The 248,700-nt window shown below is 41.9% G+C and overlaps 2 protein-coding genes across 2 annotated transcripts; one reads left to right on the top strand and one right to left on the bottom strand.

Moving 5' to 3' along the window:
• The first annotated feature begins 50,759 nt into the window (after nucleotides 1-50,759).
• SYNE2 (spectrin repeat containing nuclear envelope protein 2) lies at nucleotides 50,760-204,735 on the top strand. Its single transcript, XM_062494829.1, has 117 exons — nucleotides 50,760-51,418; nucleotides 60,929-60,990; nucleotides 61,939-62,034; nucleotides 62,352-62,429; nucleotides 62,522-62,614; nucleotides 63,795-63,976; nucleotides 65,570-65,766; nucleotides 66,217-66,317; nucleotides 67,020-67,121; nucleotides 67,860-67,997; nucleotides 68,822-68,986; nucleotides 70,871-70,983; nucleotides 71,650-71,806; nucleotides 73,387-73,477; nucleotides 73,635-73,822; nucleotides 73,988-74,152; nucleotides 75,412-75,585; nucleotides 77,304-77,462; nucleotides 77,711-77,884; nucleotides 78,815-78,940; nucleotides 79,085-79,240; nucleotides 79,898-80,109; nucleotides 80,365-80,440; nucleotides 81,026-81,144; nucleotides 81,594-81,717; nucleotides 82,555-82,715; nucleotides 83,162-83,312; nucleotides 84,474-85,075; nucleotides 85,708-85,887; nucleotides 86,835-86,985; nucleotides 88,843-89,001; nucleotides 89,685-89,846; nucleotides 92,146-92,247; nucleotides 93,490-93,690; nucleotides 94,572-94,737; nucleotides 95,490-95,602; nucleotides 96,355-96,557; nucleotides 96,915-97,034; nucleotides 97,138-97,426; nucleotides 97,778-97,947; nucleotides 99,290-99,599; nucleotides 100,276-100,440; nucleotides 101,207-101,560; nucleotides 102,060-102,188; nucleotides 103,177-103,347; nucleotides 104,395-104,544; nucleotides 107,286-107,441; nucleotides 107,811-108,076; nucleotides 109,143-111,240; nucleotides 111,927-112,249; nucleotides 112,911-113,055; nucleotides 113,454-113,669; nucleotides 114,037-114,302; nucleotides 115,040-115,196; nucleotides 116,931-117,086; nucleotides 119,687-119,827; nucleotides 120,161-120,343; nucleotides 120,865-121,002; nucleotides 122,038-122,223; nucleotides 123,213-123,335; nucleotides 123,540-123,722; nucleotides 127,592-127,717; nucleotides 130,044-130,238; nucleotides 130,792-130,866; nucleotides 131,865-131,984; nucleotides 132,753-132,860; nucleotides 134,433-134,627; nucleotides 136,074-136,241; nucleotides 137,224-137,343; nucleotides 138,256-138,368; nucleotides 139,007-139,148; nucleotides 140,047-140,178; nucleotides 140,744-140,896; nucleotides 141,149-141,358; nucleotides 142,442-142,543; nucleotides 143,589-143,708; nucleotides 143,814-144,014; nucleotides 144,371-144,544; nucleotides 145,132-145,263; nucleotides 146,911-147,107; nucleotides 147,324-147,456; nucleotides 147,937-148,119; nucleotides 148,527-148,673; nucleotides 150,263-150,439; nucleotides 151,638-151,793; nucleotides 153,144-153,293; nucleotides 155,602-155,778; nucleotides 156,977-157,110; nucleotides 157,566-157,770; nucleotides 159,663-159,842; nucleotides 161,122-161,247; nucleotides 161,724-161,878; nucleotides 162,222-162,369; nucleotides 163,094-163,188; nucleotides 164,439-164,673; nucleotides 166,064-166,258; nucleotides 166,985-167,110; nucleotides 168,997-169,152; nucleotides 173,614-173,772; nucleotides 174,689-174,855; nucleotides 187,134-187,296; nucleotides 190,711-190,898; nucleotides 191,045-191,195; nucleotides 191,645-191,827; nucleotides 193,086-193,223; nucleotides 194,095-194,289; nucleotides 195,114-195,396; nucleotides 195,746-195,814; nucleotides 196,602-196,738; nucleotides 197,546-197,672; nucleotides 199,269-199,480; nucleotides 201,600-201,800; nucleotides 202,146-202,274; nucleotides 202,760-202,948; nucleotides 203,573-203,662; nucleotides 203,871-203,917; nucleotides 204,510-204,735. The coding sequence occupies exons 1-117, from the start codon at nucleotides 51,340-51,342 to the stop codon at nucleotides 204,733-204,735; spliced, it is 20,988 nt and encodes a 6,995-aa protein (XP_062350813.1). The 5' UTR covers nucleotides 50,760-51,339.
• Nucleotides 204,736-212,278: 7,543 nt separating this feature from the next.
• On the bottom strand, nucleotides 212,279-240,680 carry ESR2 (estrogen receptor 2). The gene is made up of 8 exons (XM_062494826.1): nucleotides 239,419-240,680; nucleotides 235,126-235,301; nucleotides 232,218-232,334; nucleotides 224,098-224,397; nucleotides 219,521-219,659; nucleotides 216,788-216,921; nucleotides 214,468-214,642; nucleotides 212,279-212,468 (listed from the first exon to the last, which is right to left on the bottom strand). Exons 1-8 carry the CDS (start codon nucleotides 239,850-239,852, stop codon nucleotides 212,279-212,281), a joined length of 1,665 nt encoding a protein of 554 aa, XP_062350810.1. The 5' UTR covers nucleotides 239,853-240,680.
• Between the last annotated feature and the right edge of the window lie 8,020 nt (nucleotides 240,681-248,700).

The raw sequence follows: 248,700 nt of genomic DNA, 5'->3' as shown, positions 1-248,700 counted from the left end.
GTGAGGCGGCCTCGAGCGTGAGGGGCAGGAGCAGGGAGAGCTGCCCGTGGGGTGGTCTGGGGTACCGCGGGGCCTTGGAGCCTCCTACTTGTTCTTTATAGAAACACGGAATCGGTTGGGGTGGAAGAGACCTCGGAGATCATCGGGTCCAGCCTGTGACCGATCACCACCTTATCAACCAGACCGTGGCACTGATTGCCCCATCCAGTCTTTCCTTAAATCCCTCCGGGGACAGTGACTCCACCAACTCCCTGGGCAGCCCATTCCAACAGCTAATCGCCCTTTCCGTGAGGAAATTCTTAATGTCCAACCTCAGCCTTCCAGTGGTGCTGCTTAAGATTTCTCGGAGCATAAATCTGGTGGTGTAAACGCGAGAGGGAAAGCGGAGGCTGCGAGCTCTCTTAGCCCCGGCGGTCAGGCCGCTTCAGCCATGGGGGCAGGCCGTGACCGCCGCGCTGCGGAGCCGCTCGGGGAGGTTCTGCAGGGCAAGGAGTCGTGTCTTATCCCCTTTCCGTAGTCGGGAGGAGACTCCACATCTCCTTGTGTGTGTGTGTGTGTGTGTGTGCAGGGATGGGAGTTCAGCAGGATCGGGGTATTTGTGAGCAGATACTTCGCAAGTCCGCAGTTCCGGCGGTTTCCATCCTGGAAACGCTGTGAGAAATGCGATCTCTGGTCGCTTCTGCTCTCTGTTGCTTCTGCCTGTACTACAGATGCTGCTCCTGGGTATTTGTATCTTGCGTTAAAATCAGGAGGTTAAATAAGTGATAAATTGTGACTTTTTGCCATTTTTAAAAGGGTGAGCAGTATGGCCCAAGCAACTGGTTAGCTTAATAGTTACCCTAACCAAAATAGAAATCTGATGTGGAATTCAAATAATAAAAAGTTGGAACAAAGGAATATGATGCAGATCTACAGTGTTTTAGTTGCTAGCTATCAATACTGTTTTGAGGAGGTACCTGACTTGGTGCTGTGTGATATTCTCATTATACAGTGCTAACAAACCATACAAATGGAATTTGCTGCCGTATCTCAAGAAGAAATCTGTATGACAACTTAGTTGAAAGAGATGGTGTCTAAAAAGGCCTTAGCAGCAGGTTCCATGCTACACGGAACTGTCTTGCTACATTTTTAGCAATGATCTGGAAGCAGATCCAAACCTGCTGCTGAAAAAATTCAGCTCCAGGATTAATGGAATTGTAAATAATGGTGAGGATGGGACACTGATCCATACAGTTTGAACAAGCAGCTTGTTCAAACCTAGTGAATTTTCATTCATCAAACCAAATAGCTGTCTATCTTAAAACCCAAGTGTGGAGACCATAACTGGAAAATAGAAGATTCTGAAGGTAATGACTTTGAGAAGGATTTAAGGGTCAGAAAAGTAAGCAATCAGATAAGGGCTCTCCTGTATGCTGCTATGGCAGAAAAGGATTAATCAATGTATAAACAAGGAATTAAGAAGTGTTTATTTTACCTCTCATGTTTGACCTCAATAATATCATCACAGGGTAGTGCATACAGTGCTGGTTTTCAGATTTCAAAAAGCACATTGGAAAATAAAAGAGAAAAAGAGTAAAACAAAATGTTCTGGTGGTTGGAGAAAATGCCTTAACACTGGGATGTTTTAAGAACTCAGGCTGTTAAAGTTATCTGGAAGAGAACTGGGAGGTGACTTGATTGTAGTGTATAGGAACATTCCTGAGGGGAAATACAGGATATTAAAGGGTTCTTTAATCTGTTGAAGAAAGGCAGAATAAGAAGTAATGGCCAGAGGCAAAAGCCAGTCAAATTCAAATAGGAAATAAGACACACATTTTTCCATGGTTAACCACCAGAACATATTCCCAAGAGAAGCTGAGGATTTGCCATCATTTCATGTCTTCTGTTGAAGATTAGATGTATTTCTGAAAATTAGTTTTTAGTCGAGCAGAAGTTATGCTTTACTTTATTGGATGAATGCAGGTTGAAATCTGATGGCCCGTGATGAGCACAGCATCAAGTTGATCTACTGGGACCATTGTGTTTCAAATTCTAAGTGCCAGAAGCAGACATTTAGTTTATTACCATGAGTATTAGAATCAATTCTTTTTTGCCTTGAAATATCTACACACCGTAAAATAGCTGATATGAATTAAGATTTAAGATGCAGAATAAATTTACTGAGAAAATATCTAAAGGTTTTGGCCTTTTCCTTCCTAGATTTACACTCTTGGGATTACTTGGGAAAATTTCTTTGCAATTTAATTTAAATCTCTGAAGGAGTAGATCCTTACAAGAAAATTCATTTGGTGCATTCTGGTTTTCTTGGTCTTGAGGCAATTTTACATATTTGATGTTCACGCTGTGAAATACTTACTGTGGGATTATTATGCAGAGTGCTCAGGTGACTGCACCAAATGAATCCTGATAAATTTCCTATATTGTACATTATGTACCTAACATATGTTTTCATCATACACCCTTAACTTCACTTGAGGAATCATAATATAAACAATTATATTACCAACAGAGGAGCTGCTGTTACTGAAAGAAGGATGAATGAAATAAAAATAAGATTTCAGATCAGTAGCTTGGCAGAGAAACATGAAAAAAATCCACCCCCGATATGGTACACGATCAATTTTTCTGTCTTGAGACTGGAAGGTGTGCTGTCATTTCTCTGCCTTCTGAGAAATGCTAATCCTGCAAGATGCATGTGCTTCCTAATTTACATGCTTCCCTGGCTCTTGGGCAGAAAATGCAAAGACAGGAGCTGAAAAACAAGCTGCTGCCTCGTTTGTGCATTTTCCCAGAGTGAAACCACAAACAATCTCCCCTTAAACACAGAACAAACTGAAATCTGTTAATTAACCAGATGACGAATTCTGGAATGACATCTGAATAACCGTACGGGGTGGTGGGGGGGGGCGAGAGGGTTGGAATCAGCAATTACAAAGCAAGACTTGTCTTTATGGTATGTGCTTGGTAACTTAAAAAAGCAGAAAGTGTTTGTGTGTGTGGCTGAAACTTGTTTACTTTGACTTTGAACTGCTAGTGTGAAAATGGCATGACATTAATACTGAGGGAGCTTTTAAATTACATCTGTGCATTTTAAGGCAAGTAACGATTGCAGTGGGCACTGCAAGAGGGAGGGTGGGGTGCACCCTAACACTGAACTTGGACAGAAATTGTGTTTCTTTGTAGTATCTGCAGAAGATGGCCCCAAGGCTGCTCTGGATCCATTTCAGCTCAGCACACAAGGGCTGCCTGAGCTGACACCCGTAACATGCGTTTGCAAGGATGCCTGGAAAAGCAGTGCACTCGCAGCGGTGATCTGCAGGCTGGCAGGATTTGACGAGACAGCGGTGGGAATCGATGGCAAATGAGGTGCAGAACACATCACACTTACAGCTGCTGCTGTCACAGCCCTGCCCGAATGATAGAACAGCACCAGGAGCTCCTTTTCAAAGCAGAACATCTTGCTTGGCACCCACTTAGATGAGCATTGCTATTTAACACACCAGTTCTGCCTTGTAAAGCTTTTAACAATTGCAGACCAGTTAATCCCAGTCATCAGAAGCCTGACATTTTATTAGTTGTTTTCCTGTCCTAATAAAACTGAAGGAGTGGGTGTCAGGATATTCTCCAGGAATGGGGGATTGTTTTTTGCCATCACCAGAAATAGCTTGAATCCAGTCATCTTTTTGTGCCAAAGGCATGTAGGATAACATTTTGTCAAGAGAATTAAGATTATTTCCCAGGATGAGGAAGGATGGAAAAAAGTACCCACAGTGGTCTGAAGGACTGCCTTCCCATTGAAATAATTACTCTAATGCTGCTAGGGTTGTGTTATATTATTAATGATGTTAAAGTGCCTAGAGTCAGAGGAAAGCTTCATCTTTGATGATTTTTGAATGTCAATGAATAAAATATGCTAACCATATCGGGTTTATTATTAATTTTTAAAGAAATTGGTGAATTGAATGCCCAGATTGGAGAAGACAAGAATGTATTTATTATAAGGTTTATTATAAGTCTTGAAAAATACATGAGAGAGTAAGGGAAAATGGATTTTACTTCTAATAAATGTTTATTGCTCAAAAAAAAAAAAAGAAAGAAAAAGCCTGGGAGTGTTTTAATTTATTCTTGAGTATCAGCTATTGCAATAGCACAGTGAAGGAGCTGGACAAGTGCTAATGTACCATTACAGCAGTGGGAGAAAGAGCAGACTGAAGGGTTTTCAGTTCACTTAGTCTGTGCTTGGTTGTTGCTGAGTCCCGTGCAGTATTTTTCTTAGTAAGCAATTTAATGTATTAAAATATTGCTTATCTCTGTAAAAGTTACTGTTCATGAATCTCAGTGATTGCTTTTTCAATTGAACTTTTAGGAATTTAACTGTCTTTAGTAAAAATGTTTGTAGTCAGCCAATGTAGCACTTCTCTTAGATAAGGTGTAACAAACTACATCATTCTTCCTGGGCAAAAAAAACCAACAAAATCCTCAGTAGTCTGGAAAGAATGAGGTTTGATTCTTGTGATTTTTTGGGGGGTTTGGGTTTTTTGTTTTGTTTTGTTTTTTGGTGGTGTTCCAATTGCTATGCTAAAAATGTTACCATTGCAATAAAAAATTAATTTGATGACTTGCTGCAATCTCCTGATTTCAATTCATTTTAGCCTGGTTATTCATTTATTTCTGCAGGATAATTCTTTAAGTTCTGTATGCAAGAGAAGCTTTGTTGTTGGTGGTGGTGGTGTTCTATAACACTCTGCCTGTATTATTTACTTTGTTAATCTGTTAAATTGTGCACACGCAGTGCTTTGGCATTTGGGTACGATAGGGAAAGGTCACTGGGTACCTCAGAAATCTGATCCCTTGGCAGACTGGATAAATTGAAAGATCAAGGCCCTAATAACATTACTTTAGGAATAGAACCATGAGCAGCAAAAGCAGAAAGCACAGTCTTTGTTTGAATGGTGGGTGATTTGCTTCAGAGTTACAAATTTGGCTTTTGCAGGGAATGGAATCAGCTGGCTTTGGTGTGTTGCTATTTTAGCCCAGGATGGCACAGCAGCACATCCTCACGTCACAAGATGTATTTCTCATTATACTGCTGCCTCAATTAGATGAGAGCCAAGTGTGCCCATCATTCCAGAATCTGCCCAGCTGCTTGGGTTGGTTTTTTTCTTTTTTTTTTTTTCTCTGTATGTCTGTATTGGCACATAATCTGAGAAAGGCACAGAATTTTAGTGACAGCGTGGTTATATGCAGATTCCAGGTATACAATGCTGTGATTTGTTGCAGCAAAGAATAGAAAAGTTGAAAATATGTAATAAAAGGGACTGAGTGATGGAGTCTCCTTTCTAAAGTTGTTCTAGGAATGCAGTTGTTATAGTCCTTTCATTCTTCTGTGAACTTAACTCCATGTGTTTAACCCTGTCACATGCCATCTCAAACAGAATTCAGATAAAGTGTCATTATTTAAGGAGTGTTTCTGCTGTTTTAAAAATGAGATTATTCCATTTTCAACATTATCTTAAAATACACTTATCTCAGTGTCTTTGAGTTCTTAATTGGCAACACATCAGAACAACTCTGCAAGGGAGTGGAATTTGTGATTACCACCCCCTTAATTTTACTACTGGGAAAAAGATACTGATTTGGTAACAGTTTCATTATACTTCCATTTCTTCCATTTTCCCATGTTCCTGTAATTTTAAATCTTTAATTCAGTGCTGTGCTGACTGTGTGGTGAGAAAGTGGAGATTGTTTGTTTTTTCCCCCTGTGGTTTCTCAAAGAGACTAACAAATGCTAAAGCAACAATAAAGGCTTGGTCTTTTTGCCACCTCATTCCAGGATTTGGAATTGAAAACAATTTAATTTGGGAAGGTAGGGGAGACATTGGTTTCTTTGTAGGTTGGCAGAGTGTGTTTGCTCTTTTTCAGAAACACACAAAAAAAAAAAAAAATAGAAAAAGAGGAGGAGGTTAAGGTTCCTACTTTTTCTAAAGTTTGAGCTAATAATAACTAATTGTGGGTGTGAAACTCTCATTTCTGGAAGTTTCTTCTTCACTCTGACTACCAGGGATTAAATTGTAGAATTGCTTGTTTTCACTCAGAGTATCTGACTCTGCTTTCATTCCCATGCTTTCCTTTATTATCCACATTTTTCTGTGGAGGGGCAAGTTACTAATTTGTGCCTGCACATATTTGGGTGCCATCACTGTGTTATTTTATAGCTGTGTTTATTCCTAGGAGGACAGCAGAGGAGGGGTAGAATTAAAAAAAAAACCCAAACAACCAGAATTTGTGGACAGCCCTTCATTAACCTGGAGCCCAGAATTAGAGGGTTCCCTCTTCCACCCATCATCTGGACTCTGGTGGTTATACCACATTTTCAGTCTTTTTATCCCTGGAATTTCTGCAGATCCCTTAAAGATACTTGTCCTTTAAGAAAGGAGTAAGTTCTTTCATGCTGTCTTGCATCAACTGCAATTTCTGCACATTGGGCTGAATTTTGTGTGCAGGAGTGGCAGTTACATACTTGCCTGAAAGCCAACTGTGCTGCAGGGGCAAACAGCTGCTGAGAACTCCTGGGAGCAGGAAGATTCTTGTTGGAGCACGCTGAGAGCACCAGGGATCCCTCTCCCGGTTCCCCAGGAGTAGAACCTCACTGATGGGACAGTTCAAAGGCCTTATCCCAGGCCAAGGATGAAAACAACTCTTTTCTTAGGGCATCACAGAGCTGGGAGGGCATCTAGGAAGGTGATCACATCCTAGGAATTACAGCTTTGTGGAAAAAAAAAAAACAAAACAGAAAAAAACTCCTTTTCAAGAGACTAGAGCCATTCTGATTCCCCTGACTCATCAAAGGGATGCACACCACACCACAAGAATGGGAAGGAATTCGTGGGAATCAGCCTGAAGAGCAGGAGCAGAAAGTTCACCACGTGGCATCCTATGACATGAAAGGGAGGAGCATGTTCAAATCTTCCATCAGGCTCAAAAGTTCATGTGTAGGTAACTAGGCAAAGCTTAGATGTGCCAAATAAATCGCTAGGGAAGAGGGATTTGATATGCTCAGAGAAACAGGATGCAAAGTATAAGATGTACAGCTGAGGGGAATTTGCCCTTGCATTCACAGATGTATGTTTTAGTCAGTTCTCAACGTTTTTTCTTGGAAGATCAGAAATTGCCAAGATTATGAAATGGAGCAGATTCATGTTCAAGGGTGTGTCAAGTTACTCATCCCTCGAGTAGGAGGAGTGAAAGCTTCCCAAGGGTTCTTTCTGACAACATGTATTCATTTTCTTTTTGAGGGGGGGAAAGAAGCCACAGTTTGGGAAATGTGTTTGCTATTCATGGAATCATTCACCGGAAAAGGCAGAAGCCTTGACAGACAGACAGACAGACCAGGAGATCTATGGGCAATTAGGGAGTTGTTTGGAGCTGGCTGACAACAAACCAATTTGGGGATGGCTCTGAAACTCCATCCCACACCTCAAGCAGGACCAAAAGGGAGATACCTTGAATTCAGTGCAATACAGGATCTACTGATGGTAGTCAGTTATGATTACTTTTATAAATAATTGTGTAGATGCTACTTTTTTACAGGGTAGGATGCCCACTTTTGGTATAAATGCCAAGTGGTCAGAGCTCTTGCCAGGGAAGGACATTTCTAAGCCCTTTTAACAATGTGATAGCCAATATTAATTCACTCTCATTGTGGTCCTGTTCATGGCAGGTGAATTGAGAATATCCACATCACCAAGAGCCCTTTTTTTTTCAATCTGCTGAAATTGCCAGCAATCCACCTCCATCAGTCTTCCATCTTTGGAGTGTTATGTACTCCCAGTCCTGGGGAGGTTCTCAGGAAAAGGCCAGGTGTGCTCAGCACACATGGTGATACTCAGAACAACTTGCCTGCCTTACTGCTGCACCCTTTTTCAGGTAATGCAACCTGTGCATCCCAGGGCAATTCAGAACCTGTAGGACAAGTATTTGGGATGGAGTCGGTGCTTCTGCTGGCTCTCGCTCTCAGGGTAACCCTTGCTGCTCCTTTTAATTACACAGAAAGTGCTCAGAATTATGTGTGTGTCTGTGATATTTCACCGAATCACAGAATGTCCTGAGGTGGAAGTCACTCTCAAGGATCATCAAGGTCCAACTCCTGGCACTGCACAGGACACCCCACACCATGTGCCCAAGAGCATTGTCCAAACAATTCTTGAACTCCAGCAGGTTTGGTGCTGTGACCATTTTCCTGGGGACCCTGAGCCATTTCCTCAAATGTAAATTAATCCTTAAAATATCATCATGAAGTAAGTACTTACATGTTTGGGGTGGTGAGATAAAATACATAGGGTTATGTGACATGCCCTCAAACATCCAAGTCATTAAATAAGTGCACTGTCATGATGGATAGATTCTACAATGTTTACTTTGGGTACCAGAAATGGGACTCAGGTGGATTCATCTGGCCAAGTTCAAGAAAACTACCTATCTTCTAGATAATTTTCAGGGAAAATATTTTTTGCTGTGGTAGCTGTTTGAGCCCAGAGGTATGTAAAATTCCACTGTAATCCCTGGAGAAGCCCACTCTGCTGTGCACACTCAGAGCCTTGTAGCACTGAGCCAGTGCCATTCACAGAAAAACCACGGGCTTCTGTGGAAAGGATGAGGGAAGAGAAGCAGGAGAGCTTCCTTCCCATCATATCTTAATAAATGTAGTCAGCTAGGGAGTGGGAAATCTCAATTCAGTTTCGTCCTGGCCTGATGGGATGCAAACCACTCGTGACTCAGTAGGCTGCTGTAGCCACGAGGTTCTGCATAACCCAGGGCATTGTGTCTCCCATCCCTCCTCCTGATTTTAAGACCTCTGTCAGAGGAATGGAAAGGGATCTACCATTGCAAGTAATTCTGTGATGAGGATGCTGGAGATCCACATTTGATGGAGCTTCAGTGCTTTGGCTGAGGAGGGAGCAGAGGCTCTTGATTAGGTGTTACCTCCCACAGTACTGGGAGCTGCAATTGGAGGCCCCCAAAGTCCTGCCCTTGGAGTTCAGTGAAATTAGTCATGCAAACAAGTCATGCAGCTGTAGGTTTGGAGTCAGGATATGTAAATGGTAGAAATTGGCCACAAAACACAAGACTGCTGATTCAAAGAGCTCTGGAGCAACCATGCTGGAAGCATAACTTGAGGATGCAGCAACTCTGTGTTTGTTTGCCTGTATGTCTTCTGATACCACTCTCATGATCTGCTATGGCTCCTGAAAAGAAACCAATAAAATGTGATGTATAGTTGGAGAAGCACTTTTTAAAGAAGTTGTTAATTTTGGAGGCAGTGGGAGACTGCATAACTCTTTAATCACTGTATTTTAGAAAAAAAAATGTTTATAGCATGACTGGAGTAACTTGCAATGTAGGTTCATCAGTTAAGGACCTAAGCATTCTAAGGATTGTGTAGTTATGTACCTCTATTGTGCTAGAAATGACATACTGCTGATGAAGGGGCTTTTCAAACCAGCCTAGCTAGACAACAAAGAAAGATAAAACACTATTCCTGAAGAGGCTGGAGTAGTCACACTCACTTTGTCTTCAAATTTGCAAGTTCTCTGGCTAGTCAGATGGCTTGATCCTATTTCTTCTAGGCTGGAAGTGTTTATTGTCTGGAATCTGATTTTGCCGTATGACTGCAGTGCTGTCCCCCTCTGTATGATGTACATGTATGCCCATACACCTTTTTTATTATGCCTTGTTCTCATTAGCTCTGTCTGCCTTCTCCCCTGAATTTGTTTGGTTGATACTTCACACACATGTGCAGTCAGGAGAACTCTTAAAAGTCCCTTTGGCTCTGTGTACATAGAGTGTCTGGCAGAGCTTCTGCAACCACAAGTTGTACAACCACTTCTGTCTTACTCTTTAATTCTACCAGCACCAGTGCTCACACTCTTGCTCCTATGGTAGTACCAGAGTCATGTTACTACATTTCTTTTTTTTTTTTTCCCCACCCTTTAATTGCCAGCAGCAGAAAAGCACTGGCAGAGTCCTCCTGACAATGCCAATTACAAGACCACAACTGTATTTGTTACGGAAAAAATAAACACCAGACAGAATCACTCCCTTAGTAATTTTTTTCTTGGGCATAGCTTGTAAGGATTGGCTACGTAGGATAGGACTCTCCCTCATTTTTCCTTATGAACTTGGACTTCAGTAAGAATCTGGAGACACTGTGTGACACAGTTGCTGGAGAGCATATCATACATCCTTGGATAGGTAGACAATAATTATCCAATATCATTTACAAAACTAAATCATAAACAAAGCATAAGGAAAGTTAAAGCTTCCTAGATACAATCACAGGCTTCTGCATATTATCCAGTGTGTAAATAGAGCTTACCCTTCTGTCCTAGGGAAATTTCCAGCCTCTGAGTCTGCAAGATTTGGCATTCATGCCAATAGCAACATACCCAAAGAATAATGTGTAGAACAAGGCAAACATGGTGTAGCAATGACTAACACACCTATTTCAGGTGTAATAAGAACACCTCCTTTGCCTAACAAAATCACCACCCTCCTAGAAAACCCTCACTAAAATGGGACCAGGACTTCCGTGTCCAGGAGGAAATCACATCTAAATGATGCAAGAGATTTGTCATCATCATCATCATCATCATCATCATCATCATCATCATCATCATCATCATCATGGTTTATTGCAGACCATGTCCAGTGAAATCCTGGCAAACAGGACTTCACTCAAGTATCAGACCCTATTGTTTAACTATAAGACAGCTGCCTGCAAGACTTTTAATGAAGACATGATGAGATTCTTTTCTGTAATTTAACAAGCTGGTTTCATTTTTGAAACGAGTGCTTGGAAAAGTCACATGTCAGACTCTTATTATGAACTCAGTGTGTGTTGGGGCACAGTCTTGCAGCATCCCAGCCAGGTGAGCAGAACAGCCCTGGTGACACCAGCTGAAATCAGCTGCAGCCCAAGGGCAGCTGTGCCAAGCCACAGCAGGAAGAAAGGGCAAAGCTCAAGCCAGGAAGGCAAGTCAAGGAGGTCAGGGCAGGATCAGGCACAAGGCCAGGCAAATCCCAGCCTGGAGGAGACTTCTCACAGCTCTTCTCTCTTCAGTCTTGTCCCATGTTACAGAGCTCACCCTGAACATGGGCATCAAACCCCTCAGAGCAGGGTCAAAGGATGTGTTGGTGCTCAAACAATCCTGACACTGTAAAAACTAAAATTCAGTTGAATTTGTTTGGGCATGCAAAATACTTGCAAGAAAACCTCAAACCAGCATAAATTACAAATCTGAAACTCAGATCAGATTCTGTTTAAGCCTGTCTAAGTTTTATGATCTGTCTCACTGAACCTGAGCCATGCCTTCAGCAAGTCTGGCTTGAGTTACATATTTTGGCTTAAATGGTTTAAAACCTGAAGTTGAAAAGGTTTGTGTAAATAGTCATTTATAGCCTTCTGGTTTCAGCAGCTCTTTTGGCCACATGCAGTTACTAATATAACTGATCTTTTCACACAGAAGTGGGGGAGCCCTGCATGCAAGAACCTGGGTGGCACTTAAGCAAAGCCCTTAGAAAATGCCACCTTTTGCTTTAAGATTATTTCTTACAAGGCAGTCTGCTGTGTAGGTTTGCAGCATGAAGTGATCTCCAAATTAAAGACAGTCACACAATTCTCCCAAGTGTGTAATTACAAAATAATACCTCTTTGTAATACCCCACCATGAAATGTTTAATTTCCAGTAAGGATACTGACCAGTGCTGTGATTCTGCAAGGGATTATCTTTGTGCATGGTGCTCACACATACCTTTGAAGTCACAGGGAAGGCACTCAGTCCTGGAACTTGAACATGTTTGAATCTTGGTCATATAATGTTTGGAATTAGTTTTGAGAAGCCTTTGGGCCTACTGCTAATAGAATTAAGATGCAGCTTCCTTTCTTAGTGCTGAAATACTCCCTGTAAAGACAATGAGTAGATTGAAATATAAAGAAATTATTTAGGTGAAAGTTGATAGTTTTTAATAGGCCCCCAAAGCCCTCTTAACTCCAAATAAAGTCAAGAAGAGCCAGAAGTCTTTAACCCCTCTGCAAGCAATCATGTTGTTAGAAAGAATAAACCTTATAAAGTCCTTTTCCTTCCCCGTGCTTCTGTGCCAGTAACAGTGAAATAAGGACACTGATTTCCTTTGTAAATCAACTGATGAAAAGTGCCAAAAATGTTGTTATCAATGCAATGAAAACCTGATTTTGTGAGTAATTTCCATGTACCATTTCAGATGCAGGATCTTTGGTGCTCAGGCAGAAAATATTATTACATTGAATCCACTGATGTTTCCTTACCACAAGCAATTAAAATATAAGCTATAAACTGCCCATACAGTCCTTGAAAAAATAAAATTGATACTTTGAAGAAGCTGTTTTCACATTCTTTCCTGTGTGGTCTAACTACAGACAAAATAATTGAGAATATTGGATTATTACAATATTTATTTGTTGTGCTGGAAAATGGATGTCAAAGTATAGCAAAACAGTAAAAGCATCACAGCACAGCATGTATGTGTCCCATGATTAGCACAGAAATTACAGAGGCTTAAAATCAAAGAAGATGATGATCCTGATGATGACAAAAAAAATCTGAGGAGGAAGACCTGACAGAAACACCAGCCCTGTGGAAAACATATCACATCCTCCCATGACTTTTGTAGTGGATATTTCCAAGCACAGGAAGAAGGGCAGGGCCCTTGTGGGCAGGAGGTGGCCCTGGATGCTGGACACAACTGGGAGAGGTGTCCAGCTGCCTGCCAGAGCAGCCCTGGGCTGTCACTTTGACGTCCCCATCTGGCTGCTGCCTCCTCTGCCAGGCTTGTGCTCACTGAGAGCCACCCTGCTGAAATCCCTGTGTGCATCCAGACCTGCAGCACACCAGGAAACAGCTCTGGCAGGAGACTTCACCTCTGGCTGCTCGTGCACCACAGCTGTCTGCTCCAGCTGTGAGATAAGAGGAGGTGACACATTCATGGAGGGGGGTGTTTGAAAACAATGCAGAGCTGGGATCAGAGCTTGCTTCCACAAGGACTCTTCAGCCACAGGAATAATCTCCATGAGGTGAAGAGGAGGAAAGAGAGCATTTCACCTGAAAACCATTCTGTTTAAAGAGCAGAGCTGACAGAAGAGTAAAGATTTTGATTAGATAAAATAAAGTCACGGGACAAAATTTAGGGACTGTTGGCACAAGGAGGGGAGGCTGCATAATGCTTAGCTGGAAGAACCTAAGGAAAAGACATGGAACTGTTTTTTAATTACTATGTCTGGGAGAAGATTATATAGAGATTAGGGGAAGTGCATGTTTGCAGAGATAATAGAGCTTGAGGGACAGCCAAGAGATCAGAGGCTGCTCAGAGGTTTACCACTTGCCCAGTGCCTTTCAGCAAGTGAAGCCACAGATTGAGGCACTTGCTGGCCAGGAAGCCCTGCCAGCACTCACAGGTTCAAACTGTGCCAGGCCAAAGCATAAGCAGATTGTGATGCATCTGTCTGAGTATGAAAAATCAAAACTTAATTTTGATCGGGATAATTGTAACCTAAAGATCAGCTTAGACATGCATCTACACTGAAATAACACAGACAGTCTTGCCTATGCTTTATGCCCACCAAAAGCTGTGTTACTGCATCCATGTGGTGCCAAGCTCCAGCAATAAAGCCCTTGGGAGCAGTGTATATTGACTTTGAATCAGCACTGTGATAACACAGCTTTTAGCTGGATTATACCATGGACACTTTTGCTGTATAAAAGTGGCATGAAAGATGCTTGTATAATGAAAAAAAAAATCACAAATCCCTAATTGCCTTATTTATTCAGTTTATTACTGCAGAATCACAGATTCATTTAAGGTATAAAAAGACCTCTAAGATCATTGAGCCCAACCTTTGGCCAAACACCACCTTGTCAACTAAACCACGGCTCCAAGTGCCACAAGCAGCTGTTTCTTGAACAGCTCCAGAGATGGTAATTCCACCATTTCCTCGGGCAGCCCACTCCAATGTTTAACAACCCTTTCTGTGAAGAAATTCCTCCTGATGTCCAACTCAAACCTCCCCTGGTGCAACTTTTACCAAGCATCACTTTTCTCCAATAAATTTAACTACGATCTTCCTCTTCCCTCAGAAATCCAGCGCCTCTGGGAAAGCTGTGTATTGAAAACCTCCTGGTGTAAAGAGCTGGCTGCTACAATCAGTGCAGAGACCTGGATCCAAGCAGCACAAATCAGGACATGGCAACCAAGAGCATGCAGTGCTGCACCAGTGCAGAGCAGCTCCAGGTGTGTTTTTTTCAACCTCTTACCCAGCTGTGTCCATCTTTACTGAACATCTGGAGACAAGAACTAGCTTTACACAGGTATTCTAAATGACATTCTCTGCTGTTTTCTAAAGCAGGAGCCTTCTCCAGCCTTTTCATCAATAGTGACTTTCCTTCTTCAGATCTTACCTCCTGTGTATTAAATTAGTTGCAGGATTTGTCCATCCTAAAATTTACATGTAAATTCTATGTGTTCTACCTGAAAGAACTGTTGATGCAACTTCTCACACCACTGATGAAGGGTACTTGTCCACTCCATGGTCTCTCTCCAGAATATATGACCATTTTTGTAACAGAAAACTGGACTTATACATGTGAAAGGAAGGAAAGACTGAATTAATAAAAAATGCAAATCTTTAATTCCTCTGCCAAATTTCTAATATTTCTTAGGTCTGTCTCTGTCCAACTCAGCTTCTTTGTGCTTCAAATAAAATACATTCTATTCAACATGGCCAAACTTAAACAAAAACTCAGGGGAGAGGGGCATGTATTTATTTTTTTCTTAACACTGTTGTGGATTTGTGACTCTCATTCTTCCTTCTGTACTCTTCTGTACACCATCAATGAGCCCCCCAGGGATTTTCTTTTTGGAGAAAACTTCAGACACTAAGTGTTACTTGAAAAACATACTGTCCACAGCCAGATTTGCAGTGTTTAGGTGTGAGCAAACTCTGTAATTAAAATGGTTAAGTTAAAAAAAGGAGTAAAATGTCTGAAGACAAAGCTGGATTTACTCCTCCTTAGAACACGGTGAGGCAATGCTTTATTAACAATTACACATCCTGATTCTGTGTTACTAAGTGCTTAATGTTAATGAATTACAGAAATGACTATTATAAAATTTGACACGTGCACTATTTTGCAAAGTTCCATAGCTACACAGAGATGTATCTGAGCAGATACCTTATGATACCTAAAGTCTGGGAATAAGCCAGCTGGAACAAAGTCAAAACAAAGCATTAAAAGGACAGATAAGGGATTGGTAAAGATTTCACTGTAAAACTACGAGAATTTATGAGTTCATCTGATGAAGAATGCCTTAGCTTTGCTCTCTTTTCCATTGGTTTGGTGGTTGCACTTAGGAGCAGATTTCCCATACTTCTAGTGACTTTGGAGAGGGAGTTTCAAACTATGGGGTGGAAAAGCCACCTAGTGGTACAGGGACATGGTGCCAGGCAGGATCAGGTTCCTCTGAATTCCAAGGAAAGGTTTGTTCTCATGCTGAGGCACTGTGCCCTGGCACGTTGCAAGGGGCATTTTTATTATTCATGGAAGTCTGGAATGTGTATTGTGGGTCCATGAAACCCACATGCAAATTAGATAAATTTTCCAAAGGACAACACCATGAAACTTTGTGTTGGATCATTGCATGTTTTATATGTGCTGTGTAGACAATAAAATCTAGCGATAACATCAAGAGCTACTTCACAGAATTAAAAGAGGATGAGTTTGCCTCAGTAAGGCAAAAATGAGTTTGCCTCATTTTTCTTTCCACCTGTCCAAATAAATGTAAGAGTTGCTATAAACCCAGCTGCCCAGAGCCCAGAAAGAGAAGAAAGGCTATAAAGACAACACCCATCTGTAGTTTTTATTTAAATTTTCATTGTGTCGTAGCTGTGAGGCACAACAAATCTCTGCACTTGCAGAGCTAAGGACTGGCTATCCATATCTCTGCCCTGGATCCACTGGTGATTTTTCTGAGAATAATTTCTACATGTGCTGAAAAGAGTTAGGAAAGCCATCCAACCTGGGGAAACAAAAATTCACCCTCTAGGAAAAGTCTCCTGAGTAGGGCTGATCAGGGCACTGCATGATCAACATGTGAAAGTCTGTCTCCTCTGAAAGGCTGAGAGTGCTGGGGGGATGATTACAACAGCTCCATTCCTTCAGGACCCTTCAGCTGAGCACAAGCAGCACAGAGTTATTGAAAGAATGAAATCCTATCTCCCTTTGGCACACCAGTGATTAAACCTGAGTCCATGTAAAGAGTAATGGAACAAGCAGCATGTTCTTATCTAAATAGTCAAAATGCAAAGTCACAGCCCTTATGCTGAGGTTTGGGGCTTAGAACACCAGGGTCTTTGCAGCTTTGTGCTCAGAGTGTTCTCTCATTTGCAGACTCATCTGTGAACACACAGACCAGGGAGTTCTGCAGCCACGAGGCATCAGCTCCTGCATGGATGCAGACACGCACAGTGCACAGGAGCCAGAACTCACAGGGCTCTTCAGCCTGTGCTGCTCCTTGAGTGGAGGGAGAGAGAGGGGCATGGCCATGCCAGGCTACAGCTGGGTTAGATAACTGCTGGAAATCGTGGGACTGTGCAAGCAAACACATCAGAACACTCCTGACTGACACGTGCATCCAGCTGTGAGGATCAAGCAGCCCCTTAGTCACTGCCTACCCCTAACGTAAGGAAAAGAGGATATGGCAAAGCCCTTAGCTGTATAAGGGACAGATATGAATGAAGGGGACTGTGAAAATGAAGGCTCTTTAGGTAAATTAATTTCATCTTCAAAATGGAAGGCTTAACAAGTCAAGCTAGGCAATTAGAGTAATTACCCCTAAATGTTTAATTACATAAATGCATCTGCAAATACACGCCAGGCCTGAGGTTTCCTGCCTGTAGTAAATGCATGAATGTGCCAATCTGTGCATCAAATAAATCACAGCATTTATGAATGTGAACTGACAGAACTGCATCTGCTGAGCTAGAGGAGGAATGAAGACATGTAGGAAAATACCTGCAAGCACCAGCATTGCCCCAGTGGACATGGAGCTTGGCAGCCAGGGAGGTCAGGATGTGGGACTGGGGAGCAAGGACAACCAACCCGACGACTGCCATGTGAGATCTGCTCCAAGCTCTGGGGTGTTCTTCTGAAGACTCCAATTTCTTCTTTTTGCAGCACTTGGCGACCATAAGCCTTTTAGCCTTGAGGCAGGCACAGCGTGGGTGAAGAGAAACCTACACCAGAGGGTTAGAAATCTGGGGCAAAAGGTAAAAGGGATCTGGGAAGGAAATTTTGGAAATGTGCCCCATGTGTAGGGCTGTGAGGAGCAGCATTCCCAGACTGTGTGCACAAACATTACACATAGCTTGGAGTAAATTGGTCAGCTTTCCAGATGAAGGTAAAGAGAAACCCACGTGTGAGAAGGCACACAGACCTCCCAGCACACTCCTGTTGGGCTCTCCATGCTCATTAAAGCTAACAGGAGGTTAGTTCTGGTGATTTGGTGTGGGGGTTGTGCCAGAATGCCTGAAAGCACTGGAATCTATAGGTTGCCACATGTGCACTGCTTTTCTGTGGTTAAATCCTTTCTGTTTGATAAAGATTTCCAGAGGTGCAGCAGCTGAAATCTCGATGGACTGTCTCCATGAGCATTTCTCACAGGTCAGGACATCCTGCACAGCTGTAGAACCTGCGTGCTGTACTGCACACAGGTGCAGCAGGTCCTCTGCTCCCCAGAAAGCCTCAGCCACTGGGGCACATTCAGTCCTCCTGCTTGATACCCTTCCCAAAATGGTGAGGGTCATCAGTCTTGCCCACACGGACACCACAGTCACACAGGCAGTCTCACGCAATGCTAATAGCCTTAAGTAGGACTGTTTCCAGGCAGGGCAGGCTCACCTGTCCCCCATTCCCAAGGTTTAATAAAGACTTTTGAAGGGCTTTGGAAAGTCTCTCTGGCTTGCACTGCATTCACTTTGGTGACAGTAAAGAGAAATGTGGAAATCTCATGAGCAGATGCTCTCTGATGAAATTTCTGCAGTAGCTTTTCTTGATATGCCCAGATTCCTGAAGTTTCCCTTGAGCAGATCATTCCTTTAAATGCATTTTCTTCATCTGTCACTAAAAAATGCAATCAGTACAAATCTAACAGCCTTCTACATAATTCAAGATGTGGGAGAAATGACCCAAAACTTCTTATGCCAAGCTGTTACAATTCCACTGTCTGTTTTTTCAGGGAAGTTGCTTTGCTGCCCTTCCACAGTCCGAGTGTTCTGACTGTTATTTAATGAATCAGGTAATTTCAATTTCTTTTTAAAGTGTAAGTTCTGCCTGTCTGCAAATTTTACCTGATACTTCTGCACTGCATCCCTCAACTTCTAAAAGGTCATGTAGGAGCCTGTTCAAACCAATGGTATCACCAGTTGTAGAGTCACCACCCCTTGAAGTGTTCAAGAAGTGTGGATATGGCACTTGGTGTGTGGTTGGACTTGATAGTCTTGAAGGTCTTTTCCAGCCTTAGATTCTATGATTCTATATTAGATTCTATGATTCTAATTTTGTTGTAAAGTGCTGCTTAACAAGGATAGCAAGAACACAGGCATGACCTGTAATTCCCTACTTGGACAGAGGCTGAGACCAGCTGACCCAGTATGGTCCCCTCCGACCTTAACCATCTGTCTATAAGCTACAGATCCATAATAAACTACTTCAAGCCTTGAGAAAGGACAGATTAAAGGGGTCTGGACCTTGGGAGCTGCACATCAGCCTTTTTCTGTACAGCCCTGACTACACAGCTGGGAAATGAATCCTTCTGCTTCTGTTGCTTTCTGCTTCTTCTGCACTTAGTTGTGCTTTATGGGCACACGGTGGGCATGAAAATAAGCCAGCATTGGTAAATAAGTAAAAAAGGAGCACTGCTGCTTCATCAGCTTGATTGGAGACTGGAGGAGGTTTCTGAGTGTCAGCACTGGAGTTCAGACAACTCTGTGGGTGTTAACAGGAAAGAGTTGTGGTACAGGGAGGCACTGGAGCAGTAACATTCAAGGTTACTGGGAAGCTGTGACATGAGGTGGCACACGTAAGGTGGCAGCAGCTTTGCCACCTCCACATTCACATTAGCCAGAGCACAGTGTTGCTGTCCACAAGCCCTTGGGCTGGTGCTGGTGTGTCTTGTCTGGGTGTTTCAAAAGAGAAAGTAAATACATGAGCGTGTGTGGTGGGTCTGTAATACTGATAACTCTCTGGCCAAATAGGCACTGCTGGGAATTGATTTTCAGTCTCCAGACCTGGCACTGGAGGCTGGAAGAGAATCCTGCCAGGCAGCCAAGTGCAGACGTGATTGCCTGCTCAATACACATCGCTGTTTCCATGCAGTCCACTCCACTGAGCAAACACAGCTCGGTGCTGGCAGGGATTACTGTTTGCTCTCTACAGCTGCAGCTTTGCTTTGTCTGTGAGTAGCTTTGCCGAGTTTCAATTTAGGGTCCCAATAAAGCTTTAACAAAGCTCCAAACTGCAACGGCAAACAAAAGAGAGGAAAAAAAAGGCAATGAAATGTAATGAGTAAAATACTGTTGTGTGAGCAAAATAACTTGGGGTACTGGGAACTGCTCAAGAAGCCAGCTCTTCTCTCTTTGCTTTAACAGAAGCTGCCACAGTGGAAATCTCTTCAGAAAAGCAATCCTGCTTTCCAGTGTTTCATCTGTGGTGTGTGGATGAGACATTCAGCATCCCTCTGCATCCAAGTCCTGCTATTCCAGCCAAGTCAGGCAGGGAGCCTTGCGGGGTCTGTGAGATTTCTGCAGCAGCTGAAAGGGGACACTGTGTGACACAAGACCCTTTATTTGGGGACCAGCTCTATTGCCTATTTAATACACTCCCAGAGCAGAAAACATTACTCAAATATTTACCCTGAGATTTAGGCTGAGCACTACAGTGATCCTGAACAATAAAGAGGTGTTCCCTATTAGCGGTAGGTTTTAATGAACCAGCCTAAACTGTGGAATGCTTCAGTTCTCTGTGTAACCAACCTCATGGTTTAAGGTCCTAATTACATTTTTGTCTTTATCAAGAACAGGTCATGTTTTGCAAATTTTCTTTGCAGCCATAAGAATCTCTTCTTTTAAAGGAATTTCTTCAAGTCAATGAAGATTAGCCATTCTCTTCTACATATTGCCTGAGAATATGCCCTGTTTGATTACAGGTCTTATAATTCAAAACTGGAAAAGCAAAGTTTTCACATGTTTCTCATTCATGCTACAAACTGTGGTTTATGGGCCAGTGCAACCCTGCCAATACTGCCTTGCTGCCCTTCTCCTAGGGAAGTCCCTGGAAGCTGCTCCTGTCTCCATGTTTCCTGCAGGAAAGTTAGCTCTTGGAGGAATTTAACCTTCACAGTCTAAAGGATTTGTCCTGATATGCAATAGCATTTTGCAAACAGAATGTGTATGGGTAGACGTCATCTACTTGGAGTTTAAAAAGGAAAACAAACCTTAAAAGCACAGCTCCCCTGGTTTTTTAGCCTCTCCTTGCTGGCTCTTGCAGTAGCAGGTTTTTCTGGTCTCTCTGGCCATCGTGGTCTCTCCCACCTTAATCTCACAGAAGTTTCCTAGCCGTGGGAGGCTTATCATTCCCTTCAATATCTTTGTTCTTATCAATCAGGGCTATGAAACTGGCTATTGCCTTCTCAGGTTTCTAGGGAAACACCTCCTCCTTTAACTTCTCTTCTAATCCAGCTTGTTGGCAAATTACCCTTTAGGAGCAGAGGGGGAGGCACAGACCACAGACATAAAAATTCTGATTTCTCTTGTTTTCACAGTCAGATATGACTATGGAGCAGCAATAACCAGCACATGCCCCTGCTCAGTGTTTATGTAAGCAGGTATACTGATTTCTGTCCTGCAAAATAGGTTGTAATATAAAACAGAGTTAAACTCGACAGCAAGACCCCTTCTTTCTGCTGCTTTAACCCTTCAATTTTAAGGCTTGTTTGGGAAGGTTTGACTCTGAGATGCTTAAAACAGCCCGAAAAACAACGGGGCTGATCTCAGTGCCGGGTATCATCTCTGCCCCAGAAACTTGGGGGGCCACATAAATCATTGATGTCGACTTTCAAACTGTTCATTATTGGTGCCTTTCCAACCATGGCGGTGATCCCCGCTCCCAAAAAATCCCTCCCCAAACTCTCTGCCGGCTGCCCGAGTAGCGCGGACTCCCCGCTAGATGTCAGCGTCCCTCCTGCAAATCACCGGGGTTAATTAAAAGCCTCTAATGAGGCTCCCTCATTTAGCCAGGCTTCCAGCGGGCTGCCCCTGCCAGCCGGCACCTGGACCAGACACTTTCCGGAGGAGATTTGCACCAAAACGCTTTTGGCATCTTTTGGCATCATTAGGAGGATCTGCGGTGATGGTGGGAGCTCGCTCCGGCGCTGCCCTCCAAACAGCCGCTCCGCTCGCTGGAGCTGTTTTATTGGATTTATTCTGCCGGAAATAGGGCTATTTATAATTAAATGTGACCCACAGGTGCTCTGCCAGGTTGAAGGGTCCCGGCAGAGTTCTGGATCTGACAAGAGCCTGGTCTGCCGGGGCAGAAAGAGTGCTTCTGTTTCCAGTTTATTTAGTTACCTGGCTAAAGACAGCTCAAGAAACTCACTGACTCCTGAAAAAAGAAAAACAAACAACTTGTTTTCTTCCTCTTATCTAGAAAAGGAAGATAGCTGAGGATGAGAACTAGAACTTCTTGAAATCCAGAAAAAACCACTCCAAATCTAATTACAGGAAAAGCTCCTTTATTCAATGAATCAGTTAGATTTATTTTTTTTAAATAAGTGCAAGTTATGTTTCATTTTCTGAATGCAGTTATTTTGTAGAGTAAAATCAAATTTTAAAGCACTTTTGTCTACTCATTTTTAATTGCAACCCAACCTGACCTAAGAGAAAAATAACAATGTTAAAAAAAAGAAGCATTATTCACCATTTCTAATAGTTTTATTAAAATACTGTTAGGAATCTGAATAAATTAATAAATGCATATAAGATACAGACTTACTTGAATAAGTAGAAGCCACAGGTGCCTCCTGGTTAGTCATATCTAATTAATCCTGACAGTCCCTAAACTTAATCTTCCTTTAAATATTGAAATGACTGCAAAGAACCATTGCAAAAATAAATTTAAAATAGCAGCTAGATGTTTTAAATTAAGATTTCCTGATTGTTGAACTTTTTCAAATTCATCACTTCAATCCATCCCTGGAATGTACAGTTAATCACCTCCTCTGAGTACAAAGCACAGGAGGTGATTACCCTTCTGCAGCTACATCTCTGGATTCAGTTTTTTCATCACATTGTAATTACAATGGATCTTCAAAGTTGCCATGAAAATAAAGGATTAGTAGAACCAAAAATTAAAGTTTAATGGCACAAACTAAACATCAGCTATGAGCAACTTCAGCTCTGGCCGCTTACCCCAATTCCATTTCATTTTTGGACTTGTCTGAAGTGAATAAAGAGCACAGAGCAAAATTATGCAGTGAACTTTGTTATTGCAACAGCATGGAGTAATGCTCTGAATTTGAGAGAGATTTACATTTTGATTTAGTCCAAACTGTGGTAGTGGAATAACAGCATTTTTGTGTCACAGGGCTTTCTTGGGGGCCCATCAGGTATTTGGAAATGAAATGTTTCATTGCTTCAGCAAGCACATGCTCTCCCACACCCAGCTTTCCTCCCCTGGCACTAGCAAGAGCTGAGTTTCATCCTAAAAGTTGTGGTTTTTTATAGAAATTCAGTCTGCTCATGCACACCTGCCTGCAGCTTGGTTTGTATCACCTGGAGAGAACTTGAGCTGGCTTTTTGTTGGGGTTAGTGAAACATCTGTAGGTCTGTGCTGGATCTTGCTGCATAAGGCTGTACTGGGACAGCAGTTCTGCCTACCCCTGGCCCCACAGCTCCTGCTGCAAGGTCACACTGTGGGGGTGGCTTTGGGGAACAGCTCAGTGCCCCAAACATCAGCACATCCAGTTCCCTGATCCCTCGCTTCAGTGCTCCTGGCACAGGCTGCCAGGGTGCTCAACCAGCCCAGCCTGAAGCTATTTTTATGTCTTGAAATGAGCTGTTGGGTGGTTGAGATCCCCGAAGGAGAATGTGTCTGCATAGTCAGTGAGTACCAGTGCCAGCACCACAGTCCTGCCCAGCCAGAGTGTGATGGGGAAGGGACCAGGGGCAGAGCACACACCTCAGGGGCTGGGGTCTGGTGAATGGGCTCAGCCACATCACAAACCACACGCTTAAGATTGCTCCCTTTGCATGGTATCTAGTGGTGACGTGTCCACAGGATGAATTTGTTCAGTAAGCTGATCTGATTGATCAGAAGCATCTCAGAAACTGTCTCCATGGAAGAGGAGAATGGAATAGAATGTCTCAGTTGGGAGACAATGAACAATGACTATCTCATCCAACTGCCTGACCAAAAGTTACAGCATGTTATTAAGGGCATTGTCCAAATGCCTCTTAGACACTGACAGGCTGGGGGCATAGACAGCCTCTCTAGGAAGCCCATTCCAGTTTTTGACCACACTCTGTGTAAAGAAAGACTTCTTAACAGCTTTCTGTCAGATCTGCTGGCTGAGCTGACTCACTTTGCTGATCTCTCATCACTAAACCTGGAAGGAGAGGGCACAGCTGAGTCAGCTTAGGAGGGGATCACCCTACTGTGACTGCCCCACTTAGATCAGCTCAAACAAAATGCTGGCTGCTGGCTCACACTCACCCCTGTGGGCAGAGCTGCCAGAAGCTGCAGTCTGTGATCTGCCTGCTCACCCATTCCCTGTTCCATCAGCCGTGGCTCTTTGTGCTAGCTCCAGCCAGCCCACTGAAAACCAACTACACACCTTTTTCCAGACTGCTCTGCAGCCCCATCAGCTCATTTGAACTGAGATTTGTGCTTCCCACAAGTACCCATGTGATGCAGAGGAGATGTGAAGGCCAATTGGCTAGAGGTGGTGGGGAAAAGACAGAAATGCATCTTAGAGCAGCAGTGTGGCCCTGCATCAGCCCCCCTCCACCTGAGCCCTGGCCCTGTCAGGACTTCACTGCTCTTCACACCCACATTTCCTCCCTCTTTGCCCCAGTCCTCATCTGCATGAGCATCAGCTCTGCCAGGGACTCCTCAGCTCCAGTCTTCCTCCAGATGCTCACCCAGACCATTTTGCTCCCTGCCCACCAAACCCTGAGGAGGCTCAAGCATCAGTTTGACCAACTTAGGTCTGAGCAGGTCCAACCTCTGCCTGTCTCTGCCAGGAATGAGGTCCTGCACAACAACTTCATTACCTCTGACACCTTTTTCTTACCATTTTTCTCCCTTAGCCACAGGAGACTTCTGGATTTTAGGCACTGCAAACCCTAAAAATAACTCCTGGAAGAATTGCCATCATCACAAAATTTCCACTGTGTCTTGGTGTTCTCCTTCGACCTTGCTTTTTCAAATGCCATCAGTACATAATACATGATAATGTATTACATTAGGCTATGTATCAGCAGATATTCCCAATGAATTCAAATCTGGAAAAACCTTTTAGTTTATTTCTGCAGAATAAAGGCCAGGGATTCACTGTATGGCATCAGGGAAATGTCCAGCAGCTTCCTCTGGTGCCCAAAGCTTGCAGGGACAGCTCAGCTTCCTGCTGCACCCAAAGACCCTGTCTCAAATGTACATGTCAGTGAGATCTGGGACTTGCACAGAACTAGCCCATATCAAGAGCAATTTAGGAGTGATAATGAAAGGAGAAGCCCTGATTGGCAGAGGGAACAAGGGGCTATTTCTGCCCTCTGAGGCTGAGCCCAAATCCAGCTGTAGAAGGTGTGACCAACTGTCTGCGAGCCAGGCTTGTCTCCAGCCCTAATGCTGGGTGAGTTCACCCTAACATGGAGTGCAACATCCCCAGGATGGGAATGGAGGACTGCAAGGCTGTGGGGAGTAGTGGGGAGACCAGGAGGTTGTAGGGCCCCACCTGTAGGGTCCTGCAGAGTCTGGAGGGGTGAAATGACAGCAATGCTGCACCAATCCTGGTGATTTAACCCCAGCTTTGTGCTAGCAGGGGCTCTTCCTGTGGTCATTTCCTTCCCTTTCTTTAAGATGGGAGGGTGACTACTGATATTTGGGCTACACACCAAAAAAAAAAACCACGAGGGGGTTTTTTCTCTTGCAAATTTAAGCAAGGTGTTGCTCTGTGCTCAGAGGATGAACAAGCAAACCTGTGACTGGGACTAATACTTGGCTGGTGGCTGCCTGCACCATTGGAATGGGATTGTTGGAACATGTGCTCCTGTAGAGCAGAAGATCCCCCAGCGCCTGACACCACGGCCTTGGTGGCCAAAAATAGCTGGGTCTGTCACAGGGAGGATGATACCCCTGGGAGGCTGAGGCCACGCTTCAAGGGACAGTGTGTCACACAGTCAGAAACTCAAGTGGCTCATTTAGCATGCATTTCCCTGGGTTTCAGGAAAAGCGCTTGTAAATAAATAACAAATTGTTTGCTTAGGAGAAGATGACTGGGCTAAAAACCTGCTGTGTTGCTGCATGAGCATTTGGGAATTTGGGGTTCTCATGGTGAGATAAGGGAGAGGATGTGTCCACTAACACTCTTTTAAAATAGACCAGTGCGTAAATGACAGAGCAATTTATGGACTCCGGGCAATGCAGGACTGCGAACGTCTCCCAAAATATGGGATCTGTCCCCACACGAATTATAACAGATGACAGTTTACTAAATATATCTGCAATGCCAAAACAAACATCACTACATTCCAAAGCACGAGGTCACTGCAGGCTGTCCTCACACACCACTTCTTCTGATCTGCAAGAGACTTTGACCAGGAGGACTGAAAGATGAAGCAGAGAGTTTGAGTGTGTGTATGTGAGAGTTCACCAGGGAGTTGGATTCCCATTTTGGTAAATGCCATCAGTTGTGCCTTCAAGGGTCAGTGTGGTATCTCATTATAGTCCCTACCTATCCCCTGTGACCAAAATAGTCAGAGTCACCCATAAAATCTTACACAACTGCAACTTGTCACAGATAAGGACTGAATGAATGAGACTCTCCAGCTAGAGATAAATTGGATAAATGTTGAAGGTAATGAAAAATTAATTGTATCTCCTGCCCTGAAGAACATTTTAAATATAATCTGCTTTTCAGGCATGTGCATAAATAGCATAATTCTGCGTTTTTAATTGCAATATGTATTCAGCTCAACTGTTTTCCTCCTAACAGCCAGTGGAGTTACTCTGTTAGTGATCAGTACTTATTATTTAGTGCTAAGAGGTCTGAGCCATCCTCTGAGACTATAGAAACCTGGAACCAAAATATATGCCCAGCTCAAGAGCTGAAATTCAATAACACATTTTATAGTAAAGAAAACCCATTTGTATGAAACTATCAGCCCAAGGGAGCGAGAAACCCACAACAAATTTTTGTTAGAAATATTTTAGAAACCATAAATATGATTCCCTCAGCCCTCCTTGCAAATCTCAGCCAATTGAGTCATGAGTGAAGAAATAATACTTTTCGTGGGATTCCTACATGCCCCCTACATAGGTCTCATCCCAAATGGGAGGAGTACATGGAGCAGGGCAGTGTTCAGGCAGGCTGATGTTTGCCTGAGCTTTAATACCCTTGCAGAAAAAATCCTGAACTTGAATGCATGGAAAATTGCTGTTGATAATCTTATTTTGAGGAAAAAAAATAAGTACTTCAGCCAGCATCTGGCAAGGTACAGGCCTTCAGCTTCTCACTTAGAAAAACTCTTATCTGCATTTGCACTTTGCTGCCTGGTAAAGTTTCTGGAATTACATTTTTTCCTTTAAAATTCTGGAGACACAATAGCAGCCTGAATTCCCTTTCCTGTGTTATGTATCACTGCACAGTGGCAGTAGGGCAGGAGGCATTTCATAGGCCATAAAACCAGAATGGGCTTAATCCTCTTCTCACAGTAGATTTACATTTGTGTGACTGTTAGTAAAGTTGGCAGTAAAGATGTTGACAGAACTGAGGGCTGGCTGGGGCCCAAGGGCACTGATTTTTAAAGGTGGTAACTGGGATTACTAAATCCTGCTTCCAAAGAAGCCTTAGCCCCACTTCCTACCCTTGAGAGCTTTTTTGTTCTCCACTGAATCATGGTCAAAAATGGGCTATAGCCACCCAAGATATGTCAGGGTGGCAGGGGAGGCAGAGGCAAAGCAAACTGCTGCTGCCTGAGCTGCTCAAGGGAGCTTTGCCCTGACCATGGAGGGGTGAGAAGGGTGCCTCATCCAGTATTTCCATGTCCTGGTTTGTGCAGTACTCATGTGTGTCCTAGAACTATCAATGCCTGCAACCACAGAGAAAATTTTATTTCTCTTTGTTTCCTTTCCATTCTTGGAGGCGGTGAGGAAAGGAAAGGTTGTCAAGGGATTTATACAGTGCTCAAAGTGAAACTACTGCAGGTCTTGTCTGAGCCTCAGTGAAAGTGCTTTGGGGTGAGAGGAAGCCAGCAAGAGGAAAATGCCCAAGCCCTTGCTTGCCTTCTGCTGCTCAGTTTTGTTTTACAAGCACCTGAGCTTGCAGCTGCCATTGGAGCTATTTTACAAAGAAGCTGCTTTGTCCAGCTGCTGTTATTTCCTCATCCATCCTTGTGAGTTCCTGAATCCAGACCTGGCATTTGACCACTACACTGTGTTTCTCAAGCTTCTGCTATGCTCAGCTGAGTAGTGTTTCTTGGCAGGTTTCTCTCACATAACTTCTGAGAAATACAGCCAAAACTGTGATGCCAAGCTGCTGGTAAGATACAGTGTGTGGGAGGCACCAGCCAGCCTTGGAGCACAGGGCAAAGCTGACAAGATTGGCGTGGTCTTGATTGCAGGCTCATTACAGTGCTTTTATAAACACAAGGGCTGCAGCTGTGAGACTCCAAGGATAGAAGGGGCATTATTTTTTGCTAGACTGATGAATGTAAATGAAAAAACGTGGATAAATGTTTGGGTTTAAGATAAGGGGATTCTGAATCCAGAACCTTTCCTGAATTTACTGATAATGTTGGGTCAAGGTCTTATGAGCTCCTAAAGATCTGTAAAACCTTGACCTGATCTTACTAGTAATCCAACAGACTACTAAAACACAGTCTGCTAAGCTCACTAAGCCAATAAGGAATGCAAGGTTTCAAGTGGGATCCACAAAGGCTCTTCAGTACCTGAAGAAGGACTTAGACAGGTGAGAGGTAAATACCTTCAGTAAATACCTGTGATCCAAAAAACCCCACTAGGATGGAACTGAGGGTAGGGATGACCACCCTTGAATTTTAATTTTCAGGGTGAAACCTGAAGTTACATTTCTTTGTGTAACAAACCCTCCTCACCTGTAAGAAGCTGATGCACTTTGGGAGGTGGGAAAAAAGAGTGGAAACCTTTATTAACACACGATGCCTGCCTTACAAATGGAGCAAAAGGAGCCCTGCACAGTTCAGATGGCAGGTGCCTGTACCCAGGAGACCAGCCTAGGATGTGCCTCTGTATGAGCAGAATCCAGTGCCTTAGCTCTGAAAAATCTGGGAGTTGACACCAGTACTGTCTACTTTAAAACAGTAAACACCTCCCTAACGCAATCCTGTATAGAGAGATGTAAGTGCATGGTTCTGGCTCCTGGATGCTGCAACAAGGTTCAGGTATTAATCCTTAAGTGTAGAAGTCTTTAGTTCTTCCTGTTTTAGCCACAGGAACCACAATCCACAGACAAAATCAAGGGAAAAAGGGAACTGAAGAAAAGGTGAGTATTTATTTTTTGAGAAGTGTAGATTTGCTAATTGTGGACCTATTACAGGAGATTTCCTACAGATTTGCTGCAACTTCAGTGTTATTAACCTATTTTTCTCTTTTGGAACCGTGCTCCTCCATCCTAAAATTAGCTGGTGACCTAACAGAGCATTTAGGCATGGGCACCTTTAACCATCGAAGAGTTTCCACTGACTTCAGCAGAAACACTTGGGTGTTGGAGGCAGCATCGGTGCCCTGGCAATCTGCTGGAGCTGTCTTACATGCCAGGGACAGTGTCATACACAGAGCTTAGATTAAAGGGGAGGGGAACAGGGAGCATTTCTAACATGATTACTGTCAGATTTCCACTTATGCTTTCCAGAGGAAAATAGTATGCAAATGTTGCATGTGCCTGCATGGATTCAACCTTCCTTTCCTCTTTTTGATCTCTCTAATTCTGACAAACAAGCTGGCTGTGATTGCTGAAGGGAAACTCTCCCCAAGGTGTTGGGCCACAGGCATTTTTTGAGGAGCACAGTGGGTTTAGGCAGACCCCTGTTCACCTGCTTCTGGCTACACTTTCCCACTCCAGCACTCTTCCTCCAGTTGCACCTCAGTGGAGACAAGGTGAATTGTGTCTGGGAACTGAGCCAGGGTAAAAATAACTGAGGAGGGGAGGGTGCTGCTTTTTTAAAGCAGTTTCCTGGTCTGTTTGACAACACAACAGCACAAAGAGCTGCACCAGCACAACAGAGGGAGCATAACCTGAGTGGTCCATCAAATCACTGCCATCAAAAATGACACCTGCAAAACTGCATCCGTATTTCCTTGGTGTTGCTACACCAGCAGGGTGGAAGGTCCTTTGGAAAGTCCAAAGGTGAGTTTTTACTCTCACCCCTTCTTCCCCTTTCCCAATTATTTCTCCTGTAAGGGATGGGGTGAGCAGAGAGCAGCTGGGCACAGAGGCTGATGTTTCTGGCACAGTGCTGATCCCTTGTTTTCTTGCTTGGTGTTCTGTTCCTAACCCCAGCTTCTTCTGTGCATTCCTGTCCCTGTGCTAGATCCTGCTGCCCCCTCCATCATGCTGACATACCTCTTTGTGTGCCCACACCACAATCAAACCCTGGGAGCAATCCAGATCAAAACAGAGTATTCTTCTTCAGGGCTAACTTTCATCTGGTTCCCAGCTCCAGCACACACACTGTGCCAGCACAGCACAGGGGGTTGCACACAGGGGAAAGAGGATGGTCACTAAGCCAAAGGTTTGTCCTGGCAGACTGCAGAGCAAACATAACTTGGAGTATCCAAACAAAATTAGTTTACAAAGCCAACACAATCATTCAGAGTTAACACTTCATCCAGATTGGGGCTGGGACTTGGGGATATTTGATCTCCCTCCCATGCTGGAATCTAGACATGCAAATTCTGTGTTATGGGAAGAATGTCCTACCATGAAGTTCATGCTGTTGATCCCTGTGGGACCTATGGACCAATCTTCCAATTACAATTGGAAAAGACTTTTGAGATCACTGAATCCAACTGTTAACACAGCACCAGGACATTGACCACTAAACCATGTCCCCAAGTGCCACATCCACATGCCTTTTGAACACTTCCAGGGATGAAGATTCCACCACTTCCCTGGGCATCCTGTTCCAATGCTTCACAGCCCTTTCAGTACAGAAATTTTTCCCCATATCCAATGTAAACTTCTCCTGGTTCAACTCAAAGCTGTTCCTTTCATCCTGTTCTTTGCCCCCTGGGAGCAGAGCCTGATCCCCACCTGGGTACACCCTCCAGTCAGAGAGTTGTAGAGAGTGATAAGGTGTCCCGAGTCTCCTTTTCTCCAGGCTAAACACTCCCAGCTCCCTCAGCTGCTCCTCATCAGACTTGTGCTCTAGACCCTGCTCCAGCTCTGTTGCCTTCCTCTGGACATGCTCCAGCCTCTCAATGTCTTTCATGTAGTGAGGGGCCAAAACTGAAGCCAGGATCTGAAGCGTGCCCTCACCAATGCCCAGCACATGGGGACAATCATTACCTGGATGCCTTGTACAAGAAACATTCAGCTCTGTGACTTTGCCATTCTGGGTGGTGTGGGAAGGTGGTAAAGCAAGAATCACTGCTGAACTGATCAGACCCTCTTCCAGGAGGGAATTTCATGGGAATTGTGAGGGTTCCTCATCCCCACTGCAGTTATACTCATCACTGCTTGACAGTGCTGCTCTGTAGGGCTTTTCCCCAGTGCTCTGTGCATCTATCCAGGCAGCTAATTTTGCACAGCCACAGACAGCAGGCAAGACTCCTGCTCACACAGCTTCCAGATCTTCACCTTCCATAAAGCCTGATCTGTGTCCATAGCCATTTGCTATCCTTGCTGGCAGCACCCATACACCTGGGAAAGCAGTCATAGTCTGAGCACAGGCCCTTAACAGTTCCTAGCTGGAAGGCTGTGTGGAAAAAGAGATGAAAGCTTATTTTCAGAGTGTCAGTCTAAGTAATCAACAGCCTGAAGATTTGGATACAAAATAGGCATAATATGACTTAATTCTACCTTTGTCTCTCGCACCTTCTTTATGGAATTACTATTTAATTGCTCATGTTAAGCCTGTCCAACAATACCATTTAGTGTTAGCAACACATAGTGTCATATCTTCAAAGTGCTTTACAAGCAAGTTATGAAATGTGTAATTTGAGTGAAAACAAGCACCTTGGGCTGGGACCTGCACTGTGTTTGACACAGCCTGGCATGCCTGCCGTGCTGTGTATGCTGGGATGAGGAGCCCTGCAAGTCATGGCAGGGCAAAGTCAGTGAGTGGAACATGGAGACATAATGTGGGATGGTGTTCTCCAAGGCATAAAAGATCAAGGTTCCATGAGACTACTTCTGGTGAATTTCATAGTATCTGCAAGAGCCTCAAGTGATCAACAGGGGACTTGAAATAACTCTTCAAGTAATGGAGCTTGGTTTTGATATTGCATCTTCCCTCCTTCCTCTAGCACAAGACTGAAAACTGTCAGTCCAAAGTCATAAATCAATCAGAAATGTTTGTTTCACTTCGAGGATATGTATTACAGTAGCCATAACACAGGAATTAGGAAACCACAGCATAGCCCGAAGGCCTTTGCCTTCAGCTGTGTCCATGGAGCACCAGACAGCTGTGTCACTATATAAACACTAATTAATCCTCAATAAAACAAGTAAAAAAAGTACACAAAGAGCCATCATTGGTTGGTTTGTTGCCAGGATGGCAACAAAGCATGAACTGAACCAGGTGTTTGCCAAGGCAGGGCAGTCAAATTGTAGCCAGCTTTGATTGTTGCTTCTGCAAGTCACTGTGTTCTCAGGCTCCAGCTGAAATGACCCTGTAAAAGGAGCAGGATTTGCTTTTTGCCTGGAAAAGAAAAATGTCCTCTCAGAAGATCAGGGCTCCAAATCTTGCATAATTTCTTTAGGCAGATCTGTGGGTATAAAGAGAAACTTGAATAAGCAGGTACGCTTGGTTTTGTAACCTTCAAATACAGGACCTCACTCGCTTCCCACTTTTAAGGTGGTTGATATTTACCAGCAGAGAATGAGGAGAAGCCCAATGTATTGACACTGGCAGGAAGTGGCTTTTGGAGTTATATTTCCTTTGAATAGCTGGCTGACCTCTGGGTGTGTAAAGCAAAGCTCAGTCCCAGTATTTGTATCTTCTCACTTTGTGAAGTCTACAGCCAAAAGATATCCAGTATCAAATGGGACAAATCTAAGGAATTCCTTCATTATCCTCGTCCAAAAACCCTACTCTGAGTTCTAAAAAAAGACCCCCAACTTATGTTTACATAACTGACCCGCATCTGCCTTCCAGAGTTCTGGCTGGGCACGGCCAGATAAGGCTGTCCCGAAACTTGAGGAAAGTCTGAATCTGGAAGAGAGGGGAAGATGGGTCATACCTGGGGTCTGTGCCTGAGGTGAGGGGAGCTCAGCTCGGGGAGGGCTGTGCAGGAACTGGAGAGGTCCCCAGTGATCTAAATTTGATTCGGAGGTGCTGCACATCCGTGACCAAGTATTTAATTTTTGTCTATCACCTGTAACCCCAAACGTTCCCAGACCAGAAAACGGTTCCTACAACACTCGGGCTCTTTTACTTCCAGCACAAGTCCTTACTCCAAAGCACTTGGACACAGAGCGCCTGGGGCCCTACCCGGCTGCTCACGAGGGGCGGGATGAACGGCGCCGGGAGGGAAAACACCGGGAAACCCCGCACGCCGAAGCCGAGGCTGGTGAGGACGGGCGGGAGGGAGCCGGGCCCGTCCCCTCCTGCGGCCGGGCACCGCACACCCCGCGCCGGGCCCGGGGGAGAGGCGGGGCCGGGCCGGGCCGGGCCGGGCTGAGGGGGCCGCGGCCGCGCCGCCCTCCGGCCCGCGGGCGGGGAGCGCGCTCGTTCGCTGGCAGCGGCCGGGGCGGGGAGCGGCCGGCCCGACCTTCCTCCTCCTCCTCCTCCCTCCTCCCTCCCTCCCTCCCTCCCGCCCGCCCGCCCGCCCTCGCCACCGCCACCCGCGCCCTCCGCCGATGCCGGGACTGCGCCCGCGGTGAGTCTGCCCCGCCGGGACCCGCCCGCGGGAAGTTGCGGCGCGGCCCGGCTGCGCCTTTGTGCGGTAGCGGCGGCGCTGCCCTCCCGGTCCGGCCCCGGTCCCGGCCCGCCGGTGCCGCCGCCCCGCTCCGCTGCCCGCGCCCTCCGCCGCGCCGGTACCTGCCGCTCTTTGTTCCCCGCCGCCGCCGCCGCCTTTGTTCCCTCGGTGCCGGCTGCACCTTCGGCACCGCCCGCGCCCCCCGCGGGACATCGCTGCGCCGGGGGGCGCGGATGGAGAGACCGCGTTCCCGGAGCGTGTTCCTCGCTCTCCCAGCGCTGCGAAAGCCGGGGAAAGGGGGGAAGCACCGCGGCGGGGCAGCGGCGGGAGTTCGCCGGGCTGCGCGGGGGGAGCGCGGCGGGCTCGGCCGGCGGCGGGAGCGGGCTTGGAGCAAGCTTGGAGCAAGCTTGGAGAGAGCTCCCGCCCCCGCGGTCCTGCCCTGCCCTCCGCGAGCGGGGGCCGCGCTGCCGGAGGAGCTCCGGCCGGAGCCGGCTTGTCTCGGTGCGGGGGAGCGAGCAGGGGGTGCGGGCAGGTGACCGGCGCTTCCCCGGGGAGCCGTGGGTACCGCTGGGAATGTCGGTGTCTCTTGGGCTGTGCGTTTGGGAAACTGATGGTGCAAACTTACTCAGGCAAAGTTCGCGGGAGAAGGGAGCGACTGCTTTTCTGGAAGGGCTGTAGGAGGCTCCGGCATCCTCCCTGCGCTGTGTTTTAGTGCCGCTGCTGCTGCCCTGGGTGAAGCGCTGCCCGCTCAGGACTCGCGCGCTCAGCTTCCCGCTGCACATGGGCTTCTTTCTCTTTCCCGCCTCGTTGCCAGCCTCCCTCCTGCCTTCCCTCCCTCTCTCCCATCGTTCCTGAGCTCCTGGCAGCCGCCTGCTTCCTCTCCGAGCAGTCCTTACGGATCCGTGTTCTTCCAGCCCCCGGGATGCCGCGTGTGGGGCTCCCTGTCTGTAACTTGGTGCTGACTTAGTGTCAGGTGCTGTGTGTGTATTTGTGGATTTAAGGGAAGGCTCATTGTCCTCCTTTCACGTCCAGAACTAAACCTAGGCTCAGAAACTCAAATCATTTTTCATTTCTCCTGAGAGCTGCTGGAGGCATTAGGAAATAGAGCAGGTGCACCCTCCTCAAGTTACTCAGAATCTACAGAGAGAAAACTTGGAACAAGTTTTAGAGTTTCTCGCAGCCTTTGTCATTTCTGTGACTGTGTGCTCCTCATGCCTATGCTTTCCTCTTTCCCTGTGTCCCACCTGTCCTCTCCCTCTCTTTCTTGTCGTTCCTGAGTTTTCCTCTCTCTCAGCTCACAGGGTGATCTGCCCTTGCAGGACAGACAGACAGACAAAGATGTAAGTGCCACGTGCAGGTCCTGGCTGGTTATTGTGACTGATGGCCAAGTGAGCAGAGCCGTAGCTTGGCGGGTGCATCTGTTTACATCTCTGTGTGAAATGCAATTCCTGCAGACGGAACATGCGTGGCTGCTGGCGCCTGGTTAGCTGTGTCATGGTCCTCAGCCACTTCTGGGGTGGCTTTATAGCTCTGAGGAGCACAGTGGCAGCTGTTAACTCTGCTCACAATAACAGCATCCACATGCATAGCCACCTCACACTGAAATCAGGGCAGCCTAAATAATTGATTTCCGAGGCAGAAAGGCAGCATGTCGTACAGGAGAGGATGGGGTGGTGTGGAGCGAGCAGGAGGTGGCAGTGGGGATGAGTTGGAGAGAGGGATGGGCGGTGACACTGGGATTTGGAGGTGAGACGCCAGCAGTGACCACAATAATGTGTCACCCTGTACTGATGTGTGCAGTGGCAATGTTTGGGCCCCCCTCATGTGAAATGCTGTACAAACACCTATTCAGAAGTGTCGAAACTGATGTTCATTTCTAATGAATGGTAATGAATGATAATTACCTTTTTACCTGAGTTTTCTATAGAAACATGTATTAAAGTTACTTTATTTAAACAATTCCTTACGAATACCCTCAGGAAACTCTGTTTTAAGTGCTGCTGATATTATACAGTGCTAAGATTTTAAGAGAGGCGAAGGAACTGTACTTTGATGCTCCTTGGGGATTCCTTCCAACTCAGGATATTAAATGATTCTGGATATTTTAAGAAAGGAGCTAATCTTTCTCCTATTACATCTGACAGAAAGTTCAGTAAAGTAAGTGAAAGTTTTGTTGGTGTCAGTAGCACTTGACCAGTCCTGTAGTGTGCCAGCTATTTTTTTTTATTTGTCAAGCAAAGATTTTAAGCACAGAGACAAGGAAGTAATTCAAGGAGTGGCATGCATTGCTGGCTAATGATCTAACAGCTTGAAAATGCTTTATCTCCCTAGCTGCTAATTTTATGTTTTATGGTGAATGAGAAACTTAGGGAAAAAAAAAAAAAAACAAAAACGACCAGTTACTGCTGGTTTCTTTGCAGTTTTTATCTGTATGTTTTATGTTACTCCTTATGATGTGCTTTTGGGAAAGATTGCTGCATGCTTTGGGAGAAAATTGCATTTTTTTCAGGGGAAAAATGGGCCACATTTCAGCCTATTTATTGAGTTCATTATGCATATTGTAAAACCCCTTTACCAGTAATTATTCCATAAACAGTGAGTTCAGCTCTGCTGAGTTTCCTCAACATCTGAATATAGAAAAGAACTAAAGAAAAAGTCCCAAAGCGGGTGTGAAGAAGCCCAGCTTGGGAGATCAGGTATAAAGAGCCTCATTCATTTTGGTTTATCTGTAGTACAGGGATATGCCCTTGCTCCATGAATCATCTCCTGACATCTGTTTGCACCGCTGTTTTCTTAGCAACTGTGGCTCTGTTTTAGATCTGGGCTCTCAATGGCCGGGTTTGTGCCGAAACATGCGAAGAGACAATCCAAGCTCTTCCTAGTGAAACTGTGCCTTTCAGCCCATAGAGCCAATTTATATTCTTCCCCGAGGCACAGTAAATACCGGTTTTAAAAGTCTACTAGCTGAGATGCTTTTTCTGTGTCGGTGCAGAGATGCTTATCTGTTCCTTACCACAACTGAAGTGTTTCCCCAACAGGATCTGGCAGCGTGGGAGAGGATGGCCATGGGCTGTGTCCTGTTGAAGGGATGAGCTGTGTGTGCACCATGCTTTTGCTCTACCTTACCTTTCCTGCAGGTTTTGAGCTGTGTGGCACTTGTAGATGTGGGAGAGGATGTGGTCTTAAAGGAATGCTCCCAGTGATGGCAAGGACCCACTCCTAGCAACGTGCCTGTTTGAACAAGTAGTTGGATTAGGCAGGGGGATTATGTGCAATGTGCAGTGTGGAGCACTGCATGAGTAACGCTTTGGGATGGATCCATAAGCTGTGATTAAAGGGAAGGTGACATTTCATGCACCTCTCATCTGATCTCTCCTTGCTTGAATTTCATCCCTGGCTGGTTTGGGTGGGGGACTCCTGTAACTAAGGCAGAGGTGGCCATGTAGACACTGACAGAGCAGATTGATCTGATTTGGATATTTTTGCTCTCCAGAGGAGGGATCAAGACCTGGCTTGGGTCAGAGGGAGTTTTTTACTTCAGCTGCTGTGGGTGAATTGGTCAGGAATGTAAATGTATGGGAGTACATTTATCTTAAGGGACAGGCAATGTTCACCCCACTCTTTGTGCCAACATGCAGTTCCTGCAGGAGGAGCAGGAGTTTATACCTACAGTACAACCTATAGCTACTGGACTATGAATCATAAAATACAGTGTGTGTTACCCCACAGGACATGAATTTGACTGCCTTACCCTTCCTGGACTGACTTGCATCCTGCAGAACATGAAGGGTGCCAGTAGCAAGTAGTGACTGTGAAGGATGAATATATTTAGGCTTGGGATAATGCTGAGAGGGCAGGGACCCTCATGTTTGGAGCATTTTCTTTACAAAAGGATTGCAGAGTGGAGATGGGAAGACTAAATACTGTTGCTGAATACTGGCCAGCTTCCTGCCACCTTCATGGGTCACACACGGCTCCTGATGTTGGTGAGGGTGCAAAGAAGACAACCTCTGTAGATGACCTAAGTGACAGTACTCACAGCAGGAGATGGAACAATCTGCTTCTGTGGAGATGCAAGAGGGACCAGGACAGAGACAGAAGAGGGAGTGGGGCTAAAACTTGTGTTTAGCCCAGCTTGTGTGCACAGCAGAGGGAAAGGGCTGGTGTAGAACAGGCTGTTATCTCCCCACAGGCAGGGAAATGGGACAGAGCTTTGACTCCAGGCATAACTTTGGTCTGGTAGGGAGGCATGTTTGCTTTCTAACCTTCCTGTAGCCTGCTGATAACTCCCTGCACAATGCAGCTGCACAGATTGGCTTGAGAGGTTTTTAAGGAACGGCTGACCCTGGTGCAAGCAATACTGTTTGTGATGAGGGATGAGGAAGAAGAGAAAAGAATGGCATTAGTTATCTGAGCATTAAGACTTGGCTGCTTCTATCAAAGGAAATGACAAGTAAGATGGAAAACAAAGCACTTGTAATAACTTTCATGGAAGTGTAGGGAGGAGGCAGAAATATGGGGTTTGCAGGAAAAAGTTCTGGTTTCCAAATCTTCTGGCCTGTTGGTTGCCAGGAGGAAAACCAAGAGTTGGTGAATGGTGGAGCAAAAGGGTTAAGGAGAGAGGGGAAGGAATACACTGGACACCCCTTGGTCTGTGACACACAACTTGTGTACATCCATCCATGAAGTGGTAGTAGAGACACTAGAGAAGTGGGTTCTGTTCAATTTCCATTAAAAACCTCTATGTTGTGTGTGTTTGTTGTTAATAGCCACCTAAGTGATGCAGGGAAAGGAGCGCAAGCTGACTCACAAGAAGCATGTCCAGCTTTTTGGAGGCTCTTGAATTGTGAGCAATGTGTAGCTCCACTTGCAGGAATATTTGGTGAAATATTCAAGTTCAATAACTGAATGAAATTCTCCTAGCCAAGCCAAGCCCAAGAGTGAAGGTGGTTGTGTATCATCTAGTTACAAGGTGTTTCTGTTTCTGGGAGGGGAAGTACAGAGCACTTGGAGGGTGTTCTCGCTTTAGTAACCCGAGGGGATGCTGCTTTGTTTCCTTCCTTTCCCCCATATTAAATATTTGTCAGTTCATCTTGCCAAACTGTATAACATAACTATCTGCACCAGAGACAGTTCTCCAGACTCCTTTCATAGTCACTGGAGAGGAGCACACACTTTTGAGCCATGATTCATCCATGCTTGAGTTGGGCATCTAAAAATACATTGGACAAACTGCCCTAAAAGTGCCTGTTCCTCTCCATTGTTTCTGCTGAGCTCAAACAATGAGCACTTAGAGGTACTGCTCCTGTGGCTGTACAGTGTCAGGAGAGCTGAATCTCTGCCAAAGTGCCTCATGTCCCAGCAGAGCGTCTAGGAGGGCTCAAAGTGTCCTCATTTCCATCAGACTCAGTGTTGTTTGTGCAGTGTAAGGCATTTAGCTGTACCTGAGCCTGGGGAGCAGACAGCAATGTCCAGTTTAAATCCACCCTTCACCCCTGGTCAGTCCCTGGACTCAGACAAGCTTTGGGCTGGACCCGACAATCTGTAAATAAGAGGCCGAAGGGGATTTGCAGAGTGGCATTTTCAAGGTCGCACATCAGGTTAGTGGCAGAGGTGGAAGCAATGAGGATGCTGTGGGCTCCCAGGGGTGTGCTCCTTCCCCTGGCCCAGCTCCTGGCTGCTGCCTTGCAATCTGCTGCGCTCCCAGGGCGAGGCTGGCAGTGGCTCTCTCTGGTGGACAGCACCCGGTAGGTACTCGCTTTGTCTGGAAACCTTTTGCAAAGTTACATAGGCTCACCCTCTTTCCCCTGTGCTTTCTCTTGCAAAAATCCATAGTTCAGGCACAATGCTGAAGTGTTGTGCACCCACCACGCTGCTGTGGATGACTGTGTATGTGCTCTCAGTCACAAGCACCTAAAGCTTGGGTGGAAATGTGCAACAGCTCAGTCTTGTGGTGGCCCAGGACAGCAGGTGTGGCTATTCCCTGGTGGTTGGGTGATGTGTGGAAGCTCTAAACAGACACATCCACAGTGTGCAATAGATATATCTAAATGCAAACCTCAGGGAGTTGTGCCCTGGTCACCTCTGAGGTGTTGCTGCCACCATTGTTATTGAGCAGTCTGGAAAATAAATCACTAGCTCTTGTATCAAAAGTCTATCTGTGCTGGTAAACCAGGTAGGCGAAGGATAAAATTCCTCCTGTGTGGAGAACTAGTTCACAGTAGAAAGACTTCTTTTGCTAAATGTCGAGGGAGAGACTGCTGAAGAAATTTGCCTGTGTGGCAGAGATATGAAGCACAGGCAGGTACTGAGTGTTAAATGGATCCTGTGTGTGTCTGATTGTAGACAAATACCAGACTATTCTATCTTTCTTGATAAGAAAGAATGTGATAGCCATGAAACAGAAAGAACGTGTTGTCTGAGTCAGAATTTGATTCCTAAAGTTCTTAGGGGGTCTGTGGGTGAACTCCAGGAGGTGAAGCAGATTGCAATTTGACCCCGGAGAGAACAACTGGGGAGAGGAGGGAAAGAGCAAGTTATTAAATAAGAGCTGGGAGAAAAGCCAGCCACCAAAAATAAACTTTGAAGATCAATTCCAGGTATTTCCTGGCATTGTCATCCTGCTTCTTCAACTGCTCAGACTGTAACAAGTGGTTTCACAGTTAGTGGGCTCACAGGTTTAGGATTGTTTGGTGTTTTTTTTTTTTTTTTTGTTCAAAAGAAAAAGAGTGTATGGTAAACTGTTCGTGGTGTTGTTTCTTATGCAAAACTGGGTGGAATGTTGGTGACGAAATACCCCTGGGATGGAGAAAGCAGAGCTTGTTATTGTAAGAGAGAATCAAGAGCAGGACTGGCTTAGTTTTGAAGAAGTGAAAAGTCTGGATTTTCTTCCTAATTACATGTCCTAAGTGGGTGGAAGTGGGTATCTGTACAATTTAGTGTGAACAGTGTTCCTGCAGTGCAATTGTGCTTTCCTGGTGCTGTAGGTAGCCTTGGAATGGCTTTACAGATAATTCTGGTGAGTGAAGGCATCACCTTTGCAAAGCTCAGAGGTGACACTGAATGTGTTTCTTCTTGCAAAAACTCTGTGAGAAGCCAGTCCAGGAGTTCACTGTACTGAAAACCAGTGTATGGATTGTGAGGAAATGGAAGCATATCCTGTTCCAAGGGCTTGTGCTGGTGATCACATGCCATCTCCCTGCTGGGGTTTCATTCTGGATGAGAGGTGTGTCCCTAAAAACTGTACAGACACAGCCTCGGTGGGCTGGAGTTGGCTCAGGCTGGGGTTGGCTCATGCCTTAGCTCACCTGCTTGGCCCCAGCTGTGCTGCCTGGACCAGGACAGGATGGTGCAGCAGCTCTGCTTACACAACACAGCCTCTGGTGCTTGACTGGACTTGTCTGTAAGTTACTTTGGTGTCAGTAATGCTGGTGCCTTTCAGTGAGGGAGATGCACAGGGGCTCATGGGCATCTCTCCTGGTTTGTCCGCATTGTAAGAAATCCTGATTCTCAAAGAAAGCAGCCTGGACACCCCGTGATTCAGACTTGGATGGGAAGACTGTTATCACCCTGAGTGTCAGAATGCATGACATAAGTAAGACATTGTTTTTTCTTGGCTTTTTGTAATTTGGAGTACTTGGCTTTGCAATTGCACCTGTATTGTATATTTTTATTTTGTATAGCCAGAACAGTTTATTCTAGCAGTTTACTGTGCAATGTCAAGTTTTTTCTCTTGGGTTGCTCTATGAGCCCTTTGGTTTTCTCTGGCATCAGCACCGGCAGGAGTAACAGTGTTTGGCTGGGTTTTCACCGCACACAAAAAGTTACTCTACAAGCTTGAAACAATGCTATAAATCAGAGATTTAGGCTTGTTGTTTTTTTTTTCTTTCACCTAAAGCAACTAATTCTTTAAAAGCAAAGACAAAGATACTTGATTTGTCTTAGGTGGTAAAGGAATGTGCTTTTCTTAGTGGAGAAGGTCCTGCACTGTCAGTGTGGGAGATGCCACCGTCAAGGGGCCCCTTTCGTCTGTGCAGAGCCTGCGCAGGATGTGAGCATGCAGGCTGTGCTTGTAGAAAGGCTGCTCTGCCCACAGACCTTGAAGTACATGGGACAGAAGGCATAAAACAAACAAACAAGACCCTGAACTAGTGCTTTTAAGGGAATTTTCAGCTGCAAGAATTATAGGGACATGAAACACTCATTCTTTGGAGAGGCAGCCCTTCCAAGTCAGAGGAGAGGTGTGCTGGGGAAGCATAGTAGCCTTGATTGGACAAGCTTGAGAGAGAAGCTGATGAATTCACAGCTGCCAGGCTAAGACCAATCATTTAAATTGTAATTTGCTCTTCAAATTTTGCAAGCTTAGTTTGCCATTTGCTTGACAAATCTCTTTTCCTTCTGCCCGCGTAAAACAGTGAGCGCTGCTGGAGAGAGCCACTTGCAGTAGATTCCTTTTCTCTGCTATTTTTAGTGGTCACAACAACTTTGTTATCCTTGCTAGAATACTGCCAAAGCAGATAGGTTTAGCTTGAGACATGCCCTTTCTCTTTTTGCTCTCAAATCCACGGTGCAGTTTGCTTTCCTCCCCTTTCCCAGCACCGTCAATGGCTCTGTCTGCCAGGTCTGTTGTGCAAACATTGCTCTGCTGCTTCCAGGGATTCTGCTCAGTCAGAACAAGTCGCTGCTTTAGTGGAAACTCCTGCATTCAGATTGCCCCTTTCTCTAGAGGCTTTCTCTTTTCCTAACTTCTTGAAAGAGCATATTACTTCACAAAGGTAATTCTGAATAGTGTTATGATTTAATTTAGAAACTCCAAGCCTTTTATTGCTTGGGAGAGCTTTGTTCAAGAATAATGTGTTTGTTAACTATCTGTCTGTTCCCTTTATTTGGGGAAAAAGGGATTTGGGAAGGCACTGGGAAGGAAACATTTGTATTCCTTCAAAGGAAGAATATTACTAGGAGCCTGTTTCTCATTAATATCATGCCATTAATGCCAAGCAGGTGTAGTTGTTATATATTGCTATATTAAATACCGGAATGTTTTGAAAGCAAAACCAGTGAGAGACTCCAAGTCAGAAATACAACTTAATATGAAAAAAGAGAAAAAATAAAATACATGGAATAGCACAAAAGACAACCACTGACAGAATAAGAATACAACCTGATACCCTGCTAGTTAAGGTGGTGGTAGCAGTCCAGATGAAGTGGTCTTGTTGAAGCAGTGATCCTGTAGAAAGGTCTGGTAGCTGTTGTGCTCTGGAAACCAGTGGGTAAGGGCTGCCTTGGTCCTCCAAATCTCAGTTTTTATCTAGGCAGGAAATGTTTGGCTCCTCCCCCTGGCTGGAGCATCTCCCAATGGGATGATGTAATTTTATCAGTCCTGCAATGGGACTCAATGGCCCATTAACAGAAGATATCTTCCTGGACGAAGGTTGGGTCATGGGAAAGATAAAGAGCAGTGCCCCACCTGGTTTCAACAGATGGTCATAGAATACATACTTTTGGGCACATCTTTACATTATAACTTAGGATAAATCCCTTCACCCTGTAAAGTGGTTCCAGTGTGCCTGTGAGTCTGTATTAAAACACTGACTTCCAGTTGCAATCCAAAGGGGGGAAAGGAACACTTGTACAACAACAACTTGTTGCAATGTTTCTCACTTGGTTGGTGTAGGCAGTATTGTCCAGTTCGTTCCGATCAGGCATGGGAGCTGAAACTCTCTCTGCTTGCAGGCCACTGCTGTCCCTTGGCTGCTGTACAGTGTGACAGTGTGACCCGGGGAGGGGCTGTGCTGGGGCTGTGTGCAGCTCTGCACAGCCAGAGGTCAGAGGTCTGTCTGTGCCCTGCGGCGCCGGCACTGCTGGCCGTGCTGTGCCCTTTCCCCTTCCACAGCAGGCCAGGCACAGCATGGCTACTCCGTGCTGTGCCTGGCTACAGCCTGAGCCCTAGCCCAGCTAGCCAGGGCAAGCGGCCAGGTGGGGCTGTGTGTCGTGGGAAAAGGGAGAAAGGCTCATAGGAGTGAAATGACAGTGATTGTCTTGCTGCCCGCTTTCCTAGCTAACCGGTGCGTAGGAGGAGGTCGTGTTTGTGCACTGGATGCAATTCCCAGGTACAGCGTGGATCTGCAGCCAGCCCGTGTTTCTCTTGTTGTTTTTGTGATAACCCTTGCCTGCAGCCCTGTTATCTGTGGGTAGTGGCCTTGGGGCTGCTCTGGTGGCAGGGGAGTGCGAGAACAACCCCTGCTCTAGAAAAGCTTTTCCATTCTGGCCCCAGAGCGACAGATGACATGGCTTTTTGGACATAACTGGTGGCTTCTGGGCATTGCACAGGTAGTTTTGGGCCAGGGTGTGTTCATGGGCTTTGTGTTTCAGAGATTGAATTGCTGCCTGAGCCCTTGATGTTGGTGGAGGCATGAAGTCACCATTGTGTTTTTGGCTTCCTATACAACGCGGACCCTGGGGTGATCAAAGTGCGTGGCATCAGCCTCTTGAGCCTCCAGGCATTCAACACTCCTCTTTTTTACCTTTAACAACTGTGATTTTAAGTCCTGAGCAGTTCTTATATTTATTAACAATACGGAAAGTCTTGAGACCAGTTGAAAACTGAATTGTTTCAGCAATTTTAGTCAGTGTGCTTTGGCACTGCCTTCTCACTTGGGAACAGATAAATGTGAGATAGGCTCTTATTCTGAGGGAAAGTAACTGCATCGTGCACCTCCACGGGTCAACCTTTTTGACTTTGTGAACAAGGCTTAGCTCTGTTAATAAAAGCATTTCTCTGCATCTGTTAACATCAGCATGGAGTTAATGCAGTTTTCAAACTGTGTAATTGTACTAGGATGACTGATATATTACCACCCCCCAGAAAGAGAAAAGGTCAAGAAAGACACTTAGCTAGCAGTGTTTTAAAATTGATTAACACAGTGCGAAGATCCATTGTGCTCCTGTAACAGGAAGTGTTACTGATGTGTAAATCAAAGACAAACCAGCAACATTTGCTGGCCTTAAAAATGGTGTGGCTTTTGTATACTCATATGCTTCTCCTGGCTGGTTTTCAAAAACTATAAATAGATCACTGGGAAGTCCCTGGATAACAAAAATGCACTGCTGCTGCTTGTCATAAATAAACACGTAAGAGCTGCCTTGGTCTTGCAGCTCTTCTTTGGAGGAGTCCTTACTTGTCATTCCAGAGCATCAGGTGACATGAGACAAGATCATTTCTGTGGCAGTGGGGTGCAGCTTCATGTCCAGCTTTGAATCTGCTGAAGATCTTAACATTCTCTGGGCTTGGTGTCTTGCAGATCTATCTAATGCTCTCTTGGCTTGGTTCTACCTGAGCAGAGTTGTTCAGTCTTTTCCAAACTTTTTTCTTTTCAATTCCTTTATCTCCAGCTACTGATAGCATAGGAGTACCCAAATCCAGGCTTATTTCAACTTCATCCCAGGCAGTGCAGAGTCTCTCTGATGCCACATGTACTAATGCCACTTATTAAAAGACTGGCTCATACCCATCTGACTGTGCTGTTGGGTATTATGTAGGATCAGGAGGCTATAGCCTCTTTTCTGTATCACCTTCAAAGGGATGGAAACCTAATGGAAGTACTTTTCTTCCTCCAGGGAAGCACAGAGAATATGTCATTATTGCATACTGGATAATATTTTTTTTTTTTCTGCTAGATATAGAGAAGTTGTCAGTTCCTCAAGAGGGGAAGTCAAGGTAGATCTGTCAATGATGCTGTCCTGATTTTTGCCTCCTGAGGATCTGGCTTTGAAGGGAGGGGGAATCAGCATATTTTCTGTATGATCACATTCCAGCTGGGAGTGTGATGCAATCTAAGATGGCCCAGAAGAGCAATGTTGGCAAGTGCTTTAAAGGTGTAAGGGATGAACTTCGGGTTGGAGTAGGATCTTAAAAAATAAAGAAAATATGTTTAAATGCCAAGATGATAGCAAATGCATCCTTTAAACGGACCTTTCTCCCCACCACTGAGTGAAAACATGGTGAAACCACTGTAAGTGAAGTCGTGAGGAGAAAGCAGGACCATCAGACTGAAGTGCAGTGTGAACTTCTCAGGCTTAACAAAGCTGTGAGCACATCAGAAGTGATGGAAAAGAAAATATTACAAAAAAGTGAAAACCAAACCAACTTGGTGTGGAGTTTCCTGTGTTAATTATTGAGGTCATGGGGTCATGATTTGGATGCCAACAATTTGCCTTTAGGGAGGCTCTGTCAAACTCACAGAAAGATAGTTTACCAGAAAAAAAAAAAGGTGGCTCAGTAGCACTTTGCAAGGCTCAGGACTCGCACCTCCAAGCGTTACTGCTTCTTTCTGAATTTAAAATAAACAGAGATCTTTGTTAACAGCCAAAAAGGAAAGGGTCTTCAATTGGTCAGCGTTGTGGGAGCTCTACTTCCTTTGGATTGGTTCACCAAAGATAAAAATCTGCTGTTTCTGTTCATGATGTTGGCTTGGCTCAGTGCATGAGTAATAATAATCCGTTGCTAGGAACAGACTTGAGTTTACATGGAGAGGCCTCTATGGAGGGCAGGTCTTTGAGTCCCTGAGTGGGTCATAAATAATCAGTGGCACTTCAAAGGAGGAAAAGTAAAAACAAGCAGTTGGAGATGCCATGAAAAGATGTCTGCAATTTCTATTGCAACACCAGTGGGAAGCATGTAGCCAACATAATTGGGAAAGTATGGGGCATAGATCTCCAAAGGCAAAACCAGTGAAGCAGGGATTTACTAACAGGGGTTTATAATATTCAGCTACCTCTAGCTGGGCCTATTTACAAGGTATCTGCTGCTCTCAGCTTTAAGGAGTGCAAAACTGAGCTAATTTCATGGCATATGGTTTTTCAAGATTGGCTCCTGGGGAGGGCTGTGGGTGTACATCTGTGCAGGGACACGCACAATTTAGCTGTAAACTCAGGGGCTAAAAAGGTTCTTAGCTGGGATGGTGTGGAAATCACAGCAACTAATTTGCCTTGCTTCCTAAATAATGTGCACAGCTGCTTTGTAGAGGTAGCTTTAAATTAACTGATGGAATCCTGTTTTAGCTGTAGTTTTTTGAAGGCATTGTTTTTTGAAGATGGCAGTGGTTTAACTGTGAGGAGCATGTTGTGTAACTGCTGGGTTTTCCATGCCGTGGAATCTTACCGTCTGCAGTGCTTGGAACAGCTGAAAGCCAGGTTTGCAAACCACCCTAATGTTAAGGCTGTGAAATCCTTTGTAATGAATCCTCTAAATCCATCTGAAACTTCTTTCACCCTTTCTTCTGAGACAAGAGTGGCCTTATAAAGACCCTGCTTAGAGAAGAGCATCTCTTAGGTCTCATTAGGACTTGAGTCTCGCTTGGAGACAAGGTATTTAAATCAGTGTTGTCTATTCGTATGATAATGGAATGCAAAGCCTGGTTATGATTATTTTCAGGTTAGTTCCTTGAGATTTGCAGTCTGCTACTTGCTCTTAGGGTTTCTCTCTTCATTGTGCATATGTGTGTATGTTAATGCCCAGGATTTTCTGCAATCTGCTGGCTAATATCAGCTGAATTTGGTAGAGGAAAGGAAATTGCAGTCGAGTTGATGTGATACAGCTGTGGTGATATAATTTTCACCAATGTTTTTAGGTGCCGATTGTGGAAATAGCTGGAGGGGTACGGGAGAAAGGGTTTGAGTCTTAGGAGTGCCCTCATCACAAGGAAAGCTTTTGTTGGTGGTTTAACCATTTGAGGTGTGGATTGAGCCCAGGTGGCCAAGAATTAGCCCCTTTGGAGAACACCATGGAAAGCTTTCTTCTCCAGGAGGACATTGCAAATGGCACCTTTCTTGTATGACTTATCCTGTGTTGTAGAATAGGTGAGCTTGCACAACTGCTCTGGTGTAATTCACATAAATTAATCCACAGGAAATGAATTCATTGGAAGTAAGATCCCAGTGTGCCTGGAACTGCCTCTTTGACTCTGTGATACTTCACAGGCTATCCCAAGATATAAGCAGTTAATGCTTTCCTACATGAATCCTAGACTCTCCAGAGAGAGGGAAACACAAGGTCATTCCCTTCACCTTTGCTTTTATCCCCACTGACAAAGTGTGGTTTGAAAGCATTTGATTTATTTTTCAACACTGTGGGTGTATATTTCTTATTTGTCCGGTATTTCTTGGAGGGGAAGGGATTGGTTTAGCTCTCCAGTTCAATGAGTTGTTATGAAACAAAATAATTGACTTAAATGTGAAATAGAAAAGATGATCCTTCCTACTGCCAAATGAAAACCATTGCTGATGGTTGGTTTTAGACTCTTCAGAGCTTGATTGTTTTAGACCCTTCAGAGGCTGTGGTGATATAGTTACAGTTGATAATGCTGTATTTGAATGAAATTTGGGGCAGGGAGGAGGACAAACTGGGCATATTGTCTCTGTATAATCCCTTCTCAGACAATCTGTACCTTGTACCTTTTAAGGAAGACTAATCCTTGCAGGTGTGTCCTCCAAGACTGTGTTTGTCTCTCCCCTTCAAAATAGCTCTGGAGTCTTCTGTTGGGGCAGGGCAAAATGCATCTGCTGTGTTGGATGGTGAATTGAGGGTTTGAGGGACATGAAAGTTTTAGCATAAATTCATATGGTATTAGCTGGATGTCTTCATAACCCGCACTGTGGATTTATTGAGCGGATGTCTGTGTTTAGAGAAAAAAGTTTAAAATTTCCTATCCTTTTGGGAAGAATGTCATAAGTTGACTTTAAGAGAATTTAAAAGCATATGCTTTACTTATATGTGTTCTGTGATCATGTGCTGTAATTTAAGTTAATTAATTAATAAATTAAGTAACAATTAAAGTTTATTCCTGCTTTGAAATCCTGGAAGTTTCATTAGATTTAACTACTACTTCACTGGTTAGAGATCTGAAGTGAGATTAGGGTCCCATCACATGAAGTGCAGTGCAAGCACATAAAAGGAGACACTGTGCTGTGTTGTTCCTGTAGCTGGCAAGGGTTGGGGGAAGAGGAGGAACAGTCACAGAAAGGTTAAACATATATTTTGTGTTGTTTATTAAATGTCCATCACAGTTGTTCATGGCTCTTGCATACTTTCCTGTTATTATAATGGAATTTTAATGCCAAATCCTGCTCCCTTTCTCTGGACTGTGGTCCCAGTGACTCTAGCATCGTGCAAGTTAGTTGAACATAGACTGGCTCTGCCCATGTCATCATCTCAAATGTGGATGCTTTGAAGTTGAACAGATCTATAAGTTTCCACTGTCTGGGAGTTTGCTTACATACTTCCAACTTGGGCCATCTGTCATCATCTTCAAGGTGGTGATCAAAAAACTGAATTCAAGACTTAGTCATACCCAAAAAAAAAATATTAAGGCCACCTGACATACTGTGTTTTCAGTCTTTGGGTTTGTATTGCTTAATCTTGAGAGAAAAAAAGAAGGGAGTTTCCCAGGAAAGATTGCCTTGCCTTGGGCATAGGCAGCATAGCTGTGAGCACTGCATTCTCACTCAGCCATTGCCCATCCTCAGTTCCTGTAAGAGACCAGTATTCATTACAGAATTACAGGTTGGAAGGGACTTCAAGGACCATCTTGTCCAATATTTTGTGCTAAAAGCATGGTCCAGACAAGATGGCACAGCATGCTGTCCTGTCAAATCGTAACAGTGCCAATGTTGTGGAATCCACCACTTCCCTGGGGAGATTAATCCAGTGAGTGATTGTTCTGTGAAAAATTTTCCTCTTGTGTTTCATCAAAATCTCCCTAGCAGTAACTTGTACTCACTACCCCTTGTGTTTTCCACATGACTCTTTGTAAAAAGGGAGTTTGCATCCTCTCTGTGGGCACCCTTCAAATACTGGAACATGGTGATAAGGTCTCCCCTTAGCCTTCCTTTCTCAAGGCTCAGCAAACCCAGTTTTCTCAGCCATTTCCCCACACAGGCCTCCCAGTCATCTTTGTGCTTTTCTCTCTCCAGCCTGTCCACGTAATATTTTATATTTTGTACAGCGTGATCCCAAACTGCACCCAGTATTCCAGGTGTCCTGACAACTGCTGAGCAGAGTGGGATAGTGATTTCTCTATCTCCCTGGTTTGTGCTGCCCAGCATTTTGTTGGCTTTCTTGGCTAATTTAGATACCTTATGATTTCCATCTTAATCTCAAGGCTTGGCTTGTTTTATACCATCATGTTCTTGTGCCAGCCAAAGATGAAATTAATCCTTTTCCTCCTATTTTTGCTTGCTAAGCAAGCCGAACTCTTGTAAAAAAATGTTTTTTTTTGATTATCCAGATGGGTTTGACCTTTACCTGCCCCAGGTAGAGTTCCCCTTGCTCAGATCTGGTGCCTTGAGCTGCAGCTCCAAGTTGTTGGTGACTTTCAGAAGTGCTGCATGGTCTCTGCAGCAGTAGGAATCAGAGCTTCAGCCTTATGAGCTAATATTTATTTATCTGGAAATCCAGAGGCTTTTTTTGTTGCCTTGTTTCTTACTGCATGGCCTTTGCTTGCCATCAAGGGATGTCCCATGGCAGGAGGGTTGGACTGATGGTCACTTCCAGCCCAAATCATGCTGTGATTCTAAATGTGGGCAATAAGCCCTGGTCTCACATAGGTGCTGTAAATGTGAATTGATTGATGTTTGTGGAGTGTTCACATGCTGGGCTGGTGAGTGCCATAGAAAATCTTGTGAGGGACTCAATAATCCTGTCATCAGAGCAGCTCTTGGATAAAGCACAAGGACACACATTGTTCAGGGTGAAGAAAATAAAATATTGAAGAGCTCCTTGTGGAATGCCTGTTCTCCTTTCTGCTCTGTGAAGGAGACAGAGAGTGAGGAAAAATAGTATAGAGTAGAGTAAACAAAGGCTGCCTCATGACTCATGTGCACAAGGGAATGGATGTAAGAATTTCTCTGGCATTCCTTAATGTTGTGTTTCCTGACTCATCTATTCACGCCCTTTATTTTGACATATACTTGGTGGATGAGTTATTAATATATGGTGTGGAAATCCTTGTGCTTCTGGTGAAAAGGTTACAGTTGTGCAGGTAACAGAGCTTGTTTAAGAGTGAGCCCTTATTTAATTTTCAGCTTCATTTCTTTTTGAATTTGTTTAACTTCTGGGTTCTTGATGAAAATAAGTCTTTATCTTAAGCATCCAGTTATTCCTACAGAGGCAAATTGAATGATACTGCAGAACAAGGAGCACTTATAGTTTTTTAAGGAAGATAGAGCATATAGTTTTCTAAATTTGCCTTAAAGATAGGGGAGGTATCTAGGGAGAGGAAAATGGAGGAGTTGGAAAAAGAGACTCCTTCATGGGAGTGCTGGACAGAGACAACAGTTGTGTTGATTGTCATACGATAACTGCTCCTTTTTCATTTCATCTTAATCTTTGCAGAGTCTGCCTGAATTGTTTCCATTCAGTAACAATTATCCAGGCAGGAAGGGAGAAATGAAAGGATTAAAAAAATGAGGTTTGGCAGCTACCAATCTGCAGAAGGCACTGTGAGCTTTTGTTACCTTGGCTTTCTCAAAGAAAGCAACATTGTTTGAATTTTCCTGATCCTTTTGTTTTCATGGCAAGACCCACTGGGATCCTGGTTTGTATTGTGGAGTGCTGCTGGCCACTGTTAGGAAAGAGTCAAAGGACCAAAGCTTGGGTTCCTGTAGTAGGAACAGTCCTTTAGTCTGTATAAACTGAGGGAACAGCTGACCAAGGGGAGAAAACCCAAAACAAAATGTGTATCTTGGTGCCACATCATCATTGAGCATCATCGATTTTTATGTAAAACTGTACTGATTTTCTTTTTTTTTTTTTTAATAGAATTTCAGTTTGGAAATTGATTAGAGAATCTCCATAGAATTCAATATGGCATCACAGCAGTCATCTGCATCAACAGAGGAGCAGGCTTCCTCTGAAATAGATGATCTCCATCTAACGCTGCAAGGTAAGTCACTGAAGTTTTCTGTGCTTTTTCAATTTAGATTTTTGTCAAAAATCTGTGGTTTTGTGTACAAGTTGAAGGGAATTCTGAGAAACCTGTTTAAACTGGGGTTATGGTGAGTGTAGTTAGCACTCTTGTGCTTTGCAGATGTTTCTGTGTTTCATGAGAGAGGCTTCAGCAGGGAAATGACAGATAAGCTCTTGTAGTACTTTCTTGTGATATTTTCAGACCAGTTGCCTTTTTTGGTACTGATGTGCTCACTGGTTCTTATGCTTTGTTACTCAGAATACATGTTGCTGTAAACTGTTTGGAAAGGAACCACCAGCACTGGAAAAAAGTCAGTTCTTTAGTTTCCTTGTTTTCAGCTTGCTGACAATTAGGTGGTTGCATTGAGCTGTCTTAAGCTATTGACTACACTACTATTTTTATTTATTTGTTTTACTTTTTTTTTTAACTACTATATCCTCTGCAAGTGGGGATAATTTTTGTGGCTTCTAAGCAAAATTTTTATGGGTCAAGTCTTTGGGTCTAACTTATTAGGTGTTATAACTTGTTAAGGGAACACTCAGTGGTAATTTTTAATTATTTCAGTTTAATGGCATCTACCTGGACAGTTAAATGATGATGAGTGCGTCTGACCTGGCCTCTCAGAACTTCTGGGTTTTCCTGACTCACATGTTGAATTTCCTTCTATAAGAATTTTCTGTGAAGGTTGACTTTGCTGTGAACATATTCATGGAGGCTGTCAAGGAGGCTAGTCCAGGGAGGACTAGCTCTGCGGAAAAGCTTGGCTTTGATGTATTTAGAGCCTGGTTATCCTAGAACGGATGGGCTAACTCCTGTTTCCACAGAGCTATTTCCTTTTAATTCCCTAGCAATGAAATTTCTATGGTGCTTGGTTGAGACCAAATATGTTAAAAACAGATGGTTCAAAAGAATATTCTGCCAAGTCACTCCTGTGATCCATATTTGCACTAATACTGTCGTTGAAGCCGTGTGTTTTGACAAGTGAGTGTTAATAGCAGTCTAAAGCCAAGTGTCTTTAATGGTGAATTTTCTTCCGTTTTGCTTCAGTGTTGCGTTTTCAAGAGAACAAGCAAAAACTTGTAGCAGACTGGAGCTAGTCTGCCTTTTGCACCAAGCACAGCTTGTCAGACACGCATTTGTTGTGCCAGTCAAACTCGGCCTTGGGTAGAAAGGCTGAGATGGCTGTTGTTGTGAAACAGATTTGGAAAACACTCTCTAGCTTGAAGGCAGATTTGAAATTACATGGTGTTAGGACAGGGTTGTACTTTCAAATTCTTTCTTTTTTTCTGAAAAGTCAAGTTGGTGTTTGTGTTGAATTTTGTGGTCAATATCTCATTGAAGGAGCCCTGCTTAGTAAAATTGAAATGTCTGTATTTCTGTGATGTAATAAATGGAGCTCTTACATTATGCTGAAGTGAACACACTGCAAATCTTGTTCCCAAACTCTCTGTGCCTGGCTGTTGTAAAACATCCGGAGACATCCCTTAGAAGGGACATGAGCCATTTTTTGTAATGATTGAAGACACAACAAATGGTACTGACACATTTTGTGTATGGAGATGTGGTGCTGCAGCCTCTGCTCAGGGTCAAACAAGCAAATGGCAATACAGCTGTGAGGAAGCACCAAAGACACGCTCCCTGACATGACATATAGGGACCATTAGCAGCTCTGCTCACAGTTCTGTGGTAGCAAAGGTCAAGTAAGAAGAATAGGGTCACTCAATGAAACAGGTTTTTCCATTAATAGGAATCTTGAGATGAGATTTATGAAGCAGCCAGTGACATTGATTGCTTTAAATCTTTAGTTCCACCTGGGGAAGTGTTAGAGAAATTTCAGATTCAAGGAGCAGCTGCTTATAGCTATCAGAAAAGCAGCTTACATTTTGTGTGACTGCAGATGGATGTAAAAGTTGTTATGATCTCAGTTTTCAAATTGCTGGACTGTAGCTTCAAAGAATATGTCCAGCACTGTATGCTACACAGCATAACAGGAGATGTGCATGAAGGCAAAAAGCAGGAGTGAGATCTAGTCTAGATATATTTTAATCTGCTTTTAAATTCTTTGTGATCCAACCTTCCGTTATTCCTGAAAGGCATCCCATGGGGATAGAGCACTTGTCTAGTCTGTTTAATGAGGGCAAGATCAACTTAGTGTTAGTTGGTTTGGTCATATAACTTTGTGAAGTTTATGCCTAAAAAATGTAACAAAATCATTAGCTTCATTTTTTTTTTCTTCCCTACCATGTGTAGATATGTTATTTTAGGTATGTTTGACTTATTTAAGTTACAGTCTTCTGCAAGGACAGCACTTTTGGGAAGAAAAAGAAGGAAAAAAGAGGGAAAGAACAATCTCCTTTAAGTAATTAGTGGACAGTTTACTACTTATTAGTCCTAATTATTATAGAATTACTTTTTAATTTGTGGCTATTTGTGTAGTAGTGTAGAAGCCTGTTAGTGGGTTTTTAGGTAGAAGTGTGTTCAAGGGTGAACATTGATTTTCTTTAACAGTGTTTGGCCTAGAAGATGCTGTAAAGAAATTCACTGGAAAATAGGTAATAATATAGCTTTGTTCTCAGTGCATCTTTCTTGTCAGCTAATTACTATAAGGAGACTGAAGCTTGAAAAACAAAGAAAAAAGGTGAAGAAATGAAAGCAGTATGTTTTCTAATGCCACCATCTCCAGGCATTTTCAAATGGTAAAGCTAGTCACAAAATCATGAGGCTGAAGTAAAAAGCTGCAAGAATATAAACCCTTATATATTGATCTTTTCAGATTTATGTATTGCTCTTTAGCCTTTACCAGCTTTCAAGCTGATAGCCAGATGAGAGTAATAGTTACCTCTTTTCTCCCTGCCAAGAAAATGGAAATTGCTATGAAAGAGCATTATGTCAGGAGCTGGCAGACTTCTTTTATTTCCCTTTTTCCCTTCTCTCTGTCCCAGATATTATAATAAAATTTAATCAGATTAAGGTCAGCATTATCTGGGCCCTTTCCTTCAGCACCTCCCTGCTTCTTTGCAGTTTTCTGATGCAGCACAACTTAGAGCAGCTGCCGGATTGCTTTGTTTGCAATCCCTGCACAGCCATGTAAAAGTGCAGGTGCAAAGCCTGGAGCTGGACCTACTATGGCTGTATCCAGAGCAGGAATACTTATGGGAAGGAAGGGTTTCTCCTGCCAGGCAAATCTGCAAACATTTTGGGGAACAGAGGATGCTTGACAGGGAGATGCTTCATTGCACCATGGGCCATGTTTGAAACCTAAAGTCACTTTTGGTGTAGGATGGGGCAGGCAGGAGCTCAGGACTTGGCTGGCAATGAGCATGGGAGGAATAACACAGGATCCCTGTCCTGTGTCTCCTCCTCCTGTGTTTCCCTCCCATCACTGCATCACGGGCTGGCCCCAGAGAGGGGTCCAGCCTGCTGCTTGTCTTTCTGTGAATTGAAAAGGCACAGTCAACATCTAAAATTGCCTTTGGCTACTCGAGATGAGGAGGCATGTCACCTGCTTGGTAAGAGGAGAGCTTCCTGGCAGTGCTTTGGGAGCTGTTGGAAATGGAGCCAGGCTTTGCTGCTGAGCGGGAGTGCAGGATTGCAGCAAGGGAAATGCGCAGGGTCTCGCAGATGGGTGGCTGCAGCAGGAGCTCTGCAGGGTTTGTGGCACTCTGGAAAGGATTGGTTTTTGCTTGGGGAATGTAAATCTCTTTACCTGTGGGAGGATTCAACCTCTATTTTCTGTCCCATGCACAAATCCTCCCAGTCTTCCTTAGGACAGCGAACAGACCCGTGCGTGGCGCTTCCCACCAAGCCTGTACAGAAACTCTGTTTTCCCTTTTCTTTTCATGCTTGCTGAGCTAATTCAAACACAAGAGAGTGTGTTTTAGCTCTTGGAGTTTGGGGCATGTACTTACTCTTTCACTGTTTAATTATCTGCAGGGGTCATGATTTTTGGCTCCACTTACTAATCTGCGTTCATATTACTGTAACCCAAAGCATGATAATATAGGAATGTGGTTGCTAAAGCTGAAGAGAGTTTTTGAAGAGAACTGTTTTTGAAGAGAGTTTAGTCATAACTTCATGAAAATACTGTCATGCATATTTTTTTTAATGTCTAATCCTTTATGAATGATTTCTCTTCATGTGAAATTGTAAATATGGAGTGGTGTATGGCTTGTAGTAGGTTGTACTCATCTCTGGGAAAAAGGGTTGGTTTTTGTTTTTTTGAGATCCTCTTAATTCATCCAGAGGTCAGGTAAATTAATAGTTCCTACCCAGCTTTTTTTTTTTTTTTTTTTCAACTGTGTATCTCATCTGATGGACACACTTGCTTATTACAGCTACACTTTTTTTTTCTTTATGGGGGGGAACTATTTAAAAAAGTCCATTAAATGTTTGTTACAGTTTTACCAGGGTGCCTTTTACAAAAAGCTCCCATAGGTGCTGTATAGAAGTTTATTCCTGGTTTATGCTGCCTGGGCGAGGAGCTGCCCTGCAGTTCCCATAACTCCACAGCTGCATGGCATGGGATGGGATTGGGCTGGTGGCACTGGAGAGGCAACTGACACATGGAACTGCATTGCAAAAAATTCAGTCATTGGTATTTTTGTCTGCTTCACACCCCTAACATAAAAAAAAAAGATTGTATAGTTGCATAAAAGTGTTCCCTGCTAGGTAAATTTCAATTTGTTAAAGGCATTATCTGGTGCGTAACTGGTTAAAAACTGGCATTAAAATGCCACAGGAGTAGATGGCTCCTGAGGCACCTGTAAAGAGCCCTGGAAGCCACTACAGTCAGATCCTTGCTTCACTGTTCATTTTCTTTAAAATGCTAGAAAAGCTACTCGAACATTTACCTTTAGAAGTATGTTGATATCTAAATGATGTGACTTGGTAACTTTTAAGAATTTAACTTCAACCTGCTTACATCCCTGAGTACTAAACACCACTTTGTGGTGGCAGTAAAGGCAGTGGTGATTCAGAGCAGGGTTGCTCCAGCATCCTGGCAGTGAGAGCAGCCAAAGGGTTTAAGAAAGCCAGGAGGGCAAAGGTGTGAACACACTTCCTGAGCGAGCAGCACTTTTGGTAAACTGGACAATTGGCTTTCAGAAGGAAAAGGAGGTTGAAAGGAGCAGTGCAGGAAATTTCCACTTGCTTCACTGATGTGGTAGTAGTGATTTAGTTAATATTTATGTAATAGTTGGATTTGAAAAGAACCATCCCTGCCTGTAGAGGTATTTTCCTTATCTTCACCGGGTTTTGGGTAAACTCCTCAATCTTGACAAAAATTTGTGTGTTTGTTTTTAATTGCTTAACACCATATTGCTGAACATAAATGCTGGAAGTTACTCTTTTTCCCTGCTTTCCTCTCTGCAGAACATGAAATTGTTGCTGTGTGGAAGGGAAGGGACTATACAAAGGGCTTGGGGGTTAATTGCTCACTCTCTCCCTGGATTAGCAAGTACTTAATTGTTCTTCTGCTGGTTCCAATCGTTTAAAGAATGTACTTGCTTGGTGTATTAATTCACAGCAGCAGGGCTGCCTTGAAGGAGCAGTCCTGGTTATCCCTGCTTCCCATCCTTTGGTTCATCTTGCTCTTCTGTCAGGGAGTGTGGAAATGGTTATTTTGAATGAAATTGCAATAAGAAAGGTGCTGTGGCTGTCTGTGGGCATTGGGGCTGGGGTTAGCCTAGCACAACCGTTGTCCCTTCCCACATGGTGGATGCACTGTGCTGTGAGCAGCAGCTCTCTTGATCTGATCCTGATGAGCTCCCTGCATGCTGCTGTAGACATAGCCTCAGCTGACCTCAGTGGTGAACTGAAGATGTAAAAACATCATACACAAGAGGTAATTTCTCCTGGTGAAACAGATGAGATGATGGCAGACAGGCTCGTGATTGCTTAAATTTAATTTTTTTTTTAAAGAAGCCATATAGTTGTAAATTATTCACTGGCAGCGATACACAAGTCGTTGCGATAGAAGAAATCCTCTTTGCTGTTTGGTGACAGTGTTTGATGGGTGTGGATGGACAGGCTTACATCTGTTTTGCCATGATTGGCTTTCCTCAGCTCTCTGCTGAAGAAGGAGATGGTGCTTTCTTTGGAGCTGTCATTCCCCCAACTCAGGAAGGGGGCATGGAAGGCAGAAGGGCAGAGTAGACTAATTTTAAGTCTTGTTTTTTTCTGCATCACGGTTTAAGGAAGGCTGAGAGTAAAACTGGCTGGCAGTGCTGCTGCTCTCCTCTCCCTCCTGGGAGAGTTCAGCACTCACTGGTCCCTGTGCTCCTAATGATCAGCCTGGTTTGTAGCACTTGTTGGTAGCTCATTACTGAATAAAACAGTCATTGTCCAGCAGTGTGTATTGATTTTTGGCTATCCTACGTGACACATTGCTTGTATGTGTTATTGCTCCCTAAAGAGTTGTTAACACAAGGTGAAATGTGATAGATTTTGAGTATTTTTGGTTTACCAGGTTCTTACTCTGTTCTCTCAGATCCACTGTTTAGCTTACTGAGTTTTGACCCAAAGTAAAGAGAATGATCAGGGTATGGGGGGTTTTTTATAGCTTTTTTTTTTTTTATTCTAGGTCAGTGACATTTTGAAAACTAGGGCAAGAGAAAACCAAGGTCAGTTAGAGTCCTACAAAAAGGCCTAACAAAGAATCCATTCACCCTCATAAAAATAAAAATCTGTATTAATTAACCACGTGGTAGAGGTAAGAATGGGAGAGCTTGATTAAATCATTAGCGCCTCTGAGCAGGAGCATTGGAGGGGGGGCTGGGAGGGAAAACACAGTCAGCCTGAAAATTGCAGTACAGCTGCCATGGTGCCAGGAGCACATCTGTACTGAGTGTGTGGTGTGGAAACCCTGACTGCTGCACTACAAGCTGGGGAAATACTGGCAAGCATGGAGTTCTGTTATTAATTTGGGAAGAGATGCTATTATTATTATTTGTTTGGGTAGGAAAAAAGGCACATTGCAGCGGAGGCAGCAGCTGCTTGGAAGGTGGCCCAGTGGGTTGTGTTAGGGAGCTTGTGGAGGGTTTAAGGTGCTCTTACATCTGTGGAGTGGAATAACCACCTTGTACTTTCACCAAGGTGAGACATTTACCTGAGAGCTACCCACGTGAATCAACACTTGCAGTATCTGGCCCCTATTGCATAATGAAGCATTTTAATATGGCTGTTAACCAAAACAAGGCCAAGTGTCTCATTTTAACCATCTGTAACCAGCCCCAAGTGCGAGTTCTTCCCATCAGCAGCATTAGTGTGTGTTTGGCAAGAGCTGCAGCTGCAGGAGTCCCTGGCGTCAGGCATAGTAGTCAATATTTGCTCTCTATCCCTTTCCAAATGCTAGCAATGCCAGCCTTGCCTGCCTGATAAAATTGAGCGCAGCGACTCAATAATTGCTCGTTGGATAATTGGAATGGCTCCCACGTGGTGTTGAGATGAAGGGTGTGGTTGGCTCCTGTGCTAACATGAAGCCAGTATCTCCATGCTATTTTTGTCCTCCCTGTGAGCACTGCAGCATTGTTTAGTCTGTGTGCCATGTGTGCGCTTAGTTTTGTTTCCCAAACAAAATCCAATTTTGTTGTGTTGCTTTTGTCCATTAAGATCACCCTTATCTTATCATTTGAGGGCGCTCTTTGGGATGCTTAGAAAGAATCCTAAAACAATCTAGCAAGCAGGGGAAACCTGCTTGATACTCAGGCAGGCTGATGGTGTTGCAGATTTAGTGGAGGGCTGTGGAAGGACACCTTCAGTGCAGGATGCAGAGTGGTGCTCCACACAGGTATCATGAATGTTTTTGTTGCTGCTCACCTGCCCAGTGAGGCAGAAGGCAGCCTGTGGGCTGAGGAGCAGGAGCCTGGGTTATCCTCAAATGAATTTCTGTGTTTCATGAGCTGACGAAACTTTGCAGAAACTCCTTTGGTCTGTCTTGGATCATGAAAAGACCCCATGACTGGGGTTTATGGTTACAAATTCACAGAGTGTAGTCAAGTGTGGGACATTTTCCTGTGAGTGGCATTTTCACTTTCATGGGCGAAAAGACAACTTTTTTTTTTCTTTCCCTGAGGGCTTGGTATTTTTGGTATCCTTCATCCTGCCCAGCCTACCAAAACATACATGTCTATTGCTATGAAGTCTTGCACTTGCCTTGCAATGTCAAGCTTGCCTTCAATTAATCTTTTGAGCAAGAGCACGCTTTCAGAGGCAGAAGAGATGGTCTGTTCCCACCCTGTCTCCCAGATTTGTTTCTCCATGCAAGCCTTTTCTGGGAAGCTAGCCCCAGTGCTTGCAGTCAAGGCTGGTACGGAAAAGGACATAAAAAGGGGTTTGTGTTCAGGCTGGCTCTCACAAGCCTTTGGGATGGCTGCTTGTGGCAGATGTCAGTCCATCATCTCAGGGGCCAGCATCTCTGTCACCCGTGTTCATAGTTCCAGACCCTAGGGATATGTGGGTTTTGTGGTGTGTCTTGGAAATAGAGAGGTTTTACTGGGAGGGAGCATGGGCTGGGAAGTCATGTACTACACTGCCCCTGACAGGGCTGGGTCTGGGGAGCTGGTGTGCTCCAGCTCTGCTGCTCACCCTCCAGTTCCCCCAGAAGGTGAAGCAGACTTTTGTCCATCTCTGCTGCCCACAGGCAGGTGTGAGAAATCCTTCAAATACTCTGGGTTTTTTGAAACATGGGTTGAAGCTGCTCCCTGTCTCCCTGCACAGCTGCTCACTGCATGGCACTGTGAGTGCCCTGGGTGCAGAGCAGCGTTTCTGTGTCACTGGTCATGCTTTGAGTCCCATTTCACTTGCACATTCACTGCACCACTTCAAGCATTTCCTTCTTGCTCTTGCCCCTATTAACACCTTGTGTGCTCCTTTTTGGCTGGATTATTAATCTGTACACCCCAGGGAGGGCTCAGCAGTGGAAAGGATGCTATTAGAGGCTGTATTTCCCCATGACAGCCTCATAACTCTCTCCAGCCCTTCAGTTAGCAAAGATTTCTCATTGTGTGAGAAAGTGCAGAAATAAAGCTACAGAAGTGCACTTAGCACCTAACTGCAGCCTGCATCTAGCTCAATGCATGGTTTTTCCTGAGTTCCAGGATATATCTTGTCCTGATGGTGGCCCTGAGTTCTTGAAGGAACATTTAGTAATGGACAGAGCTATTGCACACATAATTCTCTGTAGAATTATGTGTTCACACCACTCTTTGTATTTGCTAGATCTTCTGAGAAAACCTTCGTTAGTTATTCTCTACATCCTGTAGGTTGTGCTTGATGGTTGTACAGGTCTTTGCAGTACCAATTCAGCAAGCAAGAAAATATCAGCTATAAAACAAGAGTTGAGAAAAACTGATATTTAATAGTAACTTAATATCTGGAAGAATAGACCGTAGGTTTGAGGTGGATGCCGTGTGTCTTTTTGAGAAAAAGGAATAAAACTTGATCATTTTTTCCATTAACTTGGTTTTCTTTTTTGTTTTTATTTCTCAGTCCAGCGAGAGTTTACACAGAAGAAAACCTTCACTAGTTGGATAAATTCAATACTGGCAAAGGTAAATGGGGGTTCTTTAGCAAAGACATGCCTCTTGCCTTTTTGATTCAGATCTGCTGGTTAGAGATTCAGTCTTTTTAGGAACAAACAAAATTAGTGCAAGTTTTTTTAGGCACTGGGTGGGAAAATCAGCCCCAAGAAGCATTTGTTTAGTTAGTGCAGCAGCACTGTACTGGGGCATGTCCAAGGACATTTGTATGAGGTGGTTTGTGTGTAGATGTCACTCTTCCTTACTCATGTGGTAAAACTTGTGGTGGATTGAGGCACATGTCTCAGGGTTTTATGAGTTTGATTTTACAACTGGTTTTACTGGGATTAGGTAAGTGTTATTCTATTATGCAATCCAAGAACACGAGTTTAATGAGATGACCTGAGTGACTGGTAAGTATTAAGACAAACCACATAGTAGTTTGCTCTTTAAGCTCGCAGAAAACAGCTCCTGCAGCATGTGCTCCTGGAGCTCTGACTTGCTCAGGTAAAAAAATTATAATCCTGTTTTGCTCCCTCCTTGAGCAGAAGCTGCTGAGCTCATGATAAGTTTGTGTTGTGTAGGTGAAAAGAGGTTTAATTGTGCAGCTCTGTACTCAAATTTGTTCTTGGGGTATATTGTTTAAGATCTCAAAATAGGCATTAACTGCCTTGTTTTGCTTTCTCTTTCTTAATTATTTTTTCCTTTTGCCAGAGACCTCCTTGAAAAATGTAAGTGCTTGAAAGTGAGGCCTAAAATTATCCTTATAAGACACAGAGGCAGGACAAGGGGGAAGGGAATAAGACACACACATAATAATGGGTTAGAAGAAGCATGATGTGGCTGTTTAGATGCAGGATTTTTAATGCAGCTTAATGAAAAAAATAGAGGATGCTAAACATTATTTAACAGCAGAGTAATCTGTGATGTTTTGTAGTGTGTTGAATTCCAAGTGACAAAAGATTGAAATTTATCTTGCAGCATACTCCTCCTTATGTTGTCTCAGACCTGTATACAGACATAAAGCAAGGACATTTGCTTCTGGATCTGTTGGAAGTGCTTTCAGGTCAACATCTGGTAAGACAGAGTAATAAAAATATTACCTCAATCCTTTGTCCAGCAAAAATCCAGCAAAGATTTCTGGATATGCTTAAGTGCAACCATATGAACCATCCCTCTGGAGTCATAGAGTAAGTTTCAAGTAACTTATTTTTATACCATTGACTCTGAAACACGTTCAAGTAAGTTGATCCAAAGTAATTTATGAACCTTTTCAGGATTTCTCCTATCAAAATACAGAATAAAATTAATTTTGACAGTTGAAGATATAACCTGTGGTTGTTTGTTTGTTTTTGTTTTTGTTGTTTGTTTTTTTTTGTTTGTTTGCTTTGCAGCCACGGGAAAAAGGATTTAATACCTTCCAATGTAGAAGTAATATAGAAAATGCTTTGACATTTTTAAAGAGCAGATCAGTGAGTATTAACTTCAAAATGCACAACTAAAGCCAGTTTAGCTGGTGGAACATTTTCTTTGTTAACAATGATCCCTTTTTTTTCCTCCTTAGCTGAAGCTCATAAATATTCATGTAGCTGACATTATTGAAGGAAAACCTTCCATTGTGCTTGGCCTAATCTGGACCATTATATTTCATTTTCATGTAAGTATTTCAGCGATGTTAAGAGAGTTTTAGTTGAGGGGAGAAGCACAAAAATGTGTTGATTTAGATGATTGCTAAATAAGATGAATTGGCACTAAACAAAAGATTATTTTCTGACTTGTGGAAGTGACAGCTCAAGGAGAAGATGCACCAGTGCAGGGGTGGCAGTGATGAACAGTATCTAGCTGCAAATGGGAGGTAGGAAAGATACTGAGGGTTTTTTTCTTTTTTTTTTTGAAGTCACCAGTTAAAAATCGGCTAAACTTTGCTTGTCTAAGGTCTGTAATGATTAAGCTCCAAAAAGAACAGGTAGTGTGAAGTGGCTCATCCTTCTCTCTCAGAGGCAGCCGCACTCCTCAGTGCTGACTGTGCTTACAATGCACAATTCTTGTATTATTTTTTTTCAGTACCAGCACCTGAAATCACGTGAAGGCTGTCATAGTTATGTTTTCTACACAATAAGAGCGTGCATTTTGCATGGCATGAGGTTAAGGGGGATGTGAGAGCACAGGGCTTTGATTTAATTTTCCTGTAGAGCTGCAGAAGATGCTGGAGCTGAGCTGGCTCAGTGAAGTAATGTGGTTGCACTGACTGGTGTCTGGGGCTCAGCACAGCACTAAGAAGCAATGTTTTCTATTTATCCCATTTTCTAACAGTATTTAGCCCATATTTTTCATGGTAGAGGTACTTTGATGCCAAGGATACTTGTGCAGCTCATGTGTAATTACCTTTTTACCTAAACCAAGCTTCTCTAACCAAGTAGATATCTCTGAGGTCTCTCAAAGAGGTTTTCCTGCACTCTAAGTGAGCAGACAAGCTCTAACTATGCCTAGTACATGCCACTCTTGACAGCAGAAAACACAATGTCATGGACTGCTGTCACTGGTAAGAGTAGAAATCGAGTGAGAAGATCCCTTGATGTCATTGTTGGTACTCACAGCATAACACAGAAATCTTTGGGTGAATTCATCCTGCCAAAATATTGCCTGAAGATGGGAATCCAACATGAAATAGTTCAGATTGTGCAGATTAAAAAGCCTGGTTTGACTTTTGTGAGGCAGGGAAGCAGCTGTTACAGCTGTGATGGAGTTCTGTCTAATTCTCTGTGGTGTTCTGCCATTGATGCCTGGGTAATCTCTCACTGCAGCCTCACTAAGTCTTCTCCCATCTTCCCTGATAGATTGAAGAGCTGGCCAGGACACTTGCCTGTGCCTACAATCAGCCTTCACCTGATCGTTCAAGTGCTGTTGACTCCTCTCCAAAGGCAAGCAGATCAGCTAAAAAAAGTGCCAAAATTAAGGAACGGTGGAAGATGTCTGCTACAAAGGCTCTTTTGTTGTGGGCAAAAGAACAGTGTTCGCTGTAAGTTCCATCTAAGACTTAAAATTGGCATGCTACACTTTGTATTACTGCTTTCCTCTAAATGTGCTGATATTTCCCCCTGTTTTTTAAGATTGCTTAGTGACTACTAACTGCACAACTTTCACTTGTGGTTACCAGTACTTTTAGCATCAATCAGGCCCCAAATGTTTTGACATAAGCCCTTTAAATATAATAAAGCAAAGCTCATTTTACTAATTAAACACAACAGTATAATCTGAGTTGGTTGGCTTTCCTTTTTTAGGGGCTTCTGTGTGATAAGTCTAGTGGAATGTTTACATGGTTTACTTGTTTTAATCCTCATGGTTGGCACTGATTCACAACGTTTCGAGGATTTTTTAATATTTTTAAATGGAAAATGTAGGATTTCTATGATTCCTACAACTCATGCTTTTCTGACAAAACATTGCACAATCCCAAAGAAGGATGCTAATCCTGGTGGTCCTAGTCCCTAATTCTAGCAAGATGTTTCCTTATGCTTGATGTGCAGATAGCACTGCTGCTTTCAGGAGGGGTGTTCACAGCGCACAATCTAGAGCAGATACAGATATTTACATTTTCTTCAAGGGCTGCTGCTTCACTCCAGGATCTTTCAAACATGCTTTACAGTAATGTCAGCTCTTTCTCCACAGCTCTTTGGGTTGTTTTGTATTCTAATGAAATCCTACTAATATTCCATGTTATTAGTGGGAGATAAAGGCCTTCATCAGCACATCAGACACTTTGTGCCAGTACAGTGGCACTGAGGTTTGCCTTCTAGCTGTGTTCTATCAGAGATTAATTGGCACATCAAAAACAGCTCTTTGTCCATGTAATCTTTCTCTTTCTTTTGCCTGTTATTCAGCAATATTACTGTCTGGTTTGCAATATCATATCTGAACTGCCATGTTGACAGTTGAAATATTTTGTTTATAGTGAATCCTGTAGTTTTTGGTAAAGAAACAAATCTTGTTAGACTTGGCCCATTATTTTGTGACTAAATTTGATTGTCTGAAACCCCACATCTTTTCCATGCTGTAACATACTCATACAGGCTGTTTTTGGAAAGTTGTCCCAGATTTCACTGTGGCAGGTGTGGCTGGGCACCTCACAGCACTGTTTAGGCTGTAAAAATTAATAGAAGATGATATAAAGGCACTAAGCTAATTAAGAGAAAAACAAATACTTTTTCCTGCACTAATACATCGCTTTTAAGATTTGAATTTTCTAAAATACCAGGTCTTGGTGTCCTTACAGACAAATACATGTTCTGCAGTGTTTTTCTTCTTGCTTTTGCACCCAATAGAATGCATAGATGTTGAGCACAAAGGTGACATTTAGAAAGGATTTGGATTGGCAAGGCCTTATCTTCAGAATGCAGTAGAAAACAAAAAGAGTCATCTTGCAAAAATAAGTAATTGTTGTGATGGGTGGTACTGGCTGTGTTGTTGTCTGACTTGTGCAGAAGTTCAGTGGCAAGGTGCTTTTGGATTTCATATTCCATTTTACTGAATTTGTATTCTATTTCTAAATTTGTACTTAAATCCTGTTTCTTCAGATGTCCTCACATTTTGTTTCCACTCATTTTTGGGATAGGCATGGCTCTGTCAGTGTCACTGATTTCAAGTCCAGCTGGCGAAGTGGACTGGCTTTTTTAGCCATCATCCAAACCTTGAGGCCAGGTCTGGTTGATCTGGAGAAGGCAAAAGCCAGAAGCAATAAAGAAAACCTGAAAGAGGCTTTCAGAATTGCAGAACTGGAGCTGAATATCCCACGGCTTCTGGAGCCTGAAGGTAAATGATCAGCTTCATAAAAGTCTTTGTTATTAGAAGTGAGAATAGTGGGATCTCTAAGACTGTGCTGAAGTTTGAAATGGAACATTGATGTTTGCTGTAGTGCTCAAACCTGAGGTTCTTAATTTTATAACATCAGCTGTACTTAGGGACTGTAGGATTTTTGGATTGGCAACAATAGCAGGAGTAATGAGCAGAAGAAAGGACATGAAACTTTCCTGTTCATGGGAGAAACTTCTTCATCATTACTTAATCATGTTCTATTAAAATGTTCCCAAGGAAAAAAAAAGTTCATTACATATTAATTTCTGTCAATGGCATGTTAAGTGAGCTGTTGCAAAATAAACATATTTATGGTAATGTGTTTTAATAACTGCAGCACAGTGTGTAATTATGTGATCAGGCCTGGAAGGATGCATAATTATGTAAATGGTGTATTGGCTCTCGTAGATGTTGACATTGTGAATCCGGATGAAAAATCCATCATGACTTACGTGGCTCAGTTTTTGCAGTACTCCAAGAATTTGCCTGAGTCTGAAGAAGACATGCAGGTATGTTGTATGGATTATCACTGAGGCATTTTCAAATGAATGTGCTTTCTTTGCCCAGTTTATATCTGAGTCAGTAACACGCAGTGGATCCTCTGATCCTGCTGCTGACATGACTGAATTGGCTTGAAGCTTCTGATGCTCCTGTGTGGTAGAAAAAAAACTCTGTTACAGATTTTTGGTTGCTGTGCAGGTTGTTTTCATTTAACTGTTACAGAGGACATTTTCAGGCTTGGTTGTCTTCATGTGTGCTCTGAAGTCTGTGTAAACATTGGAGGAGGGGTAGACAGATTTGCAGATGCACAGAACAACCAGCTTTAAATTTGGTAGCTGACATGTGAAATGGGCAAAAGTTGCCTCTGACAGATGACACTGATCAGAAACCCATATTTTCTATTCTCTATATTCTCTTATGAGAGTTTAATTGGCTATTCACATATCTCCATACTGATAATCTCCAGTAGAGCTGCAGTCAGGTATTTTTTTCATGTCTTCTTGTATCCAGGTGCCAGGTTTAAAACTTTGTTCCTGCAGCGTAAAAGTGCCTGACTCAAAATTCATCAGGGTCTCCAGGAATTACTTGTTTTTCAATAGCTTTGAATGGACTTTATCATATGCTAAAATGAGTGTTGTTTTATGGCACCATGTAAATTAAAAACAATGCTTGCCAAATGGAAAAAGGAAATTTTCTGCTCTAATTGCTAGGAGAAAGTAAGAGAGGCCATGGACTGGTTGGCTGCGCAGGAGAAGAAGTTAGCAAAGCTGCTGGTGGAAACAGAGAATGAAACATATTACCAGAAGTACAAAGTAAGTTGCATTTCATGTTTAGAAGCTTCTGTGAGAACAATCTGTTTCTGTGAATATTTTTAATATTTTTAATCTTCATTGCCTAAACTGAAGCATTAAATAAGCTTTTAAAGAAAACTTGGAAATTTGATGATGAAGTTGTTAAATGCCCTCATATGATTGAAGGAAAAGTAGGCTAAAATTCTCTCTGTTATGAAAAAGGGATGCTATTTTGTTTTTGAGCAGAGTTTTTGGAAAGAGTAGTGTCTTAATTGATGTAGGTGGAGACTTGGACAAGATTCAGGCACGTAGACCCTTGACAGAGTTACTTTTGCTATTTCTGTGCTAATTACAACAGTGCGTTTTAGCCAGCTAATGTTGTAGAGGAGTAGTTGAACTGCTGGCTATAGGTTGTGCTTAAGTAAAATTTCCTTTGGCTTATGTTGTAGCCAGAGTTTGTAATAAAGTGGCCCGTGGGGAACTGTGAGAGGAGGAACTTTCCCTTTCTCTTGCTGGGAAGGGAGAACTGTGTTCTGACTGCACTGACATTATGTTAAGTACAGACTAAGGGAATGGCACGTATAATTTCAGACCCAAATACTGCCTGGAGACAAGAATGCTTCTTGCTATCTTGCCTTTGCATGCATCACACCCTTTGAAGTTAATGGAACTCATACCAGTGTGTTCAAAGGCAGGACTTGGCTCCGTGAGCTTCCATCTTGACATCTTCTGTGAATTACTCTTCTATTTTATCCCTAGGAAATGATGTCATTTATGGAAACGTTTAACCAAGAGAAAATCCCCTTTCTGCCTGTGTTGTCATCAAAAAGAGGTGAAGCAGAGCTGAGTGAAGGCCAGCAGCAGATGAGGGAAGAGTGGGATAAAGTGATCTCTCAGGTCAGAGACATTTCTCACTCACCCCATTACCAGCATGAGCATGTGGGTTGGATGAAGCTTAAGTCTACCCCAGGAACTCTCACTGGGAAGAGTGAGGAGATGATGCTTCATTTGGAATGATCAAAGAGTTTTGACCCTGAACCTGAAGTCCAGACAATCTGAGTGGCATTCAGTGGAGAGAAGAGGCAGAAGGTGGCTCTGTGTTACCCTTCTGCCTCCTGAGCCTTAAGACTGGAACACCCCTGGAAAATGCCGTGCATCTGGTTATCTCGGAGCACTCTTCTGATCAATTTTTTTTGCCTATTTATGCTTAAAAGGTTATTTTGGGACATAGTTATGTCTCAGAGCACAGATGCTAACCTAGTGGGGCCTGGTTGCTCAATGCTTTGCCTTGCAATGTGGTTGGCTATGTTGGCTCAAACTGGGATGTGTAGGGCCATGCTGGGAATTGCTGGTTTTGGAAGAGATGTTCCTCTGTCAGCCCCATGACAGAAAGCTGTTAATCTCTGTTCCCCCCCATTTTTGCAGCTAGCTCACTAAATTCCCTGTTGGTGGACCTTGGTATGGACACCAGCAAATGATAAGAATGCCAAAGTCTCTGTGGTGTTGCAGAGGTTACAGGCTGGGAGCAAACCTGGGTTTGAGGTGAACAAGGCTGATTTTAGCTGACTTCACTGGAAGCTCTTTTTTTAAGCAGTGACAAGCATGAGGGAGTGGGTTCCTGGGATGTCTTGAGCACCAGCTTATGCAGCTTATATCAGCATCTTGGAGATGGGGAAGAAAATTGTAGTGAGAGATTTAATCCACTTGTTTTCCTTTTAAAGATTACCAAGTGGAAAGCAAAGCTGGACCAGATGTTGCCCTCCCCTCTGGACAGCATTGAGGCTTGGCTCCAGGAGGTGGAACGGCTGCAGGCAGAAGATTTGCCTGATTTGCAGGACCCGTTCAAAGCAATGTCTGTCTTCAGAGAAATAATTGTAATATTTAAGGTATGCTGATCACAAAGGAAATTCTGCTTCAGTTTGGCGCAACAAAGCACTTGTTATGGAACTGCTGTTTGACATTTTGGGAAGTGGTGTGCATATGTTTGTCTTCTGAAGATGAAAAGCTCTTCTGAACATACCTTTGAAGAATTGTGGGCTTAATTAAATAACTGAATGGGTCTTTAAGGCAGATTTCAGACCACTGGGATGAGATTAAATTTGAGTATTGCCTGAATGAGTAAATTATGCTATTCTTTTTTATGTGGTTCCTGCAACTTGTTTGTTTGTTAAGTAATAACACAGGATAATTGCATCTTTATCTTTAAATCTATGCTTAATGCATACCTGTTCAGAAAAGCACTTGATCTTAAGGTTGCATTCCAGGGAGTTCAAGAAGTCTGTGTGTTTAAAGTTAAATAGTTCAAGAAGCTTGTGTGTTTAAAGTTAAATATTTGCTGAATCACTCTGTAGTTCCATTCAAGGCAAGGATATTTTGATACCTTCGTACCATGCAATTTATTTACTCTGATCTTCAAATATTTGCACAGATAATAGTTTAAACAACCTTTTGAGTTTGAAATTTCTGAAAGAGTGTGTGTGTTGATGCCTGGCTGGTGATCATAATGCCATACTTGGGTATTTTATAACCAAGTTTGCTGGTTTTGTGACATTGTCCTTACAGAGAATTTGAAAGAATGGGCAGTGGAGGTTCTTGCAAGTGGCTTAATAACACCACTCTTTTGTGTTTTTAGTCAGTTCCTGATATGAGAGATGGCTTTTTAACTGGTAACAGCTTTGTCAGTCTTTAGCCATTTGATCTAAGATGTCTGTAGTGCAACCTAAGTACTTAAAGCATTTTTAAGAATAAGATAGAGAGACTGATGTCAGTTCTTGAGGCATTTCCTTTTTCCTGTTAAACATATAGATAAAATCATTGCATTCCTTCAGAAGAAGAAACACATTAATGCTTAATTTCTGCTAAATTCACTTTTCTTGGTGGGAAGACATCCTACTGAGAATTTTTTTCCCCATTTACTATGTGTGTAGGGTAAGGTGATACTTTATAATGCAAATTTTACTTAAGATCCAGGAAATTATCCACTAATGCTCATAACTATCTGACTGATACAGTGTTATGATTACAAAATCCAGTGTTAAAAATCTGTGCACATTTTTTTTTTGTGGTTGAGGGCTGTCCCAGGATTTAACCATTTCCTTTAACATGCTTTGTGGCAGAGTTTATAACATAGAAGTGAACTTGTAGCTTTTTTTTATATATATATGCCCCTGAGAAATAGGCTTACCTTTTGTGCAGTACATTTTATTTTTTTTTTTTTCAAGTAGAAAATTTGGTGCTGACCAGTTTTACGTGCCTGTAAAATATTCCCCAATCATGGGACACTGGCCATTGAATGATTAATTTGATACCCTGCCAGCCTGGTGTTAGACACAAATTTATTGAGCAGTCAAATGAACTATGGAGTAGGTGACATAAATAGATTTATTCAACTGGTTTTGCTGTCAGTCTTTGCTAAGAGATAGCAAAGAACAACTTAATACTTTGGAACTGTTACAATGATGCTTTTTCTCCTAAAATGACAGTAAAGGTGCAGAAAAAACTGATAGCAGGAGTAGTGTAAGGTCTGTGGTCCTTATATTTGAGCAGATACACAGTGATAAGAGAAATCAGGTAGTATTGCACTAAATAAGCACTTTAGAAGGTGGTTAGGTAAATACTTTTATTGCACTTTATTGAGTAAAGACACTGGGAGATTGTCTTGCACTGACTAGTTCTTAATAGCTCTTTCCCTAATGGCAGGTGAGTTGGAGATTCCCAGAAGAAATACTCTAAATAAAAAAAAATTATTTACTATGTCTTGTTCTCCTCAGGGCTTGATGGATTGTTTTGATTCTCACTTGGACACTCTTCAGTCATTTAAGAATGAAGATGAGAAGAATATGCCACTAGTCTTGCCTGAAAAATTAGAGGAAATGAAAAGAAGGTTGTGATGCACAATTTCGCTCTACTTCATGTTGTGTTCTAGCTCTGCTATTGACGTGCTCTGCTATTCTGAGCAAAGCACACACTTTATCCATGCCTTGCAAAAAAAGAGCATTTTAGACCTGAATGCAGGCTGTCAAGTGGAACAGGCAGGGATCTCTCATTGCTCCAGTGAATGTTTAATTATGTGTGCAGAGTGGAGCCCATTAACAGGACCTTTTCAGATGCCCTTTGCTAGCGGGGATAGGGAACTTGAATATTTTCAATGTAAAAATTTCTCTGGTGGTGGGGATTCTCTAAACTTTTATTTCCACCATTAACAATCACTGTGATCTATAGCTTGTGTGACCCCAAATATTTGTTGGAGGATCTTTTAAAAAAATGACGAGTAAATCTGTATCTGTAACCTGAGGTGCTTTGACATACAGGTGGCAATACCCCTTTTTTTGGCATCTGAGTTTTTACATACATTGAGTAGAGAACATTGACTGCTCAATTGTTGCTGCTTAAAAAATGAAATGTCGCTATATTAGAACTTAATTCCTGTCATAACAAAAAATGTTTACATATATGTAATTTTTATTTTTTTAGGAAAAATCCTGATAGATTAATGCCTTGTATACCAAATAGTTTTGAGTAAACTTTTGGAATTCTTTTCTGTTTGCAGATTTAGCAATATTCGTTCCACAAACCCCAGCACTTTTCTTGAATACCACTATGGACTGTGCTCAGCCATTACCAATGAGGTGAAGTTAAAGCTAAATATCTGGGACATGAAATATGGGGCAAAAGAGTCTGTGGAATCAGTGCTGGAAAATTGGAATGTAAGTTTCAGATATGTGTATCATAATGTGATGGTAGTTCTTTCCCAGCTCTCTGATTCAATCTTATGGCTTTGTCATCTGAAGATTTTATAGTTGGTAGAAGTCAAAGAAGGGCAGGTAGACTTCTCTAGAAGCTTTCCTTGCCCCCAGCATCTTCCATTTTGCTATGAATGAGATTTCTTTCTTCAGTTTGGAGAAGTAACCCAAGCCACGACAGTGACTTCTTTCAAGACTTCTTTCCTTCTAGACTATTTATAGAGCCAGCTGTAGCAGCCCTTCCCTAGCTCCAATCCACAGAACCCTCTCTGGGGTAGTTCAATAGTTGCTTTCTTCAAAACCAGCCATTATTCACACTGTTGCCTCTTCCTTTTCCCAGCTTCTTTATCTCCTTATGCTTTGTGGTAAATAGGAATTGTTCTGTTCTATTTCATCTTCTGCTTAGCTCAGTTTCTGGATTCAAGTTATGAAATTGATGCCACGTGTAGGCTTGTAGGAGGGCTGAGGTTGCCCAACCCCAAATACTGACAAAGGATACTGCATCAGGAGTAGAGGCAGAGGTGAAAATGCTGATGCCTCCAGTTTGTCCCCATCTTGAGTTAATGGGATTCCGTGTGAATTCCATCTTGGTGGGCTTTCTCAGAGGATTCTCACACTGGCAAATCCATAGTTAAATTAGTGGGAATTTCACCAGCCTCAGTACTGTGGAAGGAGGCAACAACAGGTTGTCTAAAATAGCAGTTTCTCTGAGCAGTGTCAGCCTCACCCTGTAGTAATGTAGTTATGCAGAATTAATCTGTACCGAGTTTGTTGGCTCAGTTGGTTTCATAAATACTTGTTATCATGTTATAGCTACAGTTGTGGTTCATGGCCTTCCTCAAGCTGATAGAATGCAGAACTTTCCCAGGGAGTTCAGGGCTTGTTGTTGGCTTACTTTCTGGTCCCATGATGTGAAGTCCTGGCTGAGTGGTGATGTGGTGGCCCAGGTTTGTCACAGTCACAGGGGAGGGTGTTTTGTAGCCTGCTGGGTAGGACATTTGTAGCTCAGACAGAGAGGCTGAGGATCAACCCTCATTCCCTGTGCACACACAAGGTCCCTTCCTCTGCTCCTATTTCTTCCTCTTTCACCCTCTCCATCCCCTGCTTGTCTTGATCTGTGTCAGAAACGAGGCACATCAATATTTCTGTGCATGCAGGGAAACCCGCCTTTCGCTTTCATCACTTTTTTGACTTGTGACTAAATTCTACCTGACTTGTTCTGGATGCAGTTTCTCAGAATTGCCCTGGGGATGTAACTTTTTGAAACAAGCAGTCCTGACTCATGCAGGGCTGTGGCTCAGGCAGTGGCATTCAGGTACTCATATTTCTATTTGCTTTACTCTCTGCACAAGCAGAGTGCAAGAACAGGTTTGTTTCAGACTAAAGGCTGCAGCTGAGTTGCTGAATGGGCTTTGCTCAGTTTACATTTAATCTGTAGGTTGCAGGCTTGTATATTAAAAAATAGAAGTGTCCCAAGCTCTATTTCATACCCAGTTTTATGTTGTTCAGTGTTACCCATATCAATTACTTTTCACTTTGGGCAGAATTTCATTGAAGAAAAGAAACTTGAAACACAATTAGACACTGCTATTCTCATCTGTGAAGACTTGAAAAACATAAGTGGTCCTGACTTGGGTAAGCTATGCACGTAAGCTGCTATGAAGATCTCCGTTTTGAACTGATGTGCTACCACCAATTTTAATTCCCTCTACTGTTCCATGTAAACAGTACTTCTTTTAATTAACCTCTCTGTTTCCAAATGTATAACAATAATCCTTATTCCATGTCCTAGCTGGAGATCCTCAAGAAATCAGCAAACTTTTGAAGACAGTGGAGTCAAAGATTTCTATGTGCAAAGAATATATTTCCAATGTAAACACCACCCTACGGAAAGTCCTGTCCTCCTGGAGTAATTACACAGAAAACATCCACTTACTAAAGACGTGGCTGGAAGAAAATAGAAATGAGGATCCAAAAGAGGTACTTGGTTGGATTTCTCTGTTTCACAAACAGAGATACTTCAAAGCCTCCTGAAAGAAATACATTAAAACTGAGTGGTTGCTGTTGTTGCTTTTCTGGATTTCATTTTGGAAAAAAAATGTTTGACAGGGTTCTGCTTTAAATTATTTCAATGCCTCTGTCTAGATCCCTGCTGAGATCCTGGCAAAGAGGAATTCGATTCACGGTTCCTTGAATGAAGCTGGAAACCATCTTATTGAAGTCAGCAAAGAGCAAGTTGGATCAAATATTGCCAAAGAGCTGAAGAAACTGAACAGGAGATGGGCAAAGTTCATCAAGAAGACACACTTTGTGAGTTACTATAAGTTATTATTACTCTCTGCCATGCAGCCTTCAAAGTAATCTTTTCCAGACTTACCATCTTGCTAATCAGAGATTGATCAATCTCTCAATCAGATCAGGGTTGCCAATTTTAAAGCTTGAGGAACAGAGAGTACACAGCAGCATCCCATTCTTTAGTCTTTGTGACTCAGTTAAATTCTCATTATAACAGGATGGAAAACATTCAATTTTTAAACTGAAATCTCAAAACCACTTATAAAAGGAAATCTTACTGCAGAGTAAGCTCTTAATTCATTGCTAGGGGTGGAAGTAATCAATTTAGTCTGTGCTAAATTTTACAGTCTGTCTTAGCTAGTAGAAAGTAATTATTGCTGCACAGATATTTCTAAGGTTGTACAACTTTTCACCAGCTCACTTGACAGGTTTTTAGGCTTCTGTAAATCCCTATACAACCTGCCTAATGTTATACATCTTACATTTCCTAGAATGCTTTCACAAGGATGACATTTTCCACTCTGCCTGGGAATATTAGAACTCTTAATTTGAGTTGAGCTTTTCATTGACGTTTATTAAAGGTACTGCTGTGACAGTAAATGGTGGCAAAAGATTACTACTACATTTTTGTTGTAGAGATGAGCTTGGTGGGAATGCAGTAAAACCAAAGGAAGCAATCAAAGGGTGAGGGAAATCCAGAGTTTGCTAAAAAAACCCTTAATAAGAGATGCTTCAAATAAATATATTGAGGAGTCAGAGAAGGTGCAAGAAGCCTGTCTAAGGTCTTAACTACTTCCTGAGTTATTTTTGTGGCATTGCATTGAACATTATGACTATCATATATAATATATTCTTTTATATAAAATACAAGAACAAATGCTTGACCTCTGGCCTGTGACTGCCACCACCATTAAACTGTCACTACACTTCCTGATCTTGATTTGACCAACTCCAGCTGCTGTTCTCTCAGACAGTTCCCTGGTGTGGGCTGGGCAGTGCTGCTGCCCAGGAGTTTTTCTCCATAGTAGTGTGCTGCTTTTATAGGGGAGGGGACAATGGGAGAGGTCACAGGGGCACAGGTTGTGCTGTCCCACCTGCCCTCAGGGCTGAGGAACTGAGCTTCACATGGTTTATTTACCAGTATGTTTGGCATTTATTTCTCCTTTGATCCCTGTTGGGTGCTAAAGCTGGGCAGTGACCCAGGTGGTGACTGTTGGAGGAGGGCAGTGAGGAGATGATGGGAATGAACATCTTACCCTGCTGTTTGTTGATAGCTCGGACAAGAGAGCACAAATGCTGCTGAAAAGCCCATGGAGCTTCCAGGGAGCCTGGAGAAAATTGAAGAGCTGCTTGGAGGAGTGGACAGCTGGGCAGCAGAGGTGGGATGTCTGCTGAACAAGATCAGTCACGAGGAGCCTGTAGAACCTGAGATGGAGGAACATTTGCAGGTGAAAATGCTGCTTAAAATACTTGTTCCTCAGATTCTCATCTTGCAGCACGGATTTGTAGCTGGGGTAAAATGAGGCATCAACAGTGAAGCAGAACTTAATGTGGACTTGTAAAAAGTCAGGACAGTGCTTGTGCCTTGTTATTTCTCAGGATCACTCCCAGATGAGCTGTGAGTGAATCTTCTACCATCAGTGAGTCCAGATGACAAACAGGTGCCAATGAAATGCTGTTGGTGCTACTGATCAGCAGCTTGTTCTTGAGTGATATTAATTACTCCTGTCCAGCACAGCACTTGGAGCAGACTAGAACACTGCAAGTTGCCAGTTTGAGTGGTTCCTCTGGTCATACACTTTTTTGGCACACCTTGGCTGTATTTCGAGGCTTACCCATCAAAAACTGGGATACTCCAAGTATCTTCAGCAACACGTAGGGAAATTTATGACTCTCATAGGCAGTTTTTCTAAATATCAACAAAGAGCACAAATTAATTTCTAACAAGAAATTCCACTATTGTTTCCCATGTCTCTCTGCCTGGGATTACCCCCAGCTCCCAGCAGATGGCAGGTGAAAATCTGTGTATATAACTCAGCAGCTCCAATACAAAGTCTGATTTGTTTTCTTCTCCTGCCAGTGAAGGTGAGACAGAACAAAGCTGCCAAGCTTTGCACTGAAAAAGTTGAAGCACTGTCCTATGTTGCCTTTACTATTTCTGCAGCAGGGCCTATATAATGTAATGGTGTGAAGGTGACCATCAGGAGGAGGTTTCATTGAAACTTCTTTGTGTAACTGCTGTAAATAAACAGAAATACTCTTTATTTCATTTAATCTACGTACAACAACTGTGCACCAGAATCACTGTTTGTTTCCTGTTGCTTTGTGCCTCCTTGCACAGTGTTAAGCTAACAGATTTGGGAGTGTGAGAGATGAAAAGGATCTGTTCATCTTTTTGTAATCACAGGCATATGTTTGTAAAACAAGCCTCATTTTGCAGTGTGACTCTAGTTTGTTAAAAAAACATGAATTAACAGAGGGCACCCTGACATACAGCCTCCAAACATGTGCTGGCATTGTATCTCCATGTCTGGGGGCAGGAGACATCAGGTCGCTGTTACCTGCAGTACAATAGGTCAAGATCCAGAAAAAAGCTCTGATTATCATTAGGAGAATGCTAATTGACAACTTCAAACAGGAGAAATGTGTTGAATATTCGTAGATTGAAACAGCTCTGATAACGACTTTTCATGATAAATGTTCAAACATGGCACATTACTCCTGCATGCAGAACACCCAGCTGTTCCTGCCCTGTAGTACTGAATACCACAAGAAAATCTGAGCCTTGGAATGTGCTGGCTTTTGGATGACTTCATGATCAGATGATGCACATCCAAATGTGTGGTTTCATCTGGGAAGCTGCTTGGATGGCAGAGCATATTTTAAAAACACATCTAATTGGCTCTGTGGCAAAGGCACGGAAGGTATTACACTGACGGAAAGGAATTGCTTTAGCAAACAGGATCCCCTGTGGATGGCAGCAAATTTCTTTTTCTACACACAGAGATTTTTACAGTGCAGTATACTGACTATAACTGGAATATAAGGCTTTCTTTTACCAAGTATTGACCATCCATGATCAAGGCTGGCTTTCTCACTCAGTTTGTTTAAACAAAAAGACAGATAAACACTTGTAAAGACTTCTCATGCTTTTTTGTTCAACCAGAGTTTGGCTGCAAGAGGATCCTCATGCCAGGACCAGGTCGTGGCAGCAGAAGAGATCTTGCAATCCCTGATGCAGAATGTTTCAAGTCAGTTGTTTCAGCAGCATTCTCACACCACTGGGCTGGAGGCACGAATTAAAGAAGCCAGAGACAAAGTAGAGGTACTAATTTATAAACACAGATGTTTCTAATTTTAACATCATGGAATAAAGGAAGATTCCTTGTCAGTCATGTAAAATAGAAAAGGTTCTGTATTATTGGAATCAGTCTCCCAGGCTCTTGTCAGGACAAAATCTAGAACATTTCCAAGATCAGTATCTCAACTTGAAAATCTCAAGTGATGTTATGAAGCAATAACTGTATCTAATTACTGACACTGAAATGTGTTCTGAAAAATCTTTCTTCCAAGGCTGTCATGGGTGACCTGAACAACTTCTTGTCCAAATGTGAGAAAAGACCCTCAGAGAAGGAGGCTTTGCTCAATTTTGAGGAATCCCAGAAAGAACTTGAGGCTTCCATTTTGAAGGCTGTGCAACTTGTCAGTCAAAAATTAAATCCTGAAGAATGTATTTCAAGATATGAGGTGGGTTTGTGTTCTGAACCAGCTGAATTTGAGTACTTTTGAGGGCTATGCTGTCTCTAAAAATCTGAAGTAAGAAAAATACTGACTTTTTTTTTTTTTGGTAGCTATTAGTGCTTTGCTCAGTTTTCTGGTTTAGCAGTTATTAACTTGGCAGACAAGTTGAATGTAGAAGCATAAATCTATATGGCAATTTAGTCAGTGCCCTGTCCTGAAGTATTCCATCACTCCATCAGAACTGAGCATTTTCAGAACTACAGCTTTTTTGCTTTTTTTTTTTTTCTTTTGCCTGATCAATAATTAAACTTCCCATCAAGAATGGCATGCTTGACTTCTTGGGCAGCTCATTATAAATACTGAATCTCCTCTTTTTCCCAGGGGGTAGTTGGTAAATCAAATGTCCCGTCTCAAAATGTGGATCTCTTAAAGGGATGTTGGAAATGGTAGTGCCCAAAATCTGTGTGTGGCAGAGCGAGGGCTGGGTGACCAAGTACCAGGAGGGCACAGAGCCTTATTCCAGGCCATCCTGGAGGTCCCATGGTGGAGACCTTTCCCCCACCTGCTGACAGCCACGGGACATGGCCTCATGTATTCCCTAGGGAAAAGGCAGAGTTCAGCGACCTTAATCTTTTGTCTTTGGTACCAAATTTTTCCCCTAAAAGTTGTTACAAAAGCAAAAGCAGCACCTGCTTTTTTCCATCAAGCATTCACTGATACTGCAACCTTTTGCAGAAAAACAGGGATGGGAGAATGCCCTCGTACCCACCCACACCAGGACCACACACTCCATATGTGTAATGTATGCATTGATTTATTCACAGGTTTTACATGCTACTGATGTCATTTTGCTAGTCAATAAGTTACATTTGTTTATGTTCGTGTTTTTGTGGGTTTTTTTGTTTTGTTTTATTTTGTCTTGTTTTCTTTTTGTAGGAAGCTTTTAATGCTCTGGACAATAAAGTTCTTGGCAAATTTTTGAAAGCATCTGAGCAGCTGAAAAATATTTCATCTGATCATGAGAAGCTGAAGGTGGAAAATGATGTTCGTAGGAGATGGGAGGTGAGATAATGCAGGAGTGAGAATCCAGTCTGGGCTCATCAGGCCTGGCATCTTTGAAACCAATTTTTTCTTATCACTGTCTGTTCTGATGTTTCTGCTTGCTGTGTAACAATGTCTCACAGCAACGTGTTTTGTATTTTGCAGGCAGTTCGTCAGGAAATTGTATCCTATGTCCAGCTCATAGTTGAAAGGGAAAAAAAGAAATTTAATGCAACTTTAAAAAAAATCAATAAGCAGTTAGGCAAAGAGAAGAAACTCCTAAGTATGGATAAAACCAAAGGGCTCATCAAGGAACATGAGGTACGTGGCACACTCCTTTTCTGCTTCTCTTTGTGAATGCTTTGCTGTCCTTCCTCCTTTTTAGCTTCATTGTCTGTGGAGCAGGGCCCTTGTGCTCTGTGTTATGTAAGCACAGAGTAAAGAGGCCACCAAAATAATTTCTTTACCTTTTTTGTCTGCAGATATTAGTGTTCTTGCAGACTTTTGGAATTTACTCCTTGTTAAGTAGGTGGTATCCTTTTACCATTTCCCCCCCCCCCCCCCCTCCAGATAGTTATTATTTTTTTAATTCACCCTAGAAAGTATAATAATTGACAAGGAATACTTAAAAATATTCTGCTTTTTCTGTAGTCAGTAGGACACATCTATCTGATGTCAGGGTGAAGAAGGCTTGGGATGAAAATTAAAAATTATAGAACATAATGAATATCAAAATTGGGTCAGCGTAGTCTTGTGAGTACAGTTGGGAACGTGTTTCCAGAAATCCTAATTTATTTTCTGGTTCTATTTTAGAAAGAACAAAGAGAAAATCAGTGCGTGTTTCTTGGTTTGACAGCTTAGACTTTTGAGAGCATTCGACCAAGAAGATAATGGAAGTGTAAAAAAACATACATGAGAATAATTGCTTATCCTCATGTCTTAACATGGACTTGGTATATTGTTTTTTTCTTTGTTTAGGCCTTTTTTTCGCATGAAGGCAGCATGAAGGAGCTTAACAAGACTTTGGAAGACCTTAAAACATTGGCAAGACTCTCAGAAGAAACTGTCCCAGGGATACAGGCACTCACTGCAGACTGTGAAAAAAGGCTAGAAAAAGTTCAGCAAATGGTGGCAGACACTAACACAGCACTGTTGGCTCGTGTTGGAAAAGGACAGTCCCCTCTCAAAGGGTGAGTGGCTGAGTCATGGTGTTTTGTAGCTTTATAGAAATCATTTTTACACTTAAGTTTTGGGATACTCCAATGTATTTTGGCAGTACATAACTATGTACATTACTGTGGCCGGCTGTGCGTTTAAACACTTAGTATTAAGTTTCGTAAACTGGCAAGTACAATGTTTGGTTACCCTTCATCACAGCTGCACTGTTTTAAACCTTGAGCTAGGATTTCTTTTTTCCCTTTGTATTTAATATTTTGTTCTTGTAGGAACTCCATTATGGCTTCTGAGAATGGAGAAGAGTCTGGTTCTTCTCAACAAATTGACAGCCTTATGGTACAGGAGGTAAGAAGTTCAGACTGTTGGAAGACAGTGCTCTGTCAAAGGGATGTCATTGCCAAGGAAAAAGTATTTATTTCTCTTACTGTTTTTATTCTGATAAGACCTTGGGTCTCTGGCCAGAAATCAAAACCCCATTGTGCTTGTGAATGCAGACTAAGTAAACATTAAAAATTAATATGCAAGCAGCAGTGATGGGCATCCTGGGAAATGTGAGCCTCCAGCCTGGAATTATATTTTGCAAAAAAGTAATTTTCCGATAGGGTCATGTGGGAAGCTGTGTTCAAGTGAAAATCCCCCATAGTGTCCCAGTAATATGAACTATTTTCAGAGCACAGAGCAAGACTAATGAAGAGTTAGAGGCATTTGTCTGTGAAAAGAATGAATGAGCTGGCTGCAAGTATTCCAAAATGTGCTATGGGCTCGTGATTGGGTTTAAACACATCTTGTATTCATGAATGGCATCTCTCATCTCCTTTGGGACACATCAAGCAATTCCTTCCTTCAGGAGCTCACAGATCCCTGTTAGGCTTTGCTGTGTATTACACAGAATGATGTGGAGGTCACTGTCACCATTTTGTTTTTACTCAGACCTCAAGACCTGCTGCAGATACAATTTTGGAACCAGATGTGAAACATCACAATGGAGAAAGCTGTGCAGACAAGTTTGAGGAAGATGGTGATTCAGCCATACCAACTTTGTTAGAGAGGTAATTTTTATAGGAAAAAATCAGGGGTTGTTAAGATATGATGCTTTGCTACACAAATTAACTCATAAATGAATTGAATGTACCAAACATAAGGTGCACTTTTGCTATGCAGAACCCTGTTCTTTTTTCTACTACAATTTACTGAATATTGATCTATAATCGATAAGGAAGCACTACAGTAACTAAATGCTTCAAACATTAGGATTTTGTAGCAAGAACATTTTTCGATATGAATGTTTTAATTCTTTTCTTAGGCTAGGAAAGTCTGCATCTGCCTTAGTAATAACTTGCATATTAACAAATACTGCAAAATAAACATGTCAACTTTTTTAAGCAACTGATATTTTTATATTCGTAAAACTAAATTTAGACTTGAAAATTAGCTATGAGCAGTCTTTTTAATATGTTGCTCATTAATGCATTGTTCATTCATTTTGGACTTTTCTTAGCTTTAACACACAAAGAAGTAACCTGGAGGAACTTCTACGACTCAGCAGAGACAAAGTAGCATCTGGCTTTACTGATGAAATAAAAGGCACTTCATGCCTTCTGACTAAGTTGCTTGAACTTGAGGCAAGTATTCATCTTTTAAGAATGTACCTGGTGCCTGAATTATTTTCTCATGTAGAGCACTCACTTCTCTGTTTCATACATTGCAAAGGGAAAGCAGAATCCTTGCAACCAAATGTATTAGAAGAAGGGAAATCAAGGATTTAGGATTCAGCAGAACTGCACTGCTGTCTGACCGTGGAGTTTTGCAGGTGTTGCTGAAAGAAGAAATTGGTGGCTCTGGGTTTGTTGTCTGCAGGCTGAAATAGGTGTAATGGGAAAATAACTTCAGAAAGGAGCTTTTTTTTGTCAGCAGAGATGACCAGGGCTGCAGGACTCATCGGAGCTGGACCACCAAGTGGTGTTTGTGCACAATGGAACTGTTCCAGGACATAAAACTTGGTTAGGGCTGTGAGATCCCTAAGGCAACAGCAAAAGGCACAGAGTTGATGTTGAAAAGTTTATTACTACAATTTTTCACAGCCTTTTTTAAAAAGACTACAAAGCCTTATCAAAAATCTCAGAACTTGGTTCAGTTCTACATTTGTTTTTCTTTTGAACATAGCTAGGTGGAGGTATTTTCGTTCTTGTAGTAAGAATGCCTGGCCTGTTATTTATTGAACCTTTTATAAAATTTAGCCAAGGCATATATCTGACATGGAAATTGCCACCATAAAAAGTTGCTGGAGGTTTGCATGCAGCTAAAAATTGGGTCTTGAAGGGGAAATAAGGAAATAGATACTCTTAGTTTCAGATGATGTTTTCACTGTTTTTGTAGAGACTCTTGTGACTGTAGTTTTGTGAACTGTCCACTGAGAAATACAGGATCATATTAATGCATTAGAACTGCTTATCTTCTAGGGAATAATCGACAGTGAAATCAGTTCTAGTTGGACACAACTGGAGAGCATCTCTTCTGCCTTAGAAAATCTTGTGGCTGAAGTGCAGCAGGCTGCTCTCTCTGAGGCAAGAAACAAGCTACAAGGCGAGTGGAAGGAACTTCAGGCTATTATAAATACCAGGTATAAAAAAAACATTTTATGGTATTAGCTAAGGAATTGTAACTAATTGTGTGTGTTGTGAAGGGGATGGTGTGTATTGCAGAAAAGAGCTGCATAATTTTAACCTTTTCTTCATTGCAAAAGATTAAGCTGTTCTTAATTTTTCTTTATTCATATACACCTGGAAGGTAGTGTGAGTCTCCCCAAGAAGAACAGAGATGGATCTTTGTTACATAACTGTGCAATATTCCCATATATTGCTGTTATTTCCTTTCATCTTTTGGTTGAATTCACAGTGATTCACGTTGCTTTTCTCTTTAATCAAAGAAAAACTCATCTGATCTCAGGAGGGGGAGGATTAGATCTGTTAGACAGACACATTATTTTTGTGGCTTTTTGTGCTTAAAAATATTGAGTGTCTTTTCTTGCTTGCTTTCCAAGTTCATGTTTTGTTACCTCTCTTGCAGAGCAAACTCTTTAAGGACTGCTGTGGAAATTGTTCAGCCAATAGAAAATCAATGCACCTTTCTCTGTGAATTATTAAATCAGTGGCTGAAGAAAAAGTACATCCATCAGTTTAATCTGATGGACAGTGACCTTGCTTATAGTGAACTGGAGGTAAGGGAAGATGCAGAGACCACACCCTAGAAAGAATAAGTTTTAATATCTAGGAAGTAGAGAACTTAATGAGATCTTCAGACTCAGAAGGTTGGGGCTGCTGACAAGACTTCCCAAACCTTCTAAAAACTGTAACAGCATTTAGTCCCTGTGTTTTTAAACACTATTGGTCCTGTAGAGCCAGCCAGGGACCCTCAGTAGGTTCTGCTGTAAAAGCCATTGTTGTGAACATTTCATTGTAGGTTAGGATCTCCTTTTGAGGCAGATTTGTGGTGTTCCCACCTGGCCCTATATCACTTTGTGGAGTTGTACACGTAATGTGCTGTTAATTTATGAGCTCAGGCAGGCTACCTCGTGTCACATCTGCTGCAGTGTCCTGAGCTCAGCTCAGGATGGGTTTGGAAGCTCAGTTTGAATGCAGTAATTGTTCACCTGCTATCAATATCTGATGCCCAGGCCCTGGTCCACTGAGCAGGGTGAATTCTGTTTTATTCTTGGCTTGCCCTCTGGGCTGAGCACACTGACAGCAACACAGAACTGGAAGTTTGCATTTGCCTGCCCTTGGCTCTCCAATGGAGTAGGGTTTAGGTCTCTCAAGCTGTAGGGCAGAGAGCATGTGTGCTCTGTCTGACTAGTTTTGGCTGCAAGGACCCAGAATTTTTGCCCAGCTCCCTGCACAGCTGGACTTTCACAACCTGACATGCTTCTCTTTGAGGGCTGTAACCAGAGAGCCTGCAGGCTGCACCAGGAGATTTTTAAATACATGGAAGTCTGCTCCAGAAGTATAGCATAAAGAACAAAAAGATGGCAGAGTGATAAATACCTCTGTGCTCTGACTGATGTCCTGCTGTGAGAACCTGCTGCTTTCAGTCCCAGAACTATCATCATCTCTCTCTCCTTCTTGTTTGATTGCTGGAAGGAGTCTTGAGCTTTCTGTAGTGCTGATCAAAATCCCTGTGTGTGGAATACCATTTTATTTGATTATTTTGTTCTTTTTCCTTCCCTCCACTGACATCCAGAATAGGTTTCCTGTCTTAACCACACTTTTTAGCATAGTTTTTTACTGCTATTATAAATTGTTTTTCAGTCATAGGTTCAGCTTGAAGGCAGGATATGTTTTCTTTCACTTGCTAACACTTTTGGTCACTCTCTAAATTTCAGGGACTGCAGAGATCCATATTAGAACAGATTGAAGTGTGCAAACAATTGAAACAAGAGCTAGACAGTTCAGCAAGGGATGAATGTAATCCAATAGACCTGAAAGCTGCAAGCAAAATTATGTTTTACTGTCAAAACCAGCTTGAAGAAATGGGCTGTAAATTGCAGATCTGTGATACAGTCCTTAAAGATGTGGAAGCTTTTATGGCCTCCCTGAGGAAGATCCAGTCTTCCATCAAATGTCTACCAGATCCCCCAGATCAACCTGAAATACAGGGAAAAGCTTTGAGAGAGGCTGCACAAGAGGTTTCTCATCTGGCAGAAGAGGCTAAATGTTTGGATGAACGCCTGAGGACTGTTAATATCTGTTTGGAAGATGCTGAATGTGGGAGAAAGACTTGCTGTAAAAACCTTGTCCTGACTTTATCTAAAGACCTAAATGAAATTTATGATCCCTCAAGTGAGCAGATGCTTACAGAAGAAAAAGACTTATACAAGACATTTTCCAGAAAAAACAGTGAACTCCTTAAAAACATTCAGGATCTACGTGACAGAATTAACAAAATAGGCTTGAAGGATCCAACAATTCCAGCAATTCAAAAAAGGTGAATTATTTTTTAAAGCTCTTTTGATTTCATAATTTCAGTGGAGTCAGTCTGGGTCCCCTCTGCAGGAGAGCACTGAAATTTGAACTGTCTGTGCAACACTAAGAGAAGCTGTGAGTTTGTTTTATTTGTTCCATCACAGCTTAGAAGAGGAAGGCTTCTCTCTCTATTTTTTTTTTCAAACTCCTGTATATATGTGTATGTTTGAAGCAGCAGTGAGGAAGCAAAAGTAGGAGCTGGGTTATTGTGATCCTAATTTTTCAGTAAGAAAACTGTCAAACAGGGAGATGGGTCCTCTTGCTGGGCACTGATGCACCTGACCTGAAACTGTGCAGTGTAAGATGGACAGACTGCACTTGCCTTTTAATACAGATTAATTTCACTGTGTTCATACAGACCCAACTGCCCTTCAGAATTTGGATTATTTTCTCACAGTGCTGAGGTCAGCATAACTCATCTGAGGGCCTGTGTCAGATTACATGAATTGAAGATCAAATTAGACTATTTATGATATCATTTAATACAGTATGTGGAGCTCAGGATGAATTTCTAGGGAACTTAATAATTACATTGTGAACCAAATCAAAGGCTTACTTTAATATAAGGCTGTATTTCATTTTTTTCTAATAAAGGATAAAATCATTAACAGAATTGGAAAAGGAATTGGATCGTGCTGCTGCTGAAATGAAACCTATGCAAGAAATTGCTAATAAGCTCCCACAGATCGATGAGGGGAAAGCAGAGGAAGCAAATGAGCAGTGCAAAGTTACAGAGAGGTTATGGGAGGATACAAAGCTCTTGCTTGCTGAATGGTAAGGAGGAAAATGGCATTTTAAAGTACTCTTGTTCAAATAAGAAGTTTGCTTTTTTGTGAAATCAAACAGGAAAAAAGCCCCAGATCATACCTTAAAGATACAGTGGAGACATAAACTATCATTAAACCAAGAATTGCACGTGGAAGTTTGCAGCTAAAGCTCATGAATTTTGCATATTTTTAAAACATCAGAGTCCCATCATTTAGCAGGTATGCAGTGATGTGTTGAACTTAACTGGCATCCAGAAGAAAAACCTGGCTGCTGCTGGGAAAGCTGCATCTTCTGAATTTGCTGTGAATTTCCTGACAGCACACTGAAAAAGAAAATACAAACTGAAACAAATGGAAAAGGACAGCTGGGAAAACAGTCTCTCTGCAGCAAAATAAAGGGAGCTTGGTTTGATAATTCTGTGAGAGAGGAGACTGGGAAAGGCAATGGTTCATTGCTCAGGGCATCTGGGCTTCAGATAGGGCTTTTGAAGATGCCCAGAGGCTTTGCATGGACTGGAATAGTTCTGGTTATATCTCATGGCTGGCACAGGTGGGAGTAACCTGTTTTCATACCCCACTGAAGGAGGAGGGGCTGATGTCCACCAGCCAAGCTGCTGTGAGATCTGCTGCATGTGGTATTTCAGTTTTCTGGTGACTGAGCTCACCTTTCTGGTGGACAGGATCATATGAACACAACTGCTCATCACAGTTAAATGTGGTTCAGCAGCATATGATGGTGAAGGGCATTTCTGATTCCAAAAACTGTCTGGATGCCACACAGGTATCACACATTATTGCAGGATTCAAGACTGGTACAGTTCATCACTCCTGTTCTCTTATCCACACATAGTTGTCAAACTCCCCACGTGTGTGAATATAGGAGAAGGAAGTAGACAGAACATTGAGGCTGCAGGTTTGTGCTTAGGCCATAAATAATACTTCTCTTTTTAATAGCCAGGAGCAGTGTGCAAGGGTTCTGGAGCTCCTGAAGCAGTATCAAAGCTGCAAAACGAGTCTGACCAGCATCATCCAGAAACAGGAGATTGTGCTTTCCCAGCAAACTTCTTACATGGGGAAGGAGAATTTGAACAGACTAATAGCAAAGGTGAGTAACAAGAGCTTAGTGGAAAGGAAAGAAAAGCCTTTCCTGGGAGCATTCAGATGCGTGGTTGCCTTTGTACCCTCAGCCTTCAGGGCAGATATTAAGGCCTTGCTTTCACTTTGGCTTCCAAAATACATTTTGGGACTCCCTATTTTTGTTTCAAGTAGATTTAAGTCAGTTTTTCATAGTGAAACAGAGTCTTGTTATGGAGGGGAATTAAAAAACCAAAATCAAACCCCATGGAAGAACTAGGATCTAGTATGAAGATGAGATTTGGTCCTGTCCTTTTGCTCCAAGCTGTCTGTGACAGCACTTAAACATTTGCAGTAGATTTTACATTACTTGATGAGCTACTCATACAGAATGAGCAGGTGCTGCTGGACACCCCTACATTTAATTTAAAGTTTTCCACCTTTTCTATCAGAAATGTGCCAGCCAGCTTCTTGACTAAATGAATACATCTACAGGGCATTGTTGTCCATGGCTAACAATTAGTGAACTGTAGCATGTCCATCATGGCTGTTTTACTGCACAGGCTTCCCATATCCTGGGTTATGTAAGTGATTGTTCAGATCCTATTTTAAGGCTTTCTGGTGAGGCATCACCCATAGCATCCAGGAGTGCTTGTTCTCAGGCAGTGCCTGGGCTGGTTACATTTAAGAAGGAATGGTAAGTGGTGTCTTCCTCAGGCAATGGGATGGTGTTTGCTTGTGCCAGCCCCTTTTAGCTGAGGCAGGGTCTCTTCTTGGTCCCACCAGTGAGACTTGGGGCACCTTGTATCATCTGGGCTCCTGCTGCAAGGGGGACACTGCATATCCCAGCCCCTGCTTGTATGGAGACCCCTCTCTGGGAACAGCCCTCCCTCCTCACCCTGAGCTGTGCAGTTCCCACTCCCAGAGCTGTGGTATGACATTGCTGTGGCACAGTACAGGCATGTACTTGAGTGCTGTTACATAGAACTCTACAGAATTGTTACATAGAACTCTACAGAATTGTTACATAGAACTCTACAGAATTGTTACATAGAATTACAAAGAATTAGAACAAAGCAGAGCACTCTCCCTGCTCTGGTTTGTCAGAGCAGCTCTGCCATCCCTCCCCAAGCTTAGTGCCCGACAGTGTCGTATGGGAAGATGAAATTTCCCAGGATGTCTGTGGGAAATAAGGAGAGAGATGTTAACATCAAAGTGCCGAGCACTAGAGGTCAGTGTTTCTTTTCCAGGAAGCTTCCATGTTGTTTGTAAACACTGACATTCCAATCAGACACAAAAAGAAGCAGCTTGGCGTTTAAATAGAAAGTAGGAGAAAGAGATGTTTCAGTTTCTGGCAGTGTCTGTGTTTAAGTAGGATTTAAGCTTTTTTTGGTAAATAGTTCAAAACCTGGTGATCAGAATGCAGGTTACTTTAGAATTATTATAGAATTATTAGAGTTGTATTAGAATTATTTTAGAGTTGTAATAGTATCTCAGATGATTGTCCCACTGTGCATTATTTATCTCTGTGATCAAGGTTCTGTGTGTGGATGTACAGTCCCCTTGGATCTGGCTCTTAGGACTTTAAAAGCAAACTGTGGTTTTGGCTTTCTTAGAAATAAATTATCTGCATTGCCATTCAGCTGTTCTGCAGCCAATAACAGAATGATATGGATTTCTAACAGGGCAATATTCCTGACTGCATGGCAGGGATATAACAACACAGGATGCTTTCCTAGTCTCATCATATTATATAAAATACATTATTTTATGTAATGCTGTTGTTTCTCTAAGCAAAATAACCCAGCACAGCAGTTAAAAAATATTTTGCTGAATAAGCAGTCATAAGCAAGTATGCTCACAAATGTCCATGTGGTCTTTTTCACAGATTGAAGAGGCAAAAGAGGAATTTAATGATCACTCTGAAGATGTAGACAAAATAAATCAGATCTGCAAAAACCTGCAATTCCAGCTGAATAAAATGAGAAGCTTTGAGGAGCCTCCATTTGAGAATGAAGCTAACATTATTGTGGACAGATGGCTGGATGTATGTAAAAAGTAAATTATCAGGGTGGTCTTATCTCTTATGCATTATAGTAATTGATTCTGATGTGGGTGTAATATTTTGAATAAATTAAGTGCAATATGGCAGAGATTCTTAAGAGATAAATCCAAGTGTTTACCAGAGCAAAGCTTGCAGAGTGTCTATGGATGTAATGTTTGTGATCTCTCAGGTAGTTTATATTGTCAGTACTCCTTGGCAGTAAATAATTCTAGAAAATGCAGAAATGCAATATTTGTGCTTCCATAACAACTTATATGGATTTAGACACTGGAGACAATCTGGAAAATTACAGTGCTGGTGCTTTTGGTGAGAAATGTTTGCGACTGTCGGTCTAAGCAGTGCATCAATACTGAGATTAAATGGTATTTACTGGGAGTAGATAAACATTAATGAGCAGGGCTCCTTTCTAAACCTGCCTTAAAACTGGCAAGCTGCTGTTGTGATTGGTATGTTTGGTGACATGTGTGGCAGGGATTTAAGTATCTTCTCCATGACCAGTTTACTGTGAAGACATGAGATTTTTTTTTTCTCCTCTGCCGCTCTTGTTTTTGTGGGTGCTTTTGTCTCGCTCCTATTTTATTGTGCTGCTTTTGCTTTTAGAATATAACTCAGTAATATTTTTTTTTAAATCTGTGTGTGTTTTCTGTCTCTCAATCTAATGGTAGATCAATGAAAAGACTGAAAACTACTGTGATAATTTGGGAAGAGCTCAGGCTTTGTGGGACAAACTCCTGAGCTTATCTGGCACAATTGACGCTTGGGCAAACGCAGAGCTCAAGAATGCAGAAGGCCGTGTCCTGACTGAGGAGGACCTTACTCAGTTGAAGGTAATTTAAATGGAAATATTTTACCCTTCCTTTATGCTGTATGACCCTTGGGCTATAGACATGGACATTGCACTGAAATACCAATGGAGAAAGTTGTAAATTTGCAGTTGCAGCTAAATGGGTGGTTTCTCTAAGGATGTTGCCTTTATTTGGGGATACAGGTCTTGGAAACTTATGCACAAATAGTGTATATGTGTAATAAATGGTTTTCAGTCAATGCAACACTGCAAATGCTGTGTGGTGGTGTACAAACATGGACCAAAGAGAAAGCCTGTGAGGCTGTAGCCTGGAGTACAGTGGTGCACAGAGAAGAAAGAAAAGAGTGTGTAGAGGCTAATGATTACTTTTCCAGCTAGAAGTAGCCTGTCAGTGAAGATGCTGAAGCCTCTGGATCAGCTGGGTAAGGCACAGCTGGAGGAGAGGTTTCAGAGGTGGTTTATTTTCCCCCTGTCCTGGTGGGTTTCTCAGTGTAACAGCAACCTCATCAGAGAGAGGCTGCTGAGCATCTCCAGGGGCTGCACATGGGCAGGCAGCAGCAGAGCCTGGGCTGCCCCTGCTCCTTTGGCACAGGTTATAACATTAATTCTCAGTATCAGGGTGCAGCTGGGTGTAAAAACACATGCACTGTGAGGTCTGTGCCATTGAAACCTTCATGTATGGGGGTGAATATTTTAATTTCTAACTTTAGGGCCACAATAGGTCAGCTATGCTTCGTTGTGGCAAATAACCAGTGTCTACTAAGCAAAAATAATTTCCTGCTTGAGAGTGATTGAGACATAAATACATTGCATATCCTCTTGTTTGAAAATTTTCAGGCAGTTTTACCTCAGTGTTTACAAGCTACAAATGGTCTGGTTTTTATTATGGTTGTTTGCAGCTTCCTCCTACTGTTAGCACTGCTCATTTGTTTTAATTTGCAGAGCACTAAAAAGCTAAAGTGCTCTTTGTGTATGGATCTTCACTAGGAAACAGTGGCATATCCACTGTGCAGCAGTGGTTATTTTGTCACATCGTTGTCTCTACCACTGTACTGTCAGAATTTTCCTGGAGTAGTTTAGGTCCCTGAAGGCTCCAGTAAAAATGCAACAGCTGGAAAATGCATCCTTAGGGCCGTTTTGTTACCTGGAAACTGCTCAAGTCTGGCCTGACTCTGCTCCTCCTTAAGAAGGGCTGTGCTGGAGGTGGCTACACCAAGGTGATTCTGCTACTTCCTCCTGAGAGACAAGTCTCAAAGAGGAGGGAGAAGAGGGCAAGAGACACAGAAACCATGTTCCCATGAGCAGCTATTATAAAGTGGAATAGAAGGAGAGAAAACTGAACCCAATGCGTTTGAATTTTTTGTGAAACGATTCCAAATGCAGAGGGCATCAGGTTCATTTATCACTTGATTATTTATCTTTTTTTGTTGATGTTGAAATGCCTCTGCATTTATGTTAATTCTGAAAAGATCCGCAACTGTTGCAATGTGTATCACCTTACACAGAGTTAAAAACTTTACACACAGTTGAAAACTTTGTGAGCACCCAGCAGAGCACTGGTGCATGTCACAAGAGAACAGAGCAGTGAATTACTGGACTGTGTATTTAAGGATAATTTCAGTACAAATAATGTGAGAGGGGTTCTGCTTTCCCCTGTAGCCCGTATGCAAATGCAAACTCTTTTAAGGCCTGCAGCACATGAATGGGTTTTGATGATTGCTTGTACAGAGATGACAGAAGGAAGACTTTGTCCTCAGGGACCTGGAATATAGATTTGGGACTATGAGACAAAGTCATTGTCCTGTTCATAAGCTGAAGCTGGCATTTTACCTTCACATTATTCTCTTGCTCTAAAGTACATTCAAATGAGTGGAGATCTTTTCATATGGAAAGGATTTACATTTAAACACACATTTACAGCATGTGTTATATTTTATCACTTCCATACCAAAGCTTCCATACCAGGACACCAATTCTTGCCTTAATCTGTGACATCTGAGAATATGCCTTTTAGTAGAAGCAGCAAGACATAAATGCTAAATTAAAATTATTTTACTGCAAATTTACTTGAAGCAAAATAATTAAGATTCTTAAACATATCCTAGATTTACATTATCTGCTTTGCCTGAGAAACAGCGTGTTTATGACTCGAATACAAAAAATGCTTAATTGCTAAACTGAAAATGAGGAAATGAACCAATTATGACACCTCTATGTGCCAAAATGCATAATCAGAATATTTTAATATAATTCTCTGACATAAACATATAGATTTAATTTGGAAGGAAGCATAGTTACCAATGTGTTTTTTCCACTTTTAGGCATGCTTACGAGTCCAAGAGCAGAAACTCCAAAAATTCGACAACACGGTGGCTGAGATAGAAGAACTTCTGAATAGTAATGAGCCCCCATTGGAACTACAGGTACAGAGAAGCTTTTACAGCTGTCACACCAGTACTCCTTACTATAGCCCTGCTTCTACTATTGCCTTTGCCACAATCAGGTACTGGTTTTATTTATATCTACTCAAGGAGAGCATTCTGTTACCAGTGAGCAGTGATAATTCATTTCTTGTATCTCCTGCCTGTTATAGGTTGTTAGAACCAGACCTGTCATTTTAAACACAAAGGTCTTTGTCACTTCTGTGCCTTTTTGGGCCTGCCCAAAGAGGTTGATAACAGTGCTATCTGGTGTTTAGCTGTTGGCCAACAACAATGGACCTCCTCACCCCTTTGGGGATCCCAGGAGCTCAGCTTTATGTCGATTTTAAACTCAACCTTTGCTTGGACATGGCTTAATGTAGTTTGTTAATGTGGAGTTTCTTGCACAGGGTGATGTTTACTGTGGTGTTTTGCTTTGGGGTATCACAAGGAAATCTTCATCTTTCTGTGTTAGCTTCACACAACAAAGAATCAATTCCTTTTTCAGACTGTGTTAGCTTCCCTTGCTCCTGTAGCAGCTCTGTAATCACCTTCTCACAGTGTCTGTCAGGTGCACCTTGAGCTTGACCCTGTGTAGCTATTTCTGTGTTTATCCTCAGCAGGCAGTGAACTCGGAGGAGTTTCACTGGGTAAGGTGATCTAAGGAGCTTAGGGAAGGACTCAGTAACCTTGTGCTGTGAGTGCTGTGCTCCTCTACATGCCCCGAGTCCCTGGGCTGGTGTTCCACCATGCGATCCCACCCAGCTGCTGCCTCATGCAAGCCAAGGATGAGGTTCAGGACCTGTTGCTCCTTAGTGAATAGTCTCAAGCCAGAGGTTCCAACCTCTCTGCTGGCCTTTTTTTGGGTCATTGTGGGGAATTTCCCCCAGTGGAATCACTGCAGGAGGTGTGTTACAGAGAGAGCTTCCACCCTCTTTTGCATGGCAGCTGAAGCTCCTGTAAGGCATTTATCCAGCTTAGAGTAGGCACTGGAGAGATGGACAGATGAAATAAAACAGCACCAGTAAAAGTGCTAATAAAGATGAACTCAGATCACTCCACAGAAAACCAGAACTTAAATGTTTTTCGGTTTCTGGAGTGGTAGAGAAACAAATCAAAACAAATTGTATTTGAAATGTCTGGACTTCAGATCACTTAATTTCTTTTTATGTGTTTCACAGATTTTTGTAATGTTCTGGGAAATCACTCCAATATAATTGATGTATGTTTATTTCCAATTTTAAGGTCATCAGATCATCTGTTGTGCAAAAAATGGAGCTAATAAAAGAGCTCTTGTCAGCCAAGCGAGGGACCAGTGAAGTCACTGTGAATACAGCAGAGCTCAAAGGAGGCCTTGATCTGGCCAAGACACAGATTGGAATGACTGAATCACTTCTCAAAGCTTTATCTCCTTCAGACACCTTAGAAATCTTTACTAAACTGGAGGTAGCATGCCACAGATTGTGTATATTTTATACATTTGTTCATAATTTCTCTCTTGGTTAAGTGTTCATAAGTGTTCATCCTGTGTAAATTGTAGACTGTTGGAATAATTCAGGTGAAGAGCCTGGTTTGAATATCTCCTTAAGATGCCAGAAACATGGAAGAAAAGCTTTGTTTTACGGGAATTATCAGATATGTTTAACCCTTGCAGCTGTTGGAAGTGTTTAATCCTAGACACAACAGCAGTTTTGCCCAGGATATGTTCAAGCAGTAGTGTGTGTTTTTCAATTGTCTGTTTTCCAAGGCTGGCTAATATACAGAGGATGCCTTTGTGCCACCAGAGCCTGACTGCAAGGGGAGCTCCCAGTAGACAAATTCAGCCAAATATTTGCTGAAACTCGAGCTTGAAGGCTTAGGCTGGCAAGATTTAAACCTCCTGTGGAGCAGGGAGTGAATTATGTGCATTGTGGGTGTGAGACCTCCAATAGTTTGGGGCACTGAAATCACAGCCATTGGAGGAAAGATAGTTTTTAATTAATTCTCTAGCTCCCTCTAAGTTACCTTTTAGCCCACTGGGTCTTGATACACAGAATAAGGAATTTAGGGGGTGGAATAATGCCTGTGGCAGCTGAGGAATTATAGTTTGTAAGTATTATATGTTATGGAATGTACAATGGCTCTATTCACATATCTGTTCTGTGGGGTTGTGTATGCATACAGGTGTATACACACTGCTCAAGGAGAGTTCAGTGCTTGTACCTACCTACTGATGGCCTTGTTAATGCCAACATAATTTAAGGAATTATTTTGACAGGCAGGGCTAAACCCTTTTGCAAAACTCTAGTTTGTGCAAAAGCAGCTCTGCTTTGTTTTTTTAACCTTAGGAGATACACCAGAAAATTCTGCAACAAGAACACCTTGTGGCATTACTCCAGGAAGAGACAGATTGTCCTGATGTGGATGACTTAAATAAGCAGCTTAAATGTGTCACTGATTTATTTAATAGCAAGAAACATGTGCTTCAAGATCATTTTATGGGTGTTTTGGATCGTAAGTAAACACATTTCAATTTTTCACCTTTACAGGTTTGCATTGACCACCACAGTGACTTAAAGGTTATGCTGTTAATTGGTTAGGTGTCTGAAACTGCTTTGACATCCCAAACTGCCTCAGAGTTCTGAACAAGGTAGAGTTGCAGAAAACCTGATTTTGATCCCAGCAAACCACTCAGTCTGAATCCAAGTACTTGGTTTCTTATTTTTATGTTTAAAAAATTAGATAAAAGAAGTATAAAGAATAATTCAGGAACAAATGTCAGAGTATTTAATTTCGAAATACAGGAACCCAGTGTTTTAATTTTTTCCAGTTATCTTTTTATTTAAAATTAGTTACAAGAATAAATAGTGATATTACTCTTTGCTTTAAGCAGGCACAGGATTAAGCAGGTGGGAAATTTAGCCCAAAGATAGTGTCATGTCTTCAAATGTTTTTTAAATAGTGTTAATCTGTGTGGAAATGATAAAGGTTTGCACTAGGCTATTCCACATCTTGTTTACCCAAACTGCTGTGTGTAACAGAGTTATCTGCTCCTAGGGAACAAGTGTGTTGATTGTCAGTTAATGTTAGCTAAAAAAAAAATAAGAGCTGCAGCATGTTCAGTCACATGTTCTGTAGTAAAAAGCAACCTTTGACAGTAGTACTGATAAATGTAATTTTAAATTGTCTGAAGTCTTCATGTTAAACAGGATTTTTTTTACAGAATGCAATTAATGAAAAAAAATTGAAATGCATCTTTTCTTCAGGTCAGTGCAAGAATTTTAATGACTGGTTCAGCAGCACTCAGCTGTCTCTGAAGGAGTGCTTTGAGCCCTCAGAAACAAAACCCATACTGGAAGAAAGACTAGAGATGCTAAAGGTGAAGTATTAAAATACTGTAATTTCTAAAGCTGATTGTTCTTGAAGTGTTGCTCTTTTTGCCCACGAGACTATTCTTGGGACTGAATTCAACTGCAGTGGTTTTATAACTGGAGACTGAAAGAACATCTTATATGACTTAAAGCATTAGGAAAATAAGGGCAATGAAAATAAAACTTAATTGAAATGAAGTGTCAGTGTTCAGGTTCAGACAACTTGGGCAAGTTAAAGACAGGACAGTAGTTAATGAAAGTCAGTGGACCTTGACCAAGTACTTCAGGCTGCATAAGGCAAATGTGAAGAGAGTAGCATGAAATTGTGATTCCCAATGGACTCAAATGTGAAAAAAAATGCATTTAATTTGGTGTAGCAAGATTTTCTCTCCAAATCAGACAGAATGAACACAAAACAGATGGAAAAGCCAAAACATCTGCAAGAAGCAATCACAGTTAAGCAGGAAAAGGAGATAGTGATGTCAGTGCTAGATTTGGATGCTGTGTGTACCAGTACTGTAGAGAAGATCAAACAAGTCATCAATTCCACTTTCTCCATATTTCACAGACAGCAACTTTTCCATTTACATGTGCAATAGTCAGCAAACTGTAAATTAACATAAATTCTTTTTCAGGAACTGAAATTGCTGGAAAGAAATACTGGTGGGGGTAAAAGGAGCTGAAAAGCTCTTGTAACATAAATACCTATTACACTACAGCAAATTTGACAAATGGATCTTGTGCTTATGTTCCTTTTCAGCACTTCCTAACATCTGAAGGCAGAGATAGAGACATCCAAGAAGTTAAAGCTTTATTGAATAAAGTGAAGCCTTACTTGCCCAAAGCAAGCATTAACCACCTCAACAGCCGTGTGAGAGATCAAGAGGCAGAACTGCAGAGGTTGATCTCCAAATGTCAGAAAAGGGAAAAGGAGCTTGGTGCCTCTCTCCAGCAGCTCAGTAGGTAGGGAACTAATCTTGTGTCTGACATTTTAATTGCGAGTGGTATCAAATGATTCATTACTAAACAGCCATAGGGAATGGCAAGCAACCCTTCTTTTTACAAAAGGTGGTATTTTAATCAAATGTTTTGTTGTATGTTCCCAGTGGGTTGTTTTTTCAATTCCATAGCAGACCTGTATGGAAACTGTGGATAATTTCAGTGACATGAACAGAGATAGTCAGAATTAGGCTTCTGTTTAAAATTTTGCTTGATCAGACACTATTTTTATTTTTTTTTCAGCAAAACACTGCTGCCAGTAGGTTTTAGCCATGTGATACTTCTTATTTTGACCTGAGTCTCTATTTATACCTCCTTTAGCCTTGAAGAAAGCAGCATGACCTTGGAAGAATGGCTCTCTGCTCAGGAGGAAAAAGTAAAAGACATCAATAAAGATGATGCAGAACTCAAAAATGTCTATAAAACACTCTTAATGCAGAGGTATTGGGGTTTTTTGGTCTCTTTCTAAGAACTGTCTTCTAAACAAGATTGTTCCATGTTGTTACAACAAGTACGTGTTGATTACTTTTTTTTGTTTTCCCAGGAAACCATTTGACTCCCTGGCTAAGCTATCAAATTCCTTGAGGGAGTTTGGGCTGACGGAATATGAAACCCTTTCAGAAGCCAGTAATCTTCTTAGTAGGTACCATGCACTGATAACACGTGTCAGTGGAATGGCAGGGAATACTGACAGAATTCCAGTGGAAGGACAGAATTTTGAAGACCTTGCCCAGGATGTTTCTTGCTGGATCAAAAAGCTTGAGGAGTCCCTTAACAAAATGAGTTCACAAGGAAGCAAGTTGCCATCAGACGAAAGGATTAATCAGATAAAGGTATTGTGTTAAATATTCCTTTTTCACCTTGCACCTCAAGCTAATGCTTGATGAGTCAGTACATCCTGAAAGATGCTGTCACTGCTCATGGCAGTAGTTTTGTCATTTCAGCTTTTTATTTGTCAGCATAATATGAGTCCTCTTTGTAGAGAATAATAAATCAGCTTAATTGTCCCAGACTTTGGAAATGAGATGATCTCTCTCCTTGTGTGTCAGCTATGTAACATATTAGAAGACTTCTGTTGTCTTGAAGAGCACTGTGAAAAGTGTGACAAAAATAATGGTAATACCTTTTATTTTGGAACCAATAATAATGGTATATGCACCGCTTCTGTTTCTTGTTTAATACAGGAAATCACAAGCCTCAGAGATGAAGGTGAGGCCAAAATGCAGAGCATGGTGGCTCTAGGAGAAACTTTATTGAGAAATGAGAAAAATAAGAAGCCAGAGGTTCAGCGGACTATTTCTGAGCTCCAGAAAAAGTGGGAAAACATCTGTCAGCTGGCTATTGAACATAGCAGGTAATGTGGAATTTACTTAGAGGCAGTGGAGATCACTTACTGCTATAATGACTTTTTTCTCCCTGCTTCCTTTAATTAGTTTTCTGTTCTTTGGGGAGCAGAACAAGTTGCCCACAGAAATAGTTCGATTTTTGCAGAGTTGTGGAGGGGCAGGTCACAGTTTGACTTGAATGGTCAGGTGGGGGATTGCCAGAGATACTTTCTGGTGTGGCCATGAAGAGCCAGAGAATCTTCTGTTTCCTCCTGTTATTACTGAGCTCTCAGTAAAAACACACAAGAGGTGCTCGGGAAGATGGAGCGTTGGCTGTGCTGGATCCAGCACGGCAGAATGCAGAGCATCCTCTTCACACTGTTAAATACAGGAGTGGAGGTGCTCTGCATGTCTGAAGAGATGCTCAGGACCTTGCAGGATCAGGCTTGTGAACAGCAGATGCACCACAGGACCAGCAGCAGTGAGAAGCTGGAGCAGGGAACTTGATGCAAGAGCACTTCACGGATGCCAGGCTGTGCTTCAGTTTATTTGCCAAAAAATGTGAATCTTGAGGGGCAGAACCCAAAGCAATGAAGCTTTGCTTTTGTCCTCGATTATCCTGCTGTACTTTACAGAATTATATCCCGACTATTTATTTGGATTTGTTTGTGTGGGATTGTGTTTTCAAATGTTGGCATTTAAGTTCCATCTGGAAGATATCTGAGCTCCATCACTAAATGTGAACATACAAATGTTACTTCTGTCTCATTGCATACTGCCTGTGGATAAATGCAACCTGTTCACCTGCAGCAGATCAGCATGTGTGCTTATAAAGCACACAAAGAGAAATCCAATGTAAAGGTCAGGAAAGTAATCGCTGGACTGTACTAACATTCCCCATCTTGTAAATGCTGGTTTTGTAGTCTGTATCTCTAAAACACTCCCCTGCCCAATTAAATGTGATGTGTGTCTTCTACAGAGCATTCCCTTTCAGGAGGCTGTCATGAGAAGTCAAGGAAAGCAGATTCATAACCATGTGATAATTCTTTTAACAGAATTTCTGCTGCAGTGAAAAGCAGAAGGATACGGAGCATGAGCAACACATCTCAGATGCTGTAAACTGTGGGTTTATAGGTTAAGGTTTAAAAGGGTTAGTCATATGTCCTGCATTCAAGTTCATTTGCAATGACTTAAATGTTTTTCATCACCTTGAAAATTCCACTCTGATCAGTAATTTAAAATCTGGAGAAAAAGGTATTCAGTACACTCAAGGTTGTTCTAATGGTTGACTTGTTCACACTTTGGCATTTTCTAGGTAATCAATAAATCAGTTTATTTTAACACTGTTAAGCACAACATTTTTTTTCTTAGCCCTCAAGAGCAACTTCAGTGCAACAGGGAGCAATATGAGCAAAGCAAAGAAGATCTGAAACTGGCTCTAATGGAACTGGAAAAACAGCAACAAGAGATTTTTCCCCTTCAGCCTGGTTTGGAGGAGAGGCAAGCTCAGCTGGCAAACTATGCTGACCTCCTGAAGAAAACAGAAGCCTTGACTTCCCAGTTTAGCAAATTGAAAAGCCAGAAAGAACATCTACAGGGTCACACTGCTGATCCCTGCTTCACAGAGGCAGAATGGTCAGAATTAAAGCACCAGCATGAAAATCTGCTCAGCCAGCTCCAGGTTGGGACCTCACTCTCCTTTCCTGTTGGTTGCAGTTCCCACTGCTCAGCTGTGGTGTCATTCAGGTGGGAAGGTTATGGGTAAAGCTGGGAGTGGAGGAAGTTCCTCTGAAAAAGGGCAGGAAATATCTTCCTCTATGTCTCTGAGGGATAAATACTGAAACAAATGAGACCAAAGTAAATCTGAAGAACATTTTGTACCTGCATAAACAGATTTGGATAGCTATAACATGAGGCATTTGCTCTTACATTCTTCAAGCCATGGTAGGTTTTCTTCCTTTTGAAAGGATGAATTTGGAAAACATCTGAAAGATTCTTTTCCAGCATCTTGCTTGTTCTCAGTTTCACTGAACGGAGTGCAAATTGCTTTGTACCCTGTGTGGCATTCTGTCTCTAATGTTTTATCCATTTTAAGAGAAAACATTCTTTTTACAAGTACATTTCTATGAAATGCTACCCCTTCTGCTTCCTGCTATTCATAAAAATTTTGTTCATGATGGAGTCCATGATGTGCTGGGAAGAGAGCAAGATTTTGAGTTTCACCTGTGGCTAGCCAGATATTTTATGGGAAACAAGCAAATTTGTTGTGCTGGTGAGGTCCTGGAAAAGCTGTAACAGTCTGTGGATGATTGTTTGAGATAATGGTGGACTAATCCTAGAAACTCCTTGGTTTCTAGGCCATCATGCAGACATTAGAAAGCCCTGTTCAAGAGCACCAGCAGGTTCAGGATGTGGTAACAGGCCTGAGCACTGAGCTGAAAACTGTCTCTGAGAAGTTTGGTGAGTGTGATGGTCCAGCAATGGAACAACCATCAGCTGAGCAAAATCAAGTGAAATCACAGGTATGTTGCAGTTTCTGCATCATGGAGACCATCACATTTGTAAGAGAGAACTGCTTATAGTGTCAAACCTTTCTAAAATAAAAAGTATGTAATGTTCCTTTATCAAGATAATTGTAGGACTCAAACCACTCTTAATGAACTGGGGGGACCTTTGCTATTGGCTGAACTGAAGGTTCAGGAGGAGTTGTCCTAGCTCAAGCATACAGGATTCTTCAGTTTGGTTGGTTAGGATTTTTGTTTTTCTCTCGGGGCATAATGAGGAAAGAGATTATTAAATTTGGTAATAGTAAGTGTCTTTAATTTAGCCAGTGTGAAGAATTTTTAAAAAAAGTCAGTGAGCCAAATTAATTTTTATGAAGTGTCATTCTTGTTTAAGTAAACTTTCTTTTGCTCTTGGCAGAATGCAAATCAGTCTTGTAGCTGTGAGTGTAGGGAGCTGCTGTAAGCTGAAGTCATAGCTCAGATATGGATCACTGCAATTCCCTGTCCTTCTGAACTTGCTGTATACCTCTAAGAAGGAAAAAGGAATAGGAGAAGAGCATCACAGTAATGCTTTTAGTTTCATGTGTTCTCTGAGCATAAAAATGGCTGACGAAATTATTGGTTTAGTAATTGACTTTCTGCAGCAAACAGGTCTGCATGTACCTTTCAACACAGTTTGTTGTTCAAAACAAGTATTTGTGATTTTAGAGGTTGACTTTAGATCTTAACGTTGTATATTTGGTGAAGATACTTTTCAAATAAAATGTTTTCTTCGTGTTTAAAGGAACAACAGGGACCTCTTAGGCGATGTGAAGAAACCGTAAAGAAAAGTTTAGTTTTAGCAGAAACTGTTAAACAAAATGCCTCTTCACCAGAACAGTTTATTAAGGATGAGATTGAAACACTTCAGAGTGAACACAGAAGTCTGGAAGAAAGACTTGAAAATGTCAAGCAAAAGAAGGAAAACATTTTCAGTGAAGCCCTTGAGTTAAACGATGAGTTTGGTAATGAAATACAAAAGGAGGATAAGGCACATACAATGCTGAAGAGAGAGACACAGATCACTTCTGATACTCAAATCTCTGCAGAGGAGACCCCCACAGCAGTGGAGCTGAAGGAGCCTTTGGAAATGAGTGATGTGAGTTTATTTGTTGACAGTAACAGCAATGGAAAGCTGGCTAAAGAGACATCTCAAATGTCTTCTGTGTATTGCACCCTTAATTTCACTGAAATTAGGTCTTCTGTAAATACAAGCATATAAATCAAAGAAGTGGAAAGAACTCTCATAACTTGCTATAGCAAGTCTATAAAAAGCCAATAACATATTTAAAGCAGCAGTTTTCCATTAAAATACAATTCCATTTAAATGCATGTAGCTTTCTCTTGCCACTTACTAAAGCAGGTGTCCTTGGTCAGGACACTGGGAGAAGTTGTAGAGATGGGACAATTGCAGATGCACCTCTGCCTAAGAGCTTTGAGAGCTTCTCTTAAACCAGTGAGACCTGTTTAGAACTGCAGCACAGTGTTTGTCCTGTTTGTTTTCAGAGAGAGTAATTTTTACCATTCGGAGATTCGATGTTGGAATAGAATGTTTATGGTAACACAAGCAGATTTTCCTTTTCTGTCATTTCTCTTAGGGTCAAGATGTAAATGGAAATATGTCTGAGAGGCAGAATGCTCCAGTTTTGGAGGAAAGCAGTGTACTGTCAGACACCCCATTACAGGATATCCAACACAGCAAGGACAGATTGGGGCAGGCTGTTCAGGTACCTGACAAATGTGTTTTACTATAAGTCAGTGTATATGTATACTGCGTGTGTGTCTGTGTTCATTACAATGAATGTTCATTATGAATGTTCATATGTAATTCCTTAAAATTTTTTATCTTATGGAGGCATGTTTTCCTTATCTGATGAAAGGAATGATAAATTACGTTTTCTCCAAATCATCCCCTCAGCCTTGCTCATGTGAAGAGTGCAAGAGATCAAGGTGATGGTTTCTGCAAACCCCCAGGGCTTGGACCCACTTTCCATGATGCAAAATCCACCACCTGCCTGTGATTTCATAAAATCCATCACAAAATGTTTTGGGTTGGAAAGGATGTTAAAGTTCATCTAGTTCCAACCCCTGCCATGGGCAGGGACACCTTCCACTGGAACAGGTTGCTCAAAGCCCCATCCAGCCTGGCTTTGAGCACTCCCAGGGATGGGGAATTTAAGAGGTTTCATCACTGCAGGTAATGAGAGGTCACTAACCTGGAAGTGCTGATTTTTATGGGACCTCAGGACAGTGACGCTGTAAATGACTTGTAAAAATGGAAATGTAAACATGTGCAAGGCTGAGGGAATAATTTGGAGTACTTATTGACCTGACCATGGAGTAATAAGAGTACCTGGCAGAGATGACCACCAAAATATCACAGTGGAAACTGTCCATGATGAGATTTCTGGAGAAAGTGCAAGATCAGTAGTTACAAAATGTGTCTAATCAGAAACTTCTATAACTGTATTAAACATCACGTGAGCACTTATTCCTGTTTACCCTGTCCTGAAACTGTTTCAGAGTGGGTAAGATGCCAGTATGGCAAATCTAAGCAGGGGCTTCTAGCTGTCTGGGTTTGGGTTACCTCAGCCTTTTCCTTCATTCATTAAGCTAAACTGAGGATAGAGTAGACAGATTGTGGAGTGGGAAGTTTTAGCAAATTTTCTACTGTGACTTTTACTGATTGTAAACATTTTGCATTTTTCAAATCAGGAGGAGGCTGATAAAGAGAGCCCATGTATGGACAGACCTGACAGGTTCCAAGACAGTTCTGGACATGTTCTGAACAGTGCAGTTCTGGGTGGTGAAGCAGAACTGGAAAGACATCAGGATGGTGGTGGTATTGAAAGTGATGAATCTAGGGGAAAAACCCATCCAGCACAGGTAACTGGACGTGAGGTTGCATGGGCATGAGACATGTTGAATTTGAAGGTGTATGTATCCAGTTCAGTTGCAGTGGAGATGATACTACTAAGAAATGAATAAGAAAAGCCTCAAATTTACACTGAGTTGCTTTTTTCTGATGTGATACTCAGCTTGTGGTAATTTGCTTCATTCTTTCCTGGACATTTAAAATTAGTATAGAGGGAGGTTTTTTCCTTTAGTGGTTAGCTGAGTTTCATTCCAAGGGGTATTATATTCCAAGTCACCTGGATGTGTTGTGAAATCTCCTGACCATTTTTCCTGAATACTGTTGTTGTACTTGACTGGCTTTCATTTATAGAGATTTCTTATTTACATATGTACTTTGCATGTTTGAGGTTGAATTTGAGATGCTGTGCCTTGTGTGGTACACCCTGGTACAAGGGGAATTTTGACACCCAGAGCAGTGTTTAGGAGCTGGAGCTGTAATGAGTGAGAAGAGGCGAAGTTCCTGTTGGAGATGAAAAGGCTGAAAGGGGTCTTGTTGCTGCCATCCCTTCCCTGAAGAGGGGAGGTGTTACAGAGCCAGACTCTTCTCAGAATTTCAGTTTTAGCTATCTCCATGAGATATTGAAACCTACATCCAGCAAATCTCCAGGTTAACCCACAGGACTGTCCCACCTGAGTGTCTGACCAGACACTCTCTGTCTACAGTACAAGTCCAGGTCCTCAGGAAAAACCTAAACCTTCAAAAAATGCATTCAAGACTGTGTCTGGGAGCTCACAATTCAAGGTCCCTACTTAGAATAATTAAATATGAACAGTGTAGGTCAGAACACTTGCAATTTATTCTAAAAATTTATAACAAAATTACAGCACTGCTTCTTGTAAGTGGTTTCCTTTGCTATAATCTTGCTCACAGTAGATTATGAGGTGTAATTATGGTTTTCCTCATCTACCTATAATTATGGGCTTCATAGCTTTCTCATCTTAAGCACTGTAATTACTACCCAGTAGGTTTGATTAGAGCTTTTTGATTACTGGTTCCTTTTGTTTTCCTTACACCAGAAGGAGGAACCTAGTGATGTCGAGAATCCATCATACAGAGAAGATGGGGAGCAGGTTCAACAGAAGCTGTGCCAGAAAGGTCAAGTCCTGGAATCTGTAGGAGCTGAGAAAGATGGTCTGGGATTGAATCCCCCAGTTCCTGCACATGAGGTAACCCGCAGCCTGTTATTTCAAGTGAAATGTGCCAGTTGTTCAGATTTTGTTTCCACATGGACCTCAGCTGAAATTATTTTAAAAGAAGAGACAGTTACTCACATTAAAATCAAGACCATTGTGTGTAGTTCTTATTTGTGTCCATAGTAGTTTTGAACTTATCCAAAGTCCTTGCCACATCATAATTTTCAGTGGATCTGTTCAAGAAAGAGTTCACCCTAGTTTTTAGAGCCATCATAATCAGTCTTTATGACATTTAGACTTCCTCTTTAAACTGTTAATCAATACAAAACCTCTTTCTATGTTATTACAATCAGTTATAATAGTTTTGCCATCATAAGGAAGGCAGATCAGAAAACTGAAATCCATGGATGATCCAGCATAAGAAAATAAATTAAATAAAGTAGAGAAAGGAGAAGGGACTCAAGATTAATTAATGACAAGTAACATTAATAAATTACTTAGTCTACTCTTCTTTAAAAGTAAAGGAGTTACATCACAAGTGCCCTGTGACTGCTGATCTTGGACACCACATTCTTAAATTGAAGGTAGGGCTAAATTTAATCTTCATGGTGAATCTATAGGCAGGTCCACAGCCAGCCTGTCTTACCTGGGACTTCACCTCTGCTCTCACTGGAAACCCAACAAAATCTCCCAAGGGTCTTGGGACTTTGAAGAAGTCACTGCTGACTGGAAGCCAGCAGTGTTATTTTAATTTACAAAGAGGTTGTGAGGGAAGATCCAGTAAACTCCAGACTTGTTAGACTAATCTCAGTTCCTGGAAACATTATAGAGGTTGTGCTGGATACTATTGAAAAGAGTTTAAGGAATAATGCAATTATCACAGAATCATTTAGGTGGAAAAAGACTTCTAAGACCATCAAGTCCAACCATTAACCCAGCACTACCAAGCTCACCACTAAACCATGTCACCAAGTGCCACAGGTAGGTGTCTTTCAAATCCCTCCAGGGATGGTGACCCATCACTGTCCTGGGCAGCCTGTTCCAGTGCCTGACCACCCTTTCAGTGAAGCAATCTCTCCTAAAATCCAGTCTAAACCTCCACTTGCAGAGCTTGAGGCCATTTCCTCCTCTCCTGTCACTTGTTACCTGGGAAAAGAGACTATACCCTCCTTTCAGGGAGTTGAAGAGAGTGATAAGGTCTCCTCTGAGCCTCCTTTTCTCCAGGCTAAACCCTCCAGACTTGTGCTCCAGACCCTTCCCCTGCTCCATTGCCCTTCTCTGGACACACTCCAGAGAAGACTTATGTAGTGAGGGGCCTGAAACTGGATGCAGAATTTGAGGAGCAGCCTCCCCTGTCTGTATCCCTGGAGGCAATACCACAGTGTGCAATGAGAACATAAGTCACACAGACAAGCAAAACAAGTACACAGCAAAGTTTTTCTAAAAGGCAGGACACTTCTCTGTCTTTTGATGTGTTGATATTTCAATCTGATAAAGTGGATTTCCTCCTTTCTGTATGATAGCTTAGCTGAGTTTTAGTGCTTACTTCAGTTCTATGGCACTCCAATGTCTCTTGAGATTAAATCTTATGTCTGAATTGGTACAACTGTTATGTATATGTACACAGAGAAATTGAGAAGTTCTCCAACTGACTATTTAATGAGTGGCCTCTTCAGTTTTGACTGAAAATAACCTAGAGTTCAAATAAAGAGAACTTTCCTTCTCTGATGGTATGTACTACATGCTGTATGTCTCCCACACTTGAAAGCAGGTAGATTTTTGCCAAGCTCATAAGGGACAGATGACAGTAACAGCTTACAGTGATAGCTGGCTGCTTCGAGTAAAACAGTGTCTAAAGTAGCAATACATAAAGTTTATCAGGCAAGAATTTTTTTACTGTTGCTGATTTTTGATGTTAGTACCATGGAGAAGCTCAAACTGCAGTAATATCCGTGTATTTGTATACATTCACTCATATTAATTTTATTCATGGAACAGATCGTCAGATATAGGCAGGCAGAGGGAAAAGGGAAACGTAGAAAGATTTTTAAGCAATCATCACATGATCCAGCTATCCTGTGACATTTCATTTATGATGCTGCCTGCAATGGCTGAAGGTGATGTTAAACCTGGCCCCAGCCCAAGTGAGTTGGTCTTCTATTGTGGGAATCAGAGGCAGTGCCAGGGACTGGCTCTGGAGCTTCCTAATCCCTCCCCACCCTGACTGAGACATGACTCACTCCTGCTCTCACCTTACCACAGATTTTGGATAGCACTTGTGACAGGGGCAGCCATGGCTTTGTGTCACAGCCAAGCTCTTCCATGCGTGAGCTGCCCTGTGGAGAAGAGCTGCAAAGGTGTCCTGGTGAAGGACACAGCAGTATTGTCAGGGCAGGTGCTGAGCAGAAGGAATGTGGGTGTGAGGAGAGGATAAAGTTCCATGAATGTGTAAGGAAAAGGGAGAAGACACAAACAACAGTCCTGTGAATTTGTCAGTAGCAGAGGTGGGTGCAGGGAGGATGTTATTTGAAGGTGAGGATGTCCGAGTTTCACTTAAAATGATGGGCAGAGATTTCAAAGCTGTCTGAGCAGTGCTGATAGGAGGGGGTGACTGCAGGGTGGGGGACAGGGATGGAGCTTCCAGAGGCTGTGGGGAAAAGCACAGCAGGATTGAACAACCCCAGCATGGCTTAAACATGTGAAGCAAAGTGCTGCAGTCAGAAAACTTACTGGTTTAAACCCTTCAGAAATAAGAATCTTCTTCTGTGTTGTAGGACACAGGCACAGAAGTGGTTGTCCAGAAGGAACGATTTCCCAGTGTGCAAGTAAACAATGAATATTTTGAAGAGGAACAAAAGGTCAATGAGCTGAAAAATCAAGTGGCTGAACTGGATATGGTACTTATAAATGAGCAACTAAAAGAGCTGGAGGTATGGAAACTGCAAAGCCATTCCTCATTTTTAATGTACTGATACACTTGAAGAATTGTGATTCACTTGGGCAAACCAAAATTGTTCCCTATAGCCTTACCTGAGTTTTAACTGCACAGTTAGTCAGTTTGGTGTCTGCAAACACCATACCTTGATGTATGTCCATGTAAATCCCACGGTTTGTAGTGCTCTTCCACAGTGCAGTGATGGTTACACCTAGGATTGCTTCCATGATGTGCTCCTTTGCTGGTGGATGAGCAGGAAAATGTTTGTAGGTGAATCAGCATGTATCCATATTTTGTGTTGAAAGCTGAGTGTCTTTAAGATCACCCTTTAATCCCTCTCTCTCTATGGTGGGCTTGATTGTAGAACTTAAAAACTGAGCTGGAAACATGGAAAGCAAAGTCTCTGTGCCACAGTGAAGAAGCAATTCCCAATGGAACAGGATCAAATGGAGCAGAGCTGCAAACCACAGATCCTGTGGTGCCCTGCTGGGACAGGCTGCTCCAGGAACTGGAAGCTGTTAAGGCAGCAAAGCAACAACAGTGCTGTTTAATTAATGAATACCAGAAAAGTCTTTCTGCTGCACAGTCCTCCATGAAAAATTTGTCAACAGAAAAAGATAACATAAAAATGTAAGTATAGTGGAGGGGTTTGGTTAGGAGGTTGCAGAGCAAATACAGTTCTACGCTGAATTTTGTGACATGCTTCAGTAATGCTCAGACAAGAATATGGAGTTACATCCACTTCAAGAGAAATCTTAGAGGTTTGTAAGTCTGTGAACAGAGTTAAGCAGAAGAATTTCTGGTGACTCCCTGCTGTCCTTAAAAAACATGTACTCTCTTTGTTCTTTAGGCAAAACAGAGGAGTAGTTGCTGGGCTAAAAACCTATAAAAATCCATCTTAAGATAGTTTTTTAAAAATGTGGCAGACACAAAAAGCTCATTTTTCTTTAAGGACTTGTTAATTCTATTTTTTTTCCTGAATGAAATCTCTTTTATTCTCAAAACTAACCTCACTTGATAGGAAAAATTCTATGGCAATAAGTAAGTCTATGTTACCAATTCAGAGGTAACCAACACACAAAAATATTTACTGTGTTTTGTGAATTAGTCTTCAAAACACAGAGGTAGTACCGTACCAAAATAATTTGAAAACATTTAAAAGTTAGGAAATTGTTAATTTACAGCAAAGAGATTTAAAAAATATAATAAAAATATATCTGCTAAGTGTATTTTAGATGGGCATTTAAAAATCTTCTGGAAATAAAAGATGAGTAGATTAATTTGGAAGAGTTTACCCAGCATGAATGGAAATTTCACAATTTTTTTATGTTTTATCTTCATCGTCAACCAGAAATTGCTATAAAATGTTAATTCACTTAGAGGTGACATACACTGCTGCAGATTTTTAAAATGAGGGCTACATTCCATATTAGTAGGCACTGCAGTTTTAGAGAATATACAGTAGAACATATCTTTTTTGCACAGAAATCTGTGAATAGTGAGTGCTTTACAGATGAGCAAGAATTAACAGTACTGAAAGGGTGGTTAGGGAATTCCTAGAAGAACATTGAGAGATGCATGTGATTAAGGGAATAAAGTTTGTGAATTGTGCTCTAAACAGTGAAATTAGTTTTTTAAAAGTCTGTGTATAAGGAAAGTTCATTATTTTTGAACACCACTCGTGTGTTTTTGGCAGGGGTCCTATGAACAACACAGTTCTTCTGGAGAAAATTAAGGCATGCATAGAATCCTTACGAAAAGAAAGAGATGTCTTGAACCAGTTGCAAAGGCAGCAAGAAGTTTTATCTCAGCATTTGACATGTATGGATAAAGTGTTGACAGAGAGCCAAATGAGGCAGCTGGAGCACTGGTGGCAGCACATGGAGCAAGCAGTGCAAAAGAAACGTGATCAGGTTGTGGCAGAAATCGATGAATTTAACCTGCTTATGAATAAAGCACGGGATATTCAGAGGCTGATACAAGAACAGTATTTGCAAGCAGAGTTGCACTCCTCAGCTGCAGGACAAGCCAAAGATCCTCTAATTTGGAGCACAGAGCTACAGGACATTAAACATGGTCTTTCTGTATTAAAAAGAAGGATTGAGCTGCAGATGAAAAGAATTTGGAGTGATCAAGAGAAGGTCACTTTGGAGAATTCTATTCATGATTTGCAGAGCAAATTGGAAGCATTATCAGCACAGCAAACTCCTCAAGAGGATATTCACACCACTGGTCCTGCTCTCATGAAACATGAAATGATGAAGAGGCTGAAAGAAAATATTTCCTGGGTGAAAGATTCACTGTCCCACCTTGATCAGAAAGCAGCACTTTTCCCCAGTGATGTCAAATCACAGATCAGAAATTGCCAGCTTATGAATACAGACATCCTAAACAGAGAGCCTGTGATTGTATCCCTGGATTATGGCCTCCAGCACATCCTTCCCAGCTTGGAGCCAGAGGAGGTCTCTGATATGACCTTCCTTTTACAGACATTGAAGAATTCATACAAGGCTCTTGTTTTAAAATCTGCTCAAAGACTGCAGCATTTGGAGCTCCAGCTGGGGGAGAGGCAAAGACTCACTGCAGAAATAGACAAAGTTCACTCTCAGCTTCGCAAAGCCGAGCTGATGGCCAGGCCTGACCCAAACCAAACCAGCACGTGCTCAGAGCTGATCAGCCAGCAAGCCATTCTGAAGGAGATGCTAAAGGACATACAGGAAATAGAGGGGCTGATCTCATCCCACTGCAAAGAGAGTCAGGTCACAGCTGGGCAGCTGAGCCTGTCTGAACAGCTGTTCTTGGTTGATCAGCTAAGAAGTCTGAAGAATAGAGCAAGGAAGACACAGAGGCAAATTCAAAGTAAACTTCATGAAGTAGAACAAAAGACAGCTGTCTCCAGAGAGTTTGCTGAAGGAATAGCTTCATTGCATCAGGGTCTTGATGGCCTGCAGGATGATGAAATGAACCTGAAAGATGATGAATTAGTAGGTGCTGAGCAGGGACTGAAGGACAAATGCAAAGCACTGGAAGAAAAAGTGTTAGCTTTTCAGTCAAGTTTGTCACAAGTAATGAAGTACAAGGAAATATTTGAAAGTGTAGGTCTGAAATGGGACTCATTGCAGCTGGATGAATTGCAAACTAAATTTTCTAAAATTAAAAATAAAATTAAAGGGAAAATAATACACTTGGAAAATATTGTTAGGGAATGGGATAAGATTCAAGGATTGCTAAATGAAATCCAGACTGTGACATCCACTGTAAGAAAAGAAGCTAATATCCTAAATGATAGCTCTAGCTCTTCTCCTGCTGAGAATGTCATATCTGCACAGATTCTATTGCAGGCAGTTCAACAAATCTTGTACTTAACCCAGGAGGCAGCAAATCAAATAAACAAAAATGAGGTCTTTGATACATCGTTCAAAGAATCTAAGAGGAAAGAAATAAAGAGCCTGGAGAAAAATGTTGAGGAATTGGAGCAGTTTCTTCAAAACTTGATCTCTGGGCTACAAAGTGTAAACAAGGAAGGTAGCCAGAATGAAGTAGAAAATACATTCCACATCATAAAGCATATTCAATTAGAACTCCAGCAGCCACTTGTGATAGACATAAATACAATGCAGGATGACAAGTTGCGATGGGAGGCAATTCAGAATATGATGGAGGAAAGGTTTTCTGCTCTTAAATGTATAGTGGAAAAAGAGAGGGAAAAACAAGAAAAATCTGCTGCTGCTATAGAAATAGAGACACTGCAAGGCCATGAAGAACAACTGAAGGCAGATATTGCTGCCCGTGTTGTAAGTATATTTAATGAAAGTGAAGTATTGACCATATGTATTTCCCCAATAATTAGATTAGGTGTCTGTGACTGTGGCGTTATTATTTTCATGACTCACATCCTCATTTATTCTAACACCTGGATTGGCCTGTGATCATCTCTGCATTGTTGGATAGGATGGGAATCATGACAGAAACTAAGGAGGCAAAGAATGTTGTGTTCAGTTTGATTATAATCGATCAGTGGAGTTTAGCACAAGAAAAAAATGGTAAAGAGGAGGAAGGGAAAGGGTATATTGAAATATTCAGTGAAGAGAGACTGGGTGCAGTCATCTTGTGATTTTAGGAAGCATTTTCAATAGTGACAATGATGAAAAAATCCAAGCACCTTGTTTGTACTGTAAAGAGAGGCTTTACCAGTTGGGAATGATAAAGAAGACTAAAGCACAGATCAAAGCAATGTGATCAGGAGTGGGGAACATAATTCCTTTCCTGAGGGCAATAAATACATGGGTTACAGCACTTCTCTGTGACTAGATGAGTAGCAAAAAAAACCCAAAAATGTGTTTGCCACGTGTCCTCCCTCACCTCCTCAGGCCAGTTCTGGTCTCAAAGACAGCCAAGCGTGAAATTCTAAGACCATGTGGTGATCCAGAGGAACACAGCAGCCTTCTTCATTGTTCCTTTCTTTTTTTAATGCTTCCAGAATGCCCTGGAGGAGGCATGTAGGACTGGTGAGCTTTACACCAAGGCACTTCAGAGGGCTGCCAGGCTCCTCGAGGACTGTGGAGCTCCAGACCAGGCTGCTGCAGCAGAGCTCTGTAGCTCAGTGGAGATCTGTCAGACTCCACACTGGAAAGAGGAAGAGTTCAACTCTGCAAAGGCTGACTTAGAAAATCTGCACTCCAAGCTGAAAATCCTCGTGAAGCCAGAAGACAAAGTATGTCTGGAAAATGCTTTAAGAGAACTGGTGGAAAAGAGTTTGGCATTAAGGAAGAAGGCTCAGAGAAAGGAAGCTGATGAACAGAGGTGGGTTTAAGAGATCTTCATAGATCTTGCTCCTTATTGTGAGAAACTTGACTGAAAAGAAATCCCTTGTCGTTTCTGCTCTGATAGCATTTCAGGTATTCAGAAATTCCAGCAGAAAGGAAGGTATAAGCATTCCTGTTGTCCTCAGGTGTGATTATTAAGGATGGAAAATTACCAGACAATAACCATATTACTGCTAATTAACAGTGCAGTCATTTTTTGTATATTCCAAAATGTGGGGCTTGAGTGAGGGTCATAGGGTGCCAGAATCTGGTGGAGGTTGGAACAGTTTTCAGAGGTTCCCTAATTCATGTCTTCCATAAGCTTTTCTGATGGCTTGGGAAAGTAAAGCCCAAACAGGGCACCAGGCTGTAGTTTCCTTCCTTCAGGTACAGAAGAAATCTGGAGGGCCTTCAGATGCATGTATAGAAAAGATTTGGAGAGTAAGTATAGGATTTTTAAACTGCTTGATCATGGTCCAGTGGTTAGTACCTCAGGTATCAAACCTGAAGTGTTTGCCAAATGCTAATTGGCAATAACTTAGGACACAGTCAGGGGTAGCAGTTCAAAGGTTTTTTTTAAAATTTTCTGTTGGGTGTTATGGTTGGAGAGAGGAACAGCAGCCACAGATTTTATTTGATCCATTCATTGTTTCATGCAGGTATTTTGAAAAACACAAAGGCTACACAGAAACCAAAAATAAAGTGTGTGATAATCTTAAGAAACTGGAGAAGATGCTTAGACAGTCTTTGTCTAAGATTCCAATGTCTTATAAAGAAGCCTTGGAGCATTTGGAAGAAAGCAAGGTAAGAAAGACTCTGAAAAGCTTGAAAAGCTCATGTCATGCAAAATTAATACAGCTGTGCATACCATGTGACATCATAGTTGAAAGAAGTGGAATTATTTTTCCTATAGTTATCCTATATAAAACGACAGAATGTATTAATATCTTTATGTACTTGTTAAATGACCAGGTGTAATAGACCATGTGAATTGAATATATCTTGCTGGTGTAGAAATGAGAATTTTATTTATTCCATCTTTACAGTCTTAGCCAACAGAACTCCCTCATTATGACCATGTTTTACCAGCTCAGTGGAGTGATTGCCATTTTCCTAGAGGATCCTAATCATGTTACTAAATACTTCCTTAATACTCCCTAGTATAGAATTTTATTTATTGATGTGTTTGTGTTCCCTCTAAGGTTTTAGTCTCCAGCATTGACTCTGCTGAAGAGGATCTGGTGAAGCTGAGGCAGATCTCTGGAGAGATGATGAGATTATGCAGAGGAAGTGACAGGGCCCTGGGCAGGATTGTAACAGTGCTGTGGGAAAACTGGCTGGGTTTGCTTGAGGCAGCCAAAGGGCTGGAAATTACCTGTGAAGAACTAAAGCAGGAATGGAAATTCATCAATGAAGAGGTGAGTTGCTCAACATCTGTAAGTTTGGGGGGTGGAGATGGGAGTGTGAGTGAAATGACCTGCAGAAGGCTGAGATCAGGGCAGAACATCATTTCTCACCTGCTGCTCGGTTACCCCCACCCATTCTTGAGCCCAGAGTCAGGAATGGTGGGGATATTTATTCAGCCCTCTGAACCCAAAGCACCTCTGCACAGGGTTATGTGCTTTGTTAAAGCAAACTCAGAGGTTTTGTCACTCTTCAGAGGTTCAAGTTCTGACTGTGTAATTCCCAGTACTTAGTCACCCTTGTGAGTAAATGAATCATGTAACTTCAGATGGTGGAATAAAAAAGCACTTTATCTCATGCTTTGCCATGGTGTTTACTTAGCTGGAACGAGAAACAATAATTCTCGATAAGCTCCAGGAAGAGCAGCCAGAAAGCCTTAAAGAAAAGGAAAAGGCCACCAGAGAGGAGCTAGTGGAGTTACTTGATTTTGTGAACTCATTTGAAGAGAACATCAACCAGCAGCAGCTCCTCTTACTCTTGCTTCTTCACCGGATAAGAAACATCCTGAATACACCTGAGAATGCTGAGGGAGAAGCTGCCCTTCCTGCCTTGTGTGAGATAAAGGCAATGCAAGAGCGCTGTAGAAAGTAAGTGGTGTGAAATTTCTATTGAAGATATAAGGTAGGACTATTCACAAGCACAGGATTTTACTGGACATCAAATAATGTATAAAAGCTGTAATGCAGTAAAAATGACAGTAAATGCTCTCCTGGGTCAGACCAATGCTCCATCTCACCCATCTGCTGTCTTCAGTATGGGCATTGAGGAATACTGTTTTGGGAGAAGACCTGGGCCTGGCCATATCATTTGTGGGCTGCAATTTGTGTTCAAATTCAGTGGGAATGAAGGAACAATAGTCAGTTTTAGAGGTTCCAAGTGCTTGTGTATTTTAAGATTTCCTGCTTTTAGGAAAATCAGAGCTTGTGCTTTTTGTAACAGTGTGGCTTTCATCTTACTGAGTACCACTGTCTAAAATTCTCCCCAAATATTTACAAATTATTTACAAATCTGATGATACTGTACTCACCCTTCTCTGGGTTAGCTTTTGGACGTGATAATCTTTGTGAACACCATCTGCTCTGCCAGCATCTTCAGACTGAGAACCTGACCTCTGCTTTGGTCCACCAAATAGCACTGTCTGAGGACTCACTTTAAAGAAACTGAGATAATAAGTGACATTAAAACTCATAGATTTAATAGCAAAAAGAAATCCTAAATTACAGACAAATGTGGTTCTAGATATATGCCTACATAAGATCTGTATTAAGCATTGCTCTTACTTAGTGTAGAGTCTAAATGTATTCTTTCTGGTAATCTTGCATAGGTTGTACAAAAAAGCTCAAGACTATAAAGATTCTGTGAAAGCTGAGATTCAAGAGAGGAACAAGGTCACTGAAGAAATAAGTGCTGTGACAAATGCATTACAGAATGCTGCATCTGTGTTACTGCAGGATGCTGATGGAAAGGCAGAACAGCTGGAGGTTGGTAACAGCTCTGTTATTGTTCATATATTCAGAATATCTCCTGGTTTATGCTGGTGCTTGCACTTGCTCCAGATAAAATTAATGGCAAGGTGTATTACCGTTGACTTAAAGGCAATTAATCTGGCTCAGCAGAATACAGCTGGCCCTGCCATGGCCTTGGTTTGTGTTCCTTTCCCTCTGTGGCCATCTGTAAGCAGGCACAGGAGGATTTTCAGATTGCAGAGAAATTCACAGCCAGCTGCATTCCTTTTAGGAACGGCTGCTTAGTGTACGCCCTGCTTCCCTTACTTCCAAAGAAAATCTAGTTCCTGTGAAATCTATAGCATTAGTCAGGATTCCACTGCACCTTTTGAGGGGAAATACCTATTTCATTTTGAGATGACTAACCTGATTTAGCAACAGTGGCAAAAAAAGTGGCAAAAGTTTTGAATTCACCCACACAGATGAAAAGGGGAAGTGCTATTATCTCCTCCCTTAGGAAAAAAACTGGGACAGTTTCGATAGGTACCTGCTTTCCAGCTGAATAATCTGTGAAATGTGAACGTGCAGTAATACACATAAACCAGTTTGCAGAGACATGCTTTGTTTTGGAGACGAGAGTTGTAACTGATTCTTTCCAGTTCAGGTCAGGGAATCTGTGAACTCCCATAAATATTGGCACAATCTAACTGGGCCATTTGACAACAGCAGCCTTCTCCCTGAGAGAATGGGGCACACAGCTGTTTCATGGTTTTTGAGGTTCTGGGTTTTTTTTAATATCAGACCCAGTTGTTGTGGGTTGGCAGGAAATAAATCAATCTCCATGTCTTACATCTTTTTTGTGTTGCATTTGTGTGAAGGAAAAGATTCCCAAGTGAAGACTGTGGATTAGTGGCTTACCATTACTCCTGATTGAAAAAGCAAGGGCAGTTAATTTTAGTGTCTTTCATTGCCTGGTTTGGATAGTTTTTCCCAATAACTTGAGTTAACATTAGAATTTCTCAAAGAGCTGAGCACTAGGGAAAGGAACCATAAAACCAGCAAGCAAACAGAACCTTCCAACTTGAAACTCTAGAAACCCTTCCAAACAAATGAATTTCTTCATTCTTTCTGCAGGTGGACTTGACTCAGATTTTATTTCTAGGCCACAGGCTGTAGGCAGTTGTTAAGTTTCTTTTATCTCATAAAACCTACATTCTTCATGCAGAACTGGAAACTACTGTTGTGAGAGGAGCTTGCTGTGCTGCTCTGCATAATTACCTGAAAGCAGACACTTCAGCCTGAAACCTGTTGCTTTTTGTGGCCTTTGTGTTGTTTATAATAATGAAGGGATGGACGTTGGCTATTTAACTCTTTCAAAGGGAAAAATGCACTTTTGGCAAAAGGGAGAGCACAAAGATTAACATTTAATCATAGGAACTCTTCAGATGGTCCCTTTGCTGTGGTTGCCAGTGAACATCAGTGCGTCACTTCCCCAACATGCAGCAGTATCAGGTTTAATTAATTCTTACAGATTGAAAAGCATCATTTGATTAAATGAGTCAGTATTGCTTAGAGTTTATCTGCTTGCAGAGGTAATCAAATCGGGTTTGATATCCCAAACTCAATTTTTCCAAACCATAATCATTCTAGGAAAAACAAAACACATTAGGTGTGTACACATAGATGTATATACACGTATGAATATACATATATACACGTGCACTCAGTCAAAACTGGGTAAAACTGCTGAAGTTATTCTTAATTTTGTAGGAGCTCCAGAGTGTGATTGCCAGAGAGAGTCAAGCTCTGGAGGATATCATGGAGAAACTTCGGATCAAGTATTCTGAAATGTACACAATAGTTCCTGCAGAGATCGAAACACAGCTGGAGGACTGCAAGAAGGTATTGCAAGACCTAGAAGAGAAGGTAACTGCTCATGTGGCTTTCATATTTATCTATTTGCAATGTATAAATCATTCCTCATGCCTAGGTCTCTCTTCAGAAAAAAATCTTATGGTAAACAGTGTGAATATAACATTTTTATTTTTTATTAAGAAAGGACATGGCAGAATCTTCATCAGTAATTTATTATATGATAGTGATGCTGTCTTCTATCCAATGTGATTCTTAAACTGGGAACTAGTAGTCAAACTTGATTGCAAAGTTTGCGTAGTCAGAATTAGGTTAAAAAAGGAGTTTTGAAACAAGATTTTTTTTTTTTTTAAATGTAATTTGCACATGTGGGAGGGTATCATGACATGGTTCTTTTTACCATTTCTGAGAACATGGTTGCCTTCCTTTAAAATCAAGGTATTTAAATTAATTTTAACTGAAAGTTATTGCATCAGGTTTTTTGTAGTATATTCCATCTACAAGGGATATAAGCAGTTAGCTGAAAGCAAAATTAAGGGAAAATGGATTAATACTCTCAGTTTGGGGTCAAATTTTTAGCCTGATACAATTGCCATCAGTGCTTACTCATTTGTGTTATTTTTTAAATGAAAAAAAAAATGAAATAATAATGTTCAATGCTATTTTTAAGGTTAAATCTCAGTTAATTTGATCAAATTTGAAAGTTTAATAAAACAGTTTTGAAATCTAATTTTTTAGTGTCTATCAAATTACTCATCTTACATAAAATACTTAGCAGCATATTAACTAAAGCTTATGAGTTTTAATTTAGTTAACTTTATAGTTTCTGTTTCAAACTGGGACTAATCTTTTCAGAACCAACAACTGGGAATAGAGAAGGAAAGTAAAACAGTATTTATGCTTTTGGGTTTTTTATTGTTTGTTGTTTCATTTACCAAGATATAAAAGGTTATCCCAAAGCACACATTACCTGTTGGACTGAAAGAAGTGGTCCTGGAAGCTGGATAACATTTGTTTTTCACATTTAGGTATTGGAAAACAATATAAACGACCTTGGAATTTTCAAAATGCATTTAGGAAACAAAAAAAAAATATAAAAAATAAAATAATGGTGGAACTGGAGGTCAGTTCAATTATCTATTAGGAGATACCAGCATGTGTTAAATTGAGTTGTCATATTTTAATGTCATTCTGCTTTCTTCTAAATCTGCAAACCAAAAAATGAGAATAAAGTGTACATTTGATGACATAAATATTAAATTTTATCCCAATAAGAAGTATTGAAATTAAAATCTTGCTTTGCTGATGACCAGAGCATTGACAGATGCAGTGTTTTTATCCTGAAGAAACAGATGAAGTCAGAGCTTGATCTGACTTATTTACTCATTTCCAGCTGTCACATCACTCACACATGATTCTCTTTTATTTTGGAAGCTGGCACTACAATTATCAACGATTTTCCAAGTTTGGTATATTCCAGGATAGTAGTAATGGCCAAGTGTTCAGTGATTACAGCCTGAATTCCTTTTTCTAAGAAGTCTTAGGCACTAAGCACAGACTGACTTCACAGGTTTTATCTTATAAGTAGGAGTATTTTAGAGGAGCCCTCCAGTTCTTTCCATATATATTTATTTTGATTAATGAAATTTTATCAATACAGCATTGTACCGTGGGTACTTTTTAGAGAGGGTGTGTTGGAATCTATACATGATGTTAATAAAATTAAGAAATGAGTAGGTAATTTATTAACTGAAAGTAGTTTTAATTCCTCATCCTGCAACAAGGATAAAGTATTTCAGTAGTAGGAGCTTCAAACGAAGCTATTAAATTAAAAAACTTTGACATCAAGGCAGCATGAAACTGTTCAGTGTCCATTTGCCCCCTAAATCCTGGGGCTGCATCACACAAAGAGTTTACCACAATTTAATGATTTCCAGGTGCTTAGCTGACTCTGGCAGCTAGCAGGGTTTAGGAAGAAAAGATGTCACTTTTGGGCAAGATCAGGGACTTTTCTCACTCCCTGCACTTCATCTAGTCTGTAGTAACCTGGTACCTTATGCTGTTTGCTCAGCCCTGTGCTCAGGTAATTACTCAACTTCAGCTTTGAGAGTTTTTCTCTTTACACAGAAAATCAGGTCCTCCAGTGCACCAATTTTCCATTTCTGTGGAGTCCTGCAGAGTGAAATTAAATTCCTCGGAGTTTTTTATTTTAGTGATATATCTCCAAGTTTATATTGAGAAATTCACTGTGCATTGATGCACTTTGATATTCCCTTATTTGTTACCTGGAAGTCACAGCTGCCAGCTGAGACATAAAGGCATCACTCTGGGTTTCTTACAGAATAAATCCAAATGTGACCCTTCCCACCATGCAGCATGAAAACTGAAGGAAAGCACCCAGGGAGCTGCAGTGCCTGAGTGCTTGTTTCCTCAGGGATAGCTTTCTGAGCCAGGCATTTTTTAACAAGAGCAAATTAGTGAACAATGTGTAGATGTTGAACCTGCTCACGTTAACGCTTCATGTAGCTCCATTCCAGTGTTTTTAACTAGCTTGTCAAGAGAAACAAAAAGCATTTTAATATTTTTGGTAAAGTGGTGCACAAAACAAGCAGATCTTTGTAATCTCCCCTATTGTTTTCTCTTTGCTCTGGCAGGTTAGCTCTGAAATCTTGCAGAACTCTCCTGAGTATGTGCTGAAAAGAAAAGCAGAAACTATTAACAATGGCCTTCATGCTATTGAAAAGATGTTACAACAGAAGAGTGAGAACATTGCAAAAGCCAAAGAAGTTCAGAAGGTAATCTTGCTGAAAAAGTAATCTGTGGGTGTTAAAAGATTTTTGGTTGTTTTTACAAAGCCTGGTTTAACATAAAATAGTTTTCCATTCATTTTATGTCTGTGAAAGGGGAAGCATAAGCAAGCATTTAGTTGGTGCATATTTATCAATTCTTTCTCACAGGAAAGTCCATGCTTTTTTCAACTGTGAATCACACCAGTAGATGCAAAGTGTTCTGTTCTCATCACATCAGTTCTGAAGCCTTTGCAGTTCATGTCCCACAGAAGAACAAATAACACTGCTGTTATCTATGAGCCTGACCTTTTATTTCATTTCCCTTTTCTCCACATGCAGCAAATTTGGGATATGCTGGACCTTTGGCATTACAAACTCAACGAGCTGGATGCAGAGGTGCAGGATATAGTGGAACAGAACTCCTGCCAGGCCCAGGAGCTGATGGATATCCTGGAGGCTCCACTGAGGCAGTACCAGCAGGTCTCACAGCGTGCTGAGCGCAGAACTGCCATTCTCAACAAGGTAGCTGCAAGTGGAACAGCTGGTAAAAAATTCAATCCTTTAAAAAGAAAAACAGAGTGAAGGCTTTGCATTAAACATCATCAGAGGCTGTCAGATGAGTAGAGTCACTAGCCTGCTGTGGCAAGGCTTATTGTAGCTGGGGCTCCTGGAGTGGCTACCCCAAAGGACTGGCTCAAGCCATGGTTAAAGGGTTGGTATGGGGAATTCTTGCCCCTGGTATGGGGAATTCTTGCCCCTGGTGGGTGTTGAGGTGTTTCTCTCAGACTCTGCCATTGCCATGTAGATTGTGACAATGCCCCCATGAAATGTAAATGTGCAAGCACCAAAAGTACTTTGGTGGGAGGGAATAGCCTGAAATCATGAAACTATTTCAGAAAAATGCTTTTTATTTCACCATGCTAATTTAACTGACCATGATGCAAATGCATCCTATTTTCTTTTAATCTTGTTTATAGATGCATTTATCTTATACAATGAAGCAATTAACTTGGGACTTTCTGTAAAATTCTGTCATTTTCTAGGCCACCAGCAAGATGGAAGAATACAAGGAGCATCTGAAGAATGTGAAAGATTGGATAGAAAACACCACTAGTCTGCTAAGAGCTGATGCTCAGCATGACTCTGCAAAAAGTTTACACAAGCATACTGATGAGCTCCAGGTAAGAGCTGATGCAGATAAATGCTCCTGTTAGCACTTGTTGCTCTGTACAGATGCAGTTTTCCATTCTAAATTATTCCTGACATAAGTAAGTTACCATTTTCAGTGAATCCTTTAAGGAGAATAGAGTTATAGTTGACACTCATGAAATGCAGATTTTTTTGGTGCTGGACATACCTATCTTCTGCAAGTGCTGAACTGCTGTACAACTTCCAGAAATGTGTGATTGTCTTCTGTAACCCTGCTGAGTGGCTATGGTCAGTTTTTACTGCCTGAATATATAGGATTCTTTCTATATTGTATGTGCTTTTTTCATGTCTGTGTGTTAGATGGAAGCTTTGAAGTGAGTTGTGCTTTGGAAGGCTGTGCTTAGTGTTTCTTGAAGGTAATTCTGATTGGTGATTTCAAAAAGCTAATGTTTGTAATATTACAGGGAAGATCAGGGCCAGTGCCAAAAAAAAAAAATTCTGACAATTTTGTACTTAAAATTCGAGTTTTCTGTGCATCCACTCCTTGGCTTAGACCAAGTGAGGAAGTTGGTGTTCTAAGCATAGATTTCTGTATGACTAGTAAGACTAGTAAGAGTTCTTGACAGGAAGTAGCTGGCCATTCTGGGCTGATATGTTACAAAAGCATGTAGCCACAATGGGTAGAATGTGATTTCCAAAACCCATGAGTGCTTTTTGTGGCAAAAGCTGATTGTCTCCTGTGGTTGTGAAATGGAATGTTTTGTTTGTCCTGGGCTGTGAAACTAGGGGATTTGGAAATGCATCCTGGGCTTGCAGTAGAGTGGAAATGCATTCAGTCCTTTCTTTCACACACCACCCAGATGTGCATTTCTTGTAGCCCTCACTGTTCTTCATGACAGTGTTTTCTGCAGTTAATCCAAAATCTCACCCAGTTCCTTGCAGGGGAAGAGACTTCACACACAACTGGCCTGATGCTTTTTGGAGCATTTTGTTCCTTCCAATCCTTACCTCTGTAACTTTAATGTTCAGCAGTGATGTATCAAACTAAGCTCCTGTTTTGTCTCCAGATGGCTTTGGAAGACTCAGAGCAAAAGCAGAAACTTCTGCATGGGATCTTCATGGAGCTGGAGGAGCTGTCACCTGTCTTTGAAACTGGCAGTGTAATGCAGCAGCTGAATGAAATAGATGTTCAAGTAACAACTTTACAGCACGAGATAGCAGAGATTCTACCACAAATCCTGCATGTGGCTGATGTAAGTCTGGCTGACCTATAAGTGCCTTTTATCACAGTTTCATCATATGTTAGGAAATGCAGATTATATCACCTGCGTGGAAAACAGGGTGTAGTGCTGGCTTTTGTAAGTGTGCCAAGAGTGGAAACTACTTGTTTGGAAATAAACCTTCAGAAGGCATTTGGTGACTTATTAAGCTGTAAATTTCAGAATTAGCACCAGAGGAAAGGAGGAAAGGCTGAGAGCCTGGGTTGATTCAGCCCAGAGAAGCTTGGGGGTGAGAAATTGAGATTACAGACTGGATTGGGCCAGGCTTTTCTTGGGGTGTTCAGCAAAAAGATGAGCAGTAACAGACCTCAAGTGTAGGAAGGATTTTAGTTTAGTTTGGGGTTTGTTTGTGGTTTTTTTTGTTTGTTTGTTTGTTTGTTTGTTTTTTCAGTAAAATTGGTCAAACAGTAGATCAGGGGCTCCAAGCAGGGGTGATTATTCCCACCTCAAAAGATACCTATATCTCAATAGGATCAGACACCAGGTGTCCTGGTTTGATGGGTACCAGAGACCTTTCAGGGTTCCTTGCAGCCTAATCTACTCTGTGACTGTCCCCGTGAGAATTCAGAAACAGCTGTCTGTGGATTCCTTTTCCATAAGTCTCTTCCTACTGGAAGCTGCAACAGTGTAATTACAGCACTTTCATATTCTCATAACTATCACCACTGAAAAACTGTCCTCTCACTACTGGTAATTTATAATATGAATTTTTAAGGATATTTCAGTTCTATATTTGGGGTTTAAAACAGACCAGATGATCTTGAATGCCTAATTCCTTTAGAAGGTATGACTAAAAGTACTTCATAAAACTAGCCATTTGATCAGTAGCATCCATTGACATATCTTGCATATGCTGCACTCATTTTTCAGTATTCTTTTCAAGTTTAGGTGAAAGACAGAAATGCAAGTTTGCTTTGGTGTTTGGGCTATCTACAAATGCTCTCTTTGTTCCCAAAATCTAGGAGTTGGATGCCATCGAATCTCATGTGAAAGTGTTTGAGAAGGATGTTGCAGAAATGAAGACAATCCTTTCATCAGAAGATCTGTTGGAATTTTCTCCTAAAGACCAACTTAAACATGGACAGGTCTGTGAAATCTCCTGTAAAGGCTTTTTTTCCTGATCAGTGTAAACCCTGAGGTGAAACTGTTGAGAGACCTTTTCGAGAAGCACAGTCGTGGCTTGAACACAAAACACTTGAAATTAAAGCACTATTGAGAATATGCCCACAGAGAACTCGAGTGTTTTCTAAGTCAGTATCACATACATCATCTCTGTTCTACCCTGACAGGTTATACTTGAGCATGTTGCTCCCATGCAGAAAACTATTGCTCATATTCAGTCCTATGAAGATGCTCTTCAGCTGCCAGGGCAGAAAATGCAACCTTTCTCAGTCTTCCAAAGAGCAAGACAACTCTTGAGAGAATTGAAGAAATTAGAGAAGATTACTAAGGAGCAAAATATGCTACTAGAGGTAATTGATTATTTTTTATGGTCACCTGAACCACTTTTTTTTTTTTTTTTTAGTAATTTTGATCTTTAAACAGTATTGCTTTTGCAGCCATGTGGTTACACCTACTGTGTCTTCTGTGTAATGGTTTGGGGATTTCTTTGTTCTGTTTTTTTTTTTTTCCTATTTAATTTGATCCTGCATCCAAGCACACTGAATAGTCTTGACGTACATTTCAGTTTTCCAATTCAGTCACAGCTGACAACATACTATAGAAGAAATGAAGGCTCAGGTGTTTCATGCCCCAGATTTGCTCTGGTGGTTGAAGTCCAGTGTTAGATGCAGGTGCAATGTTCACATCTGCAATGTTCAACTCCTCAAACTCACCTTGACCATGGAAGTTCTTGTTGACAGCCATTAGATAGCAATAGCTAACAGCAGAAAGTCTTTTCCTAATCCAAATGTGTGAGCCAGGAAAGTGGCCATTCCCTGCAGCTGTGTTGTGGTTAATTCACTGTTGTGAGGCAGGCCAGCATTTGACAGGGGTCTTGAAGGTGCTGTTGGCCAGGACAGGTTTGGAAACAGAAGGGAAGCAACAGCAGGAGAAGGCAGTGCTGGGGGGTCAGTGAATGTTAACTCAGGCAGGGAGAGTTATGGAACAGCTCCAAACCTGAAGGAGTCTCTGTGCAGCACTTCTCTGAGCAGTGTGGTTGTACCAGCTCAGGGAAGTTTTAATTCAGGACCTGGTCATGCTCCATTGCCCAGGCTGGAGGAAATCTGGAGTTTGGTAACACAGGTTCCCACGACAGCAGAGGAATTAAAGTTCCCGTGTGACCCATCCATTTCTTGGCAGGATGTTGACAGCATCTGGAAAAATGTTACATTACCTTTGCTGATTTGGTTTTCCTAAGCTATTAGGGTAAAGCAGAATACTTTAAAGCATCTAGCTGGGCATTTCAGAGGCCAGGCAGACAGCTAAAACCTGAATGTCCATTTTTGATTTTCAATTTGTGAAATTAAGAGCAGAACACAAAGAGAAAAAACAAAACATGCCACATGACTAGTGGATGTTTGGAAGTGGATGTTTGGAGTCAGAAAAAAGCAGGGACTTTATTAGATCTGTATAATCCCTACTGTCTTGTTTGTTTGTTGGGTTTTTTGTTTGTATGTTGTTTTTTGTTGTCCATACAACTTCTTATGTCCAAAAAATGGATGTGGTAAAATGTACCTTTTTCAGAGTTACCAGATCAAATAATGGAGAATTTTCAAAATACTTTAAAAACATCAGAAACAGGGTGCTTTACAATTAGCAGTTGTTGTAATGACACTTGTAACTGGTTTTTTTGTGCAGTATTAGGTCAAATTTTAGACTTTTCTCATTTTTGTAAAGCTGTGACCTTTTTTGCTCAGTATTTGCCTCTATCTTCTAGACACCCAACAATCTGTAGCTGAATGAAATTTCTTTGTGAAAGAACAAATTGGAAAAATTGCAATTCTTGGCAGCTAGTGTTATCAAACTGTGCAAAATAGTTTTTCCAGTGCAGTTGAATGGGTTGAAAGCAGCAGTACTACAATACAAGTGTAGCACCAGCTAAGGTATAACAAAGGATAAAGCCATTAAACCATGGCATTTTGAGTGCTGCATTAAAAACGTGGTAAGAATCCTGCTACAGGGAAGCAAATGGAAGCCAGGCTTCCTGTACAAATACACACATTTTTTTTTCCCCTGGGGATTAGTGTTTGGATGAGTTTGCCCATATTTTGCTATGGATGAGGCAATGGAATATTGCACCAGTAGACTTTGTGTAATTAAGTTGCATTGTAGCACCTGAAATGGTAAATCAGAGACAAAGCCTGTAATAGGCATTGAAAATGCTCTGGGGCAGGAGTGTAAGTCTCTGTTGAATGTTGTCCTCTGGTTTTTTTTGTTATGGCCTGTTAAGTTCCACACCTAAATAACGTCATCAGGAAGAAGATTTGGAAGCCACATCTGCTTCTGCTGGTTTTCAGTGCAAGAGAGTGGTGTTATTTGCATATCTGATTATTTACTGACCTCATTTTCAATAAGCTTTTCCAAAACAAATACATTGTGAGTAGGTGGGCCTTTTCCATGGGTAGGTCTTCTAGAGCTACCACAATATGAAAAGTAAAGAGCAAGTGTTAAGCAGGAAACAGCTCAGAAGAAAGGGAGCACTTGTAGGAAGAAATTCAGTCCCATATATATGGCATAATGTGTTATATTGGATAAAGCATAGAACCAGATTTTCTTTTTCCCTGAGTAGAAGGCAGAAACAAATTAATTATGTACAGGTAAGTGACTATATTCACATATTGGTCCATGACAGAAGATATTGGAGTCTGTATACGAAATATTCAGACTCTTTAGTTAGTCAAGGAAATATGAGGTAGTACTTAATTTATTACTAAACAGTCCTATTAATGGAATTGAAGGTGTGAGTAAAAGAATTTTCCTTTTAGGTGATCTTCTTTTACTTTCTCATTAAAGCTGAGCAAAAGACTGATTCCTTTTTCTTTTCCCTCTCTGATTCTTTGCCTGTGGCAGTAAGATTATAGTCCACAAATACCTTCCCTTTCAAATTGGCTTTCTTTTTTTAAATTAGAAAAATAGTTTCTTCTCACTTCTACGACCTGTGAAATAATAATGCTTATTTAGAACCTTATTAGCCTGAATTTTCTTGAATATTAGTGCTGCTGTGAAGAAATGACTGAAGAAGTGGCACTGTTGCTGTTCATAGCAGGAGAGACTCTTTGCTCTGAGAGGCTGAGTCTGTGAACACTTTGAGGTCTTTGACCTGTTGGGTCATTCAGGTGCTGCTGTCAGCACTGTAGGACCAAGCCTGTTGACTTCATTGTTTCTCCATTACCTCTGACAGGCACCTGAGGAACAGTCCTTTAATGTTCTTTGGTTGTCAGCCTCTGGGTCCAGAAATACAGAGCCACCAAGTGCTGTGCATATTCAGTGTTTTGACAAGATATTCTGACTTGTAGATGTGACAGTTTCTTCATTACCTGAGACATCATGACAGGCTGTGACTGACAAATGTGTGGGGAGATTGCCCCTTTCTGCCTGAACAGCAAAGCCTGGGGGGGTCCATGAGATTTTGCTGTCACTGTCAAATGAGTAAAAGAGAATTTGGCTGTTTATAACATCTAATACGTTTTCCTATAAGCCACGTAAAAGTTGTTCACGTGGTGGGAATGCTTATCATTTTTATTGGAAGTATTCAAATAGTCAGGCAGTGTGGTTGGGTTATCCTCTGAGCTGCAGTGTTTGCATGGTGTACAACACAGTTTATTTTTGGTCAGTGCAGAACTAGCTGGCAGTGAAGACTTGAGCACCAGTAAAAACCAGTTAGGCTTTCTACTTGATATGAAACCCTTTAATTTCTCTCTTTTTCACAACCTTTTCTAAATTGTAATGAATGTGGTGGAATCTGCTCCATTCAATAGCCAGATTCATAGTTCTGCTCTGGAGCTCCTAGACAGAATACTGCACCATAATTCAACTTGTGGGTAGAGCAGCTTGTTTGTCTTTAGTAAGTGAGTAATAAACTTAGCGAAGGATGGGCTTGTGCAAAGTTAGTAGAACAAAAACAGATTCTGTTACACATAACTGCAGGTACAAAGGAGGCTTCAGTACTCTTCAGTTCAAGTACTCTTTCTTCCCTTACTGACTTGTTTGTTTATGGACTTCTTATTTCAAAATTATTTTTATGGACTTTTTATTTCAAAATTATTTTTATGGACTTCTTATTTCAAAATTACTTTTATGGACTTCTTATTTCAAAATTACTTTTATGGACTTCATATTTCAAAATTACTTTTATGGACTTCATATTTCAAAATTATTTATGGAGATTGCTATTTCACAGGAAACTGTAAAGAAAACAGAAGAATGTGAGCAAGAAATGGAGAAGTTGAAGCAACTTCTAAAGAGCAATTTGGTTGAAATATCACAGGAAGATCAACCACAGGCTCAGAAGGCTCCTTGTCCAGAGGTGAGTTTCATTTTCTCTCTCATGTGTCTTCCTTATCCTGACCAACGCTAATCATGATGATGCAGAGCACTAAGAAATAGTGGTGTGCTTCTCTTCTCCACCACAGCTAAGCAGGCAATTGAATGCCATAGTGTGACCATGCATTTAATTACAATTAATATTACTCTGCATGTTTTGTATATCTTTTGTAGTATATTCCTTACTGATTTTGATGTGTCATTTGTGCCTATATCAACTTGGAAGAAAAATTGGCCGCTGTTTTCATGGCAGCTGATTTGGTGAAACAGTATGCCCCACTGAGAGCTTACCTGTGCTTAGCATCCTGCTATTTTTTCTGAAGTGGCAGCTTGGGATAGTGCCTGAAGAGAGAATTAAGTCCCTTTCTGATGACTGGTCATGAAATGCTACTTCTGGGGATTCTGGTTAGGGTTAGATTCATTAGACTCCTTTCTTTATCCTCACTGCCACACTGTGTTTTCATCACTGGTAAACATGTGTTGCTTTTCTCTCTACAGTCAGCTGCTTTCTGTAATGGTTTAATTGATTATTGTTTTTAATGCAAAACAAGACGTGTTTTAAGGATAGCACTGCAGAAGTCAGGAAATTACTAATTAAATGTAATAACTATTTATAAAGTGCCTCTGAAATGCTCAGTTTTTTTCCAGTCAGTCACAGTAAAGTTATTTGTACTTTTCTAATAACTATAATCACTCAGTAGGCTCCTAAGTACATAGCTGCTTTGCTGTCAGCTGGTTGGATGTTGGAGGCTTGATGTAGTGCTCAGCATGACTCATTTCCTAATTCTTCCTTGTTTTTGTCTCTGAGTGTAGGATTTTATGTTTAATAGTTCTTGTTTTAGCAGAAAACTTGGCAGATGCAGCATGAATAGAAGTGGGCAGTGGAATTGCCCTTCTTACTGGAGGATTTCAGAAAAAGAAGTGATTTTAAGAAAGATTTGGTTTCTGGGGAGGTTATGGCTAATTAAGTTTGCAAAAGAGTAGCTGGCAAATCTACGCTGGCAGAAATAAATAGGTAAACTGTGCCTAGTGGACATTCATAAAAACATGCCAAATTGTCATGGATGTCTGTTTCTTCATTTCAATGACATTTTCTTTCCTTTACCTTTGGATGATTTTATCTTGTGGTTTTGAGTGTACAAAAGGAAGAAAGCATTGTCAGAGCAGAGTTCCCATGTCCTTTCAAAATTTGCTGGAGTTCCTCCCTCCACCTTTCCTGTCATGCTGCCACCCTAGAGCTATTAACAGAAGCTGCAGTGGAGATGGGACCAGCAGCCTCACTGCTTTCATCTGCCAGATTATTACTTGCATAACATCACTAATGACAGAGCATGGTGTGGAGCCAGTGCTGTTCTCACTTCAAGCCAGGCATCAAAGCTTACTGTGATCACCTGAGCCCAGTGTGCAAAGGGATATTTAGCCAGGGTTCAGTCTTCTGAGCAAGTAACAATGCTTCAAAGAGCTTTAGCACTTTCAGTAATGAAGGGAAGTAGGGCAATTCATTCCGTGCCCTGTCTTACTCTGTTATTTGCTGGGATTTCTTGTTTCACCTGGAGGCTGGGTGGTAAGGAAAGCCCTAGGAAAAAACTCTGAAGGACAGAACACTGGCTGGAGCAATAGTCATGGCCAGGAAGGAGACCAAGACAGATTTATTTCCCCCTCTGTTAGTGCAGTTACTTGGGTTATTGCTTAGTCTCTGCGGAACGTTAAATATTTTCCTTAAGCTTTGTTGGGGTCCATTAATTTCTCCCAGTATCACATTCAAAGACATGGGATAATTTTGGCCCTAGCCACATCCCCAACACCCACCAAATGGTTTGTTTCCTTTGGGCCAGCTTCACCAAAGACTGAGCCCTGAGCTACCCTCATTTGCTGTCTTTGCCCTCCTCAGGGCTTTCCCAAGTGTTCAGTGTCAGGCTGTCAGGGAAGGTGCTTGGAAGTAGAATCAGCTGCTCTGACACACGGAGTAATGTAACCCATCTGCATTCCCATTATCCTGGAGGAAGCTGGTATTCTCATGGATATGCAACACCTAGTTAGAATTCGTTCCAGCCTGCCACATTTCCTTCCACACTACCAAATTCTGCATCACCAGTGGCAAGTGCTGTTCTGAGCCAAATCTGTTGCTGCTGGTTTGAATGTACCTGGACATCTCCTGCAGTGACAATGGGGAACTGTCCCAAAGCCCAGAAAAAGGAAAAGAGGGAAATAGCCCCAGTACCAGTAAGATGCATCACTGGTGTCTTCTGTTACATTGTTGTTTGGTTAAAAAGGAAAAATGGATGCTTACAGATCTTGTTGCTCCTTAGGGAGAAATGGAAGCTGTAAAAGAAGAGATCATAAAGCTGTGCCAAAGAAAGGAAGATTTCCTTACCAGGATGAAGAATTCCATGTCTGAGCTCCACCAGCGCCTGCAGCAAGAAGTGCCTGAAGCAGCAGATGAACTTCCAGCCTCTGTATTAACACAGAGTGACCTGATTGGGACTGATGTTTCTGGTCAGCAGGTAAGTGATCACTCACCTGAGGGCCCAGTAGGGGAGGTAAATAACCCTTGCTGCTCCTGGAGGAGTGGCATGTGAGAGAGGAGCACTCCTGCCCCTGTGAATCAATACTGCCTCTCCCTCCCCTTTGTGCTCAGGAGGACTGAGTGTGAGCATGTCCAGGAGAAGGTAGGAGAGGAGTGCCTCTGGTTATTTCTTAGCATTTTTCACTTGCAACATGAAGTTTGCCTCAATCAACAGCAAAATGCTCCATGTGTAGTTTTGTTAATAATCATTTGTTCTGGGATTTTCAGTAAATTATTTTCATGGGGACAAAATGAAATTTGTCCCTTTTGTAGCTGTGCTGTTGAAACCTAGCAGCATCACATCCCAGTTTTCAGAGGTACTTAGAACCTGCAGCTTTCAGTTACTTTAATGTAAGTTGCCAGATGTTCAGTGCTTCTCCAAAAGTGGATCTCAAGTGGTAAATTTGTTTTGGTTTACAGGCAGAAGTGAAGAGGCTTTTGTTGTTCTTGTCATGATTATTTGGGTTGTCTCTCTGTGTGTCTTTTTGTAGTTGAAAAAAAGAGGAGTGATATCTCTTCTGCCTTCCTTAGATGAAGAATCAGAAGACTGTTCTTTACACAGCAAGGTGAGTCAGTTTATTTTATATATATAGAGCTGTGTATGTTAGATCTTGGTAAGAGACAAATTATGAAAAATGTGAAAATCTGAAATATTCCAGAAGAAATTAAAATACCTGTTATCGCTCCAGGATACAAAGGAATTACACTCAAGACAGTGTACCAACACTCCAGTGCCAGAATTACACAGCACCTTGTTCTGTGAGGTTTGATCCTGCTTTTGATGGGATTGCCTATTTAGTAATGTCCCTTTATGGAACTGTTATGGCAAAATATGGCCTTAAATACCAACGCTTCCATGAAAGAATTAGCCTCTGAAATACCAAAACATAAACAAAACAACAACATTTATTTGTATGGTTGAACTTAAGTAAAAAATGGTGTGATTAGACTATTGGAGTGAAGTTAAAATAGAAGAGATTTTGGGGTGATTGGGAGAAACTGGGGGACACTGGCCTACAGGTAGCTCTGAATCTGAGCGGACTAAATGCCCAGATGAATAGCAGAGGAGCAAAGGTAATCGCTTTTGGAATAAAACTCCATGGTAAGACAGTGCAAAGAAGTCCAAACAGCTTGGAGAGCTTGTGCCTCACTATTGATCCCAGCATTTCAGTTTCAGGGTTTCTCACTCTGCACCTTCACTGGCACAATTTTCTTTGCATGTAGACCTTTTTAGGGTACAGGACAGGAGAAAGATATTCTCTTCTTCTTGTTTTGGTGGTTGTTGGCTTGTTTGGGGTTTTTTTCAGGGTTTTTTTTTTTATATTGTAAAATATGAGAATATTCTGCAGTCTCTAGAGAACATTATCAGTGTCATCCAGCTGCCATTCCTCTTGCAGCAGAACTATAAAGCAAGAAGAGAGGTGGGATTTGGGAAACACAAATATTAATAGATAAACAAGGCAGAAACAGAGCAAAGTGTTACTAGAAGTTTGCAGTGCTTTACATTGCCTGGAGGAATATCTGAGCTTCACAAGCTAAAGCTGAGCTGTTATTGCTTTCAAAGGGAAGTACAGCCACAGAGAAAGATGCAAGCTTTTGGCCTTCAGAGAGAGATGATGAAAGGCTCAAGGAAGACAGTGCAACCTCCTGGTCTTCTGGTACCTTGACAGATGGCATTGTTCAGGTAATGCACTCAGGTTTATCTCTGTGGGGATAGGAACTCGTTTTTGTGAAAAAGATCTGCACAAGTCCTAAGACCATTTGCAATGCAAGAGAACTGTAGGAATGCAGGACAAGGTGGATTTATTCATATCTTCCATCTCACACTAAATCTTGCCATTTAGAATCTCTGTCTCATGTACATATTGCTTGGAGTCAGTGGCCTTAAGGGTATTTTCCAGTTTAAATGGTTCAATGATTTGAATTCCTTTCAGCTTCACAAAACCCCCAAAGGTAGAAATGCACATTTAGTAGCAGCAGCTTGTTTCACTGATTCCTGGGAAGGCTCTAAAAATGTGGGGGATGTTTTGTGGAAGAGGTTCTCTTTGTACATGAGAAAATCAGTGTCTAGGACACTCAATCAGCTACAGTTCTGGTGCCATTCTGTTCTGTTCCTCATGGTGCCTCAGTAATGTTGTGACAGCTGCAACTGTTTGTTTCTGTACATCCGTGCCACAGGCATAACAAAACTGCTCTCTGTGAATATTCTTGGGCCAGGACCACAATAGACTGAGTGGTTGCTGTTCTTTCAGGCTTCTCTAGCACAACAAGACAATGGAACATAGAATCACAAAGTCATTTAGGCTGGAAAAGACCTTAAAGATCGAGTCCAGCCATAAATTAAACACTGCCAGGTCCACCACTAAACCATGTCCCAAAGTGCCACATGTCCACTACTGCACATCTGTATGGAAGTTAAGGAATATTTCCACTGTTGCCTCTCTCTCTCCAGGATGAGGATGTTATAACTGAATCACACAGTAAACGTGATGAAGAAACATCTCTGCAAACTTTGGTGGGCACTGAAGGCCCTGGCACAGGTGATGGCAGTCTGGCTATGGTGAGTTTGAAGGCCTGGACAAGGTGACCTCCTGAGTGAGCTGTGACCTGCCTAGTGGGCAAAGGCTCTGGTCCATTGTGGTTTTGCTGCTGGAGTTTGCTGCAGTATGATGTGGTAGGATAGCTGCAAGCCTTTGTGGGCCTCTTCATATTGGTGGTCTGGGTGATAAATTTTTAATTGCTCCTTGAAAGTACAATTTTCTAGGGAACAAAATGGAGTATTTTCAGCAAGAAAGCTGCTGTCATTCGTACAGGCATGAATGAAGCCATGGAATTTTTGAATGGCAGTTATAGGAGGAATTAAGGAGATTGACAGTGTTGCTGCTTTGTGGGAGACATGCAAAGGCCAAGAGAAGAGTGGGCAGCAGCCTCTAGGTTAAGTACAAAAGAGCATATGGAGACATGAGTGCTCCAGGAAAATCAGGAGCTGCAGTCTGGTGGCAGAGCAGCTTCAGCTTTTAGGATCACAGAATACTGGAATTGTTAAGGTTGGAAGAGACCTCCAGGATCAGAGTGTCCAACCATTAACCCAGCACCACCATGTTTAGCACTAAACCATGTCTCTTAAATCCCACATCGACACATTTTTGAACACTTCCAGGGATGCTGATTCCACCAATTTCCTGGGCAGCCTGTTCCAATGCCTGACAGCCTTTTCAGTGAAGAATTTTTTTCCAGTATGCTGTGGCAGGGGAATTAGAACTAGATGACCATTAAAGGCTCTTCCTTAGCTGAACTATTCTATCATTCTGTGATGACATTGAGACCTGGAACAATGCATTTTGACCCTTTTTTTTTCTGCCAAATCTCATTTTAATATGAGGCTTGTGCACTAGCACTGGCCATCTCAGTTGCCTGAATGTGTGCTGTGGAGCATTCACAGGAGCTGTTCTTGTGGTGTTTTGCTTCATTTATTTACTAAGTAGCAGTGTGTTTGCATGTGTGGAGGCATATACAGACCTGTGCAGCCTTCCAAATCACTGCTCTTTATCTCCAAGTACTTTGGACTTCTTGTTATGGACGTGAGCAATGCAATATTGCTTCTTCAAGGAGTGTATTTAAGAAGAATTGCACAAGATGTCCTTAAAAATACTCTTTTTTTTATTGTGACCTAGAGTCCGAGTAAAACATATTTAACTGTTGGAACTGAACACACACAAGTAGCTTGTCCAACAGCTTGTTTTGCAGCTTCCAACTGCATTGCTTTTGTGTGTAACTCCCAGAGGAAAAACATCTCTCCTAGGGGGAGAACTGGTTAATGGTGAGTCATCACTTCCTGTGTGCTCAGGTACAGCAGCTGTGCTCAGGTAGATCCCTGCACATGCAAATCGCTGCCTGGAAACCTGTTACACCAGATCTTGGATCGCCTGCCTGCTGAGTTTTCCCTTTCTTTCCTTTTTTTCCTTCTTGGTTTGTGGGTTCCCCCCACCCCCACGAGTCTGGGAACGTGTGGACAGAGTTGTTCTGGGGCTCTGTGAGTGAGGAAGTTAATCATCTCTCGCTGGTAAGGGGAGGGGAGGGAAATTACAAAAGCAGGTCGCTCACCAGGCTGCTTTGATGTCCTTTGCTCCAGAGCCACCAGCCGCCTCCGGTCCCCAGCACCGCCCTGGATGGAGGGAGACCTGAGCCAGAATCCATCCTCCTGGTGTGCCAGGCCCAGGTGGCAGAGCTGGAACAATGGCTAGACAGAACTAAAATGTCCCTGAGGTCAGACCCTCAGACCCCCCAAAGGCAGCAGATGGTGGAGCCACAGCTCGCTGACTGCCAGGTAAGGTGGTGGCATTGCTGCTGCCATCCCCCAGTCCCCTCCCTGGGCTGTGTCTGCAGAGCAGCTCTGCCTGCTGCCCCCTCCTGCTTCCCTCACTCTGCACACAATAGGTGACAGCTTGGCTTCAGCTTCAGCTTTGCCAGGGTTTGGTTAAAATGCCTGGTTTTGGAGTTGGGATCTGTGTGCGTCCAGGGCATTTATATAGGGTTCTGGAGTGTATGTAAAGCTTTGCTTTGGTTTGGGTTATTTCCAACGCCATGGCTGAGTATAGATTGTATCCTCTATTAAAAGGCAATTTTTCGTTGGTTCTGATCATGATGAATCAGCTAGAAACAAAAGAGTATTTTTTTTCTCATTTGAAAATTTTCATTTTCTGCTTGTCAGAGCCCTGGCATGCAACATGTGCAGATTAAAACAGGGCTGAGGCTCCCTGTGGTGCCAGTCTGGTGTACCAGTTTGATTCAAGCACTGAGCCTACCTAGAACAACAAATTTCACTCACAATAAAGGAGACAATGCCAAAATGTTCCCATTTTAAATTACTGAGAGACATTACCAGCTGTTTTGTTGTTGTTTTGGTGGTTGTTTTTAATTGGAGTGCCTCTGGGTTTAGGCTGTGATTCAGCCAAGTGCTCAGGTGCTGAACTTTGTGGGAATTAGGATCCTGAATGCACCTAAGTAGCTGGCTGTGTCCGGATCCTGTTTAGGGTTCCTGTCAGCATGGGCTTCACCAGGGCAGCTCCAGCTGGTGAAAACAAGCAGGCTGAATTCCTGTCAGCTTCAACAATTTGGCTCAATGTTGAGACTTAAACTAGGGCAGGGGTAGAGGGTTCCTTAACCTAGTCAGGATCTACACAGAATGGAAGAGAAACAATCTCTAGATATGGGTGCATGATGTAAAGCAATTAATTTATTGCAATTGATTACTTTGCAGTTAATACATGGTACCTTTCTCCGAGTTTAAAGTATGCAGGGGTGCACTTTGATTCACAGCAGCTTGGATCAAAAATCAGATCCCAGTAGTTTACAATGGCCTGGCTGACACACAGAAACATTCCTTATGTGCTGGTAGTTCAGCATCATTCCCCCCAGTGAGTGATGTGAGCTCTGTGTGCATTGCCTCTTTCTCCCCCACTGAGATGTGTTGTCTTCTTGGTTCTATTTACATGGAGTCTTTCACTTCTGCTCTCCTCTTTTATTACTTGATATGTGAGTCAAGATAACCTTCTGCGGATGCTCTTGTTTGAAACAATTTTAAAGACTAACTCTGTATAAAGTTAATTTAATTGTCCAGAATAAAGAGACTACATTGGAGAAAATCTAGGGGGATTGCAGCTATTTCTCTTTTTCCCTGCATGTTTCTCTTCTTTTCAGACAGGAGAGGTGGGAGCATTGACTTCTGACAATGCACTTCTGACAATGTGTAATTATCTGCTGTCCCTTCTAGGTGAGGTTATCAGAGATTGAACAAAAGGTCCTTTCTTTATTGGAAGATTGTGGAGATAGTGCAGACTACCAACAAAAGACAGAGGCTCTTTCCTTGAAGCTGAAGGAGGTGAAGCGCAATTTGGAAAATGTCCAGATGATGCTTCAAGACAAGTACAGTGAAGAGCAGGTAAAGCATATGAATGTTGTGCAGGGCAAGAGTTGAGAGTCCTGGTGCTTTAATGGTCTCTAGTTGCAGAAGAACAGTTAGAGCTCAGCATGTGAAGCAAGGAAGGGAGAAATGTCACAGTTGCCATTATTCTACTTTACAGTGCTGTATAATTACTTGTAGTTTGCAACAAGTAGTGGATTTTTAATGAGTCTCTGAACAGCATCTTATCTGCTTTAAGTGCTCAGTGACAGAGGTCAACATTTTGCTAAGAGCATGGGAAAAGGACTTAGGGTTTGATTTGGTTTTAAATGCCTCAAAAAGGCCATGATGTTTGTCTGTGACAGTATCACAGCATAGAGGCCTTTTAGTAATATTCTCTTTGAAGAATGCTTAAATGCAATGAATTCTGTCAGCTCTCCTGCACCACAGCTTCACAGTCTTTGCTGAGTTTCTCAGCAAAGAGATGGGTGTGGTGGTAACTCCTGCCTTCAGAGCTCATGCCCTCTCTGTTGTGCAGGGGATCAGAGAAGCCCACCTGATGTGCTTAAGAGCAGCCACAGTCCCTCTGGTGTGAATTAGCACTGGTAAAGGCTTGTGTTGTAAAACTTCTGTGAGCACAGACAGATTGAAAATCCAGGTGCGTGACCAAACTTAAAAGCATCAATTGCTCATCCCTGTATTTTGGTCAAACAAAAAGAAGGGAGGGTTAGTATCACCTAATCTGCTAGCAGGAAAAGCAAAGACAGTGAAGTAACTATTGCAGGAGACATGTGAGGACCTTGGCAGAAGGTTAGAATGGTTAGGATGTTAAAACTTTCAGTAAATTCAACTGGACAAAAAAAAATTTTGCAGAAGTAGCAGCTGTGTTCTGTGTGCTGCTGATACTATGTGTGGTAAGTCCAAGGCAGCTTTGCTTTTGCCATTTCCCCAGGCTCCACCTATGGGGTTCTGCTCTCTTGTCAAGTCCAGGAGCCTTCCCACAATGGGTCTGTCTTTACAGGTTCCCAGCAGGGAGAGGATTGACCCAGAGCCCCTGGAGATCCTGCATTCTGATGGTTTCAGCACATCCCACCTGCCCCTTGCTCAGCAGCCTTGGCACAATGGGCTCCAGCAGCCACAGGTAATTAATTAATTCTCCTCCCATCCAGGGGCCAGGCTGCTCCACATCCCCTGTGGGCTGGGGGGCAGCTGTGGGATTAACTCTGTCCAGGGTAGCTTTCAGCTGCCCATCACCTCCAGGATTTGGGGAAGAAAGTCCTCACCCCTAAAATACCTTGTCCAAAAGTTTTAGTAATGTCATAAAGCTAGGAGATTGGACCTGGTGGGTGAATAATTATCTGAATAATTGTGGAACAAGGCAACAGTCCTAGCTCTAAAACACTGATGTATTATGAAGTCTGAGTCTATACACTCACTGGTTTTGAAGGTAAGTTTGAAACTAAAGTTTTGTGAACACATTCCCACGGGCTAACTCACAAGGACTTTTAAGGTTCTTGTTAACACAATATAAAAATCCCATAATGTTCTGCGTTCTGCAAATTACTTCTATTTTGCTAACTGTAAATTGACTTTTGCCTTTTTCATGCCATTGGAAAAGAGCTGGAGAAAATGGTCCAGCTTGAGCTGCTAGAATTGCTCATTTTTCACTCGACACTCTCCTTTTAACTAATGGAACCCAAACTCATATTTGAGCAAATCCCCATTTTCCCTTGCCTATTTCTTTGTCTTAGAATTGCAGTTGCTGGTTTTAAATTTCTATATGTAATTTGTTCCTGGTTGGGGTTTGCTTTTAAAACTTCAGCTCAGGTAGAAATATATTCCATAAAAATGCATGTTTGCAGAAAATGGTTTGTTCTGCAAATTCATGGTCATACATAACTGCATTTTATTCTTACAGAAGTGGCCTTATTTTTTTAGCTAAATTATTTTTTCTGTGCTAAATAATTTCACATAGAATGTGATTGGAAAAGCATAATCATCATCTCAGATTATTGCACTTCACATAACTGTTCATGCTATTCTCTGTGCACAGGACCTGAAATTAAAAGAAGCTGAGCAGAAAAGCCTCATTGACTTTATTGAGTCATGTGTGGAAAAAATGCAGCCACAGCTTGAGGACAGCGTGACTCTGAGATCAGAATCCAGGTACAGAAAAACACATTCAGTTTCCAGATTCAGTGATGTAAAACTGCCTAAACCTGCTGAAGCCTTGCAGCAGCACCCCTGGTTCTGCTCTTTGGTTCTGTCTACCTTTAGAAGAAAAATGGGGATTTCTGCCATCAGCAGTCCAGAGAAATGAAGGCTCATTTATGTGACTGCCTCTTTGATACTGGGCTGACTCCAGAGTTTAGGATCTTGCTACCAGGCAGGACTGACACCTGCCATGAGCTAAATCAGGCCTATCTGCAGGCAAGTTGGGTGTCTCTGTTCACAGCCGTGGCTGTACACATGCACAGACACACCCAGCCAGTGTAAAGGCAGCAGCTTTGAAAAAGGGCACGTTGGCATCAGGCACCTTCCAGCACAGAGCCAAGATTTCCTACAGGACTGTGCACCCCATGTTATCATTTCAGAGGTGGAGGCTGCCAGCAGGCCCCTGGCATATTTCATGGGAAGGAGAAAGTCCAAATAAGTTTATCAAAGCTTGGATTAATAATCATACATGCACTTGGTTTCACTTTGCTTTTGAAGCAGGAGCAAAAGAAACTAATCTTATACAAGAAACCTGGTTTTACTTACTCTGCTCCAGTAATTGTCATTCTAACAATGTTTTCTCAACGCAGCAATGGAGAATCTGACTCAAAGAGCAAGCAGGCTGATGCCACCTTAGCTCCAAAGGATCAAATGGGTAATAAATGGCAATATTTACAACAGGAGCTGTCATCAAAGATGAAATCTCCTCTCTACCAACTTGTGGAACCTCAGGTTTGTTTAAGCTCCATAAAATACTCTGATAGCACTTAGTGTATCTTTCTGTGTCATCGTAGCATGGTTGTCCATCAGATAACTGAAACCTGTGCAAGGGTTCTCCAGAGGAGATTGTTACTGCATAATGTTTTTATAATTGTCTTTTAATTTTACTTTGAGGTAAATCATATATCTGAAGTAGAGATTGCTAAGCATAGTGTGGGAGCACTTAGGTGAATCCCTGTGGTTAATGCTCAGAGTAGATGTTATCTGCTTACTTCTTTCAAGAAAACTCAGAGTTATCCAGCAAGCTCACAGCTGATTCCCATGGATGTGGGTGAAATCTCAGTTCCCACAAGTGAGAACATTTTGGTCAAAGCAAATCTCTGGCTTAAGTTTTCTTCTGCCAGTCACCATTGTGTTCTCTCATTCTCATACATCAGAAGGAGAGTTTGAGCTGTCTGTATGTTCTGAACAGACTGCAGACTTTTACTGCTTGGATAAAACTATAATTCCTGTTATTAACAGTTCTGTTTATACTAAATTAGAATTATTAGATTTTTCTGTCCTCTGAAATTCCTGCAGTATGTGGAAGAACATCTGACATGTAAAAGAGTGAATGTCAGTTCTTCTTCAGGCAAGACTTACCCTGCAGTGGGAAGTAGGGTTGCCTTAACCCAAACTACAGCTGTAGCCCATAAATCTGGGAATCAGGTGCTCCTTTTTCAGTCAAGCTCCCATCAGGGCATAGCCTGCACAACTTCTGCCAGTGAAAAGGGAGCCCTGCTATCCAGGTGCTTTATATCAGTGCCTTGAATCTTTCAATGCTTTTTGACAGGGGTGTTATTTTATTGCCCATAGCCTGCCTTCATTTGAGCTGTTCTTCTAATTGCAATGTTCTTTTTCCAAATGTTAGATCACAACAAAGATGAACATGCTGCCTCGAGGCACATTCTCAGGTGCAGGAGCCCCAACAGTGGAAGAGCTGAAAACCTACACTGTCCAGCTGGGAGACCTAAGCCAGGAAGCAAATGTGGTGCATGCACAGGTAAAAATGGCATGTCTTAAGCACTGCAAATAACCTCAGGGATTCTAGACACAAGGCACTGTTTGGACACCGGGAAACAGCCAGTAATGATTTTATTACAAATGGCATTCACTGTAGTGAGCTTTTGTGTTGGGTATGGACTGTAATGTAGAATAAGCTGAGGATTTTGAGAGAAAACGTTCAAGTTTTCACTACGATACTTCCACTTGAGTCCAAAAGTTTGCTAGTGTGGGTAAAAATCCTCAAAGTATATAAAGCAAGGAGTCTGTGAATGACTTCAGTGAATCTGCAGGATTGGAGCTGACAAGACAAACTTCTTGTGCTCATGCCTGAGATTAGAGATGTGTAGGAGCACAGCCACTGTTCAGTACATAAAGGGTCATTGAGTCAGCTTTGTCCTCAACAGTTCTGAGTGTTACATGCATATGTCCAAGTCTGTCCCTCAGTATTTCATTAATTTCATTTTAATATTAGCTTAACAAACCTCTAACCTTATACATACAAGTGAATGAATCTTAGCCATGGCTTGGGTAAAAGTACTGACAACTGTCTTGCATTTACCCAGGATAATGTGGCAGAGGAAGTCTCTTCCAATTTGGACAGAAAATTGTTTGAGTTGCTTTTGGCAATCAGCCGGTGTTTGAATAACATGGAGGAGATGCTGAACACCTCTGTGCTCTCCACTGAAGAGGCAGCTGTGCAGCAGGCTCTCTATGAGGTAACTGTCCCAAATCCTTCAAGGAAGAAGAAACCCCAGTAGATTTCTGTTACAGCAGAATATTTATGTCCTGGTATTTCCTCTCTATTCTGCTGACATTATTCAGGGATAATGCCACCAAATTATTTTGTATTGCACAGATTTGAGCCAGTTGCTTTTAACAATTATCAACTCGAGTCCTGCTGCTTCTTGTAGGCAGGAGTCCTTGCACAGACCATCTTCACCCATGTTGTTTTTCTTTCAACCCTTTAGACTCTGTCTGTGGAGCTGCAAAAACTTCATGCTGACCTGAGTGATAAAAAGGATGATCTTCTGAAGTCCATCAGCTGTGCTGGTGGGAGCACAGATGTGTTCTGCGAGTGCTTTAACAACTTGCAGGCACGGCTGGAACAAACTCAAGCTGCCACTGCTTCAAGGAGCAGCTCCATGAAAGCTGGGCTGGATCATAATAGCAATTACCTGGTACTCCACTGCCAAATGCACATCTTGTTTCACAGCATCTTTTAGGCTTGTCAGTGTTCATGCGTTTGAGTTACAGATGAGCTCTAATGGGCTTTCATTTTTCTTTTTGCACTACTTAAGAAACTTGTACTGGCCTCTCAAGAAGCAGATTAATTTTGTGGGTTACAGTGCTGTGTGCAGTGCTGAGTGCCACAGAGGCCTGGATCACAGCAGAAAATTTGCATGCAGAAAGTATGGAAGTAACCTGGGATCCCATGCAGGCTGAGCTGCAGGCTAAAGCAAGTTTCTGTGTGGAGGGACTAGGCCAAGAAGGGTTTCATATATTCTTTCAGCTGCTCTGTCCTCAGGAGAGGCAGCCTTCCTCCCTTATTTTTAGCAATGTATTGGAGGTTGATTTGACCCCACTGCATATGCAGTTCCTTTAGATTTTGTGCCGCAGAAGCCATAGTTTCACAAACTTCCCTTCTTTTGTTCTTTGTTGGAATAGCAAATCATGAGAAGCTTTTCTTTAGATTCTTGTGATGGGCTAAATCTACTAATTATTGCTGGAAAATATTCGGATCAGGTCTTTAGTCTGAACGAAGGAAGGAAGAGTCTGGTCTTTGAAATACAGTTTTCAATGTCCAGCAAAACTGCAATGTGTTCATCATCTGCAAGTCATCCTGGCCTTTTACTGCTGAATAGTAAAGCAGCTCCTTTGAAGAACACTGGGATGTTGTCTCCAAACAGCCACAGAACTAGTCTTGCAATGTTTACTTATGCAGAATCCATAGAGCTCCATCAGTCCCCAGTAATAGGCTCATTTTCCCATTTTCACAAGAGAATAATTTGATTCTCTTACCAGTTTCACAGATTTTTAGGGTCACAGAGGATCATTGTGCCAGAGTAATCCTCTTCTTATATACTACATAATGCATATGCTTTATTTTGGTATTGGTTTTTTTTTTATTTTTTTCTTCTTTGTTTAAGAGGGAAAAATGCATTTACTTAAAGAGGTAATAATTTTGTTTGCTGTGTAATTTTGTCTGGTCATTACTATACTCCTGTTACATGATATAGTTCTCATGTTTGTTTCATTTGCAGAATCAAACCAGGCTACTCTATGATCAGTTAACTGAGAAAAAAGCTGCTCTGCAACAGTGCTTGAATGAACTACATGGACATAATGTTTCTGAACAGCTTCAGGTAATTTTATTTGAAGGAAATGAGAGTTTTTACAGAATTAGCTATTATTTCCAGTTTTCTGCAATTTGTGAAGTTTCATATTTTCTGAAGTTTGAGTGTAACTTAGGTTTTTAAACTGGGAAAAGGAGAGAGTTTAGTATTTACTGTATTCACCACCACCCCTTTTCCTTTTTTTTTAAACTACACCCCAATCCATAGTCAGACCTAATTCCAGACATTTTAGTGGTTGGAGTGGAAGAACCAGTCTCTCCACAGCATCCCAGAGCAAATACACCCCGTAATATGTCAGGGAAGAAAAAGAGCTACACCGGTTATTCCTTTTCTTATGCCAAACTACCTTTTCTTTGTGGGTATACTCTGGCATTTCTCTCTTCTCATGCAGCATTTATGAGCACTTTTTCATATGGAATTTGACCAGTTAAACTATTTTCTTTGACCTTTATTGGGATTATCAGAAAATTAAAAATTAACAGACTGCGTATCCTCCCCAGAATGGTCATTGGCCATTTACCTACTTATTACCCAAGTGGGGAGGGTATTCTGAAGCTTTTTTTGTTACAGATTCATAACCTTGCTTAGAGGGATAATTTTCTGCCAGACTGAGAGCTGTGTTCCCTGCTGAATTCCCTAGCAAGGACTGGTTATATTCTGTTAGGTAGCCCCTCTTGGAAAAGGGATGCTAGAAGTGCCTGTCTTTCCTTCCTTCCTTCAGAGGGAGCCTGTCTTAATCCCTGAGTATTTCTGATTCATAAGAAAATGTTTTCTGAGTCCATGATTCCTTTTAATGGCTGCTCTTGAATTACTAAGTGGAATGGCATGTTGAATGTTGTCCTGAGACACAAGACCTGAATTACCTTCTTGGATGTGCTGTGTGAACACAGTAGGTTGTGCCATGTTTTTGTCCATTTAGTTTATAAGGACATTGGATTTTCTGAAGTGCTAGCACAGGAGAGATCCAGCCCCTGAATTCACTGCACTACCAGTGATAATGGAAAGTATATTGGAATGGAACTCTTCCTAATAGTTATTTTCATCCTTCATCCAGAAAATTGACAGCTGTGCTGTGGAGCTCCAAAACTTTGAAAACCAAGTAGCAAAACTGAGAGGCCATGGAGAAAGATTGCAGTTACCTATCACCTTAATCCAGGAAGCTTATAAATTAGAGGTAAGAACACAGTACAATTTCCACTTACTCAGCAAGGTTTGATTCTTCTAAGCAATGCATTTGCAGCATCAAAAGGCTGATGGCTACACTGTATTTGCATTGTAGGATGTTCTGGATGACATGTGGGGGATTCTGAAAGCAAAGTGTGTGGAGCTGAACTCCCCTTCCATCAGTGAAAGCCAGTATGAGGACTTGCTTCGTGGGTTTGCAGAGCTGGTAGCTATTGGAAGAGAGAAGATGGCACAAGATCCAAAGCACCTGACAAAAAGCAGAGCAGCTCTGCAGTCTCACCTGAAAAATCACAAGGTATGAGTTGTTCATCACGGCACTGCTCAGGGCAGCATAGCAAGGAGCACTGTTTTCTGTGACTGGTTTCTCTCCAGTGTAGTGGAGGAGAGTGACTGGTTCATAGGAGAGGGGAGGGACTGGTGTATGTGCAGAAAACAAAGACAAGTTTTTCAGTAGACCAAAATAGTACAGGTTTTGGTAATAAATTGCTATTTCTGGTTACCTCATAACACATTGCTGTGTAAGGAAAACATATATTTTATAGCTGTCCCAAAGGGTTATTGTGTCCTACTACTTAAGCCTTAGAACTCTTGCTGTGGGAATGTGATCTCTCTTAAAGAGCAGGCTTTAAGTTGCTTTGGTTTTTTTTCCAGGATTTTTTCTGCAACCTCATGACACACATGGCTTATATGGAAGTGTTTTCCAAGAGAGTGAGTCCTTCTGTGCTGCAAAAGAGAGAGGAGTTCTGGAGAGAGCTGGTGAATGAAGTCAAATTGCTGGAGCAGAAGGCCTGCCAGTATGGTATACGCTTAGAAAGCCTCTTAAAGGTAATAAATCAAAAGACACCCAAGAGTAAAACCTGGAGGAAAGGAGAAAAGTTGCATCTGGGGCAGCTCTTGTCCTGCCCGTGGTTCTTTGGCTAGTGCTTGTCCTTTCCTGTTTCCACTAGACAGCAGCAGTCTATTTATTACTTATTCCATGTGTGTCAGTAAACCACCTTCCTTCTTGAAAATCTCTGGAAGTGGACATTTCAACATACCACACTTCGACTTCTTGTTGTATTTTCTGAGTGTCTGGACTGACAGAAGGGCCCTTTAAGGCAGGAAGATACCAGGAACACTTTAAAATAAAACTTTAAATATTTAACAAATAATCTCATAACATCCCTAGAGAATAATAAATTGCATACACCACTTTAAAATAAGAATCCTTAAAGATTTTGGAGAATGCATAATTAATTCATCTGTGGTGAAATAGTGTCTCATTTTGATGGTTACATATTGTTCACTCACTTTTGCATTACATTTCATTAAAGTAAGAGCTGGTGATGGTAGAGAAGGCATTAAGGCCTGAGTCTGGTGTATTAAAATGCAAATGAATGTGTTCTGTGTTAAGAATTCAATATATTTTTTAGGATTGGATGGTATTTGATGAGGAATGCCTAGTTTTCAATAAGGAGTTAGAAGCACTTGCCTCTACGTTGCCTTCTGTCAGTTTGGTTGAAGAAACTGAAGAAAGATTAATGGAAAGGATTGCACTTCTAGAGGTATTTTTGTTTGTCACTGCTTTTCTTTATGGATTCATAGAACTGGCAAAAAACAATAGTATACGAGGACATTATTTGCAGGGTACTACTTCCTTTGTCTCCTCAGCTGTGTGTGGATGCAAGCTCAAAACTGACTTTTAAAAGTAGGAAAAGATTGGGCTGCTAATTTCACCCATGGGCTACAAGTCTATTCTAGTGGGAGCAATGACTATAACTACTTTATAACTCAATTTTCAAAGGAAAGTATTTGGGATAAGATAGATGTGCAGGCTCCATGGATCCCAAGGACAGCAAGAGCCTTGGAGTGAACATAGTGCCACTTCACTGTAATTCAGAAATTATTTTCATGCCACAGTGTAAAACCTAAGGAAAAGGAGAATCAGCCTAGTGCTTTCAAATATCTGAAAATACCAAATATTTGAACTCTTATTGCAACACTGGTTGCAGCTACATCTCTGATGACAGAGCTGCATCTTTATTTACAACCTCATCTCCAGCTGGAAATATTTTATCCACATTTTAAACACATTTGAATATAAGGCTATGAAAGCAGCATTTATGGTTGTTTTATAAAATTAAGAAGAAAGGTTTTCAGTAATCTTAGTGATGTATTTTCAGAGAGTGCTCTGTATTCCTCACGGGTTTGACCTTTCTCAGTCTTCAGAGGACACACTGTTAGCATTTTTTAAATTAATAAGTGTTTAATAAATTATTAATGAATGCTTAATAAAGAAAAAAAAGTACTGTAATGATTTAATCTAGCTGACTGCAGGAAAGACATCACTGGACATTCCCAGGAAAATCTGAGCTACAGTAAAGCCTTTTTAAGAAATCAACAGTAGATGTTTACAGTCCTCTTGGCCCTCTGGTGCTTCTGATACCTTTTGCAATGAGACAAGAGACATGCAAAATTTGCACAGCCATTGATGTGAAGTTGCCTGGTTTTCCTTGGCTTTTAAGTTCTTCACTAGCTCTTCACTCTTAAGTATTTGTCTAAAAACTTCAGAAACAAAGTGATAAAGCCTTCAGTGAAGGGTATAACTGTGGAGCTCCGCTGTTTCAAAAACAGAGCAGGATAGAATTCTCTAGGGATTAATTCCTGCAAGAGAAATACTCCCAGACTTTTATTTTTTACTTAATGACTTCACTGTCCACTCTTCATTTCTCCCTGCCACAACTATTCAGTAATTATCTCAGCAGTTTCCTTCAAAACAGTCAAAATTTTATTTCAGAATAGGATAGAGCCTGAAGGAGGAACAATAACTTTCAGGAGCATGGGAAGACAATTTTATGGTGAGAGCAGTCATATGTTTGGATAGTGCAGCCAGATCTTATAGAGAGTCTTTGTTCATTGCCTGAGGTCTTCGGGTGTCAGAAAAGCTGTCAGATCATAACACAGTCATTCTGATGATGTATAAAAGTATGTGGAGATTTGTCTTGACCTACCCAGAGGAAAAAACAAAAATCAAACAAACCCACAAAAACCTGTTGCATGTGATGAATTGCAGATTCCTATCATTTGGAAAATAAAATACATTACAGAGGAAATGTGAGATTAAGAAGTTAGAATAAGTGATATGTGTTTTTTTTAGTTGTGTTTTCTGTCTTTAAAGTGTTACTGTTTTGCAAACTTCCCATATTCTGTAGAAAATCAAGAGCAGTGTTGATGAAAAGCATGCCAGACTGTACCAGATGGTGAAAGAAGGGAAGAAATTGCTGACTGCTGTGAGCTGTCCAGAAATACGAAGCCAAATTGGGAAACTGGAAGAGCAGTGGTTGTCTTTGACCAAAAAAGTTGGCCATGAGCTACACCGACTTCAGACATTACTGAAACTCCTGGTCAGGTGGGTCTAACACAGAAAAACAATTTGAAGTATCAGCTTGACATTAGTCTGTGATTATTTTATAAATGACAGCTGAAGCTCTGCTTTCTGCAGGGTTTTGCAGCAGCAGAGGTGCCAAAATAGCATGTGCCTTCTCACAGGGAAGACAACTTAGAGGGTGAGAAATGTATCCCAGCCTCATCTAGATATGTATTTATGTTTTGTTTCCTCCTGTAGCTACAACAGAGACTCAGAAGAATTGATGAAATGGTTGGATTCTGCTCAGCAGAGAATGAATTTTTGGAAGGAGCAGTCTCTCAATGTGTCACAAGATCTTGCCACTATCAGGGACAACATCAGCAGCTTGTTTGTAAGTCATTGCCACCAGGTTTAGAAAGTCAGGAAAGAGAAGCATGCTGAATTGCATTTCATGTCTTTGCCTGCTCCTCTTAAATGTCTGGCCAAGAGGTTCAGCCCCAGTGTGAGGCCAGGCAGAAGGAACAGTGCCCGGGGGGAAAGCAAAGCATCATCATGAAGGTTTGGCTGGTAGATGTGAGCTGGCCAGAGGTCTGAGGACTGGGGTTGCTCCCTGGAGCTCTGTGTGAAGTGAGGATCAGGATATTCCCAGTCTCTGTGGGAACACAAGGTGGCATTCAGCACTGTATATCAAAGTGGGCAAAAAAATGCTTTATCTGCCAGAACATGTAGAGCTTAGGCTTTCTGAAATTTGCCATCTTGATAAAATCTGTTTGTTGAGGCATTTCATCCTGTGAAAATACGGCTTGTATTTCAATTTCTATTTCAATAGATATATAAATATTTACCCTCTCTTAAATCCCATGCACCTTAGACATTTTCTAAGGAAGTTGATGAAAAATCTTCCCTGAAGTCATCAGTGGTGAGCACTGCCAGCCAGCTCCTCCACGTGAAGCAAGCTGATACTGCAGCACTTAGGTCATCTTTGGCAAAGTTTGAGCAAAAATGGGGAGAATTGATTACACAGCTCCCAACCATCCAAGAAAAGCTTCACCAGGTGAGTGAGAAGCTCTGTGTTCAAGCTAAATAATGTTAAAATGCTGCTTCTGTGTTTGTTGCCTTTTTCCAAATTAGCTGTGCCATGCTTTCAGTATTGTACTGCAGTTTAAATATTGCTGTGTTCTTCCTGGGCTGTTTTACTTATATTGATTGTCTTTACAGTTTTGCATGGAAGTCTATTACTTAAAATTAGGAAGAACAACTGAAAATTAGAAAGAATTTATTTCATATTCATGAATTCCAGAACTGAAGTCATTTGCCCCTCTTGAGTACAAGGCTCACTTTCAAGTTCATGCCCCAATAATACGATTACAGTGCCTGAGCCTTTCTAAAAATAGAAATGTCATTTTCCTTGGTATTTCTAACAAGTAGTGTGTAGAGGATTCATTATGTGCTTTACCTTAGCTTCAGATGGAAAAGCTTTCATCACGGGAAGCTATTGCTGAACTAATGGCCTGGCTGGACCATGTGGAACAACAGCAGGAACATGTGGAGCCAGTAAATTCACAACACAGTGCTGCCCAAGTCAAGACCTTCCTTCAGAAGTACAAGGTAAATGGGAATCTGTAAGTCCAGGCTGCTGTAAAAAGGATGGAGGCAGCCTACAGGCACTGTCATATCCTTCCCCTTGCTCTCAAGAGGGTTTTTCAGTCTGAAACGTGTTGTAACATCCTCCTTTGCAAGACTGTATGCTTCCATGACACACATACCACTGCCTGTTCTGCAATACAGCTACTGCCTGCTGGGCTGTAATCTCCTTTTCTCATGCTGTCCCATCTGTCTCATTTGTTCTCTCTCTTGCATTTAGATTATAAAATGTGACAAGCTTTCCTTCCTTAGGAAGACAGACTCTGTGCTGTGTCTTAGTCTGTCTTTTTAACAAGGGAACTCTGTAGCCTGAATCCATTTAACTAGAGAGCAGGGGGGTTGAATATTATGTGTCATCAAAAGAAATAACCTGCTAGGAAAGAGGGGCAAGATGAACATCCCTGCAGATAGAGAGAGAGAGAGAGAGGCTGCAGCAGACTCTTGGCACTGTTCAGATGTCGGAGCACGAGTGGCAGAGGCTGACTGCTCCAGCCACAGGATGGATTCAAGCTGTGTACTCCAGAGCTGCCAGGGAGCCCAGCCTCAGAGCATGAATCCCCACAGAGCCATTTTTTACTCTGCCCCTGCTCAGGGCTCAGACAGGCTGAGTTCTCAGTCTGCAGCTGCAGCTCACAGGCACTTTTCATGCTGCACGCAAGGCAAGTGCCCATGCAAATGTTTCTTTCCGAGTGCCTTGGTATAGCACATACATAACATTTTGGTCTGTATCAGTTGGATTTGGCAGTTGGGACATGTAGGTGAGGTGCTGTTTTTAACACTTTGGATATTTAGAGGGGGGTTTGTAGGTGTATCTTTTGCACTTGTCAGGAAGGTGGGGTTGTGTGTGCTGAAAGGAAAGGTGGGATGAGGGTCCCAAATTCCTGGAGGGAAGCAGCTCTGGCTTCAGTACCTCTGCTGTGGTATTACCTGGTGACTTTTCTGGACACTACTAGATAAATATAGAGCCCTCTCCTACTCTCTTCTAATACCCCCTGAAATAAAAATGCATTCCCTTATGTTTTCATTTTGTATGTAGTTTCTCACCTCTGTGCAAGAGATGCTGGTGCTACAGGACGCTTTTTCCTCCCAGGTATTCTGATATTTTATTCTGCTATCAGATATTTTCTTAAAAGGAGTAGAAGCTCTTGCTGCATTTGCCTGTGAGTTGCAGGAGTCTGGGAAAGCCTTTGTCTTAGCCTAATCTGAGCTCATGGCAGTGCCATGGTTTTGTTCAATGGATTAAGTACAGGGTCTGCTAACCCTGGGTTTTATTCTCTGCTCCATCACTAGCCTGTTTGAACTACCCACATAATGATAGAGGTTTTCTGCAGAAATTTCAGTGGATGGAAACAGCTACACAAATACAGAATAGTAGAATTAGAGAATTATTCCTACAGACAGGACTCCTTCAGGAAAATATTTTAGGTCATGATTCAGACAAAGCCGTCCACATCCCGTTGCCACACCTTGAAGCATCATTGGAACCAATCAGACTAAAACTACAAAACAGATTAGTTTAGGTTTTTGTTCTTTCTCTTTTTTTTCCCCTGCAGGAATACATGATGGAAATGAACTTCAAGCAGTGGATGGTAGATTTTGTTAACCAGTCCCTGCTGCAGATGAGCACCTGTGACGTGGAGAGCAAGCGCTACGAGAGGACGGAGTTTGCCGAGTGCCTGGGCGAGATGAACCTGCGGTGGCACCGGCTGCAGGCATCCCTCAACAGAAAGGTGGGATTGAGCTCCCATGGCCTTCTCTCTTGCAGCTCTGATTTTGCCTGTGCCACTGCTATGTATTAGGGATATCTTAAGCTACCAGCAGTTTTCCTGTTGAAGCAGTTGGATTTGTGAAAACAGCGATTATTAAGTAGTGTTGTCAGCCACGTTCAGATGGGGACATCTGAGTCTCCTGGGCAAGGCACAGCAGGGATCAGTTCCCAGCCCTGCTCCAGCCCTCCTGGGTCACTGGAAATAGCTCACTCTGTGTTGGTGTCCTCCTCCTGCAGTAGTTAAATATGCTTTCCCTATGGAGTGCTTTGAAGGCCAGCAGCTGACAGAGTCAGTCTACGTGCAGAGTTTTCCTACCAGCACATAATCTTGTTTCTCTGAAGAAAATCTGTTTCAGGCAATGCCTCAAAATTAGTCTGTTCTATTGAGGCTGGAAATAATCCATGCATCCAGAATTAGATGCTTCTGCTTATGTGCCCCAATGCCCAGAAAAGCTGGTGTGACTCTTGATATGGAAAAGACATGGGGAAGCTGAGAATCCCAAAATGCAGCCATGAGGCTGCTGGAATGAATCCCTTTACCAACACATTTCTCTTTCATCTCTGTGTCTCAATTTTTACAGCTTTAGGAGAAGCTTCCCTTTCTGAATTGAGATACAAAGACTTCTGGTATGATGGAAAATTGCCAATATTTTTTAGTTCAGAAACTCTTCAGGAAAGTTTTTAAGAGGAAATTTCATTTCCCGTATAATTGAAAATTTCCGTGATGAAATTTTGATTTTGTTGGGGAAAGGTTATCTTCTCTAACCATTTGCATGAAATTCCATTCTAGAATTTAATGGATCCTCAAGGCCAGGATTGAAGACAGGGACCTCAAGTTTCCTTTCTTATTGGTAGCCTTGTTGGTGGGTTTTCATGATAACGAGATTTTCAGACTCCATATGAATGTGTCCACATAGCCCAGGATCCCCCAACTTGTCAGGTCTCCCAGCTCCAGAACACACACAGTCTTGTTTCTTCCAAAGGAAAAGGTCAGATCCTGAACAGCCTGCAAAACTTTTTAGTTTTTCCTTTCAAAATACTTTTCCTAAAGAGTATTTTCAGTATAGATTTTATAATCTCAGGTTTTGTCATGGAAGGCAAAGCCCTATGTCTGTCCACCTCTAGGTTCAAGTAAGTTAAAACAGTTCTGTAACTTTCAGATCCAAGACCTAGAACACATTTTGGAAGATATTACTGAGAATGAGAACAAAGCCCAGACTCTGCACAACTGGCTGGAAGCTCAGAATGATCGACTGAGGTCCTTACGGACCCCAGCAAGTCTGACCTCTGCACAGAACACCTTAGATGATTGCAAGGTAAAGCATGACATGAGTGATGTTACTGTAAAAGCCTTATTTAGCACACTGCTGAATCCAGACTAAGTAATTGTACAGAGTTTAACAGAAAGAAATATAAAGGAAGTTGCCATTTCCCAGAAGAATTCTCCACCATCATTTTAATTAAAGTATGTTGTGTTCAGGTAATAAAGAGCCAGAGCCACTTTTAATGTGAGTGGCTATTCTGTGTTTTTTTTCCCCACCAACTGAAGATGCATTGCTGTTGCTTCATGATATTTAGAGTGTTGTGCAGCAATACTGTGTTCTGAGATACTTCCAATAGAAGTAGTTCTCAGTTCAGCACAGCCATGGCAGTAGTTATCAATTCCATTAGTTTGAAGAGCTCTGTGATGGAAGTGTAATAGAAACTACTCAGCTCCATTTGGAGAAATAGCAACCCTCTCTACTTCTGCCCTAGATTGTAGTGTAGTCTCTCTGCAGCAGCCTCAATGATCTGGGTGTCATTTGTTATGTTTTTCTAGGCACCAGATCCCTCAAAATTAATACAGGTGGCAGCCAGCTAATAATTGGTTCCTGTTACTCTGACAGTCTGCTGTTTTCATTCAGTATAGTGTTCCCTCTCTGTTTTTAACGTGGAATATTTGTTCTTTCATTGCCATGGTTACATGTCTCTCTTGTAGTAGGCTGCTTTTATTGTCTGGAGTGCTCTGTTACCACATTGCATCTCTGAAATGTGTGGAGGGGCCAGAATGGAAGAAAGGCTCAAGAGTAGCTTGGATTAAACACTTACCTACTCAGAGCAACACACAGTGCTAGGATACAGGTGGCTAAAATGTTTCATTAAAATTAATTTGTTCAATAAAAATGACGTCCAAATTTAAAAATGTTTTGGGGATGGTCAGTGAGAGGTGAAAAAAGGTCATGGCTTTAAATGTAGCATTATAGGAAAATGTTGTGGTCCATTGTGGATATGGATAGTTCCTCACATTGTAGAAAACTCCCTGCTGAATTTTCCCCAGCACATCAAAACTCTTATAATCTTGCTGGTTGTGCTGGGGAAGGAGTTATTCTCCCAGCTATCTCCATTCATTGGAAATTGTTGTCACTTGATTTCAATGGAGTTGATTTCACTGGAATTTCTGCTATGGGAGGCCCTCTGAGTAATGGGACAAACTGAAAATCACTTTCTAGAAGTTAGAGTGTCAGGGACTTGCCCACTGCAAAACCTGTTCCTGTCTTACTTTTGCCTGACTGAAGAATTGCATAAAATTGGTTCTAAAGAAGGAATGTTTATCTAAGCTCCTCACACAAGTTTTTTCTATGGTCTCGTTAAAAGATCTTATTTATATTTTTTTCCCCATCATTTAGGAGCTAGAAAATCAATTCATGGCTAAATCCAAAACTCTTGATGAGCTCCAACAGAGTTTAACTTCGAATGGTAGTGCAGAACAAACACCAGAAGCTCAGTCCCTCAGGATAGCTGAGCTGTGTGAAATGAAGGACAGCATTGTAAACCAGGTAAAAGCCTTGTTTGTGTTCAGGTTTTTTCCACAGTGTGTTCTGACCACCAGTGTTACTAATCCTCATCATAGGATGGCAGGATCTGGTACAAAAAAGATTCAAAGTATTCCTTACTCTTTACCTTCCTAAGAATTTTAAGTCTTTACTGTAAAGTAACTTAATGTACTTCTGAGTTGAGAGAGAAAAATTATTCTGATCTTGAAGTAGTTTGAATACAAAGGGAGGAGGAACAGATCTCCATCGGCGGTTTAAAAAAAATGAGTACTGCTATTTTTCTGTCTGAAAATGGAAACCTTAAAATCTCTTACTTCATCTTCTTCTCTTTCATACCCTGCCCTTTCTCTCCTTTAGTGCAACTCTGGCCCTGTTCTCACTGCAGCTTTTCCACCTCACAGTTACTCTTTCATCCACACACCAGGGTGGCTTTTTAGCCATCTTCATATCCTGTGTAGTTTCCACTTGCTTCAAGGAGAGTCTGGCAGATTGGTTTCCCATGCAAACTGACTCCCCAGCAGTTTGTATTTATAGTCATAATATCTTTATAATTGGAGCTGATACTTTTTTTATGTGGGTGTAATTGATAGGCACAGGAGAGATTGAATGAAATCTAAATGAATGCATTTATAGATTTAAATTTGTGATAATAAATAACCATGTACTATAGAGAATTATACGTGGTGGAGTGGTTGTGTTTCTAGTTAAGATTGCTTTACACTTTTTATTACAGATTCCTTGCCATTTTTGCTCAGAACTTTGTGAAACCTGAATCGTTTTGCTTGAACTCCTCCACAGGAAATGTTCATCCAGTATTGGTCTGCTGCTTCTTGGTCTAGGTTTCAGCAGAAAGGATGTGATTGTTTCTTACCAAGAAAGCAGGGAAATTTATGTCTATGTACATGATGACAATTTTTCCTTCTGATGTATAGCTGGGGATAGGAATTGGCAGGATTGACAGCCTGGTGCTTTTTTCCTTCTTACAGTCACCATGGGTCATGTTAATTTTAGGAATTTTATGACTAAACTACCGAACTTGCAAACTGCAGGATGATCTTGGAGCTGAGCTGTCTGTGTGTGCAGTGAAACAACAAGTGCAGGTTCCTTCCCATGGGTGACTGCTCACATTAGAGCCAGGCAGAGATTTCTAATACAGAGCTAAGGAGATTTAATACCTTGATGAAATTGTCTGTAGGTTGAGCTCAAGCCTGTGAGTCTGTGGCCCAGAGACATTTCCCGAGGAGGATGTCTTTCCATCTTCCTTGTGTGGGCAGTAATTAGCTACAGGCTACAAAAAGCAATTAGAGATTCCTCCCACCTGTACCGTGATTCAGAAGAGAATAGGGATGATTAATCCACCAGCCTGTGTGTGCCTGAAACTAGGATACTAGGATAATTTTATCTGTGCACTCTGTTTAGGGTGAGCTGTGGTGTGGACATTTTTTCATCTTCCATTGAGTGACTGCGTAGTCAGAACTGAAATCTGACATCTGGCTTTTGTCAGGTCTTGTGGAGACATGGTTATTTGTCTGCCTGGTTTTCATGCTTTTCTCCAAGCATGACTGAGAAGAGGTATTGAACTAGATGAATGTTTTGTTCTAACCCAGGACATGCCTTATATACTTCCCTGAAACAGAAGGGTAAAAATGGCTGAAGGAGGACTGTGTTTTTGTGTTTGCAGTGTCCAGGAGCCTTTGGCAAATGGAAGCCATGCCTTCCCCTTATAGATTAGACAACTGTAATAATGAAAGGGACAGAAAATAAAGGGGATGATAATTTAATTTTGTGTGAAAATCCTGAACATGCTGACCTGGGATCCAGGTGGGCCTGAATTATCAGAGAACAATGGTATAAGAGGGATGACAGCTCTCAGAGTATTGTAGTAGTGGCTTCTTCTCTGCAAACCAATTTCTGTTCAAATTGTCCTTGAAAGGGAACTTGATCACTGGATCAAACTATCTGCTTCCTAAGAAGATTAAGGTTTTCAGCTTCCTCCCACTTCAGGTTGATTTTGGCAGGAAGGAATAAGCAGTTCATTATTTCAGTACTTCCTGGGGTGTTGTGACAGAATAGTGTTACCTTGAACTCCAGTGAAATTTTAATTTCCAGCAAATTCTTATAGTTCACTCTAGATATGGTTTACTGCTTTTATTGAGGCCTGCACAATTCCTTACCAAGTAGTAAAATACTCCAGCTTGGCAAATTCTTGTGGATTGTCATGGGTTGAGCATTGAGTTTAGATTTCTAATTTAAAGGTGATTTATATGCCAGGTCTACCCAAGAAATATTAACAAAAATGGTTTGTCTGCAGGTGGCACAGCTAAAGGCCTCAATGGAGTCAGTACTGGAGCAGTGGAGAGCATATGATGAAATTTATGCAGAAGTCAGCCTGATGACAACAAGATATTTGTACTGCATAGAACAGTGCAAACCTTCTGGGGAAGAAGCTTCACTGGAAGCTTTGAAGAAACAGGTCAAAACTCTCAAGGTACAATCTTATTTCTGTACTTCCTTCTGTGCCTTTAGGCAAAAAAACTCCACTAGAAAAAAAAAAACAACGAAAAAATATTCTGAGCAACTTTTTCTTTATTATAATGACAGTGAAGTTAGTGCAATATTACTATTTTTTTTTTATCTCCAGAGGTGCTCAGACTTTTGTATTTTATGTAGTGCATAAGTTTTCATCTTAAGGGCAATTTCCGTACCAAGGTTCAAAAAGAAAGCCCATGGAGTCCTCAAGCTCCCTTGCACCTTGTATTGATGCTGAGCCTGGCATTTCTGCTTGCTCCAGCACCAGTCCAACTATTCTGTCACCCTCCAGAGAGCTGGAGTCTCCTGCACAGTCTCTGAATGAGTTAGAATGCCAGACATAAATGCTCTGGATCCTCCTGCTGCTCTGCTTGGCTGTTAGAGAGTCCAAGGGGAGCATCTGGAGTAGGCAGTTAGGCTGGCCCTGGGTCTGGGCATTTCACAGCTCTGGCTAAAATCCACTTTCCTGGCTTTAAATGAGTGTTGAAAGTCTGTGCAAGCACTCCCTGTGTTCCTGTAAATAAGGCCTGATTTGAGGGGGTTTTTTTAAGTTGAATCAGAGGTGGTGCAGGACAGACTGAGGCTGTGAATGCTGGGTATGGGATTCTTGGCAGTAAACCCTGCACAAGTGCTTTCCATCCTCACCTGGGCTCATGTTATAAATAAAAGGAACTGGGCACCTTCTCACCTCCTTCTTTCAATCACCATTCTCCAGGTTTACTTTTAACCTGGAGCAGTTCACAGATATGCTGTAAATGCCTGTATCAGGAGGGGAAACTTGCAGCTGAGGACAGGAGACGTCAAGCCAACTTTACTGCCAGTAGAAACAGTGGCTTAAAATAAAATCATTTTCAGTTTCTAGCAAATTCATTTTTCAGTTCAGAGGTGTGGGTTTGCTAAATGAGCTTTTCCTTTAACAGCCAATAAATTATCTCAGTTTAAAATAGGTCTCCCGAATGACTTTTTTTCTTAACTTGGACTATTTCACCTCTCTAAACTTCCTAATTTTTAGGAACAGGTGTTACATTTTCTGCAAACATTCTTAATTGTGCTGCAAAAGTATGGCATTATTGCTGCCCTATCCCTACCAATCTATAGGGGAAGTTACACTTAGGTCGTTTATCCCCCACAATTAATTGCAATAATCCATTCTGCAGGTTCTTCAAGATGAATCAGAGACCAATGAAGAAAGTTGGGCCAAGCTCCAGGCTGCTGCCAGTAACCTGAAGAAGAACTGCTCCCCCTCCTTTGCAGAGATTATTGACCAGAAGTGCATGGAGGCACACACTAGGTAAACCTGCAAAATCAGACCCCAGTTATTAGTATTTAAAAAACTCAAATTGTTGAGGCAGGACTTGAACTTCTGTCAGATTTTCAAATCTATACTAATGCATCTCACCTATCTAAGGGCATCTGTGTGAGGAGTAGAATCACAGAATCATGGAATGGTTTGGGTTGGAAGGGACTTTAAAGATGATTCAATTTCAACCCCCTTGCCATGAAAAAGGACACCTTCAACCAGACCAGGTTTCTCCAAGCCCCATCCATCCTTGAACACTTCCAGGGATGGGGAGCCTGTACCTTTTACCTTCCTGTTTTTCATGTGATGGCTCCCACAGCACAAACTGTGGCTTTCAGGAACATGGGTGTGCATGCAAAGCAAATCCCACAGGAATCCTGTGCCAAATCGTATTCTACTAGAGAACCTACTAGGAAAAAGCTCTTAATCTTTTGATATTTTGTCAGGTGGAACTCTGTAAATGAAGACCTCACAGATCAGCTGCGGGCAGCACAGGCAGCTCTGCAGCTCTGGGAGCCCTTTGATGCTTTGTGCAGTGAGACAGCAGCCAAGTTACAGCAGTACAGCCAGCAGTGTGCTCAGCTCTTGGATGCTCACGTGCCTGAGGAGAGCACAATAGAAATCCTGGAGCAGAGGATACAGGAGATGAAGGTAAATTAATAAGTTTCTGCTGCCCAGTACAAACCAAGATTTATTTTTGAGAAACAAGGCAAAAGAATACCAACAATCCAGTCAGTGGAAAAGATAAAATATGTGGGTTTCTTCCCTGAGCAGCCACCTTTGTATTTCCTTTAAGCACTTTGATCAGATACCAAACCAGAGTTAGTGTATGATGAGACGAGAGCAGAATTGAGTTGTATTCCATGTCTGCCCCTTTCTGCTCTACACAAAAATCAGGCCTGTGTTGGAAGGAACCACTGAAAGAAAAATTATTTACCTTATGGGACATTGCTTGGGAGGAGGGATAATATCTACTAGAACAGTAAGGAGAGAAAAAAGAGCAGTGTTCACAAACACAGGATCATCCTGAGCTCTTCCAAACCTTCAAAATGTTTTTATTTGGATTTGGTACTGTGTTTTGGTCTGGTGTGATGAGTTCACAGATTCCTGAGCTCATCAGATTGTTCTAAATGCTTTTGAATTTAGGCAAATAAGATCTCATGCTGAAACCACATGGTACGTTGGACTCTCTCAGACAGCAAAGCTGTCATTAGATTCTGACATGTTTGGTTTCTTCAGACTGCACTAAAGTAATATAATAATCCTTATGTCAGGACAGAGCAGTGATTCATCATGCTTTAGGAATCTCCAGTCACGAATTGGAAGAAGTCCAGAGTATTCTGTTTTGCATGTAGCCTTAAATAAGAAACTTTACATTACAGGGAAGAGACCTCATCTACGTCTTTCTTTGTCAGAAAAAAAATGACAGCAGCAAAGCCTAGACCAAAGTATTTTTATTCTTTTTTGATCTACTAATGGCTGTGATAGAAATTCATGAATATGTCAGCAAAAAGGAATTGCCTTTTCTGGAAATTTCTGGGAAGAGTGTTACACCTACTAAGCAAGGCATGGCCACCTGAATGCCATTAGCACTGTAGATCCTGTACTGGTGTGTGTGGGTAGAACACATGGAATTTATTGTGGGGTTTTTTAAGTAGTGAGTTAAAAGAATAGGGATCAGTGAAATGGCATATGAGTTGTGTATTTGAATATGCATGTACATAACAAAATTGTATTTTAATTCTTCTAATCTTTTCCTCTCTGTATATTAGGAAAGATTATGGTTTTATGGATTTTTGTCACCACAGAAAATGAAAATAAATTCCTATATAGGGAATATGATCCTTTCAAACAAAGGGGTCAGGAAGAAAGGACCACTTTGCTTTTTAGGGAAATGTGTGTGTTCTCTGCTATTGATCAGAAGACTTTGCTTATTATTCTCATAAAAGATAGTACATAGTGTCAAATTTCAGGGCTTTTCATGGCTGAAAGTAAATTTCACTTGTCAAAAAAAAGAAAAAATCAAGTACATTGAATGAGTCTAAAATCACACCCTTTGTTGTTGTACTTCAGAGTATAATTTTAAAGCATCTTTCTTAGTAAAGGGGAACAAAAAAAACCCAAACCCATAGTCCTCAGTCATGGAGGGATCCAAAGTACAGGTGTGGTTGTAACTAAAGAGCATTCATCACCTGCAGCATGGGCCAGTTCCTCCATCTTCTTGTGTACACCCATCTCATAGAGAGGGATATTCCCATTTCCCTCCCTGATTTCCTCTGGAGCAGCAGTGTCCCGCTGCCTGGAGTTACTGGTGTTCCATTGAACTTTGAACTGTGCCTTTCCCAGCTCTGCACTCAATGGATGCAATTCCCATTATCCTCCAAGTAAAAGACTGAAGCTTTCTCCATAGCTGAGCTTGGCTCCCAGATGGGATCAACAAAAACAGTTCAGTTACAGCAACAAAAGGTACCAAACGGAAGTGGCATGTGAATGATGATCTGGTTCATTTACGGACTCTTTTCCCTTTCCCCTTCTTTCATCAGAATTTACAGCACAGCCTTCAGAACATCGCAGGATGCCGAACCCAGATTTATTTGCAGGCTGACAGGATAAAACAGCAGGCTGGGACAGCTGCTGAAGCCATTCTGATGCAGAAGCTGCAGCCATTCCAGCGAGCAACCTATTTGGAGAAGATGTTGCAGAGGAAGCTGGATGAACTTCAGGTATTTATTTTTTAAATGGTATTAAATTATCTCTCAGTGTGGGGTAACATCTTCACTAGAGTCCTGTTTTAACCACATTCCTCGTTAGAGCACTATAGTTCTTGAATTGAAATTTCAATTAAATAAAGCTCAGCAGGATGTTATAAACTATATCAAGAAATAATACATGAAGCCAGAGACAGGTGAAGTATTTCGCCCTTACCTGCTTGTGTTACTCTTAACAGCCTTTGCCAGTGGGCCTATTGTCCCCAGGACTCTCAGATGATTAAAGATTAGGAAATGTATTTTTATTTTTTTGAACATTGAAGTAAGTTGTAAACTTTCTCAGCTCTGCCTTGAAAAAAAAATCTATGGACTTCAGTTTTCCTTGGGAAGAGTTCATATAGTGAACCTAGAACCAAACAGAAAACTGTGGCCATTTGATGTAATTCTGAGGACTAGATTCACATTCCTGTTCAGGAATTTGGGGAGAGACCTGGATCCAGGAGCTCTGCTCAGAGTAGTAGAGGATTGACTTCTCCTCTGCAAAGGTATTCCTGAGAAAGCTTCTAAGGAAATGTACTGCTGGACATTTACTGATGCAGAATTAGTCTGTTCCATCTACCAGCACAGTTAATGGCTGGAAGCCAGAAATCTTTATGAAAATAACAGGTTTCTCATCTTCCCTGTGAACTTCTTGTTGCATGACAATATGCATCTCTCCACATACCAGTTTTTGCCATTCTTCCCTTATAAAACAGTTGTTGTGTAAGTGCTCTCAGAGATGTGGAGTTTAATTCTGGAAAGAAAGTAAAAGCTTTTCCAGTGATGTTCCGCTAAAGGAAAGTTGAATTCCAGCTCTACTGATTTCTCCACAGAGCTCATGTAAGCTGCACAGCTTTGGTTGTGCAGGGACATGGGAGCAGGCTTTGTGTGTACCTCAAAGGAAGCTCATTTTCACAAGTTTCCCCCCTCTGATAAGCTGACTTTTCACTTTCCAATTTCACAATGAGTTAAATAGCACAAAGCTATGAAAGGTATCACAGAAACCCCTATTGCTTTCACATAATTACAGCTGTCTCAGGATTTTGAGATTGTTTCTTGCTTTCTGCTTTGGGTTAAAATTTCCCCTTGTCCAGTTGAAAAATGGAAAAAAGTTCAATAGAGAGTTATAAATACATCAGAATTTAGGTTTAATAACTGTTTGTTTTCCTGATAATATTGCTTATTGTTCCTTTTTGTATACTGAATAAGTGTAATATAAATAGTAACTAACATATATTTCCAATATTCACGCCAGTTCAATCTTTTACAACTGGAGGATTTCAACAACTGCCTGGAAACACTGGAGGGTCGTGTTAAGAATTGCACAGACACCTTTGATAGCCTCTGTCTTGAGGAAGGAGACAACTCAGAATTGCTCATGGTATGTTTGCATTCCCAAATACAAAAAGATACTACTCAGCTCTTGTCCACTTCAAGATGTTTTTTGTGTCCTAAATGTCACTGTTGCAGCACTTCCATCAGAGTAGCTATAATTCAGCCAAAACACAAAAAGCAATGTTTTAAATTTAGAAACTCTAGATCTGCATTTCAGCCCAAATGCCTGCATGGAAAGGGTTTTTTCCCCAGATTTGCTCTGGAACTACCCTGTTTCCCTCAACATTAGGGTATAAAGTAAATGTGGAGGTACCAAGTCTTGAATGTCTGTTCAGTACTGCTGGAAAAGTGAGCCCTAGGTAAAAGAATTACTACTTTTTTTTTTTTCCTTTCTCTGTATTTTTTGAAGTTAACAGAAAAATGTTGGGTGTTTTCAAGTTGTGGAGAATAAGCTTCTATACTTCTTTGACATTAAAGAAAGGCAGTATTTTTTCCAATAGTTTATTTTTCCTTTGCTTCCAGAATCAGACACTGGAGCTTGCTGCACTTTCTCCAAGCATAGAGAGTTTGAATGAAGCAAGCATAAAGCTGCCACTCAGTGACTTCACCCTGAAGAAAATGCAGAGCCTGACTCGGCAGTGGAGTCAAAAAACAGCAGCTGCTCTGGAATGTTGCAGGTCTGAAATGCAAACAAAAAAACCCGCTAGTAACAGTTCCCTTTCTGTGATTAAAATGAAAACCAGGTTAAAGCATGGGACATCTTGCAGTCTGTTCTCAGCTTTCTCAGGGGTTTGCCAGGTGGAATTCTGCCCTTTCAGTTTACTTGATTTTTCAATGGCTATTTGTATCCTGAGTCTTGAAATAAAAACCTGAATGTTTGTAGAGGGAGAAGGAAGCAAAGTGCCAAGGAAAACCCGCACTACGATAATTTTATTAACTACCACATTAGAGCACCTATAAATATAGCCAGAAAAACATCCACCAACAGAAGTTTTTGGTTATTCATTTCTTTTTTTACAGTATGCTTGAGGGGACCCAAAATGATGAGAAGAAATTCTTTCAGAAATGTGAAAAATGGATGAAATTCCTAGAAAAAATGAAAGAAGCCTTAAAAACAGATATTCCAGGACGGTTTGAAGAACTGCAAGAACAACAGAGAGTATATGAGGTAAAGCTAACTCTAAAAATGGAAGCAGCATCTTGAATGATGAAGGCAGAGGAAAATCACTAGAAAACACTGTGCCTTTTGAAATTAGATCTGGGCAGGATTCTACAGAGCATTTCACTTTTGAAATGCCTATTAAGGTAAAAATTCTGAAACATAAAAATCCTTTTCCAGAGGGACAGATCCCTTTTTCCAACGATCAGACCTTTAGGAGTGCATCTTCAAGTGCTGTGTCATGGAAGTCCTAAACTTCTCCAGCCCTGAGGTGTACTTGTCTGCCTGTCCCAGAATACTTGGAGCTTGTGGCAACTAACTGAGTAGTTTGCTGGAGACCTGGCAGCAATCTTGCCAGTTTCTGGAAGAAATGCATTTAAAATTTTATTTTCACAGCATATTTCTGGTTTGGCTGGTTCTTGGATTTTGGTGGATATCTGTTTTCACTGGAATTTTTCCAAACAGTTGCTGTTTTTTACAGAGAAACAGCCAAAAAGCTTTAGGTTTCAGATCTGTATCATCCAGCTCTTGGTGGATTCTGCTATCTGCAGATTCCGCCTGGTATCCAAAAACTGTGGACTCTTAGGAGGGTGCAGTTGACACTAGCAATTGAAAATAATAGTTTTCAGCATTTACAATTAAATAAGTGCTGTCACTCTAGAGGAGCAGAAGCAGCTTTCATAGCAAAGGTTGTTCACTGAATAGTTAAAACTTGTTCTCTTGGTATTTTCAGATGCTGCAGACTGAAATTTCCATAAATCAGCAGACATTTAATTCTATCATAGAAAAAGTTCTATTCTCCTTGGAATCTGGAGAAGCAGAGAAAAGGTACTTTATTTGGTTTTCTTCTTAAGATCTTGGCCATTTGGTGAATGTGCTGTCTTCCTTGGAATTGGTGTTGAATCTTTGCTCTTATGAGGACATAAACTCAAATTCTTACCTGGGTTCACTCTTTAAATGATCACCTGTCACATTTCACAAAAGCATGAGGAGGTGCAGTGAGAAAGACACGCAGGTGCCCTGGCCAGACTGCATTTGGGATAGTGTAACAGCTGGGCAGAAAATGAAAATAATGACTTCTGAACAGGAGTCGTTTGTTGTGTACCTGTGGTTGAGAAGCTGCCTGCCCACAGACCATAATGAGAATGCTGCATATGAAGGATCCTCTCCCTCTTCCTGGACCTCTGTGCTTCTCAGGGTGCAGAGGTGGGGACTATCCACATTGCTCCTGGCACACATGGCAGGGCATTGAGTCACTGGCCATGAAGCCCATAACCTGTTTTTTATCAGTATGATCTTACACCTTTCTCTTAATCCATGTGGCGTGGGAAACAGCAGGTGATGTTTGTGAGCAGAGGTTTAGCTGCCTCAGGTGTTTGGGGTGAACACCTTTCCCTCCATGCTGGATCTTGCTGCTTCCAGACACTTGGCAGGACAGTGTGTGTGCTTTCCTCTTGTCACACCAGTATGAAATCCATAGCTTGGCTTAAACTGCAGGGGGAGGTAGGGCTAAAATAAGGTCAGCTGCTGGATTTTTTCTGTTTGGAACTACCTGCACAAAGGCAGGGGTTTGTATCAGAGCAAATTGGGGATGATGGCCTCCTGCAGAGAAGCAGAATCCATAGATGGAGTTGCCTTAATCAACCAGCCAGATCTGCTGGATCATCTGACCGTGTTGAAGAAGAGGACAAAATAACTGCTTACATGGGTTTGAGAACTGCACAATTTTCCATTATATAGATCGATTTTGCAGCATAATCAGCAACCTTATCTTGGATTGACCTTTTTGTTTTTCAGAGAAGTGTTTAGTGCATATTGAGTCTGATTGCTGTACTATGTATGTTACTATACCACAGTTGACAGATTGACTTGCCTTATCATTTTTCGTATCATGTAAAACGTTGTTTGGATTGCTGGAATACAGAGAGCAGGGCTGAGCTTAGTGCTGCAAAGAGCTTTCTTGCACTGTTGGATATTATAATTGGAAAGCAACTTTGCAGGTGGAGAGCCATCACAATTACTGTAATATGCAGCCTTGAGATCAAAATATATTAACACTCAGCCCTTGTAATTTTCAGGACAGAATTCATTTCCAAGCTCACATTGCTGAAAGAGCAGTGGCAGAATGTGATCCGGATGGTTCAGCAGAGGAAGAAAGATATTGATGGACTTGTGAGCCAGTGGCAGCTCTTCAGGAGTTCCCTACAGAGCCTCAACAGATTCCTTGATGATACAAACAGCTTCCTTGCAGCTGTGAAGAGCCAGGACTGTTACAGCCTTTACCATCTTAGAAATGTAATTCACGACTTCAAGGTATTGTGTTTATTTCTCATCAATCTAACATGTGGGCTTCTTCCCTCAGACTGAAACAACTTCTGTCCAGTGGGTGAAATGCTTTAAAATCACATACTTGGGGAAGAAGTTATTGGTGACACTTCTTCCTTAAAGCTGAGCGCAGATAAGAAAGCAGTGACATTGCAGAAGGCTCATTATACTCCAGAACTTCTTGATCAGCATGGCCGTTTAGTAGCCTTGCATGCTTTAAATATCTTACGGATATAGAAATTCAGGGTCCCAGAAGATGAGACAGACGTGATAATCAGCAGGTAACCTGTAGGTCTGTGTGCATCTTACTGGCATGACTGCTGAATTCAAGCCTTTTCTTTTGCCTGAAGTGGCAAGACATGCTATATAGGTCCTGTGTGTGCGGGGATGTACAGGCAATGGCAGAAACAAAGGGAAAAACACTTGCAAGGGAGTCTGTTCACTCCAAGATACACAAACCTGGTGAGCAGTTCTTCAGATCAGTGAATTTTGCATTTTACATGCAGTAGAAAAAAAAAATAATATTTTCCTGTGTTATTTTTGGATATTTTGGTTTTCCATTTAACTATGCACCTCTATGCACCTCTGTTTTAGAGGAAGGTAGAAACAAGCAGTGAATCTGATGGTTGCATAAGGCAATCTGAAACCTTTTTAAATCATACTGTTGAATGCTGTTTGCACAGCCCAAGATTTTCATTGTGTGCCCACACACCTAGTGTTGATGGATTAACACATTACCAGCATTCCATTTGGTGTTTGCCCTTTTTATTTCGTCTTTATTTCTACCTGCTGTGTAAAGGTGATTTTCAGTAGATTTTATAACTTAGTAGTCATGCTTTTTTTCTTAGTGAGAAGAGCCAGAAAGTCTTCTCCCTCCTACTCCAAACTGCCCTTTTACTCCTTCTGCTTTTCTACAGAAAGAAGTTCTGATTATATCTCCTTGTGTTAGAGATCAATTTGTTATGGGCAAATTACTATTGATGGCTTACTTCACTTGAAGTACATCATTATTAACAGAGCTGTTATCTCTGAAAAAATTAGCCCAAGATATTGATGTTAGAGATGGTTGCAGAACTTTGTGGTTTTTGTTCTGAGTAACTCGTACAATTGAATTTCCATCTTTTTTTGACTGCTGTGCTTTCATCCTATAGATCAGTCTGGGGAAAGCTATTGTAGAGTTTTGTAAGTCAAAATATCAGAGAAAACATGATTTTTCTGAAATTAAAGAACCAGATAGGAGATCTATTGATTACTTTTTCCTGACTATGAACAAAGTTGTACCTTATAAGTGATCTTTCCAAGTGAAATACTGGGAAAGCACTTCTGTGACTTTCTAAGAGCAGCTTAAAAAGTTGTTTGTTTTTTTTTCTTTTTCAAGAGTAAGGCTGTGATCCTTCAGAGGTGGCAAGCCATGTACACCTTGGTCATTGATGTTGGGGAGAAGCTGCGCATTGTCTGCGATCCCGAGACCAGCGCTGCTCTCCAGGAGGAGCTCAGCCAGTTACAGCAGTGCTGGGGGCAAACCCAGGCCCTGCTGGAGAAGAAGAAGATGCAGTTCAGTGGCATCCTACAGGTAGATGATGCCCTTCCCACCTGCTGCTCCAGCACTGAATCTCTTAAGAGATTCCCTGTCCTGCCATCTCCAGGGCTGAGCTGCTGCTTGCTGTAGGGGCACTCTAAGGGAATTGCCTGTCATGTGTCATCGGGGCTTGAGGGAAGCTAAAATTGTGGTCCCCTGATTCTCCAAAGGAAATTGAGTTGGATTCCATCTGTTGGAGCAATGGATGTTCCTGCTCTGATTGTTCTCGTGCTCTCCGTGGCCCAGAGCTCATTCCTGCTTTGGACTGTGAAGCTAAAATTTAGCTTAGAGTAAACATGCCTTGTTCTTCCTCATGTTGTTGAATGTCTAAATAGAAGGGCTGTTCATATTTATTTCCTTAGAGCAATGAATTTGCTTTCATGGCTAAGTATCACATTAGGTGTATTTTAAAATTGAATGCTGTCACTGATACAGTCCAAAAACCATGCTTAAATTAAGCATCTTGGGTTGAACAAAGCAAAATGAACAGAAATGATCTCTAAGGAAAGCCTTAAATACGAGAGGCTTGGAATTCTGTAAATCCAAGCACCAAATCCTTGTGGGTTGCACTATGTATAAAAAAAGAAAATTCAAAAAGCCACAGCACATGATAGGTAATTTCGGTGGGTTTAAGATGCTATTTTATAACATATTCGTGTGGTTCATATGTCATGATAAAGTATCCTCACCTTTTATACATCCTTGGGTCTTCCTGACCAGACTTGTGACCGCTTTGAAAAGCAAACCAAAGAACTGGAAAGCAGACTGCAAGAGCTAAAGGAGAAAGTAAAAGATCCACTCCCTGTTGAACATGAAGAGCTCCACAAAGCCAAGGAACATATTAAGGTATGAACAGCCATATTGTATTTAAATTGATGGAGACTTTGCACAACACCTAATTGCTGTAAAATCAGTTTTCCCTCGTACTGCTCTTCAGTGGGACTGAATTTCTCTACTTTACACCATCCTGATTGCTGCCCATCTCCAAAGTCCAGCTGACCAAGAAGATTATGAGGAGTAGTAGTAGTAGTAGTGTTTGGATTGATTTTTCTGCTTCTGCTCCCTTTACAGTCTGCGTTTATAAAATAAGTAGTTTCTCAAACAGAAGGGAAAAGGCTCCCTTCTCTCAGCTCATTTGGCTGCTATCCCCATGACTGAATCTCCCTTTTTGTTTCCCAATCCATTTTGCACATGGAGCTCTTCAGGCAGGAGACCTTGTAATTCTGCAAAGCTCCATGCATACCTGCAGGATCTGGGAATAATTAAAGGAGAAGGAAAATTAAGAGTAAGGGAGTGGCAAAATTCCTTGCAGCCCATAGTGCACTATGAAAATTAAATGGCAAGAAAACCATTTCCAAGGGATAGGAGACATTTTGTCTGGAGTGGTCGGTCTTTCATCATCCTTTTATGAAATGAATTGTTGACCTATGTAGTGGGAACAAATAAGCTTATTAATGAGCCAAGGCTTTGAACTCATTATCAGCTGCCTGAAATCTTGGTGAGTGCTGGCTGCCTTTCCCACAGCAGCAGCCTTGCTGTAGCCCTAAATTATCTGTGAGATGGAAGCACACATCCCAGCAAGAGAAATTCAGCTGCAGAGGCATCAGGGTCAGACAGTGCCAGTGCATGTGCTGTTAGTAGGTGTCATAGTACAATAAAGTACTAAAATGGCACGGCATGCTCTTCCTGCATTTTGTTTCTATATGGAAAAAAACTCTCGTTCTTTCAGCCCTGACCTTACGTGAGGCTGTAGCAAAGTCCCATGAAATTCCATAATTAGCTCTGTAATTGCTCTGTATTCGCCCCTTGTTAGGAGACATAAATGCATGTGTGAACATCTATAAGAGTCCTGTGATCTCAGGTAAATTTTTGAGTCCTCTAGTGATGAAGCTAGGTCCAAGACCTGTGAAAATCCTCACAGGGTTTAGACCCAGCACACTTCTGACACAAACACTCACAGTTTTTTTTTCCCCCCCCTTAAAATGAGACAAACTGGCTTCTCTCTAAGAGGTTTGTTTTGTTGGTTTTTTTTTTTTTGGTTTTTTTTTTTTTTTGTTAGATGAGCCAGTGACCCTTTCCAGCAGCTTTTGTTGCAAAATGGGACCTAGGACCTCCTGTGTAGTGTCATATTCCTTCCCCAGCTGCACACAGTGGTACCTTTGCCTTTTAGGTGACAATTTTAACAGTGTTAAGGAATATGTGTAACTTGTAATAAAGAGAAAGTGGAGCTGGGGGAGCAAAGCAGAAAAGAGGGCCTGTTTTCTGTGAATAAGCAGTTTAAAAGCTCTACATTCCTCACAAATCTGAGGAAGTGCCTATGAAATCATTCATTAGAGAAGGCAACTGATTTAATTCGTTTGTGTGTTTAGAAAAATAAACTGAAACGGGAGCAAATGCAGATGGAAAGCAACTTGTCCAAAATAATTATAGCGGGAATAAAGGAAACCCTGAAGAAGCAGGCCTGGAGCACGGGGAGCTGTTGGGGCCAGGCTGTGCTCCAGCACTTTGGGATGCAGCGATGGTTCCAGTGGGTCAGCTGGGGCACTGCCGTGGGTTCCACTGGGGTTCCAGATCTTCTCGGGATCCTCCATCTCTCCCCACTGGAGAGCATGGCACAGGCGGCTGCACGTTCCCTGCTCTCCTCCCCCACAGGCCAGGCAGGGGATTAGCGAGCAGGTTTGGAAAGCCGAGGAGCTTAGTGCCAAGGCTTGTGCGGGTGCGTTCCCATGCAGGAGCTGGAGCAGTCGCTGGCAGACTGGGCCCACGACATGAAGGAGCTGCAGGCCATGAAGGCAGAGCTGGCGCACCTCATCCTGACCGAGGACATGATGGTGCTCAAGGAGCAAGTGGAGCATTTGCACAGGCAGTGGGAAGAGCTCTGCTTGCGGGTAAGTCTGAACCTCCTCAGGTGTTTGTAGCGGGATGATGGCACTGGGGCCTGGCAGGGAGGGAAGGGGGAGCGGGGCAGCGCTGGGCGGTGTCCCCGACAGGGCTGGCTGTGTGTGTGTCCCCGTGTCCCCCACAGGGCTATATGTGTGTGTGCGTGTGTCCCACAGGGCTCTGTGTGTGTGTCCCCGTGTCCCCCACAGGGCTCTGTGTGTGTGTGTGTCCCCGTGTCCCCCACAGGGCTGTGTGTGTCCCCGTGTCCCCCACAGGGCTGTGTGTGTGTGTGTGTGTCCCCGTGTCCCCCACAGGGCTGTGTGTGTCCCCGTGTCCCCCACAGGGCTGTGTGTGTCCCCGTGTCCCCCACAGGGCTGTGTGTGTGTGTGTGTGTCCCCGTGTCCCCCACAGGGCTGTGTGTGTGTGTGTGTGTCCCCGTGTCCCCCACAGGGCTGTGTGTGTGTGTGTGTGTGTCCCCGTGTCCCCCACAGGGCTGTGTGTGTGTGTGTGTGTGTCCCCGTGTCCCCCACAGGGCTGTGTGTGTGTGTGTGTGTGTCCCCGTGTCCCCCACAGGGCTGTGTGTGTGTCCCCGTGTCCCCCACAGGGCTCTGTGTGTGTGTCCCCGTGACCCCCACAGGGCTCTGTGTGTGTGTGTGTGTCCCCGTGTCCCCCACAGGGCTGTGTGTTTGTGTGTGTCCCCGTGTCCCCCACAGGGCTGTGTGTATGTGTGTGTCCCCGTGTCCCCCACAGGGCTGTGTGTGTGTCCCCGTGACCCCCACAGGGCTCTGTGTGTGTGTGTGTGTCCCTGTGTCCCCCACAGGGCTGTGTGTGTGTGTGTGTCCCCGTGTCCCCCACAGGGCTGTGTGTGTGTGTGTGTCCCCGTGTCCCCCACAGGGCTGTGTGTGTGTGTCCCCGTGTCCCCCACAGGGCTGTGTGTGTGTGTGTGTGTGTCCCCGTGTCCCCCACAGGGCTGTGTGTATGTGTGTGTCCCCGTGTCCCCCACAGGGCTGTGTCCCACAGCAGTGACTCCTGGGCTTGGCTCCCTTGGGCAGCTCCGGATGCGAACGCGGCTGCTCCTGGCCTGGGGTGGAGTTCTCCCTTTGTGTCCTGGACAGGCTCCCGAGGGATCTGTTGCAAACCCTTTGTAAGAAGTGAGTGTGGAACTGCACAGAGCCCAGATGCAGCTGTTCACTGCGATAGGTGCCTTTGTTCCGGGCTGCCAAACGGAGGGAGGGATGAGCTCAGGAATTTGCTGAGGGCATGGAGCCGGGAAAGGAAGAGGGAAGTTGAAACAAAATGCCAGCAGAAGGGAAACTTTTGAGTGTTTAAGTACTAACTCCTTGGGGTTGAACACACTGAGAACTGACTTGTCTTTTTTGTAGCAGGAAAACACTGTGAAACATATGCGTTCTTTGTGGCTTGTTGCTATATTACACTGAATTTAGTGTTGCATGTAAAGTATCTGGGGAACATTTACAGCAAAGTCACATGGACTTGATTCATTAGGTTATTATGCAGTTTGAATGTGTGTTTACTTTGCCCTGTTAACAGGATTGGAAGAGGTAAAATACTTCGGGGTCTTAAGTTACTTAAGAGCCCCTCAGCTCTACACACCAGCAAGCCAGACTCTTATGTCTCTTTACTGACAAGTAAATGGCTTTTATTTTACAGTTTGTAAAGAAGTATTGAAGCCAGTTAGTATTTTGTTTCTAACCCTTACATAGGCAAAGGTAAAGCAATCTTGCTGGGGTTGCTGTCAGAGTAAATGAACAGCTGTGCTCATTTCACAAACTGTGTTGTGATTAAATAGTTATTTGATTTGATTGAAATAGTTCTTTTTTTTTTCATTGCAATGAGAAAGAATAATTTATTTTCTTTTCCTTAAACTGCACAGCTGTGCTCCAACCAGTGTTTTCTCTGTTATTTTTTTTGAACTCAGAAAATAATTCCAGAGACATCATCTCCCCTCTTGGGAAATACAATCCATTATTTTTTAAATCAAAATGCCTGAACCATTTTCCTAATGGAAATCTGTAGTTAAGCCTATAAATGAGAGAACTTTGCTATTTTCTTTCTTTTTATTTTTTGTGAGCTACTGAAACCTCCCGTCTCCACTGTGTTGAATAGCCCTGAAAATTAATTTTTTTATATGTACTTCACTACAGACTATCCAAGTAGTAATTCTGTGTAGTAATTTAAGTTCAGATTTTACTCAAAATTTCCATTTTAATTTCCTGAGGGAACAGTGTTGAGTTCAGTCTGTCTTGGAGGGAGGAAACAGGTGACAGTAATGTGTTAGGCACACAAAATCTGTAGTGGGAGTAATCTGTTGAGTGCTGTAGTGAAGGGAGATTCTGCATGTTTGCACAGCTCTAATGAGCCTCAGGAGAGCCCACAGTGATCCTCAGTGATGGACACCAGGGCAGGAGAGCAGACTTCATTAGCTCTGCTGTTGGCATGACTGCTTTGTTTTGGATAACAAATTAGATTCAAGATGTATTGTGCGGAGGAAAGTCTGCAGAATAAATGCAGGGAGGTGAAAGAGCTGCAGCTGTCACGGCCCTGGGGCAGCCAGATGCCTGTGCTCAACTGGGCAGGGCAGGCAGGCAGAGGGAGCAGATGCACTCAAGGGATTAGCATTTACAGAGCTGCCCTTGCAAGGTGCATGTAGGTCACAGATTTAACCATTCATCCCAGCCAGCATCCTGTCGGGATGTTATGCTAGCCTCCCTTTGGAATGCACACGATGGTCACACACTGGTTGCAAAATGGGGGTGGTACCAGGGCAGCTGGGCAGAGGAAAAAGTGCTCAAAGCAATGGCTTGAAGGGCTCATGTTCCTAGAAGCTTGTCCAGGATTTTTTTTGGTTATACCCGTTTTTTACTCTCAGACTCTATTGCTTAGCCAGCTAAAAGGAGCTTCTTGCTCTTAAAATCCTGCCTTTCCCCATTTTGAGCAGGCAAACATGGAGTCAGAATCACATCAGCATTTAGAGCTTGTTTTGCTGACAAGCATAGTCTGTTCTTCCACTGACCAAGTAAACTCATCTCCATACATGGGAGATGCTGCAAGTGGTAAGGAAGGATGAAGGGTTCACCCTCCAGAGCTTGAGGCTGAGGGTACATGGAAGCATCCCAGAGCAGAGACACTCTTAGAAACTTTCTGACGTTCCTGGCATCTTCAGGTTTATTCCTATGGAGAACTTGGGAGGCTGTTTCCCTCTGTCCCAAGACAGTGCTTTCATGCTCATTTCTTTGCTTATATTGTCATGAAGGATTCAGAAATCCATTTCACCCCTCCATCCCCTCCTTGAAAACAAGTCAGAATTTAAGGGACAAAAGCAATGTGGTAGGGGATGGCTTGGTGCCTTCTGTTCTAATCCTGGTGTTACATGGAATGGGCCTTACTTTCACACTACACGTTTCAACTTCACTCTGGGGTACAAAACAGTGTTAGAGGTTAGTCTAGAAGAATCAATAACAGAATTTTGAGGAGTCATGTGTTGTATAAAGTGTATGTGAGATGTGAAGAGGGAGTGTTTCCTGCCATGGGGAGATATTTAGAGTGCCCATTTACAGCCAAGACAAGCAAAATGTTATGCACAGTCTTTAGAGAAAATTTATTGATGAGAATCAGGGACTACTTGTTTCTCTTGCTTCAGCAGAGCTTGAACCATTTTTCACTTCCTTTGTCCCATATATCTTAGTACAGGAATCCATCAAGGTAAATAAATAAATACATATTTAAGAGCCCTAGGCTAGAGACAGGTGCTATTAGGTAGTTAAAAGTGTGACCCTGCTTATTTCTGAGATATTGGAGCAGTGATGATAACTCTGCTTTTTCAGGCAGTATCAGACCTTAATTTCTCTGTATAGACAATTTGTTTACCCATCCTGAAAAAATGTATTTTTGATGGGGGGGAAGCCATAGTTTTTAATGAAAAGGATAGATTCTTGATGCTGATTTTTTGGAAGTTCTCCAATTACTGGTGGGCAAATGGAAAGAAGAGAGAGGCTTTTATAGAAATAAAATAATTGCAGTCAGTAGTTGCAAAGCTTCTCTTAGAGTGGCAGAAAAACTAGGTTTTATTTCTCTTGTGTTAAATATAGGGCCATACTAAACAGTATATAGTAATTATGTATTTTATATTCCTTCTGTGTTTGACATTTTCAGGTTTTCACTGAGTAACATTTAAATTATTATATAAGCACATTATTTATAAAGCTGTCACTCAGTTTCATTCTTCTAAGGGAGAGAATCTGGTATTTGCTAGTCAACTTTTTGCCCTGCTATCCAAAATAAGATGTAATAACAATCTGCTTGCTGGTTTTGGAAAGTAGAATACTTGATAACTACTCCTGCAAAATGGAATAAGATCAAATGCAGACTAGAACTTTGAAGGCTAATAATTGCCAGTTTCCTTCCTGACAAAACTATTGCTAGAATTTATTGTGTGTGTTTTTCCATAGGTGTCCCTGCGGAAGCAGGAGATCGAGGATAGGCTCAATGCCTGGATTGTGTTCAACGAGAAGAATAAGGAGCTGTGCTCCTGGCTGGTACAGATGGAAAGCAAAGTATTGCAGACTGCAGATGTTAGCATTGAAGACATGATAGACAAATTGCAGAAGGTAAGTAGTAATACTGCTTTTCTTCAATTGCAGTCAGATAACTCATTATAGAGGCACCATTCCTCATGTATTCCTTGCTTATTGGAAGTGATACATGATGTAAAACCAACACATAAAGGCTTTTGTGAGATGAGCTTTTCTATCATTACCTTTTCTTGATGTTCAGACTTGGAGCTTAAAGCAGAACAGAAATGCCAACGGACTGCATTTAGTCATGGAGTGTGAGCTGTGGTGGTGGGGTATGGGTTGTGTGGGGGTTTGGGGGCACACATGCACACCCAGCACTGCTCAGAATGGTGTCCTGGGAGCAGCAGCTCACTGCTCTCACCACCTCCATCATCCACACAACTATTAGGCTGAGGGCAAAGAAAAGATTGAAAGGTGGGTAGGCCCTGCCAGGTGAACAGGAAGATATCACAACCAAAAATAAAACCTAATTCTGCCCCTTCCCCATGGTAGTTGGTGCTTTCTAATACTTCGTATTAGCTTGCTTTTTAAGAAGACCATTATTGTTGTGCTGTTCTTCCCCATGGCTAAATATCTCTGTCTAATCCCAGATCTCCTCTGATAAGAATACCAGCAAAATAAAGCCATCCTAGACTTGAATTTGGGTTCTTTTGAGGTAGCTTTATTGAAAAATGATGTTAAATCAGGAAAACAACAGATAAAATTAGAACATTCAATTGCTATTTTTAGGAATATTTACTCCTGGCACTTGCAAGTCTTTAAGCTGCTTATTTTTTCGTAGACTGTGAGAGGGCTTCTTCATTAAAGTTTTCTTTTTGTTCTCAGTGAGAATTCTACATGCTAATGTAGAAACCTCACCAAACCTGACTTCGCATCACACGTCTTTTGTTTTGGTATCATTGTTTTGTTTTGCCCTGTAATTAAAGCAATGTTTGTGTACGTTTATCAGGACTGCATGGAAGAAATAAACCTGTTCAGTGAAAATAAGCTTCACTTGAAACAAATGGGTGATCAGCTAATCAAGACTAGCAACAAGAGCCGAGTTGCAGAAATAGATGATAAACTCAACAAAATCAATGATCGCTGGCAGCACCTCTTCGATGTCATTGGAGCACGGTAAGAAAATGATTTTCAGTGTTTTATGTGAGAAGCAGAGGCTTGTGACCTTGACCATCAGAAACAGAGTAACATGACTTAACAGTTAAGTTGGAATTTATTACTGAGTCAAGCTGAAGGGAATGATGTTTTTTTGTAATTTATTGCTGTATTATGACCCCAAGTGTCTTAATTTATCCAGTGGTGGAAGGCAGGGTGTAAGAATTCATATAAAATAAAATTTTAACGATGGGAGCTTTGTAAAAGGAAGAGTCAAAGTGATCTCTCCATTCCATGTGTTGAATTGAAACCTAATTTTAAGGCAGCATGGTAGGAGTTGATTTGGGCTTTTTAGGAGAGTCTCCTATTTTAACACAAGCCTCTCTATGTCTGAATGCACAGAATTTGGGAATAGATTCTATTATGTCTCTTTAGACAGTCAGATTTATATGATAATGTTCCTTTTTTACATTCAAAAGTGTTTGAAATTTTATTTAATACCAGTGCTATTTCTTTACTCAGTCTCCCTCCCAAAAGCAACTGATAGACCATATGAGTTTCTTTTAAATTCAGGATTTTCTGTATCACGGTGAAGCAGAAAATACCATCAGTTGAAATGAAAACAAAAGCCTGCACAGTCTAGGCAACAACCTCTTCTTAATGGATTAAGTGTCTTTATTATACTTGACAGAGTTAAGAACATCATGATCATTTCAGTATTAGCCTTCATGAGACGATCCCATTTCATGATTATCTGAGTTTCTGCCACAGCTTGGAGGAGGATGCTGGGCTGGTCTCGCCTCCTGCTGAGTTTATTGGTAATCCAGAAATAATAAGGCTAACACCAAATTAGTATTGGTCTCAGCTTCTCTCCCAAGGTTTTGTTCTGACTGTTCTGACTGACTGATCCCCCACTCTGGGCTCTCAGCAGCTCTGCTGCTCAGTTAAATTTGGGGCAAATAATGCAGGTGGTTGTGCTGTGACAGTGTAGTGCTAAGTGTGCTGGGCCTTAATCAGGAATGAGATCTGAATTAGTGGTGATGCTCGAGCTGTGAATGATTAAGCAGAAGCTGCCTTTTTAAGATCTGACACTGCAGATAGGCTTGCAATGGTTGTCTCAAGGTGTCTTTGTTTTTGATCTGGTGTAGGAAAGCAAGCTTCACTTTAGTAAAAGCACTTTTTCTGTTCTCATCTGATAGTAATGTGTCACTTTTAAAGCTCTTTTATAATCAATTTTTGTTCTGCTGTGTGTTGGTTTTGAACTGTAGCAGTTTTTAAATGCAGATTAAAATGAATCATTTTAAAAGTGAGGTAAGCTTGGCACATTTTTGGTAATCTTCAGGAAAACATGCTAAAGAACTGATGAGGCTTTTAGAGAGACATCTGGCAAACTGTATTCCAGTACTCTGGAACAAGGGCTTGTCTACCTGATATGTCTTAAATATTTACCTTCAGGCAAGTGTGCAGTGCTGCTTTGAGGTGCATTACTGTGGATTTGTCTAGAGCATCAACAAGGCTCCCAGTATTTAGTATCTAAGTGGATATTGCAGCTACTGGGGGATTGGTGTGATGCTTTATGATTGGTGTTCCTCTGTTGTTAATTCCAAAATGTCTCTGACAGCTTCTACTTGTGATTTCCACCAACTTGGTGCTTATGACCAGTGTAATGAACTGGAAGGACCTGGCAAAAAGTGATTTTAAGCAGTTCCCTTGGTGGCTCGAGATTATCGGGCAGCCCTGTGGGCTGTACTGGTCCCCTTTGCCATATGCTGAACCTCTCCTAGTATTAATTCAGTGTTTTGCAGCACCTCTGCTCCCTCACCTAATTCACCTTGCTGGGGCTTGGCTCTGAGCTGCCCAGTCATAAGGAACCACCAGGCCAGACACTCACAACAGCCTCTGAATACACTCATAAGGGTTTATTTTGCCATGCAATAACCTTCCAACTTTCTGCTTTGAGTTTGCTGCTATGGTGCTGGCTTGCCACTGAGATTTGATGTCTGAAGGAATTAAATTTAGACATCAGTTGACTGAAATGTCCACCTCACTCACAGGTGTGCTTTGGGGCACTCAAGATGAGGTTCCTCCTGTGCTTTTGTGTGGCCTATTTCAAGCTCGGGTGATGATGGGGAGGCAGGAGCTCAACCCATCAGCCATGTGTCACAAATTGGGCATCTTTGAGGGAGAGCAGAGGGGAGCAAAGAACCTTAGGGTAGAGGCAAGGTGACCTGTGAGTCTGGGTTGTGATGCCCCATGCTGATAGACTGTCTCCTTCCTTCTCAGTTTGCTTTTGCAGAAACTGTTAAAATAAAAAATGCATTGAGGCTGTGTTGAAAGAACACATGTAAAGGATGGTGGCAGAATTTTGTTGTCCCTGCTGGATTAAACCATCATAGTTCAGAGGTCTTCTCAGAGTGTGTGGAGGCTGGAGGGAATGGTACAGGGGCTGTGCAGGTGCATCCCCTGCAGCCCTGCAGAAGAGACTGGAGCACTGCACAAGTGCTGCCACGTCTGCAGACCTGTGCAAAGTCCTTTTGATTGAGCACTGCTGCAGTGCTTGGGCAGAAAAAAGAGGAATGGAGGAGATGCCTCCGGGGAGGAGTGCCAGAGGGCTTGAAGGGTTTGAGGGTAGGGGAATGCTCCTGGAGACAAGTGACAAATTTTGACTGTGATACAGAGAAAACCTTTTCTTTCTCCTGAAAAAAAGCTACTTGTAGGAATTTATTTTCACAGCACATCCATGAAATGAGGAGGTGTTTTTGCTCCCGTCTTTTCAGATGAGTAGCTGTGGCAAGTAAAGTTGAAGTGAAAATTTGCTGATGTTTCAGGTGCCAAATCTGTAACCACTTGAATATTTATTTTTTGCAATTATTACAAATCCAACGATTTCTACTGAACACTCAATGAGTGCTGCCTTTATTTGTACTTGTGCCTGGCTCCCAGTGGCCTACCTACCATCACAGGGGCAAGGACCAATTTTCAGTATGCCTTCATGGCAGGCCAAGATTTGGGAAGGAGGTGAACTACAGAGCCAGGCACTAAGTAGGAGGAGAAAAATGTATATTGAATATCTGTGTGTTCAAAGTCAATTCTTCATTTTTGGGCACTGGATCTTTCTCGTAGATGGGCACTTTTTGATCCTGTGGTTCGAGAGTGAAAATTAACCTGTATGTACAAAGGAATCTAATTGAGATACTTTGCCACCTTTATTTCTGTGGTTGCTGATTTCCCCATGGCTGTCCCTGCAACCTGTGTAAGATTTTATCTTTGCAGTGCAGTGTATGGCTGTGTGATACCAGCATGAAACCAAACCAGCCTGGAAGCCAGTGTATCAATGCAGAAAATTCCTCCTGATAGCTTATTTTCACCTTTTTAAACCAATGAACGTCCTGGGACAGATGGGCAAATTAGGTGAGCTCCCCATTTAGTCCTTCAAGTGATTCTCTTAGTTCATGGTGACAAGCTCAGATTTGCCATATGGCTGCACTTGTAGGACTTAACACTTTCATTATCTGCCTGTGCTCAGCTTGTGTGGTGACAAAAGCTTTGCCTGGTGTCTTTCGGCAAGCCACCGTCTGGCTGCAGACTTGGAAGAGTCTCAAAAATGTTAATTTTCAGGGGATAAAGTAACCATCAAGGCATTGGCATGCCCAGAAAGTAGAACAAATGAATTCTGTTCAGCTCAGAAGATACTTTTACCACGGGAGGTTTGTGTCTTTGTTGAGGGATGGGCAATGGAAACATACTGACAGGCAGGAAGAGAGCGTTGTGCTGACTCTGAAGATAGACACAGAAAATATCTTGCTTTTGTTACTGAAGCAGTAGTATGAGGAGTGCACAGGCTGCCTGAGGGTGGTAAAAACTCATGGAGTGGGATTTGCATCCTCAGTATGCTCTGGAGCAGCACCCCTGGGCCATGCATTAATGGGCAGGAATTAGCAAGGAACTATGTTCCCTTTCCTGGGCCATCCACCATGATTCTAACTCCACAGTTTGCTTCCCAACCCGGTGAAAAGGAAATGTTTTCCTTCTGCATTGCTGTTTCCTTAGGGCCCACAGTCAGGCTGGAGGAGCACCCCTGTGTCATTGGAGGGTGTCTGCAATGCCTGGGGCTGTGCAAAACATTTGGATGCTGCTTGAACCTTCATTAAAGCCACCTGCTTCATCATCATCAGGGGCTGCCTCCAGCTATTTTCGGGTCTGCGGAGCAATCTCTGCAGTAACTGATGTTGCATTTCCGTACCTCTGGGCATCCTGTGGCTCTTGCCACTTGCTGCCAAGCTGTGGAAAGGGGATGCCATCTCTCAGGTCCTCTGGCTACAGGCACATTGATGTGTTTTCTTACTTGGTGGGTCTAGTCCATGTTTTCAAGCCTTGTGGAGAAAGGTGAAGTTTTTGTGTATGTAGCAGGAATGGGTTCAAGTGACTGCGACCTTTAAAGCAAGCATGAAAATTCAGAGAAGCTAGCAACATCAAATGTGCCTTCTCATTCTTTTAAATGCAACTATCCTTGGCAGCTGAGTCTTCTCCCTGTGCTTGCAAGCTGCCAGCATCATTGCATCTTCCAGGAATCTTAAACTGCCACACTTGAATCATCCCTCTCCTTCCTTCATAGAACTTGGGAGATGGGAGGTGTTTTCAGTGCATTTCCTGCATACCCTGGGGGGCTGAAATTCCCAGACTGAAACTTCTCAGGTTGCAAAAAAAGGGAAGGAGTTGAAGCTCTCCAGTGACACCACCTTGTGCTGTGCTGGGAGGCTTTATGGGGATTGCAGTGAGCTGCCAATTCCCTATCCTCCCTTGCACCTTCACTGTAGCTAGGTTGCCCCAAAAGTCACAGCAGGCCCCAGATTGTGGGTTTGGGGAACGAGCGAGTTCACAGCATACTTTTCAGCTGGTCTCTATTTATTTTCCACCACACTGGTTACCCTTTGGCAGGGCAGACAGTCAGGCACCACGTGTTGGTGTGCTGTCCTACCCTGTTGCAGCCCACAGTGTGGGTGCACTTTGGGTTCAAAGTTCTTTGTTAATTGCTACAGATCAATATTGCATGGTAAGGGAAGCAAAGTATGCTGCTGGGAGGCCTCCCCAGGTAAACAAGACAGCAATGTCCGGCAGAATTGTGCTGGTTTGTGGCAGTGATTTTGTATACCAAAAAAACCAAAACAAAACAATAAATTAAAAAAAAAACAAAAAAAAAAAAACCACCATACCCAAGGATGACATTTTACAGTGGCACTGACTGTAAAATGTCATCCTTGGGTCTGGTGGTTTTTTTGGTTTTTGGGGTTTTTTTTTTTTTTTGTTGGGTTTGGTTTTTTTTTTTTGGTATACAAAATATGTGGATGGTTGAAATCTCACAAAGTGCCTGCTTTCTTTCTGTGTTCTCTCTGTCCTTTGAGGATTACGCTTCTCTTCAGTGTAAAAGCTGTGACAGAATTCATTATTGTCTCAGGCATGACAGTTGGGCTTATTTTGGTTATGCAATGTGTGCAGGGAGCAGGGGGAGCTGGCAGTGCAAGGGGAGTCCTTGTCTTCTGCACATCATCTTCTCTCCCAGTGTCTGCCTGCAAAGCTGGGGTTATTTCCCCATTTACTCAGATCAACCGTTTCAAATGTGGTTTTGAACCACCCTGGACAATAAACCCTGGAGGTAACTGGGCGTGATTCACCTGTGCAAATGTCCAAAGCCCTCTCACAGTGTGCCATGTCCTCACAGGCACTGTGTGTTCTACCATGTGAGCCATCAGCAAGTCAGTACAGGTCTGTGGAAAATTACTGAAAAAACCTTTGATTTCAAAATAATTCTTTGCATTTTTGGTGGGATTATCACAACTTCTTTTATTTTTTTCCTGATATTGGCTGAGTGGGGAGTGACTTTTAACCCAAGGTTCTCCGACTTCCGCCTTTGTTTTCCCACCCCGTGATCTCAGGCAGTCATAACACACAGTAGTCATGACAGTGTGTTTTTCCACAAACGAATGATATCATAAATGAAGATTAGGGGTTATTTTGTCCTCTGGCATAACAGGCTATTTGCAGTGGAGGCCTTCTGCCTGCTCTGGAAGGTTAAAGAGAGGACAGGTTAGTGTGTGGGAGATTTAATTCGTACTTAAATACCTGGGATATAATGGTAAAGGCGAGAAAGCAGAATGCAGGGAAAGTAAGGATACATCTTTGTGCGTGGTGCCTGTGCGTGGATGTACGTGTGCTCATTTTTTTGGGTTCGCTTCAGACTGACTCTACTGCAAATCATCCGGGTCTGAGGCTGCAATCCCTCTTTCTCCCAAGAAATGAGCACCGCATCCACCTTTCTCGGTGCCGGAGGCTCCAACCCGCAACCTTTTTGTCGCCAGCCGCGGGCAGCCGCCCGGGGTGCGCTTCCTCCCGTGCTGATAATTCTCTTGTGTCAGAATAAAGCTCTCCTGGTTTTGTTCTGAGGAGGGATGCGGCCGTTCGCCAGGTAAAATCGCAACGCAAAACGTAAGGGTTAAAATAGGGGGGGAGAACGAGCTCCGGTGTCTCCCCGGGTCGGGGTCGGGGAGGGGGAGGATGGGCGAGCCTGCCTCCCCCCCCAACACACACACAGCCGGGATGCTAAAGCGGCGAATAAATAGGGCATCTGTGGAGGAGGGGTTTCCAATGCCATGCCTGCCTGGTCGCACAGACGGTCCCCCCTTGCAGCTTGGGATTTGCAGGCTGAGGAATGGTTTTCTCGTGCGAACCGTGAGTGCCGTGTGGGTGCGCGGCCGGGGCGCGGTGCCGGTGGGTCCCGGCGGAGCGGGGGGGAGCGGTGGATGTGCTGCGCCAGCGCCTCGCTGCAGCTCGCCTTGGACGAGCGGATGAGTGGGAAGTGCGGCACGTTAGCAGCAGGGATAGCGCTCAGGGGCCTCTGGCTTGCGATCAGCTGTGTTTGGGGCGGTGGAGAGCCTTGACAACAACCTTTGGGCTCGCCTCCCCCAAAGGCTCCTGCGGCACGCCGAGCACACAGCCCAGTGGCACGGGGCGGCTGGCTCGGTACCGGCACGGCACCGGCACGGACCGACAAATGGCCTCGCCTTCCATGAGAAGGGCCTCAGATCTGCCTTCGGCATCACCTCTCCAAACCGCGTCCTTTGTCCCTCGCACGGTTAAGCTCCCCCTGCGACTCACTGAACAAAGGTTTCCTGGGCCGTGCATCCCATTTGCTTTGCCGCTGGTAAACAATCCTGTCAGCTGGAAGGGCCATTTCAGCCCCTCCTCCTCCTCCAGAACACATGTACGGAGCCCCTTTTTCTGGTGACATTTGTGCTTGTGAAGGAGAGTTTGGAATGCATGTCAGGATGCTTTTCTTTCTTTCAGACAATAAAATTTGAATGCTACTATTTACCTTATTTGAGCTTCCCCCGTACCTTTTCCTGCAGCATTTTGCCACCTAAAGCAATGCAATAAGGCATGCAGTCTGTAATTCTTTTTGTGTGAATACATTTCAATCAACCTGGAAGCTCCTCCTACTGCTAGGTAATTCCTGAGTAGTTACTACAAATATACTGTGTGCTTCTGGGGCCCTGCAATGATTCAGCCTGAGACAGCTTAATGCTTTTCTCCTGTAACCCAATGCTGGCAACTTCATTGAGGGTGTTAAGACCCAAATCCAATCTCTAGTCAGGTCAGTTAGTCCTTCTGCTCACTTTTGCAGCCAGCTTTTAGTTGTAATCTCCTACTTTTGTTCTTTTTCTGCCACTTCTATTGTGGTGCAAAGATTAAAGTATCTTTAAACTGGCTTTGTTTGGCTTATTCTAGGCAACTTATGCATGTGTCTAAGTGCTAATCAGGGTGGCTTTTTTAGCTTGGCCCGTTGTAAAGGACAAGACAAGTCTGAATTTGTCAGGTTTTTTTTTTTTAGATTAGTGGTGATATTTTTATTGGATTTTTTTATATTATTATCTTTTTTCTTTCTGGAGGCATGCTGAATTGTGGCAGATGAGTTCTCAGTGGGAAGTGAACAATGGATAAGTAGGCCGTTTTTCTGTAAACAGTAAGTTTATCCTGTTTGACCAATCTCAACTTGAGAATCACACTTCATAGGGGAAGAATTCAATCAATAGTGGTGGCACTTTCAACCCTCTGGAAGAAGCTGTTTTTCTTTGCCACACTTGAACTGTTAGTGCTGTTAATTCGCTGCGTGTTGGGTGATTGATCACCTGGATCTGGCAGGAAGCTTTTGCCCCCAGGCTGGGAGGCTTGCAGCCCCACCCAGCTTCCAGAAGGGCTGTCTTTGCCCAGAAAAGCTCAGGATGCATCTCAAAAGACTTCGTGAAGTTTCTTCCATGCAAAGATCAGGTGATTTGTAAGAATGTTTTCAGGGTGAAGATACACATCTGAGAATGGCAGGCGGTTGCAAATCAGGACTTTTGTGGATGTAATTAGTCTGTTTCACTCTTTGTTTGAGCTGTAGCCAGGGAAATGGCAGTTGCCTGTGACTTCTGTGCAAACTTAGGATGCTCATGTTTTTCATCAGTTTTCCTCTTGTTTCAGGGCAGAACCCTGCCCTTTTCCTTGGGCTCTGTGTCTGCTGACAAGAGCAGATCAGCCAATGTGAGTGTAAGGACAAGGCTGCCTTCTCATTTATGCACTGCACTAGTGTGAACTTCTTATAGGTTTTTGTTCTTCTTTGGCTGCTTAGCTCAAGTTTGAGATGAATGGCTTAGTGCATTAAGGGTGTTCAAATGACTGGCAAATGCCAAATTCTATTCAGAATAAATAACAGATAAATTTACTTAATTATAATGGTGTTTCTAAGCTTTCAGTTCCACAATGATGCTGTCTTTGAGACTGTTGCTTCTGGTAACACTAGAAGGTAAAGATCTTCATGGTGATATTTGTAACTTGAAAATCAGAATGATTTCTAAGCCTAAATAATATTGGAGTGGTGGTGCAAAAAGCCACGCTTGGATTTTAAAGCTGTTGCTTTTTAAATTTATTTAATGTGCTTTCAGTCATGAATACATTTATTTATAGTCTAATATCCTTTGGTTTTGCTTTGGACTTCCTTGGCTGTGTTCATCTATCCACTATGCAGACTGAAGAAAGATGTTTAGCAACCTGTGAATTTTTCTGTTATGCAGCTCAGAGTTGGGAAGCAGGTGGATAGAGGCAGAGAAGGGAGCACAGGGAGGCAGAGATGATCCTGAGCAGCACTGTAAGCTGTGGTCTCAGCAGGTCAGCTGTGCCATCAGATGGTCCCAACACGTGCCTGTCTCCAGACCAGTTGTGGGAAGCATCACAGAATATGCAGGAAGTAAATTGCCACAGAATAGAGTCAGGGACAGGGCAGAGATCAAGCCTTGCTTTCCTCCTGACTGGCCTGAAGTCATGCAGAGTTAATAACACAACAGTGTAGATGTTTGGCTCAGACTCTTCCATTCTGTGCTGAGCACAGAGCCATTGTCCATCTTTCCAGGGAAGAAGGTTCCTGAGTCACCTGCCTTTGGACAGCCACATGCCTTGGGAGTCACTGGCTCTGCTGAGCATGGTTACCAGCCAGTTCCAACTTAACTGATGGGAATAGAGCAGAGGAAGAATTAGTTCTCCTGGGTAAATACCTGCCAGCCCATGACAGCACAAGGAAATGATGCAATGACATGTTCATTGAGTACCACTTAAGAGAAGCAAAAGCAAGAACAGCAAGATTTATACAGCAGCTGTTTGCTTGGGAACCAGATGCTGTCTGCATACAGGGTTGAACTTGGGACCAGAGTTCTGAAAAAAAGGCTTGTAAAGAAAAGCAAGAGCAGCTAAATGCTTTCGTCATCCACTGGTTTCCTCTCAATCAGCTGCAGCAGTGGAAGACAGAGTCTGTGTAAAGGGGCAGAGGCAGATGCTTTGCACCAGTGTCAGCAGCTTTTTGGGTGCAAGGCAGGAACAAGGTGGACTGTGGACTTGGGCCAAATCCTTCAGGCTGGCTTGCAGGCTTACATCAGTCAGACAATGCTGATTTTACTTTTGGTAAGTGCAGAGTTGCTAAATACCTGCCAGGAGCTTCAGTGTAGGACTGTGTTCTCATCCTCCTTGTAAAACAACTGAAAGTACTGCCTGGTGTTTTTGGGACAGGAGGTGGGGGAAGCTTTCCATGCTGCTAATCCATGTGAGACCCTAAGTTTTCTGGCCCTGCTCTGTAAACAACAGGACTGAACAAATCCATTCCTATATCTCCTCCATAAGTGCTTTTCCTTAAATCATGTGTCTAGCTGACATGTATATCCTCTTTGGTTACCTTAAGGTTGTTAATAAGGTCAGTTGTTGCTTACAGTGTGGCATATTCATTATGTGTCAATAGGGTGTCCTGCATGTCTTCTGTCATTGTATCATCAGGCAGTTGCAAAAGCCATTCATTGCAGACACTTCAGACCACTCTCCTCTAAGACTTGCCAGGATAGTTTGGCAGCAGGCAGGACAGTGGGCCAGGAGCTGTCCAGGTACCCTGTGTAGTAGAAGGACCTCCTTCTTCTACCTTGGAGAAATCTGTCCCTGCCTGCATTGCATGAGATTGCAGCCCTCACCCTTCTCCAGTCCCAGCTTGTACAAGACCTGTGTTGTCAAGTACATCAGGGCTCAACTCAGACCCCTCAACAGTCCCCAGCATCTGGAGACATGCAGTGAACCCCTTTACAACTGTTCTTGCAGATCCATTGCTGGTTTTGTTTATATGGGGACAGTTCCCAGCCACTGTGGCCAATGAATGGGAAATGTTTTAGTCTTTTCACAGTACAGACTTGAACTTTTTATGCTGCACTTGACTTAAATAATTGGGGCTCATCTTGATAATTGTTGGACCAGACAGTAGGTAAAGGTTTAATTTGTAAGTTTGCATTTTAGAAACCACATGCAAGGTTCAAAAATTCATCCTAAGGCATAAGAACATAACTAGAGATCAGGAGACCAGGACAGGGAACCAATGCTGGCTAACAAGTGGGTTCTCCCAAGGACATGGGTGGAATGACTTCATCTGACTTTAGAGTCTGCAGTGTTGATATTTATAGTACTGCAGGGTAGACCATTGCAGCTATGGGGGAGAAATACGTGCTTTTTGGTACAATTCATCTCATCTTGTGATCTGGGTGTTTAAGACAGGTCTGATACAAATAATGATTTTTTTTTTCCTCCATTAACTACCACAGTCGAGACTGACAAGCTTTGAAATAAGTCTGAAGAGATAAGTGTCACCCTGGCGTTGCCTTTTTAATAATTTTTGTTGGGATTTGCAGTAAGTGAGAATCTGAAGAAAATTTTGAGACCAGTAAGGTAGTTCACCAGATATTCCTCCAACACGTGGAGACAAATTTACCAAAATATAAAAGCATGCTACTTGGGTACTTTGAGGGGCTGATATGGGGTTTGACATGGGAATATGCTGCTAAAGCAGGAAGTAAAAGAAAAGTTTGACTGCAGTTTGAGAGCTGTGCTACAAACAGCTGTAAGAAAAGTAAATGGTCTCAGTGGTTCAGTTGCTTGTTCACTGCACAAGTCGCCCATGCCATTTGACATTCTCCCCCATCAGGATTGGGGTTTTTTTTAATTGTTCATCTGTCAGGAGAGTCTGGCATGTTTGTGTGGTGTTTAGATGAGATTTAATGTTGTGTGCTACAAGTCCCATAGCAGCTGTTGTTCAGGCCTTTTCCTCTCCGGTCAGCATCCAGAGGTTAGCGAGGCCCTGGCACAAGTTACCCTGAGAAGCTGGAAATGTTCAAGGCTGGGTTGGATGGGGCTTGGAGCAGCCTAGGATAGTGGAAGATGTCCCTGCCCGTGGCAGGTTGGAGCAAGGTGATCTTTCAGGCCCTTCCTTCCCAAACCATTCTGTCATTCTGTGGTTTTCCCAGGGTGCTGGACTGCTGGTTTGTGCAGATTCTGCCTCCCTTGGCAGTGGTACCTTGTTGATTAGTGTGAACCTGTTTGTTGGTAAAGAAGACACTGAGCAAAATTCACAGGAGAAAAATCTGACCACAGATACCCATTTTAGTTTAATTGTGGCAAATTATGGTACAGATTTCCACTTAGATGAATGCCCAGTGCTCCCTAGCAGATGAAAATTCACCTTGTTTATACAGTTTCATTAGAGCCTTCACCCAAGACCTGCTTGCAGCTATAGAGTAGGGGCCTTCTGAGCCAATTTAGGTAGTTTTTGACTAAAACATGGCTCTAATTTGCAGCAGCTTGATGCAACATGGCTTCATAGAGCCATGCCTGTCATCACCTCCTGCTAACATCCTTTCCACTGATTGACCATCTTTGTAACAAAATGTTCTTCCTGGTTTGCTTAGGGTGAAGAAACTGAAGGAAACATTTGCTTTTATACAACTATTGGACAAAAACATGAGTAACCTTCGCACCTGGTTGGCCCGGATTGAGTCTGAGCTTTCCAAGCCTGTTGTTTATGACATCTGTGATGACCAAGAAATCCAGAAGAGACTGGCAGAACAGCAGGTGGGAAATAGCAGCAGTCAGAGTAAATGAGCTAAAATGCTGCTGATTGGTCCTGGTATAAAATCACCTGTTTATTTTCTTTAGCGAGCCCTTCTGACTGTGTGCTTTGCATGGCGTGTTCCTGCCAAGATGCGTTGCGTGGAAAATCTTCATTTGCTTGCAGTAATATCAGTATTGTGTTGAATTACCCCCACATCTCCTTGCCCCCCTTCACCCAAGGAAAACGTGCAAAACAAAAACAAAAGCAAATTTGCTCAGTTCAGTATAGCAGACTTCCTGAGGACTAGGCAGGGCACAGACAGTCGGCAGAGTACATGAGGATGACTTAGACTGACAAGGCATGAATGCTGCTGTCTGCAAAGTGACCGTGACAGATCCAAGTGCTGGGATTTGATGCATTGCCCTGACTGGCTCCAGTTCTTGTCCCTTCCTTGCAGACAGCAGAAGAAGCCTGGGAGAGCAGGATGCTTGAGCTTTGAAAGGTGGATTTGTGCAGACACACCTTTGGCTGAGGTTTGATCCAGAGGCAGGCTCTGAAGATCCCTCAGGGCTGGGGGAGCTCGTGCGTGAATCCTGCTGAGACAACAAGTGTGAACCAGCCTCTGCTGGATGTTGATGGGCGTTTAGCCAAGGCAGTGGGATCTTAGGAGAGGAGTTGGATAGTCCTGGTGTGACTTCCTCTAGCCAGCAGCCAGACAAGGCAGAGGGACTTCTCCAAAGCACGGGCTTGCTGGTGCAGCCGTCCTTTGCTCAGGGCTGTGCTGTAAGTCTGAACAGGTTCTAAGTGCTTGGCTGTTATCTGGCCTTTGTGTTAAACGGCAATACTTGCCCATAAACAAAGATCAAGAATAAGTCTGTCAAGTTCGGAAGCTTTGAAGCTTTATGGCATCTGCCTTTAGGAACACTTATTGGTATCCTTTCCCACCTTTTCCATCTTTTCTCTCTGGCTTCTGCTTTTGTGTCTGAGGATCCCTGAGTGACACAGACCTGGGTTCTCTGTTCTCTGCTGGTTGGTGCAGCTGTTCATGTATGCAGGACCCAAATGTCACACAAAGGGCCAGCTCATCTGTGACAGGATTGGAGGTGGCTCCCACTGACTGCACTGCAGGAGCTGGTCAAGCACCAGAAGCCTTGGCCCAGCACCTCTCATGGTTTCACTGTGAATGGTCATGTAAAGAACAAAAATATATTCTTCTCGTTCAAACCTTTTGCATTCTCAAAGATTGTGATAAATTGCCAGGCAGAGCAGAGCATGGAGCACAAAGGATTTGTGTCTGAAGTAATTTATTTTTATAAAGAGCATTTAGCTTCAGCTGGCTATAAGAGCCATAATTTGCTGCTCAGCGCTACTTACTGCTTCATTTTTTGTATGCTCTAGGCACCTCTAGACTCCTTCTACAGTAGCTTTTTAGCAGGCTGAGTATGAAAAGACTGTGCTGACTAAAAAGACCACAGTAAAAAGAAAAGCTGCTCTTGCTCTGCATTAGTGCAACATTTATATGAGTGCAACAAGTAAAAAGATCTTTCCTGGTTTTATCTGAACAATTATTTCTGCTCAGCAAGAGCAGAGCAATGGTGAGAAATATGCCCTACAGGCTTCTTTTATTTGACACCCATGACTGGAAAAGCTTTACCTGTGCAGTCTTGAATAATGAAATTTAAAAGCCTTGTGTATCCACAGAGGTGTTTTATGGCATGTTCAATTAAAGGATGACGATGACAACATGAATAATATTATTTTTAAGATTGCAAAGGTGTTTCACTAATGCAAAAGTCTGAGTGTGTAGTCTGTTAAAGCTCTCTGGGCAATGCTATGCAGAGTTGAAGGAATGGTACCTTTTGGGGCTCCGTGTATGTTCCTCACCCTGTCCCTTGGTTTCATGTGTTTGTCTCGCTTATTGCAGTCAGGTCATTTGGAAAACAGCAAGGATTCTGTCTAGGCTGTTCCATGAACCCAGGCATGGCCTGAAGTAAATCATGTCAGCCACATTACCATAGTGCAAGTTAGAATTAATTTGTACTCTGTGGTCAGAATTCTCATTTTCACTAACACACCTGTAAATTCAGTGGAATTAAATGAATTCAGAAGACTCTCCAGGTACCAGTAGTGAGGCAGAGCCTGCTCCCAGCTGTGGAGCCTGTGTTGGAAAGCCACTGCTGCATCTTGCTCAGTAAATAGCTGTGAATGCTTAGTAACCTGTAAAAACTTTTTGTTAGGTCTCCTTCTGTCAGTCTCATCTATGTAAAGAATTTCACTTCTACATTCCTTAAAACTGTTCATTACTACAAATCCTACAAGTCATATTTTTGACCATTTATGGCTCAGCCCTTAATTCAGGTACCCATGTAGCCACTGAGTACTGCCAGAGTGATTCTCAACTCCTTGCAGCTTGTTGACTTCTGTGAAAAATCTTCCTTCAACTCATTTTGTATTTACTACAAGCTATGTCTATTTCAGAGGGGTTTATCTCTTTTATTTTGTTTGGGATTTTTTTTTTTTAAGTCTAGAGCAAAACCAATTCTGCTTCATCTGTTGCTTGAAGTTAGCAAATACCATTTAATGGGAGCTCCAGTTCAATTTTGTCAGGAAAATACTCGTTTGTGTTTGTTACTCTAGTGTTTTTCAAGCAAAAGTCTCTGTATCCTTCATTAGAAATGCCAGAAATGGGTTAAGAAATGGAATTGTAGTGGCTGTTGTAATTTTATTAATATTTAAAGCTGGTAGCATAGTACAGATCCACCTTTTCAATAAGAATTATTTAGCTAAGGCTGCTTTTTTTGTCTTTTAATTACACTGACTTTAAGAGTAGTGATGCGTACAGGATGACAGGCCAGACTATCATGGAAGTGCAGGCTCTGGAAAAGATACCTGTAGTGTAGATGAGACAAAAGGTCTTTGCCCAGACCCTTTAAAACAGTCTGTCAGAACAGGAGCACTACAAGAGGGAATAAGAAAAGTAGTGTAACACGGGGTGCTTGTGCACTGTGCTTGTGTTTCATGCTGCAGCCTGTGATCAGTCACTAAAATGCTCTAGAAGTTCTCTGAAGAGCCTTTCAGTGTAGTAACCTGATATGAGATAGTCATCTTGTGCTGTCAAAATTAATAAGAATATATTTATGCTGTAGTTAAGGTTTGGATTTTTGAATGCACATTAAAATTGTCCAGACTGTTAATGAGAAGATTGAGTTTAGACTGAGACAGCAAAGGTGGACAATCCTTTTTTTGCATGGCTCTTCTCTCCTGACCTGTGTCATCTGCACAGCTCATCCTTCAGGTCTATTTCTAAAGCTAAATAAGCTTTTCCTGACACGGGAGCTGCTCTTTCCCCATCCTCTGCTGCATTTTGCAGGGCATGGCTGAGATGTAGCCGGGCACATTTCCTTCCACTGACACTGTTCTTTTGCTGATGGCAGGACCTACAGAGAGACATAGAGCAGCACACGGCGGGCGTGGAGTCTGTGTTTAACATCTGCGAAGTCCTGCTACACGACTCAGATGCGTGTGCTAATGAGACAGAGTGTGACTCCATCCAGCAGACCACCAGGAGCTTGGACAGACGGTGGAGAAACATCTGTGCCATGTCCATGGAAAGGCGAATGAAGTACGTCTCCTATTCTTACCCTACAGAAGCCTGTGGCAGCATTTTGAGGAAACACTGTGGCTTTTGCCACAAGCTGAATTTTGAGAAGGAAAAAAGAATCCAGAGTTGATAGCTTGTGATAAAACCTTTCTGTTTTTCTCTCTCAGGATCGAGGAAACTTGGCGTCTGTGGCAGAGGTTTTTGGATGACTATTCCCGCTTTGAAGATTGGCTAAAAGCATCTGAAAATATAGCAGCTAGGCCTAATTCTTCAGAGGTCTTGTACACACATGCAAAAGAGGAGCTGAAGAAATTTGAGGTGAATATTTTAACTGCTTTTTTTATGCTCAGCAGAAAATACTTATGCATGCTGCTGAATACTTACTGTCTGTGCAAAATGCCTGAGTCTCTGGAAACCACTGGTTTGGCATTGGTAGTATAGAGAACATAAATAATTTGGTGAGTGTGCAGCTGCTAGATGTCTGTTTGCCTCCAGAATTATTTTTAATATGGAGAATACAACGCTCTGAATAGAAACTTATAAACTTGCTTTTTATAGGCAAGAGACTTTTGTAGTATGATATTTATTCTTTTCTTTCTTTTCTTAGCGAGCTGAGTTTGAGCAGGTGGTTTAAAATACCGGTCTCAAAATCTGGATTTAGTTTTGCAGTTGGAAGGTCTGTTTTTGAGGAGGAGGGCATCATCTCTTGATGGATGATATCCACACCCTGACTGTTAGCAGGGATTGAGCTCTGCCTTGCCTTGCAGGCGTTCCAGCGGCAGATCCACGAGCGCCTCACGCAGCTGGAGCTGATCAATAAGCAGTACCGGCGCCTGGCCCGCGAGAACCGCACCGACTCGGCCAGCAAGCTCAAACAGATGGTGCACGAGGGCAACCAGCGCTGGGATAACCTCCAGAAACGGGTCGCTTCCATTCTCAGGAGGCTCAAGGTAGTGGCACAGTGGGGCGAGGGAGTGAGGAGCAGGGTTCTGCAGGAATTACCCACAAAAGCCTACATCAGAGCGATTCTCTCTGTCCTGAGCTTCTGGAAAGGTCACAGAGTACATGACATAAACCTGACCTTGGTAGATTGGTTTTGGTAGTTGAAGAAAAGCTTAAAGGAAGGAGTGCAAATTTTGAGAGGTCAGTTGCAATACTCACCGCTCCTATCACACTTTTATCCACCTGTAATGGGTGCATGTGTTCATGCACTTGCACCTTTCCATAAATAAGAGGCAGAGAGACAAAACGCCCCCAAGTGCAGATATAGTTTGGAGTTTCCAACTCAGCTCTACTTGGTGCCAAGTCGTGATTCACCAGCAAGGCATTAAAGATGGATATGTGATAGAAAGCAGCTCCTGCTGTGCTGCCTGCCTGATGAGGAATGTTGTTGAGGAGTGTATTTGTGACACTTCAAAGAAGTATCCTCCTCATCAATTAAACTGATCTCTGGGCAGATACTCTGTGCCATGCCCAGGGGAAACTTGTCACTGCCAGATTTTTAAATACAGCAGTGCTGCAAGCAACTGACAGGGAAATCTGTTAGCTCCCCAAAAGTCAGTTGGTGAGGCAGTGAGAGCAGTGATGGACGTTGATCTGTGCAGCTATTAATTGTTATATTTGGGGTGTTACATGATCCCCTTTTCCTGAAAAGTAAATCCACCCACAGAGCAGGCAAGCTGCTTGTCTGTTAGCAGCTTCTGTGGGGTATGCCATGCCAAACAGTTCATTAATTACACTACCATGGTTATCCATGATCCAGCCTCTTCATTGTAAAACCAGTAATAACTAATTTTAATCTCATAGTTTTAATTACTTTAATTAGAAGTGGGGGTTGCTTTCTTTGTTTCTCTGTTTTAAGTCTAGAACGAATTAGATGTTAAGCCACAGTCCAAATAACTTTTGCTGGTATAATGATGTGGGAGAAGGAATGTGTGGACAAGAATGTAATTTTATAGAAGCCTCTTGAACCGCTAAAATATTACTCCCTCTTCTCTTTAGTACAAATAGTATACTTGTATAGGGCGCTGTTCTGGCATGCCTACAGGAAGAGGACTGGTTTTATACATGGCATGCTGCTGTTTTTGTCCTGATGGTCTTTAAGGTGAACAGGAGTTTTGAAATAAAACACTGACTTCAGAGATTTTCTGAGACCTGTCTCTTTTGGTAGCTGAAGTCGGGTAACACTGGCTCCTTTTTTCCATCCAGCACTTCACCAATCGGAGAGATGAGTTTGAGGGGACGAGGGAAAGCATCCTTGTCTGGCTCACAGAAATGGACCTACAGCTGACAAATGTGGAGCACTTCTCAAAAAGTAACTTTGATGACAAAATGCGCCAGTTAAATGTACGTATCCTTCTGAAGCAGTTGTTTACTATAGCCCAGTGATCCTGCTGGGCTGCCCTGGCCTGACAGAATCATCCATTTTCTGTAACTTCACAACAGCCACCAGATCTCTGTAGGATTATACTTGTTTGAAGACAGCAGTAAATTGTTAAGACGTATTGTCTGAATCGAGATTAAGCTGTGCATTAATTCAGATTCAGTGTTCAGGCTCAGTTCTGTCCTGCCGTTTTCTCCTGACAGTATGTCAGTGACAGTGGTATCTGACCTGGAAAGCAGCAGATGCTGCTTAACAGTAAGAGCTACATTCCTAAATTCAGGCATTATTTTCTGGTGCAAATCTTTTTTGAATTGGCATTATAGTACAGCCTCTCCTCGGAGCTCATGTTTGTAGCTGGGAATTTCAACAGAAATTGGACATCAGGAATGTGCAGTGATTCTAAGCAATATACTAGTTCTTTCCTACATTATATGCTCATTTCTCTTTTCTCCTTGCACTGTTATTGTTTTGGGGTGTAGATTTATTGTTGTGTAGGCTGCAGGCCCAAGCAACCAAACAAACTTCTTGGCTACGGAGAAAAAGATTGTGTGTACCCAACAGAAAAATGAACTCTGATTAGCTGAACTCTTGTATCACGATCCCCTGTAGGCTCAGGACACTGCAGCCATACTGATGTATGAAAAGTGCCACTTCATTTGGAGCTGCTCATAAAAAAAACCTTTGGACCTCTTGAATAAAAAGCTATTCACCAAATTAAATTAGACAACAGTGTCAATGCTGCTTGTCTTTCACTGCAGTGAGCTAGAAAACAGGGACAAACTTAAGGCTAGAAAGGGCCAATGGAGAAGTAATTATTTGTCTTCTTCCAAATAGGGTTTCCAACAGGAAATAACATTAAACACCAATAAGATTGATCAACTAATCGTTTTTGGGGAGCAGTTGATTCAGAAGAGCGAGCCTTTGGATGCCATCCTGATTGAAGATGAATTGGAAGAACTTCATCGATATTGTCAGGAGGTGTTTGGGAGAGTTGCCCGGTTCCATCAAAGACTGACTTCAAGGGATCCTGTAAGAAGCAACAGTTGTTTCAATGCTTTGACAAGATTTTGGTGTTTGAATTGCAATGCTTATTTTGGTTTTTGAATTGCAGTTGCTTATTCCTAGCAGGTTGACTGAGTTGTTTGAGCTCCAAGGGCTCAGGAGTGCTGCAGTAGATGTGCCAGCCTTGCTAAATATTTGTTGCCAATCCTTTCATGCCTCTCCATCTGCAGAATCTGGATAATAACATTGAGGTTGTTCATAAGGTTCACAATTATATAGTTTGTGGGTTGAAGGCTTCAAAACATTTTTGGTGTTTTTAATATCACTTTGTTTCCCTTACCATTAGTAATGTGCTTTAAATATCTCTTTATGTCTTTTTTTTGTCCACTTTGTTGTGAGAACCCTGAATGGGGAACACCATGCACTTTGCTTTTCCCTGGGAATTTTCAGATGATTTTCAGTTTGCTTGGCCTCAAAAAGAAAGAACATCTGTTAGAAAGCCAGGTAAAGGAAGTAACATGAACAAGTAGCTGTTCACTCCTGCCTGAGCGTCATTTCCTTACTGAGCTGTTAAGTCCATTTGGAACTGGGTGCTCCTCCTGCAAATGGGAGAGATGTGGTCGTTGAGTGCCTTGAAAGAGGAGAGGTAGTTGCTGATGTGAGGACTGGTTTTGGCAAAAGAGGAAGAAGGCAGAAACTATGTCTCCCTTTGATTTTAGGCACATAGTTGCTGCAGCTGACCACAAAACCGTCTTCAGTAGTACTGAAGTAGTACTTCAGTGTGGTTCGATCATTAGCTCATCAAGATATCCTGTAAATCATGTTAATATGCAATAATTACTTATTTGTAGGAATTGGACGATGAAAAAGATAACTCTGAAAATGAGACCGATCAAGAAGACTCCAGAGAAATCCAGAATGATCCCTGGCATAAGAAGGCCATCACCGAGGGGCCCTCATCACCACAGTCCCTTTGCCACCTTATGCCCCCAACTCAGGGCCATGAGAGATCAGGCTGTGAGACCCCTGTCAGCGTTGACTCCATCCCACTTGAGTGGGATCACACAGGTGATGTGGGAGGTTCTTCCTCTCATGAAGATGATGAAGAAGCACAATACTACAGTGCTCTGTCAGGTGAGAGCCACTGTCCAGCAGTTTGGTTTTACGTGGACATCTGGAGGATGTCCCTGTGTGGGAAGGGAGGGAATTGAAGTCTTGCTCCAACATTGATGGTTGGTTTTCAAGTACCATTAATAGATGTGAGCAGACTCATCTCATAAATGAGGGAAATGGTACTTTCTAAACCAAGTTTTTATTTTTAGAAGCATAAGAAGGTTTTAGAAGCCTTAATGTTTAAGAATGTTTGGAAATGGTAACAACCACTTACTTTGTTCTTTGTCTTTGCTGTCCCTCATTGTTTCAGTTGTTTTTAATAGTTGGAAGATATTGAATAGTGAGGAAAATGACATTATTCTTTTTTCAGATGTAGAAATCACTGAAAACCCTGAGGCATATCTTAAAATGACCACAAAAACTTTGAAAGCATCTTCTGGTAGGCACCTGCTAATGCATGTGTCTGAACATGGCAATCTCCCTGTGCTGCACGCTATATTCCTCAACCTCTCTCATACGTAATGTCTGACTTCCTGCCTTGTGTGGACACCATGTCTCATCCTGTCATGGTGTTCTTACGCTGCAGTATCCACATGGACATTAAAAGCAGTCAAGAACACGCCATTTAGGTTTTGCCTGGTAAATGCCAAGGTGGTTAACGTGCATTTCATTGTACTGATCCAAAGTCTTTTGGTTCTTTCTCGGTGGTTTGCTCTGGGTAGTATCAATTTTTTGTTGTTTCTAATTTTGGTGGCATAACTACTGAAGGCAGTAGCTCCAACTCCACGAGTATTTTTTTGTGGTTTGTGCATGACAGAACTATGTGTGTCCTGTCTGTTAAATCCAGAACAAACATTCTCCAAACCAGGACATATGTAAAATGTTGCAGATATGTGATAGTTATTGTTGGGATGCAAACTTCACAAAACCATGGTGCAGCCTTGTCTTTTGGTTTTTTTTGAATACTCTTACCTGTATTCAAGCATTTTCCAGAAGAAAACAAATGTCCCATAACTGCATGGCTCTCATCTCATTACCTTTGAAACACTGTTGATGTTTTGCAAATGTGCATGCTTTGCAAGGAAAGCTGCAAAACTGTCATTTTTATGCCATAACTTGATGCCATTTTATTCAAAGCGCTTTCTAACTTAATACAAAGCAACAGCTTTCTTGTGGAGGTGGAATCTTGCACTCAGGGTGTGTGGTTTTGGTTTTATTTGTTTCAGGAAAGTCTGTTTCAGAAGCTCATCCTTGGCGTTCTCCAGGTAGCCCAGTCTGCAGGAAACACAGATACAACCAGGCAGAGATGGTTGGAAATGTGTTATCTGGACCAGAGACAAGTACTCCCTATAAACCAGACTATGTGAGTTGGAGGCTCTGTGGGCACTGAACCTGTACTACAGTCTGTTTGTTGTTCTGTGTAATTCCACTCTCTTCCTTTCTCCAGCAACAAGGAATAGAATAGTTGAGGTGGGGAATTTTCACTTCACACAAACTTAGACATCATTTCTGGTGGCTCAGGTTGGATTCCTGGTCAGTCAGGGTCTGGAGGAACTTCCTTCCTCTATTGTCATAGGACATGTCTAGGAGAATTTAACCCCCACAAAGGACAGGGTGTTAATCTGTTGATACTTACTGACCTATTTCCCTTTCCTAAGCAAATTTGAAGGGTCTTAATATGCAACACACCATTTAATACACTTCTAGGCACTGAAAAATATGCCAAAATGGCTTATTGTCTAGTGGTGCCTCAGCCTTAGAGGCTGTTTGCCAGCCATTTGAAGCCAATGGCTTCACCATTGTCACTACTCTTCCAGACAGGGTGGTACTTGTATCCGGTTGCTTTTGTCATCATTTTTCCAGTGTTAAAGTCAATATTGCCAAGACCAACAAAGTGCATCAGCAATCGTACATTGCCTGGTACATGTAGTGCAAAAGTAATGAATTTTCTATGTCCACTCTTGTAGTAATTGGCATCACCATGGTGTGTGTTTGTTTACTGGAAACACACAGAGCCAGTGTAAACTGTTAGCAAAACTGCAGAAGCCCAGTGCTAAATCTGATATGCAAGAGCTCAGCAGCAGCCCAGCCACCCCAGAATAACACAGACTAGGTTGGACCTTTGACATCCTGTTAACCTGCATTTTCACCCACCAAAATGTCATTCCAGGTGAAGCAGCTCAGCTCTGCAAGCAGCACAAGCAGCAAGGAGAAAATTCCATCTGCCAGCATGAGTGATGAGGAGCCCCAAGATGACCAAGAACTTGTGAATATAGCAGCAGCAGAGAAGCAGTCAGGTACAGAGCATTAGGAGTGGCTTTGGGGCTGTGGTGTTTGTCCTGTGACTCTGGGAGGACAAAGCAGAGACAGCATGAAGACAGCATATTTGGGAACAAAAGAAAAGAATTAATGTATTTTGCCAGATTTCCAAGTTTCACTGAGCTTGCTTTTCATCTGGTTCTGTCCAACCTATGTGTGCTGTTCAGAGCTTTCACATTTTCTGTCAGAACTGAGATTTTTCTTTCATAAAATACTTCTGTCACTTTGCTGCTTGTAGTAAATGGGAACAATTTCACTTTTGTCTGATACTGAACACTTCAGAGACTTCTAATCAGATTTCAAACCAAAGGTTCTGTCTAAAATAAGATTGCTATGTAGAATTACTGGTATTCCATATAACAAGATGCTACAGCTCCCATTTGCAGAAATGTTTTTTCGAAACTGGTAATGCATTCTGTTCTTCAGTATCTTTACAGTGGTCCTTTCATGCAAGCTGGTTCTCTTGACCTTTTAGGACCTCATTCCTGGTTTCAGGTGCTTGAGATTGTACTGCAGTCGCAAAAGCAAATTGTGATAAAAAGAAGGCTGCAGCTACATGCACCAGCTTACTTACTCTGTTTCTCTGGTCTCACAAATGGTCCAGGGTTGTGTCCCATACGTGGGATGAATAGGAGTAGTCTGAGAATGAATGGTTTAGATGTGTTTTCAGAAAGTGTCAGTGATCACACAGGTGGCATTTCTGTGTCCTTCAGCGCTGAATTGATGATACACAGAGTCCTTAGAATGGTTTGAATTGGAAGAGACCTTAAAGTTGTCCAGATCCAATCCCCCTGTCATGGGCAGGGACACCTTCCACCAGACCAGGTTGCTCCAAGCCTGGTCTTGGACACTTCCAGGGATGGGGCAGCCACAGCTGCTCTGGGCAACCTAGGCCAGTGCTTCACCACCCTCACAGTAAGGAATTTCTTCCAAATATCTAATCTAAACCTACCCTCCATCAGTTTAAAGCCATTATGCCTTGTCCTACACCTCCATGCCCCTGTCAAAAGTCCCTCTTCAGCTCTCTTGGAGCCCCTATAGGCACTAGAAGGGATTCTAAGGTCTCCCTGGAGCCTTCACTTCTCCAGGCTGAACAATCCCAGCTCTCTCAGCCTGTCTTTACAGGAGAAGTGCTCCAACCCTTTCACCATCTTTGTGGTTTCCTGTGGACTCTCTCCAGCACCTCCACATGGGCATAAAACACAAACCCAAGTCCTAACTGCTGGATCATATTTGTTCTGTGCTGAATTTTGGTGTTCACCAAATCACAGCTGGGCCCATTGAATTCTGTCTCCTTAGACTTGGTCTGTTCTTCCAAGTGAATTAAAACATATCCAATTAATGTCATTAAAATTCTGTGTAGCATTGCTATGTGGATAACTTGACCGACAGTATGATATTTAGACACTGCAGAATCTCAAGAATAGATGTGTCTGAATTACAGTAATACATTACAGCAGTTACTTGGTCTCAAGTAGAATGGAGAATAATTTTCTTGCAAAACTTCTGGCATCTGTTTTACATATTCCTTCCTTCAGTGAAGATGTAAATGTTTTTTTTTCTATGATTTGCAGGCATTATTGATAGGTGGGAGCTCATCCAAGCTCAAGACCTCAGAAATAAACTTAGGATGAAACAGAAATTGCAGCAGTGGCAGCAGCTGGACTCAGACCTCAGTGACATCTCTGCTTGGCTTGATAAAACTGAGCAAGAGCTGGAAGAGCTGCAAAAGGTGAAGCTTCCAACCAGCATGCAGGCATTGGAACAAAAGGTCAAGAAATTGAAAGTAAGTTATGGCCTACTGAGAAGAGAGATTTCAAGATGCTTTTAATCACTGTGTTCTCCTGGGATCGGTTGGCAGCACGGATGCCAGTAGCCATGTTCCTGTGCCACAGGGGACCTGAACTGCTCTCAGCTAAGAGGACTAAAGAGGGTCTTAGGCAAGATGCTTCTGTCTTCATATTCAGAGACTGGCAGACAGAAGTAAAAACCCCTCTACTTCTCCCTTGCTGTTTTCTTGCACAGTAATATCAACGTCTTTTCCTTGTGCCATTCCCCTCTATGCAAACCAGAAACAGATTGAAAATTAGCCAGGTCAACAGGCTGCAAAGTCTAGGCTGCTTTTTTTAAAATTGAATTGAGGGCAGGGTGTAATTCCAGCAGGAGACTGACAAAGATCTGCTCTAGAGCTGTGGTTTCTGCAAGCTGATCCAGCAGGTTACCAGGGCACATGTAAGTGCTGGGGCCCTGGGACTCAGGCAGTGGAATGCCTCAGGTTGAAGTCTGAGAGAGCAAGTGTTTCTAAAATCTGTGAAAATGCAAAATCCGTGTGCTCACCCCTCACCAGCTGCCCCATGTGGAGTCACCCTGAAGCTACTTATCAGGGTGGTGTCACCCTCGGGGTGATGTTGATAAAAGGACCCTGCAGGACAGAGGAGGGATTTCTTAGGCATGCTGAGAGTATGTTTAAGCCTACATGTCCTGGAGTAGATACTAGGCTAGGGACAATGACTCTGCATTCCAGTAAGATCAACTCTGACTCCTTCAGCCAATCTGGATTAGGTACCAAGCCCTAGGAAAGGTTTGATGGTGCCTTCTGAGTGGAGGGAGGTGCTTCCCTTCAGCCTGCAGTTGGGTGTCTGACCTCTTCAAGGAGCAGAGCTTCACTTTTCTCCTCTGCATCTGCTTAAGAGGAGTCCAGCTGGCTGTAAATCCCATTTTCAGACAATTTGGCTTTGGCAGGGTGTTAAAAGAGCCAGTGTGCTTTAAGAAGTGAATTTCATGAGTGTCAGGACATCCCTATTGCCTGGGATAAGGATAAAGCCAGTCTGCCTACAGTCTTCTTATTTCAGAAGTCTGTTTTCTTTGTCCGATATTAAAAGTTTGCCTGGAGGAGAGGGGGACAGGATCCTTTGAGTGAAAAGTAATTTAGACCAGCAGCTTTTCTACAAGTGGAACTCAGATCTTGAGAATACAAAGATTGACACTCTTGGATAGAAAGGCTGCTGAGAAAACCAATCTGAGCTTTGTGGCTTGTGGGATTCATCCTGCAGCTCTTACTTCCCTACTGTAAGAGCAGCTTGGAAAAGATTGAGTACCCTTGATTCAAACTGTAAACTGGAGGGTACAAGAAAGGTATTGTTTGGCATCCTTTTTTTTAAGAAAAACCTTCAGAAATACAGGCTCAGCCTTAACATAAAGGTGGTTAGATTATATGACCATGACTGCAAATTCCATACTATTCCCCCTGCAATTCTAAGGGAGGGGAGGAAAGCAGGCAGGACTGCCTTCTGGGGGGACCTTGGGAAGTCAGAGAAATACAGGAACTCAGACCAGAGAGAAGAAAAAGGATTTCTCAAAGTGGGGTGGTCTGGTTTGGAACTAAGGGCCCAGAGGGAGTGGGGAATTTCCATCCTGCAAGATACTGAAAATTTAACTGGATGAGACCCTGAGCATTCTCCTTGGAGTTTGAAGTTGGTCTTGTGTAGAATAGGAGAACAGACCTCCAGATGTCCCTGTCAGCATTATTCTAGGATTCTGGGGTGGCAAAGCCTTTATCAATTAGGGGAAAATGCCTTGTGATGATCTATGGGAGTATTTGTCTAAATGTCAGGGAAAGAGGCTGCTCAGAGGAATTGAAAGGCAGATGTGGATTAAGCCATAATGCCTGTGACTTAGGGAGAAGCACAAGCCAAATGACACTTATTTTCTTCAAAGTGAAGGTTTTAGCTTAAAAAAAACCCCAAACATAAACCTACCTCAGTATGTTTCTTAGCAGTATTGAAAAGTCACCAGATTCAAACATCCTTCCCCAATACCCGTGATACTTTTGAGTAGGTGGTTTTACTGCAAATAAACATGTTTTTCATCATTCGTAAAAGCTCTTAATCCTCTTTTTCTACCAGGACATGCTTAAAGCATTTGACAGCTACAAAGCAGTGTTGCTTTCTGCTAACCTGAGCAGCAAAGAATTCCAGAAAGCAGACAGCACGGAGTTCAAGGAACTGCAGAACAGGCTACGGAAGGTCAACTTGCACTGGGAGAAGGCAACTCGTGCACTGGACAGCTGGAGGAAGGGTTTACAACAAGCCTTACTGCACTGCCAGGTGCATACCACATGCCAGCTTGTAAGGGAAAACCCTTTGGGATTCTGTTGAGCAGAGGGCAGAGGGGTAATTCCTGCACATCAGTGGAATGGTCGTTCACAATCCAAGACACTTTTTTCCTGATAAAATTGCCTCTGATGGATTGAAACGGTTTGGTAATAAAACCTCTCAAGTGGATAATGCTGTTTTACTACATAGGTGGAATACTTTAACAAGGTTTCTGTACCCTCACTAATTGTGAATTTGTGGTGGCTCTGTCTAATCTGGGCTGGGCATTTTGTTTGTAGTTGAAGGCACTGGAAAGGTTTTTTTTCCTCTTATGTGCCAATCTTCTTGTTTCTCTAGGATTTCCACGACCAGAGCCAAAAGCTAATCCTGTGGTTAGCAAGTGCTGAAAGTCGAAGGAACGAAGCGCAAATCACAGATCAGAATGCTGATCTCAATACAATACTGGAATGCCAAAAGGAGCTAATGGTAAGTGTAGTCTTAACTGCAGCACTTCAGCTCTCACCACACAGTGAAGAGCAGGATGTTTATGTTTCAATGTGTCTGCAGCCTGTCCTCAGACCTGCTGTACTCAGGCGTGTGGGTGGTTTTTGAAATGGACCAAGATATTGCCTCTACAAGGCACTTTTCCATAATTATACATCATAATAAAGTTGATTATGAGAGGTCTTTATGCTGGAGTAAGACTTCCAATTTCCAAAATATAATGTCTTCTCTATGTGAATTACCTGCTGCTATAACTATTTTTAAATGTTAGTTCAAGCAGGTACAGCCAGTCTCTTCAAGAGAACTTCATTTCCTATGTAACTGTAATAACCATTCCTGTGCCTCGTGGATTCCCAGGCAGGTTATGCTGTTCTTTAAAGCTTTCCAGAGTTCCTCCTTTTGGGAGAACATCCATGAAGTTGAGGGTAACAGTTTTTTGTGCTGTTGTTTTGTTTGTTTATCCTCAGCAACTGGAGAAAGAGTTGCTGGAGCAACAGCTTAATGTAAACTCCCTCCAAGAACTCGCTGCTTACCTGCTGCTGAAGCCAGATGGTGATTACATTGAAGAGGAAGAGAAGGTCCATGTAATTGGAACGAAACTGAAACAGCTGATTGAACAAGTCTCTCATGACTTAAAAACAATACAAGGGCATTTGGTGAGTTGGAAGTTAAATACTCATTTGTGGAACTTCCTTACTGGAAAGAAATAGCATATTAAGAATTAAGATACTTATAAAGAAACTGACTTAAAGCTTAAGTACTTCCACCTTCATAAGCTGAAAAAAAGAACAATTCTGGCTGTGGGAACGACTTCAGCAACCCAAGGCTAGTACAGTATTGTAACAGAGGAGTTGTGCTGCCTCTGTCCTGGAGGGGTTTGAAGAGCAGAGAATAAGCTTTGAGTAAGGCTTTTGGCCAGGTCTTTGGGCACGAGGTTGGACTAGATTAACTTCCTGAAGTCCCTTCCAACCTGAATTTGTGTGATCCAAACCAGGTATCAGGCTAGGAATGTGTAATGAACTCATAGAAGTTGAAGTTCATAGAAATGGGTTGCTTATCCTGAGGCCTGTTAGAGTTATTTTCTGTATGCACCCATTCCATTTTAATTCCTTCAGGCTGGCCACTGTAAAGCAGCTCTTTATTCTGAGGAACTGGTTATGCTCATGTGCAGGGGCAGTTGGGTGTGCACCTAGAGAGGCAGTGAAAGGTGGTTCTTTGCACTTAATTTATTGTCAGCTTTGAACGTGCATTTTAAAGAGGAAGGTGGTGTTATTTTTTAGGATACCAAAACATTCCTGCTAGTTCCAGATGACTTGGACTCAGGAGTCTATAATCCAGAAGAAGGGAAATCCAGCCCTGCTATGAAGAAGGCAAGTATTTTTTTTCTAATATTTTGCTATCAGCATATAGTGTATTTTGACATATTTAGTGTGGAAGTTCCTCAAGTATAATAATTTTACCTTTTAGGTCCACGTACCTCATTACAGCATTTACAATCAGACATTAATGTCTACAGCTGTCTTTTCAGAAAAATTCCTTGTAGTTTCTTGGATACTAAAAAGCTATTTCTCTCAATAGATGGCCCTCAGGAGAACTGCAGATGGCAGAAATGGCAGCAGCACAAGGTAATATTTCATATACATGCCTGATCTCTTGAAAAATAGTGAATATGGGAGAGATGAGCTATGTGCCAGCAGAAACCTGGGGAGCTGTTCCTTGAGGCTGACACATGGGTGGAGGTAATTTCTGCCTATCTGTAGAGTCCCCTCTCCCTACCAGCTCTGGGCTGCTCCTTAGGGAATGGTTTCCTTTAGCATTCCTGCTCCGGGACCTCCACAGTGATGTGCAGTCCTGGCTTGAGAAAATATATTTTGTGCCACATGGGGGGATATTTTAGGTTTAAATCCTCCTTTAATTCTACCAGCATGCCTGTAAAAAGAATCTTGCCCTTGAGAACCACTTGGTACAAACAGACCATGAGAGACAAAGGGAGAACTTAACCCCCAGTCCATTGGGGTGTGTTCAGAGTTGATCTCTAATGCCAGGACAGAGGAGAACCGAGTCAGTGTGAATGATGTCTTTCCTTTGTACTTCAAAACCTAATTGGAATGGTCTGTTTGCCTCTTGGGAGAAGTTAAGTTTGCATCTGAAAATAGGGTAAAAACAATTTGTTTAACTCAGACCCTGAAGTGCCTGTTCTTTGTTTCTCCTTTGCAGGAGTGAAAGCCATCCACAGCCTGTGCAGGCAAACCCTCAGTCTCCCTCTTTCTTCTACCGAGTGTTAAGAGCAGCTTTACCTCTCCAGTTGTTCTTCCTGCTGCTTTTGCTCCTGGCTTGCATGATCCCCTCCTCTGAGGAAGACTACAGCTGCACCCAGGCCAACAACTTCGCCCGCTCCTTCTACCCCATGCTGCGCTACACCAACGGGCCCCCCCCGACCTAGGACACCCTGCAGTCACACCAAAACACTCTTGGGTGGTGCTTTTTTCTCACATGCTGCTCTAGCATCAATCAGGCAGCGAGTTTCACATCTCAAAATGTATATCTTGACAAAATTTCAGCGTTTTGTACGGAAAACAAAACTTTTTCTATAGATTTTTTTTTTAAAATGTAAGCAACACACTTTCTACTTTGATGCAATAGATACACTATTTTATAGGGGCAGTGCTCTTAAGCTTGCAAGGTCTTTGGATACTGAGTTGTTAGATGCAGAAACACACCACAGTAATCTTAAACATAGCAGTCTGTCTTGGGTTAGCATGACACAAGCAGGTGAAGAGGGACATTTAACATGATTTCTGCACACACTTCACATTACTTGTATCTTTTGGTACTGTAGTCACTTGGTGGAAACAAAAAAATGAGTATTTTTTAATCTTTGTTACTGTATTAATCTAACACGTTCAATATCATGATACACATTTGTTTTGTTTGACATAAAGTGTTCTAGTGGTTAGGACTGCTGTGTTGTCTTTTTATACCACCTTTTGGAATAAGGAATTGCTGCATTGCATGGAAATGGTTTATAATGCACATATTTTCTAGATGAACATGATTATGTAGACTATCCCTGATGTATACAAATAGTGCAATGACTTTTTTAATGAAAGTTTTTTTTCAGTTTTTAACCTGCTGAATAGTGTACAGTACCTTGGGAGAGAATTGTGCATTTTTATAAGCTTTGTTTTTAAAATGAAACTGGTGTGTGGGTAGTGGCTGGAGAAACACTGTGTACAGTCAGCGTTGCCACTGCCCCTCGGTTGTACAGTTTGAATACTGTCATTAAAATTTTGCCAATGTCTGCAGGACTGTGGGTGTGTCTAGTGGGGGGGTGGGGGCAGCTTCATGTTCCAGCGGTGCTGCCCCTTCCACTCCTGGAGGAGTCAAATTGTTTGCCTGCTAACAGAGAGGTACTGGAAGCAGAACAACCACTCCCTTGCTTGTCAGAGCAAGAGGTCACAAATCCAGCAGTGGGACCAGTGTTCCATGGCACAGATCCTTTCCTTTGCAGCTCATTTCCTGGAGGAAGAATACAAAGTAGAACCGAGTAATGCTTATTACTTAGTTTGAAATGCTGAAGTATTTCCCACTCTGGAACTGACTTTGTGTAGTGGAAGTGCAGGAGTGGGGAAATGCATGTGGAGGAGAGCTCAGTGCAGTAGTTAGGGCTTTGGTCAAAAATCTTTTGTGTGTTACAGTGAAAATGACCCAGGAATTAGCCACTTTGTGCAGTGCTTACCCATAGAAAACAAGGTCTCTGATCAGCCTGTGAGAGTTCTCCCACCCTTTCTACAGCTGTCACCACTGCTGGTTCCCCATCTTCTGGCGGGAGAGCAAACTGCTTTGTCCTGATGTTCAGAGAATGGCCTAACTCATAGCTTTTTCCCAGCCACGGTGGCAAACACACTGTGGTTTATTTCCAGGATATTAAACTAAACTTACAAGCTGTGTTGAGGTGCCAGGCTTGTGCTCCAGCACCAACAGCTCTCACATTGGGGCTGTATCCAGAGATGGACCCCTCGCCCCTTGCTGCACACAGCCACACACACTGTCCTCTCTCCCTCTGCAATCATTATTTGATATTTTTAAAGCAGTTACTTCGAGATGGAGCTCATTTAAGTTTCTCCCTCTGTAGAAGTGAGCCAACTCTAACCATTATTTCATTGCCAGGTTGTCACAAATGCCCATGCAGACCTTTCTGCCAAGAAGTAATAGACAGTTGCTGATGTGGTATTCAGTTCTTCCATTAAAGAACCTGTGCAGGGGAAAAATTGAACAATGTTAAAAGGTCTAAGGAAAATTTCATAGCCTACAATTTCCTTTCATTATGAACAGTTATATCAAATTGTTGAGCTGATGTAATATATAAAAAAGCAGAGCTTTCAAGAAATTATCTCAAAATGTCACCAAAAAAAATGTCTGGGAAGTAGCTTAAATCTTTTTTCTTCCACACCTATTTTAAATAATTTTATTTCCAATTGATTATAATCACTGCACTGTAGGCTGACACTGAAGTCTGCTTTAAACAAGTAATTTTATATCCCAAACAATTTCTTTGTAACATCTCTCTCAGGACTGTTAGTGGCCAGGGAAGGAAAAAAAAAATTAAAAGAGAGGGCAGATGCAGTAGTGAGAGCAAGCATAACCCCACTGGTGATTGTGCATGTGCATTGAGAAATCAAACCAAGCCAAAACTAGTTTTGAATTGAAGTCCTAATTTTTGGCAGTGAGATGAGGCCTCGGTCTGCTTTCGGCTGTACCTACCCCCCTCTAGCATAGGCAGCAGCAGTGAGAAGGCTCCAGGGAGACTTCAGAGCAACTTCTGGTACCTAAAGGGGAGAGCTGGAGATGGGCTTTTTACAAGGGGATGGAGTGGTAGGACAGAGGGTGAGGGCTCTGAACTGGCGCAGGGCAGCTTTAGATAAGGTGTTGGGAAGAAATTCATTGCTGTGAGGGTGGTGAGCTGCTGCAATAAGTTGTGCAGAGAAGCTATGGCTGCCCCATCCCTGGAAATGTTCAAGGCCAGGTTGGATGGGGCTTGGAGGCACCTGGTGTGGTGGAAGGTGTTCCTCAGTCGCTGAGCACATACAGTTCTGTGCTCAGTGAGACCAGGCTGAGCTCAGCTGCAGGAGAGAAATGAACAAAAAGCCTTGTATTTACATTTCATGGTGCCTGCTTAGCCATCTGCAGCAATCCGTAACTGAATGAAACACAGCAGCAGACAAAATACCATCAGTTCACAGAACTAAAAACAGCTGGGGGAAAGGGAGCAGCTGGGGTGCTGTGGGGTAGTTTTCACATTACCATAACATACATAAAGTGCTTTCAAAGGCACCACTTTCAGTCGGGAACCCGTTTCCATTGCAAACTCACAGAGAGTGAAATGTTGACACTAAAATGACAGGACTCAGAACAAAACATTTTGTGGAAAACAAATGTGCAGTAAGCACAGGTAATGGCTATGCCAGCTCCTGTGTGACACTGCGCTGAGTGAAGAAGGTTTTGTCTGTTGAGGCAGTAGCAGCAGATGTTGGCATTTTTATAGCAAAGCAGGCTTACTGTCTTCATGCACTTAAATCAAAGTAATCACCAACACTCAGCAATGTTGTTTAAGGAGTTTAAGTGACTTTTAAATGTAAAGATGGAGTTAAATAATACACAGACCATAAATAAAATTGTCTTAGCTATGAAAGTGCCATTTAAGGCACCACACTTCACTTTAGTAGTAGAATACTGTGAAAAATTAATGTAAACAATACTTACATTCCATATTGAAACAATCCACTTGATTTTCATGCTCCCACTTGCATTCTTTAGAATTGGTTTGGGCACTGGGTCAGCACAATAGATGACCACATCTTAACTGCTTTGCTGACCCACAGAATCTAAGTAATGCTAGACCATTTTTTCTGAGATGGATGGTGATGATAGCAAAGGTGTTTCCCTGGCTTCTAGGCCTGAAATGGAAGTGTGCAAAGGTGGCCTGGGGTAACCTTTGAGTAAACTGAGAGGTTACGTTCACATGCCAACAGTACAGAAATTGGAGGGTGAAATGCAGTTGCTACTCCTTGGCTATTGCACCGTGAGTTCCCACACCCACAATCTGCAGCCAGAACCTCCTAAGGGGGATGGGATGGAGGGTGGGGCGAGGTGGAGACATCTGGCCAGGGCTCTGTAAAATCTTTGCAGGGAGGGGAGCTCGCCAGGGGGAGTTGGAGCAGCTTCCAGTACCTGAAGAGGCTAGAACAGAGCTGGAGTGGGACCTCTGACAAGGGCATGGCATGACTGGATGCTGAGGGTGCTGAGAGAGTGAAACAGGTCACCCAAAGAAGTTGTGGGTGCTCCTTTCCTGGAAATGTTCCAGGCCAGGTTGGATGGAGCTCTGAGCAACTGGGTCTGGTGGAAGATGTCCCTGCCCATGGCAGGGAGATGGTCCCTTCCAATCCAAACCATCCCATGATTCTATGGTAAAAGTCCAAACAGGACAGAATTTCTTACCTCAGAAGAGGACAATTGCTGGTGACAGCTTGAATAGGATTAACAGGCAACGTTTTGGGCCTCGCTGCATTTTTAGGCTCTGCTAAACCACTGTAATGGTGCAAATACAACAAATATCTTTCACACTCCTCAGCTCATCAAGAGTAAAATGAAAAATTCCAGCACTTAAAACACTTAAAAGGATGCTCTCCTTTCATTATAATGATCCCTGTATAGATCTATCATTCAGTCAGCAAAGAATTAACATATTATGACTATGGAAATATGCATATTTATTTTTAAAAAGAATCTTCAAGTGGTTAGTTTGCTAAACTTAGTTTGCTATTTTATAGGAGCACTTACCCTGTTGGGCACTATCTCAAGGGAGAATGTTTCAACACATCTACATATCTTTCCCCCTCACTCTTCTAACTCTGACTGGAAACATGAGAGTGCTAAAAATGGATAATTTGAAGGAAGACAGAGGTGTGAAAAAGGTCTCACATTCCTGGAGACAAAGCATTTCACCTGTCTGAAAACACATTTCTTTAAAAAAAGAGAAAGAAAAACAACCAAGGTTTTTTTACCATCCTGTTCCAGTTCCAGACTTGAGAGAGGAAGCTCAGTGTGTTTTTCTTATGTGTGCTGTTAAAAAGTTTGGCCTTCCTTCCTTTTTTTCCTTTCCTTTCCTTTATTTTTTTTCCTTTTTTTTTTTTTTTTAACTCGTGACAAGTGTCCCTCTTGCCTGAGCCAGGTGTGCTCAGCTCTGTGAACATGCCAGAACTGCAGCACAATTTCTCCAAGCAGCAGCAGCTCTGCCAGCTCCCAGCTGGTTCCAGCCAAGCAGGGAAGGAAAGCAATAAACCAGCTCCTCCTCAGAGCCCTGCTGGTCCTGAGGATTCCTCTCATTCATATGGAGACTGGAAAAGCCCCCATGTCTAAATGGAAGCCCAGTGTGACTGCTCTGCTCAAGGCTGGCAGGGACAGGGATTTCCACACCAGGAGTGCAGCATCTGAGGCAGTCTGGGGGATCCAGACCCAGAACAAAGCCAACATCTCTCTCAAGAGACCCAGGCACCCTCATTCAGTCACTGCCACACACCTCCCTGTGCTGCTGGAGATGAGCATCTCCTCATCCCAGTATGAACACAGCTACATTAATGCAGACTCCACAGCTATTGGCTTTCACCCATTTTAAAACAGCGTTAGTAACTTTTAATAAAGTTATGTTCAACAAGACAAATAGGTTAAAATCACAGCATTTTCCTATTTGCACTGTACTAATAGCAACATATATGAACACCACCACGTAGCACAAAACTGCAGCATATCCCTTTTACAGAGTCAATCCACAGCAAATTTCCATTTAAAAGGTAATTTCATGATTTATACCCAGTCTTTCCCATTTTCTCTTCAAAAGGTTTGTTCCAAGATTGTACATAAATTCAACACTTTTAAAGCAAAACAAACAAACAAACAAACAAATCACTTAAACATTTCTTCAAAAAACTGTATTAAACCAAAAGATTACACAGGATAAGGAAAATGAGAGGAAGAGCAACACAACAGGCAATGAGGCCAGAACACAATCAAGCCTAAGATATACTGAGACAGATTTGTTTCACAGTAAAACATCTCAAAATGAAAGTACCAATAAATTCCAGACTGTACTCACAATTCTTCCCTTTTTTTCATTGTAAATATTACATGTCTTTAGAAGGACACTGCTATATTACAGTTTCTTAAAAACAATAAAAAGGCAGAGAGTAAAAATTTAGATCAGCAGCAGCATCTGGTATAGTACAAGATCAAAACAGACAATAGATGTGTAACTCACTGAAAACCTCCTATAAAAAATACTGTCCTTGGCTTTAAAAACCACCAAGATTAATGGTTTGACTAATATTCAAAATATGTAAATGGCATACTCATCAAAGTCCCTAATGCAAAAGACTTATTGGCTCAAAATAGACTTTTGGTGTGACCCCAATTTATTTCACCATAATGCCCAGAACATGCATGAGCTATATTTAAATGTTTCCATGTAGAAAGACAATTACCAGAATGAATGATGCCACCCTGCTGATCTCTGAGGTCATCAGCCAGGCCATTTAATCAGGTTTTCTTTTTTACTCAGTGCAGCTTAAACACACGCAGAAATCATCACAAAAAGAAACTTTAAACCACTACATCTTCAGCGTAATTCAAACAAGTCACTGCACTTGCAAAGCAAAGTAGTGCTTTACATTATCCCCATCTTTACATTATCTTTACATTTACCATTATCCCCATCCTCACATATTATCTTTACATTTACCATTATCCCCATCCTCATCTTTACATTTACCATTATCCCCATCCTCATATTATCTTTACATTTACCCTTATCCCCATCCTCGCTCTTTGAGGGCTCCTATAAAGATATGAGGACCACAGCACAAGGTGCCATGCATGCTGAGAACAAGCAAGCAGCAAACCTCAGGGCAGCAGACAAAAACAGATCCCCATCCATGTTCTCATCCAGTGCCTCACCCCCTGCAAGAGGTTTTGGGTGGGCAGGACATAATTCCACACACCAGTCAAAGGAGTGGGAAGATTTTTTTTCTAGCTGGTTTCACAAGGCCTGATCAGCAGATCATAAACAAATACAAACAGTTAATATTCACAGAGCAACTTCTTGGAGCTAATTATTAGAATAGATTTAACATCATTAATAAATATGTAAAACAACATGATAATCTCACAGACTAAACACATTTCAAAAGTCAGTATTGACTGAGATATTCAGACGATTTGGTCGTTGCTTAAAGCACTGAAGAATTATAAGCAGACAATAATGTGAGTGTTAAGAACAAGCTCACAAAATGCAAATTTAGGATCAATTTAGACTTTCTGCAGAGGCTCTGAACTGACCCTAGAAGCTATTCCAAATGAAGGTTCTTGCAGCCATTGCATATTTGAGAATAAGCTCCTTCACACTGTCTATATCTTGGCACTTTATCTAGATCAGCTGCAGAGCAGGCATTCCCCAGGGACCAGCACACAGAGATAAACATCTGTCCCAAATGATGCTGTTCTACATTTCACACCATCCCATGATGAAAGAGGACTTTGTTCAGTCAGTGCTGAAAAGTCTTACTCTGGGAGACAGAGACCAATGTGCTCCCTCCAAGCTTCTCCTGCCATGTCAAACCTGTCCCTTTACCTCACCCTCTCACTTCTGCCTCTGGCAAGGAGAGGCACCAATTCCATGTCCCACAGTGCTGTTCTGAGGCTCGATTTCATAAGGTGCTTTTGCAGTCTCAGAAAAGGCACTACAGCAGTGCAGCTGTTGCAATGTCAGAATTACAGACAGAGATGAGCTCCCCACGGCCTCTCCCAAGACACTGATGTGCAAATCCAGGAGGGATGAGAACTCACACTAGGTCACACTTCTGCAGCCCCATCACAGCAGTTCTGTTTTCTCCCGTAGCTCTGAAAAAGCCTCACATTTCCAGCTCTTGACACAATTACTGGGGTGCCCCCTTCCTCAGGCTGTCTCCAGGCTCCATTTGCTCCAATGGCCCAAACTCAGGGTGTGTGGCCAGGGGCTTCCTTTGCCCTCGGAGGGTGTGAGCATTCAACATCTCCAGAAGCAAGTCATACACTGGCACCACGTTCTTACACTTCATGCTCAGGAGATGCTCCATTCCCTTGTTACTGTGCAGAAGAACAGAAAATAACTCAGCACGCTGGTTCCAACAGTGCAGAGGGAAAAAACACACCCATGGTTTCAAGAGAGCCCCTTTTTATTATTTGGATTTAACAGGATTTAGCTGCTGTGCTCCCTGAGATCACTTACCACTACCAACAGCACCAATACTTTAATACAACATTCCAATACTTTAAGGTGGAATGTTCTGCTATTTAGAGAAGCAAGTTTTGTTTTGCACCATACAAACTCTTTCAGGAAATAATTCAGGTGTACTGACCCTATTGAAATGAAAGGAAAAACCTCCTGGATGCTGTAAAGGTGGGAGGTCCCATACTGAAGCTTAATGCAAAAGGAGGATTAGCTACATGCAGTTTACTAATGACTACCTACCTCTCCTACCCGGCTGAGTAGGAAGACCTAATTACCCAGTTAATTTCAAGCACTTTACTCTCTGCATGTCCAGTAAGAAGATCATTCATGCAGGTGGTAACAGACTTTAATATTTCTGCTGTGCAGTAAGATACAATGACACTTGGTTAGCTTGAACACTTGGTGCTGTATCATGGTTTGGATTAAAAATGGCTACTGCCATTGCAGTCACACATGTTTGTACTCCAGATGCACTCAGGGGTTTGGGGTTGAGATCTAAGGGTGCTTGCCCAACACTAGATCTATCCCAGTGGAACCAGCAGCAGACAGTCAGCATGCACCTGAGCTGGTGGGTTGGGCTGGGAGGGGGGCAATGCTCCCAGATAAACAAGATTCTCCTACAATTAAAGAGTTATGAATATGTAATGGGCAAGAAGAAATTGCAGCTCCTCTCCTACACCCAGCTTTCAATTATTTCCAGAGCAAAATCTTAATTGACTGACCAGCAGTCTGACAAGCAACCTAAAGGAGACAGAATACAACAAGCAGCCTCCAGACTTTGGCTGAGGGAGACACAGCATAGAAAGCCTTGGTTTAATGAGAAAATATAAAAATTTCACAAAGATTTGTGATGTTTGTTCAAAGAATGCCAGAACAGCTTCTGCAAAGCTGTGATGTGGAGTCACAGCACAGAGCACAACCCAGGTGATGACAGAGATCAGAGCCATGAGACAGGTTCAGCTCTGGCAGGTGCTGGAGCTTTGGCAAGGCCAGCTCTCAAACTCACCCCCAGTCCATAAACTGGCTGTTAAAAGCTGTCTTTAAGCACCATCAGGTCCCTGATGCTGCCCTTTGCTCTCTTTGCTTATTGCAAAGGTGGCCATCCCCTTTTCAGTGTCCCTATAGATGTGCCCAGCTCTCCTTTGTGTGCTCCAGCCTGCTCCCAGGACATCTTTCCTGGACACACAGTAGAAAGTCAAGCCATGAGACAGCTTAGTCAACAGCTGGCCTCTGGGTAATAATTTAAAATTACAAACAGACTGAAAATTAAAACCTTTATTTCTGCATTTCAGTCTGCTGCACCACAAGCATAGATGGATCTCTCAAGGAAGTCCAGGAACTGGAACGACTTCCCATGGAACAAACAGGAGCTTGACACTGCTGAAGCATGAGTCATTTGGCAAAAACTCTGTGGCTCCACATAAAAGACAACAAATTTGGTCTGGGAAACTCATGGCTCCCCCAAATCCACTTTGCTCTACCAAAGCCCACACTGCAGATCAGTTTTGGAACGGACTTCCATTTTGAATACAAGGGTTTTGATGGCTGAGTGAGATATTTTTCTGAAAGGCTCAATTTGTGCTATTGTTAAACATTTCAGGCAGACACACAATGAATAATTTAATGTAGTAAGGTTAAGACAGCATCTTAATATCATCACATCGTTGAGTGCCAGCAAGCACTTGAGTTTACTGCCTGTTTTGTTGGGCTAGGAAAGAAAGCCTCAAAGGGAGAGAGGTGAAGAGCAGCACCAGGATTACCCCAGGAGCGCTCTGGAGTTCCAGCCACCTCTTTTTTTGCTGTAATAAACAAACACTAACACAACATAGATGTTACACACACTCTAAACTGTACCTGGCGTGCCTGACGTGAGAGAGGAGCATCAGCAAATTGGCCAGGCGAGTTGTCTGCTGCTGTGAGGGGATCCCACTCTTGGCAATAACCCACACCAAAGCCTCTGTGACCACGTTGAGCAGGTGGTGCAGTTTCCTGTTGCTTTCAGGTTCCTCTTCTGACAAGGGGAACATGCCTAACCAGAAAAGAGGAAGAAATATTTGCTGCTAATGAGGAAGAACAAGATGCTACGACTGTAGGGTTTTTTAATATGGAATATTTTAAAGCAATTAGAGAAGAAACCCTGACACCTCCCTCAAGACTGTACAAATGGTGCTCCATTTGCCACACAAAGCTTGAATTTGATGGTCCCATCATTTGCAAAGTGAGCAATTCTCCCAAATCCTCCCAAGACATGTTGTACATAGACCCTTCAGTCAGGTCGTGATGTGCTTTCCATTCTCCAGGGTTTTTTCCTCTGTACCTTGTTTTTTGAACTATTATGAACTATAATATTATGCTTGTTCTAATCCCTTCTTGTTGAAAAAAATCCTTTTCTCCTGAGTATATAGTAGGGAGAGAGGAGAATATGTCAGTGATACTGTTCAGAGTGACCCAGCTACAGATCACTAAAGGTGTCACAATACAGCACAAGTCTGCAGTGAGAAACCTTGAAAGTCAGCATAAACAAAACAAAAAAACAAACAACCAAACCAAACCAAACCAAACAAACAACAACCAAAGCCACCAAAAGGGAAAAAAAAAAAAGAAAATGTTTGTGGGTATGGACGAGGGAAAAAATCATCACTAGGAAGGTTTGGAAACACAAAATAACATTATTGATAAAGCAGAAGGGGAAAAAAAATCTCAACAGTCCCTCCAGAGATACCTGTGGGAGGACAGAGCTCCAAAACACCTTGAAAATTAGGGGAAAATTATTAATTTTGTCAAGAAAAGAGAGTAGGAGAAGAGAAAGGACAGATCTTGTGACCTAGGAACTTTGAAGAAAATGTGGCTGATGAATGTGGAATTTGGTTGGGGTTTTTTGGCTGGTTTTTTTTTCTGTTGTGGCTATTTCAGGGGAAAAAAAAACAGTTTTTGTTGTCTGTTGAAATAGTGATGTCCACAGAATCATAGAATCATCTAGGCTGGAAAAACTTTTAAGATCATCAAGTCCAACCTTTGACCCAGCACTACCAAGTCCATCACTAAACCACATCCCCAAGGACCACATCTCTACATCTTTTAAATCCCCCCAGAGATGGTGACTCCACCACTTGCCTGGGCAACATCTTCCAATGCCTGACCACCCTTTTGGTGAAGAAATTGTTCCTAATGTCCAACCTAAACCACTCCTGGTACAGCTTGAGGCTATTTCCTCTCATCATCATCATCATCATGGCTTTCCAATCCCTGATACCCCAGCCTGTGTCACTGCAGGAGGTTTTTGTGGCCAAAGTGCAGGGCTCGGTGCTTGGTCCTGTTGAACCTCAGGCTGTTGGTCTTGACCCATCAATCCAGCCTATCCAGGTCCTTCTGCAGATCCTTCCTACCCTCCAGCAGATCAACACTCCAACCCAAACAAATGGGCAGACAAGTGGGATTGCAGCTGGACTGTTCCCCATCAGTCCTGGACTAAGAATTATGCAGCAGCTTCTTGCTGAAAGCAGTAGATGTAAATAGTTTAGCTGCTATTTTGTTCTGGGATTTTTTTTGTCAATATTGACTACAAAATGTTCTGGGGAAAAATATAATTTTTACTGCAGGCTACCCTCAACTAGCAAACACTCACCTTGCATGAGAGGCTGCAAGGCAAAGCTCTTGTTCTGAAACTCATCTTGCAAAACTGTTGAGTATTTCCAGTCATTTCTAATCAACTCATTAGCATTAAATAGGAACATTTAAGGCCCATTAATCATCACTCTGTTGAGTAACTCGTATTACTAGAATTACTAGAATTAAGAATTATGGACAGGTTTGTAGGGCTGTACAGCAACTTTACACATGACCAGGATCCAGAGATAGGAGCAAAATTTCCCATTCAAAAGGACAGATCCACAGTCTGAGCCATGAGCCCCACCTTGTGAGAAGCTATCAGAACTTGGGGTCTTTCATGCAGTTCTTAGAACAGGACATAACCCCTAAATACAGCAAATGATACAGCTTAGAAGTTTCCTGAGAAAAAAATCTTTACAATCTATCAGAGACAAGTCCTTTCCTATTATTATCCTCCAACGTTTTTTTATCATTTGGTATTTTGGGCTTTTTGAGGCTGTCTTCCCAGCCACCCTCAAAATAAAAGGTGCAGTTTGGTGAGTGTTAGAGCCAAGCACATACTCACTGGAATTGAGGAGGATCATTGCCTTTACACACAGATACTCCTTGTGCTGCAGCTTCAGCTCTCGGAACCTCGAGGTCATGGCCAGGAGCATATCAAAGATCTCCAAAATTCCCTCTACACATTTCCCCTCATCCCTATGGAAACACAATCAACATGTTACCAAAAAAAGTAGAATTAAGGAACTGACTCAGAGAGAGGAAAGTCAAAGCATGAAGGAGGCTGCAAAAGACCTATCTTACCTCATCTTTGGGAGAATTTAAAAGGCTTTATCAGGAAATCTAAATTTAAAATTACAGTGGTATGAAAGGTCAGCATTTATAAGAAACTGGTTTTCTCGTTAAAATGCAAGCAGGATTGACCATAAGTGTGATCATTTTTCTGTATCCTCTCAGCCTGTATAATTCTGGATAATCAGTTTGAAATCCTGTAGTGCAGGGCACAGTACCACCTTGAATAATTTTCCAGATTTGTTTCACAAGGAGTTACCCACAACCAATAACATAATGTTTGTACCTAATGGAGGCCTCAGGACTTGACAAAAAAGAAAGACTTCCTGAAATAAGTTGCTTGGAATAACAAGACATTTTTAAAGAATAAAAGGACTCTTGTCCCTATCTCCTAGCATTGTTTTCTGTATAGGTATTGAAAGTTATTTGGGGTTTTGGTGGTTTCATGGTTTGGTTATTTTTATATTTGTAAGTGTTTACATAATGCAACTTTCTCCATCTTGGATATGAGAAGTGTTCCTATTTTCAGATCTGAAAAACACCTCAAACAAGTAACTCCTATTAGTTTAAAATTCAGCAGTGGCAATTTTCAAACTACTGAAGTTGCTGTTCCAGGTTTTTTTGTTAGTTTTGTTTTATGTACTGGATTTAAAAAGCAATCGAGCTTCTACAACAACAGCATTCAAAGGGAGGCTTCTAATATTCCTTGTAACAGGAGATTTTTTTTTTTTTCCTGTAATGTTTTTAAGATTGGACAGAGTTAAGCATAGCAGTGCAGGAGAACAAAAGAAATATACTGGATCCCAGGAGAAAGGTGCTGAGCCTTCAGGCTGGAGGCAGGAACATGCAGGTCACACCACCTAGGGGCAGCAGGTTCTGCCTGCAAAAAGTATTTTTTATTGATCCTGTGCTCCTCATAGCAAGGAAGAATATTAAACTTTAGAGAAGGACAGGCAGCTGCCAGATTCAAAACAAGGACAGAAGTCCCAGAGAAATATTGTCTGCAAAGATTATGAATGAGATGAAGGCTCCAGGGAGACCTCAGAGTCCCTTCCAGTGCCTGAAAAGGCTCCAAGAGAGCTGGAGAGGGGCTTTGGGCAAGGGCCTGCAGGGACAGGACAAGAGGGAATGGATTCAAATGGAGAGAGAGTAGGTTTAGATTAAAGATTAGGAAGAAATTCTTTGGTGTGAGGGTGGTGAGACCCTGGCCCAGGTTGCCCAGAGAAGCTGTGGATGCCCCATCCCTGGGAGTGCTCAAAGCCAGGTTGGATGGAGCTTTGAGCAGCCTGCTCTGGTGGAAGGTGTTCCTGCCCATGGCTGGGTGGTGGAATGAGATGATCTTTAAGATCCTTTCCAACCCAAACCATTCTAGGATTCTAAGTTCAATTAAGATAAAATCAATTAAGTTACAGACCAGGTTCATATAAGGATGTCCTGAATAAAATTATAGCATGTGCAGTCACTTGTAAGCTCCCACTCTGCCATGTCTTGAGGAAATTAAGAAATACATCAAATATTCTTACTCTATTCAGCACATATTAACTCCTGAGCAATTAAATGTACTGTACATTTTCATCAATTCCTGATCATTTCACTGAACAGTGCAGCATGTCCTTGTATTGAATTTTATATGAGCAAAAAACATTTATTTCCTCTGTTTTATAAATTAGATTTTTTTCTTATTAGCCAGTTTTGCTTATTTGTATCTACAACGATAATTATTGATTGCAAATCACAGAACTGGTGCAAATCAAATTTTCCCAGGTTGAAAAGGCTGAAAGACATTTTAAGACTACCCAAGAGATAAGATTGCTTCCCTGGCTTTTTACCAATGTGAGGCTCAGGTCAAATCCTTCTAAGGTTCTGTAGAAAAACATCCTTACTAATCCATAGTCTTCCTTCCTGGTACATGATACAATGGAAAAATAATCTTTAAACTTGAAAACACCCTGCTGTACCTTGAAAAAATATCCTTAGTATCCAACAGAAAGATAGGGGTCTTTAAATCCCTTTCAGCTAGTGTTCCAATGTTCCATTACAGCTATGTATGAAATCTGATGTAGTGGCAGGAACAAAAACAGGCAGGTTTCCTATTTAAAATAATTAAAATATTTCCTGTCACTGTATCTTCTTTTTAATGAGGGATGTAGGGACAAATGGACAATATGGTGCCTTGTGTTGCTGTATCGACAATTTCAGCATCTAGAGACTTGCAACAAAGGGAACAAAACCACCAAAGGATGTGAAAAATTGCAGAGAAACTTCACACTCAGTGCTACAGCAGTTCAGGAATTTGCAAGTTCAATAATGCTTTTAAAGCTTAGCATTCCTTAAGCCCCTGTAAGGATGTGGAACTTTAGGACATTATTGTTACAAGCACAAGTAAACGATATTGTTAAATGAAATATTAATAACATCTGCCATGCCTAATCCTCCTCCTCTTACAATTCACCCCACCTTCAGACATGCAAATATCAAGTGTTCTCAAGAAATTTATTCCTCTTACCTGTCTAATACAAGGTCTGGTGCAAAAATCAGTTTCCCGGGATGGTCGATTGATCTCCACATCAAACCAATCATTAGAACTTCCATCCAGCAGCTCTCCAAGAGCCTTACTTGGTCATACAGGCTGAGATCAATGAAGCCTAAAGTGATGCAAATAGCATAAAATAAATCAGTTTTAATAAAGAAAAATGAGTATATGAGAAACAAAAAAAAAACCCAGAAGGAATTAAGGGTTGTGAAGATAAGGGAGCACTGACATCCAAAATTCCAGGTTTCCATTTCAAATTGGCACAAAAATATTTGCTATTATCATATTCCACAAGATATTTGGAATAAAGCAGAGTGGTGTTTTAGTGCAATTAGTCCCATACAGCTGGTGAAACTCAAATGACTGCAGAGTCACCTGCCTTATGTTCTCATCCTAAAAGAGGAGAGATGTTAGAAGAAATAATGTGAGGGTGAGGCACTGGCACAGGTGCTCCATTTTCAGATGAGCTGGCATCTCTGACACTGCATGGTGACAAATCCATACAGCCTGGCCAGGGCACACAGGTTTCCTGAACTTCCTCCTGGTTGTCTGAGGTCTTAAAACACACACAGGACCTTTGGGCTGCCAAAGAATCTCTCTGGCAGTAATTTATACAAATATTTCATGTATTTTTAATCTTATTACACTACTCAGCTGGAAGATAGTCAGTGAGAAATGAGCTGGGCAATGCTCACTTTTATCATCTCTGAACGTGCTGCTTTTCAAAGCTGGTACAGCCTTGCCTCTGATTTTAGAAGAAGGGTAAACAGGAGCCTAGGAGTGGTACCTTCCCTCCTGGATTCCACTGTGACAGAATTTACTACAGAATGCACAGCCAACAACAGATCATCTGCCACACATGCTCATCATTTAAAACTGCCTTTAGGAAAATACAGAAGTGTAAAATAGCACAAAAACTGACAGTTTTCTGTTTCCTGGGAAACAACAGCCCAAAGACATTTCAGAGTATATTTAAATAAACGTTTACATCGGCATGCACTGATTTCTCTAGCATAAACAAGGAATTATCAGGTTTAAAAACTCCCTTGGTTGTCAGACCAAGTCCCAGGGTTCAATCTAGAGGTTCTTGAAATGCAGATTTATCACGCATGTCATCTGCTAAACTCATTATTATCAGCAGCAGGACGAGCTGTGGCCATTGAGCACAGCTGTCAGAAGGACTCCACTTCTCTTTTCCCTAACAATCTCATGTTCCAAAGGTCCAGGACAGCAAACCACCACCACAACTTTCACTCCAGTGTCAGGAGAAGCATTTCATTTACTCCAGACTACATTAAACTGATAATTTTTCTCCGAACATATTGCACATCCTTTGGATTGTAGGCTTTATTCCTTATAATTTAATTATAAATTGCTAAGACAGACAAGAAAAAAAGCTTGTGCTGGATGTGTGAAAACTAGAAAAAGACACTGCTCTGGCCAGCAACACACTAGGCTGCATAATGACTCCAAATTTCGATATTGTGACAACACCTTAAAGATTTGCAATAGAGGTTCATCAGTGAACCGTGTTAAACTCTTTTAGACTAGGTCAACAAAGCAAGAAGCAATTATAGAAGCTGTGTTTTGCTGCCTGACAACCAAGAATTCAAATACTTGGAGTTCAGAAGGAAAGAAGTCCAGATGTCAGCTTCTATTTTACTGAGCAACAAAAAAATATAACCCATTAGGCTGAAAGTACAGAACAAAAATACAGCAAAAAATTAATAACAGACTGTCATTAAATATTAAATATTAAAAACCCACAAAATGCAAACTTTTTTTTTTCCTATTTACGCAAAAAGTTACTGTGAATAGAATAAGGAAAAATATTTTTTTTCACCTCCAGTTAGTGTCAAAATATCCAATAATAACTCTGAGATGAAAATGGGCTTCTAACCCAGGTACACAAAAGCAAATATTCATCTTTTCAGCAAGTAAAATTACTGCTCACTGAGCCATTAGTAAAAAACTCTCTATTTTTTCCAAAGACATTACCTCCAGGAACCAGGCAGGGATGGACATGGTTACTTTCAGGCAAGAGTTTTTGAAAAATACAATTACATGTCCTGAGCTTTAGTCATCACAGCTTTTTAATGAGAAACAAAAAAGTCCAACAAAAAAATCCACATTGAAGTTAATGATCCAACTGCCATGTAATATGGCAGTGTCACTTATAATTGGGTGCATATTAAACATCACATCTATTTTTGGCAGTGCTCTAAAATGCTGTTTATTTCTGTTCTCTGTAACAAGAGTGATCATAAAAAAACCAAAGATGACAAAGAGTCAGCATTCCCAGGAACTGTTTTGAAGGGGTTTGATTGCTTCAATAGGTTTTCTTCATACAGTTCTCTTACTGCCAAGAAAAAGTTTTTATTTATGACACATGTTGAAAATAAACTAAAAGTGACTGATGCCAAAATTTGGGTTGGTTTGGAAACTGATCATGTAAAAAATAAATAGAATTAATCTTAAGGTTTAGGTTGAGGGTTGAGGGTTTGGGTTTGTGGGTTTGTTTTACCAAAAAAAAAAAAAAAAAAAGTCTCAGAGTTAGAAATTAATAATAATCAGAAAGTGGAAAAGATTGGGTTGGGGTTTTTTTCCCGCTGACATATTGGTTAAAATGAGATCTTTTTTAAGACTTATTTTCCTTCACAATTCACTTCCTACCAGATAAACATAAGTAAGTGGAGTCCTCTGAAGTGGCACCTTTCAATCACATTTGTATGATTAGACAACAAATTATAACAATATATTTTAACCCCTTATGATTACTTAATTCACAGTTATTTTCAGAGTTACTTAAGCCACAAAAATAAGCTTAAAGGATTTGGGCTCTTTTTGGCAGAGTTTTAAAACTTCCCCCATTAAGTTCAAAACTATCACAACTTTGCAGATGTGCAGCATGGTTTGAGATACTCTGGGGTGCAAACATCTCCTCCCCAGCAGCTGACCTGGAATCTGCACACTCCAAAACCATCACACCTGGACCTTCCAACACAGTCTCTGAGACTGCTCTGCTCCTGGGAGACGTGTTCAGCAGCTGGAGCTGGAACCACATCAGCCACTCCACCTGGACATGAAATAGGATGCACTTCCCTGACCACTAAATTCTTAATTTAAGAATTAAATGAAATGCTCTCCTCCAAGTTTGCCTCCTGCACTGTGCACGCACTGTGCTTCTGGAGGGAAGGGTTCCTGTCATGTTTTCCATGTGTGTTCTCCAGCAGCAGCAGCTCTTTACAGAGCACACCATGTCAAGGGCAGGGCACACACCAGCACACTCTGAATCCTGCAGCACAAAATCCAGGAGAGGATCCATGGAGTGCTGGCTCCCAGCAGAGCACTCTATCTGAAGCTCGGGATCAAGCTCCATACTGCTGTAAGTTCACCAATTCCATGCTTTTAGCTCACTTTTAGTTTTTAGTCTGCCTGTTTTAGTCACGGGTACTTCATGTAGAAGGAACTGCAAATGCTCACCATTTCTGGTTTGTGAGAAGTTAAATGGTTCATTGCCATGATGCCATGGACATATGTGAGACATTCCAGGCAGTCGTGCAGTGCATGTTCTGGGTGTTGCCAACAACCAAAAGAGCCCTTACTGATTTTTGTTTTGAAGGAGTGCACATGATGAATCTGAAATCAATACTGAGATCCACTAATGTTTTTCTGTAGCAACTCTGTCAAATGAAACTATGGCAGACATCCAGGACTTGGAGACCTTTCAGTTATCATCAGCTGTGAGAAATGGATTTGTAAAGGATTCTCAAAGCTTGGCTAAAAGCTCACACAGTCTTGTACATCTGTATGCAAACTCTGAGATAAGGTGTGCTTAATTAAAAAGGCCATGGGATAGAGAAGATGTTTTTGAGAGAGAGATTGAACTAGAAACAAGTTTCAAACAATGGCCTTGCAAAAAGACCAGATATTTTGGAGAATTAAAACTGTGAAAGACACATTCTAGCAAGACCTCGTGGGGTAAAATAATAGATGATTGGTGTTAAAAGTATTAGCACCATTGTTTGGCAAAAGCTAAAAGGCTGAAAAATATTAATAAGGTATTATACCCAGGAAATAAGTTGGCCTCTGATAGAATGGCGTAGAGTTAAAATCTCCTATGTTCACCCTTCAATGAAACTGATAATGGAATAAAATCTTTTAAAATGCTTCTCAGTTGTCCCATCTCTGTAGACCTGGGATTTTCCAACAACCAACTACTAGAAACCTTCTATCAGGACTCAAGGAAAGAATTTGGTGTTAAATGAACCTTCTAAATCAACTTAATCAGGTATTTATACCTGAGGTAAAAATTGCATACAACACCACCTCTGCTTTGTAACAAAATGAACGAGTATTCGAGTAAGAACAGACAGCAACCTGTGGGTTAGATTGTGCCTAAATTAAAATATATCCAGGTTAATTACCGAGAGCAATAAACTCTCAATTACTTAGGATGGAAAGCTTGACTTTCCGGCCGCGCACCTACCACGCTGCAGAGGAAGGACACATTGACCGAAACAAATAAAAACAAGCCTGAAATTTCTCACCGGGAATTTTCTTGGCCCAGCCGATCATGTGCACCAGCTCTTTGTCCGCCAGCTTGGTCAGGGACATCATCATGGAGGCCTCAGTGAAGGGTTTGCTGGGCCGGCTGACCAGCACGTGGGGCGGCTCCGCTTCCAGCAGCGTCAACACGAACTGCTCCGGGCTCACCGTGCTCAGCAGGATCTCCTTCACCCGCGTCGCTGCCTCGTTGTATTTCTTGGCTCTGCCCAGGCAGTGCACCCGCTCCTCGGGACCGCGGTGGCTCCGCAGGATCCGGTACCCGCAGCGTTCTCTTCTTGAGCCTGCAGAGAAATGCGGCCGGTTGCATCGGAAGGGTTTTCCCGTGGGATTTTCCTCCCTTATGTAAACCCAAATATGTGGGGAGAACATCCTTTCATATTGGATGTTCTAATATGGAACATTAAGTTTCTAGGACGTTCAGCACTTTGTCCCCACTGATTTCAGCTGAGGGCTTTTGTTTATTCTACTAAACAAAACATTTTAAAATTTTTGTTTATGAACGTCGGTTAGCTTGGTTTAAAAGTCCAGTGCAAAACTCCCATTGACATAAAAAAGCTATAAATCAGTTCTTTAAAGGCAAATAAAGATAGCTGATTGTAAATTTTGTTTTATACGTAAACTGGGGAATAAGACTTGAAAGTCTGGGCCATGTTACAGATTGCATGCCTCAGGAACAAGCACAGCTGGACCTCAGAGTTAGCTGGATGTTCAGCCAGGGTTTCACAAGATTCAACCCATTTTCTCCCCAAACCCCAAAAAGTCAGCAGGAGTTTCTCCAGAGGGAATTCAGAGAGCTACAATGAAGAGCAAACACCCTATGTGAAGTTCTGTCTGCAGAAGGCTATTTCTGTTGCAAAGAGCAGTCCTCTACATTCCCAGATGTAATTAATTGTTCATTCTGACAAATGTAAACATTGTCCAATTCTTGGTCAGTGTCGTTGGTAGCATCACTGTTACCTGTTTTTACATAGCTTCCAAGGAAAGAGTCTAAAAGCTTCTCTAAAACCACAATATTCATAAAATACTCAGCTATAGTTCTACTTCAGCTAGCAAAGAGATCCAATCACAAGCCAAATTAAAAAGAAGGGCAGTGGGGGCACAAAAAGTTAATTTCAGATACTGTTGACAAGGCTTTGTCTTGCTGAATAAGGTGTTGTGTGAATGCATGCTCAGGATCATGTGGCAGAGGAACCTCAGGTGGAGGTGGCTGTTCAGGTCACAGTCCTGTCACATCTTCAGTGGCTGCCAAATGCAAAGGCCCATCAGGAGCAACCTGGCTGAATAATGACCAGCAGAGTGTTCCAGGACTTTTAGGATGTGGACATTTCAGTTGCATATGGCTCTCATTCTCTCACTTGCTGCCTGTTCAGTAAACCATGTTGGATGCAGGAGAAAGTTAAAGAAATTCTCATTAAAGAAGTTATCAGTATTGGAGAACATATTTCCCTGGAAATCCAGGAGATTGGAGAAGACCGATAGGCAAAACTGGTTCAATGAACAGACCTCAGGCACAGAGCTATGCAAGTGGGACAAGCCATTTGAAACTGGAAGCATTCTTCAGCTGCAAGTCCAGCTTAAGGCCTGCACCATTTGGAGAAAAGATGGTTTTGCGGCTTTGAAAGGGATGTGGGCATGATGAAAGGGCCTGAGTGCAGACAGGATATTTGTACAAATAATGAAGGAAATAAATAATTTGCAGAACCAAATGTTTAGCCAAATGACAACTAGCTAGAAGTTGCCATAACAGATGAACAGCAACTAAGGGAAAATAACATACCAACAGAGACAGTCAGAGCGTGAGACATTATGTTATGCAGATTCATGGAATGAAACTTGATGAAATGAGACTGTTGAATGAGTGAGACTTGATGATATAAGGTTCCCTGCAGAACTATAAATGTAACAAAGCAATTTCTTCCACCATCAGTCTGAGCAAATCCTTCCTGAAGAGAGGCAAAGGCCACCAAGGCATAGACTATTTTCTACAAAGACCCCTGGATAATGTAGTGAACTCTGTGCTAAGCCTCATTTCTTGACTAATGCACAAAGGTCAAGAGGAAAGTCTTGAAGTGGTTTGTGAGCTTCCAAAAAAACACTGGAATGGCACAGTGGGCTGCAGACTGTTCTGAAATCATGTAATGCACGGAAAGTGTGTGTTTGCCACCAGGGAAGACAAAAAGTAAAGGCTGAGAGTGAAGTAGACAACTGGAATGAGAGTACAGCTGGGGACAGATGAGGAGAAGCCCAGGTACCAGGGTGCTCTGCCTACAGAGATGCATGGCTCTGATATCCACAGCATGGGAGAGACCATAACCACAGAGAAAGAAAGCACATTGTTTTCACTATTTAGAAAGCTGAAACACGTTTCCCAGGGGCACCTTGAAATACAGAACAAGAAAAATAGCAGAGGGAATAAAAGTCAACTCGGTGATGTGCATTATCTGAGTTATCCTTTCAAATTCACTGTTTTAAAGACCTTTAAATAACATTTTGTAGCCTATAAATATAAATTTGAGCTTATATAAATGTACAGAAAATATAAACAAGAAGATAATTGCACAGATAATTTAATGAATATAAAATAAATCAATTTAAAATCAATTTAAAAAATACTTCAGCATTCTATTCTAATAGACAAAATCTTGAACAATTTCCACCTGCACAGCTGCATTCAGTGTTCCATCTAAAGATAATTCAGTCAGGTTATGATTTTGAGAGTATTAAAGGTCTCAAGACTTGTGGAGGGAGCTAGCAAAACCCTTTAAATTACTTTAGGTTATTTAACTGAATCAAGTTTCTTATATAACCAGTTCCTATTATATAAAATATGCTCCATTTAAAACATAAACCAAATTTCTATAATAACATTACCAGTGCAGAAAGCCAAACTAGGAATATTACATTTCTGCATAAAAAACTTGCTACTAAATGCTACTTGGTACTGATGACAAAAACAAGGTGGGAAAAAACCCAACCAAAGCAGATTCTGTGTTATTTGTGTTATTTTTTATTCACCATATACTGCCAAAGCAAAAGCAGACTGAATCACCAAACAGTGAGCATGAAAGATACTTAAAAGATATACCATTTATTATATAGCTTTATATTTTTTCTGCTTGCATTTAAAGAAAAAGAAAGCTACATTTAAACTTTCTAGTCAACTGACACAGCAGAAAACACCATTTTTTCCAATTAAAACAACTTTCAACAATATAAAGGAGCTTCTTTTCTTTCTATTCAAATCCAAAGTTTAGGCAGGACCAAGAAATTTTACCTATACATATGCTAGCATGCAACAGACATGTATAACTGTTTGTAAAACTATATATTATAAATAATTATCAACCAATGTTTTGCTTAAGTAGATGCAGAGATGTGGATCAATGTGTGTAAAGGCAGAGCAATAAAATACATCTTCCCAGATTAGGGGCTATTTTTGACTTCACCACAAACTCCCTAACTGTACTTCATATCTAATATTCATTTCTATAAAGGTAATTCAGGCAATTTCAGAAGTTCAGAATGATCAAATCCTTCATTCTTCCTGCCACACTCTCCTTATTTAGAGCTATTTTGTGCAAGAAAATTGCTGTATTCAGCTGAGAATGCTGGACCAAGGGCAAGACCTTGACCTACACCACCACAGAACACGAGTAAATGACCCCAAGATAGAAAAAATAAGGCACACTGAAAAAAGGTCGTTAAAAAGACACTGTTGTGCACTCAGCCATGGACAACCACAGCAGGTATTACTGGCAGAGAAACACATTATTTTTCAAGCTTTGCAAATTCTCTGAAAATCACAAATGCTGTCTGACATGGTGGGCAGTTACATGGCATTTTGCCCTTCATACTGATTTTGTTCCCTGGCAATGGCTCATATAACTAACCAGTTCTGTAGCAACTGCAGATTCTACCACTGAATATTTTATAATCAGTCTTTGAAAGTGTGTGAGCTTAAAACTGACTCCAGTACACATTGATAAATCATTACCACTCCAGTCACCTTTGAAAGCAAATGTGAATGTTCTGGTGAGTACATATTCCAGAGCAGACTCTCAAATTGAATTCTCAAGAGCAGAGTCCCTGACAAAGGAGCTGCCATCTGCCTGTGTGCACATGAGAACATGAGCCAAAATTATAGTGACCGCTATAAAAGCTGAAATGCAATTAATACATCCGATGTCCAGAGAATGTCTTGAAACATTTTGTCCCCACTTATTTTCTGTGTGAAAAGTACTTCACAGTATTTCAACTGCACACAGCAGCAACACACAGGAGAAAGAGCCAAATCCCAAACCAGCCCACAGAGAAATCTGTTTTCCTTCCTGCAAACTTATCAAATGATGCCAGGATTCAAGAGCAGCATCTCTCCATCACTTTTGAGTGTGGCCTCTCAGCCTCCTCACTCAAGGATGAAAGAAGCTTTATCTTTGGAGCAATTTCAACACGCTGAAAACTGACACGGGGGGAAAAGATATAGGAGTAGGGCAGAGGAGGGAAATAGGAGTCAGGGAAACTGAAAAGTCCTTGTGAAAGAAGGTCTATCTGAGCCTCAGGAAGCAAACCAAAAGCAAAGCAGGGCACAGGTGCTCCAAGAGTGAAAAGTGATGAAGCAACTCGCCTCTTCATCACTGCCTTTGACAAACAGTCTGAGTCCATTTCAGCACCACAGGTAAACAGAAGGTTCCAGGGAAAGATCGGTTTTATCCTGATCTGTTTTATTCAAGTTTGCTGGGCAGATTTTCCTGCCATTTTTCTGTTTTCTTTATTCCTGATGACAGTGTAAATTTTTTGTAATTATTTTTCTACCACTGTTAGGAGTCCTACTGCCAAACTTCAGCAGTAGCTTCCTTGTTTGGAACAGCAGGGAACATGGATTTCCTGCAGAGGAATTGGCAGATGCAATGTGTACGACCCTTGTGCTTTTGGCAATGATGGTATATTTCATAAGAAAATCCAATATCACCTCAATACAAGGTACCCCCAAGCTGGCCTCCACCTGTGGCTTGTCGGGCTGACTTCTCAACATTTCTGAAGACAATGGCACCCAAGAGAGTTTCAGACCAAGAAGCTGTAGAGCAATACTTCTCTGCTGTCTCCTACTCTATGGAAGATGGCCTGTACTGCTTAATCACATTTAGGCACAGAGATGTATGTTTTAGACACACAGGTACCTATGGGTGCGTTTTTCTTACGTTATCTATTGATAATATGCAAAGCTAGGATTTAAAGATATAGGAGTGGTCCTGAGATTTTATGAAGAGCTCTCATAAACTACAAAGGGGCAATTGAACTTCTTTTATCACTTCTGCCTGATATAAGTCTCCACTGAGCAAAAATGCACAAACCATTCTGTCCCATCCAGGGCTTTAGCAGATGTGAACCAATTCTTTCACTAAGTGACCACAGAAAGGAGCAGAGATGCGGAAAAGCCTTCATTAAAAACAAAGTGTTCTTTTTTTATGGCTTTCTACAATAAAAAGTTTTTATTAAAGCACAGTTCTTAGGAGAAAAATGTCTGAGAGATAATCACTCTGGTCTGCAGGAAACGGCATTTACATTTCATGCAAGAAATACTGTCTTAAAATCTCTCTGGTTTAAATGTCTGTCACCATGTGTCCATACATTAGCATTACTCACAGGTGCCACTTAAATCATCAGGTGACTCAGTTCTGAGTAATTTTTATGTTCTTTTCTTCTGAAAATAAATTGTTCAGACTCTCAAATTCTTGAGACTTTCAAGCTAGTGCCACTATTTTTGAAAACTAATTATTTAAAAATACTGGGTTTTTTTTCAGTTATAGTTCCAATCTGTCTTCTTCTTTTTTTTTTTTTTTCCTGGCATAGTCATCAGTGTCCTGCAGGCATCTGCAGTAATGTTCTGCAATCATTGCATAAAAAACATGTTTATGAACATGTGACAAGATTCAAGGTAAGACAGGCTAGGACATAAGTGCATACTATAATTTATTACTTGTAATACCACAGTACCTATGAGGTCTAATCACACACCAAAACTTTCAGGACAGGTAGAATAAAAGGATTAATTTAAAGCAAGCATTGTGGGGGTCTACCTTATAATATCATTCTGGAATCAATATATACCAAACCTTTCCAGTTCCAGAACAGGGGCTTTACAGAAACCTCCCTTGGAAAAACTTTGAGCAAAATTCTGAGTCATAAAAATGACCAAAAGACAGTGGCACCACTTAGAAGTAAGATTTTGGAAGGAGTGTTATTTGCGGGTGTAAGGCTTTACTTCCTGAAGGAAGACCAAACACCTAGAAAGTTGAGATGCATCATTACTGCAGGAAATGACAGGAACTTCTCACCGAAAGAAGCATCTGACTTGAGAAGAAAAAACTAAATGTACTCTAGGAGAACAAAAATAACACAAGGAAGAGTTGAGTTTTCATTTCTACTCTGGGTGTTATCAGCTAGAAATGAACAGGGAGACTGCAGCCATAACAGATCATGGTGTGATTATGAACTGCCAGCATGATGTCACCTGGAAAAAGGCAAATAGGATCCTGCGTTGTGGGCAGAGAAAAGCTCCTGCAGCAACAGGAAAGTATCAGTGCTGCTGCAGCGAGGAGAGTCACTGGAATGCTGTCCATGACTCTGGGCATCCATGTGCAAATTGGGTTAACTCTGCCCAGTGCAGGTGGAGGGACAAGCTACCCTGATGATTTCCAGATTCATCTACTTTCCTATTTTGCAAGAGGAGAAGTTTTCTTGGTTTGTTTAGCCAACTAAAACAAAGGCTGTGAGGGGATATAATGCAGTCCTTAAACAAAGCCAGGCCATTAACAAAAAAGAGAAGAGGAGCCTCTAAGCTAAAAGACAATGCTGCCGCAAGAAAAAATGGACATTAATTGTTCAGCAATGAATGCAGGCTGAAATTCTAAAGAATGTTCCTAATGAAAGAAGTCATATTTTGCAAACAGTTTTCAGATCAAAGCTGTGGGAGGATGAAAACAGTGTCTAGTTTTGAAACAAAAATAGGTATCTACATTAAATGGGATGAAACAAGATGCATGCCTGCAAATCATGGAGAGCCAAGCAGAGGGATCTTCTCCTGTCCACTCCAGTGTTCTTATGGGTTATTTTCCCAGCCTGTTTCTATACATTGGGGAATCTATAAGAAACAGCAAACCTTGACTGTAAATATACATTAGATTGAAACATTTCTCAAATAAATTTTTCTTAAAACAACCTTTAAAATATCATCTCTAAATGATCAACTGCCCTGAAGTCACATTGCTGTAAGTACGAGATGGGGATAGAAGAAAAGGCTGAATAATTCTGAGTGGCGCAGTGACAAACAGTGGTTGTTCACTATTTCTTTTGATGGAAGAGCTGTGGGGCATCATCTGAAAACAGCTTGTTCAAAAAACAGAACTGCCTTCCCCTCGCTGCCCCACCAAAGCCCCACACAAAAGCCTGTCAACCAGAGAGCTGGTTCTTCCCAGGATGGGTGGCCAAGACGTTGAGGAACGTTGTAGATGCTAAACCTTTGCAGGTTTAAAAAGAAGGACAATGGAAAACTTGTCATTCTATTAATGTCCCCAACCACTGATTTTTGGAAGCTGAGAGCTTTCAGCAGTAGTTCCACCTAGGTGCTGGTCTCATTCCTGCACTCCTCCTGAGGCACCACTCTTGCCACTGTCAGAGGTGGCATACTGGGTTAATTAGCTACTGCTTTGATGTGACACTGCTGCTCCTGCAATGCATCCAACCAGCAGAGCACAGCGCAGGCTCCTTTACCTCACATGAGCAGAGACTGCCTCTGGAAGGTTCTGGAAGCTGCAGCTCTTGATTTCCCATTCTGCATGGCATGAAGTAACTTGCCTCCCCAAAGCTCTGCAGAGTTTATTTGGTTTCCACAAGCTAAACCTGCTCCTTGCCCCTTCCCACGGGTTTTCTTCTGAAAATGACAAGTCCCCTTCAGCTTTAAGAATCAGTTAGTCCCTTAATGAAACCTGCTGAAACCTTGCTTTAGTTGTTGTGCCTTCTTAGGATCCCAAGGGAGAAATGACACAGGTTTAGCTGTAGGGATGCAAAACCCAAGCTAAGAGCAGAGACATGCCAAACTCACCACATTTCATCATCCCCACTTCGTAGCATTTCCGCAGCCGGCACGCCTGGCAGCTCTTGCGCCGGTTTTTATCGATCGTGCATTGATTGGTGGCTGGGCAGATGTAATCATTGTGTCCTGCAGCAGGGCAAGAAGGGAAAATTTAACATTTCCAACCATCTTGGTCATTTCCCTGAATCAGGAATGTTCTTGACTTTGAATGGCTCCACTTTTTCCTGTGCATATATGTAAGCTCCATTAATTTAACTGATGAAAAAAATGCGTATTTATCCTATATTTTATACATCAGCCTGTGGCTTCAAAATTATCCAGACAGCATTGCTCAGCTTTATAGTGCTGACTGTCAAAAAACAAAGCACCTTCTAAAACCAACTATTTTTTTGAAAATGGAGCATACACTCTTGTGGAAATTTGCTCCCAACCTCCAGTTTCTTACTGTATATTGGGAGAGTACAGCTGGCAAACATCAGATTTTTTTATTTTCCCCCTCAGCAGAACTAAAAAGAGCAGCTTCCATGCTGAAAAGATTTAAGCAAACTACAGCACTATTTACCGAACTCTGACGTGGTGAGTTCCAGGAATGAAGAAGCCTTTGAAAGATTGACCCCAGACCAAAGTTAACCAAAAAAAAAAAAAAAAAAGAAAACAAGATAGAAAACAGACTAGTATGAAATAATGCACTCTGTAACTACAAAGAGAAGCGCAAGTAGAGGGTGTAAGTTTTAGATATTCGGACAAGTGTTTATCTTATTTTCATCAGTTTTCACTGCAGCTTCTTTTGCTGTCTTCTTATTCTTTTCCATATCACCTTGCTCCAACCCAAACCCCTTTACATTACCATATTTCATTAATCAATAATCTGGTCCAAAGGTTTACTACTGGAAATTGGACTTAGTACAGTCCTGGTGTAAATATCGTTGAGCCTTCTTCTGCCAAATAGTGGAACTGTCTCTTAAAGCATTTACCAAAGGATGCAAAAGATATTTCACTCATTTACTTTTATTAATATCTTTTCTCCCAGGCTGCTTTTAAGTTGGTATGGGGTTTCCTTTACTGAACCAATAATAAGATCAGGCAAAAATACAGCTACTATAGTGATTTTTTTTTTTTTCACTAAGTGCAAATCCAAGAGTTCATGTCCCCAAGAGTAATTATTTAACCAAACTATTGTGACTATTGCCATGCAAAATTAAAATTATTTTAACCTTGAATTTTTGAACTGTCAATTTTTAAAAGAAGAGTTCACGTTACAGTTTGTCTCATTTCCTACTAGCAGATATGACTGAAAAACAAATTACTGTTTATCACTCTTCACACAGCATAGAAGGTGAGGAGAAGGAAGCTCTCTGTTGCACACAGGAGTATGAAATGATTTAAAACTCTTGTGGCCTTGGGATAATTTAACTTGCAGATGTTCAGCAATGTGGAACAAACAGACTACACTACAAACTCAGATAAACCAAGGAGACCACACACAGTTGTTCAGTTGTACTTCTAATTTTAATTTAATTAATGAACCTGACATTTTGGTCTATGGCAGGCCCAGAAGTATTTTATTTTAAGACACAATATCCTGCATAACAACCGTTGCAACTGAGTGCTTGATAGTGTTTTATGCCAAGAACTGGCTTTCTTTTATTTGCTTTTTTTTTATTCTTTCATTTGAATTACAATTACCTGACAGGGTCCACTGAGGTGTACAAAAGACCACAGTGGGTAACTTGCTAGTGGTCCAAGTACGTGTGAGCAACACAGAGCAAGCAAAGGATTTACTTGACAGAAAATACCTTGAGATCAAATTCAGTCTCCATTTGTGATAAACTGGACACAAAGGTCTCTTCAATTATTTTAGAAATCAAAAGTACTTGCATCAGCTTGTAGAAATTGCTATTCACCTGTGCCGAATTTGCACAATGAATTGAAAAGGCAAAACAACTCTGAATTAAATTTGATTCTCCTAGTGGCACCATCTCTGCCATATGGAGCGAAAAGAAAATATCTGAAGATTGTTAACGGCTCTGCAGGCAGAAGAGGAAGAGGAACATTAAAGATCAAACAGCAACAGGATTTTCTGCATTAGTATCCACGTGTAGCAGCTAATGTCAATAGAAATGATTTTCCACCTAAAGTCCCAGAGGAGGCCAAAGATCAGGATAACTAGGCTAAGGTTAAAGAAGCTAAGTTCCCCAAAGCTGCAGTACAGTGCCTAAGTGACTTCCACTGGCTGTGACAGCAAACATGGAGCCTCACATTGACTTCACACTGCAGCCACACAGAAACTTGAACTAAATACCAAATATTTAAGAATTTAAACATGGAAGCCTTAGATCAAGAGATCTGGCAGAGTAATAGATACTGCAATGATTACTGCAGACACTGCAATACTCAGACACTGAGCATTAATAATAATCACCTCAGTACCCTATATATGTTACACACATTTTTGCACCGTCCATGGTGTATAGATACTATACACGATAACTCAACAGCTCCAGGAAATAGGCTCTTGTCAAGAAGAGCTCCCAAGCAAAGTCTCCAGATAACTGCCTACTCTTACTGAGTCTATGACAACTAATTCTCAATTACTACGACTAACCTGGGCCACAAACTCCCATCAGATTCACAGGTCTGTGGTGCCATCCCACCCAGGCTTGTGCTGCAGGGCGTCACTGTGCTGTGCATTCTACCTCTTCCCTAAAGAAATCAACTGCTCACTCTGTAATGTTTCCAGATCTCGATAACATCAGAGCCAAGAGATAAAACAGTCAAATCATGTGTTGCTCTATTTTCACCATGGAACCCCAGACACTAGGATTTCAGACCAGCTCACCAATAGGTCAACTGCTGCAGCCCCTGGTCATATGAAACAATCTATTTAAGCAAAATAATCAAACCTTGTTTGTCCTACCTTGAATGCTTCTTTTAAAAAAAGCTTTGCAGCCTTCACAGGACCAGACCCCATAGTGGTATCCTGAAGCATAGTCACTGCAGACTGCACAGAAGTGGGCATCCTTTTTTGAGCCAGGATTATTTGCAATTGGGCTTGTACAGTCATTGCCATTAGTTTTTCTTTTTAATGTTTCTCTGATAGAAAAGAAAAACATCTGTTATAAAAGAAGAAAGATTTAAACTGCACTGCAAAGGGTTTCATAATTTTCCATTGTTATCTATTCTCTATAGAGTCTTCATGCTCCTGAACACAGGATAGTGTGAAACACTGCTAAGCCTTTTCTGACAAGATAATTTAAAGCATGTAGTCTGATCCCTGTGACGGCATGCTAGAAAGATTTAGGCATAAAATTGGACTGCTGCTGTATCAATCACGTGAACCCTGGGAAAATCATATGCAATGCTGATGGGTCTTGAAGAATTACTGGAAATGTGCAAATCCAGGAATTTTTGAATCAAGTGGATTTTGCGTCTTGCAAGCTTCACGTGGACAAGGAGAACTCAGAGAGCTCAGACTGACATTGTAAATGCTGTAATAAACACAGTGCAGTTGCTTTGTCCTGTTAGTAAGGCAAAATTACAACACACATCCATTCTCAAGTATTTCATCTTTTACATGAGGCTTTTCTCATTCAATGACATCCTGGAAACAAACAACTGAGGTGTGAATCTTAGCCTACAACAGCAGCTCATGATGTCAGAGAAAGTTTTCTGTTCAAGGTGACAGCCCATGTTGATCACCTTAATGCTAATAAAAAAGAAGCAGCATAATTAATAAAATACTTCCATATGTTTAAAAAAGTGTTGTTCTATATAAATTAGTAAGATATAGACACCCCTGAAGTGTTACAAGTAACGCCAACATACAGGAGCTATTCTTCATGACTGGATTAAAATTAAAACAGGAAAAACTATAAAAAAATCAGCCAATTCCTGACACCAAGTTCCTGTAAACAAACACAAGAGGAAATGAACTTAGATTATCAGTAATATTGGGTTTAGGTATAGGAAGTACATCCACTATATCCTTTTTGTCTGGATCTCATTTTCTCGGTGGGTTTTCCACATTGTGCTTTCAGGGTCAATACAATTTCTAGGCAGAGAGAAAATAGTGTCATGTACAAACTCTGAGCAGCTCAGAGTCTGAGAAAAGAAATGGTGTACAGTCAACTTACAGGTATAAACTTAAGCATAGAGGTGGGATTTAGGAACTCCAGAATTCTCCTCATTCCACCTTCCAGAAGGATTATGAAAAAGAAAAATCAGTTGGGATAAGAGAGCAGATACCATGGTTTATGACTTCTGTTTAACAAGGGCAAGTTTAAACAGAATGTGGAAACATGCTTAAAAGTGCTGTCAAAGAGGCTTTAACTGATGTACTAAAAGTAGATTCTGTGTTGGTTTTATGACAGGAGGTAAGGACAAACATGCCAACTGAAGATCATCAAATTCATAAGTTTTTGGGGAGAACATGCTCCAATTCCCTGGTAAAAAATTTGGAAAGGAAGAAAAGGTGCTTCCAAGAGCAAATTTTAAAACAGAAAAATTAAGGTGCTTGTTGTACAATTAAGTTACTGAGAGATTTTTTTAAAATGTTAATTCATTCAGATACAGCAGGGCAGAGGTGTGTTTAAGTATTTAACAAGATCAGTCTTTGATTACACACACACACCTTGTTAATGGATTGGTGAATCACTGAGTTATTTCCCTCTCTGCTATGCTGGGAAGAGCAGTGAGGGAGAACTCTTCCCAAGAGTAAAAGTCTGTATCACACATGCCTAAAATGCTTCTAGTGCAAGGAGGGAAAAGCATTCCTATTCCTTCCAATTCACCTGTATCTGGAAGCAAAAGTAATTTGGTGTTTCGCATTAGTAAAAGAGGTATATTTTTAAGCTTTACTTGGGAATCATTATCCAAATGTGAGGGTAAGAAGAGGCTTGAGATCAGCTGGAGAGCCTCTCTGTGACTGATTGATATGCTGTGGAGAGCAATGTTTATTGCCCTTGATAAAAGCACTGTGGTTACAGATGAAAATAAAGAAAAAGCACACACTGTAACATCTCAGTGAGGATTGTTGGTTTTTACCTCCCAGTCATGACAAGAGTCACTTTTTTCTTTCCTTGCTTACAAGTTTAAGGACAGCCATCCTGCACACATGCAAGCTGCAATGCTTCCTCAGACTTGTGGCAAACAGCTGGCATGTAGAGGAACCATCCGGAACAAATCCCTCCTGTGGGCCAAGAAGCATCAGAGCAGCATCATCTGCACCAGGAGATTCAAACCCACCAGTTTGTCACTGCTGTCTGCAAGGACAACAGAGCCTGCAAACAGCCAGGGCTTTCAGGCAAAATTCCCATACCCTGGGACTCCAGAGCACTGCAGAGAGGGCAGCCCCACGTGTGGGTAGAGACCACGTCCCAGCTGCTGGAGGACTGGGGCACCCCGGGATGCTCAGCAGAGGAATGAGCTGCCAGGTCCTGCAGGTGAGCTGGAAGTGGCTGGATGGATGTCCACAATGCTCCTGCACCAAAGGATGCAGGAAAATAGGGGATGTACCCTGGCAGCTACCGAGGGACCACATGGTGAAGGATTTATTGTTTTACACATCCGAACACTCCTATTTTATGATCCTGGTTTCTCTATAGAGATACTACCTTTTAAAAAGAATTAAGACTTCCTTAAAGTAATAAGTCAGTGATTTTCTCCTGGTCATCCTTCTACTCTGAGCAACCTGGTCATGGGGAAGGTGTCCCCATCCATGGCAAAGGTCTTGGAGCTAGATGGTCTTTAAGACACCTTTCAATTCAAACTGTTCTGTGAAAAAGAAGTTGTACTCCAAATTTTCTTGATTTCTGCTTAAGTTAGGTCATCATCAGCTGCATGAGCAGTAGTCCTTATATATCTATACAAATAGTTGATGACTTATTTATTTAAACTCCTGTGGGACAGGTTCAGCTTCCCTTCTGTCAGCTGTAGAGAGGGCACTTCAGAGCATCAGACAGGGTGCTCTTGCTCCTGGGTTATTCCAGCTGGTGTCCCAACATATGGACAGCTTCAAACAGTAACCTTCCCCAGGATGTCAAAGTTTTGGAACTTTAACCAATGTGGAAAGAGTTTGGGTGTTACCCCTGTACACGTCAAAGCTGCTGGGGAATTCTTCTCCATGTAAGTGCTACCCAAAGAGTATTTCCAAATCCACACACCTACATTGAAAGCATATTTGCACTCCAGAACTGTATAAAGCCCACCCATTGCAGAAGGAGTGTGGGTAGTCTCAAAAATAGCACGAATTCTTTATTAATCATTGAACTAAAACTGTTGCCAGGACACACTATTTTTCATACTCCAAACGACTGCTGAAGTTAAATAAGGAGGCTTATAAATAAACATACAGCTGCTGAAGCAGGAACAGCACCTGCACACCCTGAGCTTTTATCCATCCAACAAGTTGTGCCCATGAATGGAGCAATTTCATCAGCTGATGATCCAGATGATAATTAGGGTTTGCAATATGAGTAAATGTGCAGAACAAGAGTCTGTTTTTGCAAACAGAGTTTCTTGTCAGCTGAAAATTTAGCCTGTGACTCTGCTCTTCAGAACCACTTTACAAAATCAGTTGGGAGCACAAGCAAGAAACAGAGTTGTGCTTTTTCAGCAGCAGCCCCCTTTCAACATGATGCATGCTGCTGTGTGACTGCTTATACTAAAACCAAAAAAAACCAAAGAAACCATTTCCCTTGAATTTCAAGTTAATAAAAAGTCTTCGCATCTAAAGTCTTTGCATTACCCATCAATAATCTGGGTAAAAATTAATTCAAACCATACTGTACCAAAAGGAAAAAACAATGAAACTTTACCTCTTTCACTCAAAGGACTCTATCTGACAGAACATAATTAATTTTATTGCACAAATTAATATCTAGGAGTCTGGAACTTTTCTTTATGCAATGTAAATTGTTCACAGGCCGAGGGTATTTGTAATGCTGTGTGTTGGTGTATAGTACTCTAAAGAGGTATTGAAAAAAAATCCAAAACCCCTCATTTCAGAAGTTACATTAAAAACAAATAAATAAATAAACAAAGAGCACACCCACCCACCCCCAAGACTGATTCGGTGCCAGTGGATTTTTTCTTTTTTTTTTTGGCGTAGTTTTGTTTTTCAGCGGGACCAGTACATAGAATTCAAGTGCAAAAATGAAAGGGAGCTGTAAGTAATATTCAGGCAAGTTTTTAAAGCAGCAGCAGCACTGACCTGCTCCCGGGCAGCACTGGCTGCAGCGGTCGTGCCTCGCACCACAGGCTCTTGGGCTGCTCTGCATACAGCAGGGAGGACTGGCAGTGCAGGGTCAGGGGGGACAGATGGCCAGGAGCAGACCACAGCGCACTGGGGCTGGAGCTTTGCCTCGCAGTCACGGCCTCTGGGTCCCCAAAATTGCTGGCAATGTTGTAATTCACCACAGCAGGGCTGCAGAATGCCACGGTGGAATATTCGTGTCTGTTTTCCACGTAAGATGAGGGGATGTAGACTGGACTGTGTTCCGCTGTCAGAGTGGACTGATTGCAGCTGTAAGGAGCTGGAGAGATGACAGCAGCAGGTGAATTTTTAATTTCTGTTTTATTACATCCAATATCCTGAAGTGGCAGCAACTGAGAAAAGTCCTTGTGAGATGATGTGCACAGGGACATTTTGAAGCAAGATTGAAGAGCGCTGTTTAAATATTCATCCTAAGACAATAAAGAACGAAAAAAAGAATGAAAAAGTAAGAAAGCTCTGCATTCAGTCTTCTCTATAAAAGAAAAAAAAAAAGGAACCAGTAAACCAGAAAACATAAAAACATCTTGTTAAAACAGATTACATACCAAATGCACTTAAATTGTCAATGTACAAATTCACTTTCCTTTACAAAAAAAAAAAAAAGATTTCTAGAATATCCTTAAAAATAAAGGCTAAAACATGCAGGGAGTTCAGACTCCCTTAAAAAATAATAATAATTTTAAGAAGAAAACTATTTGAGGCCTGCCTGAAACAAAGGTGAAGGTGACAACTTAGATCTGAACAGGAGTTACAAACAAGGTAAATCTGCTCTTTATGGTCGATATAATCACCCCAAGGCCCCCAGCTACAGAGGAGAAATCAATTCTCTTTAGGACAACTCATCACCTCCTGCTGCTCACTGCACTACAGTCTTCAGCCTGGTACTTCAGGGTGTTTCCCATTCCCATCACAAACATGTAACAGCAGGCATTTCGACAGCAAATACACTCACACACGCATATCCCCTATACCTTCCAAATCCAGAACTCCACTGCACATCCCTCTGCAAAGGGGAGGAAGACACGTAGTGGATGTCAGCAAGCAGTGCAACTTCATCACTGAGAGGACCCTGGATACAGCACCTCTGAGCAGAGCCATTAGAAAAGTAGAAGTCATAAAACACAGATATTTCCAAAGCTGACAATAAAACTCAAGTGATTTCATAAGGTACAGAAATTTTACAATTCCCTGCAACTCTCCATCCCCATCCCAACTACCCCCTTCCATCTGACTCAGCTGTCAAAACAAAGACTTTAAATTTCCCACAGTGAATATTCTTTGCCAGATATAGGCATATACAAATTATTTAAGAGAGAAAAGAATTTTGAAAAGAAAAAAAAAGCCCACTAAAATCAAAATTATCCTCCTGAGACAGACACCTATCCTAGAAGCATTATTTTACTGTAGCATTTAAAAACATTTTTTTCTTTATTCTTCACTAAGAGTTTCATCTGCAATTCTTTCTGGCTCTGAAGACAAACCTAGTTTGAAATTCAAAACAATTCTGTATCCAAAAAAAGTGCGTTTCAGCCCCCTGAACTGAAATTGCAATGTACTTTTACATATGGTAATAAGATCCTAACATGAGAAACCAATCTAAACATTCACCCCCAGCTTTGCTCTTCCACAAATGGCCAAGGTAAAGATGATAAATGTTCTTACCTTTTTTTGCCTCACATGCCCATAAAGCAAGACGAGGAAGATTGAACCATGGGTCTGTAGAATTACCAACAACCTCCCTGTCCCCAAAGTTCTCAGCCCAATGGCATTTCTAGTATCCCACCTTGGGGCATTGATACATTTTTCTCCTCTAGAGTGAGCACTGAGAGTAGAAGCATTAACAGAAAATGTAAGAAAAACTCTTTTTGACTAAAATGGGCAGTTGAGAGTCCTTTCTTCCTCCTCACTCTGGCAATGAAACTGAAGATATGTGTAGAAATAACCAGAAACTTATTTAAATCAGCTCAGGCTCTTTAGATCCAGCTGCTGCTTTTTTTCCTCTCTGGGAAATCGGAAAATGAGATATCTCAGCAGCTGTTTGTGTCCAGCAGTTCTTGGACTGCAGCTCCAGAGCAGCCAAAGCAGGGGATTCTGACCTCGCTCCTCACACAGCCTCCACACTTCATCTGCCCCCAGCAGATGCTTCACAGCCTCCTCCAGGAAAAAACAGGCATTGTTCAAACTTCACTGCAAAAAAAACCACTGATAAACCCAAAGGTGCTTTCACTCCCACATTGTGGGGTAGGTAATTTTTTAGAAGCAAATGATGGAACTTTCAAGGGTTACTACGAGTGGGCTCAATGAGCTCACTGGATTCAACATATTTAAAGATTCAGATAAGCAAAGCTGGATTCCCCTTGCTGTCTCAGAGGCTGCAGGTATTCAGGATGAGCGTGGGCACTCTGCCAGGGGATCTGGAATGTCCAGCAAAAGCTCTCTGTGCTTACTTTGTGCCTCTGCCTCCTTTGGAAGGGCACCCTTCCAAAGGTGCAGGGGAACACAAAAGGGAACAGGGGAACCCCAAACCCTTCAGAGAGCCCGACCTGAGCAGCATCACAGCAACATCTCTGTCACAGACATTCTGCTGTGACAGCTTTTGCAGCAGGCAACTGGTTGTGTGGCTTCTCTCAGAGTTTAGCAAACAAATGCCTGCACGCTGTAGAAGCAGAGAGAACACAGAGCTGCTACTACAAAATTTCATGAACAGAAATCAGCTGAGATTTGAGTTTTTCTGCAGAGGAAATCCACTGATGTGTGTGTGCAGGGTACCTGCCTGCTCAGCAGAAGGAGATATCGTCTCCAAAAGGCAACACACAGTATTTAGAAACATACACAGAAGCTACCAGGAGCAAGAGTGAAGCTTTTTTTTAGGGGTAGGAGTTCACAGAAGTGTAAGAAGTCAGGACAGCCTTGCTGAAAAACATGCTGGTCATAACTTATTTACAAAAGAAGGAGACTCTGGGTTCCTGCAGGTTAAAGAAAACTGTACTCATGGTCTTCAGCAGCCTGTAATGTAGTGAAAAAATAACAGTAAGAGCCTGAGATTATTAACTTGGGTAGCAGAAAGAGTCTAGCCACAGTAGACTATGAATCTACATGAGATCACATTGATCATATTTATTTACAGATAGAGAATTTAATATGGGAAGCCCAGAGTCTCACAAATAGAGTGAAACTGCTGAAATTATGTATTATTGCTCAGAAAAAATAAAATCCTAAAAATTGGCCACTGGACTGTGAAGTTGTGTGCCTTAAAGAAGAACTGAAGACTGAGGGAAACAGATCTCAAGATCTGAGACTTGAGAAAAACTCCACAAACATCTCAGAAGGAAGCACAACTACACTTAATATAAGGATTACTATAAGTAGTGCAATAGGGTAATAAATTTGTTCCATCCTGGTATAATGTCCTCATATCTTAAACACTAGTCATCAAACAGAAATTAACTACTTCCTAAAGTGAATTCCTGTCCCAATACTCCCTCTTCATCAGAAAAAAAAAAAAGATTTTAAAAGCAAGATTCAATGATAAAGCACATTATTTAGATGCAGTCTATCAGCCCTGCACTAGATCTGTACCAGACACAGATAAAACAGGTGTCTATTATTTTTATGCTCCAGTCTCCTTGGAGCCTGCAAATGTTTCAATCCACTGAAACTAAACTAAACTAAGTTTAGCTTGGCAAGCTATTCAACAACTGAAATGCCATTATTAAGCAAATAATAGCAATTCTGGCCAGTTCCTTGAGTAACACTTACCATTCACAACTCCAAGACACTACAGGCAGTATTCACTTCTGATATAAAACAGCTTCATTTGCTTCAGTACCCAGAGGATGACACCATTATCCATGAGGATGTAGTGAACAAACTGAATGTTATTAAAGCTCTCCATAAAAAAAAAAAAAAAATAGGCTTCTTGTCTTTGAATAACTCTACAAAAACTGAATGTATCTTCAGAGTCACCATGCAAGACATGCCAGATCAGGCATAAGATGGTTTAGATGTCATAGTCAAACAGACACATGGGTAAATAATTAAGCCATCTGACGTATTTCAACAAACTCGAAAGCCACTTATTGCATATTACCTATACCAAGTGCCTCTTTAAAAGCCTTGTGGGAAAAAAGTAATTAATTTTTTTTTCAGTTTTATGTTTGTTTGATTGCTTGTTTTTATTATTTTTTATTTTCATTTTGGAAAGCGGGAAAAGTAGGTAGAGAGGGCAGGTTGCCTGCTTGGGAACATAATAAGTAGCTTTTCCTAGAAAAGTACAGCACTTCAAAAAGCAAGGGAGTGATGGATGTTCTCAGGCACCCTTCCATCAACACACACTGCAACATGCTTAGCATTTTATATGTATTTTCACCAAAGATTCTTTGCAATAGAGAATCAAGGCGATCTTTTTTCTCTGCTAGGCTTAAACTGAAGTGCAGACATTCTGCCTTTGGGTTTAATAGAGGTGATTCAGCAAGCCTGCATTCCACCACCCCACAGCCAGAGATCCTCAGTCATCCTGCAGAGCATTCTATTAATATTCTGTTAAGTTACATTTTACACTACTCACTGCAGCAATAAACTGAATCATCTTCTGGAAAAGTGATTATGAAAGGAAAGTCATTCCTGATGTGTAAGATGATACTTGTGCTTCAGGTTTTGTGACAAACTTATTACTCATTAAACACAGCAGCGCCAGATATTGCCAACAGAAGGCAGGCAAGTAAACAAGTTTGTTATTACCTGAGAAGGACTGGATGCAACAAGTAGGGAAGAGATAGGGAAACAAAATGCTAACACAGCTCTCTGTCCCAACTTCAGATACTGTACTCATTCCTCCAAAATTAATAACCTGTCTTCAATGACATCAAGACTTACTCTAAATAAAACACTGCAGCTCAAAAATCACACAGGAAAGAATACTTTGAAACAAGTAAAATGAGCATTCTTTAGCCTATGTTAGCCTTTGAGTTACTCAGGACACTGACAACTCCTAGGTAATTCTAAACATTCATAAATGCATTTCAGAGCTCAATGGATATGACATGGTGGCACCAAAAGAACTGGATTTTTTTTCACTAGAAGAATACACAACTTCAGTCTTCAACCCCCTGGAATAGAGTTACAAAGACAAGAAATCCAGACTCTTTTTACAGAAAGTGCACAAGTCAGGAGATCGCAGTCACATGCCAGGGCAAGGGAAATTCCAGTAGAACATGGGAAAAGTTCTCCACAGTGAGAAGTAAGTGCAGGAACAGGATACCCAGAAAGACTGTGAAATCCCTATCTTTGGAGAGATTGAAAAAACACTCACTTTGAGCAGGATGCTGGATTAGCTGCTCTCTTGATTTCCCTTCCCTCCTTCCCATTACTGGAAAATATTTTCAGGTCTCAGTTCAAACTAGAGTTAAGATTGACTTTACTAGGTTTTGGCCTTTAAATTTGTAGACGGTTAAAATGTTACCTGATCTGAGAGTGGATTTAAGCTTTCTATGATTTGCACCTCTTAAGTATGTTACATACACTTAGGGTTTCAGATTCCAGAAATGAAAAGCCACTGTCCTGCTCAGGAATACAAATGCAAATTGAGACACTTCATTCAGAGTAGTGTGGACTTTATTGATCGAAAAAAATATTTGCATGTCAGCATGAAAATTGTCAGCATGATAAGAACATCTATTAAAACTACTACACAAGTTATATTTACAAGGATCTATCTGAGGATTTTGTAATCAAGCTTCAGTCAGCAGCAGTATCATGGCAGAAGCCAGTACAAAGAATAGGACCCTTGTCCAGTAAGAACTTCATAATTAAAAAAAAAAAAAGTATCTCTCCTCTGATGCAAGAAAGGGCAGAGAGGAGCAGCACAGGGATTTAGACTTCCATGGAGCTGAGATGTCCATCTGTATCCAGCATCTCTGAAGCACACTTGGGTCTCTCAGCACATACCAATTAAGGAATCTAATTTTAAAAAAAAAATTTCTTGTTTTGATTGCCACACCATAGCTCTGTCCCAACAGCATGGAATACACCCATTCCCTGGATCCAAGAGGAATTAATTCATTCAATCAAAATTTCTCTCTTAATGACAGTATCCTAGAACAAATGTACATGTTCCTTCCTGCACTCCATTTCGTTCCAGTCATTTGCAAAAGGTGTATTCATAGAATTGTAACTGAATCTATGAATGGTTTGGGTTGGAAGGGACCTTAAAGATCATTTAGCTCCAACCCCCCGTAGCCACAGGCATGGACACATTCCATGAGATCAGGCTGCTCCGAGCTCAATCCAACCTTCCTGTGAACACTCCCAGGGATGGGACATCCACAACTTCTCTGGGTACCCTGTGCCAGTGGCTCAGTACTCTCACAGTAAAGAATTTCTTCCTAATATCCGATTTAAACCTTCTCTCTTTCAGTCTGAAGCCATTCTGTCTTGTTCTATCACTGCACATCCTTGTAAAAAGTCCCTCTCCACCTCTCTTGGAGCCCCTTTAGGCACTGGCAGTACCAGAACTTTCTCTTTTCCATGCTGAACAACCCCAGTGCTCTCAGCCTGTGTTCCTATGAGACATGCTCCAGCCCTCTGATGAATTTCATGTCCTCCTCTGGACTCACTGAATCTCATGTTCTTTGTCCTTCTGATGCTGAGGGTCCCAGAGATGGATGCAGCACTCCAGGTGGGCTTTCACAAGGGCAGAGCAGAGACTGCACCACAGAGCTTGGTGCTGTCAGCAAACTTGCTGAGGGCTCCTAGATGCCACTGCCCATGTCTCCATCAAAGATGTTACATAATTTTAGTCTACTGAGAAGCAGAGTGCCATGCTCAATCCTCTGCCCTCAACAAGGGAAAAAACATATGGATAAAATGCCTCATTTTGCCAGTAGAACTTTTACACAGCTTGGAGGGTTTCTGAAAAACTGTCTCTGTTATTGCAGGGTATAGACATGAGCTGGCACAGGGGCTGGGACTTTTCGACTGAAATCAAGTTCCTTCTCTTTACTCTTACAACAAATCAACAGCTCTTGTATTGTAAATAAACTGGGGACTGAAAATTCCACCTCATTTATTCTCTTTTCCCAAAGCATTTTCCCCACTCAGGTCTGTGAGGATATACAGCAGCATGAAGAGAGCAGAGCCTGCAGCAATGCACTTATGGCAGGCAGAAATTTGAGAGGAAAGAGACGGTGGCTAAAAAAGTCAATATGTGAAGAAAAACAAGTAAATCAGTCAATAAGGACGGAGCAGGAATTGAAAATTCCTACACTCTGAGAGGTGATACTATCTTGTTTTCTGATGAAAGCAAAGATCGGACTTACCCTGGTAGCAGCTGTCCTCCACCAGGCGTAAAGACCTGTGATAAGATTTAAAGTTCTTTTGCCAATGGGCAGAAGAGGAGTCATTACTGCCCCTTAAAACCTGCCTCTTGGCAATCTATAGGCAACAAGTCTGGTGTTGGGCAGACAAGTGGGACACATGCCCAAATGATGTGAACTCATTTCATTCTTCAGCTCATGCTCTATCTACCACCCTGGCAGATCTGACCTGCCATAGCTCCAAAAGACAGGGTGGGAGTTTCTGTTTGCCATGGGTGTCAGGAAATCAGGATTCATTGCTCCTGGCTAAGCAGACATTGGCTTTCCCATGAGCATGCCATGCCTCAGGCTCCTCAAATGACCTCTTGTTTTGCAAGGCTGAGAAGCAGTGGTGATAACCAGAGCTGTTTTTGCAAAAGAAAACCTTCCCTGCAGAAATGTTGTCAGGGAATTTATTTTTTTTTTCCAGATCTCAGTGACCTAGAGTGAAGAAAAAGCAGTGGACTTTTTCCTGTCAGACCAATTTGCAGTATGTCTTATTCTACTTTGTCCTCCCCCAAATAAAATGGTGTTATTTACAGACAGCCTCTTTGCCATGCAAATGATTCATGCTATAGGAATAATTTAGGTAGCCAAAGAGTAAATAAAAAGTGTAAAACTTTTGTCCTTTCAGTCATAAAAGTTGAATAAGCAACATTTTCTACAATTGCATAGAAATAAAATCTATGTATGAATATGTACTAAATGCAGAACTCCTTTGGCTGCTTATCTGGTTTTAGCTATAGTAAATTGACTTCTTTACTGGAATTTCTGTAAAAGACTACTCCAATTGTATTAATATTTTGTGCATCTTCACATTATCAGCAAATTCAAGACTAAATATCTTCATCTCTGCAATTTCATTCTAACTTCTTTCAAATGAAGTTTTGTCAATGAAGTTTTTTGATAACTGATTGTTGATGACTTAAAAGACTTGCAAGCACCTAGTAAATGGGTCATTATGCCTTTACTTTTTCTCCACCATCACTAATTCACTGAAAGAGCACAGAAACAGAGGCATTGCTTATTCCTGCCTTTCAAGCTATGAAACCCTCTTATAAAACATGAAATCCCAGTCTGATATATTTAACATCATCCACAGGTAACAAATGTTTCTGTATATGTTTTAGTCACTTAAAGAAAGCTTTTCTGGATTTGTCTCATCATTAACCTAGACATGAAAAACTGCCTGTTATTGTCAGTAAAATCCTGTCTTAGCTGAGTCAGTCAGAATTTTGTTGATGATTCTCACAGATGGATATTTGTCTAATATATTAATTAAGACAAAATCATAATGCCCTTCTAGCCTTATTAAAATGAAATCTGAGAAATTATTCTGGGATTTCTGCTTGCTGAGCTTATGTTCTGTCTGCCAAGGAATGGACCAGCGAACTCTTTCATGTGAATATTTCTTGCTGTTAGCAAAAGCATGCTTCAGACAGCTGAAGAAGAGCACAGTAAAATAGTGGATATAAAATCTGAATCACTATCCCTTGTCACTGTACGCCCTTTGCTACTTTTACCTCTAAGCCAGTATTCCAGAACCAGAACTAAAACTAAAAGAATTTAAAGAGATCATACACTAACTGGATTTATAGTAGTTTTAATTCATATATTTTAATCCATTCTTGATCAGAACATCATTGCACTCACACTGACTTCATGAAGACAATTCTGCAGCTGCAACATTTTAAGAGCACCTCTAGAACTACTAGCATTTTCTTCCTGTGATGTTTAAAGTTTTTCAGGTTATCAGCCAGAAAATTCTCTAGGATATAAAATAATTTGTGTGTTTCCACTTTCTCCAGCAGTACTCAAAGCTCCATTTACTCGTTCTCATTTACAGCACTGAAGAGTTAAACTGCAA

Source organism: Cinclus cinclus, chromosome 6 (assembly GCF_963662255.1).
Source record: "Cinclus cinclus chromosome 6, bCinCin1.1, whole genome shotgun sequence".
Classification (NCBI taxonomy): domain Eukaryota; kingdom Metazoa; phylum Chordata; class Aves; order Passeriformes; family Cinclidae; genus Cinclus; species Cinclus cinclus.
The sequence above is the reverse complement of the archived record's forward strand: the minus strand, read 5'-3'. Positions and strand labels throughout refer to the sequence as shown.

Coding starts and splice junctions, on each gene's coding strand:
- SYNE2 (XM_062494829.1), top strand. CDS start 51,340: ATGGCATCACAGCAGTCATCTGCATCAACAGAGGAGCAGGCTTCCTCT. Junction 63,977..65,569: donor GCAAAAGAACAGTGTTCGCT/GTAAGTTCCATC, acceptor TTTTTGGGATAG/GCATGGCTCTGTCAGTGTCA. Junction 140,897..141,148: donor TGCAGCAGGCTCTCTATGAG/GTAACTGTCCCA, acceptor TCAACCCTTTAG/ACTCTGTCTGTGGAGCTGCA.
- ESR2 (XM_062494826.1), bottom strand. CDS start 239,852: ATGTCCCTGTGCACATCATCTCACAAGGACTTTTCTCAGTTGCTGCCA. Junction 214,643..216,787: donor AATGATCCTCCTCAATTCCA/GTGAGTATGTGC, acceptor TTTTCTGGTTAG/GCATGTTCCCCTTGTCAGAA. Junction 212,469..214,467: donor TCTCACGTCAGGCACGCCAG/GTACAGTTTAGA, acceptor TCTTCTGCACAG/TAACAAGGGAATGGAGCATC.